At 40.8% G+C, this 288358-nt stretch overlaps 3 protein-coding genes, 2 long non-coding RNA genes and 2 pseudogenes across 16 annotated transcripts; 3 read left to right on the top strand and 4 right to left on the bottom strand.

The window, feature by feature from the left end:
* Positions 1-89604: 89604 nt before the first annotated feature.
* Positions 89605-113354, bottom strand: LOC144615236 (EF-hand calcium-binding domain-containing protein 13-like). The gene is made up of 10 exons (XM_078442121.2): positions 113234-113354; positions 112863-112934; positions 109691-109834; positions 109045-109116; positions 105081-105230; positions 103511-103561; positions 99723-99866; positions 97869-97940; positions 93572-93715; positions 89605-89678 (listed from the first exon to the last, which is right to left on the bottom strand). Exons 1-10 carry the CDS (start codon positions 113352-113354, stop codon positions 89641-89643), a joined length of 1008 nt encoding a protein of 335 aa, XP_078298247.2. The 3' UTR covers positions 89605-89640.
* LOC132675696 (pleckstrin homology domain-containing family M member 1-like) lies at positions 113076-142452 on the bottom strand. 5 transcript variants are annotated; one of them, XM_081794891.1, is made up of 9 exons: positions 142303-142411; positions 130854-131066; positions 128092-128251; positions 127603-127691; positions 123858-124105; positions 121497-122123; positions 115619-115845; positions 114531-114689; positions 113076-113685 (listed from the first exon to the last, which is right to left on the bottom strand). In XM_081794891.1, exons 4-9 carry the CDS (start codon positions 127648-127650, stop codon positions 113561-113563), a joined length of 1434 nt encoding a protein of 477 aa, XP_081651017.1. In that variant the 5' UTR covers positions 127651-127691; positions 128092-128251; positions 130854-131066; positions 142303-142411; the 3' UTR covers positions 113076-113560. The 5 variants fall into 5 exon arrangements, with proteins under 5 accessions (XP_081651017.1, XP_078298242.1, XP_081651016.1 ...); XM_078442116.2 differs by lacking the exon at positions 128092-128251; XM_081794890.1 differs by lacking the exons at positions 128092-128251; positions 142303-142411 and adding an exon at positions 132453-133358.
* LOC145715196 (uncharacterized) lies at positions 130008-131156 on the top strand. Of its 2 annotated transcripts, none has more exons than XR_014137210.1 (2): positions 130008-130284; positions 130807-131156. It is a non-coding gene; the product is annotated as an uncharacterized LOC145715196 (long non-coding RNA). The 2 variants fall into 2 exon arrangements; XR_014137209.1 differs by having other exon boundaries at positions 130579-131156.
* A 3252-nt stretch (positions 142453-145704) lies between the features above and the next one.
* Positions 145705-194858, bottom strand: LOC144615232 (uncharacterized). Of its 7 annotated transcripts, XM_078442115.1 has the most exons (15): positions 190098-194858; positions 188770-189740; positions 186431-186502; positions 181093-181164; positions 176939-177010; positions 176144-176224; positions 165352-165423; positions 164714-164788; positions 156768-156886; positions 152578-154739; positions 152091-152195; positions 147829-147878; positions 146239-146293; positions 146017-146159; positions 145705-145915 (listed from the first exon to the last, which is right to left on the bottom strand). In XM_078442115.1, the coding sequence occupies exons 1-15, from the start codon at positions 194841-194843 to the stop codon at positions 145813-145815; spliced, it is 8898 nt and encodes a 2965-aa protein (XP_078298241.1). In that variant the 5' UTR covers positions 194844-194858; the 3' UTR covers positions 145705-145812. The 7 variants fall into 7 exon arrangements, with proteins under 7 accessions (XP_078298241.1, XP_081650998.1, XP_081650997.1 ...); XM_081794872.1 differs by lacking the exon at positions 176144-176224; XM_081794871.1 differs by lacking the exon at positions 181093-181164.
* On the top strand, positions 175177-180829 carry LOC144615234 (uncharacterized). The gene is made up of 3 exons (XR_014137211.1): positions 175177-175456; positions 176146-176200; positions 180483-180829. It is a non-coding gene; the product is annotated as an uncharacterized LOC144615234 (long non-coding RNA).
* A 24045-nt stretch (positions 194859-218903) lies between the features above and the next one.
* On the bottom strand, positions 218904-242649 carry LOC144615237 (integrin beta-3-like; annotated as a pseudogene).
* LOC144615239 (U2 spliceosomal RNA) lies at positions 230096-230250 on the top strand (annotated as a pseudogene).
* Positions 242650-288358: the final 45709 nt, after the last annotated feature.

Below are 288358 nucleotides of genomic sequence, written 5' to 3'. Positions count from 1 at the left end.
AAGCACAGCGTGATGTGGGTCTCAAACTCACGAACTGTGAGATCATGACCTGAGCTGAAGTTGGATGCTTAACTGACTGACTGAGCCATGCAGGCGCTTCTGTCCCTTTTTATAAAATCGCCATCCTATGGGGTGTAAGGTGGCATCTCATTGTAGTCCACTATAAGTCTAATTGTTCATTTGTAGGTAGTCAGAATGCACTGTGGTTGCCCGTAGGGTTTTTTGTTTTGTTCTGTTTTGGTGTTCTGTGACTTCCTTACGATATGATTAACCAGAGACCTCTTAAGCAACATTTTAGGACTCATTACGTGCCCTGTGTTTTAGGACCCATGTCTTTGAACAATCACAAAAAATTACCAACTGTTAGGTCTTCAAATTAGCATTTTCTTTCTTTGTCTCTGTTAGCTCTTTTGTATGCTGTTGGATAAATTGGCAGATTTTTCACTCTGACCCTCAGGCCTCTTACTCCTCCTTCCTGTTTGTAACGTTTTTGTCTCTATGCTGGAATCTTGGTAATTTTTTCAGAGTTCTATTCCAGTAATCCAATTAATTCTTCATTTACATCTGCTAATAAAACCATTATGTTTTTAAATTTTTCAGGCTAGACGTTTCATTTCTAGAAATTTTGACTCCTTTCAAATCCATTTTTTCCTGTGCTAGTTTTTAAGAGTATTTCCATTTTCCTTTTGTGAATTTAGTCATTTAAAGCATACTTATTTTATGGACTATCTAAAATATTTGTATCATATGAAGTCTTTGGGGGTTCCATTTTTTATCGTATATATTGGCAAATTTTTTTTAAATATACTTTATTGTCAAATTTGTTTCCATACAACACCCGGTGCTCATCCCAACAAGTGCCCTCCTCAATGCCCATCACCCACTTTCCCCTCTCCCCCAACGCCCATCAACCCTCAGTTTGTTCTCAGTTTTTAAGAGTCTCTTCTGGTTTGCCTCCTTCCCTCTCTAACTTTTTTTTTTTCCTCTTCCTCTCCCCCATGGTCTTCTGTTAAGTTTCTCAGGATCCACATAAGAGTGAAAGCATATGGTATCTGTCTTTCTCTGCCTGACTTATTTCACTTAGCATAATACCCTCCAGTTCCACCCACGTTGCTACAAAAGGCCAGATTTCATTCTTTCTCATTGCCAATGTAGTATTCCATTGCATATATAAACCACATCTTCTTTATCCATTCATCAGTTGATGGACAGTTAGGCTCTTTCCATAATTTGGCTATTGTTGAAAGCACTGCTATCAACATTGGGGTACATGTGCCCCAATGCATCAGCACTCCTGTATCCCTTGGGTAAATTCCTAACAGTGCTATTGCTGGGTCATAGGGTAGATCTATTTTTAATTTTTTGAGGAACCTCCACACTGTTTTCCAGAGCAGCTCTACCAGTTTGCATTCCCACCAACAGTGCAAGAGGGTTCCCATTTCTTCACATCCTGGCCAGCATCTATAATCACCTGATTTGTTCATTTTAGCCACTCTGACCACTCAGCGTGAGGTGGTATCTCAGTGTGGCTTTGATTTGTATTTCCCTGATGATGAGGGATGTTGAGCATCGTTTCATGTGTCTGTTGGCCATCTGGATGTCTTCTTTGGAAAAGTGCCTGTTCGTGTCTTCTGCCCATTTCTTCACGGGGTTATTTGTTTTTCAGGTGTGGAGTTTGCGAGTTCTTTATAGGTTTCGGATACTAGCCCTTTATCCAATATGTCGTTTGCAAATATCTTCTCCCATTCCGACGGTTGCCTTTTAGTTTTGTTGATTGTTTCCTTTGTAGTGCAGAAGCCTTTTATCTTGATGAGGTCCCAATCGTTCATTTTTGCTTTTAATTCCCTTTTGGCAAAATTTTTTCATCTTTTGTAATTTTCTGTTTCAAGTTCATTTTAAGAAAAGTTTTATAGGGAAAATTCTTCTGACCATGATGTGAGGATGAATTTCTTGAATACTAGAGTTACTACAATGCTGGTGCAAACTTTAAAAAAATTTTCTTTTAATATTTATTTCTGTTGAGAGAGAGAGAGAACGCACGTGCATGTGAGTGGGGGAGGTGCGGAGAGAGACTGAGACAGAGAACCCAAAGCAGGCTCTGCACTCTCAGCACAGAGCGTATCATGGGGCTCAAACCCACAAACCATGAGATCATGACCTGAGCCAAAGTCACACACTCAACTGACAGAGCCACCCAGGTGCCTCACTTTTTGTTAAATTTTTGTGAGTTCCTGGGCCATGCAGGGAGTGCAGATATGAATTGGAACCAACATGAACATAGGTCCATAGTCATGAATTTTCAAAGAAGACATTTCTTCATGATCTTAGAATCCATGACTATACACATAAACTTCCTTTTACCTACTTGTGCTGATTAGACATTTTTCTAGTTTACCATTTCCTTAAGGGTGAAGTTATTCAAGAGTTCTACTTTTATGTGGATTTTTGCTTCCATCTTAAGGTAAAAGAATGGTACAGGAGGCCATTTCGTAAAATAAATACAGAAAAGATCTTTGGAAAAAACATGAATGTAGTTTTACACACACATACACACACAGTGGTAAAGGCTTCTCATCTGCTTTTCAGATTCAGATTCATCTGCTTTTTTGCTATACCTGTCACTCACCTTTAAGGGTTTTTACACCATCCATCAACCTATTTTGGTACACCTTTCCAACAGCTGTAAGAAAGAAAGAAATCAGACCACACCCATGAGAGATTAAGTTAGGCATTTAGGAAAGACAGACATCATAATTTACCCCCAGAAAAGGCCTAATTTAATTGTAAATAACCAAGAAAACAATTAACAAGTAGAAAAAATTTTCAATATGGCTCCCTGGCTTCTGAGGGAGTTATTATGGGCACTCTACTATGCTGAAACACACACATCTTAATTCCCTAGGCCTCCCTTTAATTTCCCCATTTTCCCTTTCTGGTATTTTCTCACTCTTTTTACTTTCCTGTATGTCCCTGTTTATTCTTGAGGATGCCTTCTGACTAGAATCAAAAGTTAGAATAGACACTTCCTTGACTTAATACCAGGTTAGTGACTGAAGGGGCCAATGATTCTATAAATAAAGTGGCACTGCTGGGGTTACTTCTTAAACTGGAACTGCATAATTCCTTCTAAATCCTGTTCTTATCAAATGGAAATAATTCTAGAACTTCTCAAAACATAAACACAAGTCTAAGTTCCTTAAAGGCTACATTGTTTTTTTTAAATACTCACCATTGACTGGCAGATATTTCTTTAGTTTTGAGCACTCCTTATCTGTGAGCTCTATCCCCATTTTTTCCAGAATACTTTGAATATCACTGACATTAACTTCTCCTCCTTCAAAGAAAGAAATGTAAGTAGATGAAAAGTTTGGATATGACCTAAAATCTCCAAAATATGAAAAAAAGAAGTCATTTATCTATTTAGCAGATCATGCAACAGCTATGAACAAAGTAGCATGAGACCTTTGCGCCATCAGACATCATGGAAACAGAATTGTTCCCTTTACTCAAAAAATTCAATATCTATAATTATGGAGTAAAGCAATTTTTTTTGAGTAAAGCAATTTAAGCAAGATATAAGTGGCTTGGGGGATTCCAAGTTATTTAAAATATCACAGATATTTAAAATTCAGTGTCTCTGTTATTACCTTAATTATGAGTGTTGTGTCTGGTTTTACTTCACTACTTAATATGTTAATTCAGCATAATGTGCATTTGCCTTTGAGAACATTTAATTCTATTACACAAGTGAAGTAAGTACATTAGTTCAAGTTTGTAGTTTACAAAACACGGGCTACATCTTTTAAGATGTTTTGCAGTACAGACAAGTAGTTAAGTAAAGGGTATGTAAGTGAGATAGAAGGGAATGAAAGAACTGAGCAATATTTAATACTCACGAGGCATTACATGCACATGGAGAACCTGTTCACTAAATATATGCTAGGCTAAATGTATAAGAAGCGTTAAATATTTGCGATACTCTAAAATTGCTTGAGGCACCAAATATTCAAGATGTGGAAAATATTTATGACACTTGTTCAAATGACTCTAATTTGGCAATCCATTGGTGACACCATTTTTAGGTCTTCTGTGTCCTCTGCTCAAGGAACACAAAACCTATGGCTCTTTGATGGCCTTAATGGCAAGCTACAACTATTAGCTACAGGTACTTGTCCTTGTGTCTTTCTTTTTTTGTTTTTGTTTTTTTTTTAAGTTTATTTACTTTGAGATAGAGTGGGGAGAGGGGCAGAGAGATTGAGAGAGAGAGAGAGAGAGAGAGAGAGAGAATATCCCATAATGCAGGCTCTGTGCTGTCAGTGCAGAGCCTGACATGGGGCTTGATCTCACGAACTGTGAGATCATGACCTGATACAAAGTCAAGAGTCAGATGCTCAACTGACTGAGCCACCCAGGTGCCCCTAACCCTGAGTCTTTCTGAAAGAGTTTGTGTCACAGGCTAGAGCACTTTCCATCTGTGGTCCATCTGCTTGAATCTCAATTCTGGTCCTTATAACCACATCAGCAGCAGGGAAAACTAATGCTGCTGAACAGAGAGAGACACAAAACTTATTATGCACATCACACACCTTAGATTCAAGTAGTGTAGTCCTTCCATTCACTCTACCCTGAATTTGTTAATGTATTCCATATTTCTGCCCCATTTTTGCTGTGTGTTTTTATTTTATTTTGTTTTGTTTTGTTTTGCTGTGTGTTTTTAAATGATGTAATACTGTGTGACTCAAACATTTTAACTGGGTCCATGAGCCTTTCTGTCCTGCGCACTCTGGGCTAGTACTTTGAGGCTACGTTTGCAGAAAGTCAGTTTCCCTTCATGACACTCAGATTATGCATATCGAAGTACTGTTTGGAAGAAACCTCAGAGGATAAAGAATTTTTTATCAAGCATTGCACTTCAGTATATAGTGTAAATATCAAAAGTTAAAATTCCATACAATTTATCACATATACAAGGACTACTTGGAGTAAAAGAGGGTATTAAAAATAATTCGTTAAAATTAATCTCCCTCCGTGGTAAACCATAACAATCGAGGATGTAAGATCACTCTGAAGTTAAACTCTAGGCTAGGAGTCAGCCAACTTTTCTATAAAAGTTTATAAACAATAGGAAATATTCTAGGTTTTGTAGGACTTATGATCTCTGTCACAACTACTCAGCTCCACCTTTGTATGGTAAAAGCAGCCATAAATAATGCACAAACTAATGGGCTGGATGTGTTCCAATGAAATTGTTTACACAAACGGAAGCAGATTTGGCCCAAGGGTCAGAGTTTGCCAACCCGTAGTTTAGACAATTAAAGTAGAAACACTTCCCCAATAAAATGGTAAAATGGCAGAGTAAAAAGGTAGTGAGGGAGAGTTGGAATAGAGCATTAAAATATAACTTAATGTACGAATTAGGAGCTTAGAGTCACAGTAATTGTTCACTAACCTGTAACAGTGGCCACTGCATCCATCAATGTGCTGAGCTCAACCTTCCCATTAGCTACAAGGAAAGCCAAAATAAGGTAATAAGGCCAGAGAGCCATATATAAACAGACAAAAAATAGGGTAAATTGGGAAATAAGAGATCGAAGTTCATTAGCTCCACTGCTTTATCTGACTCAACTATAAGGATATAAACCCTGGATTTAAAGAATTAACTCCACATTAGTTGAGGGAGAGTCTTTATCTCTTGGACAAAATGGAGTCTTGAATGAACCTCTTGAATTTGAAGGCTGCTCTCCATCTTACTGGCAGGGTGAGAGGTCCCAGTGACTTATTTGGCTGTGTAGCAATTTATCAGCTTTGGTTCAGCCACATTTGTCAGAGGAGTCTTTGGGGACCACCTTTCTTGTCTTCTTACCTTTTCCCAATTTGTCTTTCTCTAGTTTCTTTGTCTATCACAACTGTCTTGGGATTTTTGATCACATAAATTGGTGACCTGTTTCTTCGATTAACACTATATACACTTGTGTGTAAAGATACGTATGTATTTCTCTTTAACCCTAAAAGATGGGTAGATATTTCAGAGAGTCTCCAAACTGAAAGGACTTGTGGTAACATAATAACTAGTTACAAAGGGGATTCAACAGTTCACTGAAAGCTAATGGGTTAATAAAAATTCTACGTGATGAGTCGAATGTGCAGACTTGCTCTCCTATGTCCTAAGGCTTCATGAAGTCCTTGTGTAACACTAGTAATTATTTTTTTTTTAAAAAAGGGTCATGAGTCATAAAAAAAGCAATAAACTTTAGAAGAATATTATGCCTTATTGGTAATAACTTGGAAGTAGGATGGTTCTGAGGGGGGGTTTCAAGAGAAGGCCAAGTTTGCACCCGTGTGCTAAGTATGAACAAGTATTCCCTTGTATACCAATGAAATTGGCCAGGATGTTGCTGGTTGTTTCAAAATGAGTATAATTTCTGCCAAACCTTCTTTGGAAAGCAGAAAACTGCATGACTGATGATTAGGCAATTGTCTTTTTGCTTTGATAACATTTATACCAATGATTTGGAGCCCTTTGGTTATGTACTGCTCAAATGAAGTGTTAGAAGGCCAGCCTATATTTGACGTTCCTCTTGAAGACTTTCTGTCACTTTGAATTATTTGTATTTTTCACTGTTTTTCATTTGTTTAGTCTAATTATTCCATCATTCCATTCATTCTTCAATATTTATTGCCTCTAAATATAAAATGATGTAGGTATGGTTTCTACTTACAAGAAAATCACAGTTCATAAACAAAGAAGAGTGACATAAAGACACTCACTTTTTATACAATATGCTGAGTATATAATAATATATGTGTGAATAGGATGAATTTTAAACTAAGAGGAAGAGTAAATAAAGTGAATTCCAGGGATCAGGGAGCTCTGGAAAAGGTAAACTTTGAGATTAATTTTATAGACAAGAATTGGCCTGGTGAAATATGCCTAAGTATTTTTGTTCTAGGAGTTGGAGAGTATGTGGAAAAGGACAATTGGATAATCAAATCAGATGCCATGGTACAAGCATTAAATAACAAAGAAGATCTGTATATTAACTGAAGAAAATTTCATGAATTATCTACTAAATTTCAGGCACCATATGAGGCACTAAAAATTAAAATATATTTAATAATAAATTTAATATAATTTCTGAACAAGTCAGTTTCTGGGGTGAGACGGACAAGTAAACATACTGTAATAGAGCAGTTGGGTTGACGTACAGCAAATGATAAAATCAGGAGATGCTCCCGCTAAAATTCATCCATTTATAGCTACTGCTTTGCAACAGGGTGGAGAGCCGACTATATAAGAATCTCGAACCCTGCCTATATCCAATACTATGGTTCAGACACTGAGGTGTTATAGGGCAATGTGGAAGCAGGAAATAATATAAGATAAAGCCAAAAGGAAAGCAAGGGTCAGATCACAGACGTATGAAATAGTCAGCACTCCTAATTGGTAGGACTTGGTATTCAATGAGATGTGGCACTAAGAAAAAGTTGCAGTGAAAAATACCAATTCGGGTTTTCTAAAAAATATTTATTTATTTTTTGAGAGAGAGAGAGAGAGAGAGAGAGAGAGAAAGAGAAAACGAACAATTGGGGGAGGGGCAGAGAGAGACACACACACAGAATCTGAAGCAGGCTGTAGGCTCTGAGCTGTCAGCACAGAGCCCAGCACGGGACTCGAACTCATGGACAGCGAGATCATGACCTAAACCAAAGTTGGAGGCTTAACCGACTGAGCCACCCAGGTGCCCTGAAAAATGTCAATTTTTAAATTTGTTTTACTGAGAACATGATGGTGCCACCAGCTGAGAAAGGGAATGTATAATTAGGAGATAGTTTTTGGTAGGTATTTTTAAATATAGTGAATTTAAGATCTGAGGCTTTGCTGAGCAAGAATGAATTTGGCAGATACAACCCAACAGGAATCTGGATGTGGTTTTACCCAACCCATATTTGGGGAGGAATTTGGGCTGCAGAAAAACATCTAGAAGTTTTCAGCATATAATGACAGTTGGAAATAGGAGTGTGGATAATACTGTCCACTGAAAATTGTAACACGGAATTGTAAAAGTTAGAGTGATTAATGGGGCTTAGGACACAACTATTTGAGGGATACTAATAATAGGGAAATTAGTCATATTTTTCTTCCTTCCTTTCTATTCTATAGCCTATGAGATTCATTTTGCTTCTTGTAAATTCATTACTGGGTCAGAAAGTAGTTATAATAGTTCTGTGTGTGATGCTTGGAATCCAAAAGAGAAGAGGTTAAAGATATGGGGCTTATAGAAATGAAGAGAAGGCTAGTTTCTTCTCTAAGCTTTGCAAAAATGTCATTTCGATACTAGGTAAAACTAATTATGGACACACTCATCTACAAGTGCAGAAAGTCTCCTGTAAGATACAGTAGTATGTGAAACACGCACCGGTAAGTGGTAGATTTTCTGTCACATCTTCGTGTTCCTTTTGTGTGAGCTTGATTCCCAAGTTTTCCAGGACAGTGTCCAGGTTATTCACCTTGACTTTGCCTCCTTAGGAAACATACAGGAATGAAACATGAAAAAAAATGAGTTTAAAATATTAGAAATATATTTTTGAATGTGAATTGTTATCTGAATATATAGACTTTGTCATTATTACAATAAAAAACAAAAGAGAAAATGTACTTATGTGATTATTACTTTTCTGTATGAACTCCCATTTAACATGTCTAAGAGCATTAAATAATCAACAGAAAAATCAGAATTAGTAATTCTTCCTTTAAACCTTGAATAGAAGCCTGTATTATAAACAGCTCATGAAGGGATAGGCTACATGATTTGATTATAACCAATATTAGAGAGAATAGGAATGAGCTTTGATGATAGGACCTCATTAATTTATTAACTAGCTAATATTAAAACAGAGTGAAGATCATAAGGTAACCTTAAAAACAAGCAGAATCTTAGCACTTTTTTAGATAAAATTAATCATTTTAAAGTGAACACTTTAGTGGAATTTGGTACATAGTCACAATGTTGTACAGATATCACTTCTAGTTCCAAAACATTTTCATCATCCCCAAAGGAGAGCCCATACATATTAAGTAGTCACTCCCTACTTCCCTCTCCACCCAGCCCCCCGCAACCCTAATCTACTTTTTGTTTCTATGGATTTGCCTTCGATCTTCCTTCATAACAAGTTTTCCTTACACAACTCCCTAAAAATTTGGTAATCCTTTTCTTCATAATTTGCTGTGTATGATTAGATTTTTTGGGTTGTGAGTATGGATTCCTAGAAAGATGTATTGAGACATTATAGCATAAAATATTATGATGATGAAAGTAACTAAGTAACTGGGGTGCCTAGGTGGCTCAGTCAGTTAAGCATCTGACTCTTGATTTCAGCTCAGGTCATGATCTCAGGGATGGTGAGTTCAAGCCCTGCGTCTGGCTCTGCACTGTCAGTGCAGGGCCTGCTTGGGATTCCCCTTCTCTCTCTTTCTCTCTGCACTCCCCCACTTACTATCTTTCTCTCTCAAAGTAAATAAATAAACTTAAAATAAAAGAAAGTAACTAAGTAATCTATACATAGGAAGCTAGACAGGACTCGCATCTAAATGATAAATGTGAACCTTGAAGATTTCAGATGTCTCTGCCTTTCTTATCAGGCTTTTAACCTACCCTTAGTGGATTTCACCCCATCCAACATTGCATTCTGAAATACGTTTCCAGCAGCTAGAGGAAAAGGAACAATTCATGTCAGAAGGGAAATGGTATGAACATTCACTTACTTACAACTTCAGTAAAACAACTGTAATTGAGTGGGAAATGTGTTCTGTCTCGGTATTAAATTTAAAAAGAAGTTATGGAAAAGAAAACTGTCTCAGTGTGACAAATATATGTATTTTCTGGCAAGTAGGCGACTGACAGCTGAGGGAAACACTATTATGTTGGAACAATCACACATCTTTCCTTTTTCGGTTGACTTCCCCTTTTATTTCTTTTCCTAGTCCCCTCCAGTTTCCTTCCTTTTCTTCCTTAGGATATAGGCTGATCAACTACCTGACACTCAGATGGCAAAGCTATGGCTGAAGGGTTTGGTAAACTGCAGACTAAATCCAAATGACAATGCCTTTTCCTAATCAATTTCAGGATTTTTCAGAAAGCCCTCGACAGGTAAAAATTTTAAATTGTTCACACGGGCCACAAAACCAAGTTCCCTGGAAAGTCTTTGTGGCTTCTGTATAGCTCACCATCCATTGGCAGAGTTTCCTGCAGCTTTTTAAGCTCCTCAGCTGTGAGCTCGATCCCCATGCTTCCCAGAACTCTCTCCAGATCACTGACATGAACTGACATTTTTCCTTTGAAAATACAAGAACATTAATGTCTGAGAATAATCATTCCATGAAATGGTGAAAAATTCATTCTCATTATAATGCATCCCCCCCATCTGAGGAAATGGAAGGGGAAAAGGAAACACGTTTACACAGAATTATGGGGAAGTCACATAATAGAACATAACCCCTTAGTGTTTACAAAAGGAAGGTCTTTTATTTCTGGGAACAAGTCTGCCCTGCTGAGAACAAATTTGTTTTACAATTGGCCAGCAAATTAAGATACTAGATGGAAAACATATAAATTCAGCTATCATTTATTGTATTTATTCTTGTCTCTGAATAATGTGGCTTTTTTCTACATAATGACAATAATTTGATCCTGTCAAAGCTTTACAGTGTAACTGGAATAAGTGTACAATGCACAATATAATGATTCCACAACTCTAGACATTAATCCGTGCTCATGATAACAAATGAACTCTTAATCCCATCAACTTATTTCACTCATCCCCTCACCGCCTCCCTTCTGGCAACAATGTGGTCTCTATAGTTAAGAGTCTAGTTTTTTTTTTGGCTTGTGTTTCTGTTTTGTTTTGTTTTGTTTTTTTAAATTTTTTTTTAATGTTTATTCATTTGTGTAGAAAGAGAGAAATACAAAGCGTGAGTGGGGGAGGGGCAGAGAAAGAGAGGGAGACACAGAAGCTGAAGCAGCTCCAGGCTCAGAGCTGTCAGCACAGAGCCCAATGAGGGGCTCAAACTCATGAACCATGAGATCATGACCTGAGTCGAAGTCGGATGCTTAATTGACTGAGCCACCCAGGCGCCCCATTCGTTTGTTTCTTAAATTCCACATGAGTGAAATCAAACGGCATTTGTCTTTTTCTGACTGATTTATTTCACTTAGCATTGTACCCTCTAGATCTACTTAAAAGTAATTTCTTATTGAAAGATTGAGCGACATTGGCAAAAACAGCTGAGCAGTGAGTGGGTTGCTTCATGAAACTATCCTTCCACCGAAACACTAAATGAGTGAGAAAGAACTACCAGAATCAGTTGATTCTGGAACTGATTAGAACTGATTAGAACTCTGGAAAAGAGTCCAAGTTTGGTACATCAACCAAGTGAAAGCAGAATTGAGAAAAAGGTGACTTATAGTAAGAGAGCTTTGTGGCATTTTGACCCCCTTCCCCAAACTGTTTTTGATCATCCATCCCTGTGAGCAAAATATTTTCCAGGACAAAAGTGACAGTCTCTTATTTACCTGTAAAAGGTTTCATTCCATCCATATGCGTTCTCATTTCAACCTTCCCATGAACTGTAAGAAAATGGAAATCAAATACACAGTGGTATTCACGGAGAAATGCAAAACAGGAAGCACAATGGCATTCATTGGCTACTGAATTTTATCCCCCACCTATCCCAAGGAGCACAAAAGGACATGGAAAATAATCATTCTACTTGTTACAAAGGTGCCTGTTTTAACAACTGCTTTCATCCATTGTCATATGGCAAAACTCTAAAGGTGTGAGATTCAAAAGTCACCTTTTCTCATCAGACTTTATTTTTAGCTTTAGACTTTGGAAAACCAAAGATGATTTGGGCCACACCAGGGAAAACAAAATTTAAAACTGGGATCTTATTCACCACTGTTTCAACTGGACTTTTGAAATTATCTCTTTCTTTACTGAGATTCTAATTACTATTTCCTTTCATGTTCACTGACCCAGGCAGACCAGTTTACTCTTGATTTGCATGACGTATGATTTGCTTGAGGGCAATATTCATTTTGAGCTTAACTTCCCAACTCTAATGATGTGCATAGTTTTCATAGTAGACACCCAATTGAATTTCATACAAATTAATATTTAAAAAGACATTAATATGTTAAAGAACAGAAATATCTCACAAATAGATGATTTTTGAGATCTATATTTTGCCAAGAAAGAAAAACGACCTAAAAAACTGTCACTGTTGGTAAGTTACTTGAAAAATTCCTGATTTTAGATTGTAAGTAATAAATTATAGTATACAATATCTAAAAACCCCTATACGGTGGAAAATTTACAAATGAAGGTCCTGGATAACTCAAAAATATTTACTGAAGTATTAGAAGTACGCAGTGACTCTTAGCAGAAGCTGTGTGACACTTACATGTACACAATAACAAGTATTAGAACAGGGAGCAGGATAAATATACATGTATTCATTGGTTGCTAAATCTAGGCTAACGAGAATCTTCCTTGTTTTTCTTCTGGATCTTTTGAGGCAGAATACTCCAAAAGTTATTTCTGTAGTAAAACCATTTAGTGAGGTCAGGAAAGCATGAAGATACATGTCAGTTTTATGGGGCCACTGGAAATTCTCAGAAACAAAGATGATAACACCTATTGGGTGTAAAACTTGCTATTTAACTTGGGTCCTACTTCAACTGAATCTTGCCCTCTCCAGTAAATTCATATCTCCGTCCTGACAGACACAGTATGAGAAAAGCTTTGCCCTAAATGGGGTCTTTCTGTCCCAAATGATATAATTGGGGCTCTATGCTTGAGCCTTAATCTTTCACAAAACTTCTTTTTAAGCTCAATACTGATGGTAACTCTTCAGATGAGCAGATCACCAATAAGCAATAACTTAAAAATTTTAACTCTGGGGGTGCCTGGGTGGCTCGGTCGGTTACGCATCTGACTTCAGTTCAGGTCATAATCTCACGGTTCATGAGTTCAAGCCTGCATCAGGCTTGCTGCTGTCAGCACAGAGCCCACTTTGGATCCTCTGTCCACCCCCCTCTTTGTCCCAGCCCCCGCTTACGCTCTCTTCGTGTCTTTCAAAATAAATAAATTAACTTCAAAAAAATTCTAACTCTGACTTAAAGAAAAAAGGATTAATCATTCCACATGTCCATTTTATTTCATGTGTACTTTTTAATCTCACAATGATTTTCATTATGTTGGTTGATCTGAAATTATTATTTTAAAATAAGGAACAGAAATCAATGGCAATACCAGAGGATAGTTTCAAATAATAGCTATATTTCCACCCATAATTCTGCTTTTTTTAGCAATATTAAAAAAAATTCCACCATAATCTCAAATAGACAAAAAATAGTTTTCTATTATGAAAGCTGATTGTTCCATATCTAGTCTCATTCATGGATACACCATTGCAAGCAAAGAAAACAAGACAATGAAGACCACTTGCATGGTCCTTCTTGTATACTACTAGTGGTAAAAATTAGAGAATAAATTAAATGAATTAACAAAAATATTTTTAAGGGTACAGTGCTTATCTTACACAATGATGTGAATAAATGCGCCTTAATAAGATGAGCAAGTATTGATTCATCTAAGGTTATATGATAGTTAAGGAATGTTCCAGACAGATACTTCTTAGCCCTACTATAACGTTCTCAGGCTGATATTTAACATTTGCTTATTTAGCTTGAGAATTCTTTTAGCCCCAATTCAGAATGTACTAAACTTTAGACTTTGTCTCTAGCCCATCAAGGGAGATTAGAGCTTTGGGAACAGTCAGTCCTTGAACCATGGAATCCAGCTCAGAATGAGGGGATGTAAGCAGAGGCATAGGTGGGGGCCACTGAGCATTCAGGCATTCCACACATTCAGGCCTGAGTGGTTACTGTTCCTTTTCCCCTCAAGGGTATCTGGAAAACTTGGTCCTATTCCTTTGGTGCAGGAAATAGGTCCTACACTTCATATTCCTCCTTTATCACGCTTTTTTTTTTCTTTTAAGAGAGAGAGAGTGAGCGCGCGTGTGCACGAGAGAGACAGACAGAGAGAGAGAGAGAGAGAGAGAGAGAGAGAGAGAGACAGTCCAAAGCAGGCCACACTCTGCACAGAGTTGGATGCAGGGCTCGATCCCACATCCCTGGGACCATGACATGGGGGCCGAAATCAAGAGTTGGACGCTCAACAGACTGAACCACCCAAACGCCCTTATTCTGGCTTTCTACATGTCCTTGAAAATGGTGAGGCGAAGACAGAAATGCTATTTTAATAACCTCCCACTTAGGGGTACCTGGCTGGCTCAGGTGGTAAAGCATGCAACTCTTGATCTCAGGTTGTGAACTGAGCTCCACACTGGGCCTAGAGCTTACTTAAAAGAAATTAAAAATAATTTCCCACTTTGGGCTCTGCTCTCTTTTCTCTATAATTTTTAAAAATTTTTTCTGTGTTAAAGCTTCTTCTATTTAATGCACCCCACTCCCTTCCCTCCACAGCAGGGTCTCTCTCTAATTTTGTTCAGTTCTAATAGTGGCCTTGGCCTTGGCCATACTCCAAGTGGAAATGAAGTTATTGAAAATGTCAAGGGGCAAAACATGTTTACTTTCAGTCTGAGTCATCTTTCATGTTTTCCGTCTTCTTAATGCCAAAGTAGAGTTTTCAGAGATTCTTTTATAGAAGCTCAGATTAACCAATTCTAACCAATTCAAACATATCTTAAATACTCACCGTCAGCTGGTAGATCACGTGTCAGATCATTAATTTCCTCTTCTGAAAGGTTCATCCCCATAGTTTGCAAAGGAGAATCCATTTTATCGACATCAATAATCTCTCCTTGTGAAAAAGTAAAGAATATGGGGAAAACTCACTGATTCCAAAATGTGACCACTCGCATTACTCACAGTGCATTAATGATTATCAGTCTCATGAGGAAAACAAGATGTAATATAGTCTATTCACATATATCAAGGGGGTCAATAAGGATGTTAGACTTCGAATAGAAATCTTCCAGGTGAATGAGCAATTTTCAAATCTTTCACAGCAAATGGTAAAATCAAACTGTGGCTGACAATGAGGGTTTTTTTTTTTTTTTCCTGAACTCCCAGATTAGATGCCTCAACTCCCGACAAAAATCTATAATCAAGTTCTGTTTCCATTTATGTGGAGGACGATGTTATTCAGACCAACCTTCCTCTGGAAACTGAAATCTTGGATAAAATGTAAAAAGCATCTCCTCAAAAGTACTAAAGAGCTGATAAGAGAGTAAGTTACTAGTGCAAAGTCTCATCAAAAGTAGGAACCTAGGGAGGTAAGCAGAGCCTTGTTACTGTTTCTGTTCTAATGATACTTGCTCCATCTGGATTTGAACTGTCATGTTGATGACCTCATGGAGTGTGGGTGATTCTGTCCAAGTGCCCAGCAGCAGCAAAGGCAAGTATTCCTTAGGAACATGCTTCCATCCTTAGCCTCAAAGGTTTCTTTCTATAATTTTCCAAGGAAAATAGCTCACGCTCAAAAGAACCAAACACAGAACGAAACAAGTTACCTGAGAGACAATAAGCAGAAATAACGGGCAGCAGCAACATGCTCATAAAAACTTTAGATTTAGAAGTTATCAGGCACAAATTACAAAACTATTGTGCTTCCTATGTGTAAAGCAATGGAAAACAAGCTAAAAGTATCTGCATCTGCAGGAGATAGGAAACAATACAAAATGACCCAGGATAGCCGAAAAAGAGAAAAAAAAATGTTTAGAAATGAAAAGAAGGGGGAAAGAGGAGGAAGGAGGGAGGAAGGAAACAAGACAGCTGTATGGGAACATGAAGGGGACCTTGAACCACGTGGAACTCATCCTCTACCCACTAGTGAATCTAGGGCTGTGGGAAAGTCCTTTGGGACAATCCTCGGTTTAGTGCCAAGTAGAGGTGGTGTGTCTTTCCCGAGCTTCCTAGTGGGCAGCTCACGGTGTCTACGGGGCACTCTTACTGGTGCACACCGTGCATATGGCATTGTCTGCACCCATGGAGGCCGGAGCTACAGCCAAGTGGGTACATCACCACGTGGTTAAATCTTGACTCACAATAACGCGGATCTGTATTGAATGTGGAAGATTTCGATGTTAAAGTTGAAAGGCTAGTCAGTATTTCTATACCACAGAAAACAAGAAATAAGGGTGCATGATATGCTTTCATATTTCTTCATTATGTTGGGATTTATTTTTTTATTTTTTTTAATTTTTTTTTTTTAACGTTTATTTATTTTTGAGACAGAGAGAGACAGAGCATGAATGGGGGAGGGTCAGAGAGAGGGAGACACAGAATTGAAACAGGCTCCGGGCTCTGAGCTGTCAGCACAGGGGCCCGATGCGGGGCTCGAACTCACGGACCGCGAGATCGTGACCTGAGCCGAAGTCGGCGCTCAACCGACTGAGCCACCCAGGCGCCCCTATGTTGGGATTTAAACTTGGCACAACAGTAAACACGTACATGTGATAAGTCCTCTCATAATATAAGTGGTTTTCAAACCCTAAGAAATCAATCTTCTCACCAGGAAATATGTCACACAGCAAGTGGAAAATGAAAGAAAAAAAACCAAGACAAATACACTCCTACTAAAAGTCACACAAAAAAGATGTTTCTATAAAGAACAGCCAGAACTGGGCGGGGTGGACAAGGGAGCGTGTGTGTGTGCGTGTGTGTGTGCGTACAAGGGCTGAGGAGTGAGGGGTTAGATCTACTCATAGCAAAAGATTATAAAGCTGTTATACTCAACACAATTTAGAGCATGAATAAGCAGACCAATAGAACAGAATGGAAATTCTCAAAATAGACAAGTGCACGTGGAAATCAAGTATATAGTTAGGATGGCATCTCAAATTCAAGGATGTGGTGACAGACTTTTAAATAAATGATTTGGGACAACTGTAGAGCCGTTTTCAAAAAGATAAACTAGATCTGTATTTCCCGATGGAATGCAATGTGAAATAAACGGTATTACTTATGAAGTATTCTTGTGAAAAAATGTTGAAGATGAAAATAACTAAGCCATCAGAGCTGACTCCTGGTTTATGAGGAATACGGACAACAGAGAAACAAGAGAGATGAGAAAACAGACAAAAACGGGTAAATTTAGTATATGGGAAATTTTTCTTTTTTTAGTATATAGAAATGCTACAAGACAATTGGCAACCCAGTTTCTTAAAAAAAAATCAGTGCCTAAAAAGAAAAGACGAAGAAGGTAGAGGAATAGCTGTAGAGTACATGAGATTTAAGTGTCATAATAGATGCAGTGTGTAAAGCTTGTTTGGTTCTTTATTTGAATAAGCTCACTGTAAAAAATATTTTAAAGAAGGGAAATTTAAAAATTAGCTGTATAATGGTATTGCAGTCATGTAAAAAAATCCATACTTTTAAGAAGATGTATACTGAAGTATATAAGGACTAAATGAAAATTTGCTTTGAAATATTTCAGTCAGAAATATAAAAAATAAATCAGAGGGGAGCCTGGGTGGCTCAGTCAGTTGAGCATTGGACTTCGGCTCAGGTCAGGATCTCGCGGTTTGTGAATTCAAGCCCCACGTCAGGCTCTGTGCTGACAGCTCAGAGCCTGGAGCCTGCTTTGGATTCTGTGTCTGCTTCTCTCTGCCCCTTCCCCGCTCATGCTCTGTCTCTGTCTGTCTCTCAAAAATGAATAAACGTTAAAATTTAAAAAATAAATAAATAAATAAGAAGCAAGTGAGATGAATCTTCATAACTGTTGAATCTAGGTTCATTCTATTATTCTTTATTCTTTATCATTCATTATATTATTCTTCCTACTTTGTATACATTTGGAAATGCTCATTATAGCCAAAAGGCAGAAAGAACCCAGATGCCCATCAAAGGATGAGTGAATAAACAAAACATATACACATACAACAGAATGTGTTATTAGGCAACAAAAAGGAATGAAATTGTATACCCATGTTCACAGAACATATTCACAATCACTAAAATGTGGAACCAACTCAAGTATCCACTGATGGATGAATGAACATATATACATATAGTAGAATATTATTCAGTCTTAAGAAGGAAGGAAATTTTGACATATGTTACAACCTGGATGAAACATGAGGACATTAGGGTAAGTAAAATAAACTAGTCACGAAAATAGACACTGCATGATTCCACTTATATAAAGTATTTAGATTAGTCAAAACCATACAGACAGAAAGTAGAATGGTGCTTGTCAGGGGCTCGTGGTAGGGGAGAATGGGAAGTGTTTGTTTAATGGATATAGAGGTTTTTTTTTTTTTAATTTTTTTTAACGTTTATTGATTTTTGAGACAGAGAGAGACAAAGCATGAACAGGGGAGGGGCAGAGAGAGAGGGAGACACAGAATCTGAAACAGGCTCCAGGCTCTGAGCTGTCAGCACAAAGCCCGACGCGGGGCTCGAACTCACGGACCGTGAGATCATGACCTGAGCCGAAGTCGGACGCCTAACTGACCAAGCCACCCAGGCATCCCTAATGGATACAGAGTTTTAATTTTACAAAATGAAAAGAATTCTGGAGACGGATGGTGGTAGTCATTGCACAAAAAATGTGAAGGTGCTTAATAACACTGAACTGGACACTTAAAAATGGTTAAGGTAATAAACTTTATGTTATGTGCCTTTTACCACCATAAATAAATTGGAAAAAAGGAAGAATCGAATATTGATACATGCTACAATATAGATGAACCTGAAACCATCATACTAAGTGAAAGAAGCTAATCATAAAGACTACATACTATCCCACTTATATGAAATGTCCAGAATAGGTAAATCTATAGGGACAGAAAATAGATTAGTAAGTTGCCTAGGGCTTGTAGGGTGGTGGGGAGAGAATAAAAGGGTGATAGCTAAAGGATATAGGGTTTCCTTTTGGGGTGTTCTGGGTATTCACAAAGTCCTTTGATAAAGCTACTAACTATAATGAAATTGTAATTAGTCCCAATAAAGTAAATGATAACCCAAAAAGGGACATTCAGTGACTCAGACTAGAAGGACATGGGGTAGAATGGGGAGATGACAAAGAAGAAATTGGAAGAAAATAAGAAGAGAAGTTTCGGTCTCTATCTCTGTATTGTCTATGAAACCACCTTTTTACCATGTCATTGAGAATTGAAGAGACTGCAATAGGTTACAAGGTTCCTTGAGCGGAGCACGTGGGTAGCTCAGTCACTTAAGCATCTGACTCGATTTTGGCTCAGGTCATGATCTCAGGGTTGTGGGATCGAGCTCCACGTTAGGCTGTGGGCTGACAGTGTGGAACCTGCTTGGGGTTCTCTCCCTCCCTCTTTCTCTGCCCCTCCCCCGCATGCTCGGTCTCTCTCTATCCAAATAAATAAATACAAAATAAATAAACAAGCTTCCCTCAGAATACAAGTTCCCAAATACAAACAAAATAGCAGTACTTCTTATAATGTCAGAAGACAATTGATTCTGTGTGGGATAACCAGGAGAGCGTCTCGGTACCAAAGAACAGTTGGTATAAGATTACTACAAAGGGTTTATTCAAGTACAAAAGTCAGCAAATATTTGAGGCATCTGTTAATATTGTACTATCACTCGCTAGGATTGCCATTCTTTTTATTTGTTGCTCTCATTTGGGGAAGAAACTCCTTTCATTTATTCTATTCATTAATCAAATATTTATTACATAGCGAATATGTAAAAGATACTTTGCTGGGTCGGGGGAGAAAGATTTACAATGAAGGATCAGGCAGGGTCTCTGACAAAAGAAGCTCACGTTTTATAAAAGGCAAGAGTGGTACTCATTTGTAATACAACTAGTTAAGTGAGAGTGAGGTGAGGAAAGGTCTCTCGGTGTTTTAGCTTATATTACTAGGGTAATAACGATAGTACCACAATTGTAAAAGAGTATAAAAACAGAGTTTTCTCAGCTACTGGAAGAGCCACTGGCATCTTCCTGAGGAATAATTCTTCATTGTGTTGAAAAGCCCGATGAATTGCACAGCACTGAGTATCCTTGACGCTCAGGGAATATGATGCTAAGAGCATCCACTTTTACAATCACTTGGTGACAACAGTTTGTAACAACCAGATATTCCCCCAACATATTTCTAAAAGCCCCATGTAGCTGCTTTGGTCAAATACCACAATGAAAACTATGAATTCAGTGTCTGACAAAATCTATGATGTCTGAAGGACAGTCATAGAAATGTCCTACGCAGCACCTGGGTGGCTCGGTTGGTTAAGTGTCTGACTCTTGATCTCAGCTCAGGTCATGATCTCATGGTTCGTGGAATTCAGTCCTGCGTTGGGCTCTGTGCTGACAGTGCAGAGCCTGCTTGGGATTCTCTCTCTCTCCTCGCTCTCTGACCCTCCCCCACTCTCTCTGTCTCTGTCTCTCAAAATAAACTTTAAAAAGAAAGAAGTGTCCTATAAAACTTATAACACACAATATTTGAGTGAGAAAATTGATCTGAAGATATAAATCTAAATATTTTGAGGATATAGGGATGATGGGAGAAAGGAAGTTTTTTCAGAGAGTGTTAAATGAAACAATGAACTACAAACAGAACTTCATTCTGCTCCCTGGAGTTTATAAAAATGAAGAAATAGGACTTTTACATTAGGAATTAATCCCTCCTTAAGATCTGCAAATATCTTCTGAGTGCTTTAGAAATTCTGGTATGCATGTTCACAAGCGCTAACTCCCTTCAAAGACACAGTTATTTCTAAAATCCTCACCATTAAGTAGCAGGTTTTCTGTCAGTTTTTTCTGTTCCTTTCCTGGGGGCTTAATCCTCATTTCCCCCAGAATGCTGTCCAAGTTACTCACATTAACCTTCCCACCTTAGGAAAGCAATAGGGATGGGAAATAAGAAAAATGGAATGTTTCCACAATATTAAAAATGCATTCGTTTCTGTGTATTATTAACTTAATCAGCCCGTGCTAATGATATGAAAAAAGAGAGAAAGTGTAATTTATGTCTTCATATTATCATTTAACATTTTAAATAGTAGTACCAAGACTCATTTGACTTTTCTAATTATCTGGAAAAATTTAATAGGATGGGTAAAACCAGAACCTGTCTCCTTTCACCTTATCTTGGGACAACTTGAGACAGCAAAAGGTGCTAAGGTATATTTTAGCACCTTAGGGCTATTAGACCACAGATCTCATTGCTGCAGACAAGAACAGGAGCCATTCTCATTTTCCTGAACTCCCAGGTCACTTCCACTGAACAATTGCCAGTCCTTCACTTCAGTGTCTGCGGTATAGACCTAGATTTGATTTTCCAATTTAAGATTTTTTTTCATCTTATTTCCATGCTCCCTGTCCCCCTGACTCTTCTCTGGCCTTTTGTGGCCTGTGGAAACCTCAGCATTACTTATGATTCACAGTGAAAGAAGTTGTTGATATAATAAACTTAATATAAGTTTTTAGGATAGCATTCATTTCTATTTAGAGATGTGTTCTGTGAGTTTTTAAAATGTCTTCTTAGTGCCAAATTAGTGGCTTTCGAGAGTCTTTCCATCACTTCATACGCCCAAGACTTCCCAAGTGGTTCAATGCTATATTAAATGCTCAGCATTAATTTGTAGATTCTGTCTCATATTTTTAGGTTCCTTTTCTGTAAGATTCAACCTCATGTTTTCCAGAACAGTGATTGTTGTTATATCAACATGATTGTTGATATCAATCATCCTCACCCCTAGGAAACTGAAAGAAATAACACCAAAATGTAGTCACTCTTAAATGTGACCAAAACTATTAATTCGTGTATAATATACAGTTACAAGTTCTAGCACAAAAAACATAGCTAAATACATTGTTCAAATATTTAAAATATGTTCAATAATAGAGTTAGAGTAAAATATCTTCCTTTGGTCAGTCCATAGAGCAGAAAGCTTTAAAGGTAATCGGTGAGCTTCTCAGTGAAATACACCAGTGGGGATAACAAATTTCATCCTTCCATCCAATAAGCATGATTTTTTTGTTGATGATACCCAGAGAAAAATTTATTTTTCTGAGTAAATTTCCTTAACCATTACTAATTTTTTTGTTTATTATAATCACTTTTCAGACTAGACTTATGTTCTTCTTTGCCACAAATTGTAAACTTTTCAATAAATTATGGAACTCTATCCCCCAGGATAGAACATACATTGTCTGCAAAAGCACGGGCGGATTAAAAGAAGCATAAATATCTTATCAAAATATCTGAAAAGTGGCAAGTATCAAAATTTAACATCTTATGTATATTTTCATCTTTAAAGGCCTTCATTGCACAGCAAAGGAAACCATCAACAAAACAAAAAGGCAACTACTGAATGGGAGAAGATATTTGCAAATGATATATCCAGTAAGGGGTTAAAATCCAAAATATGCAAAGAACTCATACGACTGAACACCGAAAAATGACAAATAATCCAATTTAAAAATGGGCAGAGCACATGAATAGACTTTTCCAAAGAAGACATGTAGATGGCCCACAGACACATGAAAAGATGCTCAGTATCACTAATCATCAGGAAAATGCAAATCAAAACCCAATGAGATATCACTTCACACCAATCAGAATGGGTAGTATCAAAAAGATAAATAATAAGTCTTGGTGAAGGTGAGGAGAAAAGGGAGCCCTTGTGCACTATTGGTGGGAATGTAAATTGGTGCAGCCACTCTGGAAAATAGTAGGGAGGTTCCTCCAAAAACTAAAAATAGAAGTACCATGTGGTCTAGTAATTCCACTTCTGGGTATTTACAAGAAACAAATGGAAACGCTAATTTGGCAAGATACTATGCCATTTTGTTTGCTGCAGCATTACTTACAATAGCCAAGATGGGGAAGCAACCTAGGTGTCCATTAACAGATGAATGGATATAAAGAAGATGTGGTGCACATACACATAATGGAATACTACTCGGCCGTAAAAAAGAATGAAATCTTGCCATTAATGACAACATGGATGGACCTGGAGGCTATTATGATAAATGAAGTAAGTGAGACAGAGAAATACAAATATCGTATGATTTTGCTTACTTGTGGAATCTAAAAAGTAAAACAAACAAACAACAGACTCATAAATAGAGAGAACAGGTGGTTGCCAAAGTAGAGGTGGGTGGGGGATTAGGTGAAATAGAAGATTAAGAGGTGCAAACTTCTAGTTATAAAGAAAATAAGTCAGAGGGATGAAAAGTATAGCATAGGGAACAGAGTCAATAATGTAATAACTATGACCACAGAAGGCAACTACACTTCCCATGGTGTTTCATAATGTGTGTAATTGTTGAATCACTATGTTGTACACACGAAACTAATGTTATATGTCAGTTATCCTTTGGTTTAGAATAAATTAATGAAAAAGGCCTCCGTGCCAACCATCAGCCTATCCTGACAGATGTATCAGCTTTAAGAAGCATACAAATCAAAATCTCACCAAAATTCGTTATTAAGCAACAGAGAAGCCATCATTTCACAAAGTCAGATTTTACATTTCCATACAGTACAAATATACTCTCAATAATTTTTAAAAATATATGAAATGGAGAAAATAAGGCCACTCTTCATTCATTGGCACCTAAGGCAGTTATTGCTGGCCCTCTAACAGGCAGAACCCCTCCCATCCATTTATTCTTTGTAATTTCTCATTTATTTCCATTTCATACTTTTCAATGCCTTCCTTTTCCTCTTCTCATTTTAAAATTTCAGAATCACAGTGTATTCAAGAATAATAGCCAGGATTTCTCAACCATGGTCGCAGGATTTCTGACTAAAGCCACCTCATTCCCAACTAAGAATGAGATGACACCGTTGGTATTTCTTCGTAAGAGAAAACAGTCATTACCTTGTAAAAGATTTTTTTGGACAATCTTTTTCACTTAGATATGAAATAGAATTATTAGAGAAATTCTCACCATCGACTGGCAGATTGTTCACCAACTCTCCCTGTTTCTTATCTTTGAGTTTATCCCCATGTTTCCTGGAACTTTTTTCATGTCATTGACCTCAACCTCTCCTTCAAAGCAAAAGAAGGGAGACTTCTGGTATTATTGTGAATGATGTCGTGATTCCACACAATTAAAAAAAAAAAATTGCCTTTGTAGCATTACAGCTAACTGCTGAATGAAAAGAGACCCAGCCTAAAAAAATAGGCCTTTGGGCCTACAGAGAAGGTTTCTCGTTATTTCTAGCATAATCTCTGAATGATAGGCAGGGCAACAGAGCATGCGATTTGAGTATAAACTTTGCAGTACATTAGAATGATACAGATTGCTGATCTAAATAGTTTTATCAGCACTTTTATTGCTTTGAGATCGCCTCTAACTTTACCAAAACTTTCCTTCACTTTTTACTGTGTTAAACTGGAATTTAGCTTTCCGCCATAAAAGAAGGTATGCTAATTATTGGCAGAGATTTCAGATAATGACTTGGGAAACAACAAAGAGCACTGAAGTTTTATTGCTAAAAGTTCTGATAATCTATTATCTAACTGTAGGCATTTATACATAAACATTTTTATAAGATGTGTAAGACAGATTTTAAAAGTCCATGCAATCATGATGTGGAAAGAGCATTATATTGTAATTTAGTGGAAATAATTTGGTTCTTAGATTTCTAGTAGCATCTTACTCTTAGTTGTTATTCTATGACCTGTTTTGGCTTTTATTCCACCCATTCCATCCATTAAGATACCAACATCAAAGTTCCCATTAGTTGTTAAAAAAAAAAAAAAAAAAAAAAGACTTAGTTGGGATCCAGAAAATGATAGAGCTTTAGAATGAAAACATAAAGTACCCATACTGTAAAAAAACTTAAGGCAGAGTCCAGTATTTCCACTATTTTATTTGAGTCCATTTTTAATTTTTAATTTCAGGCTTTCTGGGGTTCAATTTGTATTTGCAAAATGGACTCGGAGTCTAGGAAAAACATTTTATGATGCCACACTAGTTCATAAACTCTACAGGACAGTTCATGCTCTCTGTGTTCATCTTTGTTCTGGCAGGGACAAGACTCATGCAGGTACCAAGAGTAAAAGAAGTAAAGGCCATAATTCTCATCTCATGTCTTTTACTAACATACTTTCTCCTCTTCTTTCTAATCACTGCGTCCATTTCAGTATGGCTGCTGACTAATTATTACTCTACCACTGCAGTAATTGCTATTAGTTCTTTATGACTCCAAACAATTATTATTTTTTCTTATTCTTTTCTGCTCTTTTCAGTTGATTCATCTTTCCATACTCATGGATTATTCATTTATCAATTCATACATAAAGGGAGACAGATATAAAGCCTCACTCCAAGGAACCACCAAACAGACCAAATAATGACAGTTCTTTGGCAATAAGGCTTTGAAAGAGCTCCAGTTCCCCTCTGCTCCCTCCAGTGGTTTCCAGGCTACTAGTTTTCACTGCAAATAGAAAATGTTATTTTTCAAGGCTATTATGGAGCTGTGAGACAGAGGATGGGAATAGGGCAAATTAAAATATCACAAAGCTCACTATTCTTACTGAGATTCAGTCTTTTTTCTCTTAAATCCTCCCCAGATTGCAGCAAACCTTTGGTTAATTTCCAGTTCTGAAAATGTTAATTTTGACAATTTTTGCCAGTTTGCTCATTGCTCTTATGGAGGAGAGAGTTTTTCGGTGGCTCCTATTCTGCCTTTTATCTGACATCGACAAGTGAGTTTCTGAAGCTAAAAATAACCTCTGGCAATTGTTGATAGTCCCACTTAATTATTTTTTCCAGATGTCCCAGGGAAACTTAAAAGCATAAAGAAAATAAGCAAATAAAAAACTAACTACAAGTTTTTCATTGGTACACAGTAGTACTTGAAAATTAAGGAATGATTTAATAAAAATATCTTTTGGGGAAAAAAAAACTCACCCTATCAGAAGGGTATAAAACCCATGGCAAAGACATAACTAAATAGTATATGAATCAAGTGAAAAAAAATATTTTTCCAGGTAAGAGGCAGTATTCAGTAAAATGTTTCTAGGTGATATTGCTTGACCTCAGTGGATTGTGCTCAGCTAAATATATTCTTTTTTGGTTTATTTAAAGTGGGGATTACTTTGTGATACATCACACTTCAATCCTTATATTTTATTTAATACATACAATACTGACCTTGAATCGTGAAGTCTGGTCCAAGGATATGATGATCCATACCTACATAGAAGTAGCAAAAATGTCATTCATATTGGCTGAAACCAAAGCCCTTGTTCCTGTGAAAACTACTAACCTGACTGAGGCCCCAGCAACATTCTCAGCCTCTACTAGAATACTAAGAAATGTGATACACTAGACATTACGTTCCTTGGGTCAAGGACTATGTCTGTATTTCGTGGTCACTGTATTTCTGGCACTGAGCAGAATACATGATACATAGTGCTCAGTAAATGTTTGTTAAATAAACGAATAAGTATCAACTTTAGATTAATATATTGAGAGAAAAAATAATTCTTATTTCAGCTACATAAGTCCTATAAAAAATGTCAGCTGCAAAACCCAAATTTTCATGAAGGCATAATGATATCTAAATCATTCACCATCAACTGGTACATCTGAAGCATCTGAAGCAACTGGTACATCATTAAGTTCCTCAGCTGTAAGTCTGATTGCCATGTTTTCAAGAATAGAGTCAAGGTCATGGTCATCATCTTGCAACCCAACAAAAGAGAAAGATATGAGGACATTAAAATAAAAATCAAAATATAATATAAATTCCTAATGTATGGTGGTATCAATTTCATCATAAAAAAAGAGGCTAAGGACATTTAAATTTTTAAAGAGAAATACTAATGGACTAAAATTATCTATTCATTTATACCCAAAATATCCTACACTGAAGATAAGCTTACATAACACAATACATCAGAATAAGGCTGAGACACCACTCAGGTTAATTTTAGCAGCAAAACTGCAAACATAATAGTTTTTTTTATATAAACATTTATACAAGGAGATTCAGTTTGGTCACTGTATTTCAAGATATACTATCTTAAATTTTTATAGCTGGGCCTAAATTTTATTATTTCCACATCAAAAATCTAGGTAAACCTAAATATTTAGAACACCTTTTAAAAACAAGACAAAATTATTTAATCAGTATGAACATATGTGTGTATTAAAACTAATCGTGGAAATATATATGAGAATGGCAGGGGGCAATATTTAATAAGAAAAAAAGCAAAACACAAGAGTCTCAATCTGACATCTTTATTTGAATCTCACTCACCTTTTACATCTGCACAATTCAGCAAACTAGTCTTATATATTCTTCTACTAGCTGTAGCTGCAAGAAACACATAATTTAGGTCATAGAGAAAACATCTAGACATGCTAAAACAATATCAAATATCCAAGTTCAGAAATATACAGCATAAAATAATTTGCTCCTAAAATTTACCTAGTATCTTCTAGAAATAATAAAACAAAAAATGTAAACGAAATTCTTAATATGGTAAATCAATTCTTTAGCACCTGAGACAATTATTAATATTTACCAGGCCAAAGAAAAAACACTTCCTTATGTTGTATTTTTTCTGAGTCCACATTTTACCCCCTCTACTAGTAAGTATAGTTCTACATCTCTCCTCGTCCTCCTCTCCAACCCAAGGCATCTCAATGGAAGGAAAAATAACTATCAATATTCCTTAGTCCAAATGGCAAGACTGATGATTGATGAGCCTCTTGATTTAGACATATTTTTAAATGGTAATTTATGTATTCCTAAATATTAAAAATAATTACCTTTAGAATTATGGGTATTTTTAACTCTAACTTCTAAGTGATCTAGAATAAACATGGAGATTTGGATTATAAAAAAATTTTAGGCTATAATTCTAATTCCCTCAAGATTCTACCTGATACTTGCAATGGCTGAACAACTCCCTGGATGACTATATTAACTCTCTTGAAGACTATTCTGATATTTGAAATGCCCACCATTAATTGGAAGTAATTTCTTTAGCTCCGAATGTTCTGGTGAGGACTCTATCCCCGTATTTTGCAAGACATTTTCCAGGTCACTGAGGTCAACTTCTCCTCCTGCAGAACAAAAGAAGTAGAGAAAGATGACATTTTAAAAAATAGCATAATTTCCAATTATTAAAGAGAAATAAAGCATAATGATACCTGCTAAAAAATAAGCAGTCAGTTACAGACACAAAATGAACAGTGTTTCTTTAACACTGGTAAAAGAGATGCTCCCATAATAATGGTTATAAAGTAATATTTCACAATTGAATAAGGTTCATATAATTTAAAAATTATTAGAATAATAAAGATGATCGGTACAAATAACTTAACATAGGGTATGGAAATTAAGCTAGAAATCAATAGCAAAAGCTACTAGGAAACTCCCCTAACTTTGGAAACTAAAGAATGCCTCTCTAAATAAATCATGTGTCAAAAAAATAAACCATACTGGAAGTTAGAATATTTTGAATTGAGTAAAAATAATAATATTACATATTAAAACTTGTAGGATATGGTAAGGTCGTGCTGAGGGAAATTCACAGCCTTAAATGCATGTAATAGAAAAGATGAAAAGATCAATAACCCAAGGTTCTATCTTAAAAAGTTAGGAAAGAACAGCAAATTAAACCCCTCAAAAGGAGAAGAAAAGTTCTAAGGACAAAAGCAGAAACTACTGAAATGAAAAGCAAACTTTAAATAAAATCAATACAACCAAATGTTGGGTTTTGGAAAGACCAACAAAAGTGATACATACCTGCACTAAGACTGACAAAGGAAAAAAAGAGAGAAAGCACAAAGAATAAATATTTCTAATGACAAAAAGGACATTACTAAGAATAGCCAAGAAGAGTTTAAAGAAGTAAATAAAATTGGGAGGATTTATGCTTCAGATATCAAGACATATTAAATCTACATTAAAATAGTAGGTATACTGGTGCAAGGACCAGCAAATAGAACAAAGAACAAAAAGAATAAAAAGTCCAGATATAGCAACACATTTATTATCTTTCATTTATGAAAAAGCTAGCCTTACATTAAAGTAGGGAAAGGATCACCTTGTCAATAAATGGTGAATATCCATTTAGAAGAAAAAGGGACCCTTATCCCACATCATATAGAAAAATCAATTAAGTGGATTATAGATCTAAATGTGAAAGGAAAATAATAAAGCTCCCAGAAGTTAAATAGGAGACGTTTTCATGACCGCGGTGTATGGAAGGATTTCTTCAACAGGCTCCCAAACATTCTAACTATAAAAGAAAAAAGGTTGACTAATTCAACTACGTGTCAAAGAGAAACTTTTGTTCATCAGAAGATAAAATACAAGAGGAGACACCACACGGCACTGCCAATGCCCCTGCGGAGAAGCTGAGATCACCACCGAATTTGAAATATTTAAAGTGGATACAAAATTGTTTCAGTAATGCAGACAATTAAGTGCGTTGCTGTGGGTGACGGTGCTGTTGGTAAAACGTGTCTCCTGATATCCTACACAACAAACACATTTCTGAATATGTACCGACTCTTGGTGACAACTATGCAGTCACCATTATGATCGATAGGGGGCCATACACTCTTGGACTTTCTGATACTGCGGGGCAAGAGGACTATGACAGATTACAACTGCCAAGTTATTCTACAAACGTATTTCAACGTATTTACGAATACATTTCTACAAATGTATTCCAGTCTGTTATTCAGTGATCTCTGCCTCCTCACTCGAAAATGTGAAGGAAATGTGGGTGCCTGAGATAACTTACCACTGTCCCAAGACTTTCTTGCTTGTTGGGACCCAATTGATCTTAAAGATGACTCCTCTACGATTGAGAAACCAAGAACAAAGAGACTGCTGAAATGATGTGAAAAGCTGGCCCATGACCTGAAGGTGGTCAAATATGTGGCGGGTTCTGCACTCACAGAAAGGCCTAAAGAATGTATGTGACGAGGCAATATTGGCTGGCCTGGAGCCTCCAGAACCAAAGGAGAGCTGCTGCTATGAACAACTCTCCAGAGTCCTTTCTGCACTGCTGGTGTCAGCATTGTACTAAAAGCAATGTTAAACTAAAGATGAAAAATTAAAATTCATTTCTGCAATAATGACAAGTGCCTTGCACCTACAAACATGCACTTGTGTGAGACAAGGCCCATAGGTATGATTCCCTTCCCCTTCTCAATATTAGTTAATTCAGTAATTGTGTATTGTCAGAAAGTGATTAGTACTAGGTTTTTATCTTGTTGTTTCAAAAATATTTTTTTTGTTGTTTAAAAGCAAGGCATGCTTGTGATGACTCTGTAATCGACGAATTTGGGTTGTTAAAGCTACTCCCAGGCTCCATCCACTCTCGAGTTGCAAATATTTATGTACCCAACATGAAAGCAGCCAAATACATAAAGCAACTATTAATAGATATGTAAAGGAAGAAATTGATAGCAATGAACTAACAGTAAAGGACTTTAACATCCCACTTATACCAAATATATAAAGCAACTATTATTCTGGAGAATAATCTGGGAAATCCAGGTTTTTTCTTTTACCTTTATTGGGGGGGGGGGAGGAGAGAGTATGTGGGGCATTTGTTTTTATTTAGTCATGTTTTTTAAATTCATTAGCCACTGGACAGCTCTTAGAGGGAAGAGGATGGACTGACTCCACATTCCATTTCCTAGATCAAGTTTAGAACACTTGTCCCCCACCTGGTACTCTTAGGAAGGAGTATAGTAAACGCCTCATTTAATAACATACTCATAGTTAAAAGTTGCCTTTTCTCTCCACCCATGAGTAGGTCCAGTACTTGATGAAATTCCTGAAAGTAGGGAGAACCTGTCTGGCCCCTCCTCTTTTCTAGGATGTACTCTATACGTGACTGTGACTTTCAGGGAAATTTGATTGCCATATGCTATTTTTTTGACATTACTTTCTAACTTCTTTCACTGATAAATGAAGAAAAGTGTTTTGGGGGGTATTTTGAAATACATCCAATGGATTGAGTGTGTAATTAAAAAACATTTTTCCCTATCAAAAAAAAAGAAGATAAAATATAAGTGAAAAGTTAAACTATACAGTAAGATATTTATAATTTATATAACCTGCAAGGGACTTGTATCTAGAGTACATTAAAAAAAACAAACAGGTAAAAGATAAATGAAAAATGCAATATGAATTTCTGGGAAAGATGGCAAAGTAGGAGGATCCTAAGCTCATTTGTCTCATGGATACCCCTCGATACACCCGTATCAGTGTAACCAACCCAGAAAACAACCTGAAGACGGTCAGAACAGACCCTCCACAGTTAATTGAAGAGAAGAGGCCACAATGAAAAGAATGGGAGGAATAATGGAGATGTGGTTAGAACCAGACCCCCAGGAAAACCAACCACAAATGTGAGGGATGCCACAAGCACGGAAAAGGGAGAGGAAGAGATCTCCTGCCAGGCACCCCAGACATGGGTGACCTGCACTGTAGAGACAAACCCCTGTAATATTTGTCTTTGAAAGACAGAGGGGCTTAACTTTTTTTTTTTTTTTTTTTTTTTTAACTTTTACAATCACTGGAGCTTAACACCTAGAATTTTAAAAATCACTTGGCTTGGCTCTGGGAGAGCTGGAGGGCAAGAGGAAACAGTCTCCATCCTTAAAGAGACAGCATAACAAACAGCCCTGCAGGGATACAGCATAGAAGTGGCAGTTTGAAAAGTGGCTGGGATATTGAGAAAGGAGATTTATTTACTAATCTCAGAACTTCTCCTGGAAGGGCAGGGATTTTTAGGAGACTTCTCCAAGAATAAAAGACCTGGCAGGCACCATTTCTCTCCCCTACCCCCACCCTAATCCAGATACCCAGACAGCTGCAGGAACCAGCTGGAACACTTGCCATGTAGCTTGCTAACACCGCTTCACCCACTCCTGCATTCTCCTGCAGGCTGCCCCCTCCAACCATCCCCACTGGGCAGGAGTCCATCCAAAGCAGCACTAGATGCCTCTCATCTTGTAAGCAGCAGGCAGCTCCAACACTGTCCAGGACCACTCCCAAGTGACTCTTGCCCTGGGAGAGGGAATATAATCACACACATCAGTTTGACTATATTCCCAGCTCTGGGATGGGTACAGACCTCTGACTGCCAGCTCTACCCACCAACGATGATCTCACAGCGGGCAGCAGAAAGTGAGCACCCTGAAGTTTGGTACAACCACAGTTCTGGCAAATGGGGTGAGGCCAGGCATCTGGTCTGACCCAACTCAAGCCCAAGGTGGCCCCAGACTGGCCCTTTAACATCACAGGGACCAAACCTTGTCCACAACAGGCAAAGAAGGCCATTGCAGATGACAACTGATGGCAAACATGACTCAACAATCACAGCCCTAGGGCATGCAACACCCAGAGAAGACACCTGAAATGCTAGTTTTTGGTGAACAGGGGACATTACACAACAGGACACTACAGGGCCTCTTCTTCATAAGACCACTTTTTTCAAGATCAGGGACATAGCTGACTTTCCCAATACATAGAAACAGACACAGGGAGTTAGACAAAATGAAACTGCGGCTTATGTCCCAAATGAAAGAACAGGTCAAAAGCACAGCAAAAGAGCTAAATGAAACAGAGATAAGCAATATACCCAATAGAGAATTCAAAGTAATGGTCATGAACATACTTACTGGATGTGAGAAAAGAGTAGAGGATCATAGTGAGAAATTCAACAAAGATATTAGAAAATATAAAAAAAGAACCAGAGATGAAGAACTCATTAACTAAAATTAAAAACACACTAGAGTGAATAAATAGTGGACTAGAGGAAGCAAAAGAACAGATCATTACTGAAAGAACAGTAATGGAAAGCAACTAAGCTGAAAAGGAAAGAGTAAAAGAACAATATAAAATGAGAAGAGAGAACTCAGTGACACCATCAAATGTAATAACATTAGCATTATAGGGATCCCAGAAGGAGAAGAGAGAGAAAAGCAGCCAGAAAAATTTGTTAGAAGAAATAATAGCTGAAAAATTCCCTAATGTGGAGAAGGAGACAAATCAAGATTCAGAAGACTCTGAGTCCCCAACAAAATAAACCCAAGGAAGTCTACACCAAGACACATAATAATTAAAATGGCAAAAAATAGTGGTAAAGAGAGAACTTTAAAAGCAGCAAGAGAAAAAAGTTATATGCAAGGGAAACTCCTTAAGTCTATCCGCTGATTTTTCAGAAGAAACTCTGCAGTCCAGAAGGGAGTGGTATGATATATTCAAAGTGCTGAAAGAAAAAAACCTGCAACCAAGAATACTCTATCCAGCAAGGCTATCGTTCAGAATAGAAGGAGAGATAGACAAACAAAAGTAAAAGGCATTCCTCACCATTAAACCAGTCTTACAAGAAATGTTAAGAGGAATTCTTTGGAAAGGAAAGGCCATAATCAGGAGCAAGCAAATTAGGAAAGGAAAAAAATTCACGGGGGCATACAAACATAACCAAAGTGGTAGATCAATCACTTATAAAACCAGTATGGAAGCTAAAGCATAAAAGCAGTAAAATCAATTATAGCTATAGAAATCAGTCAAGGAATTCACAAAATAAAAGGAAGTAAAATATGAAATCATACATATAAAATGTGTGTGTGTGTGGGGGGGTGAAATTTAGTGCTTTTAAAATGGGTTCAAACTTAAGCAACCAGTACCTAATATAGGCTGCTATACGCATAGGATATTATATATAAACCTGATGGCAACCACAAATAAAAAAACGTGTAATAGATATGCAAAAAACAAAAGAAAAAGATATTGAAGCATATCACTAAAGGCCATCAAACCACAACGGAAGAAAGCAAGAGAAGAAAGGAACAAAGAACTACAAAAGCCACCAAAAGCTACTAGAACCGATAAATGAAATCAGCCAAGTTACAGGGTACAAAATCAATATACAGAAATCTGTTGCATTTCTACACGTTAATAATGAAGTAGCAGAAAGAGAAATTAAGAAAACAATCCCATTTTCAATTGCACTAAAAATAATAAAATATTTAGGAGTAAATTCAACCACAGAGGTGAAAGACCCACTCATTGAAAACTATAAAATATTGATGAAAACATTTGAAGATGACATAAACAAATGGAAAGATATTCCATGCTCATGAAGTAGAAGAACAAATATTGTTAAAATGTCCATAGTATGCAAAGCAATCTACAGATTTAATGAATTCTCTATCAAAATACCAGTAACAACTATAACAAAGAGTCCTAAAATTTATACGGAACCTCAGAAACCCCAAACAGCCAAAACAATCTTGAAAAAGAAGAACAAAGCAGGTGGTATCACAATTCCAGATTTCAAGTTATACTACAAAGCGGTACAAATCAAAACAATATAGTACTGGTATAAAAGTAGACATATAGATCAATAGAAAAGGGTAGAAAGCATGTAAAGCATATTTAGGCATATAATCCACAATTATATGGTCAATTAATCTTTGACAAAAGATTATACAATGGGAAAAAAAGACAATCTCTTCAACAAATGGTGCCGGGAAAACTGGACAGCTACATATAACAGAATGAAACTGGACCACTTTACACCCCACACCAAGGTATACTAAAACGGATTAAAGACCTAAATAGGAGACTTAATACTATAAAAATCTAGAAAAGAGCACAGGCAGTAATTTCTCTGACATCGGCTGTAGCAACATTTTTTCTAGATATGTCTCCTGAGGCAAGGGGAATAAAAGCAAAAATAAACTATTGGGATGCCATCAAAATAAAAACTTCTGCATAGCAAAGGAAATAATCAACAAAATTAGAAGACAACCTATTGAATGGGAGAAGGTATTTGCAAATGATGTATCTGATAAAGAGTTAGTATCAAAATGTATAAAGAACTTACACCAAGTCAACATCAACAAAACCCCAAATAAACCAATTAAAAAATGGGCAGAAGACACAAGCAGACATTTCTCCAAAGAAGACATACAGATGACCAACAGACATGTGAAAACAAGCTCAATATCACCTATCATCAGGGATACACAAATCAAAACTACAATGAGATATCACCTCACACCGGTCAGGATAGCTAAAATCAAAAACACAAGAAACAACAAGTGTTGGTGAGGATGTGGAAAAAAAGGAACTCTCGTGCACTGTTGGTGGGAATGCAAAGTGGTGCAGCCACTGTGGAAGACATTATGGAGAGTCCTCAAAAAAACTAAAAATAGACTATCCTATGATCCAGTAATCACATTACTGGGTATTTATCCAAAGAATACAAAAACACTAATTCAGAAGGATATGTGCACCTCTATGTTTATTGCAGCATTATTTACAATAACCATACTATAGAAGCAGCCCAAGTGTCCATCAGCTGATGAATGGATAAAGAAGATGTAGTGTGTGTGTGTGTGTGTGTGTGTGTGTGTGTGTGTGTGTATGTATGTGTGTGTGTGTGTGTGTGTGTGTATATATATGTACACATACACACACACATACATATATATATATACACATACATACACATACATATGTGTATATATATATATATATATAATGGATATATGGTATATATATATACATATACATATATATATAATGGACTATATATATAATGGAATATATATATAATGGAATATATATGTAATGGAATATATATAATGGAATATATATATAATGGAATATATATGTAATGGAATATTATTCAGCCATAAAAAGAATGAAATCTTGCCATTTGCAACAACATGGATGGAGCTAGAGACTATAATGCTAAGTGAAATAAGTCAATCAGAGAAAGCCAAATATCAAAGGATTTCACTCATATGTGGAATTTAAGAAAAAAACAAACAAAGAGAAAAAAAAAGAGTGAGAGAAACTAAGGAACAGACTCTGAAGTACAGAGAACACACCGATGGTTACCAGGAGGCAGATGGGTGGGTGGGTTGGGGGATGAGTGAAGTAGGTAATGAGGATTGAAGAGTACACTTAGCTGATGAGGACTGAGTAATGTATAGAGCTGTTGAATAATGTATAGCTGTCACTAGAATGTACACCTGAAACTAATATAACACCTTATGATAAATATACTTGAATTTAAAAAACAAATAAAAAATGTTTTAAAAATTCAGTATGTAGAACACAGACATCCAAGCAAATAGGCAACAGACATGAAAGGAGCTTTATCGTAGAGGTATCCAAATAACCAGTAAACATGGATGCTCAACATCATTAATCATTAGGGAAATCCAAAAATAACAGTGGTATACCACAGCATGCTCACCAGAATGGCTACAACGGAGAAGAGAGATAATACCAAGTATTAGCAAGGATGTAAAGCAATGGTTGATGTGTCAAATGGTACAACTGCTTTAGAAAATGGATTGACAACATCTAATCAAGTACACACAATCCCATCTAACAACAAAGAAATTTCATTTCTAGGTGGATGGCCTAGAATTGTGCACATATGTTCACCAAAAGGCATATACAAGAATATTCATAGCAATATGTTCTTCATAACTGCTCCAAACTAGAAATGTCCTGTGACGGTAGACTGGATACATATCTTGTGGTATACTGATGCAGTGGAATATCGCACGGCAATTCAGGTACAACGAGCTAGTCAGAAATCATTTTACCTACTACCGCACATTCTCTAAAGATCTCCTTGACTGTAATTTGGTAGACTGTACAATATGCAGCAATGAAAACTAACAAACTGCCGCTACATGCAACAATGTGGACAAATCTCAGAGAATAAGATGTAATACAATGTTACGTGAAAGAAGTCAGACATCATGGAACACAGATCAGATGACTGCATTTATACAAATTCCAAAAGCGGGTGAAACTAATCTGTGGTCCTAGAATACAGGATGCAGTTACCTCCAGAGAGTCCAGAGGACATGACTGTGAAGTGGTACAGTGGATCTTCTGTATTACTGATAATGTATTTCTTCATCCAGGTGATAGATAAATATGTATGTCCACTTTGTAATAATTCTTAAGCTGGACACACTATACAATGTAGTAATTACGTGTTTCATACTTCAGTAAAATATTTATCACAGGAAAAAATATAATTTAGTGTAGACTTGGGATCTCATATTTATAGTAATTTCTCACTGACCTGTAATAACTTGTACTGAATCTATCAATGTTTTTAGATCAGTCTTCCCTTCAGCTAAAAAATAAGACATAATGGAGATACAAAGCAGGTTCTTTAAAAAATTATAAAATAAGAAACCAGAAATAAGCTGAATTTCATTATTCCACATCACCATTTGGGCTCACTTGAATTGCTTAATTCTTAGTTTTATGACATTGATTCTATGTTACTTTTTAAAATTTTTTTAATGTCTTAATTTATTTTTCTTTGAGACAGAGAGAGACAGAGTGTGAGCAGGGGAGGGGTAGAGAGAGAGAGGGAGACACAGAATCCGAAGCAGGCTCCAGGTTCTGAGCTGTCAGCACAGAGCCTGACGCAGGGCTTGAACTCACGGACTGTGAGATCATGACCTGAGCTGAAGTCGGACGCTTAACCGACTGAGCCACCCAGGTGCCCCAAGACATTGATTCTATTTTAGTAAGCTGGCCTTTGACCCTTGAACCATAAAGTCTGGCCCATGGAAAAATATGCTTTTACTCAGCTATTTTAGTCCTTATAAACAGGATAGAAAATACCATCCATGCAAGTTAATTCTCTAAAGGCCCTCGATTCTGGTAATGCTATGACTCTTAAGTATGAGTCTCTAGTGAAGAAAAGTCTATTTTCATCTCTGGTTTACTGCTAATATACTCTGATTCTCCCTGTTGCTCAGAATTGCTGCAAATGATTACAATGTACAATGTATTAGAAGTAAGTATTAGTGGCCCGACCAAAGGCAGTTTTTGTTTTCCTTAGGAATCATTCACTTTTTCGCTCATTTACTCTATCATCTCTCACTCAACATTTATAGGGTGCTTACTTATAGGCCAGACACTCTGCTAGGTACTAGATACAGAATACCCTTTTCTATTCTAAGGTCACATTAAAGTGACAAGACAGGCAAAGAAGCATACATTTACACAATGTGGCAATTATAATGAAAAATGTATGCAGTTATTGTGGAAACACAGAGAAGAGACATCTAATGGAGCCTGGGTATTTAAAGAACTTACTAGAAAAAGTGCCCTCAACTCTAATAAGCAATGGTGAGGAGTAGGTCAAACAAAGGGGAAGGGGAAACTCTCTGAATAGCGGGGAAAGTATAAGCAAAACAAAGATGCGACAAAAAGCATGATATATGTATGCTTGGAATAAAAGTTCAATGTTAGTGAGGGTAAAATACTAGATTGGACAGATAAGGCCAACCCAGATAATGAAAGAACTTGTTTGCCATAAAAAGGACTTGAGACATTCCCAAGTACCAAACTGAAAGCCATTAAAGGATTTTAAATTGGTGCAGAATGTCATCAGATTTGCATCTTATATGGATCACTCTAATGTCTAATATTTTGTGGAAGCCCTTGTAGTAGCTGAAGTCAGGAATGAAAGGACCTAAAATAGGGCAGTGGTAGCAGGGAGTGAGAGAAACTGATGGATTTACATATGGGATTTTTTCCAATGGTTTATTATGAAAATTTGTCAACATATAGCAAAGTTGAAGGAACTGTGCAATAAACACCCATATGCCCACCATCTGATTCTACTATTTAACATTTTACTATACTTGGCTTGTCACATATCCATCCATCTACCCATCTGTGTGCAGCAATTTTTAAATTTAGGTTTATATAAAGGTAAAACTTACAAAATTAGGTGGCAGATAATCCAGATCGTGGTTGACAGGAATTGGGGGAATCAAAAATGAATTCCATATATCTAGCTTAGGTGAATAGATGGATAGGGAGAGCACAAATGAGATTGAGAATACAGGACTAGGAGACTGGACAGGAAAATACTGAATTCAGTTCTAAATTCTAAATTCAGTTCAGTTGAGAAAAAGAAGCGTCCCACGGAATATCCAAGTAGAAATGTGTAGCAGGCATTTGGATACACCAGTTTGAAGCTGTATAGAAACACAGATTTACAGTCATAAGCATGTAGATGATAGGTTGAACAAAAGACAGTGATGAGATTACCCAGGTAGAGTATGCAAAATGAAAATCAAAAAATGAGAAGATCCAGGTTAGGAGGAAAAAAACACAGAAGCCAAAGGAGAATAATTTCAAGAAGGTGAGAATTATCACTGATACAAAAGACAGTAGAAAGCTCCAATAAAAAGTCAATAATGTCTAATGCAACTAGCAAATGGCAGGTTACTGGTGCCCAGAGAGAACTTTCAGTAGTATTATGGGGCTGTGTCAGAAGAGAGGAATGATGGGGAATGTGAGAAGGGTACACAGTGGGCTTGCATTTATTTCCTTTTCCGTCGTTTAACTGTGCTTCCTCAACATTCCCAGATGTGAAAGATGGTCTTGGAATCAGTCTAGTCAAGTGCTTTGTATTCTATATACATTCAGAAAATGGAAGACAGGATTAGTTCTTGTTCTAGAACTACATTTTTCCCTAAGATTTTACATCACAAAATTAATCTGGTTTCAGAATAACTCTTACATAGACCCTCGAGACCAAATTTTCCTGAAAGACTTTTTATATCTAAAATGAGTCACCATAAAGTGGAAGTTTTCTTTTCATCTCTCCAGAATCTTCTTTGGTGAGTTCAAAGCCCATGTTCCCTAGTATCTTGTCCAGGTCTCTGACAGCTACTGTCTCTCCTTAGGGAAAGAGAAAAAAATATGAAAATGCCTACTAATGCTGAAATGTTCCATATATTTTACCCATTCATTATAGACTTGGCAGAAATATGCAAGATCCATGGAACATGTTTCAGTTTAAGGCAGAGCTTCAATATGGTTAGAATTAAGCTCACTTCTCTTAAACCTTTTTGGAAAAATAACCATATACCCCATAAACTTCTAAAGGAACGGAATTACTTTCCAGTGTATAATTTTTATGATAGAAACAGGCAGGGGGCGCCTGGGTGGCTCCGTCAGTTGTGTCCGACTTCAGCTCAGGTCATGATCCCACAGTTCCTGGGTTCAAGCCCCACATCTAGTTCTGTGCTGACGGCTCAGAGCCTGGAGCCTGCTTCAGATTCTGTCTGTCTGTATGTCTCTCTCTCTCTCTCTCTCTCTCTCTCTCTCTCTGTCCCTCCCCCACTCATGCTCTGTCTCTGTCTCTCAAAAGAAACTAAATGTTAAAAATTTTTAAGAAAAATAAATAGGCAGTTCCAGTGAAATGAGAAAATCACCATGGTTGGAGTAAGAACACAAGGGTTGAATATTGTTCTCTACTATATATTATCTACTGGAACTTAGGTAAATAACCTAACTTTGAGTCCTAGTTTTCTGTTGTATGAAACAAAGATGAGACTATCTCTCAGAGCTTCTGTGAAGATAAAATAACACTTATGAAAAGATCTAGAACTCTGTCAGGTATGTAGCAGACGTTTGATACGTTTTGTTTTAATTTTTTTTTTTTTACATATATTTATTTTTTAGAGACAGAGCGAGACAGAGCAAAGTGGGGGAGGGGCAGAGAGCGAAGGAGACACAGAATCTGAAGCAGGCAAGCATTCAGCACAGAGCCCAACGTGGGGCTCGAACCCACGAACAGGGAGATCATGACCTGAGCTGAAGTCGGTCACCTAACCAACTGAGCCACCCAGGCGCCCCACGTGATACATTTTAATAACTACATCTAAGCCAAAGTAGCATTGGCTTCCTTTTTTTTTTTTTTTTTTTTTTTTTTAGCTCTAACTAGATCATTGCCTGTGCTAACCAAAATCACAGAATAATTACATTCTTATTCTGCGTTTCACAATTAACCTGCAATAATAAATTCTGTCTCTTGGAAAATTTGTTAAAATTCATATCAATAAGATCAATATAAAAGCCCCAAAGAAAACAACCTACCAAGATAAAATAATTTCAATTATATTGAATCCATATGTTGGAGAGTATCAGGATTCTTTATCACATGATTAGGAAATAAGACAATAAGTGATACATTGCGAGTGGTTTGTTGATTCATCATCAGTCTCACCTTGGAAAGGTAAGATTTCATAATGATACAGCTTCTTGTTAGCTAAAGACAAGGCAAAATTCAAATCACAGAGAAAGAGAAATGGAATTCATGAAACTGCTTAAGTTTCATAAAGAAGCACTTTTCTGATTTGGCTTATACATCTCGAATACCTATCTCCATAATAATATAAAAGCTAGGTCAAAATCTTTTCCCCTTGAAGCAGCTGTGAGTGACATCCTGCCATGTTGAAACATGTGGTACAGGTATGACATCGTAAATTGTACTCATGTATTTTTCTTTTTCATATTCCTTTTCTTCCATAAAACTTTTCTATTCAGCCATAGAATTTATATAACTCAGAGGAAAGAGGGTTTTTTTTTTTTTAATTTTCAAAAGCTACTTTTTATAAAGCAAACCTGAAAATCTAACATTTCATTTTACTGTGAACCAGAGGGTTGAAAGGGAAAAAAAAAATGACACAAGGAAGCTCCCTTTCCTCCTTCTTCCCATAGCCTGTTTGGTAAGAAGAGGAGGGGAAAAGTCCGTTAACTACCTGAAGGGAGTGGGTGAGGGGAGGAGAAACAGGTGATGGAGGAGAAACAGTTTCACATCTGAAACTGGTATCACACTGTATGTTAACTAACTGGAATTTAAACAAAAACTTAAAAAATAGAGTTAACCTAGTTTCTTCCGGTTTAAAATAAAAAGTTCCTTTTTGGTTGACCTAGTTTATTTTGGGAAATTCTCAGTTTTTCAAACCTTTCCGCACTTCCGCTCTGAGAGGCCTCCTCGTAGTATCAGGGAAAGCTTGGGGGTCCTGCTGCCCGTGAAGGAGGGCGGCCAGACCTTGGGTTGCCCTCTGGATTCTCGATAGCCTCTTCAACAAAATCCACATTTCATGAGTCCTGACATCTCCTGCTGAAGCTGATGGCCTGAGAAACTTGTGGTCTGTGTCGTTGTGGTCTGTGTCATTGTTGTTTTGTTTTTTAGCAAAGTCAAGGTTCTTTGGTCCTTCCTTCACTAACTTGGTTGGCTAAGCCCTAGCATTCACTGGTGATGAGGTCCTCTGTGTCTCAGTCAAGTATTCTGTTAGTCCCCAGACCATACTGTCTACTCCATAGCCTCTGGAGGGATCACCTCTCCCTTTGACTTGGTGTCCCATGGCAGACCCACTGACCCCCATCTCTGAGAAACCTTCTACATTGCTTACTGGGAGTACGTGGGAAAACTGGATATCCTTCATACCACACAAAGCCAAAGGGGGCAAAGCGGTGGCCTGTTTCCAGCCCTCCCTCTGCCTAAGAACACCATACCGCAATATCTATTCTGGTGAAAATGGCATCCTGTCTGGACACTCAGTGAGGTGGTGACATCCCAGAGTTCCAAATAGGAAGCACGACAAAAGGTCTCCTTGGTTTTTTCTATACCCTCACTCCCATCCCATCAACACATCTAGAGTTTTTCTTCTATCTTACCTCCTATCAGGGTTTGATTAGAAAGAAGGGTTGAGGGTAGAGATGATGGGGGTGTGCAGCAGGCAGCAAGAACACTTGAACCTTCTTTTGAGAGAGAGAGAGAGAGAGAGAGAGAGAGAGAGAGAGAGATCTTTATCTCTATTTCTCCCCCCAGTTGCACTTTCTTAAACCATAGATTCATAAATACAGAGAACAAACTGTTGGTTGTCAGAGGAAAGGGGAGTGGGGGGGATACATGAAATAGGTGAACAGAGTCACAAAGATGAAAAGTACAGCATAGGGAATATAGTCAGTAATATCATAATAACGTTGCATGATGACAGATGGTAACGACATTTACCATGGTGAGCAGTTAGTTAAGTAGATAATTATTGAACCACTACATTGCACACCTGAAACTAGTATAACGTTGTATGTCAACTATACTTCAATACTTTAAAAAATATTGCTGAGAATACTCTTGCAAAAATATGTTTTAAAAGCATTACTATCTCAGGTGCGCCTGGGTGGCTCAGTTGGTTAAGTGTCTGACTTCAGCTAAGGTCATGATCTCATGGTTCGTGGGTGTGAGCCCTGCATCTGGCTCTGTGCTAACAGCTCAGAGCTTGGAGCCTGCTTCTGATTCTGTGTCTCCCCATCTCTCTGCCCCTCCCCCCCTCGCAAATCAATAAAACATTAAAAAAAGTTTAAAGCATCGCTCTCTCAGTTTTATATCAACTTCTTACCTGTAACAGCTTCAGCTTTATTCATTAGTTTATTAGGTTCAAGTCTTCCATCAGCTGTAAAATGAGGTACAAATTACAGAGATCATAATGAGGTTCAAACACATGAAATTCTTAACTGTGAAACAGCATAAGAAATCAACAATTTCCCATGATTTTTACTACAACTGTATTTCTCTCCCCCCCACCCCCGCCCATGCCTTCATATTCTTTTCTGTGCTCCACCCCACCAGGTACATAACCCCACACACCAGTATTTCCATTCAGAATGCTTTTATTACCTGCCCTGGTCTATAAAGTCCATGTTAGGACTACTTCACCTCTATTCCCACTTCTCTGCAAACTAGGGGGTCTAGGACATGAGCAGTCATCTTCCCTGTAAAATTCTATTTTTACAGACTGATTCATTTAGTCCTGTTTCCTTCACGTCCAGTTCCCTGTCGATATCAGTTAGGCCCTTCCTCTTTCATGCTCCCCTTGCCTGTGGAGCCCTGTCTGGTCCTAGCTGTGGTTCCCATTGCTCGCTCATCACCCTCCTTGGCCAATCTTATGACTGTCCCAGGTATGATCATATCACCAAAAGGGGGGAGGCAAGATAAGGGCTTTTTATCACATTTTGATTTTTTTTAACATTTATTCATTTTTGAGAGACAGAGAGACAGAGCGTGAGAGGGGGAGGGGCAGAGAGAGAGGGAGACACAGAATCTGAAGCAGGCTCCAGGCTCTGAGCTGTCAGCACAGAGCCCGAAGCGGGGCTCAAACTCACCGACCGCCAGGTCATGAACTGAGCTGAAGTCAGACACTAAACCGGCTGAGCCACGCAGGTGCCCCTCACATTTTGTAATCATATAAAAATAGTAGATAAATTGCTTAATGGGTAGGTTGTTCCACAACTTTCAACATTTTGATATTTTTTAATCAGATTTGCAAGTTAAAGGATTTGTCAGTGTTTCCTTAAATAACAGTAATGCACGTTACCCTATGCATAAAATGTTCTTAGATTTATAAAGTTGAAACTCCTGCCTTTTAATATTGTAAAAAACACAAACAAACTTGTATCTTGTAAATTTTTTCCTGCATTGAGCTATTTAATAGCAGTGTAATACAGCTGTATTTATTCTATAGTAATCCTTTTCTTCAGAAGCTGATTCTTCATCATGTCTTGATTCTGTTTTCAAAGTGCAGAATAGCATTTTAAAAGGAGAAAGGAGGAAAAATTGAAAAAAAAAAGTTTAAAGAACAGAATGTTGTGTGCCAGGCCTTTCTTGGTGGATTGGACTGGGTATACATGGTAACGGTGGCAGTTTAGGGTGCTACCCCGCTCCCAAAGTTCGAGCCCTTCGTCGGGCTCGGTGCTGACAGCTCAGAGCCTGGAGCCTGCTTTGGATTCTGTGTCTCCCTCTCTTTCTGCTCCTTCCCTGTTCATGCTCTGTCTCTCTGTCTCTCAAAAATAGAAAACATTAACATTTTTTTTAAATAATAAAAAGAATATTGTGGGATCTTAATGATGCTTTTTGAATCAGTGATACAGAGGAAAGGTTGCCAAAGTATTCCTAGAAACGTAAGTTTGGATCTAAAGTACTAACAAAACAAATACATTTCCATCTTTCTTCCACACCTCCCAAATGGAACTTTTGGAAACCATAAAATTTATTCTCAAGGAAGAGAGCCTAAAGCATAACACTTAAGGTAATTTTTTATTATTTTTTATCATTTTCTATGGTTCTTTCTATAAGAATTTTATATCTAAGAAGTTTACATTAATAAAAAGACTTCTCACAACATAGAACCATGTGAACGATGTCTATGTAAATGTCACCTTCAACTGACAGGTGCTTCAGAATCTTACAAAATTCTTTACCTGACATCTCCATCTTCATGTTTCCTAGAAAAGTGTCTAAGTTGCTGTCATCAACCTTACTTCCTAGGAGAAAAATAGAAGCGGTAAAAGCTACGAGAATGGGAAATGCTAATAATTTTCAATTTCAGAAAAATACTTCCTATTATCTTCAAATCGCTATATTCCATTTCAGTGTGAAAAGAAGAGTCTTTTGACATGTATTCAGATGCACACTTTCAGTTCTTCTATCAGAAATAGAAACATGGGGGCGCCTGGGTGGTGCAGTCGGTTAAGCGTCCGACTTCAGCCAGGTCACGATCTCGCGGTCTGTGAGTTCGAGCCCCGCGTCAGGCTCTGGGCTGATGGCTCGGAGCCTGGAGCCTGTTTCCGATTCTGTGTCTCCCTCTCTCTCTGCCCCTCCCCCATTCATGCTCTGTCTCTCTCTGTCCCAAAAATAAAATAAAAAACGTTGAAAAAAAAAAATTAAAAAAAAAAAAAAAAAAAAAAAAAGAAATAGAAACATGTTCTTTTGATCATTTTAAAGAGAATATGGCTATAAGCACAGGAACATTTAACCCAGTACAGCCCATATGATATTAGACAAGAAGTGTTACTGGCTGATGTTGAGGGAACAGTTAGGAGCCACTATGTAAACTGTGGTAGGGGCACCTGGGTGGCTCAGTCGGTTGAGGGTCCGACTTCGGCTCAGGCCATGATCTCACAGTCTGTAAGTTCGAGCCCTGTGTCGGGCTCTGTGCTGACAGCTCAGAGCCTGGAGCACGCTTCGGATTCTGTGTCTCCCTGTCTCTCTGACCCTCCCCCGTTCATGCTCTGTCTCTCTCTGTCTCAAAAAAATAAATAAACATTAAAAAAATGTGGTAAATAAGGAGTCATGTAGCCATAGAATGGGGAATCAATTTTCAGCTTGTACTCAGAGGAAAAAGTGATTTCTCTTCCAAAATGATACATTCGGTATTCTCTGCCAGCCAATTCATCAGGAAGATATAACAATCATAAATGCAGATGAGCAAAATTAGAGAGTCTAAAAAGTATATAACAGAACTGACAAAATTTCATGGAGAAATAGAAAATATAACAATCATAATTAGAAATGTGAGCATCAAAAACACATGAGAAAAAGGTAGTAAATAACAAACAAGGCCAACATGGTTAATAGTGCTTAAATATTAAGTTTAGATCTGAAACTTTTTGGAAGCTAAGGCATAAAGGGGAACTCGGGTTATTACCTACACAAAGAAGCACACTGGTCTTTGGAAGAGAGATTTTTTTTTTTTCTGATATTAAATTTCAAGGAGTGCCTGGGTGTCTCAGTCAGTTAAGCATCCAGCTCTTGATTTCAGCTCAGCTCAGGATCTCATGGTAAATTGTGGGATGGAGAGCCACATCAGGCTTCACGATGGAGCCTACTTAAGATTCTTTCTCCCTCTCCCTCAGCCCCTCCCCTGCTGGTGAGCACACCTGCCCTGTCTCTCTCTAAAAAATCAATCAATCATCTAAATTTCAAGACACTTTTCATCACTAAATAATCTAATGGGCAACATCTTCTGAAGATATAGTGACACTCTTGATATGGCCATTTTTTTTTTAATTTTTTTTTTTCAACGTTTTTTATTTATTTTTGGGACAGAGTGAGACAGAGCATGAACGGGGGAGGGGCAGAGAGAGAGGGAGACACAGAATCGGAAACAGGCTCCAGGCTCCGAGCCATCAGCCCAGAGCCTGACGTGGGGCTCGAACTCACGGACCGCGAGATCGTGACCTGGCTGAAGTCGGACGCTCAACCGACTGCGCCACCCAGGCGCCCCTTGATATGGCCATTTTTAACACCAGTTCCCAAAAGCAGTTGATATATACTATTAGGAAGTTGTCTCAAAAAAGGCATTTCTAGGGACGCCAGAGTGGCTCAATCAATTAAGCATCCGACTCTTGATCTCAGCTCAGGTCTGGATCCCAGGCATCTCTACAAAACATCTCTTCATAAATATTTTTTTGCTTATCAAAGCTACATATATGTGCTTATCCAAAAGTAGGTGGACATGGTCAAAGAAGTAAACCTTGAATTTCTGCAACCATAGAGGGCACTTAAAAATGGACGATATGAAGTGGTTTGAATGTGTGTATAATTTTGGCTTGGTGTCAGAGATATTCTTCTCACTTACACGTGCAAAATGTAAATCATTCCTTCCTTTTCAGCACCATCGTGGCAAGAAAGGGCAGCTTATCAGAGAATTCAGAGGCCTAAGGTTACAGAAATACTATGCAAACCCAAAGAAGAAAAGGGTCCTTAACATTATAATTGACAAACATTGTGCTAAAATTAAACTTTGAATTAGTGTATAAAGAGAAACTAGGGGCAAAAACATGGAGCCCATACAAAGAAATAACCAAAGAAAACAACGTTGAAATAACAAAAGATGGGGCGCCTGGGTGGCTCAGTCGGTTAAGCGGCTGACTTCAGCTCAGGTCATGATCTCGCGGTCTGTGAGCTCGAGCCCCGCATCGGGCTCTGTGCTGACCGCTCAGAGCCTGGAGCCTGTTTCAGATTCTGTGTCTCCCTCTCTCTCTGATCCTCCCCCGTTCATGCTCTGTCTCTCTCTGTCTCAAAAATAAATAAACGTTAAAAAAAAAAAAAGAGAGAAAAAAAAGAAATAACAAAAGAAAAAAAACAAACCTGAAGAAAAATTTTCCTAACAGTAACAAAGATTTTCACTCATTTCTTAAAGAAGAATTATTGTAAATCAATATCAGGAACCCACTATTTATCATTTTAATATGTCTCACACAATTACACTTGAGTTAAAGTAGAGTAACTTGCAAACAGTGTAATTCTAAGTGCTGGTTTAGTCATTCTAATTAATGTGATTTTTTTCTTCACAAGGTCCTCAGTGGAAAGATAACTGCAGTTAAGACTCTGGTCTCAGACTAGGCAGAAGAGGTAACTAGAGCTCTCTAAAGGGCATGTTCTCATGTGCTACATACACATTTGACATGTGTGGAGTAAAGATACTACACAATTATGCCAGTGGTAAATCAGTTTAAGACCATCTCAAAATCTAGCTAGGGTTTTCCCAAGAGATCTATAACCTACATATCATTAGCTATCTCCATTCAACTGAAAATTCTTACTTTCAGGTAGAAATGAAAATCCTGAATTGACTAAATTGCCAATGAACCCTTCTAAATTCACTTTCCCATCTTCTGAAAGAAAAAATGCATGTCAGAGAACAAGGAATATGAACAGAGATTGGCAACTGTAATTGCTATACTGAAAAACGTTTGATATTTTGTAGATTCCATCAAAAAGACAGACTCATGCGTATCATTCAGACACATACCCTCCTACCGTATAGATCCTCCTCTGTATGATGCTACTTAAAATAAGTAGAACCCAAGTGGGTAGTTGGTAGAAAAGAGCTCGGATAATCCATGAAGTGGATAAACCCTTTAAGGATTCTTGAAAAGTTCAAACACATGCATGTCAGCTAAGATAAAGGATACCTAGAAATGTTAAATGCTCACCCGTGATAGCCACATTCTTCAGGGATCTTTGAATCGCATCTTGGGATAATGGAACTCCTATATTTTTCATCATGGAGTCTAGATCATCAGGAGTGACCTCATTTTTCCTAATGGCGGCCAAAGTTTTCAAGGGGCCTTCTTTTTCTATATTCAAAAAAATATGCAATATACGAAGTTAAAAAATATGTAATATTCAGTGGGTCCTGAGTGACAATAATTACTACTAGTAGTACTACTACTGCTACTTCTACCACTTATTAAGTATTCAGCTTAGTGCTTGCTAAGCACTATGCTAAAGTGCTTTATACACACCATCCCATTTTATCATTTAAAAAAAATTTTAGAATGTTTATTTACTTTTGAGAGAGACAGAGACAGAGTGAGAGTGGGGGAGGGGCTGAGAAAGAAGGAGACGCAGAATCTAAAGCAGGCCCCAGGCCCTGAGCTGTCAGCACAGAGCCCTAGGCGGGGCTTGAACCCACAGACCGCGAGATCATGACCTGAGCTGAAGTCGGATGCTTAACTGACTGAGCCACCCAGGCACCCCTCCACCATCCCATTTTAATACAAAGATTCTGTGAGGTTGTTACCAATATTTCCCTTATTTAACAGATAAGGAAACCTAGCCTTAGAGAGGCTAGTCTGTCTAAGCATACACAGTTATTAAATGTAAAGCCAAGTGTGAAGTGCAGGCTATCTGATTTCATAGAACGTTTAGGCGCTAGGCTAAACAGGGCATTGTAAATATTTAATTTGTGATTGAGGAATGATTACATATAAAGGAATCTCAGGACATCCGCTTATACTCATCTCTGGCATATCAGAGGCTGGGAATTCCATTAAAGCTAGGATAACTAAGCATAAAAGTAATTCTAGCAATTCTCTTGCCAAAAATTAGATAACCAGCCATAGTTTGATGTGACTATTCTTAATTTTTTTCATTCAATGGATACTTGGATATATCCAACACATACATACAAAAAGTCCCCCAAATAATGGAAGGATCAGCACTGCTATCAATACCAAAAAAAAGGTAACATTCATTTCTGAAAGTATCATGGTTCAATTGTTCAAGTAAGAAAACAAATTTTAAATGTATTATGATAAACACTATCATATCATAAACATTAATCCTGTAAGAGATTTGCTTATAAACAACATACCTAGGAGAGTTTTATAGATCCCATTCAGAAAACCAGAGATTAAGGACAAAATATTTTGTCAGTTGAAAAAACATACCATTTTGGTTACATCCTAAACACCTACAATCTAGGGAATAATTTCATTTTTGTAGCTACCTAAATTAGGCCTTCTGAATTTTGTTCAGTTTCAATCTCGGGAATTAAAATTTAGAGGAAATTAAGCCATTTCAATTAATCTCAAGAACAAAGGCTCCAAGGAGACCCAGAAGTTCCACAGATATCACAGATATCTCACAGTTGGAGATGTCAATTAAATGAACACATTAAAACCAGATTACATTCAATGCCTCATGGCTAAGGCAGTGGAATAATGAGAAGAATACCTCTTACAAAATATGGAGGAAGCTTGTATGTTTCAACATATTCCTACATGTTTCAATAGTTAATCTTCTCATGATAAAATCCCATTTTTATGAACATATAATAGGATAAAAAAAGAAAAGGTAACATTGATTTTTTTTTTTTTTTTTTTAGTATAGCTGACACACAATGTTACATTAGTTCCAGGTATACAACTTAGTAATTTGACAAGTTTATACGTTACGCTCTGTTCACCACAAGGGTAACCACCATCTGTCCCATTACATCACTATTACAATATCATTGACTGTATTCTTTATGCTGTGCCTTTTATTCCTGTGACTTATTCATTTCATAACTGGAGGCCTGTATCTCCCTCTCACCTTCACCCTTTTTGTCCAACCCTCAAGACCCTCCCTTCTGGCAACCACGAAGTTGTTTCTGTATTTATAGGTCTGATTCTGCTATTTGCTTATTTATTTATTTGTTGTTTGTTTGGCTTTATTTATTTATTTATTTATTTATTTATTTATTTATTTATAATTCTTCTTTGTATTTTTAAGTGAACTCTACACCCAATTTGGGTCTTTTTTTTTTTTTTTAACATTTATTTATTTTTGAGACAGAGAGAGAGCATGAACAGGGGAGGGTCAGAGAAAGAGGGAGACACAGAATCTGAAACAGGCTCCAGGCTCTGAGCTGTCAGCACAGAGCCCGACGCGGGGCTCGAACCCACGGACCGTGAGATCATGACCTGAGCCGAAGTCGGACGCTTAACCGACTGAGCCACCCAGGCGCCCCCCCAATTTGGGTCTTGAACTTAAAAGCTTGAGATCAAGAGTCACATGCTCCACCAACTAAGCCAGCTAGGTGCCCCTGTTTGGCTTTTTTTAGATTCCACTTATAATTTGAATCATATGGCATTCATCTTTCTCTGTCTGATTTATTCCACTTAGCATAATACCCTCTAGGTCCATCTATGTTGTCTCCAATGGCATGATCTCATCCTTTTTATGGTTTCCTTATTCATTCAGCTATTAACACTTAGTTAATCCCTTTTGAGTGATGGAAAAATACTATAAGTTCATAAAATTTAAGTCAAGAAAAGGTCAGGACTAGGATCCCTTACTGATTCATCATCCAGAGTACATTTGTTATATACATGATGTGCTTCAGCATTAGAAAACTGCACAAATGCATATAATCAAAACTAAAGGTTTCCACTCAAAATTTTTATTGTTAAAAAATTCTCACTTACTTTGAACTTTTGTAAAATATGGCATTTTCATTAACTGAGTCAGGAAATCTTTTAAGTTCACTTTCCCCTCATCTGAAAATGAAACATCAAGAAATGAATGGTCTTTAACCCAAAGATACAAAGGGATGAGCTCAAAAGATATGCATGCTTACCAAATCTTCAGAACCAAGTTAGTCCTGTTTTCTAACTCTGATTCTGCTAAACACACCTCAGACTATAAAAAGGAACATGATTATGATAACTCTTGCAGTCTTTTTTGTTGTAGAGCCAATGAGTGTTTTATGAATTTTACATATATTTTAACCACTTGGGACCAGTGTTTTTTGGTATGTGACATTCTCTGAATTTTTCAGCATTACAAGTCCTACTACCACTATCTATGTTACGAAGGAAGAAGATATTCCCTACAAGTACCATAAACCAAACCCCAACCGAAATACCTAATGGAGACTATATATATACTTATAAGCAAAGATATATTAGTAAAGGAAGTGTGCATCTTTTGTTTTTTATTGGCCATGTATTTGGAACTGAAGAAGAAGAAAAGTACCCCTTTGCTTTGCATGTAAGTTAAACCTCCCACTGGCAGGATTCCAAAAACACCACTGTAGCCCTTTGAGGACTGTGGGGAAACCAAACTGGTAAGTGTGTGTCACCACACTAAGGCTTGGCCCTGCATTTCAGGGGCTTGAGAGAGCTGCACAGCTCCTGTCCAATAAAAACGTATGATTCAAACCTCAGGAGGCAAAGCAATGGGATGAAGACAGGATCCCTAGGATAATTCAACATCCCTAGGATATCCAACATCCCTAGGATAATTCAATATGAGAATAATCCAAAGCAAATTCTCACCCAAGCCTAATAGGGAAAATCTAATGTTGTTGAACTCACTGCATTTGATTCCTAATCAATCAGCTCTGTGGGTTTATGAGTGAAAGTAAACACAAGTGTGATATGTAATAAATGACTCAGAAAAGAAATACTTACTATCAAGAGAAATGGATGTAAGCATCTCCTGCAATTCTTCCTCTGGCAAATAAATCCCCAAGCCTTTCAGTATAGGTTTTATATCATCAACAACAACTTTTTCATTGGTGACTTTGTTTAAGGCCTTTGCAAGTTCATTAACCTCTATCAAGAGAAAATACTTTCAGTTTAGATGCAAATTCTAAACAATTAGCTTAAACTATGATTCAAAAAACTAATATAGATACCTAGCATTTTTTTAAGCATTCACCTTAAATATTCTCTTGAGGTACATACACATCTAACTCTCATTTTATACCTACAAAATAGATCACTTATAGGGCAAACTCGTAGTAGAAATTAAGCCTTGCTATCTGTCTCCTTCTGTCCATCTATCTTTGCCTCTCAAGTTTCTTACATCCTTTCGGTATGTGTCCAGGGATCTCTCTGCTGCCCCTAGTCACTGCCACCTCAAATCTACCTCTTTCCCGTTCCTTTATTAAACTTAATTTGTCTTATACTGATTCTCTTGTACTTAGATCTGAGAACCTTGGTATACACAAGTAACAGCTAATTAATCTGCTGATAGAATTGTTATTGTTTTTAATATATGAAATTTATTGTCAAATTGGTTTCCATACAACACCCAGTGCTCATCCCAAAAGATGCCCTCTTCAATACCCATCACCCACCCTCCCCTCCCTCCCACCCCCCATCAACCTAGAATTGTTATTTTTTAAATAATTTTTTAAATAATTGATTTAAAAAATTTTAATATTTTTTAATAATTTTTTAATAATTTAACAATAATAATTGTTAACAGAAGAGAGAGCTTTGCTTCCCCCTCCATGTCAGTTTCCTTCTTATTTAATAACAATACTTTAATAGTGGCCTAAGATAGGTAATACAAGAGAATGTCTTAATGATAGTAATTTCTGATGCTGTGAAAGATCCTACAGAGCTTTTTTTTTAGAGGTTAACTATCCTTCCTATCACTTTAAGTAGTTATGTATTCTGTCTAGGAAAAACCCGTATTTATTCTCTAATAGTATATAATCAATCTGAATTTAGCACTTTGGAATATGGATTTATAACTTCTGACTGTGATGACTGTACTTCCTAGGTACAAAATTTGCTGACACTGCCTTTGTATTCAGGTAAAACTTTTCTGCCTAGAAATAGACACCTAAAAATATGATAGCTATAAGGTAGTTAGTAATTCCATTATGTATTTGGGGAAAGACAAACTCAGCCATATTATAATTTGCAATGTTATAAAGTAGGTATTTTATCATTCAGATTTTGTGCATTCCCAAATCTATCCCACATCTTTCTACTTTATTCCTCATAGACATCTAAGTCATTCTCACATGTTTTGTTTGGGCAGGCTAGTCTCCTCATCTAGAATATACATCTAAATTCTCTCCCCAGTCCAGCAACCAGTTCAAGCTCTATCTGCTCCTTTAGGCTTCCCCAGATTATCATAGTTCGTTCTGATATACCATTATATATAATAATGGCATAATATCAGTATATATAAGATGTATTCTTCTCATTATACTTAAATTCTTGTAGCTCTTATGGCTGGTGCCACATGATCTAGTATACAATCTTCTAAATGTCTTTTTTTCTCTAATCTCACCATAATCTCCCTTGTGAGCACAAGACCCTTGTGCTATAATACTTCTACGATCTCTACTATGCATACCAAATAGACTCACTAATTGTTACTTGATTATTGACTATTTAATGTATTTTCTCCTCTGCTCCCTTAATGTTTCCATTCCTCTATCCTATTGTCATGCCTACCTACTATTCTACTTCCCTCCATTCTGTATTACTGAGCTTCTCAAATGAGTAATTTAGTATTTCTTGCCCCTATTTCATCACCCAATCTCTATTTTAAGCTCCCATAGCTCTCTTGGAACAATACTACTTTACATTTGACACTTTTTATAACTTATGGGGTACTTCTATATTAGTTCTTTTGACAGCCACAAAAAAATCTTATGAAATATATAGGACATGTACTATTATCTATAGTTCAGCACATATACCTGTATTTTATATTTAGATGAAGTGATTTGTCCAAGATCATGAGGAAGAAAACATTAGACTACAGGTCAAACATTCTGATGCAGAGCACAATGCTTCTGCTATTACAAAGAACAGCAAATAACCTCTCAATCCCCTTCTTTGTCAGATCTAATAATCTTAGCCTTCACTGTCCTCTGTACAATTTGGGTAGCTGACTACCTGCTCTCACGTCTTAATTAGCTTCCTTCCTTCCAATTACAGAATTAGTACACGCCGTGCCACGTGCTTAATGATTTACATTTTAACGGTGTTTGGTCTTAATACTCTTTAATATCAAGTTTCGTTTCATTTAGCAATGTATTTTCAACATTTTCCCTTGTCAGCATATTATTCTAGGAGTATTATTTTTAAATGACCACATAGTATTCCACTGCATCCTATCTTCCTAAACCAAAATTCAGTGGAATCTTAATAATGAACCCTCTTAGAATTTTCTTTCAGAAGAATTGGCCCAATTTACACAAATACGTAGGTAGTGAAAAAAAAAAAAAAAAAAAAGCCATTCATTTCACCACATCCTTTCCAACTCCTATTTCTCCTTATTCTCTTCTTATTCTTCTGGAAGAACTTTAAGATCATGCTGTCAATCATTTCCTCCAACACCTTCCCACAAAAACATCTCTTCAGGAATTATATTACATTTATCAATTAAAGAGAAGTGACTTATGTATGATATGCGACATCTATCCATAAAATGGTAAAATCTTTCACATTTTACCTACCACAATCTTTCTCATTTTACCTTAAGGGGATTAGCATTAACTCAAAGATTGATAAAACAATCAAAGTAATGAAATTGACTAAACAGATTAAGAATCTAGGCTAGAAGGTCTTGGTCATTGCTTTTTCTTCTCTATATCATCTCTGAGATTTATTTCTCCTGATTGTTATCCAGCTGTTACCTCCATGAGGCAATTACATGGCCAAATTGCATCTCCAGCTTTTCTCATGTGCCTATTTCTCTGGATAGTCTCTGAGGTACCATCATTGCTACTAACTTGAAATAAATATACTTTCAACTAGATTCATTCCTTCATTAACCTAAGTTGGAACCCATGGTTCTGTTTTCATTTGTTTCTCTCTAAACCCAGACACCACAGTTTTTTCCCCTTTTAGCATATCTCTTTCATTCATTTTTCCTTACTAGTCCATACTGAGGACCCTATTCAGGTCCTCACCTCCCCAGGCCTGTATTATTTCCAAATTTTTCTAAATACCATTAAATACTTTCCCTCTCTCAATCCAATCTCCACACTGCAATGGGAGTGACTAAATTGATCATATCACTCTGTTGTTTAAAATCATTTCATTGGGGGCATCTGGGTGGCTCAGTCAGTTAAGCCTCTGACTTCGGTTCAGGTTATAATCTCGTGGTCCGCGAGTTCGAGCCCCACATTGGCCTCTGTACTGACAGCTCAGAGCCTGGAGCCTGTTCAGATTGTGCCTTCCTCTCTCTCTGCCCCTCCCCTTCTCACTCTCTCTCTCTCAAAAATAAACATTAAAAAAAAAATAAAATAAAAACACTTCATTGGTTTCCATTATATTTTGAATTTGATTCAAATTCCTTACATTTTTTTTTCAATATATGAAATTTATTGTCAAATTGGTTTGCATACAACACCCAGTGCTCATCCCAAAAGGTGCCCTCCTCAATACCCATCACCCACCCTCCCCTCCCTCCCACCCCCCATCAACCCTCAGTTTGTTCTCAGTTTTTAACAGTCTCTTATGCTTTCACTAGACTTCAGCCAGAAAGGCCTTTCAGTTTCTTAAACATATGTGTTATTTCCTACCCTAGAACCATTCACAGCTTCTTCCTCTTGTCTGAAAGACGCTTCTGCCAACTCTTCCAGCAGCTGATTCCTTCTAATCCTGTAGGTTTCAGCCTAAATGTCACATGTCAGAACATGCTTCCCTGGCCATCCTATTTAAATTAAGTCCCTGCACCTTAACGCTCTACCTCCTCCTTGTACATTTTCTCCTTAACATTTAGCACAATTTGTAGTTATTTATTTGCTCATCTGTCTTTCTTCAGTGAATTCTCTGGGGTCAGAGACCAGTATTTACCTATCTTGGTTACCGGCATAGTGTCACTCATTTGCTGACTGAATGGATTAAATAAACGATCTTCCTGCTTCTAGTGGCTCCTTAGTCCAATCCACTGTTAAATCAATTTTTAGAGACAGCTTAGTACCTGACACTCTCTTGCCCAAAGACTATAGTGAGACCTGTTTTGAGCAAAACATTTAATATCTCCTCCAATGTAGACCTACCAACTATCTCTCATTCCTTATCTTTCAAATCCTACTTACGCCTCTGATCTTTTCTTCCCTTTTAAATCTCTAGGTGTCAATGTTTTCTGGTTTTCCCTCTACCTATCAAGCAAGATGCTACCCTTCCTTCACAGTTCCTCCATTTTTTTCATAGGAATCTAATCTTCACCTAAACTCTTAAAATAATATGCATCACTAATTTGCCCTTACAGAATACTAGTTATATTTTTATGTAAATGACCTATCTTTTCATCTAGATTTTAAGATTTCTCACGGCCTACTTTATGCATATTTTTGTGTTCAATATATGGGTGCTGATCATGATAATATTAATCTGTAAGTTATAGCATTAAATGAATTTTGAAACCGAACCATTAACCTATAATACAGTAAAAAAAATAGCTGCACATGGAGTCCAACACTTGCTGTGGGGTCTTAGGTAAGGTACAATTTCCTCGAACTTTACTTTTCTCTTTCTTTATTGTAAGATTTCTACTTAACAGGATAGTCATAAAGAATAGTTAAAAAATAAATTATGTGAGGGGCGTCTGGGTGGCTCAGTCGGTTAAGCGTCCAACCTCGGCTGAGGTTATGATCTCACGACGATTTGTGAATTTGTGATTTCAAGCTCTGCATCAGGCTCTGTGCTGATAGCTCAGAGCCTGGAGACTGCTTCGGATTCTGTGTCCCTCTCTCTGTCCCTCCTCTGCTCATAGTCTCTGTCCCTCTCAATATAAATATATATTTTTAAAAAAAGAATAATTATTAAAAAATAAATTATGTGAAAGTGCTTGGTAAAACATCAAACACTATGCAAAAATATTATTTGCCAACCATTAATGATATTATTTGAAACCAAAGAAAATAAAGTATACCTTTAGAGACTATGAAATAAAACTATGTACTTTTGACCCTAAGATACTTTTAATACTGAAAATAAGAGTTAAAGAAGAGTTTTGGTAAGTTCATAAAACATTAGGCAATTAACTCTTTTTTTTTTCAATATATGATTTTTTGTCAAATTGGTTTCCATACAACACCCAGTGCTCATCCCAAAAGGTGCCCTCCTCAATACCCATCACCCACCCTCCTCTCCCTCCCACCCCGCATCAACCCTCAGTTTGTTCTCAGTTTTTAAGAGTCTCTTATGCTTTGGCTCTCTCCCTCTCTAACCTCTTTTTTTTTTTTTTTTTCCTTCCCCTCCCCCATGGGTTTCTGTTACGTTTCTCAGGATCCACGTAAGAATGAAAACATATGGTATCTGTCTTTCTCTGTATGGCTTATTTCACTTAGCATCACACTCTCCAGTTCCATCCACGTTGCTACAAAGGGCCATATTTCGTTCTTTCTCATTGTCACGTAGTATTCCATTGTGTATATAAACCACAATTTCTTTCTCCATTCATCAGTTGATGGACATTTAGGCTCTTTCCATAATTTGGCTATTGTTGAGAGTGCTGCTACAAACATTGGGGTACAAGTGCCCCTATGCATCAGTACTCCCGTATCCCTTGGGTAAATTCCTAGCAGTGCTAATGCTGGGTCATAGGGTAGGTCTATTTTTAATTTTCTGAGGAACCTCCACACTGCTTTCCAGAGTGGCTGCACCAATTTGCATTCCCACCAACAGTGCAAGAGGGTTCCCGTTTCTCCACATCCTCTCCAGCATCTATAGTCTCCTGATTTGTTCATTTTGGCCACTCTGACTGGCATGAAGTTATATCTGAGTGTGGTTTTGATTTGTATTCCCTGATAAGGAGCGACGTTGAGCATCTTTTCATGTGCTTGTTGGCCATCTGGATGTCTTCTTTAGAGAAGTGTCTATTCATGTTTTCTGCCCATTTCTTCACTGGGTTACTTGTTTTTCGGATGTGGAGTTTGGTGAGCTCTTTATAGATTTTGGATACTAGCCCTTTGTCCAATATGTCATTTGCAAATATCTTTTCCCATTCCGTTGGTTGCCTTTTAGTTTTGTTGGTTGTTTCCTGTGCTGTGCAGAAGCTTTTTATCTTCATAAGGTCCCAGTAGTTCATTTTTGCTTTTAATTCCCTTGCCGTTGGGGATGTGTCGAGTAAGAGATTGCTACGGCTGAGGTCAGAGAGGTCTTTTTCTGCTTTCTCCTCTAGGGTTTTGATGGTTTCCTGTCTCACATTCAGGTCCTTTATCCATTTTGAGTTTATTTTTGTGAATGGTGTGAGAAAGTGGTCTTGTTTCATTCTTCTACATGTTTCCGTCCAGTTCTCCCAGCACCATTTGTTAAAGAGACTGTCTTTTTTCCATTGGATGTTCTTTCCTGCTTTGTCAAAGATCAGTTGGCCATACGTTTGTGGGTCTAGCTTCTGGGGTTTCTATTCTATTCCATTGGTCTATGTGTCTGTCTTTGCGCCAATACCATGCTGTCTTGATGATTACAGCTTTGTAGTAGAGGTTAAAGTCTGGGATTGTGATGCCTCCTGCTTTGGTCTTCTTCAAAATTACTTTGGCTATTCAGGGCCTTTTGTGGTTCCATATGAATGTTAGAACTGCTTGTTCTAGTTTCGAGAAGAATGCTGGTGCAATTTTGATTGGGATTGCATTGGATGTGTAGATAGCTTTGGGTAGTATTGACATTTTGACAATATTTATTCTTCCAATCCATGAGCAGGGAATGTCTTTCCATTTCTTTATATCTTCTTCAATTACCTTCATAAGCTTTCTATAGTTTTCAGCATACAGATCTTTTACATCTTTGGTTAGATTTATTCCTAGGTATGATGCATAGGGGCACTTGTACCCCAATGTTGATAGCAGCACTCTCAACAATAGCCAAATTATGGAAAGAGCCTAAATGTCCATCAACTGATGAATGGAGAAAGAAATTGTGGTTTATATACACAATGGAATACTACGTGACAATGAGGAAAAATGAAATATGGCCTTTTGTAGCAACGTGGATGGAACTGGAGAGTGTGATGCTAAGTGAAATAAGCCATACAGAGAAAGACAGATACCATATGGTTTCACTCTTATGTGGATCCTGAGAAACGTAACAGAAACCCATGGGGGAGGGGAAGGAAAAAAAAAAGAGTGGGAGAGAGCCAAAGCATAAGAGACTGTTAAAAACTGAGAACAAACTGAGGGTTGATGGGGGGTGGGAGGGAGGGCAGGGTGGGTGATGGGTATTGAGGAGGGCACCTTTTGGGATGAGCACTGGGTGTTGTATGGAAACCAATTTGACAGTAAATTTCATATATTAAAAAAATAAATTAAAAAAAAAAAAAAGATTTATTCCTAGGTATTTTATGCTTCTTGGTGCAATTCAATTAACTCATTTTTAAAGTGAGTTAGATATTTTCAAAATTATACTCAAAAGTTAGATAATTCACACAGGGCATCCATCATGTGACGCTGCAAAATGTTTCTTGGTACCACAATCGAAAAGACAAAGATTCAAGTTGGAAGGATCACTGATCCCAATAAGTTAAATATATGAAGTTCCAAAGGGTGTCTGGGTGGCACAGTCAGTTGAGCGTCTGACTTTGGTTCAGGTCATGATCTCACGGTTCGTGAGTTCAAGCCCCATGTCGGGCTCTGTGCTGCCAGCTCAGAGCCTGGAGCCTGCTTCGGATTCTGGGTCTCCCTCTCTCTCTCTGCCCCTCCCCTGCTCACACTCTGCCTCTCTCTCTTTCCAAAATAAATAAACAAAAAAATTTTTTAAAAATAAATTAAAAGAATAAATTTCCATCAGAATGAGAATTCACATGTTCTCTATGCAACTATAAAAGGGAATGAGAAAGGCCTTTATATTCTGATAGGAACAAATATCCAAAATATATTACTGTATTAAAAAATCAAGGATACAGAACAATGTACATATCATGCTCTCACGTAAAAAGTGAGGGAGGGATATATATATATCATATATATATATATTCATACATATATATACATACATATATTCATATTTTCTTGAATGATCTAAGTACTTCCTGCCTCAAAAATAAATAAAACATTAACAAAAAATTAAAAAAAAAAAAGAAACTAGTTACTTATTAGTTAGTTACTGGGGAAAAGGAATAGGAACTGAATAGACCAGGCAAGAAGATTTTCATTGTGTATCTTTTTTTTTTTTTTTTTAACGTTTATTTATTTTTGAGACAGAGAGAGACAGAGCATGAACGGGGGAGGGTCACAGAGAGAGGGAGACACAGAATCTGAAACAGGCTCCAGGCTCTGAGCTGTCAGCACAGAGCCCAACGCGGGGCTCGAACTCACGGACCGCGAGATCGTGACCTGAGCCAAAGTCGGACGCTTAACCGACCGGGCCACCCAGGCGCCCCGCATTGTGTATCTTTAAATACTTTTTTACTTATTTTTACTTAAAAAAATTTTTTTAATGTTTTATTTTTATTTTTGAGACGGAGAGAGACAGAGCATGAGCAGGGGAGGGGCAGAGAGAGAGGGAGACACAGAATCCAAAGCAGGCTCCAGGCTCTGAGCTGTCAGCACAGAGCCTGATGCTGGGCTTGAACCCATGAATTGTGAGATCATGACCTGAGCCAAAGTCGGACGCTTAACCGACTGAGCCACCCAGGCACCCCAATACTTTTTTATTTATGATCTGTGTGAATGTATTACCTAATCAAAACCCTTAAATTTATTAAAATATTTTTAGGGTCATGTATTTTTGGCAACCTTGTTAGAAGATATATTATTTGCTTCAATTACAAACTTGCAATGTTTCAAACTAGACTTACATGAACACAGGAAGCTCACCTTCATCTGAATACCCAAAATACTGAGCGTATACCATTCATTTAATCTTGTAGCATATTAGTTATATGTTGATGTAAGTAGTCCATCACTTTTCAACAACTAGCTAAAAGTTTCCTATATTCTAACTGTGTTCAAAACTTCCTAATTATTCTCACCTCTAAAATCTCGAAAACGCTTAATGCTCTTCAGTGCTAAAAGGGCAGTCTTTAGAGAAGTATCTCCCTTTTCTGTGAAGACAAAAACAGAAGAAAAATTAGTAGATTCAAGAAACATAAAGTACTTCCACAGTGAGCTAAATCGGTTCTCTTGCTGCCCCTTAAAGCATCTTATGGTTTTCTAGCTACGTAAACTTTTGTCCTGAATGCAATCTACAGTCTGCCTATTTAAATCCTATTCATATGTCAAAACCAGCTCCTAAGTCTAGATTTCTAAAAAGCCTTCTGTTGAACCTAGATGATACCCTCTAACCACTACTCTTTCCTTTTTCTTTCCTTCCCAAACTATTTTCTGGAAAGAAATGTTCTTATTCATCATAATCATATTGTCATTCACACATCAAACTGGTCTTATCTAGCTTCCACCCTCTCAAAACTGCTTTTACCAAGTTCACCCATTAACTATTTACTGCCAAATCAATGAATACTTTTTTTTTGGTCTTATTTAATACTTTCCTCTTTCATTCCCAAATTAATGAATACTTCTTAATTTGTTGGTCTTATCTAATACTTTCCTCCTTCAAACTCTTTTTTCTCTTTGTTTTGTTGCTATAGCTTTCTTTTGGTTTCTCTCCTACCGTTCGTTCTAGTTACTTCCTGTTACGTCCTTTATAAACTATTCTTTCTCCACCGTTACTTAAATGTTAGCATTTCAATGTCCTTGGCCCTCTTCTTGTTGCACTCTATAAACCATTCCTGAATTCTCTTGTAACTACAAACTGTATGTTGCTGACTCTCAAGTTTCTATTTCTAGGCTAGACCATTGTCTACTGCACATCTTCAACTCCGTGTCCACTCCATGCCCTCAAACACAATATTTCCTTTTTGTGTGATATATTGAATGTGGTTCAATGAATCCAATGTGCGATATATTGAATGTGATTCAATGAATTCAGTGAATTCAAATGAACTGATGATTTTATTTCCATGCAAATAACAACTCTTTGGGACAGATCAGATACATTTTTTTACTTCCATATTGCCAAATTTTAATTTGATCAGTTCTATATTTATCCCCCTGTGGCAGCTGGAGCACTGACAGTAGACGGAAACTTTCCTCATTCCAGTCTATCAAGGAAAATCTGCAGTTAAAAACTTTGATCAGCAGGCATTCAGAGAATGGTAGGTGGCAAATAAAGATCCTAGTGGATTATTCTAATTACATTTTGTTTTACCTTCATAACTTAAGAAGCTGTAAGAAAAGAGAGAGGACAACTTTCTGTGTGTGTGTTTTTTTAATATAATTTATTGTCAAGTTAGCTAACATTCAATGTATACAGTGTACTCTTGGCTTCAGGAGTAGAATCCATGATTCATTGCTTACATACAACAATATACAGTGCTCATCCCAATAAGTGCCCTCCTCAATGCCCATCACCCACTTTCCCCTGATCCCCACCCCCCCATAAATCCTTAGTTTGTTCTGTGTATTTAAGAGTCTCTTATGGTTTGCCTCCCTCTCTGTTTGAAACTATTTTTTCCCTTTCCCTTCCCCTATGATCTCTTGTTAAGTTTCTCAAATTCCACATGAGTGTACACATAGATCTCTCTTTCCTTGACTGACTTATTTCACTTAGCATAATACCCTCCAGTTCCATCCATGTTGTTGCAAATGGCCAGATTTCATTCGTTTTCATTGCCGAGTAGTATTCCACTGTATATATAAACTACATCTTCTTTATCCATTCATCAGTTGATGGACATTTGGGCTATTTCCATAATTTGGTTATTGTTGATAGTGCTGCTATAAACATTGTGGTACATTTGCCCCTATGAATCAGCACTCCTGTATCCTTTGGATAAATTCCTAGTAGTGCTATTGCTGGGTCGTAGGGTATTCTGCTTTTAATTTTTTGAGGAACCTCCACACTGTTTTCCAGAGAGGCTGCACCAGTTTTCATTCCCACCAACAAGTGCAAGAGAGTTCCCATTTCTCCACATCCTCACCCACATCTGTTGTTTCCTGAGTTGTTAATTTTAGCCACTCTGACCTGTGTGAGGTGGTATCTCAGTGTGGTTTTGATTTATATTTCCCTGATAATGAGTGATGTTGAGCATCTTTTCATGTGTCTGTTGGCCATCTGGATGTCTTCTTTGGAAAAGTGTCTGTTTGTGTCTTCTGCCTGTTTCTTCACAGGATTATTTGTTTTTCATGTGTTGAGTTTGGTAACATCTTTATAGATTTTGGATACTAGCCCTTTATCCAGTATGTCATTTGCAAATATCTTCTCCCATTCCATCAGTTGCCTTTCAGTTTTGTTGACTGTTTCCTTTGCTGTACAGAAGCTTTTTATTTTGATGAGGTCCCAATAGTTCATTTTTGCTTTTATTTCCCTCGCTTTTGGAACTCTCATCACTGTTATTTAACAGAGTGTTGGAAGTCCTAGCTTAAGCAATCAGACAACAAAATGAAATAAAAGGCACCCACATTGGCTAAGAAGAAGTCAAACTTTCACTTTTTGCAGATGACATGATACTCTACGTGGAAAACCCGAAAAACTCCACCAAAAAGCTGCTAGAACTGATACATGAATTCAGTAAAGTCACAGGATATAAAATCAATGTACAGAAATTGGTTGCATTTCTATACACCAATAATGAAACAATAGAAAGAGAAAACAAGAAATCAACCCCATTTACAATTGCACCAAGAACCATAAAATACCTAGTAATAAACCTAACCAAAGATGTAAAAGATCTATATGCTGAAAACTATAGAAAACTTGCGAAAGAACTTGAAGAAGACACAAAGAAGCGGAAAAACATTCCACGCTCATGGACTGGAAAAACAAATATTGTTAAAATGTCGATACTACCCAAAGCAATCTACACATTCAAGGCAATCCCAATCAAAATTGCACCAGCATTCTTCTCAGCGCTAGAGCAAACAATGTTTTAATTTGTAGGGAACCACACAAGACCCTGAATAGCCAAAGTAATGTTGAACAGGAAAACCAAAGCAGGAGGCATCACAATCCCAGACTTCAGGCTCTACTACAAAGCTGTAAACATCAAGACAGTATGGTACTGGCACAAAAACAGACACATAGACCAATGGAATAGAATACAGAACCTAGAATTCGGCCCCCAAGTGTATGGCCAACGAATCTTTGACGAAGCAGGAAAGAGTATCCAATGGAAAAAAGACAGTCTCTTTAGCAAATGGTGCTGGGAGAACTGGACAGTAACATGCGGAAGAATGAAACTGGACCACTCTCTCACACCATACACGAAAATAAACCCAAAGCGGGTGAAAGACCTAAATGTGAGCCAGGAAACCATCAAAACCATAGAGGAGAAAACAGGCAACAACCTGTTTAACCTCAGTCGCAGCAACTTCTTACTCGACATGGCTCTGAACTTTCTGTGGTTTTGACAGTTGTATTAACATCCTTCTTTAATGAACACTGTACGAAGTTTTCACAGACTCTAAGTATGAGTCTAGTTTGAAGTGTCTAGTGTCAATTGGCACAATGGATGCAGAGAAAAAAGAACTAGGATAATTGGATGCGCTAGATATATAAAAGTATTGACTAATGTTATTACAAATTATTTTTATGATATTCTCTTACTTATTTTCACCACTTTCTTTCCTGGTGTATTACTTTATATTGAAGACAGAAGAGGTAAACACAAAATTTAAATAAAAGAATGAAAAATTAAGATGAGGCAAAATTAGGTCTAAAGCAAGCAATAACTGGATTAATTTGCATCTTCTTTTTAAAACAAAATCATTTTATTATAAATCAACCCTCCCATCTCAGTTTAAACTGTTATTTTGGGTTTTATAACATATATCTGAAAGGAATTAGTTTTCACATATTAATTGGTTAAAAGAATGAGCATTTCTGAGAAGTCAGTTTTAATGTAAACCAATGACTATTTGTCTAACAATTTCTTACTTTTTAAACAATTGAAAACAAGAAACTTGAAGATTCATCTAGGGGGCAAACTTTAAAAATGACCACCTACCCAGTGGTAGTGTAGTTCCTATTAATTTTTTTATGTTTTTATTTTATTTCTGAGAGAGAGAGAGAGAGAGAGAGAGAGAGAGAGAGAGAGAGAGGAAGGGGCAGAGAGATAGGGAGACACAGAATTCAAAGCAGGCTCCAGGCTCTGAGCTGTCAGCACAGAGCCCGACACGGGGCTCGAACTCACAAATGGTGAGATCATGGTCTGAGCTGAAGTCTGATGCTGAGCCTCCCAGGCACCCCTCCTGTTAAATTTTTTTTTTTTTTCAACGTTTATTTATTTTTGGGACAGAGAGAGACAAAGCATGAACGGGGGAAGGGGCAGAGAGAGAGGGAGACACAGAATCGGAAACAGGCTCCAGGCTCCGAGCCATCAGCCCAGAGCCCAACGCGGGGCTCGAACTCACGGACCGCGAGATCGTGACCTGGCTGAAGTCGGACGCTTAACCAACTGCGCCACCCAGGCGCCCCCCTCCTGTTAAATTTTTTAAAGCAATATGTACATATTGTATATTCAGAAATATGCAAGTACTTATATTTTTCCCGTTAGCTGGAAGAACCTGCAAAATAAATGAGATACTGTGATGTAGGTCAAAGTAAGAAGTGGAAACCCAAACAAAAACATATGTTTCTCATTTGATCTTTCTACCTACCTCACATTGTATTATGGCTGTAAATATTTAACCTGTTCTCCCCACAGAATACTTTTAATTTGCTTACAGTTTAAGTATTCATTTTTCATCAGTAACCAAATGCTCAAAATGTATCCTCTCCTCATAATTCTCATGGAAATTTCTCCAAAATAATATCACTTTTCTCAAACAGTTATAAAGCAAAATTGTCTCAATGATGCTAAACATGGCATGTTATTGAAATGTAAAAGGCTTCCACATCTAACTGAATGAATTAAGAAAAGCTTCAAGGAGGTTACATTTTTACTGACTTGGCGGCATATTTGAAGGTTGACAGAAAGACTCATACGGAAAATGTATATAAGTGAGTATGATGCGTTCTGGAAACTATAAGTAGTTTTTTAATTTTGGATTTAGTTTAAATTATTCTATTTGTGTCTAGTAAGTGTCTTGAAACCTTACAAAAATGTGTCAGAAAGTTTGTGGGCAAAGGTTAATCTTAACAGGTCCAGTAACGGGAACTAGATTTAAAAAGGCCTTGTGCATTTTGTGAAGGAATTTAGATTTATCTATTCTCATTTCAATCTCTTCCCTCCATCATGCCCTTCATCAAACACAATATATCCTAAGCTGAATTCATCTTTGCACTAAAGCCTCCTCCTATATTCCCCAGCTTATTAAAATGCATCACTTGGGTGCCTGGATGACTCGGTTAAGTGACCGACTCTTGATCTTGGCTCAGGTCATGATCTAGTGGTTCGTAAGTTTGAGCCCCACATCAGCTCTGCGCTGAGAGGATGGAGCCTGCTTGGGATTCTCTCTTTCCTTCTCTTTCTGCCCCTAGCCAGCTCACACTCTTTCTCTCAAAAATAAATCAATACACTTAAAAAAAAAAAAAAAAAAAAGACATCACCATGAAATGTCTCCCAAACCAGAAGTCTGTTAATCATTCTCAATTCCTCTCTCTTTTCCTTCCCTAACTTAACCAAACAATGAAGAATTTCTGCCTCCTAGAACTCATATCTGTTCCCTTCTTCCCATCCCTGGAGCCAATGCCTTACATCAACACTCATTACTTTTAACCCGAATTCTTGCATGCCTTCTAAAATGTGTCCTTGCTTCCAATCTTGCCCCCCTCTGCTCTTTCTTAACACTGCTATCATAATGCCCATTACAAAGTGCAAAATTAGTCATGTCACTTTTCAAATTTGACTTCTTCAATGACTCCCTAGAGTCTTCAAGATAAAATTCAAACTCTGTTGCTCAGAGAACAACAAAGATAAAAACAAAGCCCTTCTGGATCTGCTCTTGACTATATGGCCACTTCATTTCTTTCTTTTCCCACTCCTTCCACCACTATGCACCATCAAGTTGATAGTCAAACATCAACCTGAACTGTAAAGCTTGTTAAACACACACACACACACACACGCACGCACGCACGCACGCACACATACACCTTGGCCATGATTCAGATATTCTGGGTTTTTAACAAATTCCTAGGTAGTTCTGATGTAAATCAGTCTGAGATCCAATGCTGTAAGTCCTACTGGACTACTTAGAGTTCCTTGGCTTCTCCATGAGCTTTGTTCTTCTGTACTTTGTACATACTGAACATTCCTTCCTAACTCCTTTCAGCCCCTTTCCCTGCACCTGCAATTCTTGGCTAGTTCCTACTCATATTTCAAAACTCAACTCCAACAGCATCTCCTCCAAACAGCCTCTCTGACTACCTTATCCAACCCTGTGTGGGTTAGGTACCTATTGTATACGTTCCCATAACACTCTGTTTACCTCTGTCGTGGTATTTAACAATTGGAATTCGCGTTGTTTGTCATCTTGACAGACTGTAAGCTCTTTTATCTTTATATACTTAGTGTCTAGCAAGCAACAGTGCTTAATAAACTTTCATTGAATGAATGAAATAGCTCACCTCTGAACTCTCATACAACTCACTATCATCACTTGTGGAGGAAAAAACTCAGTCCTCCTCCTGTGTTTCTTCTTTACTCTCACTCTACGGCCACGCTTACAGCACTCTGACACTAGATATGTGGGGGGTTTTCTCCCACCAAGCAATTCTCTGCAACACCAACTGAGTGTCATACAATTTAACGCAATTCTGACACTATCTACCTGGAGATGGCATCAGGTCTCACAGGTTAAGGGTTCAGTCCCATGAGACTGCTCCCCCTCCACTGCAGATGCCAATCACAAGTAGTAGGTCCCCAGGTTACCTACAACTTCTGTCCAACTTGGCTACAAATTGGAGGTTCCCATGACTTTCTCTCCCTTGGACTCAATTATTTCCTAAAATAGTTCACAGAACTCAGGGAAATACTTAACATTCATCAGTTTATTAAAGGATATGATAAAATATACAAATGAACAGCCAGATGAAGAGATACATAGGGTCTGGGAGGTCTGGGAGCATCCCAAGCACGGCAGCTCTGTCCCTGTGGAGTTGGGTCAGTTATCTTTCTGGTATGTAGATGTGTTCACCAACGTGGAAACTCCCCAAACCCCATACTATTAGGATTTTATGGAGACCTCCTCACATAGGCATAATCAATGATTCACTCCATTTCCAGACCCTCTCCGTTTTCTGAAGAATGCGGGTGGGGGATAGAGCTGAAAATTCCAAAGTTCCAATCATGGCTTATCCTTATGGTGACAAGTCCCCACCTAGAAACCAGAAGCCTTCCCAGAATCACCTATTAGAACAACAGATGCCCCTAGAGTTCTCATCACTTAGGGATTTGCCAGTGTTTTAGGAGCTCCGTGCCAGGAATGGGGTTGAAGGGCAAATATATATTTCTTATTATAAATCACAACACATCACATCACTATGTCCCTGGCTATTACTCAAGTACTGCCATATACCATTGTAAATTCACTAAACTTTTATCTCTTATATTGTTATATACCCTTTTGTTGTTTACAGCTTGCCTCACCAACTAGACTGAAAGCTTCCTATGAATATTTTATATTTACTCGATTATCTGACACATTACATGACCCCTTACATATCAAAGACACTCAGGATCAGGTCTGTCCCATAGTCATACAGGCCAGGCACTGCCTAACGCTGAAGGGTGCTGTTTACAAGCACCCATAAGTTGTGCTGTACAGCGGCTCCAGTCAATATGATTAATGAAACAATGCTTAAACCCATTTAATAATGGGATAAAGAAAATACTTTTAGGAACTGAATTTAAATGAATAAAAGAACCACATAATAATTGGCAAAATTTGAAAATTATACATTGTTTTCTCTGAAACCTCTTAGGATTCAATCAGTCTCCTCCCACAAATGTCTCCTGCAGAGGGGAGAAAGTCCTCCCTCAGTCTCTTCCTGGCTCAGAGCAGTTTCCCTTCAGCACAGCTTTCACAGAGAATGACCTTGCCTTCCCTGAAGATGCTAAAAACATACACACAGATACACTCTGATGGAATCAACACAGGATACTTCATGGGTCATAAAAAATCTTATTAATCTTATTCAAAGATTTTTCTGTCAAGATAAATCTATGATCTCAGTAGACACGCTCTCTTAGAGTACTTTTTCCATTAGGATAATAAAGAAAAAAATTATTGGGGAGTGATGAATGGAGGATAGGGAAGGGGAATGGAAAATTTGCTATCACTTTATTTGGAAAGTCAACGTAGTTATATATACCATCAACATCAAGCGTTTTCACTAACATCTGGTGTTCTTCAGGCTTTACAGAAACACTGAGGTCATCAAAAGCATCTTTCAAGTCACCAATCTGAATTCTGTTGCAGTTCATCAAGTTGACAGTTTGGAGGGCAGTACATAAACCTGAAAACACAGGGGGATTCTATAGGTCATATATTTCAATTAATATTATCATTATGATTCCAAAATTAATAAGCCAAACATCCCTTTATTCCAAGCATATTTCCCTGAGATGTTCAGTTATTTTTGTCTCAAACTAAAAAAACTAAGATGACTCAGTTTTGTTTTTGTTTTTTAACTTAACTGCCTTACCAATGAGTTACACAAATCATCATACACTCAAGGTATCAGCTTCTCAAAAGTTAAAATAGGCCATTGCATCTTTTAGGGAAATGTTTCATTGTATATGCATGAGACAGAATTTGGGGCTTACTTCTGTCTATATGAAATAGCCCAAATTTCAGAGTATAAAAATATTAGTCCTGAATTTTCTTCTGCTTATTTTGCTACTGCTTTCATTTTTTGCATATTCTTCATAACTTTCACTCTATTATTAGAAGTCCGCCAAGGAGTGTGGGAGTATTAAGGTGCCCCATTCCCAGCTCTTATCTAAAACCTCTAGGGATTTTCCCTTCTAAATGGGGTCCTTAGGATTAGAGCCAAGCCTCTGTCTGCCTTTTCAATGACTCCCACAAATCATGGTACACTCAAGGTCACTGTTTGGATTATAATCTCTAGTTTATCTAAGAGAATATTTAAAAGGAGGCAAAGTACTGGTACTCAAAAGAATTGCAGGAAAGAGTTGTACTATTTAGTAAGACATTATTAGATAAGACATTTTCCAACAAATCCTAATTCATGAGTGCCTTATTTCTCCAATAAATCCCAGCAGGTTTTTTTTGTAGACATTACAAACTGATTCTAAAATCCACATGGCAGTGTAAAAGTCCTAGAATAGTCAAAACAACTTTTTTTTTTACATTTTTTTAATGTTTATTTTTGAGAGAGAGAGAGCGCGAGAGAGCGAGCGAGCAAGCAGGGGAGGGGCAGGGAGAGAGGGAGACACAGAATCCGAAGCAGGCTCCAGGCTCTGAGCTGTCAGCACAGAGCCTGACATGGGGCTCAAACCCACGAACCATGAGATCATGACCTGAGCTGAAGTCGGACGTTCAACTGACTGAACCACCCAGGTGCCCCAGTCAAAACAACTTTTTAAAAGTAGAACAAAGTTAGAGGGCCAATACTACCTGAATGGTTTCAATGTTTATTGCAAAGCAACAGGAGTCAGACAATGTGGTTTGTGTAAAAACTGACAAAGATTAATAGAACAGAAGAGAGAATCCAGGAAATAAATATATATGTATATTTATATGATTTGTTACAAAACTACAAAGGAATTTCCGTATAGAAAGTATAGAGAAAATACAATCTTTTCAACAGTGGTGCTGGAACAAATGAAGGTCCATATGCAAAAACAAAACAAAACAAAAAGGAACTCTGATCCATACTTTATTCCACATATAAAGATTAACTCAAAATAGATCACAGAGCTAAAATACAAAACCAGAGGTGCCAGGGTGGCTCAGTAAGTTAAGCATCCGACTTCAGCTCAGGTCATGATCTCCCCGTGAGTTTGAGCCCGCCTCAGGCTCTGTGCTGATAGCTCAGAGCCTGGAGTCTTGCTTTGGATTCTGTCGCCCTCTCTCTCTGCCCCTCCCCCACTTGTGCTTTCTCTCTCTCTCTCTCTCTCTCTCTCTCTCTCTCTCTCTCTCTCAAAAATAAATAAAAATATTAAAAAAATATTTTTTAATGCAAAACCAAAACCCATAATACTTTTAGAAGAAAATATAATAAAACATTTGTAACCTTGGGTGAGGCAAAGATTTCATACATGTGACACCAAAAGCACAATATATAAAAGAAAAAAAAAACTAATTAACTGGACTTCATCAAAATTAAAACTAATGCTCTTGACACTTAAGAAAATGAAGACACTCAGAGAAAAATGTGCTCAGTAGAAGACTCGGAGAAAATATTTGCTAAGTATATATCTCATAAAGGACATGTATCCAGAATACAAACAGAAATACAAAAAAACCCATCCAACTTTATTTTTTTTTATTTTTTTTTAACGTTTATTTATTTTTGAGACAGAGAGAGACAGAGCATGAACAGGGAAGGGTCAGAGAGAGAGAGGGAGACACAGAATCCGAAACAGGCTCCAGGATCTGAGCTGTCAGCACAGAGCCTGACGCAGGGCTTGAACTCACGAACCGTGAGATCATGACCTGAGCCGAGTCGGACGCTTAACCGACTGAGCCACCCAAGCGCCCCAAAACCCATCCAACTTTTTAATTTTTTTTTAACGTTTATTTATTTTTGAGACAGAGAGAGACAGAGCATGAACGGGGGAGGGGCAGAGAGAGAGGGAGACACAGAACTGGAAGCAGGCTCCAGGCTCCGAGCCATCAGCCCAGAGCCCAACGCAGGGCTCGAACTCACGGACCGTGAGATCATGACCTGAGCTGAAGTCAGACGCTTAATTGACTGAGCCACCCAGGCGCCCCCCCATCCAACATTAAAAAAGATCTGTACAGACACTTTATAAAGATACACAGATGACAAATAAGCACATGAGAAGATGCTCAACATCATTAATCAGTGAGGAAACACAAATTAAAACCACAATGAGATACTACTACACACTTATTAGAATGATTAAAATTAAAAAGACTGACTCCACCAAGCACTCCCAAGGATATGGAGGAATTGGACCTCTTCATACACTGCTGGTGGAAATGTAAAATGGTGTGGCCACTCTGGAAACCAGTTGGCAGTTTCTTAAAAAGTGAAACATACACCTACCATGTGAACCAGCCAATCTTTGGTAACTACTCAAGAGAAAGGAAAGCATATATTCATACGATGAATATTGTTGTACACAACTGTTCATAACAGCTTTATTTATAAGAGCCCCAAACTGGAAATAGCCTAACGAGCCGCACCAGGTAAGTAGATAAACTTCAGTGTATCAGCAAAATGGAGTGCTATGCCAGTAATAAATGACAATGAACTGCTGATACATCCTACGTGGATGAATCTCAAAATAATTATGCTGAATGAAAGCATCTAGCAAAAAAGAATATACCCATTTTATAAAAGTCTGGTAAATGCCAATGGATCTATACTGGCAAAAAGCAGATCAGTCGTTGCCTACGGATGAGGAAGAGGATGGGAAAAAGGCAGGAGAGATTACAAAGGAGCATGAGGCAGTTTTGCAGGTCAGGGATGTGTTCATTACCTTGATTGTGATGACAGATTTATAGGTGTGTGCATATGTCAAACTGTGTACTTTTAATTATAAAAATATACAGCTTTTGAATATCATTTATAGCTCACAATACTGTTTAATAATAACAAAAGGCAATGGGAAATATGACCCACCTTCAAATTCAGGAGCTGGCTTATTTGTGTTCAAAGCCTCCAAAATTTGTTTGAGACTTACTTCACTATTTTCTAAAAAGTAAAGTATAAGGATTATAAAATGGCAAGGTGTCAATATTAATAATCATCATTAAAATAACCATGACAGGGAATGGTGTGTGTGTGGGGGGGGGGGGTGGGGGGGGGGAGGGGACAAATTTTGTTAATGTCTGAAAATTAGCCAGATAAAAACTAATCAATTTAAAATAATTTTACCACGAATCTATTCCCTTAAAACAAGAAAAAATTCTAACGGTATTATTTGTCTTAATTAAATATTGATGTATACATTTTACAAATGTGATGCCAGACAGAGGGTGACTCTTAAAAATATTTCCAAGAGTAAAAAAATATTAATTTTAATTTGTTCTCAGTATGCCCACATTCTCATTATGTTTCTAAGACCTAGTTTATCTAAAACATACATATATAAAACATATCCCAAGCACACAGTAAAACTAGGACTTCAACAGAGATTGTTCTTTTAAAAAGGACTCACCATCAATAGATGCTTGACCCAGAATTTCCTGGAACGTCTTGTTGCTTAATAGAATTCTAGCCTTCCGGAGTTGGGACCTCAGCTCATTTATAGGCATCTTATCATTTCTGATCTTATCAAGAGTTGTAATCTCTTTAAATAAATCTGTAAACATGTCAAGAATAGAGAAGTGATGAGGAAGTTGAGGCAAAGCCCTTTTTTAGACTTAACACCCTAACCTGCACAGAGTAGATGCATTACAAAAGGAATTCTGAGTTAGAGGGCTTTCAAAACATGTCAGTGGGCTCTGTTTTCAGAAGTCACTTAAACAATAAGCAAAATTTAACATACCCCTAGCCAGCTAAAAGTTGAGTTTCTGCAACATTTTGTAGAAGTTTGCTTTTATTTATTAACTATTTCTCCTCAAAGGTTTTTCTACTACATGCTCCAGTCTTTCATAGACTGTAAAGCATTTCAAGAACAGCTTGATAATAAATAGCTCTTAGAATGAAGTCAAATATCAAAAATAGAACCCAGCTAGTTGGCAAAAGGAAAACTGAAAAATATAAATCTGTTATACTCTGAAAAACAGTCACACCCTCTCCTAGGCATTAGAAAGCCTCTCTTTCTTGCTAGCCTACCTACTAGTATTACATGCAGTAAATCCTTTTTTTTTTTTTTTTGTACTTTTTTTTAACGTTTCACTATAGGTGAGAAAAAGAAGCATATGGAAATTATCGGAGGTGAGAGAAAATTGTATTAGATTCACCAGGGGAGAAAATGTGTACCTTATACTGGAGCATATACTGAGACAAACTATTTTGCTTTAAGAAAGCATATTCTAGGAATGTAATTCTAAATAATTCATTACAGTCAAAGCACAGATTAAATATGATAAGGAATAAGAAAGCAGATTATAACATCTTGATACAGCAAAGAAAACTTAAGGAATTAAAAATACAGGGGAAAACAAACTATATTTTAGAAAAAGAATACCATTGAATGATCTTAGAAATTTACTTTTAATTTTCATTCTTTTACTATACTTACTATTGAATGGTGTTGATGGTTTAGGTGAATTAATGAAAACATCAATTACATCTTTTAAGATCTTTTTACTTTCTGCAAAGTTAAGAAATAAAATGGAATTTAAATAGATTTTAAGCTCATTAAAGCAGGGATCTGGGGCGCCTGGGTGGCTCGTTGGTTAAGCGTCTGACTTCGGCTCAGGTCATGATCTCACAGTCTGTGGGTTTGAGCCCCGCATCGGGCTCTGTGCTGACAGCTCAGAGCCTGGAGCCTGCTTCCGATTCTGTGTCTCCCTCTCTCTCTGGCCCTCCCCTGCTCATGTTCTGTCTCTCTCTGTCGCAAAAATAAATAAAAACATTTAAAAAAAAAAAAAAAAAAAAAAAAAAAAAAAAGCAGGGATCTGGTATTGTTTCAATTTCATTCAGCTTTCAAACTTCTGTGACCATAATGCATGGTAAGAAATACACTTAGATTATGAGCATGTGCGTGTGCGCGCACACACACACACGTACACACACACAAAAAGGGAATGCAAGGAAACACAATCTGGGAATTGCAAGGTACAGTTAGGATTCAGACCTCCCCATCCCCTGCCCCGAGGCAGGTCATAAGACACTCATGTGAGAGATGCCCTTGCTATACCCAGAGGGAGGGTGCATCCTTATCTCTGAAGACTGAGGGTTGGAGGGACACCAAGAGGAATCTGAACGAACAGACCTTACTAAGTTTCCCCTGGTTTACCACGCTCAGCTCATCTCATTTTGTCCTATCACAGTTTTCTACCACTTTCCACCCTTCATCAAAGCTAACACCAAAACATTCAGCTTTAACAACTCCTTATGAATATTCCCCTTTCATGTAAAATTTATATTAACTTTGAATGCTTTTCTCTTGTTGATCTGTCTCTTGTTACAGAGCTCCAGCTGGGAACCTAGAAGGGCAGAAGGAAAAGATTGTTTTCCCACTCCTACAGAAGCCTGCTTCAGGGGTCATAGGCTGGTAGCCCACAGACTGAATATAGCTGAGAGTCAGTCATGTCCATTGTCCTAGGGAGTGGTGGGGTTTTCTTTCCATTTGAATTTAACTATCTTCATCTAGGACACATGCTCTCAAGTTACCTTACAGTCCACACCCCTTCCTTTTGTCTTACAGCCAACTCATTTTATTAATTTTGCATTACGTGCCTGGCTACCGCAGGCATTTGAGTTAGCGGACTCTGCAGAGCCTGATTCAAAAGTTACCCTTCTCTATTGAAGTCTATTGTAATTTATCTAAATGGCAAATATTGGAGCTATGGCACTATACCTTTTGAAGTGGCAGGATAATTTGACCCATCTTTCCTATTCGAAGCAGTTAGCTTGGCCTTAAATATTTCCTCACTCCTGAGATTTTTGTAGACTGAGAGTTTTGGTAGGGACTATGTTTGCAAAAGCCTAGAATCATTGAAGAAAATATGCCAAATGCCTAAATAGAGAGGAAGAGTTTGTCTGGAGACAGAGACAGAAGGAAAGAGAGGGACAGGGAGGGGTTGAGAGACTAGAGGTTTGATGGGAAAGAGTGAGAATTACCCTGTGGGAGCTTCCCTTCACACAGATGCAGGATTACCACAGGCTCCAACAACAAAGCATCAGTAGAAACACAATGCAAGGAAGTTTTAAAAGCTCTTCCTCTGTCTCCCACATTATGGTGTGACTTTGGAATGGGAGAGGGTGCCAGTAATCAACCACCCTGCCCCCAGGGTCTGATTTAATTTAATTGAAAGAAAAAAATGATTTCAATTTCTGGTATTTAGTAGCCAGATATCTGGATCAGCCCTCCTACTAAAAACAACTAAAAATTCTAAATAAAATTATTGCTATAAAAAAAAAAGTCTTGGGGCGCCTGGGTGGCTCAGTCGGTTAAGCGTCCGACTCCAGCTCAGGTCATGATCTCACAGTCCGTGAGTTCGAGCCCCGCGTCGGGCTCTGTGCCGACAGCTTGGAGTCTGGAGCCTGTTTCAGATTCTGTGTCTCCCTCTCTCTTTCTGACCCTCCCCGACTCATGCTCTGTCTCTCTCTGTCTCAAAAATAAATGTTAAAAAAAAAAATTTAAAAAAAATCTTGAATTCATCAATGTGTTGCCAAGAAAGTAAGAAATTCCCAGACCAAACAACTGATGAAAGGCTGTAATCCAGAAACACGGCGACTGTTTTTACCCAAAGAGTGTTTGCCAAAGACAAAACAAAACAAAATTGGATGAATTTTAGTTTGTAGTTTCAAAGGCTCAGACAAAGCCTAAGTTCCTCCCAAAGTGGAGGGGAACGTGGGGTGGTTATCCTCAATTTACAAAAATGTTTCTCTAGATTTCAAGACCCAGAAAAAAATATCAAGAATAAGAAAACGTTCCTCCTTTATAGATAATTTGACTTTTCTCTCTAGCTACCTTTAAGATTTTTCTTTCTCTTTGGTATGTCACAGTTTCATCATGATAACCCTATGTATGGATTTCCTTTCATCCTATGTGGGATTCACTGGAATTCTTGTATTGGTAGGTTTAGGTCTTTCTCATTCTGGAAAATTCTCAGCTATAGTTCTCCAAATATTTTCTCTGCAACCACTCTGTCTCTTCTCTCCTGTGTGGCTATATATCACATCTTTTCATTCTTTCTTTTTCTAGCTTTACTGAGATATAACTGACATGTAACATTATATTAGTTGTAACTAATATATAACGTAATCAGATACACATATATATTTCAAACTGATTGCCACAATAAGTAGACCTCTTCATTCTGCCTTCCTTTTAGCTTCTTCTTCTTCTTTTTTTTAATGTTTATTTATTTGGGGGAGAGAGAGAGAGTAGGAGATGTGCAGAGAGGGAGACAGAGGATCTGAAGAGGGCTCCATGTTTACAGCAGTGAGCCCAATGCAGGGCTCTAACTCACAAACCACAAGATCATGACCTGAGCAGAAATCTGATACTCAATCAACTGAGCCACCCCAGCGCCACTAACCTCTTTCCTATATTCCAACTCTGTCTTTCTATGCTGCATTCTGTATAATTTCTTCAAACTCCTTTGCACTTCATATTTCTCTCTTCACCTATGTTTAATCTGCTAATATTGTTGTCTGCTAATTAATTTTAATTATTATATTTTTAATTTCTTTAAGTCCTGTTTCTTTCTTTTCAAATTTTAGTTTCCCTTACATGTTTTCAAATTTATCTTTTTTTAGAAGAGTACAGAAAGAGTGAAATTAAAAGAATAGAAAATACATATATATCCAAAAATATACTGTATTGCATATTCGCAGGTTGCTCAGAGAGTAAATCTTAAAATTTCTCAACATAAGAAAAAAACCCCTTTTTAACTATGCATGGTGACGTGTTAACTAGATCTATCGTTGTGATCATTTCATTCTCTATGTGAAATATATATACAAAATGTCACAAAATCAATGGTAGAGAAGAAAATGATACAGATGAAAACATAAATTGAGGAAACAATAAACACGATAGAGAGGATCAGAAAGCCAGGAATTAGTTAAGAGTTATTAAAATTGACAAACCGCTAGCATAAATGACCTAAAAAGAAAAAAGATGGGGCGCCTGGGTGGCTCAGTAGTCAAGCGTCTGACTTCGGCTCAGGTCATAATCTCGTGGTCCATGAGTTTGAGCCCCGTGTCAGGCTCTGTGCTGACACCTTAGAGCCTGGAGCCTGCTTCAGACTCTGTGTTCCCTCTCTCTGACCCTCCTCCACTCTCTCTCCCTCAAAAATAAATAAAAACATTTTTAAAAATCTTTAAAAAAGAAGTATCTGATTTTATTTATTTTTTAAAATGTTTGAAACATCTTTTTAAACATTTTTAATGGTTATTTATTTATGTTTGGAGGAAGAGAGAGAGGGAGAGAACAGGGGAAGGGCAGAGAGCAGAGAGAGAGAGAATCCCAGGCAGGCTCCGTCCGTCAGTGCAGAGCACTGTGAGATCGTGATCTCAAACCGTGAGATCATGACCTGAGCCAAAATCATGAGTTGGACGCTTAACTGACTGAGCTACCCAGGCACCCCAAGAAGTATCTGATTTTAAAACCTGGATAAAAACAGTACTTGTTTCTACTAGTCTTCTCCAAATAAAGAAGAGTATCCACACACTTTCCAAAAGGGTTACAACAATTCTCAGTAACCAGTTTATAAACATAGCAGTCCCATAACAATCTTCCTAAACCTATGGTATTAGTATTCTTAAAAAAAAAAAAAAAAAAATGAGCCAGCATGAACACGTATAGTCTAAACAGGAAAACTGAGAGGTAACTCAAGAACTCACCATCTGTTTCAGAGTTCAGTAACACCTCAGGTTTTTCTTCATTTAAAGGTTTCTCCAGGCCCTCCAACGCAGATAAAAGGTCTGTAACTTCAACTTTCCTATCAAAGACACTATTAACAACGTTACATGCATCTTCTATTCCTAAACAGAGACATGACAAAATACAAAGATATCTAGTTGGTCAGTCTATCCAGAGAAGCACATAACAACTTGATTTGGGTGAGATGTATTCATTTTCTAGAATACCCAGTCTTGAGAGATTTTGCCTCTCTGAAATATTCTCCAAACTGAAAGCTCTACAACATTTATAGGTTTACAATGCTTATATCAGAAAACAAGACACACTGAAATAGTTTACCTTACTAGTTCAACACAGGAAGGTAAACAAAACAACAAAATACCAAAATTATCTCTAAGAAAATAGTGCCATGATGGGGAAACAAAAGGGGGCACTTGGGTGGCTCAGTCAGTTAAGTGTCTGACTTTGGCTCAGGTCTTGATCTCACGGTTTGTGAGCTCGAGCCCCACATCAGGCTCTGTGCTGTCAGCGCAGAGCCAGCTTCAGATCTTCTGGCACTCTCTCTCTCTGCCCCTTCCCTACTCATGCTCGCTCACTCTCTCTCTCTCAAAAATAAATAAACAAACATTTAAAAAAAGGCAGCCCTTTCTGTCTTTATCTAAACATTTGGAAAGAATGACAGTGTTGTTGATGACATGCCAATAATTTGTTGCTTTACTAACTCAAGTGTTATTCATTTATATCTTTTAATCTCCCTTGTATCCAAGTTACAACTGTCTTCTTTATTATGTCCTCCCTATTTTTTCCCCTTCATCATACTTCCTAAAGAGTTCTTTATTAGTCTTTTGAAAGAACCAACTTTTGGTTATATGGATAAGTGCGTGTGTGTGTGTGTGTGTGTGTGTGTGTGTGTGTGTGTGTTCTATTTCACTAACTTCAACTTTCCACTTTGTTAGCTCCTGACTAGCACTTTTCAGGGGGATTGTACTGCTCTTTTGTTGTTTATGCTGCTGGTTAGCTCTGTAAACTGAACGTTTAAGATAAATTGTTCTGGAGGCGCCTGGGTGTCTCAGTCGGTTAAGCGTCCCACTCTTCATTTTGGCCCAGGTCATGATCATGTCAGCTGCGCTGACAGCAAGGAGCCTGCTTGGGATTCTGTCCTTCTCTCTCTCTGCTCTTCCCCCCCGTCATATGCACTCTCTCTCCAAAAATAAATAAACTTAAAAAAAGATAAATTATTTTTGATATTTCTTGTTTTCTAATAAAAGCATTTAATGCTATAAAATATCCTGTAAGATTGTTTTGGTCACACTCTACACGATTTGATACATAGTGCTTTCACTGTCATCATTTCTAAAATCTTTCAGGTTTCTTTTATTCTTCCACCAAGGAATTACTTACAAGGCAATTTGTTTTTCATCTTAAAAGCAACACTTTTCCTTTCTTTCACAAATAATTTTAATGTCACAACATCATGGTCAGACTATGTGGTCTGAATGACTTCTGATTTTCAGAATTCACTGAAATTTTTATTTGTGGCTTAAATACATCATCTATTTTTGTGGATATTCCATAAGTATTTGAAAAGAATGTGTATGTTTTTAGCATACAGAGTACTCTAATCTGTTTCTGAAGTCAACTTTGTTAATATTGTCACTTCAATCTCAATCTCTTTCTCAATTTCTTTCAATCCGTCTATTTCAATCTTATCTATTTAGAATTCAGTGTTTACCTGGAAATAGATATAAATATGGTTGTGTTTTATGGGCATTAGTAGAAATCCAACTTATATAAAGCATTCTTTGTTATACACGTATTCCATTTTTTCCTTTCTTCATGGAACCGTATTATTACTGAGGTCTCTCTCTGGTGCAAATGTAAATCTAGTTTACTGTTATGACGTGTATGTATGGACCATATTTTATTCAACCATTTCCCAAATCATGGACTCATAGATTGTTTTCATTTCTTCCCTCCCATAATGTTGCAGGGAGCATCCCTGTACATGTCTCTACAAGAAACTTCTCTGGGCTATTTATCTGACAATAGAATTATTGGATCATAAGAAATATGCATACTGAATTTGACAAGTACTGCTAGATTGCAATCTGGAATGCTGTACCATTTTACCTACTCACTAGCAATTTGCGAGTATTGCCAACTCTCTTCATACACATATTTAGCTATGTGGGTTTCTCCTCCTGTATACTAAGTCTTATATCCTTACTTATTTTTCCAATTGATTTCTTTCTTTCTACTGTTGATTTGCAGAATTCCCTTATATTTGAGATATTAATTTTTTGTTAGTTATCTTGTAATTATCTTCTTCCAGTCTGTTACATGTTTTAGAGTCCTTCATTTACCAGAAATCCTTAATTTTGATGTGATCAAATCCTTTTTTACCCCATGGTTGTGCTTTTGGGGAGTAACATCTTTAAGAAGGCATCCATAACCACAAGGCACAATAGTTTTTCTTGCATTTTCTTCCAACAGCTTTATAGTTTAATCTTTGAGATCCATTTTAACATTCATTTGATTCTTTGAAGGTTATTTTTGTATATGGTATGACATAGGGATTCTACTTCATTTTCTCTGCATTGTAAGGCAATTTTCTCAAATCAGAAGCTAAATAATACATCTTTTCCCCCACTAACTGATGATGTCATTTCTATCACATTCCGAGTTCCCATTAATAGAAGTCTCTACTGGGTTCCATATTGTGATGCACTGGTCTATTTTCACAGGTCTATATTAAAACAGCATTATGCTATGTACTAACATGTGACAAAGCAAGATCTTTATCTTTTTTTTTCCCAAAAGGGTCTTAGCTATTCATAGATCTATAATCTTCTATAATGAATATAGCATTAATTTGTCAAGGTTCCCACCAAACTTATCCTGAGATAGTGAGTGGAACTGCATTCCAAGTACAGATTATTTAGAGAGAATCCACTTATTTCAATACTTCTTTTAAAACCCCAGTTTTAGGACTACAGTTCTCAATCTCAATGTCTGTGGTCCAAGGCTGTTTTAGTGTCCCCATGATAGAACTGTGCTGAAATTTCAAAACAAACCGAAAAAAGTTAAGCATTTAGCCAGTGTTTTTCACAAGGAGATAGAGAGCAAATGTAAAAAAATATATATATGAAGAAATAAACAAGAAAGATAAGAATACAGAGGGGAAAAGTCATTAGATGTGATTTAAAAAAGCAAACCTGTTACTTTGATTATAAGATGGATAACCCCATCAGCATTAGTGAGGACAAAAGAAAGAATATAGCAATAAAACACATGACAAGGAAGAAAGAGAGACAACAGAAATTTTTTTAAATAATTCAAGAATATTACAGTATGGAAAATATGCATCTATGTGTGAAAACCTAGAGTTTACAACATGAACTGAGTTTAAATGAGAAAATGCATAAAAGGGGGGTTTGGTAGAGTATATATAAAGTCTATATACACACATACCTATACATACACCAACCCCCAAAAATGAAGTTTCTGTTCATATGCATTTTGAATTTCATACTTACTGTGGCACTCGATAAATTCATCACTGTTGTTCAATTCTCTGATGAAATCCTTAAAACTCACCACTTCATCTTTTTTTAAAAAAGAAAAAAAGAAAGAATTTAGGTATTATTGTAAAAAGGACCATTTGATGTTATAACACCAGAGCTATAAACACAAAAATAATGGAGAGGACTGGTAATCCTATTGTGACACATGTGATATGCAGAATAGACCTAAAATAAAGCTGTCAGAGATGCACTTTGAACATCAATTCCTCTGATAAAAACCCGTAAATTGATAGACAAGAAACAACTTTTAATTTCTCTTTTAAAAGATATATGGCAGTATATTTCCTTTGGCATTTAGAGTGAAACTTCTGAAATATGCAAAATTTGTTATTTTAAATTGAAATAATTACTCACCGTTAGGATTAGTGTTATCCAAAGTCTCCTTTATTTTATCATCTGTTAGATAGATTCCAATGGCATTTAAATTTTGCTGAAGTACAGGAATGTCTTTAAGTTCATTTTTGTAAATGTTGATGTTGTAAAATTGATTTTTATTTCCTGGGAAGAGATAATCACCTTCAGTTAGAAAGGAATTTTCATGTTTCTCCTTTATATTTTAATTTTTTTTAATGTTTATTTATTTTTGACAGAGAGAGAGAGAAAGACAGAGCATGAGCTGGAGAGGGGCAGAGACAGAGGGAGACACAGAATCTGAAGCAGGCTCCAGGCTCTGAGCTGTCAGCACAGAGCCTGACACGGGGCTCGAACTCACAGACCGCGAGATCATGACCTGAGTTGAAGTCAGACGCTCAACCGACTGAGCCACCCAGACACCCGTCTCCTTTATATTTAAAAAAAAGTGGGGAAAAAAATCTCCCAAGATATAAAATTATACTTAAGAGAAAAGGCAGTATTTGTATTTATTTATGTACCTACAATAATTTAAAATAGGTGACAATAGGTACACAGAAATGTATAAATATAAGTAAGGAAACTGGGGGAAAGAAACAGAAGAGCAGCAAAAATAAGACAAAAGAGAGCAACAGACAAAGTACATTTCATAAGGTCATATACATTAAATTTTGCAACAATATCAAATGTGCATGCATCTAACAAGAGCCTTCCAAATATAGCAAAAACTTGCAGAATTAAAGGGAGGAATGCATGAACCCATAATCAGAACTGCAGATTTGAAAATCTTGCACTTAGTAATTAATAGAACAACTAGAATAAACATCAGGAAGAATTAAGGGCGCCTGGGTGGCTCAGTCAGTTAAGTGTCTGACTTTGGCTTAGGTCACGATCTCACAGTTCATGAGTTAGAGCCCTGTGTTGGGCTCTGTGCTGACAGCTCAGAGCCTGGAGCCTGCTTTGGATTCTGTGTTTCCCTCTCTCTCTGCCCTTCCCCTGCTCGTTCTCTCTCTCTCTCTCTCTCTATCTCTCTCTCTCTCTCTCTCTCTCTCTCCCTCCCTCCCTCCCTCTCTCTCTCAAAAATAAATATTAAAACAAAAAAAATTTTAATGTTTAAAAAGAATCAGAAATTAGAATATCCAACAAAACTAGCAAACAATCTAACCAAATGATATTTATAGAACACTACCCAACAACTACAGAATATACATTCTTTCAAGTGCACATGGAATATTCACCTAGGTAGACCACATGCTAGTCTTTGAACCAAATCTTAATGAATTTAAAAGAATTTAAATTGTACGAAATAAATTCTCTGACCAAGGTGTATTACATTAGAAATCAGTAACAAGATCCCTAGCACATGTCCAAATATTTGGAAATTAAATAATATAGTTCTTTAATTTTTTTAATGTTGATTTATTTTTGAGAGACAGAGAGAGGCAGAGCGTGGGTGGGAGAGGGGCAGACAGAGAGGGAGACACAGAATCCGAAGCAGCTCCAGGCTCTGAGCTGTCAGCACAGAGCCCGACACGAGGCTCCGACCCAGGAACCATGAGATCATGACCTGAGCCGAAGTCGGACACTTAACCAACTGAGCCACCCAGGTGCCCCTAAATAGTACATTTCTAAATAACTCATGTTTCAAATGAGATATCACAAGGTAAATTAGAAAATATTTTAAATAAGTGATTATCAAATCACAACATATAAAATTTTGTGAGATGCTGTGAAAGTGCTCAGAGGGAAATTTGTAGTTTTAAATGCTGGAAAGGTATAAAATCAGTAGTACAAAAAGTAGTGGTATGAAATTCTTTTTTCTTAATGTTTATTTTTGAAAGAGAGAGAGCGCGCCCGCGAGCATGAGTAGGGGAGGGGCAGAGAGAGATGGAGACACAGAATCCAAGGCAGACTCCAGGCTGGCACGGGGCTTGAACTCACGAGCCGTGAGATCATGACCTGAGCCAAAGTCGGACGCCTAACCGACTAAGTCATGCAGGCACCCCTGAAACTCCTTTTTAAAAAATTCTTTTTTAGAGTTGTATAATACTCTACTGTACATAGAAACTAAAGTTTATTCAACTAACCTCCAATGTTTATACATTAAGTATTTTCATTCTTTTGCCATCTCAAATAATTCTGTAATGAATAATCTTATGTATCTATATTTTCACATTGTTGGAAGGTATCTTCAGGGAAAATTCCTAGAAGCAGGATTGCTGGGTCCAAAGGTAAAGGCATATGTAGTTTTGTTAGACATTGCCAAATTCCCTCCATTAGACTGGTAGCATGTTAAACGCCCACCAGCTATAGGTAAACGTCTTTTTCTCTACAACCTAACAGTTGTGAAGGTTTTCAATTTTTGCCAATCTAATGGGTGAGAAATTGTATGTCCATTTCAATTTGCATATTTCTTATTATGAGTAAAATCAAACATCTCTTAATATGTTCATAAGCCATTTAAGATCTTTTTTATGATTTATATATCCATGACTTTTGCCCATTTTTCTATTTTTCTTCTGTGATATACATTATAGTTTCTACCATATTGTTATTTGTTCTTTGACTTTACCTATGATATTGTATTAATAGATAAAATTGTTTTTTTTTTAAATTTTTTCCAAGATGGATGTCAGAGAGCTTACTGCCTATGTTTTTTCCTAGATTTTTTTTAAACGTTAAAAAAATTTTTTTAACATTTTTCATTTGTTTTTGTGAGACAGAGAGAGAGAGAGAGAGAGAGAGAGCGAGCATGAGCCGGGGAGGGGAGGAGAGAGAGGGAGACACAGAATCCGAAGCAGGCTCCAGGCTCCGAGCTGTCAGCACAGAGCCCGACGCCCACAGACCGCGAGATCATGACCTGAGCCAAGCCAGACACTTACCTGAGTCACCCAGGCGCTCCTCTTCCAGGAGTTTTATGGTTTCAGGTCTTACAAGAGCAAGTGTTTAATCATAGTCTAAGATAGGAATCCAGTTTCATTCTTTTGCATGTGGTTGTCTAGTTTTCCCAACACCACTTATTGAAGAATCTGTCCTTTCCCCACTATATATTCTTGCCTCGTTTGTCATAAATGAATTGACCGTATATGCAAGGGTTTATTTCTGAGCTCTCTGTTCTGTTCCACTGATGTCTGTTTTTATGCCAATACCATAGAGTTTTGATTACTATACTTTTGTAATAAAGTTTGGAATCAGAAAGTATGATGGCTCCAGCTTTGTTCTTTCTCAAGATTGCTTTGGCTATCAGGGTTTTCTATGGCTCCATACAAATTTTAGGATTGTTTGTTCTAGGTGTGAAAAATGCCATTGGAATTTTGATAGGGATTGCATTGAGCCCGTATATCGCTTTGGGTAGTATGGACATTTTAACATTATTAATTCTTTGACTCCACAAGCATGGAATATCTTTCCATTCATTTGCATCATCTTCAATTTCTTTCTTCAATGTCTTATAGTTTTCAGTGTACAGGTCTTTCACCTCCTTGGTTAAATTTATTCTTAGGTATTTTATTCTTTTCAATGCAATTGTAATGGGATAGTTTTCTTAATTTCTTTCTGATAGTTTATTAGCAAATAGAAATGCAACTGGTTTTTCTATTTGATTTCATATGGTGCAACTTTACTGAATTTGTTTATTAGTTCTAACAGTTTTTTTTTAATAGGGCCTTTAGGGTTTTCTACATATAATATTGTGTTATCTGCAAATAGTAACAGTTTTATTTCTTTCTTTCCAATTTGGATGACTTTGTTTCCTTTTCTTGCCTAATTGTTCTCGGTAGGACTTCCAATACTATGAACACAAGTTGAGTAAAAGTAGTGAGAAAAATTACGGCATAGGGAATATAGTCAATAACACTGTAATAACATTTTATTGTGACAGATGATAACTACACTTATCATGGTGAGACGTGAGCAATACATAGAATTATTGAATCACTATGTTGTATGCCTGAAACTAATATAACATTTTATGTAAACTATATTTTAGTAAACAAAACAAAACAAAAAAACTGGCAAGAATAGGCATCCTTGTCTTGTTCCTGATCTTAGAAGAAAAGCTTTCAGTTTTTCCCCATTGAGCATATATGTGGCCTTTCGTATATGGCCTTCATTAAGCTGAGGTATGTTTCTTCTGTACACACTTTGTTGAGAGGTTTTTTTTAATCATAAATGGATGTTATCTATCATAAATTGATGTTTGGCAGTTTCTATCAATTTAAATATATATCCCAGCAATCCCATTTCTAGGTATTCAACTAGGAGAAATGAAAATATATGTCCACACAAATACCTGTACATAAATATTTATAGCAGCTTCACTCATAATCACCAAAACCCAGGAAACTTCAATAGTTTATCAATTGGTAAATATACAAACATTACATTCATGTAATGGAATAATACTCATCAATAAAAATAAACACACTGCATGCAAAAAGTTGATGAATGTAAAGTATAATATGCTATGTGAAAGAAGCCAGACTCAAATGAGCTTCATATGTTATGATTCCATTTACATGACAACCTAGAAAAGGCAAAACTTTAGAGTCAAAGAATAGATCAGGGGTCACCAGGAATGAGGGTTAGCGAAATGGATGGACTACAAAAGGACACAAAGAAACTTCTGTGGTGATACAGTCTATGTGCTGTTTAGTAATGGTTACATGACATTATTTTTAAGAATTCAAAAAACAATATACCTAAAAAAAGGTGAATTTTACTACACGCAAGTTATACTGCAATAAATATAAATTTGCTCCTCAAAAATATAGTCAAGAGAGTAGTTGAGAATACATAAAAACAGAAAAGATAGGTATAAAATCCACTTTGCTAGGTTGGTCAAAAGTTTTAAAGTTGTCTTCTTTTTATTTTTCAAATTTTTATTCAAATTCTAGTTAGTCAACATATAGTGTACTATTGGTTTCAGTAGAATTTAGTGATTCATCACTTACATATGACACCCAGTGTTCAACGTAACAAATGCCCTCAATACCCATCATCCTTTTAGCCCATCCCCCGCCCACCTCCTTCCACCAACCCTCAGTTTGTTCACTATAGTTAAGACTCTTCATATGGTTTGCTTCTCTCTTTCCCCCACCTTCCCCTATGTTCATTCGTTTTGTTTCTTAAATTCCACATGTGTGAAATCATAGGTATTTGTCTTTCTCTGCCTGACTTATCTCACTTAGCATAATCCAGTCTGGTTCCATCCACATTGTTGCAAATGGCAAGATTTCATTCTTTTGATGGCTGAGTAATATTCCATTACATATACATATACATGCACCATAACTTCTTTATTCATTCATCAATCCATGGACATTTGGGTTTTTCCCATAATTTGGCAATTGTTGACAATGCTGCTATAAACATCAGGGTGCATGTGGCCCTTCAAATTAGTATTTGTATACCTTTTGTGTAAATACCTAGTAGTGAAACTGCTGGGTCATAGGGTAGTTCCATTTTTAACTTTTTGAGGAAACTCCATTATTGTCTTCCACAGTGGCTGCACCAATTTGCATTCTAAAAATTATTTTCTCATTGTTTATAATATTCTAATAAATTCAGGTCAGATATACCTAGTGAATAATCTCAGAGAACAGTATATAATCTAATATTTTTCTAGCACTATCAAAGTAAAACCACCCATAACTTTGAGTTTGGGGTAAATTTAGCAGTCTTTGCCATATAATTCAAACACAAGTTATATAAACTAATACTGTATTGTTTTATCTTTAAAAAAATTTAATGTTTGTTTATTTTTGAGAAAGAGAGAGACAGGGAAACCGAGAGCGAGTGGGGGAGGAGCAGTGAGGGAGGGAGACACAGAATCCGAAGCAGGCTCCAGGCTCTGAGCTGTCAGCACAGACCCTGATGGGGGGCTCCAACTCACAGACCACAAGATCATGACCTGAGCCGAAGTCTGACGCTTAAACAACTGAGCCACCAAGGTGCCCCTATATTGTTTTATCTTTATATTGTTTCTTACTTACCTGTGCTTTATCTAATCCTGTGTGTTTTTTAAAAGATGTTTTAAAAAACATCTTTTTTTTGAAAACATCTTTGTTTGTTTGTTTGTTTACTATTTTAGGGAGAGAGAGAGCACAAGCTGGGGAGAAGGATGAAGGGAGAGAGGAAATCTTAAGCAGGCTTCATACTCAGCGCGAATGGATGCAGGTTGAGCCCATGACCCTGGAATCATGACCTGAGCCGAAGTCAAGAGTCAGTTGCTCAACCAACTGAGTGACACAGACGCCCCAATCCTGTGTTGTTTTAACATGAAAACCACTGCCTGTCCTTCCACACAGAGCCAGTAGATACATATTAAGTGGAACTCACCTGAGGCTTTAGGCATGTTCAATGTATCACAGAACTTAATAAAAAAATTCTTCAAAGGTAATCTTGCCATTTTCTGTAATGCAAAGTAAAATGTAGATGAAGGAATTACTGCTTCTGAATTAATCTGTCAGCAGTTAATAGTCAAGTTATAACAAAGGTGAAAAGCCCGGGGGTCAGCCTGTACTGTTCCTTCTTCCTTAACTTCTGCATACATATGATTATCAATTTCTATTCAATTATTTCCAAATACTGCTTGAATATATCACTATATTAGTTAATGCCTATGCTATTACAATAGCATTGCTAAAAATCTATCGCATCAGTCTCATTTCTCTCCATTTATTTTAAACAATGCAAGAGAGGTCTTTCTCTTTAAAAAAAAAATCTGGTTACTCCTCTGAATAAAACCCTTCAGTAGCTCCTACTTGTCCAAAAACTACAAAAGCAAAACAAAACAAACACACGGTGGGCAGGCAAAGAGGCTATAGGCCAATATTCCTTACAAATGTGTTAACATCTAAGTGAAATTCTAGAAAATAGGGTTTAGCAGTATAAGCAGAAACTAAAGTTCTAGATACCTTTAGGACATGCATTTTCACTGAGGGTGATAGGCTTTCAGGAAGGAAAACAGGTTCTTGGAGGGGAAAAAATCTTAGCCATTACAATGGTTTGTGGCCACAGTACATAAGCAAATATTTATTTTTGGCATTAAACATTCATAGCGTGTGGGATGGTGAAAAAGACAAAAATGTCTAAAAAGTCTCCTTAGGGGAGTGATATTTTTTTTTAAAGGTTAAGAAACACTACTTTTAGGATAATGGTAACCACCTAAATTTACTCTGGAGAAATCTAAGAAAAAGGCTTAGAAATCCATAGGACCAAAGATGGCATCTTGATGTGGAACTCAGTGCACAGAATTTGGTGGTGAAGGAAAAGAAAGAAGCAGTTAAAGATGAAGTCCCTACTAAACAGTATCAAAATGTCAGAAGGCTCACTACCCCCACCTCCCACCCTCTGCCCCAAAGGTGCCATTAAAGTAAACGGACTTCATTTACTTCAGTAGAAACTGAAGACAGAGCTCCACACTGAATGTGCCACCCAACACCCTCAACTCTTTCAACAAATCAGGATAGAAATGGACAAAGGAAGATCTGAGATGGGAGCCAACAACTCAGAAAATAGACTGTGTAGAAAGACCAAGTCAGCTCCAAAATAAAGACTCAAGTAAAGTAAAGGTACACAAGGTAGAATGGATATGACAAACTATAGTAAGGGACATAAAGGATAGACATGAAAAGAACCAAAAGGAAAAAAAAAAAAAAAAAAAGGAGGGGGAGAGAGAAAAGGAAGAAAAAAAAAAAAAACCCAATGCAAAAAAAAAAAAAAAAAAAAGTAGAAAAGTTTACAGCAGAAGTGACAGAGCCCAGAAATAAACCCCACATATGCTCAACTAATATTTGACGAGGCAGCCAAGAACATTCAATGGAGAAAGGATGGTCTCTTCAACAAATGGTGTTGGGAAACTGAATAACCACTTGGGATACTCCCCAAAATTACCTCAAAATGAATTAAAGATTTAATTGTAAGATCTGATACTGTAAAGAAAACATAAGGAAACAGCTTTCAGACATTGGTCTTGGCAATGATTTTTTGGACATGACACCAAAAGCACAAACAACAAAAGCAGAAATCAACAAGTAGAACTAGATGCCATTTAAGATTTTTCTTTTTTTTAATGTTTATTTATTTGAGAGAGAGAAAGACACAGAGCATGAGCAGGGAGGGGCAGAGAGAGAGGGAGACACAGAAACTGAAGCAAGCTCCAAGCTGTCAGCACAGAGCCCGACATGGTGCTTGAACTCAAGAATCATGAGATCAAGACCTGATGTCGAAAGCTTAACTGGCTGTAGTCGGACGCTTAACCGACTGAGCCACCCAGGCACCCCAGAACTACATTCAACTTAAAAACTTTTGTACAGCAAAAGAAACAATCGGCAAAATGAAAAGGCAACCTACAGAATGAGAGAAAATATTTGCAAACCATATATCTGATAAAGGATTATTATCCAAAATATATAACAAAGAATTCACACAGCTCAATAACAAACAAGCAAATGAACTATTTTAAAAATGGGCAGAGCAATAGAATAGGCATTTTCCCAAAGAAGACATCCAAATGACCAACAGGTGCATGAAAAGGTGTTCAACATCACTAACCATCAGGGAAATGCAAATCATAACCACAATGAGATATTGCTCAAACCCGTTAGAATGGCTATCATCAAGAAGACCGGAGATAAGGATTTGTGATGATGTGGAGAATGGGAACCCTCATACACTGTTGGTGGCAATGTAGATTGGTGCAGCCACTATGGACAATAGTATAGAAATTCCCCTCAAAATTAAAAATAGAACTACGATATGAACCATCAATTCCCCTTACAAGTGTATATTCAAAGGAAACGAAAACAGGATCTTGAAGACATACTCCTGTGTCTATTTCAGCATTATTCACAATAGCTAAAATATGGAAACAATCTAAGTGCTCATCAACAGATGAATAAACAGAGGTAGTGTGAAAATAGACAACAGAGTATTTTTCAGCCATGAGAAAGAGAGAAATCCTGTCATTTGCAACAAGATGGTAGGATCTTGAAGTCCTTATGCTTAGAGGAGATAAGCCAAAGACAAATGTTGTATATATCGCTAATATGTGGAATCTAAAAAAGCCGATCTCACAGAAAGAGAGCAGAATGGTGGTTACCAAGGACTTAGGGGGTGGGGTGATTGGGGAGATACTGTTAAAAAGTACAAATTTGCAGTTAAAATGAATAAATTCTGGAAATCTAATGCTGTGCTGATCTAATACTGTATTACATAATTGAAAGTTGCTAAGAGACTAGATCTTAAATGTTCTCACCACAAAAAAAGAAATTGTGATAATTACGTGATGTGATAGAGGTGTTAGATAACATTACAGTGATAATTATATTGCAATATATAAATGTATCAAATCAACACATTGGACACTCTAAACTTACATAATGTTATTATATGCCCATTATATCTCAATTTTACAAAAAGGAAAAGAAAAACTCTGTGGAGGTGGAGTGGGGGGAAAAAAAAGCTCTAAGTCACTAATATTGAGGATGAAAATGAAGGTATCATTACAGATGAAGCAGAAATCAAAAAAGATAAAAAGCAGATGTCAAGGACAACTTTATCCAATACATTTGAAAAGTCAGATGAAGTGGACAAATTCCTATAAAGACACAGCCTGCCAAAATTGACAGGAAAATAGAATATTTTCTTGGTAATACCATACAATTTCAGAAATTAAATCAATAGTCCAGAATTTTTCCATAAATAAAACTCTAGGCCCATAAGGCTTCACCTGTGAGTTCTGCTTAACATTTGAGGAAGAAAAAAAATCTCTTACAGAGAATAGGAAAGTAAAGAATATTCCCCAACTCTTTTGAAAACGTAACAAAAATGATATTCAACAATACCAGTCATTAAAATAACGCAGTTATTTTGTACATTTATAAACATCTGCTTCCTTGAGCCAATGCCGCAGGCAACACCCCCTGAGGTATTCCTGGATATCAGCATAGTTTACCTTCCAAAGGGTTAACACGTGGCGAAGGGCCTCACGGACTCTGTTGTACTCTGTGCATGGCATTCTGACTGAATACTGCCCGTGCCAGTCAGTTCACAAAGTGACCTCATCTCCCAAGTACCACCACCCACAGGGATAAAGTAGGCCCAGACTCACCCATCTGTTCAGTTTCACAGAGCTCAGGCTTGGCACACTATGGTGGCACTGGTGCTCACCAGTCATCTCACTGCAGCGCCCCCCCCCCCCCCCCCCAGGGTGCCCTCCATTGCTGTATATCCCATCCATACATCTCCCATCCCCACTGGTAGATGATGGCCTTTACAACTAGATGCATTCAGACTACTAACCATGTTCAGGTCCATGTCTTAATACTTCATCAAGTAAAACATTAGCTGCATGAAAGTCATTGTTCATCAATAATGCCTTGAGGCTAGAGACATCAATTAGATCATTCTGGAGAATTTGAATAGTAATGAAGAGTAGCTGTGTAACTGAGAAAAAAAAAAAAAGAGCAAAAACGTGCTTCAACAGCAGAAATAAGAGTACATTGTTCACTTTCACTTAATGGGCTTGAGTTGCATAAAAGAACTTTACATGAAATTACTAGTAGTTTTAAAAACCATTGTGTAGGGGCGCCTGGGTGGCGCAGTCGGTTAAACGTCCGACTTCAGCCAGGTCACGATCTCGCGGTCCGTGAGTTCGAGCCCCGCGTCAGGCTCTGGGCTGATGGCTCGGAGCCTGGAGCCTGTTTCTGATTCTGTGTCTCCCTCTCTCTCTGCCCCTCCCCCGTTCATGCTCTGTCTCTCTCTGTCCCAAAAATAAATAAAAAATGTTGAAAAAAAAAAAAAAAAAAAACAAAAAACAAAAAAAACCATTGTGTATTGTAACAGCTAGCAGTTACTGAACACTAAGTGCTGGAGACTCTTCTGAGTACTTCTACTTTACCTACTTAAGTCTATTATTACCTATAATAATTCCAAGATAGGCATTATTATCCCCATTTTTCAGATGAAGGAATTGAGGTTAGTGAGATTTAAAAAAAAAAATTTAATGTTTATTTATTTTTGAGAGAGACAGACAGACAGACAGACCACGAGCGGGGAAGGGTCAGAGAGAGACAAAGATGCAGAATCTGAAGCAGGCTCCGGGTTCGGAGCTGTCAGCACAGACTCCAACGTGGGGCTCAAACTCACTAACCGCGAAATCATGACCTGAGCTGAAGTTGGGCGCTTAACCAACTGAGCCACCCAGGCGCCCCGAGGTTTGTGAGGTTAAGTGATTTACTAAAGAATACACTGGTATTAAGTGGCAGGGCCAGGATTCAAATCCAGGCACGATATTTCCAAAGCCCATGCTCTTAACTACTGTGCCTTTCAAGTAGACGTATGTAACTGGTCAACCATGATGCCTACAGCTACATAATACTTCATATGTGGACCCTGAAATAATTGTGAAGCATTACAAAGAAGTTTACATCAAAACTTTATTGCCTTATTTCACTTAAAGTTATGTTACAGAGACAAAATAAGAAGAAGAAGAAGGTGCTGTTTCTGTAAGTCGTGCTCTTTATATTTATCTTATAGCCCCACAAATCTTGACAGCCTTGGTCACTTTCCAATGCCTTCAAACAGTTGTGGTTGTTGATGCTGTTTAATTTAATCCACATTTTACTAGCTGTTCTCAGCAGGAGGGTTGGTTTCACATAAGCTACTCCATCATAGTCAGAAGTAGAACCAGGTAACTCAAGCTTTATAGGTAAATTTGATGCCCTGCTCTGGTTGAAAATTACTGTTTAGGTTATTACTTTACTACAAAGCTATAGTGATTAAGACCATGTGGCATAAGAATAAATAAAAATCAATGGAATGGAACTGGGAGTCTAGAAATAAATCCATACATTTCTGATCAATTGATTTTTTACAAGGATGGCAAAACCATTTATTTAAGGGGGAAAAGAATGATCTTGTCAACAAATGATGCTGGGGTAACTGGCTATCTGCATGCCAAAGAATTAAAGTGGACTCCCATCTCACACCACATACAAACATTAACTCAAAATGAATCAAAGATTGAAATTAAAAGGCTAAAACTATAAAATTCTTAGAAGAAAACATTAGTATAAATCTTAATCATCTTGGATTATGTTTAGACATGATATCAAAAGAAGTGACAAAAGAAAATATAAACTGGATTTCACCCAATTTAAAAACGTTTGTGCTTCAAAGGACACCACCAAGAAAGCGAAAAGACCCATAAAATTAGAGAAAAGATTTGCAAATCATCTATCTGATAAAGCTATAGTATCCAGGACATAAGAACCCTAACAACGTGACAAATAACCCAATTTTAAAATAAGCAAAGGGTACATATCTCTAAATGGCCAGTAAACACATGTAAAGATGTTCAAAGTTATTAGCCATCAGAAAAATGCAAAACAAAACCACGGTGAGATACTTGTGAGACTAGGCTAGAATAAAAAAGACAGACAATGTAACAAGTACTGACAAGGATTTAAAAACTTTTTTTTTATTTTTTAATGTTTTTATTTATTTTTGAGACAGAGACAGAGCATGAACGGGGGAGGGGCAGAGAGAGAGAGGGAGACACAGAATCGGAAGCAGGCTCCAGGCTCTGAGCCATCAGCCCAGAGCCTGACGCGGGGCTTGAACTCACGGACCGCGAGATCATGACCTGAGCCGAAGTCGGACGCTTAACAACTGAGCCACCCAGGCACCCCAGTACTGACAAGGATTTAAAGAAATGTACAATGCTGTTGGGAATGTAAAATGGGGCAGCTGCTTTGGAAAATGTTCCAGCAGCTCCTCAAGTTGAATGTAAAGTTACCACGTGACCCAGCAGTTCCATTCCTAGGTAGGTACCTGAGAGAAATGTAAATGTACGTCCACACAAAAACCTGTACTCAAAAAAATGTACACATGTTCATAACAGCATTATTCTTAGTGGCCAAAAAAGGGAAACAACCCAAATGTCTATGAACTGATAAATGGCCAAAGAAAATGTGGTATAACCACAGAATATTATTCTACCACGAAAAGGAATAAAGTACTCATTTATGTTATAATGCAGGTGAACCTTAAAAACAGTATGCTGGGGCGCCTGGGTGGCTCAGTCGGTTGAGCGGCCGACTTCAGCTCAGGTCATGATCTCATGGTTTCGTGGGTTCGAGCCCCATATCGTGCTGACAGCTCAGAGCCTGGAGCCTGCTTCAGATTCTGTGTCTCCCTCTCTCTCTGTCCCTTCCTCGCTCTCTCTCTCTCAAAAATAAACATTAAAAATTAAAAAAAAAAAACAAACAACAGTATGCCAAATGAAAGAAGCCAGACACAAAAAGCCACAAATTATATGATTCTAGTTATATGATGTTCAAAAATCAACACAGATAGAAAGCAGACTAGTGGTTGTCAGTGGCTGGGGAGAGTGGGGAAATAAGCACTACAGGGTACAGGGGTTTTTTTGACGTGATGAAAATGTCCCAGAATTAGAGTGTGATGGTTGCACAACTTTGTGAATATACCAAAAACCACTGAATTGAACACCTTAAAAGGATGAGATTTGGGGCTCCTGGGTGGCTCAGTCGGTTAAGCAGCCGACTTCGGCTCAGGTCATGATCTCGCGGTCCGTGAGTTCGAGCCCTGCATCAGGCTCTGTGCTGACCGCTCAGAGCCTGGAGCCTGTTTCAGATTCTGTGTCTCCCTCTCTCTCTGACCCTCCCCCGTTCATGCTGTCTCTCCCTGTCTCAAAAATAAACATTAAAAAAAATTTTTTTTTAAAAAAAGGATGAGATTTTATGGTACGTGATTTATATCTCAGTAAAAATGTACATTTGATAAATAATGCCATTGATTATAAAGGTGTTCTAATTTTAGAGATATTCAAACGTGAAGAAAAAAAGACATTTGTTTCCCCAACGCATTTAGAAATACATTGTTGGCAGGGGTGTCTGCATTTGCGGAGAGTTCTTTGGTAGGTGTTCTCTGTAGACATGGGCGTTTAGGGAAAGATGCTGGTGTTGAAATGGTTTCCCTAATTTCAAGGAGCACGAGAGGAACTTTGGGGACAAAGACCAAGCAATTGTCTTTATGCAGCAGGGGCAAAATGATGTGGTTAGGCCACAGAAATGACATGGTAGTAAGAATGATACAGGGATTAATGGCCCAAGCATTTAAAGAAACTAGATAGATGAAGCTAAGATTTCTATAAATGAAATCAATGGCCAGTCCATTTGGGTAAACCTGAAAACTCCAAAGGCCTGTCTTGAGACAGCACAGAGGGTAGTGGTCCTTCACCCAATTTCCACACCTGATTTAATTCATAGATCCAGAACCCCTTGAGTGAAGAAAAATTTATCTCCTCTTGAGGAAGGACTTTATATTAACAGCAAAGGTATTTACTGTGTATCTTCTTCGACCCTGTTTTATTTCTTTTCCCTCCTTTATAACTTTGTCCCATTTTCACTTGTTTTTTTTTTTTTTTTTTTTATATCGCATAAGCTGCTTGAAATCCTTTTTGACACTATAGAGACTACAAATTAAACACTTGAAATCCATTTAGTGATTTTTTTTAAATGTGATTTCATTATCTTTATTTTACAGTCACTTCTTTAAACTGGAAGTATTCACTTACCTACGGACTCTTTGAAAGGTGGACTTCCTTTAATTCTTTCAAAGAAATCTTTTAAATTCACCTCATTATTATCTGGAAATATCAAAATCAAGCATATTGTCATTAAAACCCTGATACTCAGTCAGTACACAAAATAAAGGCTCTGATTAACAATACCTAAAATCTCATTCTACCTTATTTTCTCTCTCAAATGGCTGAAACTATTTCAATGTAATTTTTCATACTTTCAGGAACCACACCTATTGATCAGTTAATGATATTAATAGTTCACTTTTTTTGACTTCTTACTCAAAAGTAAGAACTTAAAATAACTTTTGAGTTCCTTATGTATACTAAGTATCCTTTTATGATGCTTCACATTTATTAACTAAAATATGCACAAGAATTCATTCTATAACATGCTTGATGTGCCTATCCTTAAAAGATGAAAGCAAAGAGAAATTAAATAACTTGTCTAGGTCACAAGAGCCAGAAAGTGCTCGAGGCTGTATTTGAACTAAGGCAGTCTAAGGCCAGAGGTGACAATGTTAACTATTGGGACACACACACACACACACACACACACAGGAAATAAAATGCAGTAATGTAACCACAGCAGAAAATATAGGGCTATACCTACAATGAAAAGACTTTAACTTATAACAAAATGGCAAGCTGGGTAGCACAGGAATGATTACAAATTCCTAAAGATGCTGTATGAAATACTTTATTCTATAAATGCATTATCAAGTTGTATGAAAAGGAAATAATAAAACGTTAAGTGGGCACAGAGATCCAGAGGGGAAAACCAAGTGAATACTAAGCCTACAGCTATTTGGGGATACATATTAGATCCAAAAGCAGCAAGGTGCTTGATTTAAATGTTCATGCATATTCATAAAAGAAATCTTGGGTCCTGCTACACGGAGAGTTTGAATTTAGATACCAAATGAAACTGGGATGCTTAAAGAATTTCAATCCAGTGAAAGGGAGATTAAAATATTATATTCACTGGCCCATGTAAACACCAGGGTGACCTAAATCTTCCCAATTTTGAGAGGCAGTGGGTAAAAAAGATCACCTGTGAAAAATCTCCTGCAACTCATGTGGGCTTAGGGTCTAAATTTATACCACTCTCATGATATGAAAAACTCCAGGTCAAAACATAAAAATTGATTGAGGTCAATAATAATCTATGGCAAAAGCAATAACCAATCAATGCTGGGGAGGTACTCTTAAACCTAAGACATGCTCATGGGATTCCCATAGAAAAAACAAGCTGGTTAAGATAAACCCCAAATAAAAAGCCACCTAAAACTGGTAAAACTCACCAGCTTCTAGAAGTATTCCCACACGATTTGACACTTAAGAGTGGATGTAAATAGGAAAGGAGATCAAGTTCACAATACATGAAGTCAAAGATGGAAAACAAAGATAAATATGTGACCACTTGGAAACAATGATCAAGACTAAATAATTATTCTTCTGAGATGTAATGAAACCTTGGGTATTTCCTTTGGTTAAAAAAGCAGAATGGGACAAGCAAAATAAAAGGTGAAATTGGGTCTCCTCTGAAGAAAGACTGCAGATCAAAATGAAGCTGCTGATGTCATGTCTTTGTTTTATTACATAATGGTATTTTCCCACCCATGCTTACAAGAAATGAATGCTAATTATCTAAATAAGCATATGTAGAGTATGAACAGATAGATACGGTCAGTAAATAAATTAGCAGACTATTTTGGCTCTAATTTATATCAACCTAGGCCTCACTGCGACTGCCTTTAGCATTTTACCTCCATATAAAACACTCTAAAACTGGTTCCTATAAACAGGAAAAAATGAGCAGAATCTCAAGCCAAAAAAAATGCTCACCACCGATGTCACAATATTTAAGGGCTTCACTGACGTCCTCCTCAGCTAAATTAACATTCAAACTTTTCAGGGCATGCTCCAAGTTACGTATGCCAATCTTGCCATTATCAACACTTGTCAAGATATAAGCAGCTTCTTTAACTGCTACAAAGATAAATAAATATATATAAGATACTATTATTTTAAAAAATGCAAAATAGTTTGTCCAGAGTCCACTATAGGTGAACTCTCAATTTAACTATATATATTTAACTAAAATCTCTGCAGAAAAAAAGCAAAGTATTTTCTACTTGTAACTGACAACCTATTTATTTCAAGCAGCATTTAAAAAAATTAAGGGCGCCTAGGTGGCTCAGTCGGTTAGGCATCCAACTTCAGCTCAGGTCATGATCTCATGGTTCCTGGGTTTAAGCCCCGCATTGGGCTCTGGGCTGAAAACTCAGAGCCTAGAGCCTGCTTCAGATTCTGTGTCTCTCTTTCTGCCCCTCTTCCACTTGTCCTCTCTCTCTCTCTCTCTCTCTCTCTCTCTCTCTGTCTCTTAAAACTAAACATTTTAAGAAAAGAAAAAATTAAACCAAAAAATTATATGCAGAATATGATGGGTTACCTGAATCCACTCATCCATTAAATACTGAGTAAGCTGTGACCCTTTCTTAAATAATAGTAACATCCTGTACATGTAGATCTAAAGACTTCTATCAACTGATGAAATAAACGAAAAAAAAATGCTAAAATTTGAGATTAAAGCTCTTGATCTCCAGGGCCACTACCAGTCTATATTGTGCTTTTGTGTGAATTGAAAAAAGGCACCCCTCTCTATGTATCAATTACAAAGAGGCATACCTTCCTCTAGGTAGCTGCAATCTAGCATTGGTGGTCCTAGCCTGGAGAGCACAGTGGAATGTAGAATGCATTTCAGTCTCTACTTGTACCCTCTCAACCAGGCATCTTTGTGCAAGCACAACCCATACAACCAAATGTAGTCCTGTTGATACCACACCAATTTAAAATATAAAACATGATCATTACTGGGAGTTTCAATTTTTTGTCAATACCATTTCTCACCCCATTTCTCTCTCAACCCCAAAACGAAGTTGTCATGTATGTTTCCACAGTCCGAAAATCGTTGCATTATACTAACAGATCTAAACCTTCAGTTGGAAAGAATACCATAATACCATTTTAGACCTATATTCATTTTTACTAACATTTATTTTATAGCTACTAAGACCAACAATGAAAATTTCAGCCCTCTTAAAGAGTTTCCTTTAAATTCCTTGAAGACAGGGACTGAATTTGTCATGTCTGTAAATAAAATTATAATACATTATATAGTTGGTACTATGAGAAAAATGTGTGCCAGATATGAGCACTGAGCACTCAGATATAAAGCACTGAGACAGTTCACCTAACCTATAACTCTGAAAAGTCTTATGGGTTGAGGAGTGATGTTTGAGCTGAGTTTGGGGGGAAAATGTGAATTTGTTTGACAGAAAATATACAGAAAGGAAACAGCACATGCAAATATATGGAACCAAAAGCACATGGAAGATATGGAACCAATTTAAATTATAATAAGTAATATGGTTACAGAATAAATACAAATGCAGAAGTGATGAGAGATGAGGCTAATGAGATAAGAAGACAGATTTATTGTCATTCTTTAATTCCATAAATATTCACAATTATATAAGTCAATAATATAAAAGATTTGAAACAATGCCTAGCACAGTAAATATCATCTAATATTAGCTATTAAATTAGCTATTAATAAGGGGCTTCTGAAAGCCAAAATTGTGCTAGGATCTGGAGAAACAATGCTAGGACTTGTAGCAAAATGGAAACATGGTTCTTGGCCCAATGATGCTTCCAGGCACGTAAGAAAAAGAATCATTAACCAAATAATCAAAAATGTGACTAGAAAACAACCAGATTTTAACATGGGCAGAAGACCTAAATAGACATTTTTCTGAAGAAGACATACAGATGGCCAACAGACACACGAAAAGATATTCATCACCAATCTCAGGGAAATGCAAATCAAAATAACAATGAGATATCACCTTACACGTGTCAGAATGACTAAAATCAAAAACATAAGAAGTAACAAGTGCTGGCGAGGACGTGGAGAAAAAGCAGCCCTTGTGCAATGTTGGTGGAATGTAAATTGGTACAGCTGATGTGGAAACAGTATGGAGGTTCCTCAAAAAGTAAAAACAGAAATACTATTTGACCCAATAATTCCACTACTGGGTATTTACCCAAAGAGAACAAAAACACTAACTCAAAAAGGTATATGCACCCCTATATGTTTATTGCCGCATTATTTACAACAGCCATGATATGGAAGTATCTCAACTATCTATCAATAGGTGAATGAATAAAGATGTGGTATATTATGGAATTTGACAAAACCATGGAAAAGAATGAGATTTTTTTTGCCATTTGCAACAACATGGATGGACCTAGAGGGTATTATACTAAGTGAAATATGTCAGACTGAGAAAGACAAACACCATATGATTGCACTCATATGTGGAATCTAAAAAACAAATAAAAAAAAGAAAAGCAAAATCAGACCTATAAATACAGGAACAAACTGATGGTGGCCGGAGAGAAAGGGGGATAATGGGTAAAAGGGGTAAAGGAGAGTAGGAGATACAGGTTTCCAGGAATGTAATGACTATGTCATGGGAATAAAAGGCACAGGAAAGGGAATATAGTCAGTGATATTGTAATATTGTTGTATGGTGACAAATAGCTATGTTTGTGGTGAGCATAGCAAAATGTATAGAGAATCACTACACCTGAAACGAATATAACATTGTGTGTCCACCGTACTCAAATAAAAAAAGTTTAATGAGAAATTATATTATTTTGGTCTTAATGAATTAAGATAATTCAAAGTTCTCTAATATTTTTGCTACTTTTTTTCCTAAGTAAGCTCTACACCCAACATGGGGCTTGAACTCATGACCCTGAGGTCAAGAGTTGCATGTTCTACCAACTGAACCAGTCAGATGCTCCTACTTTTGTCACTATATAAGCTAAAATATATTGAGCATTTCTAGTGTCATTTAAAAAAATATTAATGGGTATTTATAGTATGAAGTAAATGCTATGAAAAAGACATAGTTTAATGAAAGCTTATAATAAAAGAAGCTGACCTCGACTAGCAGATAATGACAGGCTCCCTAGAGGAAATTGACATTCATTCAATTTTTTTTTTAATGTCTATTTTTGAGACAGAGAAGGAGACACAGAATCTGAAGCAGGCTCCGTGCTCTGAGCTGTCAGCACAAAGCTCAGCACAGGGCTCAAACTCACAGACTACGACATCATGACCTGAGCCAAAGTGAGACACTTAACCAACTGAGTCACCCAGGCACCCCATCACTCATTTGAAAGATGAGTAAACATTAACTAGGCAAAGAGTGTCAGGGAAAACTATTCCAGGGAACAAAATACGCAAAAGCTTTGTAGTTGGAGTTCTAAGGAAATGAAAGAAAGCCATTGTACTTGAAAATGCAGAAAGCAAGGGTAATGGTACAAAATTATACCAGAGAGCTAGGACATGCAGGATTTTGATCTTTAACAACAATGAAAAATGTTTAAAGAGTTGAAAATAGGGGGACATCACACAATCAGATTACTTTTTTGAAAAAAAAAAAATTACTCTGGCTGGAGTGGGAAGAATGGACTAGGAATCCATTGGCACCTGGCAATGATCCTAAAAAATAACTCCTTCATAGGGAATGCTTTCTTGTATACATATATAAAGTCCTTACCATCTGCTGTTGGTAGTTTCAGATTTGAAGACAAAGCCTCTTTCCTAAAGTCTGCAAATTTAAATAGAGAGATTATGCCATAAGGAACAGCATCCTGATTTTACCCAGTTTGGAAGAAAACCAATGGATAAATTACATACTTCATTTCTCAATAACATTTAGCATTGACCATCCCCTTCTTCTCAAAATCCTCCACTAGCTTCCAGAATAACGTTCTCTACTCATCTTCCTCTTACTTCTTAGACTCCATGGATTCGTCAAGCTCCACCAAGCTTCTTAAATGTGGCTGAGATTCTAATGTTACAAATGCTTCCTTTATCCCTAAGAGAACAGCTTAATCCCCAGGCTCATATATTCAATAAGGTGTTTAATTATTAGTCTGAATTGTCCTTTTTTAGTCCTGCCTGCCTACCTATCTATCTAATTCTGGAGCTTTTCCTAAGGACAAGGTGCAGTTATACGCTTCATCCTATACATTTTCTACACAAATGCAAATTGATACAGAGATCTATTTGAGGGACAAGTGATAGAAACAAAATATGTCCATTTGCATAGATGGACCACATCGCAGTTAGAGAGCAGTTTAGAATAACTCACAACTAGTACAGGTATTACCTTGAAGCAAAAGGAGGTTAGAATCAAGATACATTATATTTACATTAATTTTTAAAATGTGATCCAAGCAGGATTAAAAAAATATAACTAACCTATTAAAAAGTACTTTCAAAATAGTAGGTTTGGCAATTTTACAAGATAACTCTAAAACAGAATTTCTCAACCTGAGCAAAATTACATTTGGGGCCAGCTAATTATGTGGGGGAGTGCTGTCCTATACATTATAGGGTGGTTAGTAGCATCCCTCACCTCTACTCACCAGATCCCAGCATTCCTCCCCCATCAGTTTTGACAATCTAAACTGTCTTTGCAGATTGCCAGTTTTCCCTGAGACACAGATCTGATCTCATTTTTTAGCTGAAGTTAAATTTAAAGGCAGGGGATGGCTTTCCAAGTATTGATAAAACCCATCTGGGTATATCCCAGATAAGAATATGGATGGATCAGGTAAATTCTTTGTAAATAGAGCAAATAGCCAGATCAACACTTACACAGAATGTTATATAGACCAATGGTTTAATTGTTCAACAATAACTTGTATTTTTCAAAGAGCCTGTCACCTAAAAGAAAAAGAAAGCTAGACAACTATTAGGACCTCTCTAAAATTCATAAAAGGAAAGGGATTAACTTTGAAATGAAATTACTCTAGAAAGAAACATTTTAAAGCCATATGACAACGTATATAAATACTTTCAGACCAAGTTTACAATGCAGTCCAAGAGATCATCCAGGAATTTGATACTGTAATAACTAAATCTCCGTGAATATAGAATATAAGATATATCTCTAAATCTGATCTGTAGTAAATTGCATTTCAATACATTTACAGTAGTATTTAGGAACTAAGTATTAAGATTTAATTAATTAGTATTTGGTAAAATATTTTAAAACCTTGGATAAAATTTTAGAAGAAATTTTTATTACAAGTTGCTGGTTATCTGCTCAATCAACTCACCGTCGAGCAAGGAATCATCCAACACTTCTTGAAAACTATTATCAGTGAAATAAATTCTATTGGTGTTTCCAAGTACATCTGCATAGTTGTCCTTGCCAGACTGATCACTTTCTTCCATACATTCCAATGTACCGATGATGTCATTCAATACTACAAACACAGAGAATATACATGCAACATGTAATTCAGTCCATGGATCTAAATTTTTGGAACATAACAGTAAAACTGATGGATTCTTCCAGTTTTGCACTGTCCAAAATGGCAGCCACTACCCACATGTGGCCATTTAAAAAGGTAGAGCAATCCGTTCTCCACTATAGTTTTCTATAGCCCCTTATCTTTATTCTTAAAATTATTTTGTTAAAACTCTGGGTTCTGCGTGGGCTATTCCTTTATGAACAAAAAAGTATGCCAAAGTTTCTCTAGTGATTCTATTAACGAGCTCACCATTTCATAAAAAATACCCTCCATTCGTCACACCTGCTCCCAAACTCCAATCCTTCCCTTTCTACTTTCTTTCCCTACACCCCTTGCTCCTGTCAGCTCACTTTACCCAATTTAGAGAATCAGCAAAGCCTATTATGTTTAGCATGATAATATCAAACATCTGAACTAGGAAATCCATGACTGACCACCCCCCCCTTAATTAAAATTAAAACAAACAAAAACCTCTTCACATTTCTAAAGTACATGTCTAAAAAAATAATCTTTCAGAATTCATTAAGAGAAATATATAATAAATTACTTTAAAATTAGCTAATTTATGTGAAAGTATAATTTAATATATTATGTTGTTCCATGAGTTAGTCATTAGTCATTGGTAAGAAGTTTCAAAAATAGGCCATGTGAGGAATGGTTGAAAGGAAATCTGAGTCCAGAGAAAAGATGATTCAACATAAAAGAAAGAAAATATAAGAGCTCTCCTCCCATCCCTGGAGGGCTACTGACGGGGAAGAGTCCAAATGTTAAGTTTGGGAATGGAATTATAAGGCAGGATTTCCATCAAATATGTGGAACAATTGACTAGTTCTACAGCTGTCCAAAAATTATGGAATGCGCTGCTTCAAAGAGTCATAAGGATTTCCAAGACAAACAGTAGGATGAGTGTCCCTTACGATTAGCCTGTCCCTGAAGCCCACTAATGTGTTTTTTTAATTTTTTTTTAATGTTTATTTCTGAGACAGAGAGAGACAGAGCATGAGTGGGAGAGGGGCAGAGAGAGAGGGAGACCCAGAATCTGAAGCAGACTCCAGGCTCTGAGCTGTCAGCACAGAGCCCGACACGGGGCTCGAACTCACAAACCGCGAGATCATGACCTGAGCCAAAGTCGGACGCTCAACCAACTGAGCCACCCAGGCACCCCTAATGCGGTTTTTAAATAAACATGTAAAAATCGAAAAAACTCCGTATCTAATTAACACAGAAACTATCAAATCCTCTACTATAGACCTCATTCTCTGACCACAGTAAACTAAAAATAAACAACAAAGAGAGGACAATAATGAAATTCAAATTCAAATTTAAAATTTTTAAATTCATTTAAAATTTTTCAAATAATTGCTTTCAAATTTAAGGTTTTTCTCTTAGGCAACTCTTACATCAAGGAGAAAATCAAAATACAACTGAATATGCTTAGAAAAAAACAAGAATAAAGACTTTGATAAACCAAAGTCTTACTGAAATGAAAATTGATAGTCTTAAACATTTATTTCTCAGTAAGAAGAAAAAAGTAAGTTCATAATTTAAACAACTTAGAAAAACTACAAAATGGACAAAAGGGAACAATAGAAAGGACATCCTAAAGATAAAAGCAGAATTTTTTTTTTTACTACAAATAGAAACACTAAAGATAAATCTAAGATGTAGAGCTTTAAAAAGAGAGATAATTAAAAGATCTGCTAGGAAATCTAGAAGAAGATATATATATATATATATATATGTGTATATATGTGTGTATATATACACACATATATACACACACACACACACACACAAATATATATATACAAATTTAAGAATGAGAAAATAACCAGACACAAAAAAATCAAAAGAATTATCACTGCATAGGATTGTACTAATATTCCCAAAAAACACTTGAATAAAATAAATTTCCTAGGAGAATAAAAATTACCAAAACTGACAAAATAAAACAGAGGATGGCAATAAGCAGTCCACCAAAATCAAAGTCAAAGATGAATAATAAACTAGAAAAAAAATGGCAATAGACAAGACAGAACATTAATGTCCCTTATATATAAAGAGCTATTTAAAAAAAAAAAAAGAGCTATTTATAAATTCATATGAAAAAGACAATCTAATTAAAATAAAAGAAAAGCATATTCGACAATCATATGAAAAATGTTTTACCTCACTAGTCATTAAAGACATGCATATTAAAACAATAATAGAATTCTTTTACCAGCAGAATTTTCAATAAATAATATCCATTACTGATAAAAGTGTGAATTTTTACAAACTTTTTGGAGGATAATTAAGCAGTAGCTGTTAACATCTCACATCTGCATATATTTCAGTCTAGCAGTGTGACTTCTGAGGGTTTTATCCCCCAGGAGAACTTTATGCACATATATACATACAACAATGCTCATCAAAATGTTTCAGTGGTGAAAAATTGGCAAATTTTCAGATTTTTAATTGGCAAATATCATCAAAAGTGTTGTGGATAAAATGACAGTACATCCCCCAAATGGAATATTATTGCAGTCTTTAAAAAGAATGAGGTTGCGGGGCGCCTGGGTGGCGCAGTCGGTTAAGCGTCCGACTTCAGCCAGGTCACGATCTCGCGGTCCGTGAGTTCGAGCCCCGCGTCAGGCTCTGGGCTATTGGCTCGGAGCCTGGAGCCTGTTTCCGATTCTGTGTCTCCCTCTCTCTCTGCCCCTCCCCGGTTCATGCTCTGTCTCTCTCTGTCCCAAAAATAAATTAAAAAAAAGTTGAAAAAAAAAAAAAAAAAAGAATGAGGTTGTTTATGATACAATGGAACATGGAACAATATCTAAGATACACTGTTAATTTCTTTAAACCTGCAAGTCGTGGAATATTATGGACATGGTAATTTTATTTTAAATTTTTTTTTTAACGTTTTATTTATTTTTGAGACAGAGAGAGACAGAGCATGAACGGGGGAGGGGCAGAGAGAGAGGGAGACACAGAATCGGAAGCAGGCTCCAGGCTCTGAGCCATCAGCCCAGAGCCTGACGCGGGGCTCGAACTCACCGACCGCGAGATCGTGACCCGGGCTGAAGTCGGACGCTTGACCGACTGAGCCACCCAGGCGCCCCCATGGTAATTTTATTTTAATTAGTTAATTATTAATTAATTGATTGATTTATTTAGAGAACAAGCAGGGGCAGAGAGAGAAGAAAACAGAGGATCTGAAGTGGGCTCTGTGCTGACAGCAGAGAGCCCAATGTGGGGCTTGAACTCACAAACCATGAGATCATAACCTGAGCCAAAATCAGACATTTAACCAACTGAGCCACCCAAGTGCGTCTAATTTTTAAATAATATCAGAATACACAAATATTCATAGATTCAAATAAAAAAGGCTAAAGGGATATTTACCACACTTTAACAGGGATATTTCCAGAAGGTGACATTACATGAGCCTTGCACTTTATATCTCTTACATTTCTGGTCACTAAATTTTTTTATAACAGTTTCAAAATTACCATTATTATATAATAAAATGTCCTTACTTTAGCTATTGGAAAACATCATAACCTTGTCATTTTCCCAATCTTTTCCATTCAAATACAAATTCTTAAATGAAAAACAAATGTAATCAAGTTTGCCATAACTGGAAGAGTTCAAATGTAGATGAAACAAACATTTGGCACAGATACTACAAAGAAGATCTGAGCACCAAATATAATGTTTGGCTACGTGACCTCTGAATGAGTCCTGTGTTGTTTGCCATTCAACAGTTTTACCATAAAGTTCTTACCAACAAAAGTGGAAAATTTCTGAGTGTCCTTCAAAGCCCTCATACAGTCTTTAACATTCACCACGTTGTCATCTGTAAGAGAGAGAGGGGAGGGGAACAGACAAGAATCCCTGGAAAACGTAATATTAAAAAGCTCATATGAAAATCAAAACCAGCATACAATTTCTTTACTTTACATACAAGATACTTGGGATTCATTTTCACCCACTGTGCCTTGCAATTAACCTTACAAGATTGTAGATACGCTAGTTCTGATTCTACCTGTAAGGCAACTAACCTACTAAGAAAGTTGTAAGTCCAATAACTTTACTTGGTACAAACCAGCAAAGCTAGGTTTTCTATTCACAGAGCTGGAATTTCCAAACTATGTGTTAGTCACTAAATCAAGATCTATCTAAAGAGAGTGGATACCAATGAGCCCACTCCCCCACAAAATTTCTACCTGCTTGCTAAGAGTATTCTCATTAACTGTAAAAAAGGACTTTAAAAGAAAGTCTCCTCTTTAAGGACATTTACAGCAATACAAGCAAATACCTATAGATATTAGCTCAAAGGAGCCCTATTCGCTTGAACAAAAACCTTGCACACTTTCTTCAGTTACTCCTACCCAAAACAAAAAAATGGATAATAATATTTAAATGCTTACCAGAAACAAGATCTGACTGAAGAATTTTCTCTACCTCTTCTTCAGGTGACTTAATCCCAATATTGCCTAGAAAGCTCTCCAAGTTCTTCCCAGATATCATGTCACCTTCAAGCCCATCAAGAGCTAAGACAATGTCTTGTAACTCTAGAAACAGAAAAAAGTGATTCGGTAATTGAACTAACCTCTGACTTAAAAAACAACAGTAGCCATCACTCAAGACTTTTGTCAGTGGTAGTCCATGATTTATGATCACCTCTTGAATAAGAAATCTCAGTGAAGAATCCAGCCCTCAGGAAATTCTAAGTCCAGCAAAACAATATGCTTGGTCTGCCATGTTTCTTTGGTGCTAATATAAAATTGGCACAACCAAAATGGTTGCTATGGCTGAATTTTTCACTGCAATGACACAAAGTAGTTATTTTAAACTAGAGCTCTAATGGTAGCAAACAAAATTAACTCATCCTGGTGGAAGTGAAATAGATTTCAGAATCATGAGAAATGTAAAATTGTAAACACAAGTATCACAAAGACTCACTCACCTTTTCTTTTCAATTCTACCAAGATCCAGTTGTACTCTGGCATCTGGAATTTTGCTTTATTTCCAGCCCTTTCAAAGGAGGCAGTGTTAAGTACATTCAAATCCTGGCTCCAGGATTTGTGACCTGAAACTATCTGACCTTGAGCAAATTATTACTATTTAACCCCTCTATCAAATTCAGTAGTCTTATATCTAAAATAATTTAATAATACTATCTACCTCACACAGTTAATATGGAGATTAAATATATGATGTATGAAAAACACTTAAAACAACATTAGGTATATAGCAAACACTAAGTGTCATATTAATAGCAATAAAGTTACTATTATTATTATTATTATTATTATTATTATTAAGCCTTCAGGAATAGCTGCAAACAGTAATCACAGCTTCTTAGTACCTCCGATCCCGCTTCACTTTCTGTCCCCCTAACATCTCAGCGAGGCAACTGCAAATGACAGTCACCTAAAAACCTGTATCAGCTCTGCTTGTTTTACCTAAAGCTTGGTTCCCTTTAAAATATGGTTTCTTTGCACAGACACCTTAAGAGGAGTCTGCTCATCCTCCCATGCTCCACATAGGACCAGGAAGCAGAGAAACACTCCTAAGATTCTGCTGTCTGGCTATTTTAGTTCCACCTTCAATCAAACCTATCCCTCCCCTGAGATTCAGGCCTGTCATTGACCTACACTACCCTCCGGACACCATCATCTACTGACTTTCTGATCACTCTTTCACCTTCTTGGAGGATCTTTGGTCACCCTGCTCATAATCCTCCCTCAGCCCCATTTCCCATTATCATCTGATGACAATAAGAATGACCTTGACCTCTCAACTCCAAAAACTTTCACTTCCTTTCCAAAGTCATCCAGATCAATGGCTATCCTTAATCCTCATCAATACCTAGAACTGCCTGCCCAACCTCTAAAATCTTCAACTACAAGATCAGACACTGACCACAATCCCTTAAAACTGTGTGTATACTGAAGGAAAGCATAGAACTTGATCCACAATATGCCTGTTTTCTCAGCCCCTCCAAGTTTGTCAACAAATAGTCCAGGCACAGTGAACTAACCTTATCAGTCAGTAATGAAGGGAACAGTCTGAGCATATGACAGTCAACCTTGCAAGGAGACTTTTCTAAAAAGAGCAGTTTCAGGCCTGCTATGTTAACACTTTTCTTCCAGGGTGGCCCTTCCTCACTCTTCCCTGTAATTATTGGCCTTTTCTTGCACTGGCTGACAGATTCCAGTGTCAACCCCCAATCATTATGACCAGCTCCCAGATTCAGGTACCTAAACTACACCTTTCTCCTTTTTCACTGTTCTCCTTTCTCAATGGTTTAGTTTCCATTTTTTTTTTCCTTCCTCCACATAAAAAGTTATCTGTCCTGAATACCAGTCTTTCTGAACTCTGTTTTCTGATTTCAAAATTAACTACCATTTACCAAGTATATAGTATGTGCCTAATAATTAGATTATGTGCTTTATATGTGTTTTTGCAGTTGATCCTGACAACTCTAGGAGAAACGTGATTTTATTAGCTTCCTTGTTTTAAAGATGAGGAAACCAGAATGACCTACAGAGACTACCCAGCTGGTAAGTCAAAAACCCACAAACCACCATGTATCAAACTCCATAGCCCATGTTCTTTTCTACCTGTATGCATTGTTTCCTATAGCACGGCTAATCTATTTCACTATACTATATTGATGCTAATTATGTTACGTGACCCAGGTAACATATTTATATGTCAACAGGGAATTATTAAGTACTTTTCTTAACCTAAAAGAGAAACAATGATGTTAAAAATTTTATACCAGGGCAGAGTGGTTATGAAAAATCTGAAAAGTATCTATCTACTTCTTTACACCCAGAAATGACTCCGCTTCCGTTTTCCTAAACATATACCTATGTTGTTATTCTTCTCCTGACAGCGCTCATTGACCAAACAGTCATTTGAATGTTATTCAAATAAATTACCAGTGATAATTAAGTTTTAAACTTATTTTCCCAATAGAAAAGTACACAAACTCCATGAGTATGATCTCCATTGGTTTTAGGTCTATGATTTAACTTTTAAGCAAAAATGGAAGTCAAGTGGTAGGAAATAGCCATGGTACCAAAATGCACATGGTCACTCTTGTATGTTAACAAAATCCAAAGAAAGGAACATGAGGAATGTCTACTAAAGGAAGAGGTAGAAGATTTCTGAGAAATTCTATAATATATAAGCCTTTACACAGGGTAGAGTCCTAAGTCTGAGGCTAAAAATGGTATAGAAAATTTTCATATCTGAAAAATTGTAAAGCTAGTATCTGACTTTACATAAAGTCCAGAACAAAACACACACACACACACACACACACACACACACACACATACACAAATAACAACAACAAAAAAAGGGATTTAAAATAGGTTACACAGGCCCCATTCCAGAAAAAGGCATTTTTCTTTCATCATGGATGCTGCCAACTTTTAATCAAAATCAAGTTTTGCCTGCCTTAAAACAGATCAATGCCAACATGGTAAGCAGAAATTAACAGAACTAGAAATTCTAAAAGACAAAACACAAAGACATCCATTCAATAAAAGTAAATTTAACAGTCACAAATAATTTACTAGTTACCTTTTAACCTGGAGGCATCACGAATATCCTTTACCACTTGTCCAAATTCTTCTATTTGTACTTCATCATCTTCTGCAAGAAAAACATTTTTTTTCAGTTTATTTATTTATTTTGAGGGGGGGGGGGAGGGGAAGAGAGAGAGGGAGAGAGAGAATCCCAAGCAGGCTCCATCCTGTCAGCACAGAGCCAGACAAGGGGCTCGAGTCAATCAGATTCTCTATCCCAGCCCCTTGGACTCTGGGGCTGAGACTAGCCAGTCTCCGTGACTGCTCAGAACATTAGCCCGTTAACTTGGGGGCAGCCACAGTCTGTCCTCTGGAATGGGGAGCAGAATATACTGCTCTACAAAGAAAGTAGTGAAGGAAATGCACGAGGAGGCAGAAACTTGTCAGGAAAGCCACACTGACAGTTCCCAGCTCCGCCTCCGTTCTCTTCCAGAGAAGAGACCCCTTGGGTAAGCTCGGTGAGACACCTTGTCCCCTCCGAAGCCATCTCCCTCAGCTAACTCAAGTTCCTTTGCTACTGTGTCCAAAACAGTTTTAATACAACATCAGAGAAAGACCCAGATCCCAAGTCTTGTAAGTCCCAGTTCCAAGCCCGCCGCTCTCCCACATTTTTCTAGATGGTTAGAAGGGGTGGAGTCCTTGCCTCCTGTCCCCTCCTGTCACTACATCCTTCTTGGGGCTCTGCCTGCTGACTTAGTCCCACAGTGACCTCCTCACCAGTTCTTCATTCCCCCTGCTCCAGACACAATCTTTTTCACACAGTTGATGGTTGAGAGAAGATCGGGGCTCAGCAGTTCTGAAGGGGAGACAGAGAATACCTGTGAGAACACAGAGGACAGTCCCAGAGACTGAGGCACACACCGGCTCTCCCCGCCCCCCGGGGGCTGAGTCCTTCCAGATTAGGCAAGGGCTCCCTCCCAGAGGCCCATGGAGATATCCCTACAATGGCTGCTAGAGGTCAAGGGTGGCTAGGGGTGGGGGCAGGAGGGGCAGGAGTAAATGTATGTTTACTACCACACATCCTAGCTAGGGTACATGCTGGTTCGCGCCACGTTTGAGGGTTTCTAGGGAAAGGAAATGTCAAAACAGGCAGCACAGAGGCCGAGGTAAACCTTGCCTAATGAGAGAGGCTCTTCAGGTGAAGAGTGCAGGGATGTTGATCAGAGTACGAAAGAGGGAGTAAGGGGCAAAGTCATGGACCTGTGGAGCCTCCACGAGTGGCTCTGAGGTGGGGAGTTTGCCCTTGGCCTCGAATCAATCAGGCCATTGACCAAAGTCAGGACTTGATGGTTAGAGCTGAGCCTTCAGGGCCACCAGTCTGGCATTCAGCACTGGTTCTATGAGCCTCAGTTTGCTCGTCTGTAAAGCGGGGATCATAATAGTTTCCACCGCATGAGAAGCTGGCATGTGAAGTGCTCAGCATACAACACACTCTCGCTAAATGTTGGCCGCTGCTGTCCTCTGTTACTGGGTGTGCAGAGCCTTTCTGGAGCCTGCACCCCGGAGAATCTCCTAACCGGAGGGGCATCGTAGCCACTAGTGAAATCCTCTGCTCAGCAAAGGCACTCCTGGGTGCATTCCCAGGCTTGGAGTGGGACGAGAAGTCCTGTGAGTAGACCCCACTCATCCTCTCCCCTCTCCCACCCTGAGACCCCGGCCAGACCTTTGCAGTCCTCGTGGCAAATGTTTTCCGAGTGACTCTTGTGATCATTGCACCAATAGTGGCTGTTGATCTGGAAGACGCCATAGTCGAAGCTGCCGTCTGCATTTTCATTTACCTTTGATAGGTTGAAGTTGCTCTCCACAAAAGCCAGGCACAGCCCTTAGAACAGGGAGAAGAAGGTTTTTAGAGGGCTCTGAACTGAGGGACAAAGGACACGGAGGAGAAAGGGAGACGGGGAAGCAGAAGAAAGGAACAAGGCCTAAGAGGCTAGACGGGGCGAGCTGGCCGGAAACACCCATTAGCTTCTCTCCTCGCCCTTCGGTCCATCCACCTGCCCCTCAGTACAACCGCTCATCATCCCGCTGTCCATCCGCATCTCCTGCACTTGATGATCGCCTACTGTGTGCCATGACCCGTGCAAAGCCCAGTGAGGGACATTCAGCTGGGGCAAAGGCAGCTGGTGCCTTCAGCAAGAACGAAGACGCACCCCTTAAAGGACCACAAGACAAGATAAAACGAGAAGGACGGCACAAGACAGGTGTGTGCAAAATCTGGGCAAAAGGAAGCTAGCCCCACCAGGGAGGAGGACGAAGCCTTTGCACTGCCTGCTCCCTCTGCCTGGAATGCTCTTCCCCAGACATTTGGGTGACCCGGTCCTTTGCCTCATTCAGTGCTGCTCAATGTCACCTCCTCAGAGAGGTATTCCTTGACTTCCCCTTCAAGGACAAGGTTACCTCTCACTCCCCTGGCTTTATTCTGCTGCATAACATTTATCACCACCAGGAAGTGCTTCATATGTTTGTGTGTTTGTTTGGGACTCGCCTCTCCCCCTAGAATGCGAACACTGTGAAGGAAGGGGCTTTGTTGATGTCTCTGTCCCCAGCCCCTAAAATAGTTCCCGGTACATAGTAAGTGCTCAGTTAATAATATTCAGTGGAAGGAATATAGAATGTTGGGAGGGGCTTCTCGGGGAGGGCTGCTTTTTGAACTTGGCTTCGAAAGATGAATGATGGAAAGATGGCCACATAGGAGGTGACCAGGAGCAGAAGAGGAATGGGGGGGCGGGAGTGTGAGAAAGCAGCACTCACAGTCACTCAGGGAGTAGCCCTCACACCTATCCAGATCCTCCTTGTGCAGCACTCTGGCCAAGTCACAGCGACTGATGAGCTTGGCCTCATTTATGGCAACGAGGCAGCTGACCAAGGACATGAGTAGCATCCTCATCATCTTCGGAGGGGAGAAGGTGCAGCTGAGGGCCTGTGGTCCCGAGGATCTCCCAGACGTGCTGCTGGTCTCCTCTGAGCACCTGAGGAATCTGGAGACAGCAGCCAAATGTCCCGGCTCACTCACGGCTCCCCGCCTGGCTATTTCTCTTTCCTCTCACCATTTTATACTTTCTTTTACTACAGAAACTTTCAAACATTTACAAAATAAGAGAGAATAATATCATGAATCTCCATGTAGCCACTGCCCAGCGTCAACAGTGAAAAACCGAGGCTGATCTCCTTTCATCTATAGGTTTTCTCCTGTTTTAGCCATTCTCACTCTTGTAAAGGACACCTGGCTATGGGCAGCATTTGGGTACAGGGGTGGGGAGTGAGGCTGGCAAAGGAGACTGATGAGCACTGGACTTTACTGGTACTTGCGTGTGTGGGTTTGAACATGTGCTCTCGTAGGAAGGGCCAGGCCACTGGGTGTTGGTCTGCCCTCAACCCCACGCTCCCAGACGCATGATATGTGACTTTTCCCAAGGGTATACCCTGCCATGTGCAATTCCTGAGAGGCTGTCTTATAAGCTCTACACCTTTGTTTCCACTCAAAACTGGGGTCACTCAAGTAAAAGTGACCTTGTTGAAGAAATAAACTTCACTTTCACACTCTGTGTGTGTGTGTGTGTGTGTGTGTAGGGGGAGGTGCAAGGGGCGGGGACTCTGGATTCACATCGCCTGCTTTCAAAGGTTGGGCTGCAGTGTGACCTTGGGCAATATACTTTACCTCTCCGGGCCTCATTTGTAAAAGGAAGATATGCCAGTACCCACTTACTAGGGTTGTCATGATGATTAAATGAAATGATAAATGCCTAAATCTTGGTTTTGCATTCCCCCCCAAAATAGGAAGCAAGACTTCTGGGACAAAGGTTGATTCCTAGGCTGGAGTTAGGAAAGAGTATAAAATAAGTCTGAATTATCTTGTGCTAGAAAGTAAGAAAGTGCTCAAAATATGGATTGGGGCACGTCAAATGGACATGAGAGCCAGCTCAGAGGGGCACCCGCTGGCCAAATCTGGAACACTTTCTTGGTAACAGCTTTATTGAGATAAAATTCACAGTACATAATTCACATACCGCACAATCACTTAATTTAAAGCGTGCAGCTCAATAGTGTGTTTGCAGAGCCGTGCGACTATGATCGCGGTCAATTTTAAAACATTTTCATCAACCCAACAGGAAACCCCATACCCATTAGCTGTCACTAATCCACCCCTCCTCCAACCCCTGCCCACCACAAGCCTACTTTCCATTTCTCTAGATTTACCTAACCTGGACACTGCACACAAATAGTCACACCATAGGTGGCCTTTGAGCCCGGCTTCTTTCGCTTAACAATGTTTTCAAGATTTATTCATGTTGTGGCAGCCACTGGGATCTCATTCCTTGTGATGAATCCTTCTTTTGTCTCTCTATTGATCGTTTTATAGACTTTTGGGCTACTTTGGGGCTATTATGAATGACGGTGCTGTGAACATTCACGCACAAGTGTTTGTGTGGACAAATGTTTTCATTCCTTCGGGCATATACGCCAAGGAATGGAACTGCTGAGCCATAGAGTAACTTCAAGTTTCAACTTTGGAGCAACTGCCTGACTTCAAAGTGGCTGTACCATTTTACATTGCCATCGGCTTTTCCACATCCTTACCAACACTGGTTACTTTAAAAAAAAAAAAATTATAAAGTTTATTTAGTTATTTTGAGAGAGAGAGAGAGAGAGAGAGAGAGGGTGCACAAAAGCTAGGGAGGGGCAGAGAGAGAGGGAGAGAGGGAGAATCCCAAGCAGGCTCCTCACTGTCAACGCAGAGCCCAATGCGGGGCTTGAGCCCACAGACTGTGAGATCATGACCTGAGCTGATATCAAGAGGCTCAACTGACTGAGTCACCCAGGTGCCCCAACGCTTGTTTGTTTTTTTAATTCAATTTACTCTTTTTTTTTAAGTAGGTTCTGCCCATGACCCTGATGTTGAGAGTCACCATGCTCTATACCAACTGAGCCCACCAGCACCCCCCCCCACTAACACTTGCTATTAACTGTCTTTCTGATCAAAGCTCTCCTAATGGGTGCCAAGTCGTACACATGATGGTTTGGATCTGCATTTTCCTGGTGGCTAATGACGCTGAGCATCTTTCTATGTGCTCTTTGGCCATTTGCATATCTTTGGGGAAATTCAGTATTCAGATCTTTTGCCCATTTTCTAGTTGGGTTATTTGTCCTTCTTTATTGAGTTGTAAAAATTCTTTATCAGATGGGAATGCAAGCTGGTGCAGCCACTCTGGAAAACAGGATGGGGGTTCCTCAAAAAACTAAAAATAGAACTACCCTACAACCCAGCAATTGCACTACTAGGCATTTATCCACGGGATACAGGTGTGCTGTTTTGAAGGGACACATGCACCCCCATGTTTATAGCAGCACTATCAACAATAGCTGAAGTATGAAAAGAGCCCAAATGCCCATCGATGGATGAATGGATAAAGAAGGTGTGGTATATATATACAATGAAGTGTTACTCGGCAATCAAAAAGAATGAAATCTTGCCATTTGCAACTATGTGGATGGAACTGGAGGGTATTATGCTAAGTGAAATTAGTCAGAGAAAGACAAACATCATATGACTTCACTCATATGAGGACTTTAAGAGACAAAACAGATGAACATAAGGGAAGGGAAACAAAAATAATATAAAAACAGGGAGGGGGACAAAACAGAAGAGACTCATAAATATAGAGAGCAAACAGAGCGTTACTGGAGGGGGTGTGGGAGGGGGGATGGGCTAAATGGGTAAGGGGCACTAAGGAATCTACTCCTGAAATCATTGTTGCACTAGATGCTAACTAATTTGCATGTAACTCTTAACAAATAAAAAATAAAATTAAAAACAATAAACTAAAAAAAATAAAAAATAAAAAATTCTTTATGAGATACATGGCTTGCAAATATTTTCTCGCATTCTGTGGGTTGCCTTTCACTTTCTTGATGGTATTCTTAGAAACAAAAGAATTCAATGATGATGAAGACTGTTTTCTCTATCTTTTCTTTTGTTGCTTACGCTTTTGGTATCGTAGCTACAGAATTAATACAGAATGGTTTCTAAGGTAGTCTGGGACAGTTTGGCCATCAACACAAATAAAGATAGCGACAGGGGAGCTTGGCCGGCTCAGTTGGTGGAGCGAGCGACTCTTGGTTTCAGGGTCATGAGTTAGCACCCCACCTTGGGCCTAGAGCGTCTTTGAAAAAAATAAGGATAGGGACAGATTATAATCTAGTGAAAGAGATAGGAATCCCTGAGTCCTTAATAGTAATAAATAGACAAACAGATACATAACGGGGATGGGGTTGGAGCTCTTCCTGACAATAAGATGGTGAGTGATAAACGTGGAGGTGGTCATGAGGTTGGAAAATCATCACTCTGCAGCCATCATAGATTAGTTTGGGCAAGAATCATCAATGGATATTAAATCTAAGGTGGTGGGAAGCTTGGTGAAGAACTGGATGGGGCACCTGGGCTGGCTCAGTCGGTTAAGCATCCAACTTCGGCTCAGGTCATGATCTCGTGGTTCATGGGTTCAGGCCCAGCATCGGGCTCTGTGCTGACAGCTTGGAGCCTGGAGCCTGCTTTGGGTTCTGTGTCTCCCTCTCTCTCTCCCCCTCTGCCGCTCACACTCTGTCTCTCTCTCTCTCTCTCTCTCAAAAATAAATAAACATTGGAAAAAAAAAACTATCAATGCCATGAAAACACAGAATGGGGCTATTTCTGTCACCGTGTGCATGTGTGTGTGTGTGGTGAGTGTGTGCATGCGTATCTTTCCCCTGAAAGCAGGTGTATGTTCCTGAGAGCAAAGGCCTAGGTTCCTCCACCCACAGGCTGCTGCTTGGGCAAGATGGCTGCCCTAATGGCCTTGTTTCCTCACAGATGTCTTCTAAGCTCACTCCGTACCAGCCCGACTCTTGATTTTGGCTTGGGTCATGATCTCACAGTTCCTGGGATCAAGCTCTGCATCACGCTCTGCACTGACAGCGAGGGGCCTGCTTGGGATTCTCTCTCTCTCCCCGCGCCTCTCTCTCTGCCCTTCCCCCACTCATGCTCGCTTGCTGTCTCTCTCTCTCTCTCTCTCAAAACAAGTAAATAAACTTGAAAAAAAAGTTTATCATGTTCTACCTATTAGATGAGCAAATATCCAAAAGTTTGATAATACCTTCTGCCTACAAGGCCGAGGGGGCACAGGTACATTCCTGACAGAGTGTAAACAGGCGATTATCTATGAAAATTGTAGATTCATTTATCCTTTGCCTCAGCAATTCTGTTTCTGGGACTTTACTGAACAGAGATAGTTGCATAGAATTCAAAGATCACATACACACGGTTATTTACAGAAAGAGTGAACTCCAGTGTCCAGTAAATACAGGGCTGGTCAAATAAACTAAGGTACATTCATACAATGGAAACACATGCCATAGGGGGGAAAAAAAATTAAGAAACTGATATGAAGCTCCAAAACAAAAATTCTGATCTCTTCTAAGACAAGGTATCAAACAGTATATTTATAATAGCTTTGTGGGGATGGGGCAGAGATAAGAAATATAAAAGACGTTTAAAAAGTCTATTACAGATCTATTAACAGATATTAACAGTTATTAACAGATCTATTCATATCTGTTAGATGCATTTAGAAACATCAGAAAAAGACATGTAAAGGGGGTGCCTGGGTGGCTCGGTCAGTTAAATGTCTGACTTCAGCCTAGCTCATGATCTCACGGTTCGTGAGTTCGAGCCCCACGTTGGGCTCTCTGCTGTCAGCACAGAATCTGCTTCAGATCCTCTGTCCCCCTTTCTCACTGCCCCTCCCCTGCTCATTCTCTCTCTCAAAAATAAATAAATAAACTTTAAAGAAAAGAAAAAGAAAGATGTAAGGAATTAATAATTATGGTTACAAAGGTGGAGAAGACGTTTCACTGTAGGTAGACTTTTTTTTCTTACCATAAAAATAAATCTATTAAAAAATGAGTGTTTAAAAAGGGCCTGAACGAAGAAGGCTCTGCTGGGGTGAGCATGGTACAACATAGAGAGATGGTGACTCACTACCTTGTACACCTGAGACTAATATAACACCGTGTGTCAACAATACTCAAATAGAAAAAAGTTCTTTTAAAGAGACAGCTCTGCCCAGTGTCCCTTCTCTAGTCAAGTTCATTGCTCCCTGTGCTCTTCCTCCACTCACTCGCTTGGCCCCTTTTGTGCACCACCTCCTCCAGGCCTCATTCAGGGTCTGTGTCCTTCAGAGGCCTTCTGGGAGGTCGCAGCGGAGCACCCAGACGCGCTGGGCTTCACTGCGTCTTTTGGAAGTTGTATATCTAACTCCGAACCGTTGGTTTCCGCCCTAGAGGCAATAATATTTTACACGAAGCCTCAGAGAAATTAGGTAACTGGTCGAAGATCAGCCAGGGGCAGAGCTGGAGCCTGATTCAGCTCTGAGCCCTCCCTGAATCCATTCTCCTCGCTGCCCCATGTTGCCTCCAGTTACAAGTCCCGGCAACTCCAGTCCCTGAGGAAGAGCCACGATCCCCTTTTCCTTTATGCCCTTAGAGAGGTCAATGCTCAGTGACAGGCAATCACATGCTATAGGGAGGGAGAGAAAGAGGAAGAGGAGAAGGAAGGAAGGCAGGGGGAGGAGAGGAGTGGGGGAAGGACACTCACTCTTGCAGAGACGGGTCTGAATCATCGGCATTTGCTGTCCCCAGGTCGGAGTCGTAGGACATGGGCTCCTCGGAACGGTCTGGACTCTTGGAGCCATTCTCTTGGAGTAGGCAGCTATCAGAGTTTAGGCTGCAAGACAGCTGGGATGAACCGGCGGTGTCCAGGCTGAGGGAGGAGGCCGTGAGCTTCCGGTTCCGTCGGATCTTATGGCCTGAGTGCTGGACTTCGATGTCCTCCGAGCCTGAGGAATGGGAAATTGAATCCAGAGACTCTTTCCGCTGTAGTTCTGTCCCAGAGGTGGTGAGGGGGTCGAGCTCAGAGAGCGGGCAAAGCCCAGAGAGAGCCAGCGGGGTGAGCGTCCACTCGTTTAAGATGGCGGACTTGTAGGAGGGCTCGAAGGATAAGGACGTCAGTCCCTGCAGGAAGCTGAGGAGGAACTCGCCCTCCTCGGCGTCTCGAAGCAGGGCTGTGGGCTGATAGTACTCGCACAGGCGGGCGGGCTCCTGGAGGAGCAGCTTCAGGTAGCACTCCATCAGGCCGTCATTGAGGGCCAGCCTCAGCCAGGCCCGGCAGCGGCCCACGTCCGTGCTGACAAAGATCAGGTGCTCCAATTCCGAGACGATGTGCCTGGGGGTGGAGAGGACAGGCTTGTTTCAAGAAGTGAGTTCAGATCACAGAGGATCATTTTATCCACTGGTGAGCAGGAGCCAGTAATAACGACTGCAAGTATATACAGGCTTGGGAAAATATCTCAGATAGCAGTGTTCTACAGGGAATTGAGAAATATTTAGCTACAACTCCCCACTTTTTCAAGGTTACTGTCATGCAGGATAATTGCCATTTTAGTTTCAACTCCCCAGGCGCCCTTGACATCACCTGCTCATCCGGCATACATGTGATGAGCCCCTAAGTGCCAGGTCTTTGGAGCTGTGAAGATACAGGATACAGACATGGTCCTGCCCTCAGTCCAGGTTACTACCTTTCAAGGGCACACGGAAGTGAACCCTGTTGTCAGTAGAGCTGGGGTGGGGGGAAGGCAATCACTTCCAGGTTGCAGTAAGGACAATGCCTTAGGCAAGGCATTGCGGGATTAGGCATAGGGATTAGGCACAGGCAAGGCATTGAGCTGGGCCTTGAGCGATTTCAAGCCGCAAAGATGGAAGGGGAACCTCAGGCACCAAGGACTGACAGAGAAAAGGCACCAAGGGTAGGGAAGCAGCAGCTGTGTAACAGGAGTGGTGAGCACTCCCGTTACAGCACGGGGAGGAGGAGGAGTGGCTGATTGGGTTGCAAAGTCAGGTGATGCAGGGTCTTGAGCATCCAACCGGTGAGGCAAGGTGGGGCAAGGGTCCCCACACCTGGCTGTGCGTCAGAATCACCTGGGAACCTGGTCAGGATACAGATTCCGGGGCCCCAACGAAGTGAATGGAACTCCAGGCTAGCACTGGGGAGCCTGAGAGTTTTTACACCGGGAAATGACTTGACCGCAGTCGCGCAGACTTCTGGGTGGGCTGCTCGGGATAAGATCATGTACCCAACTCAGTTCCCGAACCCTTGGTCTGATGTAAATGCCCTTCCTCTGACCATCACAGTGCCCTGAGCACGTCTCGCCCATAGGAGTGCGTGCTCCACAGGGCTCAGGGAATGAGCTCGGGTTAGCTTAAGCTCAATAAATGTTGACCAGCTGCCTGACCTAAGGACAGACACAATGAGATAAGGGGGACAATCAGAAAGCCACTGCCACCTAGGAGTGAGGTAAGAACCTGAGATAGGGCGGTGGCAGTCAGCATGAAAAGGAAGATACAGACTGACAAGGCACCTTCAGGCTGAAGGTGGCATTTAATAGCCCTTAGAGGCAACGTGCCAGCAGCTGCTTGCTCCAAAGCCCAGGCAGTTAGGGCCAGGGCCGCAGAGGCAAACGTCCCAGGGTGGATATTCAGATGATCTGGATTCCACGTCTTTAAAAAATGCCATAGCCTGTTAGGATATAATACTTAGCATAGAGATGTTCAAACATTCCAAGGCAGGGTCAGCAAACCTCTTCTGTTAAGGGCCACTTAGTAAAGATTTTAGGCTTTGCAGGCCACACATTCTCTGTTCCAACTACCTAACTTTGCCACGGTGTGGCAAAAAGGCGGCTCCTGCTAAAGGCGACCAGCCAGGGGCCTGAGCAGCCCCAGGCCATTGCCTGTGCGCTGAGGGGCTCTTGAGGCTTGGTCTAACAATAACCCCTATCTCACCCATCTCCATTCTAGAACACAGAGCATCTCTGCTGCTTTCCCATATAGCTGTAGAGGGAGAGCCCAGGGTCACCCACACTGAAGCTCCTCCCCAAAGCAAAGCCTCCCCTGCTGATCTCACTTGTGGGTGACAGCTTTCAGGAGGGGCCAGAAGACAGGCTGAGGCAGAGGCTTCTGGTGGGCGCTCTTCTTCCTTTTCCCTCCGGCCTCGGCTCGGATGTGCTTGGCATGCAGGCCGTGGATAAATACGGCCTCCAGGGCACTGCACATGGTGTTGGCATCTCCGTCTTCGCTAGTGACCACTGTGTCCGAGGACACGTACTGCTTCTGCAACGCCTTCACAGATCCCACTAGCTTCTTCTTGATGACCTAGTCGGTGTCAGACATAACACAGGCCTTTAGAAGATCCTGCGGTGACCCCTGGAAGGTAAGTGCTTATCACCAAATACACGCACACCCACACACGTGCTCACGTCTACCTGTGGGTGTGTATACAGCAAAACTAGCACAAGCTAATCATAGAAAACAAAGATGGGCGCCTGGGTGGCTCAGTCGGTTGAGCGTCCGACTTCGGCTCAGGTCGTGATCTCACGGTTCATGGGTTCGAGCCCCACGTCGGGCTCTGTGCTGCCAGCTCAGAGCCTGGAGCCTGCTTTGGATTCTGTGCCTCCCTCTCTCTCTGCCCCTCCCCCACTTGCACACGCACGCACGCTCTCTCTTTCTCTCAAAAATAAATAAACGTTGGAAAAAATTTTAAAAAAAGAAAGAAAACAGAGACAAAGCATAGAGGAGAAAAGGAAAATTACGTACTTATACCACCCAGAGATAGTTATTTTTTTGCAAAGATATTTGTATATTTTTCTTTTGTTTTGCTTTTTAAACCGAACTTCAGTGATTTGATAGCCATAGAAATCTTGTGTTTAAATACCGGCTCCATCATAGTTACAGGTGTGGGAGCCTGGGTGATCCATCTAGGGCAGGGGTGAAGCTTTCCACCTTGTTTAGGGGTCTACGATTCCATGAAGAGGCAACAAGTGCCACTTTAGAACCATAAAAACACCAAGAAAACAGGAGCATGGTCCACATTAAGAAAGATCGTAGGGGGGCGCCTGGGTGGCGCAGTCGGTTAAGCATCCGACTTCAGCCAGGTCACGATCTCGCGGTCTGTGAGTTCGAGCCCCGCGTCGGGCTCTAGGCTGATGCCTCGGAGCCTGGAGCCTGTTTCCGATTCTGTGTCTCCCTCTCTCTCTGCCCCTCCCCCGTTCATGCTCTGTCTCTCTCTGTCCCAAAAATAAATAAAAAACGTTGAAAAAAAAAAAATTCAAAAAAAAAAAAAAGATCCTAGGGGCACCTGGGCGGCTCAGTCAGTTAAGCATCTGACTCTTGATTTCAGCTCAGGTCATGATCTCACGGTTTTTGAGTTTGAGCTCCGTATCTGGCTCTGTGCTGACAGTGTGGAGCCTGCTTGAGATTCTCTCTCTCTCTCTCTCTCTCTCTCTCTCTCTCTCTCTCCCTCTCTCTGCCCCTCCTCTGCTCATGCTCACTCTCCCTTTCAAAATAAATAAAATAAACGTTATTTATTTAAAAATATCTTTTTAATGTTTATTTTTGAGAGAGAGAGAGAGAGAGAGAGAGACAAAGTATGAGGAGGGGGGAGGGGCAGAGAGAGAGGAAGACACAGAATCCGAAGCAGGCTCCAGGCTCTGAGCTGTCAGCACAGAGCCTGATGCAGGGCTCAAACCCACGAGCCGTGAGATCATGACCTGAGCTGAAATAGGACGCTTAACTGACTGAGCCACCCAGGCGCCCCTAAAATAAATAAATAAACTTTAAAAAGAAAGAAAGAAAAAAGGAAAGATCCTTGACCTGGCAGTCAGAGGCAGATGTTAGTCTCAGCTCTGTTGGTCAACAGCTGGGTCACTACAGACATTTCACTTAACCTCACTGAGCTTAATTTCCTCATCTGTTAAACGGAACGAATACTTCCTGACCTACAGCACAGGAGTTGGGGGGCGGGGGGATTACTCTGAGGGCAGGACTTGCTTTTTTTTTTCATTCTTGCATCCTCAACACTTGGCTTGGTTCCTGACACATGTAAGTATTCCGTTAAGGTCTGTTACATAAATCAATTATAAAATACATATATGTAAAATCCTTTGGAAAGATAAAGACAGTTCTGTCATAGTATAAGCATGTCAAAATTACCTATGTGTTTTGGAAAAGGATTGGGAGGGAATACAGAAAACCTGGTTTGAACTGTTAGCTGATAGGATTATGGATAAATATTTTACTGTTTTATTTTTATCTTAGCCCAAACAGTTCATGTTAATGTTCTTTGAAAAGTCGAATGTTCTTTTTTTTTTAAAAAAAAAAATTTTTTTTTTTTAATGTTTATGTATTTTTGAGACAGAGAGAGACAGAGCATGAACGGGGGAGGGTCAGAGAGAGAGGGAGACACAGAATCTGAAACAGGCTCCAGGCTCTGAGCGGTCAGCACAGGGCCCGACGCGGGGCTCGAACTCACGGACCGTGAGATCATGACCTGAGCCGAAGTCGGACGCTCCATCAACTGAGCCACCCAGGAGCCCCTGTTTTTTTTTTTTTTTTTTCTTTATAACAGCTTTAATGAGACACAATTTACATTGCCTAAAATTCACTCATTTAAACTATACAGTTCAGTGATTTTTGGTATGTTCACAGAATAGTGAAACTACAGCCACTACCTAATTTTAGGACATTTTCATTGTCTCAAAAAGGAACACTGTGCCCATGAGCAGTCACTCCTCTCTAGTCCCCTCTCCCTCAACCCCTAGCAACTACTAATCTACTTTCTGTCTTTATGGATTTGCCAATTCTGGACATTTTGTGTAAATGAAGTCATACAGTATGCAGTCTTTTGATGTTAGACATCTTTTCATATGACTTATGGGTCATATACTTCTTTTATTGTTTGCTTATTTGACTGGAGAGAGAGAGAGAGAGAGAGAGAGAGGCAAAGAGAGAGGAGGACAGAGGATTCAAAGTGGGCTAGGGAGTGACAGCAGCAAACTCCCAAATCGTGAGATCATGACCTGAGCCAAATGGACGCTCAACCGTCTGAGGCACCCAGGCCACCCTAATGCCCTCTTTTCTTTTTTTTAATGTTTATTTATTTTTGAGAGACAGAGAGAGACAGCATGGGAGGGAGAGGGCAGAGAGAGAGAGGGAGACCCAGAATATGAAGCAGCCTCCAGGCACTGAGCTGGCAGCACAGAGCCCGATGCGGGCCTCCAGCCCATGAGCCGTGAGATCATGACCTGAGCCGAAGTCGGATGCTCAACCGACTGAGCCACCCAGCTGCCCCTTCTTTTAATGTTTACTTATTTTTGAGAGAGAGAGAGAGAGAGAGAGAGAGAGAGAGGGAGAGAGAGGGAGAGAGAGAGAGAGAATGTGCATACATGTATGTGCCTGTGGGGGAGGGGGCAGAGACAGAGCGGACCGAGGATCCAAAGCAGGCTCTGCTCTGACAGCAGAGAGCCCAATGCAGGGCTTGACCTCACAAACTGCAAGACCATGAGCCGCTTACGATCATGACGCTTAACCGTGTGAGCCACCCAGGCGCCCCATATGTATGACTTCCTTTGAGAAATCCTTGGTCTTCAGGCAGCCCCTATTAAAATCCGTTGTTTTTTATCAATTCCCATTCTATCACCAATAAGATGTTCTAGAAAGGGCAGGGTCTCCTCAGAGCCTGCTTCTGCTATAACTCTTTCTCAGCCCGAAGCCTCGCTTTCCAGACAGTACTCATTCATTTCAAAGTGAGGAAGACCAATGACATGGCTGTCCCGTGCCCCCTTCCCCACCCTTGAGCCTCTCCGACTGCCTACCGGGATGGCAGCCCGGGGGTCCAGTCCATTCTCCACCACCGAGAGCATTTCCGCTCACACTGCAGCTCCCTCGGAGAATCACATGACACCTGCAGAGACAGACGGCGCGGCCAGATGAGCAGGTTCCAGCTCACCACCCCCAGCCAATTCTCCCCCTCCCCCCAGCAGGCAGCGGGTCAGCCCATCTTCCTCAAACTGCAATGCAAAGGCCTCTGAATTCAAAAGTAAAAGCCAAGAGTGGATTTTAAGGAAGGAAACAAGGGAAGAGAAGAAATGTGAGGGCTCGAATCTCAGGAGGTGGGGAATCCTATGTGCCGTGGGTGGGTCCACCCTAATCAGGGCATGGAGAGGCCTCTGTATGCCACACCAAACGCTGGCACAAAAAAGCAGGGAATGAGGGGCCGATTTGGATACAGAACTAAGGGTGCGAGGGGGATGCTGCCGCTGGAGGTGCCAAGAGCCCACGTGGACCAGGAAGCAGGGGCTCACAATTCACATTCGGAGCCTCTGACTCCTGTGCCAGCCCGATGTCTGCCAGCTCGGCAGGGACAAGCACAACTGAAGGAAGTTTCCAAAGGGAGGGCCTCTTGCTACATAGCTGCTTCCCCTCCAGGCACGAGGGTCCAGCTGGAGCAGCACAGGGACACGCCTAAAGGGAAACAACACGGGTTCGAATCTCGATTTGCCACTAACCACTTAGGCATGCTAGGTGGGGCACCACGGCAGACGTCTCAAACGGAGGTTATGAATGTGGAAAACGCCCAGCACAGTGCCTGACGGTACTAAGGATAAATGGTATCTATTACCCCGGTTGGATGTGGCCAAGCCTTATAGGCAAAGGCCACTGTCTGAATGAGTCCGCTCAACTACCTGAAGTCAGTACACAGGTAAATCCCTCAGGGCACTGGCTTCCCCCCCACCCCACCGGGGGTGGCTTAGGTGGGGGGGGGGGGGGGGCTCAACCTGAGCCTCGGGGGGTGGCTGTTGGCTCGCCTGGACCGCCCCAGCCACTTGGACGGACCAGGATTGGGCAGGCACATTCCCATCTAAACAGATCTCTAGTGACCACGCTGCCGAGCATGGAGGGACACCAAAAAATAGGTCATCGCTGTCTCTGTTCTCAAAAACCTATGGCCCAAAGAAGTTATCAAATGGAGGCATGATGAATGGATTTTGTACTGTTTACACACATTGCTTCATTCATTCCTTGTAACCACCCTAGGCGAGCTCTTTTATTATCCAGATAAATCAAAGCTGACCCAGGTCAGGGAACTTCCCAAGATCCCAGGGCTGATCAGTGGCGGGCTCTACCACCTTCGGCCAGGATGACATCCACCCTTCTGGAAGAGGCGGGTGTGAGCTAGGGCTAAGGGGTGGCTGGGGAGGGGGCAGGGAAGTCTTGGGAGGAGGGCTCTCCAGCTGGGGGCCCAGGTGGCGGGATGCAAGGGAGCATCAGGGTTGAGTCTGGCAGGAAAGGTTTACAGGCGAACAGTGAGGCATGGAGAACGGCAGGGTGGCCCTAAATGATGAAAGACGCTCTGATTCAAGCCCTGGCCTCTGGATCCGGCAGAGGGTGAACAGGACCCAGCGCCGACCTTCCTAAGTAAGGACATGCAAAGGCAGATAGGTGTGTGGAGGACGGCCCCCACGAAACCAGCTCTGGTCAGCGCACAACAGACTGACAGGAGGAACACTAGCCCCTGGCCACAGCCCATCAGACTGTCTCTCCCTCCACCACTTTCCCAGCTCCTACCCACTGGGAATCCTCAGGACCCTTCGCTGGAGACCAGCTCCATGCTCTGGCCACCAGGGCACCGGGAGAAGGGGACATACTATAGAGTCGGTCCTGAAACCGTGCCTGATCCTAGAGGCTGGGTTTCTTCAAGGCTACCCTACGCAGCCCTGCAGGCCACGTTCAGGCTCGCTGGCTTTGAGACCCTGGCATCCAATCCCCTCTGGCAATTCCGGGGGCCTGCCCTTCTAGACAGAGCCTCAAGCCCTAAAACTGCCCTTCCCTCAGCCGGCCTCAAGGCTTGGGCCTCAGCAATCTGAAGAGGAAGACCATTGAGGCCTCATCAACTAATTCACTGAATATAATATTCACTGGAGGGAGGGAGGCTTATCATTAAGTGGGTGCTCTGGCCAAGTCAGGGTCTGCTGAAAAAACAAAGTAAACTGACACTGAGGTCAGAGCAGGGCCAGACAAGAGACAACTGTGACCTAAAACAGTGTCGGGAACGTCACAAAAGGACAACAGTGCAGAGAAACCTAGAAGAATTGCCACTTGACAATTCACAAAACAGAACTGAGACGTGGGGGTCAGGCCAAAGTTCCGGGCACATCTTTCCTTGCAGGAAGCCAAAGCTCCCTACCTACATAGGCCTGTCGGTTCTAGAACGCCTCAGGAAGGCAGGAAATGGCTCAGAGGCAGGACCACGACCATCTACGATGTGAGATCTCTGGGCTCTGGGTCTCCTGACTGCTAGGTCAGCACTCCAGCAGGCTCCTTGGGTGAGCCAGACCCCCATCTACCATGCTATGGGACTGGTTTCACTTTCTATCTTCAGAGCTGTCTTCACTGACACCAAGAAGCAAACGAAAGAGGGGTGGGTCTTCAGGAGACCCAGAAGAAAGAGAGCAAGTAGAGAGTTCAAACATCCCTGATACAGTGGAGCAGAAAAGGTGAGTGCCGTGTGCCTTTAGGAAACTCTTAAGTCACCCTTCGTCTACCTCTGCCCCTCTGTATTGGTTCACTCTGGCACAGGATCTCATTCTCTATCCTCATTTAATTCTTAAAACAATCCTGTGAGAGAAGGATGAGTATCCCTCATTCACAGAAGAGAAAACTGAGGCTCAGTAGAAACATGCCTCAGGTGAGGGACAGAATTTTCTCACTCCAAGCTCTGTGCCTTTCGTCAGTTCATACTGTCCCAGGTCCTTGGTTCAAAGAGTTTCAGGCAAACTTATTATTCACAGACTCTTCAGAAGCTCCACCTTATCAAAGAAGGCCTAACACTGACAAGAAACAATCTTGCCCATCAGATCTGTGGCCCCAACTAGCTGACCACAGGTCCTTTCCATGGCAGCCAGGTTTCCGAGCTGTCCCTCCTCAAATGTTCCAACACACAGGAAGGAATCGTTGGGGTTGATTCTCTTCGTGATACTGCCTGGCCTTCTATAAACATCCAATTTCACTTCCTCCAGAGACTAAGGAAGAACGAAAAGAGGAGAAGGACTCAGATGAGACTTACATTAGAAGAAGAAATGGATAACCTGGCTTCACCACTTTCGAAACACTCCGTTCATCAGTAAACAGCAACCTCTTCTTCTTAGAGACTTCCCCGCCATCCGCGACAGCCTCGTCTCTACGGCCTGACTCCGATCCTGCACCTGGCTATGCACGACAACAGGCCGGTGTTTAAGCCCTCCAGCTGCTGTACCAGGTGATGAGTCAGGGTTTTCAGCTGGAAACAAATGACAAAGTTATCTTCTGATTCAGAAAGACAGCTGATACTTCAGACATGTGAGTGCTGAGTAAACAGCACCTCCTTCTACCTGAAGAAAGTTGGATTTCTAGACAAGAGCCCTGTGGGGGGTGGGATGGGTGTGGGGGGGGGGGTGGGTAGGGCGACAAAGCAACTGAATATCAGCTGGAGGGCAAGCAACTTCTAGCTCGTGATTCCCAGTCCAAAGGCTAGTGGGTGAGGCCAGAAATGTGAGGTCTAGGAACACTGGGTATCTTTCTTTCCTCCCTCCCTCCTTCCATCCAACAACACCCATCTCTCCCATATTCTTGTCCCAGATCCCTTAAGATTCTGGCAAGGACCAAACTCTGAGTGAATGAAAGCAGGACCTTTGCCTGACTCATTCACCATTGTCTTTCTAATGCTTCAAACAGTGCACGGCACACAGTGGTGCTCACAAAATACTTGCTGAATGAACAGATGAGTAAAATAAAAAGGCTCAGACCGTTTCAGACTGTAAGAAGTTGAGGTATACAACTTCTCAGTGGTGGGGTCACTGCGGAACTCCTTCCATTACACCAAGCTGCCAACAGGCTGAAACCCTTCAGAGATCACACCTTAACGGAAGGGGATATTGAAGGTAAAAGGACATCCGATTCTCAAAGGCGTGAGACTATAAATGCAAGCAAAGACAAGGGGTCTTCTTTGGGGTCCTTTACAATGGCTGTCAAGTGGCCAATCCTTTGGAGTTTGGTCACCAGAACTTAGAGGGGATGTGCACCCCCAAATCCCAGGAGATTATAAATGTTAACCATGGAGCCTGGGTGCCTCAAGAATGTCTAGCTACTCTGAGATAACTTGACTCTCTGTGTTCATGGGTAATCAAAATGGTCAAAACTCAATGATCCAGCACCTGCAAAAAGAGGAAGCAATTCAACAGCCTCCACGGAGGCCTCGGCGTCCCCAGGATCCACTCATCTCTACTCTTCACAACATGTAACGTCACCTCTGGCACATTCGGTAGCGGGACTAATCTACAACCAGTTCTGGCCAGGAGGAGCACTGGGTGAGGGTCCTTTCTGAGCGGCAGGGCAATGCACATGGACATGATTCTGTGCCCACAGCCAACCCCACACAGTGGAACCGCTTGAGTTTCTCCAGATCGTCACCCAAAAGGAAGTGATAAGCTTCCACTGCCCCAGCTGAATGAGTAGCTCCCTCACCTTCCAGGTATTTGGATGATACCTATCATTCCAGCAGCCAACGCGAGTAATGTAATATGGATGCCAGGAATACAATCCTTAAGGACAGGTACAGGGGGCCTGACATCCAGGAAAAGCACTTGACCCACGGGAGAAGGATCTCTACTCCTCCACACTTACTTACCATCTGAGGCCCTGCCTCAATTGAGGTGTTCGGCAAGTGCCTGGCTCTGAGAAAGCAGGTGGGGTTGGCAGGGGACTGCACTAGGTTCTCAGATCAAATGGGGACCACATCAAGGGAAGAGTGGGCACAGAGCTGGGATGAAGAGTTGAAATGGGGATAGGAAGACGTCAATCTAACAAGATTGGGTAGGGGTGGTGGGAACTAGGGCAGCAAGAGTTGGGGGGTGGTTTAGCAAAGACTCAGGAATGAAGTGTCCTCAGGCTGGCTGGGGATGGAAAGAAAGTATGCGGTGGGCTTGGAAGTTAGGGGTTGAGTGGGTGAGGGCAAGAAGATACATACAAGACTTGAGATAGGGCTGAGATCAGAGTTATCAAGAAGAGGGGGGTAAGCGCAATAGGGCATCTACTGTAGTGGTAGGTATTAAATGAGTGGGGGGAGGTGGGTGTTTTGGCTGAGCAGACCTTGGGGGGCTGAGCAGGGGGGCTGGGATAAGAAAGCTGAGCCTGAAAAGGGGTAAGCCAGAAAGACGGGGAGGGGGAGGGGGGGCTCGAGGAGGTTTGCGTGGAGCACTGGGATTGCCAAAGGGGTTGAGGGGTGAGAAGGAGATGCGTTAGAGGGAGGCGGAGGGAAGTGGCTGTCCTAGGGGTTGGAAGTGGGCTACCGTGGGGTCGAGTGTGGCTGCACTTACGCAAGACCAGTGGTGAAGGGGTGAGGGTAAGGGCTGGGCTCGGGTCACGGGTGGAGAAGAGGAAGGGGACGGGTCAGCACTGGCTGTTTGGGCTGAAGGCTCGGGTCCGAGTGGGGTAGGGTGCGGGGCTCAGGCCGGGCAGGGAAAAGGCTCTGAAGCAGGACAGTTTCAAAGCAACCAAGGGTTTGCGATCACGGACAGGGCTGGTGACCCATCGCCCGTTCTCGTCTCGGCCCCGCCGTCCCCTTCTCACCCTCCTCGCCCTCTGACCCCTAACTCACCAGAGGGAGCAGGGAGGGGGCGCGGGGCACTCCTGGCCACTGCAGCCCCTAAGCCTCCGACCAGGCGCTGCGGCCTCCGGGCCAGGGACAACAGGAAACGGCGCTCGCGGCGCCTGACGCCATCACGTTGGTTCGGCGTCCGGCCCCGCCCCCGGACCGCGGAGCCAAGCGCAGGGCCGGCGGAGCCTCGGGGCGGGGCCAGCGCTCAGGAAAGCCCAAGTTCCCAGCTCCAGAGCAGGTGAGTGATCTGGGAGGCTGGGGACTCTGCGACCCGAGATGCGCACGAAGAGGCGAGGCCACCAGGCTAGCCCACCAGTGTCGGGCGGAACGTGTCCTACTGCCCGCCCCCAGCAGTGTCTGCGTCTCACTAGATCCCGGCCGCCTTCTGGGTTCACGACCTTGCCTGGGCACAGCACTATCTACCGTGCTGTCTACCGAGGCTGTCTGTTGGCCTCCTGCCCGGAAGGTTCCCACTTGTAAAATCGGACCAATAACGTCTACCCTAGTTTTGCCTCCCTGAGGGCATCAGTGCAGTTGGTGCTTCCCGCCTGGTGGTTCTCAGGACAAGCATACAGGTTTTGATCACCCCTATCACCAAGGGAGCACCTTTAGGTACCCGTCAGCCCCCAGGCATGAAGCTTAAGGTTCTGGTTATTCTCATCTAGCCAGGAAGTTGTTTGTTTCCTTTACTTGGTAGAGTTGACATTTCTCTTTCACATGGACCCAGAACAAAAGGTCAAGAGTGTGTGTTGGTGGGGGTGGGGACAGATGTCTTGTGCTTTGGACACTTCATACCTGCAGGCTCAGGTCAAGTGGGATCTTAGGGCCTGAGTGTGGGGTGAGTACTGGGGTGGAGAGGTACTGCTACCTGCAGGTCCAGGGGGACTTTGGGGGTGTCTACAGGGCTGGTCTGGGAACGGGACAGTTCTTGGAAGAAAGCTCCACTGATCTGGGCCAGGCTCTCCATCAGCCTTTCTGGGAAGGGGAGAAGAAGGGGTCCCAGTGCCTGTTTCCATTTATAAAACCAGCTGTTGGAGATGTGGCACCTGAGTGTGTGCGGGCTGCCTCTTCAATAATTCTGTCTCTAGGAGCGAGAACCACCTCTCCTCGATTTTAGACTAGATGAATCTGAGTACATTTAGTATGGTTAACAGTTGAACAGAAAGTTAGAAATAAGGACACGGAGGGATGCCTGGGTGGCTCGGTCGGTTAAGTGTCTGACTTCGGCTCAGGTCACAATCTCACAGTTGTGAGTTCCAGCCCTGCATTGGGCTCTGCGCTGACCGTGCAGAGCCTGCTTGGGATTCTCTCTCTCTCTCTCTCTCTCTCTCTCTCTCTCTCTCTGCCCCTCCCTCGCTTGTGCTCTCCCTCTCCAAAGTAAATAAACGTTAAAGATAAATAAATAAGGACACAGAAGCAAAGCATTATCTTAGCGTTAAACAACTTGGAAAGTAAGGAATTTACTGGGAAATCCAGTTTCCTGGGCAAAAGGATAGTGTTTCTGGTTATAATTATAGCACATCAAGAGCATCAGTGTCTTGATACAAGCATGCCCTCCCCCAGATGGAGCCAGCAACATTCCTCAGTTCTTCCAATGAATTTTTGCGCAGCCGCTGTCTGCAAAAGCTGTGGGAACCCCGCATGGTAATCTCTTATCTATCTTTTCAGGAGCCCCTGTCTCCTGGTCTTCTCTTACTTCTCAGGCCTCTCGGCCCCTCTGCAAAGTCTACGGGCTTGTCCTCCTCTCTCCATCTTACTCTGGCGCACATTTCCACCATTCGTGGGCCACGAGTCCACCAGGTAATCTGAGGCCGGAAAAAAAAATCTCCCATTACCCTGTTATTTGAGCAATAATAAAGGTACGTGCAAAGTGCCATGGTGCCAGGGAAGAGGCCTTGAAGGTTATCCTGGCGGAAGCAACTTTTATCTGAGCCTTCCGGGTGGACACAGGAAAGGGCAATGCCTGCGAAGAGACTGGTAGAGAAACGGCCGGTGGGTAGGAATGCAGACTGAGCTCAGGGGAGGGTGCACGGAGAGGTGGAGAGGAAGCTAGGAAGTAAGGCTAGAGTAAGGGGAGGGGGCTTAGAATGGAAGGGGGAGATAAAGACAGATTGGGCAATGGGGAAAGGGAGGAGGCACAGACAGAGCTGGAGGCCAGTGCAGGAAGGGCTCAGACGCTCACAAAGGCACTGGTCTGTCAGATTTCAAGCACTACGCATAGTCATTCAAAGCCAGGCAGGAGGACTGCAGGCATCTGAATTTCTCGGGGGTCTAAGGTGTAGATTCCTGAACCCCGCCCCTGCCCTGGAGAGTCACTCTGGGATGAGGTCCAAGTATTTAGCCTTGACTCAAACCTTTTCTGTCTCTTGCCCTACCACCCGTGGATCTGAAGGGTGAGAAAATGTGAGAATCTCTCCTTAACCTAGGAGCTGAAGGGCAAGGGATTTAACAGGTGTGGAAAATAGAGGCTCCTATTTGCCAGATAGGAATTTTGATTTATCCTTAGCAACCACCCTGAAGGTAAGCACCATTGTTATCCCCATGGCATAGATGATAAAACAGGCTTAAGAGAGGTTAAGGAACTTGGGGGCCCAAGACCATACAACTCATAATTACTACAGGTGGGATCCTCACCCAGCTCTGATTCTAGCTGGAGAACTAGCATAATTCAGTGGCCGAGCAAGTGGGCTTTGGAGCCGGGAATGCTTAGGTTTGAATACCGGCTCTACCCCATACTGTTTTCTAGGCCTTCCCTAAGACAGCGCAGGGCCCAGCACAACCCAGCAAGTGTGGGCCTGAGACCACTGCCACAGTCAGTGGTTTTCATAGGCCCCTCGAGATGGCACCAGAGATAGAAACTTCTAAGTTTGATTGGTGGTTAGAAAAGAGAAGTAAATCACAACACGCTGAGGCCCCTCCGCCTCAGGCAGAGGGGCCAGAGTGTGTGACTTCCGGGAAGTTCCCCAAACTATCTGAGCCTCAGTTCCTCATCTGTAAATTGGGGAAAATATCAGTTGCCATGAGGATTAAATAAGATAATATCCTCAGGACGGTTTCTGGTCTGAAGTAAGCACTTGAGGATAACTAGCTATATTATTATTATTATTATTATTGTTACAGTTTTGGCTAATTCGTACCTACCCAGTTCAGTCAGATCTCCGTTTTCTAACTGGTCTTTGAGCACTGGAGTGAGAGCCTCTCTTGTTTGAACCCCAGATGTATGCTTACTTGGTCTCTGACCGAAATCATCTAAGCAGAACTAATGCCACCATTTCTTTTGAAACCGGAATAGGTAATGTTCTCATGGCTTCTGTTGCAGGAAGCTGGTTCTTCCCACTCTCTTTAAAAAATGGATTTAAAGGGTTCGTAAAAATTATGTGTCAATTCTATCTCAATAAAGTTGGACACAAATACAGCTTTGAGGTGCCGTTGACAAAAGAATGGACTCTTTAAGCCTCCCAAATGTTATCACACATAGTTTACAGTTCAAATAGTACGAAATGAAGTGGTGAGGAAACAGAATGACCCGCAGCAGCTTCTTGCCTCGACCATCCCCACCCTCCTGGGCCAGCTCGCCAGTCCTCGGTCCTCCTTACCTCTCGCTGGATCTTCTGGTGCTTATCTCCACCTATCTTGTGTTTCTAGCTCTTAATTCTTCCATTTAAAAGAGTTTTTTAATTTTTTTTTTTTTTTTTTGAAAGAGAGAGAAGGAGAGAGAGAATCCCAAGCAGGCTCTGCGCTGTCAACACAAAGTCCGATGTGGGGCTCGAACCCACGAACCGTGAAATCGTGACCTGAGCTGACGTCAGACGCTCAACCGACTGAGCCACCCAGGTGCTCTGATTCACCCATTTTAGACGCTATCTGTGGACTTCCTAGCAACACAGGCAAGGAGTTAGGTCTTTAACACCCCCCACCCATTCCATTCTTGGGGTTTAGTTTTGTCACTCTTGCCCCATGATTGATAGTGGTTGCAGAATTGTGACTAGGTAAGCATTGTTCACCGCAGAGCTTGCTCATGTAGTCCGATGGCACTCGTTTCTGTCCCCTGACCCCCCGGGGTTTAATTTCTTCTCCTTCTCTTTCTGTGCTGCCCGCCACGATCACTCCTCCACTCCGCTCCAGTGCTCTGGCATGACAGTTAGTGCCGTTTCCCTCGGCTACCTCCTTGACCTGTCATACGCTGCTGTCCTGGAACCTTCCTTCGCTGCTTCCTGGGCTGGGGTTTTCCTGGCTCCCTTCTCTTCTTGCTTTCTTTACTCTCTCTCTTAATCTGCAGTTAAGAATCCCTTTCTAATATTAAAAAATAGAATGGTCTTCGGACCTGCTCGTGATCGTAGGGATCCTTTCGATATCTATTAATTGGGACAAAAAATACAGAAAGACCAAAAGTTACTATGAAGGCACTCCTGCTCTTAAGTGAATTTGTGTTTTACTCACAATAGCATCTATGAACGTGTGAAAGCCTGTTCAAAGTTTAGGCTTAGGGTTAGTTCAATCTAGCCTCAATGTCTGGTCTTCCATTTGTCACCTCGCCCCCTCAACTTGCCGTGAGACAACCCCCTCTCTTGACTTTCTATTCAGTTCCTGTGCCCTAGCAGAGACTTAAGTACTGGTTTAAGGCCCACCTTGCAGGTGCACGCTGACCATGGCTGGCCAATCAGGGTCTCCTCCTGCCAGATACAGGGTCCAAGCAGACCAATCAGAGGCTTTTTGAAGACTGGCTTTCCTTTATGAGGCTTGCTCAACCTCAGTGGAGAGTTGGAGTTACTAAGGACTATCTTTGCAGTCTTGGGGCATCCATCCTGTGGCCTGAAGCCGTCATGGAGGAAAGCACAACTGAGGGATAGTTGGGGAGAGAATGACGTTTGAGCGCTAGATGCGGCCAGCTTGAAGATCTTAGGCTTCCCGGTTATGTGAGCCGATACACCGTATGACATTTTTGGCTTAAGCATATTTTAGTTGGATTTCTTTCACTGGGAGCATAAAGAGCGGCGACTGATATCCTGTCTTTGTGAACTTGGGCAGGTTATACAAGCGGTGCGTACAGACTTGGACCGTGACAACGCAGCTCCCACTAGGTCCCCTATGGCTGCCCTGTTATCAGCCTGAGCCTGAGACAGCTTGACATTGAATAGCCCGTTTTAGGGACTGGAGGAAACGACTTACCATGAGTCACTGCCCTAAAATATGCTTTCTACCCACATGCCCGGTGCCTGGAATTCTGTGGTGATGGTGGCATTCGTCAGGGTTAACCATGGCTCTCTTCAAACGGTTCTCCTTTGGAGTGTGAAGTCTGCGATATTTAACTTGTAGAAGTCCTTTCTTCTGGAGGTCCCTCTGGCAGGCAGTGGATCCAGGATGCGGTGTAGACAGACCTAGGTACACATCTCAGTTCCCAATGGCACAGTCCCTTTGCAGCTTTGCGGGCAAACCCCTAGCACTGTGTGCTGACCTTTAGGAGGTCAGTCTGTATCACATAAGGAATCCGACGCAGAGAGTGAAGAAATGGTCTCAGATTCACCCAGTAATCTCCCTGAGTCAGCCCTGAGGGCAGGGCCTGGCCCTAGGCGTTGGGAAGAGGAAGGAGATGTGATTCTTGTCTTGTCAGGGCTCCTGACCTGATAGAGAACTGCGGTTGAGTCTTCACATGGACGGACGCTGTCTTTCACTCTGCGCCATTCGTAGGTGACGCCTAGAAGAGCAGGGCCACCGTGTTGTAGCCTCTGACCCAGGACTCTGTCACATTCTGGGAGAGAGAATTATGGGCCCTCCCCGCATCCCCGCTCCTGCTGTGTCTCCTCGTGGCCACAGTGTACTTTCCCATCCCCTGGCTTGGGGCTGGGGGCTGGTTCCGTGCTTAGGCTCGAAGAGGCCCGATGGCTCTTTTGCTTGCTCTCTTACGCTTCTCTTGGGTAGCCGCTGCCTCTTCAGCCTGGGTCCCGGCAGCAACACAGGGAGAAAAGACCAGCAGTGAGAAGCAGCGCCGATCCAGCCAGCAGGGCATTAAAGTACAGCGGTAACGGCCAACCTGTGAGAATCGGTTTCCCAGCCTCCTCTGAGTTTTGAGGATGGTCTATTAGTTAGCACTGTTGTGGCAAAAGATAACAGATACATGGATTCCCTCCGTTATCAGGTTACGTACAGGTTCAGCTGCTGCAGTAGAGACCCAACACAACAGTGGTTAAGTGATTTTTTTTAATTCTTTTTTTTTAATCCTTTTTTTCGGGGGGCGGGGGGGAGAGTGCAAGCGGGGGAGGGGCAGAGAGAGTGGGGCAGAGGATCCAAAGCGGGCTCTGTGCTGACAGGCTGACAGCACAGAACCCGATGTGGGACTCAAACTCACGAACCCCGAGATCGTGACCTGAGCTGAAGTTGGATGCTTAACCGACTGAGCCACCCAGGCGCCCTTTAATTCCTTTGTTTTTAAATGTTTATTTATTTTTGAGACAGAGACAGAGATTGAGTGGGGGAAGGGCAGAGGGAGACACAGAGTCTGAAGCGGGCTCCAGGCTCCGAGCCGTCAGCACAGAGCCCGATGTGGGGCTTGAACCCACGAACGGTGAGATCCTGACCTGAGCCGAAGTCGGACACCTAACCGACTGAGCCATCCAGGCGCCCCAACAGTGGGTTAAATTAAAAAACAGCTTCTTGGGGGCACCCGGGTGGCTCAGTCGGTCAGGTGTCTGACTTTGGCTCAGGTCACGATCTTGCCGTTCATGGGTTCGAGCCCCATGTCGGGATGTGTGCGGACGGCTCAGAGCCTGGAGCCTGCTTCACGTTCTGTGTCTCCCTCTCTCTCTGCCCCTCCCCTGCTCATGCTCTGTCTCTGTCTCTCAAAAATAAGTAAACATTGAAAAGAAATTTTTTTAAGAAGCAGCTTCTTGATCTCTCATATGATAATCCGGTTAAGTACTGGATCTGGGGCTGGTTCGGTGGCTCTTATGTCAGGGAGCCAGGCTCCTTCTGTTTTCCTGCTCTACCACCCTGGGGTGTAGCCCTCATCCAGACGAGGCCTTTGTACCGTTGAAATCTTCATTTCCTCCACAGTGTGGCGCCAGACCGCTCTCTGCCGCTGCCCTGGAAACACACGCAGCCTAAGCACCATTCCTGCCTCTGCTCTGGGCCTCGGGACTTTTCTTCTTCTTGAATGAGTGTGCTCCCGCCCCCCAGCTGGTGCTCCACGCCATCCCCCAGGTCTCAACAACATACCCCCACCAGGACCACAGGAGCCAGAGCTGGTCGTGCCTGGTGGTCCTCAGGACTGAGAGGCCCTGACCTCCGTGGGGGCAGGAGCCGGCCAGCATGACCAGTCGGGACTCCCAGGTTAAGAATCCAGTTGAGCCTCCTGGTCATCCTCAATCTGCTCTGCCCTTCGTCTCCCACCCCCAAATCCCTGCCGACCTCCAGCCCTGAAGAAGCCGGAGAACCTCTGCTTCCCCCACCTCCCCGTCCGCCTTGTCCTACTTCAGTCGTTTGGTGAGCATAAAAAGGCCTGTCAAAGTGGTCCCTCTGTTTGGGGGATGGGCTCAGGAGGGGTGGGCATGTGGGTTCGGAGGGTGACAGATTCTTTCTCCAAATGCTCGCCAGGCTCCTCCGAGCCCTCTTCTTGATTCGACCTTGCTTGGCCTGTGAAGGCGAACAAACACGGACGTGGTTGCTGGCAGCTCGTGGCCGCATCCCTAGTAGGACCCTAGCCTCCCTTAAAGTGCCTGCCTGCAAAACTCCCGGCTGTCTAAAGGATTGGCTGCTGAGTCCAGCCAACGCCTGAAGATCGGGCCCCTGTCTCCCAGCTTCTGTGAGAGGGCAGGAGCTTAACTTTGAGAAGTGTCAGCAAAGCCAGATGGGTCTCATATGGGCCAGCGTCCCTTCCTGCTTTTTGTCATCTTTCACTTCTGATTATAGAGCCCCCCACTCATTCCCTTCCCTAGTCCCTCATTCTCCCTGTGAAATACCCCATCACCTCTGTAATAATCCCAGTCGGGTGCCTGCTCACGATGAACCCTTTCCCCTACGGCACTGCAATACTATGTTACTGACTGAAATCTGTCTGGATTACTTTAAGTAGTGTCTGCTTTTGTTTGTTTTCATCAGGGGAGGTGTGCAGGATCAGCCTTTTAATTTTTTTATTTTTAATATTTATTTTTGAGAGAGAGGCAGGGTGCAAGCAGGGGGGTGGGGGAGGGGCAGAGAGCGAGTTAGACACAGACTCCAAAGCGGGCTCCAGGCTCCGCGCTGTCAGCACAGAGCCCGACGTGGGGCTCAAACCCAAGAACCGTGAGATCATGACCTGAGCCGAAGTCGGTCGCTCAACTGACTGAACCACCCAGGTGCCCCAACAGCCTTTGAAATTAAATTATTTTCAGGATCAGCTTTTTAAGTAAGCATCCCAGGGATGTTTGCGTATAGAGGTCCAAAGGCTGTATTTTGAGAAAACATGTTTCCCTGTGGAGATCTTTTCTCTGGCAGCCCTTTTGAATGGGGGCTATGTTTTCTCAGATACTGCATTGCCAATAGTCCATCCAGCTTTAATTCCAGTGAGAACGTTCCAGAGATGAAACTAAGAATCAACGCCAGGCGCTTCTCCAGTCACCTCTGGGGATGAGTGTATGTCGTCAGCATCCAGCGCCTCACCTGCTGCCCAGCTAGAATGACACCTTTCAGGGTTTCCGACTTAGAAACACGACCACCAGGTTACTCCACGTGGACACCACCCCCCTTTTACAAAGCCTTTGAACACCCCCCCATCAGGAGGGGTTTGCTGGATGATGTTGGTTGGCTCTTGACACCCATTTCTAGCCCCTTCTTTGCAGGTCCTGGAAACCCACGAACCATCGTTGACAGATTCCCTCGACAGCAGAATTGTGCCAATAAAGCGTACCTGTGTGAAATTTGGAAGGCGGAGGTGGAAGGAGGTGGAAGCCATGCTTTTCTCCTCTGTAGCAGCAGACATGCGGGCCGAATGTTGGAGTCCATACTCCCCACCAGTCAGGCTTGGGGCCATGGGGCTGTAGTGACCCCGGCAGTGGCTTCCCGAAGTTTCCTGACCGAGTGGCAGCAGCAGCTTTGAATCTATGGAGAGCAACTGTGGTAAAGTAACCTGAGAGCTAGTGGTGCGATTCCCCCCTGGCCCTGACCTTCACCACCGCGAGCCCCACCAGTGGTGAGCACCAATTGCTTGTATGACCTTTGTGTGTGTGTGTGTGTGTTTGCAATATCTAGAATGGTTTGTTTTCCTGGCTATGGTAGTTTTAAAATATGTTCACAAAACTGACGGTTGATGGGGGGTGGGAGGGAGGGGAGGGTTGGGGATGGGTATTGCGCCTGGGTGGCTCAGTTGGTTGAGCGTCTGACTTTGGCTCAGGTCATGGTCTCACCATTCATGGCTTCGGGCCCCGCATTGGGCTCTGTGCTGACAGCTCAGAGCCTGGAGCCTGCTTCAGATTCTGTGTCTCCCTCTCTCTCTTGTTCTCTCTTCAAAATAAACATTAAAAAAGATGTTTTTTGAGGAATAAATGTTTATTGTTGTTTTTAAAAAATTTTTTTAAATGTTTATTTTGGAGAGAGAAAGAGACAGAGACATAGAGTGCGAGTGGAGGGGTGGCAGAGAGGGTCATAATCTCGTGGTTGGTTCATGGGTTCGAGACCCGCATCGGGCTCTGTGCTGACAGCTCAGAGCCTGGAGCCTGCTTCATATTCTGTGTCTCCCTCTCTCTCTGCCCGCATGCTCTGTCTCTCTCTCTCCCTCTCTCTCAAAAATAAACATTAAAAAAAATTAAAAGAAATACGGCAAGGTAGCATTTGAGACTGATAAGTATTGTGCAAATTTGAGGTCGTGTTATAGAAACAACATTTTCTAAGCTTCACTTTATGAACCACATTTGAGCTAATGGAAATATTCCAAAATAGGAGAATGGAGTTGCCTGGAATCCCGGCCCACACTTCGGGAAGCCCAACTATGCACAGATGGGTCTTCTTGGTTTCTCGTCAGCTCTGTCTCTGTGTCCACCTCTCTTCTTCAAAAAGTCACCACCGGCCCCCGCTCCACCCAGCTCATGAAGGAGTTTGAGCTGGCATGAGGAGTTTCTGCCCTTGTGACCTAAGAGTGACTAAAGGGCCTAGTACTGCGCCTGGCTCAAAGCAGGTGCTCAACAAACAGTAGCGGCCACCATCCTCATCGTTATAATTATTGATTCTTTGATGGTAACCATGGCTTAGACGTCTCTGTACCCCTGCACCCTGCAGCAGGGCAGTATAACCGTCAGCAGGCTTTGGAGTTAACAGGCCTGGATTAAACCCCTACCTGGCAGTTTTGGATTTGCGGCCTTGGGCACCTGAACAGGGTACCTACATCCTTTAAGCCCTGTCCCCTTATCTGCCAGATGGGGATAATAAAGTACGTTTTCACGGACTGTTGGGCTAAATTAAGACTGCAAAACACCCAACCCAGGCCTTGACACCAAGTAAGCAAATAGTAAACTAGGTGCTGCTGCCGCTTCCGATTACTGTTACTCTCTAGTCTTGTGCTTTCAACACAGTTATTTGTTGGCTCACTGACGTCACCACACAGAGACAGACACTTGGTGGCCGTTCTCACTAAAACGCTGGGGGAACGGGAGCAGGCACCAGGAGAACAGGTGTCCTTGCCCAGCAGCAGCAAACTAATAAAGCCGAAGAGGCACTGATGGGCCAATCACCCCGCTTGGAACCGTTCCTACCAACCCTGCCAAACCTGCTGGGCTGTACCCCAGTCCTACTGTCCCCTCGGGGGACTCTGTTGGTGGCCAGCGGTTGGTGCCATATTCCATCACCTATCGCTAAGCCACCAGCATTTATTTGGGGGCATTTAAAGAGATTGTCAGGGGCGCCTGGGCGGCTCAGTCGGTTAAGCATCCGACTCTTGACTTCAGCTCAGGCTGTGATCTCACGGTCGTAAGATCGAGTCCCTCGCATCGGGTTCCACACTGAGCACACAGCCCGCTTGGGACTCTTTCTCTCCCTCTCTCTCTGCCCCTCCCCCCTTGCTCTCTTTCAAAATAAACAGACATTAAGAAAAGAGATTATCAAACCTTGTTAATTCAGGATTTCTTTTATTCACTACTGTATTTTGACTCTGACGTCCTTTTTCTAAAACCTGTCATTCATGTACTCAGAAAGCATAGATGACTTCATTATTTTTAATGTTTATCTATTTTTGAGAGACAGTGTGTGAGCTGGGGGGAGGGACAGAGAGAAAGGGAGACAGAGGATCTGAAGTGGGCTCTGTGCTGACAGCAGAGAGCCCAATGCAGGGCTCAAACTCCCACACCATGAGGTCATGACCTGAGCCAAAGTCGGATGCTCACTGGACTGAGCCACCCAGGCACCCCGACTCCTCCCAACATCCTAAATGTGACTGGTTAACGCCCTCCTCTGCAGAAGTGGAGGGATGTTTGCGTCTTCTGCACGTTGTGCTGCATTATCTCTTGGAATCGTGCAGCCCTGATCTGAGCTGGGTAGGAAAGCAGTGGTAGGTGTGGTGCTGGGCTGAACTGGAGAGAGCCCAGCCGCACGCATCCGACCCTCAGTGGGGTCAGCAGAGGCTAGTGGGGTACAGGTGAACAGTAAGTGCCCCCACCAATAAGTGTTCTGAAATAAAGGCCTGAGCAGGGCAGTCCTGGGTAATTACTGCTCTCACACATTCTTTACTCTAACCCTCCAGCATCTCCCTGCTAGCTCTCTGAGGGTGGGGACTTTTTTTTTTTTTTTTTTTAAAGAAAACAAACAAAAAAACCCAATGGGAATTATCTACTAGCTTGTAAGGTTGAGGAACACCCTACTTCCAACTACACATTTTGTGTCTGAGTTTGAGCTCTTGGGAAGAAAGACAGGCCTCAGCCCTACAGTGGAGGTCGGCTCAGCGATCCAAATATTCTGGCAACCCCAAAGACCTCACAGAGGGGCCAGAGAGAGATGATCCTCTATGGGCAGGGGGTCAAGCGCGTTGTGAATAACTGGTATTTGGTGAGCCAGGGGAGAGAGCACCAGAATAGGCTGTTAATTAACTTAATAGTCTAAGCCCCTTGAAGATACGTTTTCCAGTTTCCAGAGACTGACCGTATCAGGGAAATGACGGAAAGACGCCCCGTTCACCCTACTTTGCCCATACTGTGTCTTGTGGAAATACTGGCTACCACGAGGGACTCTGGCTTCAGTCCTGCTTCTCTCGCCTGTGGCCCCTGTTGTCTGTAGATAAATATTTAACCGTTTACGTTTTAATTCCTTACCACGTGGCTAGAATTGGTTATGGATTTATACATTTTAATATGAGAAAAACAAGTATTTTACAAGCAATGCTGAGAAGCCAGTATCGGAAAGTAAACTTTGTAGGTGGCCTGAGGCAGGACGGCGTTCACTCTGTGACAATCTCACATGCTGTCTCACTCTCGTCACCCAGCTCTTCAGTAGTGGAATCTGTGGTCCGAGTCTTCTCTGCTGTGGCTTTGCCAGCCTCCCTGGGAAAAGGAGAAGAATGCCAAGGCTTTGACTCTCGAAAGGAACAATTCAACTCTTCATAATTTCCTCGTTTTAGAGAAAATCTTCCCCAATCACGTACCCTAGTTCCATGTTGAAAATCTCATCTTCATCAGAAGAATCCTTGTCGTGTAGCTTCTGTGCCATGTTTTTCTTGCGTGTGGCATTGAGGGGTCTGTACATGTCCCTAAGCCAAAGTGGCCGCCTTCTCCAGAAAAAGCCCTCCTAGAAAACAGAAAGGACAACGTTAGGTCTGTTTCCCCTGCCTTCTCCAGCCACGGTACTTTATCCTCCTCAGATTTACCTGATTGTCACTTTCCTCTGAGCATCTCTTACGCAGCAGAGATCCAAAGAAGCCCCTTGAAGGAAACACACACACACAGACAATTAGTGATTCGTACCATTTTCCATGCCTCTCACAATGTATTTCTCCAGTCTTATTAGCAAGCAAAATCAACACAGACCTGGGATCTCAGAAATAATTCCATACATGCTGGGCTTTCAGAATTTTCCTGTGTCTGTCCATAATGGCCCCACAGTGTCCCTGGGAGACCTTTGTATGTAACTTGACATGAAGTATAGGCAGGATTTTCACCCTGCTCACCTTCTGGCCCTTGGCCAAGTGCCCTTGTACAGTCAACAAACTGGGTGACCACACGGCAGAAGCACCAACTCTCTCCAGAAGCATTTTACATCAGTCCCCGCCAGGCTTAGCCTCACAGGCATCATTTGCTGGCGGGTGGGGAGGTGTTTCTATTTTCCTAGCTGCTTTACCTTACAAGATGAATCGCACCGAGTGAATGCCTGAGTCCAACCAGCAGTTATCTAGCTCACTGACTTTCACACTGCAGGCAGATGAGTGAGTGAGTCGTGAAATCACCTGAAAACACACGGCTAGCGCTAAAACACAAAATACTCTTTTTGAATACAAACGGAATAGGGGGTACCTGGGTGGCTCAGTCAGGTGAGCAGCCCAAGTCTCGATTTTGCCTCAAGTGATGATCTCACAGATTGTGACATCGAGCCCTGTGTCTGGCTCTGTGCTGATAGTGTAGAACCTGCTTGGGATTCTCTCTCTCTCTCTCTCTCTCTCTGCTCCACCCTCCCCCCCAAATAAATAATAAACTTAAAAAAAACAGAACAGAAAGAATCAGAGTGTATGGTAAGTTTGTTTTAGAAGGTACTTATGTCTATACGGTATGTGTGCACTGAGTTGTGACATAAAATGCAGTTCACAGCCCAAGCACAGTGTAGTCAGAGACGTGCCCAACTGGAAAGGAACCATCTTCTTTCTGGTTCTAGTGGTACTAGTGATACAACCGTCCGGCAAGATATCTTCCTTTTCTCCTTCTCCATCTCATTATTATAAAAGGAAGAGATAAATGATTATCTAAGGTCTCTCCCAGTTCAAATTCTATTGGGTCTGGATAAAGGGAATGGAGAGCGGGGCCTCGAAAACCAGAAGGAGGAAGAAGGAAGTTTTCCCCCTACTTTACGGGAAGGACTCATGTATTCTACCTTCCATCATGCTTGAAGACTAGCCCCTTCACCCCATGACTTTTGGCCCTCCCTATCCCTTCTCCAGAGCCTCTGAGAAGGTCTGTGGCCAGGCCTGATGCCCACCGCCAGCGGGAACGGGTCTGAACATTTCTACCCCCGTCCCCCCACGATCTTTCTTTAAAGGTCTAGTGAGCAGGTGCTCTGTGCCAGTCCCATTCTAACTCGGGTTTGGCTGGGCAGCTAACTTTGCTGGATCCAGGCAAAGCATTAGGCCAAATATGTATTCTTTCTGCCTTTGGTGATTTCCTGGCTGTAAAACAAGGGGATTGAAATAGATGAGTTTGAAAATCTAGTTCTAAAATTCTACTTTAACGATTGCCAGACTAATATTTACCTTGAGCTTCCTTCTTTACCTTCCTTGGCTGCTGTTCTATGAGAATAAATCTGTTTTGGAAGAAAACATGATCACAGTTACCCATCACAATAACCACTCCCTCCACATCTTTATTCATTCCTTTGCATTTTAGGTCTTATCTACCCAGTGAGATGATAACTTTTCCTAGGACAGGAATTTGTTGAATAGTCCTTTGACTCTTCAATAACACCTAACTCGCGTGCAGCTGGTAATACATTTTACTGACTGCCTCAGATAACATTCAACAGGTAATTCCTAATAAAAATTCTTGGGAGGAGGAAAAGAAAAGTGTCTACCAGAAACCTAAACAGCAGCACTGTTTTAAAATCAAGGACAAGAGTAGGATGTCTGTTATCACTGCTGCTATTCATTGGTGTTGAGGAGGTCCTAACTGATGCACTGGGAAAAAATGGAGTCGTGGAAAGGAAGAACTAAGACGTATTTGCATATGAAATTACAGACAAACTAAAAGGCCCAAGAGAATCAACTAAAATTTTGTTGGAAGAAACATGAGAATTCAGCAAGATGGCTAGATATATATAAAATCAAGAGATCAACATGTAAACCTCAATGACTTTCCTATGTTCCATAAATAATTAATCAAAAGATGGAAGAATTATCCCATTTACAATTATCAATAAAAAGGCATAAAGTACCTAGGAATAAACTTAGCAAAGAATGGGTAAGACCTATGAGATGAAAACACTAAAGCTCTTCTGAAGGACATTAAGAAGAAACGAATACGTGATGTGAGACACTATTTTCCGAGAATAGTGTAAAGATGTCAGTTCCCTTCAAATTAACCTACAAATTCGGGGCAATCCCATTCAAATCCCAAGACAGTTTTTCAAACAAAAACTGGCCAGCTGACATTTGGTAGAGAAAATGTGCAAGCATAGCTACAAAATGGATGAAGAAGAAGATCACAGAGCAGACGTTAAAATACGTTCTTACAGAGCAACTGCAGTTAAGTATGTAGCGTGATACTGATACAGGAAAAGAAAACCAGGTTGATAGAATAGAGTCCAGATAACACTAGTATTTTGGATCCATGAAGAAAGAATGAACCATTCAATAAAAGATTTTAAAGTAACTGGATCTTTATGCAAGGGAAAAAAGTTAGATCCCCTACCTCGACCGTACCAAAACACCAGACAGATTCCATACAGATTAAAAATAAATAAATCACAACAAATATTATAAGAGTACAGAAGAAAATATCAGAGACTATTTTTATACCATGAGGCGAAAAGGCCTTGTTAACGAGGCCCATGTCCCATAAGCCATGAGGCAGATATGGTGACGGACTGTCCACACCCCCTGTTCATCGTAGTCCTTGCCCCCTTGATCCCCTGGATTGTTTGTCCTCTTCCTGTTGATTTATAAAACTCTCTTCATATGAAATATATTAATCCTTTCAAAGGCTTTCACTGAATTTCAATGTTTCAAATATTTGTCAGTGTTTTTATCGTGAAGGAGACGGAACAGTGGGATAGGAGCACAGGCTGACTGCAGGCACAGCTGGGTTCTGCTTTGGGTTTTGCCACAGGGGCCTTAAGCTGATCCCCTTCTATGTAGGAAAGAAGGATGGTGATATCATCCTCACAGGACTGTGGGGATTAAATCAGATGTCTGGTTTATTCCAAGCAGAAATCAGACAAGACGATCAAATCTATCAAATGTTTCTGCATGTGGTATCAGGTCACAAAGCTTTTTCTCACCACAAGATTATAAAAGTATTGATTCTGTTTTCTTCTAGCACTTTGATGGGTTCCTGTTTCTCTTTTGTTACATGTACTGACATATGTTTTTTTAAGGTGAGAAATAGGGATCTGTTGTTATTTTCCTCCCAAATAATTAAGCAGTTGTTCTATTACCATTTATTTATTTTCTTCCACTGATTTGAATACTAAAAGGTAACATTTCAATGTTTATTTATTTATTTTTGAGAGCGACAGAGAGAGAGAGTAAGAGTGAGAGAGGGGCAAAGAGAGAGAGACACACACACAGAATCCAGAGCAGGCTCCAGGTTCTGAGCTGTCAGCACAGAGCCCAACACAGGGCTCGAACTCCTGAACCATGAAATTATGACCTGAGCCAAAGTAGGACGCTTAACCAACTGAGCCACCCAGGCGCCTCTAAAAGGTAACATTTTAAAAGTCCTCGTCACCCACGGATCTGTCTATTGCTGGACTCTGTAGGCTACTTCACATAAATATTACGTTGCATTATTCCTCATTGTGAAATTGACACAATGCCTCATCTCTTCCTTTGAACATCATTATTGTCCACTACAGGAAAAAAACTGCATGGTCTCTGACCTCAAAAAGTGTATCATCTAAGTAGGGAGAGGAAATAATGAAACCACATAAAAAAATATAAACACAAGGTTAAACCACATAGGAATTTTAAAACAGCAATAGGAGTTTATAGAACTTCCCAAAAGCAAAAGGCTGCAGGCCACCTCAAGATGCAGAGTACTGACTGGACAATGGCCAATGATTTCTCTTCCCAGAGGTCATGGTAAGTTGACCCCACGCTAGTTCCTAGGCTCTTAGGCTGAGAAATCAGACTCTGATCTCATCAAGAGAGAACGCACTTCTTTCTGCATGGAGGCAATATCACCTCACCAATGTCACAGGATTGATCAAAATCAGAATGTCAGGTCATGACTTGACAATAAGGAAAACATCCATTCCACCCATTCCACAGATAGGGCATCTGTGTCCACATGATTGGGACTCCTGTCTCCTGTGGAGACAGGCCTCTGTGGCACACTGAAGTATAATCAGAAGGCTATTTGGTGAGAAGAGAAGTGGAAGAAAAGTAATTAGCTGAATCCAGTGTTTCATGGAAAGGACGGAGGTAGCTAGATCCATCCATCTGCCCCGCGGGCACAGCCCGGCTGGTGGGCCTGACTCTCATCTGCTGCCTGAGGTGCCATCTCTACTCTTAGGCAAGGCTAGGTGGGCACTGCCCATGTTGGTCTCTTCCTCACCATTTCTATGCTTTTACTACTGACCAACCCTCCAGAAGACAGACATGTTTCTCCTTAGCAGTTAATACATCCAGTCAGGTTTTACTCAAGTCTGATAGACCAGGAAGCCTTACATATCTCTGCTCTGATCCATGACCCTGATATTTCTCTCTTGAGGAGCTGCCTTTTAACAAACTGTTTAGCATATTTTTGTTATCAGGGGAGGGGAATGCGTCACTGCAGACCCGAAGAAATGGTGACCATCTCACAGAAGGACTAGGTCCAGGAGTATTACAGTATTCGGGGAAGGCTTTGTGAAGAAAGATGAACTCGAGTTGGCTTTTGAAGGCTCACGGGACTTCCACCAGCAGAGTGAAATAAAGGAATTTCAAGTGGGCAAAGTCACCAACAAAAGTAGGAATGGGCATGGTCTGACTAGGGGATGGTGAGGGGCTGCTTTGGCTGAAATGGAGGGTTGCCATGACAGATGGCAATATAGATATAGATATAGATATAGATATAGATATAGATATAGATATAGATATATATAGATAGATAGATATAGATATAGATATATAATAAGCATATGTATATTTGAATAAATATATTGAATATATATTCAATTCATACATAATTGAATAAAAGGTAAACAGGCAAGCTCCAGGAATAGGCAACTGTAATTATGACACGCTCTGAGTAGCCTGATGCAGGATTTTAGCTGCAGGGTTTTAACTGAACCTGTTTACACAATGCCTTGCGAAGTGGAGGAGAGAGCTGTAGGCACATCTAATTAATCAACAAGATGACACTTTTATCTCTAAGCCATGCCCTTTCTTCCAAGATGACTGATAGCTCCATGAAGGTGAAGACTATTTCTCTCTCATCATTTTAGCCAACGAGGAAAGAAATCAGTGGTAGTAGGAGGATGACTGGTGAGTGCATCGAATCGACATCATTTTTTTGAGTTGAAGAAATTTTACTATCATGTCAACTGTGGCCTTCTTAGACCTAATGTCTCAGAACAAGCTAATGGCTTGTTATCTTGGTTACAATCCACAGATGTCTCCCGGCAGTGGGGTTCCTTTTAAAATCCCTGGAATATACTTTGCAATAAAAGGACAAAGCGTATCTCAGTCCTCCAGACTGAAGAGGGATATCACGTCGTGATAGGTGGGAAAGTGGCTTTGATTTTCAGTTTGTGGGTTCTGAATCTACTGTAAAGAAGGAATATAGTCTGGGAATCTGAATTAATTGTTGTCCTTACCTCAATGAGACAGAACACTATGATCAAAATCATCACTACTACAGTCACAGATATTGCCAAGATGAGTTTGTTGTTATAGCCATAGCCTGGAACTTCTTTTGTGAGCTAAAAAAAAGGGAAAGAACAATTTTTTTAGAAAACAGAGATAGGATGAAAGTTAACTATTCTTTAACGACTCTAAAACCCCATTCTTTCCGATGAATCGCTTATAGGTTCTTAAGGAATATACCAAATCTAATGTGATATGTAATCTTAATCATTAGCATTTTCTTCAAGACTTGATGTATCTTGTATGTTAGGTCCTCTTTTTGTCTCCTCTGGGAACAGCGGCACTGTTTCCTAAATGAGCAAAGTGGCAGATCACTGCCTTAGCCAAAATTATGTGGCCAAGACAAGACCCGGACTAGGAGCCCCCGGTCCTTGTGCTTGGGTCCATGTCCTAAACCACCTAAATGTCGAGACCCCACATTTGGGGATTTATCCTCACCTCCCTTGACTCCTGCTCTCTCTGTTCACTCTGGACTTCTGTGCTCTCATTGATATAATTCTCATTTTTCCATTGGTCCGTATCCCACTCTGCCTTGGACACCTTTACTTCTTGCTGCTCGCTGAGAAGCTTCATCAGGAGGCCTGTTCTGGAGATGAGCTTGGCACAGGCCAGCTGCACCTGGGTCTCAGAGCAGTCCATTTTCAAAGTCCGGATAACATGAGAAATGAGCCTTCTCACATCATTGCTGGGGATGAGGGACTGTAGCTGCTGGTTTAACTGAATTTCAAACAGATCACCTGAGGACGAGAGCTTTGACACAGTGAAGCCTGTGGCTTTTGGGGGCAAGCCAGTGCCCGCATTGTGGTATTCCCGTTGTGTATCATTGGTTTGTTTAACGGTCGGCATAGAGTTGTCTGCAGTAACAGTAGAATTAGCAGTGGAAAGATTCTTACGGTCTGTGAATTCAGGGAGGGTTTGTTCTGGCATAGTAGTGTTTCCTGTAGAAATATTTTCTTCAGAAACATTTTGAGCAGTAGTGTTCTCTACAGTAGTGTTTTCTCTGTAAGTTCCTGAAGGAGCAAATAATTCTGGAAAAGGATTTTTCTGAGGACTCAGTTCTCCCGGAGATGAAAAATCCTCTCGTGAAGGGGAATTTATGAGGCTCCTGACTGCAGAGGATGGAGGCCTCTTTGCAAGCAGCTGTCTATTACTGAGTGAACTTTCCTTTCTGGACTTTCGATTCAGTTTGGCCTTGGGTGTTCTGTGGACCACACGGGAGCGACTTTTATGAAAGCGGTGTGTCTTTCTGGGGAGTGAGGCTGGTCTGAAAGCCTTCATATTTCTAACTCTAGCATTTGCATCTTCTAAAACAAAAATGGTGTACGTTAAGTCTTTTGATTCTTTTTTCACGTCAGGTGGGGATTTTGGAGCGGGGGTGGCAGAAGGCCTGCCCAAAGAGTATTGCCTCAGGAAAGAAGAGACCGCTGCCTTGTGCTCATCTACGAACGAAGGCTCTGTATTGAAGGAGCTTCCCACTAATTTGCTGGGCCTGTGCGCCACGGGAAGCTCCCCTGGGGATGGTCTCCTGAGCCTTCTTTCCTTGGGAGCGGGGGTGGCAGAAGGCCTGTCCAAAAAGTATTGCTTCATGAGAGAAGAGACCGCTGCCTTGTGCTCATCTATGAACGAAGGCTCTGTATTGAAGGAGCTTCCCACTAATTTGCTGGGCCTGTGCGCCACGGGAAGCTCCCCTGGGGATGGTCTCCTGAGCCTTCTTTCCTTGGGAGCGGGGGTGGCAGAAGGTCTGTCCAAAAAGTATTGCTTCATGAGAGAAGAGACCGCTGCCTTGTGCTCATCTATGAACGAAGGCTCTGTATTGAAGGAGCTTCCCACTAATTTGCTGGGCCTGTGCGCCACGGGAAGCTCCCCTGGGGATGGTCTCCTGAGCCTTCTTTCCTTGGCCATGTTCTCCACAGATGGCTGGGCGCTCTGTTTCCTCTGGATGTTCTGACGTCTCAGTTCTTTTAAGTGCCTTTTCGGTATGCCCTTTGGGCCCTTGATAACCTTTTTCACTCTCAGGAACTTTTTCCCCACACTCTCAACCTCGTCTAGGCTCTTCTCCTGCGGTTGGGCAGTTTCCAATTTCTTTGGAAAGATTTGACGTTTAAACTTGGGACCTAAAAGGCTGGAATGTATAAGCATGGCCATTTTTTCTTTCTTTTTCACGTCATCAATTTTTTCCTGAATTTCTGCATCTACCAAATTTTCCAGAAAGTAGAGTTTTCTCAGTTTATTCTTGTAAGTTGAATTGTTGGATCCAGGTTTAAGAGAAGGGTCCCCTGTGTCGTTCATCGAGTGACCCACGGGCTTGTCTCCCTCTTGCACATTTGAAAACAGAAGTTTAATGAACGGTAACAGCGTCGATTCTACGTCTTCTAGAGTGCCCTCCGAGAAATAAGGCAATATGTAATTCAGTGCACTAATGACATCACTTTCGTCATTGAAGTCTAGCTGCTCGTTCATAAAGGCTGACAAACTGACACGATCTATGTCTGAGGACGCCTTCTCTGGCTCAATAGTCAGCTCCGTGCTGGCGCTCTTCTTTCGAGCTGTCAATACCTTCATGAATGATCCTTCTGCCTTCCTTAGGTATACTTCCTGATCTGTCGAAGAAGAAGAAGAGATGAGTTTTGATAATGAAAGACTGACAGCACAGCTCTTTGTCAATGCACAGTCATACGTCCCAGTCAAGCAAATTAAGAATCAGCAAATACTCGAGCGCCATTTAGAGAGGAGACGAACTCAAACTTGGACCCACGATTGGCAACAACAAAAGGACAAAAAGATGTGTTTTGAAAAAGTAGCTATTTCCTCAGAACATTCCACAGTGTGAATAAGTATATTTAGAGTTATTCCATTGGTCCCTAAGGGCCGATTGCCCAGGCCTCAAGAAAAGCCAAGGCCGGAAGATACTCGGCTAAACTGTGTGCAGCTCTAGTGCGACTCCTGGCATTCACATACCCCACCCTGTCCTGCTTCGGGGGCAGAGGGAGCGCGAGTCTTCCTCCTTCTACGTCTTCAGTGGGCTTGAGTTCTTGCTACCATCACATATGCCCGGGACAACACCCGTCACCAGCAGGTCCTCATCTGGACACGCCCTCTCCGCCCACCCACCAATTCTTTTGCTTGGTCCCTGCTCCCATATATCGCACCTCCCGTAACATAAGCTCTAGACAGAAAAAACTAAACACAAGACCCGCTAAGTCCACCCTGGTTCTTTGCTTAAATTTGGGCAGAGATGTGGGGTATAGGTTAAGAGATTTTCCAGGTATGAGAGAGATGCCACTGTGGGGCGTTCAAAAAAAATCAACGGAATGATACTTGAGGTTTTAAAATGCAGAAGGGATAAAGAAACTTTGGTCAAATGCCTACTTTGCTTTCATTTCCTTTCATTTCCAGATTTCTAGCTTTACTGAGAGAACCATCCAGAGCTTCCAACTACATGAAGGTCAAGCGTACAGCTTGTGTCCACTGAACAGCACTGTGCAGCTGGGTTTTTCCAGAAGAATTAAAAGTATTTTTAGTGGTGCTGGTGAGAGTCGGAGGAGGAGGTGATAAAGGTCACGAGAGAGGAGGAGCAGTGGGCTGGCGGAGCACCCAAAACGGGAGAGGAGACTCGAGTGCTAGGCTAAGGCACCTCTGATCTCATTTTTCCTCGCCTGTCAAAGGAGATAAAAAAAAAAAATGCCTATTCTGCCCACCTCTAAGGGAGACGGGAGTAAGATAATTGGTAAAACATTGTTTTGGAAAATAAGCAACACCACTTATAGAAGTAGCAAAGTGTAATTTATGCTGTGCCCTAGACCATTGACAGGGACCCATATTCAAGCTATCCAGGTGCAAAAGCACATTTTGGAAGTCACCAAGTTAGTGCCAATAAAACCTAAGAACAGAAAAATACCTAAAAGCACCCGTGTTTTGGATAGAAAAGCTTAAGATTCAGAACAAGAGTTGGACAGCCCAAGGATAGAAGAGCCCTCTCATCCGTTAGAACGGTTGGGTAGCAGCTTCTGGTTAGGGCACAGAAACACAGAGGCTCCAAATAAAACTTTTTCAGAAATCAGCATCACTTGTACTCTTACACACTTATAAAAACAACAAAATAAACAAAAAGGTATCTCCACCTGTCCTATAAGACAAAGGGCACCTGAGACCTAACGCACATAAAATCAGCTTATAAGCTGTGATGCACTATGTGAACAGGTTTTCATTTGGGGGTAGTTGACTTAATAATGTAACTGAGAATCTGACTTTTAACAAAGGAATAGTTCTTAGAAATTTAGGGATCTGAACTCTGAATGAGTAAAAATAATGCAATGACATCATTAGTTTAAAAATTTACCATTGTTAGGGTGCCTGGGTGGCCCAGTCAGTTAAGCATCCCTTTGGCTCAGGTCATGATATCACAGTTCAGCCCCGCATGGGGCTTGCTGCTGTCAGTGTAGAGCTTGCTTCAGATTCTCTGTCCCCCTCACTCACTCTCTGCCCCCTCCCAGCTCACGCACGTGAATGCTCTCTCTCTCAAAAATGAATAAACATTAAAAAAAATTATCATTGTTGATTAAAAATAAAAGTTAAACCACAAATAAAATAAAAATTTACAAATTTATCATCAGGCAATTAGGACTTACCACAACGTGTGCCATTTGTCAGACATGCACTGTCACAACGTAGCTTGACTGTCTTACAGACAACCTCAATAGTATTTTTAAATTGGCAGAGACAGCAGGCCATACGGCTAGGTAAAATCCTATAAATGGAAACACAGACAATTAAATTAGTGGTAAAGGAGTTACTTGAGTAGGTAGAAGAGGCGGGCCAAAGTCATCACAGGGCTTTGCAAAAAGGAATTCTTGAGGCACATGGCCTGGATGGTTGGGTAGGGACCAGTTGGCCAACTGCTGCTCTTGAATATTATAAATACACAGATAGAAGGACAGAGGTGCCCAACGGAAAGGTAAGGATGACATGGGGTATGGTACCCTTAGAATGAGATAGAGATTAGAACTGGGTGACACTGATCAGTAGTTTAATACACAGGTAACTCCTTCCAAGCCAAAAGTCTCACTTCGGGTTGAGAGCACACAGAAAGAGGGTAGACTTCTAAGAGTTTGAATAAATCTGAAATATGGCCCATACTGAGGATAAAAAGCAATCAACTTTGGCTCAGGTCATAATCTCGTGGTTCATGGGTTTGAGCCCCACATCAGGCTCTGTGCTGAGAGCTCGGAGCCTGGAACCTGCTTCAGATTTAACTTCCTCTCTCTCTACCCCTTCCCTGATCACTCTCTGTGTCTTAAAAATAAATAAATGTTAATTTTTTTTTTAAAAAGCAATCAATCAAAAACTAATCCATAATCTACACAAATGCTACAATTAGCAGACAAGGACATTTAAAAAAGTTATTATAACAGTATTTCATATATGGAAAAAACCCCATGCCTCTCCTTAACTCAATGAATTGTGCAACAACTTCAAGTGGCCTAATATATGTATACTTAGAGTCCACGAAGGAGAGGAGATATAAAAAAAATTTGAAAAACTAATAGCCCCCACATTTCCAAATAAGTAAACCCTATAACCTCACAAATCCAGCAAGGTCAATGAAATCTGAGCACAACATGGATTAAACTACATGTTTAGTTTAATCCATTAAACACGGATAAAACTACACCACGGCACATGATAATCAAACTGGTCAAAGCCAGTGATAAAGAGCAAATCTTAAAAGCAGCCAAAGGAACAAAACCACACATGACACACAGAGCAACAAAGATATAACAATGACAACATATTTCTTGTTGGAAATAATGTAAGCCAGAACTCGGTGGGGCAACATCTTTCAGGCAGTGAAAAGGAGAGGGGGACCAAATAGCCATCAAGCTAGAATTCTATACCCAAATCTTTCAAAAATAAAAGCAAGATAGACTATCTGAGACATACAAGAGCTGGAAGAATTCATCATTAGCAGGCTTACACTGTAGAAATGCCAAAGGAAGTATTTTTTTAAATGTTTATTTGAGAGACAGAGAGAGAGGGCACGTGCAGTATGCGTGTACAAGGGGGAAAGAGCACTGAGGAGACAGAGAATCCCAAGCAAAGCCCAACGCGGGACTTGAGCTCACAAACTGTGAGATTATGACCTGGGCCAAAATCAAGAGTTGGATGCTTAACTGACTGAGCCACCCAGGTGCCCCTAAAGAAAATATTTTTAAGCAGAAGGAAAAGGATAGCAGACGGAAATGTGGATCCACACAAAGGAATGAAGAACATTAGAACTGGTAACTATATAGGTTATGATTTCACTTCACTATATGTATGTATATCATTTCACTATATGATTTCACTTATATGTAGAATCTCAGAAAAAAACAAACAAACAAGGGGTGCCTGGATGGGCTAAGTCAATGAAGCATCCTACTCTTGATTTCGGCTCAGGATCTCAGGGTCGTGAGATCGAGCCCTGTGTCAGGCTCCACGCTCAGCATGGATTAGATTAAGATTCTCTTAAGATATTCTCTCTCTCTCTCTCTCTCTCTCTCTCTCTCTCTCTCTCCTCTGCCCCTTTCCCCAACTTATACACTCTGTCTCTAAAATTAAAAAAAAAAAACAAACACCAAAAACCATAAGATACCTAGGAATAAACCTAATCAAAGAGGTAAAAGATCTGTATGCTGAAAACAATAGAACGCTTATGAAAATAAATTGAAGAAGACGAAAGAAATGGAAAAACATCCCATGCTCAAGGATTGGAAGAACAAATATTGTTAAAATGTCTATACTACTCAAAGCAAACTACACATTCAATTCAATCCCTATCAAACACCAGTATTTTTCACAGAGCGAGAACAAACAATTCTAAAAGTTGTATGGAACAAGAAAAGACCCCGAATTATAATGTTGGGAAAAAACAAACAAACAAAGCTGGAGGCATCATGATTCTGGACTTCAAACTGTATTACAAAGCTGGAATCATCAAGACAGTGTGGTACTGCACAAAAACAGACACATAGATCAATAGAATAGAATAGAGAACCGAGAAATGGAGCCACAAATATATGGTCAACTAATCTTCGATAAAGCAGAATATCCAATGGAAAAAAGATAGTCTTCGCAATAAATGGTGTTGGGAAAACTGGACCGTAACATGCAGAAGAATGAAACTAAACCACTTTTTTACACCATACACAAAAATAAATTCAAAATGGATGAAAGACCTAAATGTGAGACAGGAAACCATCAAAATCCTAGAGGAGAACACAGGCAGAAACCTCTTTGATCTCAGCTAAAGCAACTTCTTACTAGAGACACGTCTCCAGAGGCAAGGGAAACAAAAGTACAAATGAACTACTGAGGAGTGCCTGGGTGGCTTAGCGGGTTGAATGCCTGACTCTTGGTGTTGGCTCAGGTCGTGATCTCAGGGTCGTGGATTGAACCCCGCATCAGGATTCTCTCTCCACTTGAGATTCTCTCTCTCCCTCTCTCTCTGCTCCCCCCCATGTATACATATATGTGTGTGTCCATGTTCTTAATTAATTAATTAATTAATTAATAGGGGCACCTGGGTGGCTCAGTTGGTTAAGTATCTGACTTGGCTCAGATCATGATCTTACAGTTCGTGAGTCTGAGCCCCGTGTCAGGCTCTGTGCTGACAGCTTGGAGCCTGGAGCCTGTTTCAGATGCTGTGTCTCCCTCTCTCTCTCTGCCCCTCCCCTGCTTGCACTCTGTCTCTCTCTCTCAAAAATAAACGTAAACAAACAAACAAACAAACATTTTTTTAAATGAATTATTGGGACCTCATCAAGATAAAAACCTTCTGGGGCACCTGGGTGTCTCAGTCGGTTAAGCTTCTGACTTCAGCTCAGGTCATAATCTCACGGTTTGTGAGTTCGAGTTCCGCATCGACTCTCTGTTGACAGTGCGGAGCCTGCTCAGATCCTCTGTCTCCCTCACTCTCTGCCCCTACCCCACTCTTGTGCTCTCTCTCTCAAAAACAAACATCCATGAAAAAAAGATAAAAAGCTGTACAGCAAAGGAAACAATCAACAAAATTAAAAGGCAACTGATGAAATGGGAGAACATATTTGCAAATGACATAATCTGATAAAGGGCTAGTATCCAAAATATATAAAGGACTCAACACCCAAAAAATCAAATACATAATCCAGTTAAGAAAAGGGCAGAAGACATGAATAGACAGTTTTTCAAAGAAGACATCCGGAAGGCTAACAGACACATGAAAAGATGCTCAATATCACTCATCATCAAGGAAATACAAATCAAAATCACAATGAGATACCACCTCACATGTGTCAGAATGGCTAAAATTAATAACTCAGGAAACAACAGATGTGGAGAAAGGGGAACCCTTCTGCACTGCTGGTGGGAATGCAAACTGCTGTAGCCACTCTGGAAAACAGTATGGAGGTTTTTAAAAAGTTAAGAATAGAACTACCCTACAACCCAGCAATTGTACTACTAGGCATTTAACCAAAGGGTACAAAAATGCTGATTTGAAGGGGCATGTGCACCCAATGTTTATAGCAGCACTATCAACAATAGCCAAAGTATGGAAAGAGCCCAAATGTCCATTGATGGATGAATGGATGAAAGATGCGGTGTATATATATACAATGGAGTATTACTTGGCAATCAAAAAGAATGAAATCTTGCCGTTTGCAACTACATGGATGGAACTGGAGGGTATTACGCTAAGTGAAATTAGTCAGTGAAAGACAAAAATCCTATCACTTCACTCATATGAGGACTTTAAGAGACAAAACAGATGAACATAGGGAAGGGAAACAAAAATAATATAAGAACAGGGAGGGGGACAAAACAGAAGAGACTCATAAATATGGAAAACAAACTGAGGGTTACTGGAGGGGTTGTGGGAGGGGGGATGGGCTAAATGGGTAAGGGGCACTAAGGACTCTACTCCTGAAATCATTGTTGCACTATATGCTAACTAATTTGGATGCAAATTTTAAAAAATAAAAAATAAAACAAGGTAAAAAATAAACAAAAAATAAACAAAAAACCAAATGAATGAATAAACAACAACAAAAAAGAGAAAACACTTGTAAATACGGAGAACAAACTGGGGATATGGACAAAATGAGTGAAAAGGGTTAAGAGGTACCAACTTGCAGTTATAAAATAAATAAGTCACCAGATGAAAAGTACAGCATAGGGAATATAGTCAATAATACTGTAATATACTTATTGTGGTGAGCATTTCATAATGTATATAATTGATCACTGTGTTGTGAGCATTTCATAATGTATATAAAAGATCACTGTGTTGTACACCTGAAACTAATTTAATATTACATGATCTATATATACTTCAATAAAAGAGATAATTGAGGGGCACCCAGGTGGCTCAGTCAGTTAAGCATCTGACTTCAGCTCAGGTCATGATCTCATAGTCTGTGATTTCAGGCCCCACATCAGGCTCTGTGTCTACAGCTCAGAGCCTGGAGCCTGCTTCAGATTCTGTGTCTCCCTCTCTCTCTGCCCCTCCCCCACTTGCACTCTGTCTCTCTCAAAAATACAAAAATAAAAAAAGATAACTGACTATTTAAACAAAAAAAATAATATGGTGTGCTAAAAGTAAAATGTATGAAAACAATAGCACAAAGGTCAGGAGGGGAACAATGGAAGTACACTATTTATTGTAAGGTTCTTATACTATTCATGAAATCATATAATATCATTTGAAGATAGACTGTGATAAGTTAAACATGAACACTACAAACCATTAAACAGCTACTAAAATAACAAAACCTGAGTTGTAACTATTTATCCCCCCACCAAAAAATAATAAAACGTACTAAATCAACCCAAGAGCAGGAAGAAGAAGAAAAAGAAAAAGAAAAGAAACAAAGAACAGATGGGATACATAGAAAAGAGTAGACAGTAGCTTTAAATGTAAGCATATAAATAATTACATTAAATATAAATGGTATAATCACCTAATTAAAAGATAGAGTTGTCATACTGGATAAAAAAGCAAAAGCCAACTATATGCTGTCTATAAGATTCATCTTCAATACAAAGATATAAGTAGGTTAAAAATATGGAAGAAATTATGCTTTGCTAACACTAATCAAACGAAACCTTGAGTGGCTATATTTACCATAGGACAAAGTCAATTTCAAAGCAAAGATATTACCAGGGATAAATGAGGTTATTCCATTGTGATAGAAATGTCAACTATTAGAAAAGACATAACTTAAGAATTTATGTATCTGATAATAGAACTTCCAAATATATTAAGGAGAATAGGAAAGAGAGACACATAAGCACTCAATTATAGTTGGAGATTTCAATATCCCTCTCTCAATAATTGACAGAAAAAATATATAGAAAATGAGTAATGATACATCAGACTTGAAAAATACTACCAACCTACTTGACCTAGTTGACATTTATAGAATACTCCACACCAAATCAGCAGACTACATATTTTCTTTCAAGTGGACACATAATATTTATCAAAATAGGCCATATTCTCATCTATTACCAGAATTCATTGGCTATAAAACAAGCCTCAATAAATTTAAAAGGATTTCAGTCATCCAACATATTGTTCTGTGACCACAATGGAATTAAATAACAAATTAACAGATCTGTAAAATCTCCAAATATTTAGAAACTAACCAACACACTCCTAAGTAACCCTATTGGTCAAATAAGTCAAAATGGATATTAGAAACTATTTTGTACCAACTGAAACTGAAAACACAACATGTCAACATGTGGGATGTTGCTCATATAGTATTCATCTTCCCCAGTGTCCACTTTTAAGAAACTAGAAAAAGAAAAGGAAATTCATCACTGAGTAAGGAGAGAAAATGGAATGATAAAGATCAAAGCAGAAATTTTTGAAAAGGAAAACAAAAATAGAGAAGTCAGTGTAATGAAAAGGCACTTTTTAGAGAAGATAAGTAAAACTGATAAACTTCTGGCCAGATTTATCAAGAAAAGACAAGAGAAGACACAAATTATCAATATCAAAAATGAGAGGAATGACATCACTACAATTCTACAGATACTAAAAGGATAATAAGGGATTATTATAAAATACTTTATGTCAATAACTTCAAGATGAAATAGATTCCCTGAAAGACATGAACTACTCAAAAAAATAAAGTATGTAATTTAAGTAGCACTATTACAAAAATAAAATCTGTAGTTTAACACTTTCTCACAAAGAAAGCTTCAAGCCCACATGGCTTCACTGGTGAATTCTAGCAAACATTTAAGGAAAAAATAATGCCAATTCTGCACAAACTGTACTAGAGAATTGAAGAGAGGGGAATACTTCCCAACTCAATTTTAAGGCCAACATTCACCTTATGAAAAATAGATAAAGACATTAGAAGAAAGGATAGATAGAAGATCTCATATACTGCTGGCTGGAATGCAAAATGGTACATCCACTTTAGAAAACAGGTAAGCAGTTTCTTAAAAAGTTAAATATACACTCAGCATATGATGTAGCAATCCTGCCATTAGGTATTTTACCACCTGCCCCCCTCCCCCAATGAAAACATATGCTCACACGAAGACCTGCATGTAAGTGTTTTAAGCAACTTTATTCATAAAGGCCAAAAAGCTAGAAACAACTCAAATGCCCATTAACTGATGAATGCATAAACAAACTGGTATATCCTCACAACTGCAATACTACTCGGCAATAAAAAGGAAATGAACTACTGACATGTGCAAAAACATGGATGAGTCTCTGGGGTGCCTGGGTGGCTCAGTCAGATAAGTGACCGACTTTGGCTCAGGCCATGATCTCATGTTCCGCAGGTTCATGCCCTGTATTGGGCTCTGTGCTGACAGAGCCTGGAGCCTGCTTCGGGTTCTGTGTCTCTCTCTCTCTCTCTGCCCCTCTCCTGCTTATGCTCTCTGTTTCTCAAAAATAAATAAACGTTAAAAAAGTTAAAAAAAAAAACAAACATGGATGAATCTCAAAAGGATTATGCTGAAAGGAACCAATCACAGAAGACTGCATACTGTATGATTTCATTTATTTATTTTTTTTAATGTTCATTTATTTTTGAGAGAGAGAGAGAGATGGAGTGCAAATGGGGAAGGGGTAGAGAGACAGGGAGACACAGAATCCGAAGCAGGCTCCAGGCTCTGAGCTGTCAGGACAGAGTCCGATGCAGGGCTTGAACTCACAGACCGCGAGATCATGACCTGAGCTGAAGTCGGACGCTTAACTGCCTGAGCCACCCAGGTGCCCCTTGTATGATTTCATTTATAAGACACTGTAGAAAAGGCAAAACTATAGGGACAAAAATTAGGTTGGTGGTTGCCAGGGCTGGTGGTGAGAAAAGGGGATTGGCTGCAAAGGCACATAGGGGCCTTTTGGGGTGACAGAAACGTTCTACGTCTCAAATGTGGTGGTGGTTACATAACTACACGTTTGTCAAAACTCATCAAACTGTATGCTTAAAAAGAGTAAATTTTATACCTCAATAAATCTGACTTAAGAAAACAATAAAACAAATCTAAGTAAACAACTAAGTGAAAATACACATAAGAAAAATCAACTTACAGTGTTTCCAATTCAACGGTCATCATGAGGATGCTCTCAACTGTTGTAAGTGACACCTGTGTTGATCCCATGTCTCTGAAGGAGAAAGCCCAAACATGCGTGATTTGAACCCAAGGATAAAAATTCTGTACCTAAAAAGATACTTAGCAACATGTGATTACTTCAATTCTGGCTTCTTTGTCAAGTCAGCTCAAGAGTTTTCTTGCTATGGACAATAATTTCAGAAAGCTCCCAATGAAGACATTTTATGTGCATCATCAAATTAATCACCTTGGTGCTCAACAGTACAATCCTTTTTACTCTTATCCTCATTTTCATTCTCAATTGCATCCACCTCTCTTGATTAGTCTTTTTTTCTTTTAATATACACCTTACTCCACTTTCCACTTTGAGATAAATGGTATTTCTACCTACATCTACAAGTCCCATGTCTGTTATGTGTTCTTCAATACTACTCCTTCCTCTGCAGGCTATCTTGCCCATATACGTTTTTTCTTTGCTAATAATGCTTATTTCAATAACCCAGTTAAAATTTAAATTACGACTTTTTAACCAAAACGCAAAATACTTAATCTTTTGATGACAACAAAAAAGATCAGAAATCATCTCATGAGCCATGAGATTGTTGCAATACTTACAAATATTTTAATGCTGGCAACTTAAAAAGATAGGAATCTTCAACAGTTGACAGAGGGTTACGACTGATAATTCTGAAAAATGCAATGGAATTAAAATTATCTGCATTTCCAGTAATGACTACCATGAAAGTTTATGTTCATTTTGGGGGTATGGAACTGGAAGGTGAAAACTAATCATTTTCTGCCTTTGCCTATAAATCACCCTTAGATTCTGTAAAGCACTCTTCCTTTGGGAACTACCCAGCTCTCTGGACGATAAAGTGGAGAACAGAAAGAGGAAAAAAAAAAATTTTTTTTTTACGTGGACAGCAAAGCAAAGATATGCCAAAGAACTTTTTGGGCTGAAAATCCTAGAAGTGACTATGCTGGTAGGAAGCCCAGGCTCTGTAGGAAATACTGTTTCTAGTGTCCTCTGTAATTCTAGGTGCTTTTCCTTTATCTCTAGAAATGTAAAAAATTCCACAGTTTAAAACACCCGGTTAAAGACAAAAATAGGACCAATTCCTCAGTTTGGGGGCCAAAGACAAAGGGATTAATCTAAGAGGAAATGGTGAAAGCTATACCCCCACCATGTGTATTCTCCTATGACAGCCTTTGTTAGGTGGCATATGATCCCGTTTCCTTATCCATCTCCTGGACTGCCAGCTCCTTGAGGGCAGGGACCATACTCTATTGTCATTTTTGTCCCTGTGCCTGACAGAGTGCTTGTTATTTACTAGTTACTTAGTGAAGGCTTGTTGAATAAATAACTTTTTGTCACTGCTTGACACAAGTTTTTATTCCAAAATGCCGAGTAGATTTTCTTCTCAGTTCTTTACAGCAAAAATAAAGTGAAGGAAACAGGAAGAAAGAAAAGAAAATCTGCCTTTAGGTTGACTCTGCTCAAGAATCATCACTGTACTTTTGCAAAATTATAAGGATAATCATCACAACCAATACTATTGAGCCATAGGGCATCTGTGATCAGCATTTCACATTTAAACCTCACAATAACCTTATGTGATAGATACATCATTACCCCATTTTACAAGTGAGGAAACTGAAGTACAGAGAGGTTGTATAATTTGTCCCAGTTTGTCAAGCCAGTCAAGAAGCAGAGCTGGAATCTGAACTCAGTTCTGACTCCAAAGCCTGTATTTAACTTGTATGAAAAAAAAAGGGGGTTTAAAATAGCCGTTACCTTAAACTTAACTTTGAGAGCATTAAATATAGAAACACTTTGCTGAACTTCATCTCTCCATCTGGGAGAGCTTCTCTAAGAATTACATTTTCTATTTTTATTCCTTTCCTCTAATCATCTCTCATGATTAAGTATTTAATTAGCCTGTGATCATTGAGACTTTAGAGATTTCATTTTTTATTTTTGTATTCTATTTTTTGAGAGAGAGAGTACAAGAGTGTGAGTGAAGGAGAGGCAGAGGAAGAGAGAGAGAGAGAATCCCAAGCAGGCTCCATGCCCAGTGCAGAGCCTGACATGGGGCTTGATCCCATGACCGCAAGATCATGACCTGAGCCGAAATCAAGAGTCAGGCAGTTAACTGAGCCACCCAGGTGCCCTGAGACTTTAGACATTTTAAAGCCCTGTTACAGGTGAATCAGTGAAAATGAGAAAGGAAGGACGTCTGAAAATTCATCCTTCCGTAAAAGCAACAACAACAACAAAAAACTAGCAAAAATGGTCAAAATCAACTTTCTCGGAACTTTGGAAATTTTAACCAATGGGCTTGCAGCAACCCGGAGAGCATTTATTAAAGAAAAAATTACTAATTTCTATGAGAACAGTGAGCTCTGTTGTTTTAACTTGTCCTCAACCTCTGCTCTCCATCGTGATGGTAGCCTTAAAAATTGCCCACATCCCAGGGGAACAGAAGGGAGCTCAAGTTCCTTAAAGCCTCGTTCCCAAGGAACAAACTGTCATTGTTTTACCTGTCTAGTGGGGTCCCTAAAAAACTTCACTTGAAAGCCTTGCCCTTGACCTCACTGAGAACTGCACAGTGCTAAAATAGCCTCTTCCCAAGGGGCATTTTTTGAAAACAATTATAGATAAATGTTTTAATCTGGCAGCTATGTGAGGCAATTGATAACAAGACAAAAAATAGCCTAAACAAAAAGCCTAAAAGGAAAAAGCTGAGAAATGAGATGTCCATAGGGACTTTGAAATGCTCCAACATCTTCCTGGGTAACTAGAAGACCACAAGACATATTCCTGGGAATGTAGAAAAAAAACCTTAGCACTAATAAATGAGTTCAGCAAGGTTACAGGACACAAGATCAATATGTAAAAATTAGCTTTATTTCTATACATCAGCAATGACTATTCCAAAAATAAAATTAGAAAAACAATTCCATGTATAACAGTACTCAAAAGAACAAAATACTTAGGAAAACATTTAACCAAAGAAGTGCAAGAATCACACTAAAAACCACAAAACGTTGTTGAAAGAAATTAAAGAAGATTGAAATAAGTGTAAAGATATGCCATGTTCACGGATCAGAAGAAAATATTGTTAAAATGGCACTATACCCCAAATTGAACTGTGGTTTCAGTATAATCCCTATCCAAACCCCAACTGACTTCTTTCCAAAAATTGGCAAGCTAATTCTAAAATCTGTATGTCAATTCAAGGGACCGAGAATAGCCAAAATGATCTTTTTAAAAAAAAAAAAAAGTTTATCTATTCATTTTGAGAGACAGCGAGCATACACACCCGTGCAGAAGAGCAAACATGAGCGAGTGTGAGTGGGGAAAAGTGTGAGCAGGGGAGGGGCAGAGGGAGAAGGAGAGGGAGCATCCCAAGCAGGCTCCATGCTGTCAGTGCAGATTGCAACACGGGGTTCCATCTCACAAACCATGAGGTCATGACCTGAGCTGAAATCAAGAGCCGGCCACTTAACCAACTGAGCTACCCGGGTGCTCCAAAACGATTTTGACACAGAACAACAAAATGGGAAGACTCACACGCCCTGGTTTCAAAACCTACTTCAAAACTACAGTAATCACGGTGTGGTACTGGCAAAAGAACAGACATGTAAGTTGATGGAACAGAACTGACAGTCCAGGAACAAATCCTCACATTTATGGCCCACTGATTTTCAACAAGGGTGCCAACACCATTCAACGTGGGAAGACTAGTCTTTTCAAATGATGCTGGGACAACCGTATATCCCCATACCAAATAATGTAGTTGGATTCCTACACTTCACACCATATATAAATATTAACTCAAAATGAGTCAAAGACCTAGAAGGAAGAGCTCAAGCTATAAAACTCTCAGGAGAGAAATCTTTATGACCTTGGATTTAGGCGACGGTTTCTTAGACATGACACAAAAAGCACAACAAACCAAAGGAAAAATAGATAAACTGGACTTTATTTAAAAATAAAAAAACAACCCAAAACTATCATATGTCTGATACAAGTCTAGTATCCAGAACATCCAGAATATATAAAGAACTCTTAAAACTCAGTGAAAAGACAAATAATCAAATGTTTAAATGGGTAAAGGATTTGAAGAGACATTTCGCCAAAGAAAATACATGAATGGCCAATAAGCACATGAAAAGATGCTCAATGTCTTAGGTCATTAGGGAAATATAAATCAAAGCTACAATGAGATAGTACTCTACACTCACTAAGATGGCTATGATCGAACAGAGAGACAATGATAAGTGGTAGCAAGATTTGGGGAAACCAGAATCTTCATACATTGGTGGGAATGTAAAATGGTGTAGTCACTGTGGAAAACAGTTCGGCAGTTCCTCAAAAGGGTTAAATATAGAGTTACTACATGACCCAGCAATTCCACTCTTAGGTATGTACCCAAGAGAATTAAAAACATATGACCACACAAAAACTTGTACATGAATACTCATAGCAGCATTATTCACAATAGCCAAAAAGTCAAAATAATCCAAATGTCCAATAACTCACGAATGGATGAACAAAATGTGACTGGAGCACCTGGGTGGCTCAGTCGATTAAGCATCTGACTTTGGCTCCGGTCGTCATCTCACAGTTCATGAGTTCGAGCTCTACATCAGGCTCTGTGGTTTTGGATCCTCTGTCCCCCTCTCTCTCTGCCGCTTCCCCGCTTGTGTGTGCGCTCTCTTTCAAAAATAAATAAACATTAAAAAAAGGAATGAAGTACTGAAACATGCTACAACCGGATAAATCTTGAAGCCAACAAGCCATGTGAAAGAAACTAGACACACATTTCTATGAAATGTCCAGAATAGGCAAATCCATAGGGGCAGAAGGTAAATTAGTTGTTGCCAGGGGCCTGGGAGGAGGGGGGAATGGGGAGTAAAGGCTGATGGGTATGGTATTTCTTTCGAGGGGGGCAATGACAATGTTCTGGAATTAGCAGTGATTATTGTCTATCAAAGTATACCATTGGACTATATACTTTATAATGTTGCATATTCTATTATGCGGACTATATCTCAATTTGAAGAAAAAAAAAAAAAGAACCATGTTGTGATAAATAGAGAACCAGTTGCCAGAAGATCAAACACGTTAGTAGGTGGAGAAAAGGGGAGCGAAGATTCAAACTCTTCCACCACGGAGGTCAGAGGGAGTTAGCGGTGCGGCTGGGAGCCATGCATTTTTGTTCTTGCCTTGGAAACTCCCCTATTCTTCCTATTCCAGCCCCTTCTTCTACGTTTTTTCAGGCCCATTAACATGTCGGGTTTGTGTAACACTAGTTAATATCCAGTCAGACGATGTTATGAAGAGAAAGAACGTGAGTGTCACATGTCTGGTTAAACACAGTTCCTCAACCTTGAGGCTCCGAATGTCCTTTGGCTTTGAAAAAATAAAAATGGCATTAATACCTACAAGCTTACTGGCGGGCTCTGTGCAAGTAACCTCTTCCACGTGTGTGTCTTCCCCTGCCCACTTCTCCCCCCCCCCCGCCCCGCCCCCCTGGCTCCCTATTAAGAAAGACTATGAAGAATTATGCAGCCAAAACAATTTAGTAGTTTGTTATCCTTCCCCCAACTATCTCAGTGCTCTACCCCCACTGTCCCCCCCTCTTTCCTGGTAGCTCACCCATGGCCTTATACCCATCGGCTCGGTGCTTCCTCTTACCCAGGCAGCCCTCCTGCTGAGATGAATGCCCTGTGTTTATCTGTAGTGAAAACAAAATACAGGCCACTCCAAGTTATCCTATCTCCTCCTGTCTTTAGTGCCGCCTTCTCTTCATGGAGCTATTGTGCCTGAGCCAAGGGGAGAATGAGAACTGACCCGACAGGTTACATCTGCTGGACCGACAGCAATTGTCTTTCCACAGACTGCGATACGCACGAACGGTGGACGCTGCACTAGACATCATCTCCATTTCCGTTCAATTCCCTCATTTTACAGATAAAACGTGTGCTGACTCAGTCTATTGGCTTTTGGATATTCGTGGGCTTATCTTTATGGGAGTAAAACATAACAACAGTTATCCTCAAAGACTGTCTCATAATCAAAGTTGAAGAAATACTGTTCTAGATATTTTTTTGTTTTTTAAAAAACTCTATCTTATTTGAAGAGGAAAACTCAAGTATTTTTGCAAAAGCTTTCCGTTGCAGAGCAACGGGACAGACTAAAGGTAGCTCACAAAATAAGGGAACATTTCTTACGTGTTATTTTTTTTTTCTCCAAATTCTTCTACAGAGGTCCAGACAGATGGGCTACGTTTCCTTTCTATTAACTGAGGAGACAGAGAAGACTTGAGGACTGAAGCTTGTCACCACTGTCCTGAATGTCCTGAAATCCTAACAGCTTTGGCTGAAAAAATGTCCAAAGCAGGCAGTGAAAATACATTTCAAATAGGACAGACTCCAAACTCTCTATGCTGGAATCCCAAGGCATGGAGGGAAAACTGGCTCCTTGGAGGAAAGCAGTTGAAGAAATAAGTAGAGTGATCTAGACCCTATTCCAGTATGTTTGAAGTACTTGGGGATAGAATAACCCCTTTCCTTTATTCATCTACATAGGTCCATGAGCCATGAGAACATGACTCCCCATGCGAAGCTCCTCAATACAAGACATCTAACGGCATCACGTAGATCCTCTCTCAGGGGTTGGGCGGGGGGAGGGGCGAAGCCTAAAGAATCTGAAATGGTGAGCCCATGTTTTAATTCAAGTTCTGAGAACAGCCTTGAAGAGGAGTTTCTGGCAGTGAGGAACAGCCCAAGAAGCAAGGGCCCCGGAATCAGGCAGACCTAGGTCTGAATTCTGGCTGTCACTTCCTGGTGAAGGGACTTAAGTAACGAACGTCTCCGAGTCTTTTTAGCAGCATTTACCTCATAAGGCAACTTGAAGATTAAAGGAAAGAGCATGTGCAAAGCACCTAGCATAAGGCTGGGCACAGAGTGGGTGCCTAGCAGTGACGATGTGATATTTGCACCAGGCGGTGAGCAGGAAGCCTGGGGATGCCCATAGGTGGCATGGCCAGGAGCTCCCGAAGCATAGGGAAAAGGAGCTCCCTGCTCGAAAGGTCCTATTCCAGTGAGAAGCTGACTCCAAGGGACGACGCCCAAAAGGCCGGTTGTCATTCAGGTCCTACCTAGTGCCAGGGAATGCGGAATTGTATTACTCGCGAAGCTTCTTAAGTGGTTCTGTCACTTATTGACAGTGTGAACCTAGGCAAGTCACCCGATGTCTCTGAGTTTCAACTTCCTCATCCCCGAAATGAGGATGATACTACCTGTATCACAAGAGTTGCTGGAAAAACGAAAATGAAGTGGCGTGTGAGGGGCCACGTCCGGAGCATTTCCCACGTGCCAGGCTCTATTCTAAGAGTTTAAGACACACTGTCTTACTTGCAGCACAAGCGAAAGGTCTTAGCGTAGTGCCGGAGCGCAGTAAATACCTAACAGAGGTAGGTATTAAAGAAATGATATGGGGCAGAGGAGCAACTACCATGCTTCCCAGAGAAAGAAGATGCCTTGGCATATACGTGGGAAGAATCAGAGGCAGCTGGGAGAAGAAAAGTAACAGTTGGGTATGACTATCGCAAAGCTTCTGAACTACCACACACGGAAAATAATAAAAGTTACCCTAAATCACCCCAAAAGGACAGCCCTGAGTTGTCATCTTCATCCTTAACGTTGATGCCTTTCTGAATCTGAGAAGAAGCTGCCAGGATTTCCAGTACATACCAAAAAGCGATGACAATATCCTGAAGTGTGTCAACTTGTGTGGGCACGCAGCCGTCTAAAAGGAAGCAGATGCCAGTTGACTGGGGGAGCGTTAGGGCGTCAATGTGACTGCGGCTCGACTTTGCCTTCAGAGGGTGGCCACACCTACCTCAACGATATTCTCAACAATAATTCAAAAGGGGTAAGGCTTAGATTTTCCTTATTCTCCCTTAGAGCTTATGTTCTTGGCACAATACTGATGCGCCACAGACGAGCCAGCATGTGAATGTGCTCTATCCCGATAAGGTACAGCCTTTCTACATCGTAGAGTCCTTCGGCTTCTAAACTCATGGAGCTCGTACTGTTAGAAGCAATGAAGTGAATTTTTTAAAATAAGCCATCGGTCTGCACCTGTGTAGGTGAATGAAGGAGAAGCACTTTAAAGTCAGGAAAAAAAAAAGTATACTTAACATTTAGGATTATCAACCACTGTTGGTTTTCCATAATATATTTCATTCCTGATTTCATCTGAAAGAAATAGGATTATTACTACCATTCAAAAAGTGGTACCTTATTAATAAACTCTTGGCATGGCTTTGAGGTGGATTTCAGATTCAAAATAGACTTTACCACACCGCTAACGTGTTCACTCAGTGTTTATCAATAACTTAAGAGGCTTCATTCAAAAAACTTACTGAGATAGAATTACCTGAAACCCAGGGGTGTATCGAGGCCTTGTAGGGTCTGAACCTCATCTACTTTGGGAAATCCTGCCTCATCAAAACATGCAAAATTATGCGTACAGGAACTGCGAGGGTCCCTCCCAAGACTTTGGAAGGGGCCTATGTAAGTGAGAAGACCTGAAGTTTAAGCTTCAGTCAGTTCAAGATAAATCCACCTCAGCTGGGGCCCAAAAGGTTTACAAACTTATTTAATGCTGGAGAAAATATTGTTTCAACTTATAAACACCCCAGTAATTAAGTCACATAGGTAATAACGTGACTGAATTCACGGGATGGCATCTCCCTTGCGCATGCTCTCTTTCTCTCAGAATAAATAAATAAACGTTAAAAAGAAAAAAGAAAAGAAAAGTTTGGCCCCAAACAAGGAGCCCAACCTCCAATACACACTTACTGTACTGTGATAATTTTTTGGAAGTTAACTGTGAATTCGTTTTAGTAGTACAGCTCTATTCAAACCACATTGAAAGGGCGGGCCTACGCCGGCTGACTCCATCTTGTTCTGTGTCCTTCACCTTGACCACACCTCCTCCCCTTGAGTAACCCCCCCCCCCCACCTGCCTAACAGCACTCTTCCCCAGGACCCTTCCCCAGCCAATCAGCTGAGGCCACAGCCATTACCTCACCAACTGCCCCTAGGCCCCCATAAAACCTTTGTCCTTTTGAAACTGGCTCTCTCTCCCCGGTATCTCACCTCTGCATCAGTGCAGGTAGGGGATTGAGCTCGAGCTAGCTCGAATAAAGGCTCTTTTGCTTTTACATCGGACTCGGCTCCCTGGCGGTATTTGGGGATCACGAATTCTGGGCATAACACACATGACATGAGTATTAATTTATTCTCAATACCAGCTAGCTCTGGTTCTTTAATTACCTTTTTCTGTCATGTAAGATTGATGAGGGAGCATGAGGCAAGTTGAGGGCAAGATACAAGTTAGCACATGCCCCTGCCCCAGGTGGGATATGTGTGATTCTGGCTGCTCGAGGACAAAGGAAAGGAAAGAAAACAAATGGTTAACTGATAAGAGATCTCAGTCGGGCAAGATAGGAGTTTCCATCAGTTTACAAATATCTTAGTAAATTACAAGAAAAAGGCAATCTTATCAATAGCCTAATCGCCAGAAACCTACAGAATCAGCTTCCTGGAGACCCCACATCACCCCTCCATAGTGATATGGGGAACAAAGGCAAGAAGGAAATCTCAGGTAAAATTAAATTTCCTTATAACCTGCAGCCTATTGACAGATACTTGAGGCAGGCAAATAAAATATTTCTCCAGGAACTCCCTACTGTCTTAATGCTTTGCTAGACGGAAAAACAACCTTAGCTTGACAATAGCAAGGCCTCTGGTATCTTAGGAGTCCTCTTTCACATATCACAGTCCCTCTGGAGACTTCCCTTTTGACTTGACCTCCCAATTCCATAGCATATAACCTGTCACTCTTCACAACCCCAGCGCAGTTCTTTCTGCCCACGGTCCTGTCCCTGTGCTTTAATAAAATCACCTTTTTGCACCAAAGACATGTTCAAGAATTCTTTCTTGGCCGTCGGCTCCCGACTCCCCACCATCTCCCCAAAACTTCATCAAGATGAACGTGGAAACTCAACACAAGCAAGTTGTTGCCTTTTCCACAACAAATCTTTTCTATTCCACAACCATCCCCTACTTTGTCACCCCCTAGCTCGTTACCCTGCTGCACTGATGCCAGCATGGCTCACATACGTTTTCCCATCAACGGCCATCTTTTTCTCCTTCCAGTATGAAAGATTCTTGGGGACAGTCCCTGTGTATTCTTTGTACCCCCAGTACTTAGTACACTGTCGACATAGAGTGCGCGTGGCACTGAGTGTTTTTCAATGAATTCATTCATTGTTATCAACGGATTCCACCCTATTTTGTCCTGTATTGCCTACCTAACTATGAAATTCAGATTCTTCGAAGAGACTCTCGGTGTTATAAGATGCTTAGTAGAGGTGGTGAGTTTTAAGACATTATATTGACACCACTAAAACCTCTTGGTGGAGAAACTCAATGAGCCCGTTCTCTGGCATGCCGGCAAAACAAAAAACTGACCCTCAGTATTCTTTCCCCAAGTTAGGCATCAGCAAATTAATGAGAGGAGAGAGGAGGCCCCTGCTCTTGGGCACCCGCAGGAACTTACTCCAGCTCCGGACACACCGTAAACACTTTCATCTAACGGAAGATAAGTTGTGAAATCGGATTTCTGAACCACAAGACAGTAAGACAGTCTTTTCCAGCGTCTGCTTTAGAGGAGGGTCTTCAACCTTGAGTCTAAAAATCCCCCTCAGGCCACTGAACATGTCCAGTATGATTTGCTTTTTTACAGAGAAATCACAGAATTTTCCGGCTGAAAGGGAATAACATACTTCTTAATTGAAGAGTGGTCAGGAAAGAAAACACATGGAGAGCAGTGCCCTGTGGCAGGCATTCAGGAGTTCTTTCTGCTTTCCTGATGGCTCAAGAAGCACCCACACCTTTTGCTGCCTGGAAAACTCTGTGCTAAACTTAGTTCTTTGAAGTTCTCTTTTGCATAGGAAACTTGCACATGAGCAGGAATCAAAGTTAAATTCAAAAGTGGATTTCAAGGACCATGCACACCTTGGGGAAGCATCACTGTCACGAATTCCCATGATAATACTGACTTGGGTGTTACTTGCTTGGGGCTTTCATTGCCCACACAAAGCTGGGTACGAGGGAGGGCAGAGAGTGCCATTTAGGAGTTAAGACAAGTCTCTTGGCCTCTTTGTACCTTAGTTTCCTCATTTGAAAAAAAAAAATGGATTTTAAGACCTACTTTCCAGAATTCATACTGGGTTTATTAACACACACCTAACCAATCACTGTATGATATTTTTACATGTAGTTTTTTTTTTTTTTACATGTATTCATTTTCTATTTCACTTACAGCTTGTGTAAAAACGGCATTCCATGCCAGGCCTGAAATGTTCCAAAGCTCAGTTCGGTGAGTAAATTGCAACCAAGATTTCTACACACACACACACACACACAAAAACAAGACAAACAAAGAGAAAAAAAAGATATTCTTTCAGAATATTTATCCTTTGGCAGTGATTCTAATTTATAGATAATGAAACATAACCACAATACTCTCTCCATACACTAAAGAAATCTCACTAGGAAAGATACTTGCCTTTTTAAAAAAATATTTGCATGAAAGATTTATACTTTCATGTTTATACATGTGGTGCATTAGATACAAATCAGTAAATGCTCAATAAATACTTGTGTTAAGTAAGTATTTTTTTCTAGAGAAGTAAGTTTATTTCTCTAGAAAAACGTTTCACAACTTTAGCACTGTTGAGATTTATGGTTGGATAATCTTTGTTATGGGGGGGGGGTGCTGCCCTGTGAACTGTAGGGTGTGACAGCAGCCCTGGCCTCCACCCACTAGATGCCAGGAGCACATCTACAGTCTGACAATCAAAAATGTCTCCAGACACTACCAAGTGTCACCTGGATGCAAAATCACCCTGGCAGAGAACTGCTGCTCTAGAACGATTCACTCTGATCTCTATAATAACTCTCACACCAAACTTTGCCACAGACAAAAAAGATTTGCTACATAATTTTAGTAGCTTTCGACTAATAAAGGTTCATTCATTCCAAATGAATAACAAAGAGGTTTACAATTAAGTTTAATACAAATTCCAAATATAATGAAATTATATTTGTAACTTACATAAACTTCAAAAAAGGTAGTGATTCAAATGTACGTCTTTCAATAGATTGTATTTTATTGCAGGATAAATCTCTAGGAAAAGGAAAAGGAAAATATTGCCTCAATTAGCTATAAGATATCTAATTAGTAGGATGGTAGTATTGAATAAGTAGCTTTTGGCTAAACTCTGAGTATTAGGAATTGTTAATTGAACCTTCCAGAGCCCCTAACCCTGTCCTCACCTTTCTTAAGAGTCTCACCTTTGTGATCTTCATACATAAAATATACAACTATAGATCTTGATAGATCTTGGAAGTAATGTTTCCTGAGAGCAGAAGAATTGATTAAATGACTTTTTGTGGCCTCATCAATTTCTAAATTATGAGCTCAAAGTTGTGATCGCCACATATAATTTCTTTTTTTTTTTTTTTTCAACGTTTATTTATTTTTGGGACAGAGAGAGACAGAGCATGAACGGGGGAGGGACAGAGAGAGAGGGAGACACAGAATCGGAAACAGGCTCCAGGCTCCGAGCCATCAGCCCAGAGCCTGACGCGGGGCTCGAACTCACGGACCGTGAGATCGTGACCTGGCTGAAGTCGGACGCTTAACCGACTGCGCCACCCAGGCGCCCCTATAATTTCTAACATTAAAAGGGATATTCTCACATTAGCACACCTTCCTGGTTTAGTTCTACTTCTTGACACCAAGTCAATACCAGAAGAGGTAAAAGATACCTTTTCATTTAACTTGAAAAGAAGTTACTCCTCTAATCAATACCTAACTTTGAACGAACTCAGAATTATATTATCATATTAATAGAAATTTATTTTTGGTTGTACGTTGCCTAAACGGTCTATGAATTTATCAATTGCTTCAGCTGCAAGTGGGGCCAACAAAAAAACAACACGGTCCTGGATTTTTATTTGGAAACACCCATTCTTGATTATGGTTGACCCTCTTATTTCCATGGATTTCAGCCGAGTCCCTCACTTTCCACCTACATGGGTACCACCATCTTCTGACTGGCATTTTCATCTCTGGTCTCTCCCATTCTAATCTATACTGCACACAGTCACCAGATTAATTCTCCAGGAGTGGTTCTCAAATATCAGAGTCACTTGGGAACTTACTCAAGATGCAAATTCTCAGCTCTACTCTGGACTGAGTGAATCAGGAACTGTGGAGGTGGAACCTGTGTTCTGACAAGGCCTCCCGGTGACCCTGGTGCAGTCTAAAGTTTGTCCTAGAGCACTGCTGTGATAACACGGTAGCGTGGCATATTATCCAAGGCCTTCAAAATCCTAAATCCGGCTCTAGTTTCCTACTCTACAGATACCAAAGAAATTTCTCCTGCATTTTGCCTTTCACTCACTCTATCTTGCAAGCATATTCTTCCCAAGATGTCTATCTGATGATACGTCATAGCCATTCAAGGTTCTGTTCAAACAGTATTTCTCTAGTAACTTCCCTGATCCAACTTGAAGTCTTCCCCCCCTCTTCTGTGTTCCAAAAACAACTTATACTTCTCATTGCCCAAATCCATTTCTTCCCCTCCCCCTCTCCTCCTCCTCCTTCTTCTCCTTCTTTTAATTTTTTAAAGTAGACTCCACGCCCAACCTGGGGCTTGAACTCACGACCCTGAGATCAAGAGTCGCATGCTCTACTGACTCAGCCGGTCAGGTGCCCCAATTTCTTCTTAATATAGTTATTCTGGCATTCCATTTCCTCTGGGCATAAACTCCATGAAAGTATGGACTAGTCTTGCTCATCTGCGTTGTCTACTGTGTTTAAAACTGATGCATGGACAAAGAACAAACTCAAATATTTATAAAATAAATTAACAGCTGGGTAGTGAGTAGAAGGAGCAAAACGACTGAAAAGAAATGTGGTTTTACGACTTTGTGGCTCCCTCTTCTGCACTTTGTCAGTGCTTCATCATCCATTTAGTGCTTAGGCATTATGGTTTAAGCTTCTGTTTATTTTCCCTGTGAAATCATGAGTTCCTACAAGGGTGGGAAGCCTGTCTTAACCATCTGCGTGCCTATGGTACTGGGCATAGGGCCTGTCACATTCTTTTTTAGGTTTTGATTCACATTTTTTTTGAATGAATGAATGAGAACACTTCACCTGACATGAAATAATTGGCTTACAAAGTACCTCATAGTAGAAATAATGAAAGGCCCTATCCATTGCGCAGTTTGTCTCTTTTGGTTTTCTCCAAACTGTGTTTGTAACGTTTGGAGCCCAGATGGCAGAGGTAGCCAAGAAGACCAATACAAAGTGGTTGTCCCCTAAGACTTGGAAGGTTTGATAATTTGAAGGGCTATTTTTAGTGTCATATGAGATTCTTTTTACTCACTACCCTTAAGCCTTCCACATTTGCAAGAAGAATCTATTTTCTAAAGCACATCATTAATAAGGATTAATGAGGGGTGCCTGGATGGCTTAGTCGATTGAGCATCTGACTTCGTTCGGTTCAGGTCATGATCTCACTGCTCATGAATTCGAGCCCCGCATCAGGCTCTGGGCCAACAGCTCAGAGACTGAAGCCCGCTTCGGATTCTGTGTCTCCCTCTCTCTCTGTGCCTACCCTGCTCATACTCTGTCTCTCTCTCTCTCTCTCTCAAAAATAAATAAACATTAAAAAAATTTTTTAAAAAGGATTAATGAAATACACAGCTTTGCATGGCATGGACAAAGAATAAACACTGAACCTCCATAGCAAAGAACATTAGTATCTCTGTATGTCTAATGTACAGAGATATATGCAAACATTTCTTCCTTGACAATGAGGCTGGAGAGATGTTTATTCTGTAATTAGCGAAGTTAGAGGCATTTCTGATGTTTGTTTAGTGTAAACATTTCTAACTATACCACTTAACCATCATTATATTTTTAAAGATTTCATTTTTTTTAAGTAATCTCTATACCTAACATGGGGCTCTAACCTACAACCTCGAGATCAAGAGTTGCAGACTCTAATGACTGAGACAGCCACGTGCCCCTTAGCCATCATTTTTTTAATGTTTATTTATTTTTGAGAGAGACAGAGCATGAGTGGGGGAGGGGCAGAGAGAGAGGGAGACAGAATCTGAAACAGGCTCCGGGCTCTGAGCTGTCAGCACAGAGCCCGACACGGGGCTCGAACCCACAAACTGTGAGATCACGACCTGAGTCAAAGTCGGACGCCCAACCAACTGAGCCACCCAGGAGCCCCAACCCCTTAACCATCATTTTAAACATCTATTTTTATGGTGGCATAAGAATTTCCACACTGATCACAGGAATCTACTCCTGAAGCCAAGTGCACATTGTATGTTAGCTAACTTAACAATAAATGACATAAAAAATAATAATAAAAAAATAAACTAATAAAATTTCCCACACTGAAATCCTTAATCTCTTAATAATTTAATATGTACTTGGTAATACTGCTTACATAATTCACCTGCTTAGTTAAATATTTAATATTTAAATATTTAATTTAGATTAAATTATTTAAAAATTCTGGGTTAATGGCATTCAAATTAATGTAAGTGTTCTATATTTTCTTGTCTTGTAGGTGACAATTTGAGGTTAACTTCAATTCCTCTCATTTTACTAAGCCAACTTTTTCAAACCTTTTCTGTAAAGGCCAGACAGTAAATATTTTAGGCTTTGCAGGCCATATACGGTCTCTGTCACATATTCTCTGTTTCTTTCTCTTCTTTTCTCTTTTACAGCCCTTTAAGAACATGAAAATCATTCTGAACTCATAGGTTGTATCAAGACAGACCATACACAGGATTTGATCCATGGGCCATAAATAATAAATATAAATAAAAGCAGATGGTATATGAACACTTACATAACAAGGTTCATATGGGTGTCCATAATTGCTCAGACTTCATTACCCCTTTTCCTCTACAACTGAAGGGCTTTTTCCTATATCTTGTCTATAAAATTAAAAAGTTGAAAATGCATAGGAGGTATTTAATGCTAGAGATGGGCTGGGTCCCCACAGACTTACAGAGTTATAGAATTTAATAGAGAGAATTATAGAATTCCACTATAGAGAATTATAGAATTCTACTGTTAGAAGAAATTGTTGCAATTACCCAATTTGAACCCTGTATTTTTTAATAAATAATATAACTAAAAACTCATAATAAATGATGAACTGATTAACTTACAAATACTGGAGGGATAGCAGGCCTTCAAATGTGTCTTTATGTAATTCGGTCAGATAATTGTCCCTGAGAATTCTGCAAAATGAAAAGGTCATTTCTGGGTCAAAATGCAAAAATAACTACAACTATTTGCTACACAGGACCGCTAGATGTGAGAGAAACCTGGGTAATGGTGCCACCAAATACACTAATTCTTATTTAATGTAGGGATGGTGATCTCTGCTGTTTGATTCAAATCTTTTCTTCTCACATACTCCTTTGTCTCTCCCTCTCTCTCTCTCTCTCTCTCTCTCTCTCTCTCTCTCTCTCTCACACACACACACACACACACACACACACACACCCCTATCCACTCTTCACACCAAAATGTACATTTAATGCCTACTCTCTGGATCACAAAATCTCTGTTAGAACCCAGCCCTGAGTGGCAAAAACATGGACAGAACTGCCACTTCCTCCTCTCTTTTCCCAAATTTTATTGTGGAAGCCCTATTTATAACCATATCAGTGCTACAAGTAAAGCCATCTAATTTTTTTCCCCATCTAAAAAATATCTGTGAGAACTAAAAATGTGCATAAAATGCACATAACATAAATGCTCAGTTTAATAAGTATAGAGTAAATACCCGTGTAACACTATTTGTTCATTCTACTGTTGGTGGATACTAGATTTTTCTAATTTTTAGTTATTATAAACAGTGCTGCTTTGGACATTTTTCTGTTTATATCCTAGTACACATTTGCCTAAGTTTCTCCAGGATTTAACAGGGGTACAAAATTGTCTTCCTAAGAGGTTGTGCTATTTCAAGCTGGCAGATTGAAACATGCCAAGTCTCTACCAAACTCCAAACTCCACCAAAGTCCCTAAGGATGATTAGAAAAGATACAATTAGAAAATCCACAACCTTAGCTCAAAGCCAAGGGAGTAGCTCTACAAACACTCCCCACCAGAAATGCCTTGGAGCCACCTACAGGGTGATTAGCTGGGATACTGCAGTAGGACCAAGGACAGCACATCAACCCCACATCCTTCCTCCTTGGATCTGGCAGCAAAGGGTGTTTTCTTCCAGGCAGGAGCCATTGGTGTTAGAAGGGGGCAGGGTCCCAGAACCCTGGAGGAAGGGTATACACTCTGACTAGCCATTAGAAGTCACCTCCCACCTCTTCTTTAACTCTCAGGGGGACCTGTCACCAATAACAAGCCCCGTGGTTCATTTCACCTCTTCCTTAGGACCAGAAAACAGAAGCAAGTCAAATCTCAACTACAAAGATAAATTGCACTCAGGAATGACCAAATGGAGTGAGAAAGCCAATTCTATTCAGGACAGAAAATAAAAAACAAATATAACAGCTTATAGTCAATGACACAGTTAACAGAGAAAACACAAAAGGATTTGAGAATACCAACATTAATGGGGCACCTGCGTGGCTCAGTCGGTTAAGCATCCGACTTCGGCTCAGGTTGCAGTCCATGGGTTCAAGCCCTGCACTGGGCTCTGTGCTGAAGCTCAGAGCCTGGAGCCTGCTTCCGATTCTGTGTCTCCCTCTCTCTCTGCCCCTCCCCAACTTGCACTCTGTCTCTCACTCTCTCTCTCTCTCAAAAATAAACAGTATACAAAATTTAGAATGGCATCATTAATATATCCTCAGACAGAGGTAAACAGTACATCTAATAAAAAGAACCAACTCAAGATTATATGAATGAAAAGTATTATCATTAGTAAAAAACTCAGTCTATGAGCAGCAGAAACGGTCGTTGAATAAATTAGAAAACTTGAGAGATCTGGCCACTGATTTCTTACCAATACTTGAAATTCTATGTATTTATTATATTTACATATTTGTTTTTATATTATATATTTGTAAACCCCTTGACAAGTGGGATATTTGGTCAGTTTTGTTCTTGGGCTTATATCCCTGGCATGTAAAACAGTTCCTGGGACATAGGAGATGCTCCATAAATATTTGTTGAATGAATTCAGAAAGTGACAGGTATCAATTTGCAAATATACTACTTTTAATTAAAACAAATCATTCATTTATCATCATTTATGAGAATAAGTACAACTTCACAGGAAAACAAATGTCTTTCTCCACCTCCGCCCCAATTTGTGACTCAATCTTTTGAGACAAGAACCTTTTGAGAATTTCATAAAAGCTATGGAATGGACCCTTTCCCTAGAAAACTGCACTTTCTTGAATACGTGCAAAGGTGTGCATGCGATTTCAATTTGCAGACCATCCCTTTAGGGCTCAGGTCCGTGAATAGAATGGACTGAATTTGTGGGTGCCAAACTTGGATGGGAAATAGAATCACATCTCTATTTTCACAAACCTCTAACTAGAATTAGCATTTCCTTCCATTATGAATGTAGGCAACAAACCACAGATTAGTGTAGTTAATTTGGTCCCCAGCAGAAATCAGATATTTTCATATCACATATTTGGCATGGATATCTCAAAATATCATTTATTCTCATCAGTACCTTGAAGTTATAATAGTTAGTAGGCGTACCATTATATTTTGTTATTTAATATTCTAACAGAAGCAGATTTATTGCTATATCACTAATCTTTTTAAAAATTTTTTGAAAACTCTATTTCCACATAATTTCCTTTTCCTATATATTTTAACTTATTATACATTTGAAAACATCATCCCAAGAACATAAGCTTCTGCAGATCATCAATACATATATAGAAGGGTGCCTGGGTGGCTCAGTCTGTTAAGTGTCCAACTTCAGCTCAGGTCATGATCTCACGGTTCGTGGGTTCGAGCCCCACATTGGGCTCTCTGCTGACAGATCAGAGCCTGGAGCCTGCTTCCAATTCTGTGTCTCCCTCTCTTTCTGCCCCTCCCCTGTTCATGCTCTGTCTCTCAGCAATAAATAAATGTTGAAAAAAATTTTTTTTAAAATTTGATATATAGAAAAAAAGGTTAAAAATCCTGCCCCAGGGGACTATTGACCCATAGTTAAAAACTTCTGTCTTACAAGGCATAACCCTCAAGCTGAATTAGAAATCATCAAATCTTGGGGCACCTGGGTGGCTCAGTTGCTTAAGTGTCTGACTTCGGCTCAAGTCATCATTTCACAGTTTGTGGGGTCGAGCCCCACATCAGGCTCTGTGCTGACAGCTCGGAGCCTAGAGCCTGCTTTGGACTCTGTGTCTCCCTCTCTCTCTGCCCCTTCCCTGCTCACTCACTCTCTCTCTCTCTCTCTCTCTCTCTCAAAAATAAATAAACATTTAAAAATTTTTTAAGAATCATCAAATCTTACCAGATTCATCTTCTAGTATATAAACTACCAAATACACGCTTTTCAAAAAATATTTTTTTAATTTCAGTTTATTTTTTTTAATAGGTAATATATATTTGCATGGCTCAGAATTCCAAAGGTATATAATACACAATTCAAAGTTTTTCTCCTACCCCTGTCCCTCAGCCTACCCACTCTCTCCACTCTCTCTTGTTCCTTGTGCCAAATTACTTTCATTTTTCTTACAAGTTTGGGAAATAAGATCTCCAAGTTAGATACTATCATGAGAAAATATAAACTATATATAGTATTTAAGAAATTCATAAAATTCATAAGAAAACAACTACCTTGTTCTACCATTTGTCCCTTACCAGTAAGGTTATCAGACTAAGGGGCAGGGGGGAATCTACTTTAGGGGGATCATAATCCCTACATTTAGATTACTATGACTGTTATGTCTTTTATTATTAATTCAGAAGTCATTTATGACTTATCTACCCAAGTTGAACTAATGATATGACACACAATCTGTCATGAAAAATGCCAGTCAGTTACTTTGAGTATAATATTGTTTCCAAAATTACTTGTGTCTACACTGACTTTTTCTACAAATCAATTTAAAAAAAAGATAACAACAAAATTGGCAAAGGACAGAAAATTCAGACAAGAAACACAAATGCCCAGGAAACATACAGAGATATTTAAATGTATACGTAATCAGAAAAATTCAAATTCAGAAGGGACCCATTTTATTCACCCACCAGATCAGCCAAGAAATGGAGAATATCCAAGAGTGGGAGGGTAGGAGGAAATGAATGCTGTCATGGTGTATGGATTGGTGTGTAAATTGGCACACCTTTTTTGAGGGCAATTAAAATTGTATATATCGACATCGTCTTCATCCCAACAGTTCCATTTCCAGGGATCTATTCTACAGAAATACCCACCCACGTACACAAAGATGCATGTATGAGGTGGTCCATGCAGCAATGCATGTAATAAGAAAACTGGACACAGCCTAAACATCCATCAGGAGGGGAATTACTAAATCGTAATACACTCATACTATGGAATATTATGCAGCAGCTTGCATGGATGGGGTAACCCTCTATGTACTGGAAGAAAAAAAGTCTAAGACATACCACGAAGCAAAAGAATCGAGTTGTAGGATGTTACAATTTATGTAAAAAAAAGATAAGAAACTCACACAACAAACCTATTTTGCTGTAAATATGTATGTAGGCAAATGCATGGAAAAAGGTCTGGAAGGATATATACTAAATCCAGAGTAGTGGCTATCCCAGCAGTGGGGGGATTAGAACATAAGGCAGGTGTTCACTAGATCTGTTATTTCATCAAAAAAATTTTTTTTAATGTTTATTTATTTTTGAGACAGAGAGAGAGAGGGAATGAATGAGCAGGAGAGGGGCAGAGAGAGAGGGAGACAGAATCCGAAGCAGGCTCCAGGCTCTGAGCTGTCAACACAGAGCCCAACGTGGGGCTTGAACCCACGAACCGTTGAGATTATGACCTGAGCCGAAGTTGGACACTTAACCGAATAAGCCCCCCAGGTCCCCCTGTTATTTCATTTTTATATATTGAGACTATAATCACGTATTCCTTGTATAATGGAAAATAAGTTGAAATTGATTCTAATTTTAAAGGGAACCTGCCAAATTTAATTTTTAAAATAAACACAGATGGGGCGCCTGGGTGGCTCAGTCGGTTAAGCGGCCGACTTCAGCTCAGGTCATGATCTCGCGGTCCGTGAGTTCGAGCCCTGCGTCGGGCTCTGTGCTGACAGCTCAGAGCCTGGAGCCTGTTTCAGATTCTCTGTCTCCCTCTCTCTGACCCTCCCCCGTTCATGCTCTGTCTCTCTCTGTTTCAAAAATAAATAAACGTTAAAAAAAAAATTAACACAGAATTGCAATCGGTAGAGGTCGAGTTGGGATATGGAAGGGGAAACACCTTTCCTCAGAGCTACTGACTTCAAAGTTCTGGACCAAGAAGGACCTTAGAATGCAGTTAGTTTTTTTTTTTGTTTTTTTTTTTTTTGTATTCGTATTTGGAGAGAATATACTCACAGTTTCTCAGCCCAACGGTATCCCTTCCATACATTTTCATCAATGTGAGAAATAGAGTTTCCTTGGAAATTTCTGTGAAGAAACACAGTTCAGATCCTTGAATAGGTAGGAAAGGAATGAACAGAATAAATAAAAGAATCACTGGCAACCTTGTGGGGAATATTCCAATGCAGTAAATGCCAACTTTCTAATTTCCGCGGCTATCAGCATCCCAGGTGGTGCAATTAATAAAGAGATAGCGTGGGGCCACTGGCACAAACAAGCCAGCTCCTTAGAACCTGAACTTCCTATTTGTTCCATTCCTTGGGTAGATAACGCCTGTTAATTACTCTGGAGATAAGTATTTTTTTTCCCCAAATCACTTATGTGTCTAAAATGGTTCCTTCCACAAATCAATGAGAAAATAATAATTCAACGAAAAAAATGGTAAAAAATTTACCATTATCAGCAAACAAATGTAAAGAAGCCCTCTACTGAAACCTCTCTAGGTGTTAGAAGGATAAGGGAAGTTAGAAATTAGAATAACTAACATGGAAAGATTTCTTAGACATATTGTATAGGGAAAAGCAACAAATCACTGGGCAAGGAATTAAAAAGTATCCCCTCATTAGGAAATTAGGAAAAAATGCAAAGGAAAGAGATGGGAAGGAAGGACACACACCAAAAAGGTGACAGGAGTTATCTTATGAGTGGTAGGGAGGGTGGGGTGGGATTTTCACGTTTTATCCTCTATACCTGTGACATTAAAAACAAAAAAAAGTATCCATGATAATTCATGTATCCATGAATTACACATGTTTAAGAGAAGCTATTAAATGCCTGAGGTTCAGTTTCAACCGCTAACTCTGCGTATGACTTTGAATCTTTACCTTTAGTTTTGTCCTCTTCCCTCAGCAACAGCTTACCTGGTCAGTTTATATACACATTTTTTTCAGGGGAGTCAGGAATAAATTCAAAACAGATACCCATCTGCCCATGTGCCTGGTGGACATTTCCAGTCAACCTGAAGCCTTCTGGTTGCTCTGTGTTCCCTGGTAAAAGATGCCTCAACTTCCATCATTCTCCTTATCTGGGACAGAAGTTTCAGAGTAATATCTGAGTTTTCTCTTTCCCGTGCACACCCCACCCGCGACTGTCATCAGTTAGTCTATCTTGTCACTTCCTCCTTTGCAGTGCTCTCAAGGCTTTTCTTTCTACTCTTTTCAGCCACTCTGAGTCGGCCCCTTGTTACTTTATTCCCAGGTTTTGTTAGAACATTCTATCTGGTCTCGCTGGATCAAGCTCTCCTCTCCAGATCGGCCTATATGGGGAACTGAAAATAATCCTGTTTCAGCGTTCTGTATATCTCATGCTTGAAAACTTTCAATGGCTCTCTATAACTCAGAATCTAACGTTCAAACCTCTCTAGCTGATAGTCAAGGTTTCTCGTAATTGGATCTTTAACTGCTTAACCTAATTCTTAATTCCTGATCATTCCTGCAGCCGTGCCTTTGCCTAGACTTATACCCATTTTTTCTCTATTTAACACATCAGAGCCACTCTTTAAGTCTCAGCTAAAGCGTTAGCTTATCCATGCAGCTCTCCCTGACCTCCATACTCCGCTGATTACAGAGTCTGCTGAATTCCAACACCCATGGTACCTCTTTTAGTACTTAATTACATGCCACCTCCCTTTTTATGACCATTTCCTTTCTTCCCACCTGTCATTTCATGTTCTGAAGACGATTTCATCCTAGTGTGGCGCCCATAGTACTTACTCTTGGGTTGGGCCCAAACTGAGTACTGTATGTGGAAGGCCGGGCGTCAAAGATGAGGTCTGGGGAATCAAAATAATAACAGCGAACACTCATATTTCGCCAGGCACTGATCCAAGTGCTTCATATGTATTACCTCATCTAGATCTCACCATAATCCCATGAGATGGTAACTATCATAATTTCCATTTCACAGAAAAGGAAACTGAGTCACAAAGCTAATAGATGACAGACCTCGGCCCAAACGCAGGCAATCTAGTTCCAGAATCTCTACTCTTCACTACTCTGTTGTATCCTATTATAGAGGATGGAGCAAAAATGGGAGAGTAGAGGTTAAGGAATGAAATAATGGGGCTAAAAATTGGATAAGGAAAAAGAATAAGGACAATTACAAGTAAAAGATTGCAGAAGGGCGAACAGTAGTAAAAAGGAAAATGAAGATAAGGGATAGTTGACAAAGAAAAGGTAAAAACAGAAAGTCAGTCAACGTGGTTGGGGAGATGAGGAAGGCCCAGGGCGACATTGAGGAAGAGACTGCCATGTCAAGCAGGAGGCAGAGAACAAACAAGTAAAGGCGATTCTTACAAGATGGTGAAGGTGCCGTTGTAGGTGTCGGGCTCCAGCACGGGCACTCTGCGGAGCCTCTGCTGTGGGCTGAGACCAACACACGACAGTGTCTCCTCTTTGCAGGTACAGCGCTCACATATTTTGAGGTCTGTGGTGGCATTCTGTTCTGGTTGCCAAGTTAAAGTTGTGTATGCCTTTTCTGAGGTATACTTTACAAAATGCACCACAGGATGTTCAGTTGTTGGAGGAAAACCTGTCTCAAATGACTCTGGTTGCTGACTTACAGGAATTTCTAGGTCCATAGGTGGAACCGTGACTTCAGTCAGGTTTCGATGTTGACTCTGAACCTGTTTTGGATGTGCAAGTGTCACCTCAAGGTCCTTTGGGGGAGGAGTTGTAGTCTTCTTCAGGGTTGTCGAATGTTCAGCCTCTGTAATAGGTTCTGGAGTTATAGTAAGCTCCACATGACGAAATGGGATGATGGGTGATGCTGGATGCTGACCTTGATCCTTACTTGGAGTTGGAACTGTCACTTCCTGCTGGAATGGATATTGAACTACAACCTCCTTAGGTGGCTCTGGAGGCTGAGTTGGGGTGTCTCGCATGGTTGGAGAAGGTTCAGTCTCCACACTGGATCCTGCAGTTACAGTAAGTTCCAGGTCCATAGGTGGAACTGTGACTTCAGTCAGGTTTGGATGCTGACTCTGAACCTGCTCTGGATGTGCAAGTGTCACCTCAAGGTCCTTTGGAGGAGGAGCTGTAGTCTCCTTCACGGGTGTAGAATGTTCAGCCTCTGTAGTAGGTTCTGGAGTTATGGTAAGCCCCAAGTCCACACGATGAGCTGTGACACTGGGCAATGTTGGTTGCTGACCTTGATCCTTACTTGGAGTAGGAACTGTCACTTCCTGTTGGGACGGATACTGAACAACCTCCTTAGGTGGCTCTGGAGGCTGGGTTGGGGTCTCTTGCATGGTTAGAGAAGGTTCAGTCTCTGTAGTGGATTCTGGAGTTACGGTAAGCCCTGGGTCCAAAGGTTTAACTGTGACTTTAGTTAAGGTTGGATGCTGAATGTGCTCTGAATGTGGAAATGTCACCTCAAGGTCCTTTGGAGGAGCGGTAGTCTGCTGCAGGGCTGAGGAATGTTTAACATCCGTAGTGGGTTCTGTAGTTACAGTAAGCACCAAGTCCAAAGGCTGAACTGTTACATTAGGTGACGATGGATGACGAGCTTGATCCAGACCTGGAGTTGGAACTGTCACCTCCTGAAACAGTGGAGGCTGAACTACAACCTCCTTAGGTGGCTCTGAAGGGTGACCTGGGATCTCTTGCGTGGTTGAAGTTTCAACCTCTGTAGTGGGTTCTGGAGTTATGGTCAGTTCCAGGTCTAAAGGCTGAACTCTGACTTCAGTCAAATTTGGATGCTGAGCCTGGACCTGCTCTGGATGTGGAGGTGTCACCTCAGTGTCCTCTGGAGGAGCTAGAGTCTGCTGCATGATTGTAGACTGCTCAGCCTCCACAGTAGGTTCTGGAGTTACAGTAAGCTCCAGGTCAGCAGGCTGAACAGTAACATTGGGCAAGTTTGGATGCTGAGCTTGCTCTTGTCCTAGAGGTGGAACTGTCACCTCATTATGGACTGGAGGTTGTGCTACAACCTCCTCAGGTGGCTCTGGAGGCTGAACTGGGGCCTCCTGCTGGGCTGGAGGAGTTTCTGCCTCCTTAGAGGGCTCCGGAGGTTGAGTTGGAGACTGCTGCAGAATTGGAGATGGTTCTACCTTCTCAGGGGCCTCTGAAGGCTGAGCTTGTACCTCCTGTTGTGTTAGAGAAGGTTCTATCTCCTTAAGTGGCTCGAGAGGTAGAGATAGGGTTTCCTGCTGGACTGGAGATGGTTCCACCTTCTCAGGAGGGTCTGAAGGCTGAGGTGGGGCCTCCTGCTGTGTGGAAGGTTCTACCTCCTTAGGGGGCTCAGGGGATACAACTGGGGCTCCCTGCTGAGTTGGAAAAGATTCTGCCTCATTACCGGGCTCTGAAGGCTGAGCTGGGGGCTCCTGAGGTGTGGGAGAAGGTTCCACCTCCTTAGGGGGCTCAGGGGATATAGCTGGGGACTCCTGGAGGACTGGAAACTGAGCTGGGGCCACCTGCTGGGTTGGGGACTCTGCCTCATTAGGGGGCTCTGAAGGCTGAGCTGGGGCCTCCTGCAGTGTGGGAGAAGGTTCTACCTCCTTAGGGGGCTCAGGAGATACAGCTGGGGCCTGCTGGGGGACAGGAGACTGAACCAGGGCCTCCTGCGGGGTTGGAGAAGATTCTGCCTCATTAGGGGGCTCTGAAGGCTGAGCTGGGACTTCCTGCTGAACTGGAGATGGTTCTACCTTCTCAGGAGGCTCTGAAGGCTGAGCTGGGGCCAGCTGGGGGACTACAGACTGAGCTGGGGCCTCCTGTTGGCCTGAAGCAGGGTCCACAGCCTTAGGGGGGTCTGGAGTCTGAGCTAGGACCTCTTGTTGGCCTGGAGAAGACTCATCTTCAGGGGACTCTGGAGACTGGGAAAGATGCTTGGACTGAGCTGGAGCAAATTCAACTTTCTCAGGGGGAATAGGAGATTGAGCAGGGACATCCTGCTGCACTGGAAGATGTTTAACCTCCTTAGTTGCCTGGGGACTTAGGAAAATCCTCAGATCCACAGGTTTACCTGTGATATTAGGCAACACTGGATGCTGATCTTCACCTGGACCTGGAGGTGAGAATGTCACCTCATGCTGTACTGGAGACTGAGCTACAACATCTGTAGAGGACCCTGGAGGCTGAGCTGGATGCTCATACTGAACTGGAAAAGACTCGACCCCCTCATTGGGCTTTGGTTGCTGAGCTGGGACCTCTTGCTGGATTGGAGAAGGTTCTATACTTGCAACAGGCACTTGAGGCAGAGCTGAGCTCTCCTGCTGGCTTGGAGAAAGTTCAATTTCCTCAGGAAAATCTTCGGGTGGAGTTGAGACTTCATGCTGGACTGGAGAAGATTCCACATTTTCAGGGGCGGCTGGATGCTGATGTGGGACCTCCTGCTGGATTGGAGAAGGTTCCAACTGCTCAGGGGACACTGCAGACTGAGCTGAGGCCTCTTCTCGGAGTGGAGAAGCTTCAACCTCATTAGTGGATTCTGAGGTCATGGTAACTGAGGAATCCACAGGTTTAACAGTGACATTAGGCAACAGCAGGAGCTGAGCTTGATTCTGACCTTGAGGAAAAACTGTTACCACCTGATGCTCTGGAGAGTGAGCTGGGGCCTCCTGTTGGGTTGGAGAAGGTTCAACCTCACCAGAAGGCTCTGGATGTTGAGCTGTGGCTTCCTGTTGAGTGGCAGAAGGGTTAATTTCCTCAGAGGTCTGTGGATGCTGACTTGGGGCCTCCTGATAGGTTGCAGGTTTAACTTCCCCAAGGGGATTTGGATGCTGAGTTGTGGCCTTTGACTGGGCTGGAGAAGGCTCAGTCCCCTCAAGGGGCTCTGGATACTGAGTTGGGGTCTCTGGTTGGGTTGGAAAAGGCTCACCCTCCTCTGATGCCTGAGGATACTGAGCTGGAGCCTCCTGCTGGGTTGAAGATTCAACCTCCTCAGGGGTCTGTGGATGCTGAGCTGGGGACTCCTCCTGGGTTGTAGGTGGTTCACTCCCCTCGGAGGCCTGTGGGTGCTGACCCTGGCCCTCCTCCTGGAGAGGGGAAGGTTCACCCTCTTCCTGGGCCTCTGGAAGCTGAGTCGGGGCCTCCTCCTGGGTTGAGGATGATTCACCCTCCTCAGGGGCCTGTGATTGCTGAGCTAGGGCCTCCTGCTGGGTTGTAGAAGGTTCAACTTCTCCAGGATATTCTGGATACTGAACTGGGGTCTCCTGCTGTGTTGGAAGTTTCTCCTGTGTGGTAGATTCTGGAGATTGCGTTGGAGTCTCCTGTTGGACTGGCAAAGATTCAACCTCAGGGGACTGTGGAGGCAGAGTTGGGGCTTCATGCTGGGTTTCAAAAGGTTCCACATTAAGAGGCACTGAGGGCTGAGCTATAGTCTCGTGCCGAACTGCAGAAGGTCCCACCTCTGTAGTGGGTTCTGCAGTCATGGTAAGCTGCACATCTGGAGGTTTCACACTGACATTGGGCAGGTTTAAATGTTGATCATGGTAGTGACCTGGAGGTGAAACTGTCATCTTATGATGCCATAGAGGTTGAGCTGGGTGCTCCTGCTGGGTTGGAGAAGGTTCCACCTCCCTGGAAGGCAGCTCTGGAGGCTGAGCTGGTTGCTCTTGCAGGGTTGCAGAAGATTCTATCTCCCCTGGAGACTGAGCTGGAGTCTCCTGCTGGGTTGAAGATTCTGCCTCATTAAGGAGCTCTGCAAGCTGAGCTAAGGCCTCCTCCTGGGTTGGAGAAAGTTCAGCTTCTCCAAAACGGTCTGGAAGCTGAGCTGGGGGTTCCTGTTTGCTTAGAGAAGGCTTACCTTCCTCAGGAGGCACTGAAGGCTGAGCTGGGGTCTCCTGCTGCCTTAGAGAAGGATCAATCACCCCAGGAGGCTCGGAAGGCTGACCTGGGGTCTCCTGCTCACTTGAAGGCTCAACCTCCTCTGGAGGCTTACCCGAGGTCTCTTGCTGGGTTAGAGAAAGTTCTGCTTCCTCAGTATGTTCAAGAGGCTGAGGTGGGGCCTCTTGCTGGGCTATAGAAGATTCAACACCTTTATCAGGCCCTGGAGTTGTGGTAAATTCCACATCTAAAGGCTTACCTATAACCCTGGGAAACATTAAATAATCTGGATACTGACCTAGAGGTAGAGATGTCACCTCATCACTTACTGCAAGTTGAGTTAAATACTCGATAGGGAACTCTGGAACTAGAGTTGGGGCCTCCTGCTGGACTGGGGTAGGTTCAACCTCCTCGAGGCGCTCTGCAGGCTGAGGAGGGGCCTCCTGCTGGACTGGGGTAGGTTCAACCTCCTCGAGGCGCTCTGCAGGCTGAGCAGGGGCCTCCTGCTGGACTGGGGTAGGTCCAGCCTCCTCAGGGTGCTCCGCAGGCTGAGTTAGAGTTATGGTAAGATCCAGAGGTTTAACAGTGACATTGGGGAAGCTTGGCTTCTGAGCTTCACTCTGACTTGGAGATAGCACATTTACTTCATGATGTGCTAACAGTTGAGATATGATGTCCTTAGATGGCTCTGGAGGCTGAGCAGGGGCCTCCTGGGGGGTTGGAGAAGGTTCCACTTCCTCGGGGGCCTCTGTAGGGTGAGCTGAGGCTTCCTGCTGGACTGAAGAAGGTTCGACCTCTTCAGGGGTACTTGAAGGCTCAGCTGGGGCTTCTTGTGGGTTTGCTGAATTTCCATCCTTAAGGGACTCTGGACGCTGAGATGGAGCCTCCTGCTCAAGTAGAGATGGTTCTGTCTCTTCAGAGGGCTCTGGATGCTGAGCCTGAGCCTCCCCTTGGGGCAAAAAAGATTCAGCTTCCTCAGGGGACTCTAGATGATGTGGGGTCTTCTGCAAGGGTGGAGGAATTTCAGCCTCCTCAGAGAAGTTTGGAAGTTGATCTGGTCCCCCTGGGAAACCCATAGGTAGGTTCTCCTCAGGATACAGGAGACCCATATTGGAATCAAATGACTGGTGATCTTCGGCCTGATCTAAACCTACAGTTTTAGTCTTACTTTTGAGATGAGGAGGCGGAGCTATGGTCTGATTCTGATCCCAACCTGGCACTGGAACCACCTCTGGGAGCCTTTGATGCTGGGTTAGCTGGTCATTCAGATCCTCATCTGGCCCTGGGGGTAGTTCTCCAAACGAATCCGTGTCCAGCAATGGAACCAAAGTCTCGGTCAACTCCTTAGGCGGGGCCAACATCTGGGCTGGAGCAGAGGACCCCAGGTAATTAAAGCCCCCCGGCTCAGCTGGGGGTGTAAGTGCCTGGGGCGATTCGGGCGGGGGATCAGAGGAGTGAGAAGACCAGGGCTCAGCCGCCTCCAGGGGGTCGGAAGTCAGCTGGGCAGGGTCCAGGGCCCACTCCGGAGGCTGAGCTGCCTGGACCAGCAGCCACAATGGTTGCCACATAAAGAGAAGCAGTGGGGCCAACAGGCGCAGCCGGGACATGACACGCGGAGGCTCCGGGGTGCAGCGACCCAGGCGAGTGGGGTACTGGCGCTGGGCCCTGAGCGGGAGCCAAACCATTATGGCAGCCCCATGATGCGCACGCGCAGTTAGCAACTGTGCGCCCTCCCCGCCCACGTCCCACCCTTTATTTATGATGTCTTTATTTACGCCACCTTTATTAGCTCCCTGGAGATGGGCTCCGCACCAGCAGAGCGGGCCCTTTTCCCAGAATCACTTGGGGCCCAGGCCTCCCTCCACCCTGCAAAGGCCACCACTCCCCCCCCACTCCCCCCCTCCCCCCTCCCCCCCCCCTCCCCGGCCCGGGGCTGCTCACAGCAAGGTAGTACTTGGACTCAGATCTGGGTGGCCCCGCACTCCCGCAGCTCTGAGGGGTGGAAGGGTGGGGGAGTGGAGCAGAGCTTCCAAGGAAGCCACAGGACCTGGCATCCTGGGAAATTAAAAAATGCTAGTCCAGCTCTAGCAATTTGAACTCTTGCTCTTCAAAGCTTAAATCCGAGAGACGTTCTTCCTCCCCCTGGCCATACTGCTTCCAAGAAAAGTAGCTGACCTGCAAAATAAGCACCAGTTAGGGCGATGGGGAGGAGAACACACTTCACAGTCAGATATTCTAAAATGTTGCCATTTCCTCTAAATTCTCAATACCCATGGCTGATTATTAATTCACCACGCTGTTAGATGGGGGCCTACCACTGAATCTGCGATGGCCCCTAAATGTCTGTAGGAGGAGTTTGGGGGGAGTGCTAAGCAATTCATTCTGGGAAAGAGGGCCGGAAACCAATTCTAGCCCTTTATTTACACTGGGTGGGAAAACTTCCCCCATCTCATCTTGACTGGACATAGCCATTGATCTAGAAAAAGTAACAAGGCCACTTTTCAGAGGTCCACTCTGTGCGCCCACATGGAGAAGGCACTTAGGATGTTATAGTCAGCGTGTTAAACAATTTTCTTGAAATACTGCAACTAGCACTCAGTTTACTTCCTTCACAGCCCCTTTTCTAATGTATTTTTAGTCCTTGCTTATGGTCTGGCACAACCTCTAGCATGTAAAATGCAAGAGAGAGGGGGTTTTTATCTTAATCCCAATGTCTAGCACACAGGAATAGTTTTTATATGGAACTGATTCCAAGACTGGCCTCATGCAGGAATGGATCTGTTGCTATAATCAGGTTTCTGAAATCTTTAGCATCAATGCTGAATCTTTTTCTCATCTTTTCACCTTTTTCAGGAAGCTAGACTTTTTTTTTTTAATTTTTTTTTTCCTGAGAGAGAGAAAGCGTGAGCGGAGGAGAGGGACAGAGGGAGAGACAGAGAGAATCCCAAGTAGGCTCCACGCTCAGCACAGAGCCCGACGTGGGGCTGACCCCACAAACTCTGGGATCGTGACCTGAGCCAAAATCAAGAGTCGGATGCTCAACCTATGGAGCCACCCAGGCACCCCAGGAAGCGAGACTTCTCAAAGCCTAAACTTGGAAACGTCTGAAGTTTCCTCGACTGGTTTGATTTAGATTCAATTAACATTATTATTTTGCACGAAAAATCTTCCAGTGCTTTTTCAGAAAGTAACCATCTTCTCTTTCTCCACTCTCTTCCCTTCAAAACAAACTTTGCAACTGTGGGGTGAGTGAAATATTCAGAAATCGAGGGGCGGCTGGGAGGCTCAGCTGGCTGAGTGCCTGATTTCGGCTCAGGTCATGATCTCGCAGTCTGTGAGTTCGAGCCCCGCGCCGGGCTCTGTGCTGACAGCTCCGAGCCTGGAGCCTGCTTCAGATTCTGCGTCTCCCTCTCTCTCTGCCCCTCCCCAGCTCAAGCTCTTTCTCACTCTCAAAAATAAATAAACATTAAAAAAAAAAATCTAAAAAAAAAATTCACAAATCTAGCCCCAAATTAAGCTCTCAATGAGCTGAAACACATTTTTGCTTTTTTTTTTTTTTTTTTTAACATTCTGTATGTGGCACATTACTATTTTCTTTTAGAAATTATTTTGGCGGGGCGCCTGGGTGGCTCAGTCGGTTGGGCGGCTGACTCCGGCTCAGGTCATGATCTCGTGGTCCGTGAGTTCGAGCCCCGCGTCGGGCTCTGTGCTGACAGCTCAGAGCCTGGAGCCTGTTTCAGATTCTGTGTCTCCCTCTCTCTCTGACCCTCCCCCGTTCATGCTCTGTCTCTCTCTGTCTCAAAAATAAATAAATGTAAAAAAAAAAATTTTTTTTAGAAATTATTTCGGCAACTTCATCCCTAATTCAGGACATCCATGTGAGTGATTTACAGAAAAGTTCTTCAGCAAGATATTCACGCAAGATATATATGAGATGCCGACATCTGGGTGATACATCCTATTTGAATGGCATAATGGTTTCAAACGCTGTAGTATAATCACATTTAAGGCCATAGTTACTCTGTTCCCAAATCCTTGAGATTCTGTTTGAGGGGAGCTCTAAAAGGCTTGTGTCCTCTCCTATGTCCACAACTGTGGCAGTGCTCTGATGAAATTTGCTCTCCAAATTTCAAATAAGGGGTCAGAGCCAAGGGTCAGGACTTCAGGAAAAGCCCCAGAAATCCCCTGCAGTCAAAAGCAGTTTTTGAGTTTCACATTTCCCAAAGGATGATAGAGCTAATGCCAAAGTCTTCCAAATTCTGCTGGTTGCTTTACATTATGGCTACAGTGGCTATGTCACCCTTGAACTTTAATCTCCACATACTTGAATTAAATCCTGCAGCTCGTCTTCAGTACTGGCATCTGTGATCTCTTCACAGGGTCTGTATTCCACAGCTATTTTACCACTTTCTGAAATAAAGTGAATAAGGATTGGAAAAAAAAAAAAAAAAAAAAAAAGAGGGCGCCTGGATGGCTCAGTCAGTTAAGCGTCTGACTTCAGCTTAGGTCATGATCTCATGGTTCATGAGTTCAAGCCCCATACTGGGGTCTCTGCTGTAAGCACTAGAGCCCACTTCAGATCCTCTGTCCCCCTCTCTCCGCCTCTCCCCTGCTTACTCTCTCAAAAATCAACATTTAAAAAATAAAGTTAACAAGATCAATTCAGAATTTTCCTTGTTCTAAAACTAGCTGTATACAATGATAGCACCCAATAACTAGACATTCTTTTTATTTATAAAAGCAGAAAATAAAAGCATTTCCCTAGAAGTTTTCTCATCTCACACTTCAGTTTTTAATCATAACTATGTGTGAAAAAATACACATGAAGTTAACAACTGTGTAGTTCAAAAACGCTATCATCTTAAGAGATAGGAACTAAGGAATAATGACACAGGAAGTTAAAACTATGGAAACAACAATGTTCAAAATCAGATGACTAGACAGTAAGGCATTAGGTAGAGGTCAGTGTGAGTTCTGGAATACAGACCATGGACTATAGCTGATACTTCATGTTAGAAACAAGGCAAGTGTCTACTCCCCGGAAACAAAATCCCACCAGATACGATGAACAATGCTTTGGAGGGAGAGGGAGGGGGAGGGGGAGGGGGAGGGGGAGGGAGAGAATGCGCTTGGACAGTTTATTGGCAGAAATGGCCCATGTCCCTTATAGACAATACAATTCCCCTTAAGGCAAAGTACAGCTACAACATTTTGATCGTGTACAAGGGATACCATAGCATGTTAGGGAGAGGTCAGCAACCCAAAGGTTTAGTTTGGTTCTTAAAGGTTGTTACTCAGAATTGACAGCTAATGGAGATTCTACCTGATGACCAGGGAAGTCAACTTTCACTGCAAGAGCTGTCCAGGCTGGAAGCCTGAGACCAATCCAGGGTCAACTCTTATGGGCAAATAAGGCCTCTGAAACTTAGCTAGGATTTCTCAGTCTCTAAGCCTGCAAGACTGTGAAGCGGCGAGGGCGGGGTGGGGGCGGCAATTGTTTGGGGACTCGTTACTAATTATAAAATTCCCTTGGAGCACAGCCTGTAACATTCACACCATCGTAGAACTCAATAGAGAACACAATCGATGCTATTCAATAGCCTGACCACTTTCAAGGTTCACAAAAATATAGCTGACCCTAATATAAGAATCATATTCATGGCACAAAAACAGACACATAGACCAATGGAATAGAATAGAAACCCCAGAACTAGACCCACAAACGTATGGCCAACTCATCTTTGACAAAGCAGGAAAGAACATCCAATGGAAAAAAGACAGTCTCTTTAACAAATGGTGCTGGGAGAACTGGACAGCAACATGCAGAAGGTTGAAACTAGACCACTTTCTCACACCATTCACAAAAATAAACTCAAAATGGATAAAGGACCTGAATGTGAGACAGGAAACCACCAAAACCCTAGAGGAGAAAGCAGGAAAAGACCTCTCTGACCTCAGCCGTAGCAATCTCTTACTCGACACATCCCCAAAGGCAAGGGAATTAAAAGCAAAAGCGAACTACTGGGGCCTTATGAAGATAAAAAGCTTCTGCACAGCAAAGGAAACAACCAACAAAACTAAAAGGCAACCAACGGAATGGGAAAAGATATGTGCAAATGACATATCGGACAAAGGGCTAGTATCCAAAATCTATAAAGAGCTCACCAAACTCCACACCCGAAAAACAAGTAACCCAGTGAAGAAATGGGCAGAAAACATGAATAGACACTTCTCTAAAGAAGACATCCGGATGGCCAACAGGCACATGAAAAGATGTTCAACGTCGCTCCTTATCAGGGAAATACAAATCAAAACCACACTCGGATATCACCTCATGCCAGTCAGAGTGGCCAAAATGAACAAATCAGGAGACTATAGATGCTGGAGAGGATGTGGAGAAACGGGAACCCTCTTGCACTGTTGGTGGGAATGCAAATTGGTGCAGCCGCTCTGGAAAGCAGTGTGGAGGTTCCTCAGAAAATTAAAAATAGACCTACCCTATGACCCAGCACTAGCACTGCTAGGAATTTACCCAAGGGATACAGGAGTACTGATGCATAGGGGCACTTGTACCCCAATGTTGATAGCAGCACTCTCAACAATAGCCAAATTATGGAAAGAGCCTAAATGTCCATCAACTGATGAATGGAGAAAGAAATTGTGGTTTATATACACAATGGAATACTACGTGGCAATGAGAAAGAATGAAATATGGCCCTTTGTAGCAACGTGGATGGAACTGGAGAGTGTGATGCTAAGTGAAATAAGCCATACAGAGAAAGACAGATACCATATGGTTTCACTCTTATGTGGATCCTGAGAGACTTAACAGAAACCCATCGGGGAGGGGAAGGAAAAAAAAAAAAAAAAGAGGTTAGAGTGGGAGAGAGCCAAAGCATAAGAGACTGTTAAAAACTGAGAACAAACTGAGGGTTGATGGGGGGTGGGAGGGAGGGTAGGGTGGGTGATGGGTATTGAGGAGGGCACCTTTTGGGATGAGCACTGGGTGTTGTATGGAAACCAATTTGACAATAAATTTCATATTAATTTTTTTTTTAATTTTTAAAGTTGTATTTATTTATTTTTAAGATTTTAAGTTGATTTATTTATTTTGAGAGAGAGAGAGAATGAATGGAGGAAGGGCAGAGAGAGAGGGGGACAGAGGATCCAAAGTGGGCTCTGTGCTGACAGCAGAGAGTCTGATGTGGGGCTCGAACTCACAAACTGTGAGATCATGACCTTAGTTGAAGTCAGATGCCGTATGAACTGAGCCATCCAGGTGCCCCTTAATTTTTAAAAAAACTTTATTTAAATCCAAGTTAGTTAACATATAATGTAATAATGGTTTCAGGAGTGGAATTTAGTGATTCATCACTTACATATTACTCTCAGTGCTCATCCCAACAAGTGCCCTCCTTAATGCCCATCACCCATTTAGCCCATCCCCTGCCCACCTCCCTCCATCAACCCTCATTTTGTTTTCTGCCATTAAGAGTCTTTTATGCTTTGCTTCCCGCTCTCTTAAGAATCTTTTATGGGGGCACCTGGGTGGTGGTTAAGTGTCTGACTTCAGCTCAGGTCATGATCTCAAGGTCCATGGGTTCACCCATGTCCGGCTCTGTGCTGACAGCTCAGAGCCTGGAGTCTGCTTCAGATTCTGTGTCTCCCTCTCTTTCTGCCCCTCCCCTGCTCACATTCTGTCTTTCTCTCTCTCAAAAATAAATAAACAATAAAAACTTTTTTTTAAAAGAATCTTTTTATGATTTGCCTCCCTCTCTGTTTCTATCTTATTTTTTCCTTCCCTTCCCCTATGTTCACATGCTTTGTGTCTTAGATTCCACATATGAGTGAAATCCTATGATATTTATCTTTCTCTGACTTATTTTCCTTAGTATAATACACTGTATCTCCATCCACGTTGTTGCAAGTGGCAGAATATCATTCTTTTTGATTGCTGAATAGTATTCCATTGCATATATATTTTGCATTTTCTTTATCTATTCATCAGTCGCTGGACCTTTGGGCTCTTTCCATAATTTGGCTATTGTTGACAGTACTGCTAAAAACATTGGGGTGCACGTGCCCCTTTGAATCAGCATTTTTGTATCCTTTTGGTAAATACCTAGTAGTGCAGTTGTATCATAGGGTAGTTCTATTTTTAATTTTTTGAGCAAACTCTACACTGTTTTCCAAAGTGGCTGCACAAGTTTGCATTCCCACCGACAGCACAAAAGTGTTCCCCTTTCTCTGCAATGTCACTAACATCTGTTGTTTCCTGAATTGTTAATGTTAGCCATTCTGACAGGCGTGAGGTGGTATCTCAGTGTGATTTTGATTTGTATTTCTGTGATGATAAGTGATGTTGAGCATCTTTTCATGTGTCTGTTAGCCATCTTCATTGGAAGCCATGTCTTCATTGGGTAAGTATCTGTTCATGTCTTTTGCCCATTTCTTCACTGAGTTGATAAGTTGAGTTTGATAAGTTCTTTATAGATTTTTAGGAGCTGGTTCTTTTAAAAGATCAGCAAAATTGATAAACTAGCCAGACTCATCATCAAAAGAGAGAGAGAGAGAGAGAGAGAGAGAGAGAGAGAGAAAGGACTCAAACAAACAAAATCACCAGTGAAAGAAGAGAAATAACAAACACCACCACATAAATACAATTATAAGAGAATATTAGAAAAAACTATACACCGACAAATTAGACAACTGAAAAGAAATGGATAAATTCCTAGAAATATATAACCTACCAAAATGGAAGCAGGAGGAAATAGAAAATTTGAAGTGAATGATTACCAGCAAGGAGATTAAATCAGTAACTAAAAAACTCTCAACAAACAAGAGACCAGGATCAGATGGCTTCACAGGTGAATCTTATCAAACATTTAAAGAATAGTTAATGCCTATTCTACTCCAACTATTCCAAAAATAGAAGAAGGAAAAATTCCAAATTCATTTTATTAGGTGAGTATCACCTTGATACTAAAACCGGATAAAGACACCACTGCCAATATTTCTGATAAACATAGATGCAAAAATCTTGAACAAAATACTAGCAAACAGAACCCAACAATACTTTTAAAAAATCATTCACCATGATCAAGTGGGATTTATTCCTAGGATGTAAGGGTGGTTCAGTATTCGCAAATCAATCAACGTCATACATCACATCAACAAACGAAAGGATAAAAACCATATGATCATCTCACTAGATGCAGAAAAAGAATTTGATAAAGTACAACATCCATTCATGACACAAGCCCTCAACAAAGTAGTTTTAGAGGGAACACACCTCAACATAATAAAGGTCACATATGAAAAATCCATGGCTAACAAAGACAAGGATGTCCATTCTCACCACTTTTATTCAACATAGTACTGGAAGTCATAGCCACAGCAATTAGACAACATAAAGAAATAAAAGGCATCCAAATTGGTAAGGAAGAAGTAAAACTCACTATTTGCAAATGACATGATACTCTATATAGAAAACCCCGGAGCCTTGTAGTTTTTCATTGCTGAGGAGACCCCAGGAAAGACAGTGTGCAAGCTAATTTTGAGCTGCCTCTTTTTGTAGTCTTAAGAGAGCAGAGCACCTGTTGTCTGACTATTACCCTCTATGTTTCTGTAGACAAGTCTTATCTATACTCCTCACCATGGCTCAGCTCCAGACACGCTTCTTCATGCTTGTCTGGATTTGTTCAAAATCTCCAGACACTCTTTTGAACAACTTTTTTTTTTTTTTTTTTTTTTTTTGGATGGGGGTGGCCAGGGTCTGCAGTCTTTCCATTACTAGCAGATATTGTTCTTGATTCAGAGATATCCACATAGCATTTGCCACAGGTGCTTATCTTTACTTCATCTGTTGATGTACAGAGATTCTTTTTTTTTTAAAGTTATTTATTTTGAGAGAGAGAAAGAGCAAGTGGGAAATGGGCAGAGAGAGAGGGAGAGAGAATCCCAGGCAGGCTCTGCACCATCAGCACGGAGCCTGAGATGGGGCTTGAACTCCTGAATCCTGAGATCATGACCTGAGCCAAAATCAAGGGTCAGACGCTTAGCCCGCTGAGCCAGCCAGGTGCCCAAGAGACTATGATACATAGTTACTTCTAAATTACAAGATTGTCATATAGTCTTCTTGTTGAAAAAGTCTTTGAACTAGAATAGGAATTATTCTTGTAATAAGAGCTTTGCAATACCAGTATATGGATGTTTGTTGTTACCCAAACAGTTGTATATTTTTCTAAATTTGTAGACTGAACATTGATTTCTTTTTGTATAAATCTAATAATTAAGTCATTGTTCTTAAGTTGAAGATGTAAGTGATTCAGATTTCAGATTTTTAAAAAGTAAAAATCCAAATAACTAGTGAGAGAATTCTTTCAGAAGTATTTTAGTTAATAAATGCAGGAAGAATGAAGAATTTTTACCATTTTGCAACTCCAAGTGAAATAATGGGTTTAAGTAGTGATTATCAATAGCTGCTAAAAACTATTAATTAGGTAAAAGGCTGACAGAGAATATTATGATGGATGGGATCAGAATGACATCATCAGAGTCCAGATGTAGATTTTCACATCATATAGAAAGAGATACAAAAAAAAAAAAAACAAAAAAAAAAAAAACAAACAAAAACAAAAAACAAAAAAAAAAGAAAGAGATATAAGCTAATGCACTTCCTCATGTGATGCAATATGAAGCACATGATACTAGGTGTAAATATTCTTTCTGGGGAAAAAAAGCAAACCTGAAATCTAATCAAGTGTTTAGGTCTGCCTAGTGTACAGAATGTGTAGGTGGTAGAGGAACATTTAAAGAACTCCCTGGAGGGCTGCCTGTGTGGCTCAGTTGATTGAGTGTCTGACTTTGGATCAGGTCATGATCTCACAGTTCATGGGTTCAAGCCCCACATCAGGCTCTGTGCTCACAGCTTGGAGCCTGGAGCCTGCTTCGGAGCCTGTGTCTCCCACTCTCTCTGCTCCTGCCCCACTTGTGCTGTCTCTCTCTCTCTCTCTCTCTCTCTCTCTCAACAATAAATAAAACACTTAAAAAAATTTGAGGAACACCCTGGAGATATAATCAATGAAATCTAGAATGTAAGAAATATTAGAACAGATGACCCAGTTTCTTTAATAAATGAATGGCAAGAAAAAAGGGAGGGGGAACTGTTAAAGTTTAAATAAAACATACTAATAAAAAAGAAAACCCTAAAGACTTCACCAAAAACTACTACAACTGATAAATGAATTCAGTAAAGTCACAGGATACAAATCAATATTCAGAAATCTGTTGTATTTCTATACACTAATGATTAAGTAGTAGAAAGAAAAATGAAGAAAACAATCCCATTTACAACTACACCAAAAATAACAAAATACCTAGGAATAAACCTAATCAAAGAGGTGAAAGACCTCTACTCTGAAAACTGTAAAACACTGATGAAAGAAATTGAAGAAAACACAAATGAATGAAAAGACATTCCATGCTCATGGATTGAGAGAACAAATATTCTTAAAACGTTTATACTACCCAAAGCAACCTGTACATTATTGTAATCCTTATCAAAATACCAACGCATTTTTTAACTAGAAAAAAACCCTAAAATTTATATGGAACCACAAGAGACCCCAAATAGCCAAAGCAATTTTGAAAAAGAAAAGCAAAGCTGGAGGTATCACAATTCTGGACTTCAGGTTATATTACAAAGCCGTAGTAATCAAAACAGTATGGTACTGGCACAAAAAGACACATAGATCAATGTAACAGAATAGAAAACCCAGAAATAGAAGGTTCCGGAAGATGGCGGAGTAGGAGGATGCTGGGCTCACCGCGCGTCCTGCTGATCACTTAGATTCCACCTACACCTGCCTAAAGAACCCAGAAAACCGCCAGAGGATTAGCAGAACGGAGTCTCCGGAGCCAAGCGCAGACGAGAGGCCCACGGAAGAGGGTAGGAAGGGCGGCAAGGCGGGGCGCGCTCCACGGACTGGCGGGAGGGAGCTGGGGTGGAGGGGCGGCTCGCCAGCCAAGCAGAGCCCCCGAGTCTGGCTGGCAAAAGCGGAGGGGCCGGACGGACTGTGTTCCGACAGCAAGCGCGACTTAGCGTCTGGGAGGTCAGAAGTTAACAGCTCTGCTCAGAAAGCGGGAAGGCTGGAGGACAAAGGGAGGGAGAGCTGCTGAGCCCCCGGACGGCAGAGCTCAGCTTGGCGGGGAACAAAGGCGCTCGCCAGCGCCATCTCCCCCGCCCATCCCCCAGCCAAAATCCCAAAGGGAACCAGTTCCTGCCAGGGAACTTGCTCGCGCAGCGCAAACACCCAACTCTGTGCTTCTGCGGAGCCAAACCTCCGGCAGCGGATCTGACTCCCTTCCGCTGCCACAGGGCCCCTCCTGAAGTGGATCACCTAAGGAGAAGCGAGCTAAGCCTGCCCCTCCAGCCCCCGTGCACCTTGCCTACCCACCCCAGCTAATATGCCAGATCCCCAGCAACACAAGCCTGGCAGTGTGCAAGTAGCCCAGATGGGCCACGCCACCCCACAGTGAATCACGCCCCTAGGAGAGGGGAAGAGAAGGCACACACCAGTCTGACTGTGGCCCCAGCGGTGGGCTGGGGGCAGACATCAGGGTGGACTGTGGCCCCGCCCACCAACTCCAGTTATACACCACAGCACAGGGGAAGTGCCCTGCAGGTCCTCACCACGCCAGGGACTCTCCAAAATGACCAAACGGAAGAATTCCCCTCAGAAGAATCTCCAGAAATAACAACAGCTAATGAACTGATCAAAAAGGATTTAAATAATATAACAGAAAGTGAATTTAGAATAACAGTCATAAAATTAATCGCTGGGCTTGAAAACAGTATACAGGACAGCAGAGAATCTCTTGCCACAGAGATCAAGGGACTAAGGAACAGTCACGAGGAGCTGAAAAACGCTTTAAACGAAATGCAAAACAAAATGGAAACCACGACGGCTCGGCTTGAAGAGGCAGAGGAGAGAATAGGTGAACTAGAAGATAAAGTTATGGAGAAAGAGGAAGCTGAAAGAAAGAGAGATTAAAAAATCCAGGAGTATGAGGGGAAAATTAGAGAACTAAGTGATACACTAAAAAGAAATAATATACGCATAATTGGTATCCCAGAGGAAGAAGAGAGAGGGAAAGGTGCTGAAGGGGTACTTGAACAAATTATAGCTGAGAACTTCCCTGAACTGGGGAAGGAAAAAGGCATTGAAATCCAAGAGGCACAGAGAACTCCCTTCAGACGTAACTTGAATCGATCTTCTGCACGACATATCATAGTGAAACTGGCAAAATACAAGGATAAAGAGAAAATTCTGAAAGCAGCAAGGGATAAACGTGCCCTCACATATAAAGGGAGACCTATAAGACTTGTGACTGATCTCTCCTTTGAAACTTGGCAGGCCAGAAAGGCTTGGCATGATATCTACAGTGTGCTAAACAGAAAAAATATGCAGCCGAGAATCCTTTATCCAGCAAGTCTGTCATTTAGAATAGAAGGAGAGATAAAGGTCTCCCAAACAAACAAAAACTGAAGGAATTTGTCACCACGAAACCAGCCCTACAAGAGATCCTAAGGGGGATCCTGTGAGACAAAGTACCAGAGACATCGCTACAAGCATAAAACATACAGACATCACAATGACTCTAAACCCGTATCTTTCTATAATAACACTGAATGTAAATGGATTAAATGCGCCAACTAAAAGACATAGGGTATCAGAATGGATAAAAAAACAAGACCCATCTATTTGCTGTCTACAAGAGACTCATTTTAGATCTGAGGACACCTTTAGATTGAGAGTGAGGGGATGGAGAACTATTTATCATGCTACTGGAAGCCAAAAGAAAGCTGGAGTAGCCATACTTATATCAGAAAAACTAGACTTTAAATTAAAGGCTGTAACAAGAGATGAAGAAGGGCATTATATAATAATCACAGGGTCTATCCATCAGGAAGAGCTAACTATTATAAATGTCTATGCGCCAAATACCGGAGCCCCCAGATATATAAAACAATGACTCATAAACATAAGCAACCTTATTGATAAGAATGTGGTCATTGCAGGGGACTTTAACACCCCACTTACAGAAATGGATAGATCATCTAGACACACGGTCAATAAAGAAACAAGGGCCCTGAATGATACATTGGATCCGATGGACTTGACAGATCTATTTAGAACTCTGCATCCCAAAGCAACAGAATATACTTTCTTCTCGAGTGCACATGGAACATTCTCCAAGATAGATCACACACTGAGTCACAAAACAGCCCTTCATAAGTATACAAGAATTGAAATCATACCATGCATACTTTCAGACCACAATGCTATGAAGCTTGAAATCAACCACAGGAAAAAGTCTGGAAAACCTCCAAAAGCATGGAGGTTAAAGAACACCCTACTAACGAATGAGTGGGTCAACCAGGCAATTAGAGAAGAAATTAAAAAATATATGGAAACAAACAAAAATGAAAATACAACAATCCAAACGCTTTGGGACGCAGCGAAGGCAGTCCTGAGAGGAAAATACATTGCAATCCAGACCTATCTCAAGAAACAAGAAAAATCCCAAATACAAAATCTAACAGCACACCTAAAGGAAATAGAAGCAGAACAGCAAAGGCAGCCTAAACCCAGCAGAAGAAGAGAAATCATAAAGATCAGAGCAGAAATAAACAATATAGAATCTAAAAAAACTGTAGAGCAGATCAACGAAACCAAGAGTTGGTTTTTTGAAAAAATAAACAAAATTGATAAACCTCTAGCCAGGCTTCTCAAAAAGAAAAGGGAGGTGACCCAAATAGATAAAATCATGAATGAAAATGGAATGATTACAACCAATCCCTCAGAGATACAAACAATTATCAGGGAATACTATGAAAAATTATATGCCAGCAAATTGGACAACCTGGAAGAAATGGACAAATTTCTAAACACCCACACTCTTCCAAAACTCAATCAGGAGGAAATAGAAAGCTTGAACAGACCCATAACCAGCGAAGAAATCGAATCGGTTATCAAAAATCTCCCAACAAATAAGAGTCCAGGACCAGATGGCTTCCCAGGGGAGTTCTACCAGACGTTTAAAGCAGAGATAATACCTATCCTTCTCAAGCTATTCCAAGAAATAGAAAGGGAAGGAAAACTTCCAGACTCATTCTATGAAGCCAGTATTACTTTGATTCCTAAACCAGACAGAGACCCAGTAAAAAAAGAGAACTACAGGCCAATATCCCTGATGAATATGGATGCAAAAATTCTTAATAAGATACTAGCAAATCGAATTCAACAGCATATAAAAAGAATTATTCACCATGATCAAGTGGGATTCATTCCTGGGATGCAGGGCTGGTTCAACATTCGCAAATCGATCAACGTGATACATCACATTAACAAAAAAAAGAGAAGAACCATATGATCCTGTCAATCGATGCAGAAAAGGCCTTTGACAAAATCCAGCACCCTTTCTTAATAAAAACCCTTGAGAAAATCGGGATAGAAGGAACATACTTAAAGATCATAAAGGCCATTTATGAAAAGCCCACAGCTAACATCATCCTCAACGGGGAAAAACTGAGAGCTTTTTCCCTGAGATCAGGAACACGACAGGGATGCCCACTGTCACCGCTCTTGTTTAACATAGTGCTGGAAGTTCTAGCATCAGCAATCAGACAACAAAAGGAAATCAAAGGCATCAAAATTGGCAAAGATGAAGTCAAGCTTTCGCTTTTTGCAGATGACATGATATTATACATGGAAAATCCGACAGACTCCACCAAAAGTCTGCTAGAACTGATACATGAATTCAGCAAAGTTGCAGGATACAAAATCAATGTGCAGAAATCAGTTGCATTCTTATACACTAACAATGAAGCAACAGAAAGACAAATGAAGAAACTGATCCCATTCACAATTGCACCAAGAAGCATAAAATACCTAGGAATAAATCTAACCAAAGATGTAAAAGATCTGTATGCTGAAAACTATAGAAAGCTTATGCAGGTAATTGAAGAAGATATAAAGAAATGGAAAGACATTCCCTGCTCATGGATTGGAAGAATAAATATTGTCAAAATGTCAATACTACCCAAAGCTATCTACACATTCAATGCAATCCCAATCAAAATTGCACCAGCATTCTTCTGGAAACTAGAACAAGCAATCCTAACATTCATATGGAACCACAAAAGGCCCCGAATAGCCAAAGTAATTTTGAAGAAGAAGACCAAAGCAGGAGGCATCACAATCCCAGACTTTAGCCTCTACTACAAAGCTGTCATCATCAAGTCAGCATGGTATTGGCATAAAAACAGACACATAGACCAATGGAATAGAATAGAAACCCCAGAACTAGACCCACAAACGTATGGCCAACTCATCTTTGACAAAGCAGGAAAGAACATCCAATGGAAAAAAGACAGTCTCTTTAACAAATGGTGCTGGGAGAACTGGACAGCAACATGCAGAAGGTTGAAACTAGACCACTTTCTCACACCATTCACAAAAATAAACTCAAAATGGATAAAGGACCTGAATGTGAGACAGGAAACCATCAAAACCTTAGAGGAGAAAGCAGGAAAAGACCTCTCTGACCTCAGCCGTAGCAATCTCTTACTCGGCACATCCCCAAAGGCAAGGGAATTAAAAGCAAAAGTGAATTACTGGGACCTTATGAAGATAAAAAGCTTCTGCACAGCAAAGGAAACAACCAACAAAACTAAAAGGCAACCAACGGAATGGGAAAAGATATTTGCAAATGACACAACGGACAAAGGGCTAGTATCCAAAATCTATAAAGAGCTCATCAAACTCCACACCCGAAAAACAAATAACCCAGTGAAGAAATGGGCAGAAAACATGAATAGACACTTCTCTAAAGAAGACATCCGGATGGCCAACAGGCACATGAAAAGATGTTCAACGTCGCTCCTTATCAGGGAAATACAAATCAAAACCACACTCAGATATCACCTCACGCCAGTCAGAGTGGCCAAAATGAAGAAATCAGGAGACTATAGATGCTGGAGAGGATGTGGAGAAACAGGAACCCTCTTGCACTGTTGGTGGGAATGCAAATTGGTGCAGCCGCTCTGGAAAGCAGTGTGGAGGTTCCTCAGAAAATTAAAAATAGACCTACCCTATGACCCAGCAATAGCACTGCTAGGCATTTATCCAAGGGATACAGGAGTACTGATGCATAGGGGCACCTGTACCCCAATGTTTATAGCGGCACTCTCAACAATAGCCAAATTATGGAAAGAGCCTAAATGTCCATCAACTGATGAATGGAGAAAGAAATTGTGGTTTATATACACAATGGAATACTACGTGGCAATGAGAAAAAATGAAATATGGCCTTTTGTAGCAACATGGATGGAACTGGAGAGTGTGATGCTAAGTGAAATAAGCCATACAGAGAAAGACAGATACCATATGGTTTCACTCTTCTGTGGATCCTGAGAAAGGTAACAGAAACCCATGGGGGAGGGGAAGGAAAAAAAAAAAAAAAAGAGGCTAGAGTGGGAGAGAGCCAAAGCATAAGAGACTGTTAAAAACTGAGAACAAACTGAGGGTTGATGGGGGGTGGGAGGGAGGGCAGGGTGGGTGATGGGTATTGAGGAGGGCACCTTTTGGGATGAGCACTGGGTGTTGTATGGAAACCAATTTGACTGTAAATTTCATATATTAAAAAAAAAAAAAAAAAAAAAAAAAAAACCAAAAAACTATATGCACCCCTATGTTTACTGCAGCATTATCTACAATAGCCGAATTTTGGAAGCAGCTCAAGTGTTAGCAGCCCATCTATCCATTGATAGATGAATGGATAAAGAGGTGGTATACATATACACACACACACAAGCACACACACTGGAATATTACTCAGCCATAAAAAAGAATGAATAATCTTGCCATTTGCAACAGCACGGATGGAGCTAGACAGTATAATGCTAAGTGAAATGTGTCAGAAAAGACAAATACCACAAGATTTCACTCATATGTTATGAAACAAAGGGAAAAAAAGGGACAAACCAAGAAACACTCTTAACTATAGAAAATAAACTAATGGTTACAAGAGGGGAGGTGGGTGGAGAATGGGTCAAATAGCTGAAGGGATTAAGAGTACACTTATGATGAGCACTAAGTAATGTATACAATTGCTGAATATTGTACACCTAAAACTAACACTTTATGTTAACTATATTGAAATTTAAATAAACAAACTTTAAAAGCCGTAAATGAAGTCGGGGAGGAGTGCTTATTGTTACATGAAATCATAGAATCCACAACAGAGCTAGGATGATTTCAGAAATCTTTCTGGTCAGGGGTGCCTGAGTGGCTCAGTGGGTTAAGCTTCTGACTTCAGCTCAGCTCATGATCTTACGGGGCGGGGGGTTTCGAGCCCCACATCGGGCTCTGTGCTGACAATTCAGAGTCTGGGGGCTGCTGCAGATTCTGTGTCTTCCTCTCTCTCTGCCCCTGCCGCACTTGTACTCTCTCTCTCAAAAATAAACATTTAAAAAAAAAAGAAATCTTTCTGGTCCAATACCTTAGTTATATATAAGGAAGCTGATACACAGAAAGATTGTGATTTGCTCACACAACGTACACAAAATAGTAGCAAAATTCAGGTCCCTGACTCCCAAATCCAGGGATACTTTCACTAAATTTACACTGCTGCTTAGTAAACCCAGAGGCACAGCTAGGCAGAAATATGGAGAATCTAACTTTATTTTGTTTTTAGCGCTCTGATGTTTGCACTGCGCTTTCACAACTGCACTTTCTCACTTGCTGAGTTACCACCACCTCCACATCTGCTTCCCTCCCATCACCCACCACTTCTGCAAAGTACTTTCTACTCTTTCCATTTGGGTTCCCTTCCAAACCGCCCCTCACTTCCTCCCTCACTTCCCTTGCAGCGATGACCGCAAACGTCCATTAACAGCAACTGCAGACACCTCTTCACCGCACCTGTTGCCCTTAACGTTCACACATGACCGGCACCACCCCCAACTACCACCTTTAACAATACTGACTGAACTTCCACTTCATGGAAGAACCTGTGCTGTGGAACATTCCAACAGGCCCTGCTCGTTTAGCCTTCTGGCGAAGAAAGTGAGTAGACCTGTGAACACGTTAAACCACTCACCAGATGAAAACAAGTGCTCTACTAGAGGTCTGAGGGTTTGCTCAAGAAGCAGGGAAGCGTCCCAGCCACCATGACCTCCACCCTTCTAGAACCACCACCATTTCCGAGGCACCACGGGATCCAGCCGCGTCTGCCCCTTTAGTGCCCGGCCCGCCCAGTCACATCGCTGCCCCTTCTGGAACCTTCGTCCATCTCCGTAATTGTTCTACTTTGTCCCTCGCACCGGGTGGCACGCTCCTCGGCAAGTCTTGCCTCTCCACCTGTGTCCCCCCGGGGGGGGGGGGGGGGGGGGGGGGGGGGGTGTCCCACCGTGAACCCCCTCGGGCTCCCAAGGGTGTCCCCGTCCTCCCGCCTCACGGGCCGAGGCCCTAGCCCAACGGGATCCGAAGGTCCTAGCTGCAGGCCGCTCAGCCCCCCCGCGTGGCCCGGCGCTCTCGCTGCGCCGCCTTCCCGGGCTCCCACGCGACGAAGCCCCGCCCCCAGGTCACCTGACCGAGGCCGACGCTCCGCCCACTGAGAGGCCCGCGCTGGAAGAGCGCGGGACCCAGGGCACGGCCACCGCCACCGCCTCCGCCACCGCGCAGGGGCTCCGGGGCAGCCGGGAGCGGCTGAGCTCGCCGCCGCCTCCGCGCCGACTGGACGGCGCTGCGGCCCCGCGGCTCCACCCCACCTCACAAGGGCCTGTGACCTCACCCGGCCCCGCTCGGCGGCCCAGACGCGAGCTCCTCCCCGCGCGCTGTCCTCCCGGCACCTGGATTTCGCCGTCCATCCCGCACTCCCTACCCTTCCTGCAGCTGTCTTCGTTCCCTGGTGCAGTGTCCCGCCCCAGTCTGACATCTTTTCAGGATTATCCTGTATCCATCCTTTGAATACTTCCCGCCCTGCCTTCGAAAACATTCCATCCTTCTTGGTTTCTACCGCTCCGTACCGGACAACAGCGCAGAGCTCTTTGTCCCGACACTTTGCTGAAATCTGTTCCAGGCTGCCCTTCAGAGGACTAACGCTCTCTTTGGGAAGAGATGCTTTGTGTTTCTTCGAAGATCAATTTCTTGTGTGTGTGCGTGCTGCAGATGAAATGTTACTGGTAAAAGACAACAAAGCGATTTTTCACGGCTTGCCCCAAATATTATGTCGCTAAAACGTTGTACGAATCCAAGACAGTGAAATTAATCATTTTTAAGGTTTTTGCTACACTAGAGTCGTAATGTTCTGTCAAGCGGAGAGCGTTTTGCAAATATTTTCCCTCTAAAGCTCATGATTTGAGGTGTAAAGGTAAATTTTCAAAAAGGTAAAATTCACATTGATTGAGCCAACCTGAGCTCTCCGTTGTTAACATTGTGGTGAGCAGCGTGGGCTTTAGAGCTGGATCTATGCAAATTCAATTATTGAGTCAATTATCCTAATTATTTACTGTATGCAGTGGGGCAAACTAAGCTCTCTAAGCCTCAGTTTTCTCATTCGTTCAGAATTGTGATAATTCAAAAATGTTTATGCAGTGCTCAAAAAATGTTAAAACATTTAATTACTTCAGAGATACTTGTGCCCATTTATATCTCAAATCCTGTTGTGTAGGCATTCTTTAGTATTCTTTAGTATTTTTAGTATTCTTTAGTATTTTAACATGTATGTGTTTTATCTCCCTAAACAGTCTGTAAGTAATGAGTGCTGAGACCATGTCTTTTATTTTTGTAAACACCCCACCCTCCATTCCCTACTTCCCCACCTACCCACACACACTGTTTACAGTCCACCTCTATTAATGAGCTGAGCCCATTTTCCATCTATTCATAAGACATCAACTTCTAACGTGTAAGGATTATAATGGTTTCAGTCTGTCTGATCACCAGATTGTGGACGCTTCACAATCTTGAGCACTTGTAGTTTGTTAGTACTGAGTCTATTGATGAGTTAGTTACTGTATTAGTCAGTTTCAGAGACGCTCACCAAATAGCACCAAGAGTATAGTAGTTAGGATTAGATTCTTTCACCTAACAGAAAATCCCTAAATAACAGTGGCCTAAGCAAGATAGAATTTTATTTCTCACATTCAAGAGGTTCAGAGATGGTCACTCAAGGGTGAATATTGCTAACCATAGTTGCAAGGACACAGTCTTCTATTTTACTGCTCCACTGGCATTTTTTCCAGTGGTGGCTTAAGGGAGATATCACAGGCAAAAGACTCTCAAAAGATTTTAAGGTTATGCTTCTTGGATCCTCTCATTCAAATAATATGGCTTCTAAGAAGCTTAAGGCTTTTGTCCTTCTGCAGAAGCCCGAGGTAGCAAAAGATTTAGCTCAAAGATATTTATGGGTAGGGCTTTTATTTTATGGGACTGAAACCCAATTAAGATTTGCAGGAGATTCATAATTTTTTTAAAAGAGTATTGTAATTGTCAGAAACACTGCCAGCTTGGGCTGAAGGAGTCAGAGCATGAAAAGGAAAGAGGTCTTTGGACCCTCAAGCTCTATAAGCAGGAAGCAGGCTGAGAAAACTATTTCCATGTAAATATATGCTACCTTTAATGGAATAAAGATGGCTTAAAGGGTAAAACCAAAAGCCTAGAAGATAGAATGAAAATCCATGGAGAATTATTCCCAGGCCTTTCATATGGAACTGCCAGCCTATACCCAAGTGACTTTCAGAACTGCTATGGACTGGGGGCTTCTGCAAACCTGTTTTCTGCCCCTTGAAACTGGAATGTCTATAACAGTTACCCTATCTGTCCTGCCATTTTAATTGGTTGTTGCAGGAAGAGAGCATTATAGCTTTTTCCTTTAGTTCACAGGACTTCAGATTAAGAGGCACTATACTCAAGTAGCCAAATGTAAGGAACTATATCCAAGAAGACTCCTCTGCCCCAGGACCTATTTAGAGGACAAGACTCTGGACTTTGAGTGAATGCTATAATGAGATAAGACCCGGGGTCCTTGGGAAGGGGGAGCACTTGTTGCAAGTGAGGGAACTAGGAATAAGGAGTGACCAGAGGGTGGACTGTGGCAGTTTTGAACTATGTCCACAAGTTCTTTGGTGTATTAGTTTCTTGTTACTGTAACAACTTACCACAAACTTCAACAACAATGTATTACATTTCTGGAGGTCAGAAGTCCAAAATTGGCCTTACAAAGGCTGCATTTCTGGAGGCTCTAAAGGAAAATCTACTCCTTCCCTTTTCCCGCTTCTAGAGGCTTCTGCATCCCTTGACTCGTGGCAACCTCACACTGACCTGTTTCCATCATTACATTTCCTATTCTCACTCTGACCCCCTTATGATTGTATTAAGGCTATCCACATAATCCATGAAATTTCCCTGTTTCTGCCCTTAATTACATCAGCAAAATTCTTCATTCCATGCCAGGTAACATATCCGCTGGTTCTGGGGATTAGAACATGGGTGCCTTTGGGAGAGGGGGATGGGCAGGGGCAACAATTTTATCTACCAGGGCGCTCATACCTTCAAGAAGTGGCATCTAGGTTCATGAGTTCTAGCCCCGCGTCAGGCTCTGTGCGGACAGCTCAGAGCCTGGAGCCTGCTTCAGATTCTGTGTCTCCCTCTCTCTCTTTCTGCCCCTTCCCCACTCATACTCTGTCTCTGTCTCTCTCTCTCTCAAAGCGTAAACATTTAAAACAATTTAAAAAAAAAAAGTGGCATCTGGTCCACGCTTCTTGCATGTGGACTAGTTGTAGCGGGCTGCTTAACAACGAATAGAGTATGGTGGAAATGCTGACGTGACACGTACAAAACTACGTCACAAGAGATATTGCAGCTTCCTCCTGGCTCTCTCTTGGCTTCCGCACTTTGGGAGAAGCCAGCTAACATGCCGCAAAAACTGCAAGATCGCGTTTGTGGTTTTAAGCTGCTAAATCGTGGGGTAATTTATTATGCAGCAATAGATAACTACCACAATCCCTCAGGTCCCATCCTGTTCCGTGAGGTCTGCTTAAGTTCTAGCTATTGTCTCTACAGTCGGCCTACCTGAAGAAGGAAGGGGAGAGGGGAGGCATGCTCCCTTCTTAAATGGCACGCGATGGAAGTGGTATGAACCTCTTCCATTCACATCTGTCTACAAGATGGACAGGGCAGCCTAGGAGAAGCTTGGAGACATAGTATCTATTCCAGGCAGCCATGTGTCCAACGGGAAATTAGGAGTTCTGACTATGTGAGAAGAGGAAAACACATATGGGGGCACAATTAGCAACCTCTGTCACAATGGGGGATTATAAGGGTCAGGAGAAGCAAAGTTGAGCATAGATCCATTAACATTTTTCCTAACCAATCTCTTCATTGGCCACCGAATGATATTTACACACCCAGCACTGTGATCTCTCCAAAGAAATCATGCCAATTGTATGAGTCACAGGAAAACCCAACTAATAGAAAAAAAAAAAAAAAAACCCACAATGAATTGCGAAATTTTTTTTTTCTTACAAAGCTCTTTTCAGGGACACTGATAAAGAATTTACTGTGGAGATTTTGCCTGAAGGCTGTTAAATCTCCTAAATGTTGCTTTCTAAATGCTTCTATTCTGTGAGCATTCTCCCGTGTATTGTCAGAAAATACACAGCTGATGGAAAATGTCTTCTCTGTGCAAAAGTTTAGAGAGACAGCACTATGGCAGCAATCGCAAGGAACACAATCATGTTAACTGACCTATAATTTTCTTTTCACATGCTAACTATTCTTGGATAGTCTCATTAAGTGGATTTTTAAAAAAATTTTTTAAGTTTATTTTTGTGAAAGAGACAGAGCAAGTGGGGGAGGGGCAGAGAGAGGGAGAGAGAGAGAATCCCAAGCAGGCTCTGCACCATCAGCACAGAGCCCAATGTGGGGCTCAAACTCACAAACTGTGAGATCATGACCTAAGCCAAAACCGAGTCGGACACTTAACCGACTGGGCCATCCAGGCGCCCCTTAAAATTTAACAATATAGATAACCCCAATCACAAGCATTTAAAACTGCCTGTGTGCTTTAGTCAAACTACAAACTATCAGAAATAGATATTTCAAGAAATATGTTACAAAACCAAATAGAAATTATTTTTCAACAAGCATTAAATGGTTTTCTTGCACAGCATATGTTACTGTTTCCTTACATCAGTGTGAAAAATGAAAATTATAGTTGCACTATAATTCCAAGGCAACTTGCTTGTAATTGATCCCGGTGGTCATTACATGGCTGTCACTATAGAGTTCAGACTACACAGGCCAAGAGTTAGGGGATTACAAATATGATTTGATATATAGCTTTTCATTTCATTTTCACATAAAGTCCTCCATTTTACCCAGATATGTAGTCATCAGTTACCATGAAGTAAATAAAACACAGTGTACCTACAAAATTTCACCATAAAAGGTCTCAGTGTGTGTTCACATAATCCTTTTATGACGTCATGCACCGTCATGTTTTTTAAAAATGCACGTTATTTAAGGAATGGAAGACCCAAAGGCAAAGATGATGAGTGTGCCATAAAGTACTTCAACCCCACACTGTCAATGCTCAATACATTTTAAATAGCAAAAAGTGAAGTTGCAAATTCTAGAGTCTTACCCTATAAAGTGATAATGCTAATAATTTCGATATTCATCCCATCTCCTGTGAATTAAAGGTTTTCTTAGATGCCTGCCAAGTATCCTGTTAGTTGGGTTTCTTTCCCTGTGATTTTGATCTAGTACTTCTTTTAGTTTTTCATGGGAATTTGTGGCTGTGAGGGAACCAGAAGCCTCTGATCACTTAATTTGGAAAATGGATCAAAAGTGCATTTTCATTTTGTGTGGGTAGATATTTGGTTCTCTTAATATACCCGCCAAGCTGTATTCATAATCTTTTAGTAACTGAGATGATTTAACTGCAAACTTAGTAAGCCAGAAGGACAGGTAAGTGACTTCTTAAGTCAGTGGTTCTCAAACTTGAGTAAGCAGCAGAATCACAGGGAGGGCTTTGCTGAAACAGAACACCGGGCCCGGCCCCATCTCAGATTTTCTGAGTTAGTAGCCCTGGGGCGTGGCCTGTGCATTTTTATTCCTAACAACTTCCCAGGTGATATGGAGGCTGCTGGTCCTCAAACCACATTTTGAGACCCAATTCCTTAAATAAAAGTTGGGCATTTTTCCCCCTAAAGCTGGGCATTTAAATGATCCTGTCAATAATCTGCCATCAAGCCTTTATTGTACTGATTTATGCCTCCTGCAAACAAAACCTAGGCCAAACTGACAGTCTGTTCTATTGAGATTGCACAAGTTCCTAAAAAATCCCCAATTAAAAGACAAAAAACTCCAACTCTTAGAACAGCAATAACCTACTCAGTTTGAAAACATTATGAAAGTCTAAAGAAACGCTCTGGGTTCTGGAGTAAACTTCAGTCCCCGTGGTGGTCATCATTTGGTTACATTTGGAAACAGGCTTGTTCTAAAATAATCATTTTTGAGGCGATGACATTTACTCTTTTCACCCAAAGAAAACAGAAATAACAACACAGGAAGAACTGGGCAGCCTTAGGTCAATTCTTTTTGGAAAGCACATTTAATTTACTGTTGCACAATTCAAACAGAGGGGGTGGTTAGGAAGTCAGGAAGGCACTTAAGTCATTTCAACCAGGAATACCTAACAAAGAGAGGGATCTTGAAATCATGGATGGTCTAGGAATATCTGAGAGAGAAAGAAGGGATTCGTTATGTGACAACTTGTCAGGAGCATCCCAAGCTTCCCATTACTATCCACACACCCTGAGACTGAACATACATTCTCTCCAGATGAGCTGAGCACAAATAAATAACTTCTTTGGGCTGTGCTGATACCAAAATACTATTTAGATGTTCACCCTACGTGATGCCCAAACTGACTGCCATTTGCTGTCTTGCGAACGCAGCTACAGGTTCTCCCCGCATACAAAGAGTATTGGTCTTTTTTTTTTTTTAATCTTTATTTATTTTTGAGAGAGCGTGAACAGAGAAGGAACAGAGAGAGAGGGAGACACAGAATCCGAAGCAGGCTCCAGGCTCTGAGCTGTCAGCACAGAGACTGATGTGGGGCTGGAACTCACGAAATGTGAGTTCATGACCTCAGCCAAAGTCAAACACCCAACTGAACCACCCGGCGCCTTTTTAAAGCCTAGGAGTCTCTTTCCAGAAGCTCAAAGAGTCCTACTGATTTTTTCATCCTTTAAATATATGTTCTTCCTCCTTTGATATAGTGTCTTCATATAAACCATCTTATCTAAAGAAAAGGTCCAACTACTGCTTTAATGGACTCTTGTCTCAGTAGCCAAAGGGTATAGTTAGGTTCTAAACTTCTGGGATTCATTATCGACCCTCCCCTCCCCCATTTACCCCTCTACTGTACTACCATCCCTTTCAGTAAAGAGTAATCCATGGGTGAGACAAGGCTCAGTCATTTGCCCTACTCCTAATTCCAAGGCTTATTCTCAGTGTTAACACACGAATACAGAATACACATTTCAGCTACTTCTTAATGGATTCCTCTCCCTTATATGTGGATGCAAACGTGTGCAAAGTGAGCTAAGGAATAATAAACTAAGTGGAGCTTAAGTGCTACATTAGGAAATGTGACTGCTAACAAACATTGGAGAAGGGGCTCTAAGAGAGGACAGAATGAGGCTTTTTCATTGAGAAAGGTGATGTGGAATGACATCTGCTCTTGCAAAAGCTGGTCTCTCAGATCTCCCAACTTAACAAAAAAAGTAGTATCAACATCTCATGGAATCTTGACTGTATGTCTGATGCCACAGTAAATCCCAGCATCTCAGATTATCAATATTGAAAGACACCTTCCAGACTGGCTGGTCCAAACTATCATTTTTCAAACTAGAAAACTGAGCCCCGAAGGGAAGGAAGAGAGGCTTGCCTTAATTAAGGGTAAAACTTCCTCAGCTGCAACAATGAGGCCAGGACTTACATTTTCTGATCGTCAGACCACTGTCTATAGCTCTTTCCTTTTTCTTGATGAATGGGGGGTGAGGGTGGTTGTTAATGTTTAGACCAATGTGAACACCAAGGAAGCAACTGCTAGGAGAAAAGAACCACTTGTACCCCTCCTGCTCAGAATGGCCCAGCATGCCCGTGGGGCCATCCCCACAGGCTCCCAGGATGAGAGAGCCCCTACAGATCCAGCAAATGGGCAGCAACTCCCTATGAATGATGCCAAGTGGGAGGGTCTGTATCCATCCCAAGTCTATGTGGGGTTGTTTGTTTGTTTTTAAATATGCTCCTTCCTCCTCAAATAAAACTACAAAATATAATGCAAATGTGTTTCTGTACATGTTCCTTTAGATTAAGCAAGCCTCATCATGGTTTCAGGTGACCCAATGAGAAAAATAAAATAAAATTGCACTTGTGGCCTCTCAGATTAAAGACTGAGTTAAAATGAGGTTGCCCAGCCCGTAGGAGAATAGGCCACACACGCTGATACAACTGGCCCATCATTCTAAATGTGGCACATATGCCCAGCAGACTCAGAGACCCATGGGAATGATTCCTTCACAAGACAGCCAAGAGGTAGATAAGTGCAATCAGCCCCATGGATGGATGTAGCACACAGAAGCACCAGATTGGGTGTAGGGGCGGGGGGGTGCCTTGGACAAGGGGCAGAGGGCCTGAAGGGTGGGGCCAGATCTCTGGCTCTCATCACAGCACTCTCCCTGGGAGGAAAAGCGTCCGGTCATGAAAGAAATTCCCAGTATGTAGCAAATGTCTACAGCAGTGAGAGTGTAGACGTAGCAGGTAAAGAGGTGATGCTGGTCTAAGGGTAACACGCGTCCTCCAATCGAACTTCTAGGGTGGGGTGCCAAGGAGACAAATGTGAAGGGTGATGATTATGAACTGGGGGACTCTGGCACATTCATCCAGGCCATGCATGACCCCTGAGTGGCCTTCCCATCCTCACTCCCAACAGAATTGCTGGCAAGGGCTCCCCTTGTGAGAGAACCATACTGGATTGAGGGGACAGCAAAAGACATAGGCAACTCCGATGGCTGCTCTTGCTTCTGATTTCTCCGTCAGCCTGAGGGAAGGCAAAGGAGATCAAAGTCCAGATGACACGACAAGGCTGCGGAGCCCAGCATTTGCTATCAGAGCTGCTGAGCGTCGGACCCAAGAACCGTCAACTCAAGGCAGAGTCAAGGCCCCTTCCTCTGGAACGAGAGGCTCAGCCCTGCCCTTCTCTTCGGGAGAAATGGCCGGAAAAGGAAAGCTGGCTTCTCAGTGAGGTAATGAACAGTACCTGCTCAGCTACGTGGGTCACCCTAAGGTTAAGCAGGAAGGATCCCTGAAGGAGGCATTCTGCGGACAAAGGCTGAGGAGCTCCACGTGTCTGGACACACCTCAAGTTTTAAATTACACACTCCCCCACATGCAGCACACTCACGCGCACACACGCACAGAGACCCACACCTCCACATACTGACATTCTTGTAACCCACCCCACTCCCAGCCCCCGATCCTGCCCCACGGATTTCGTTCCCTGTAAACATGACAGCAGATGTGTCCACAATTCTGGGACAGCCTGACAGTGAACTGAGGATGACTGCTTGTCATTAAGTGCCCCGGTAGGTGATGTTGGTGAAGGTGGATGTGGCCTCTTTATACAGTGGGTTGTTGGCCTGCGGAGAGAACAGAAATGTGTCTTACAGTGAATTCCTCAATTCTTCCCTGCCCTCAATGATTACATTTCGCCTGAAGAGTTTACCCAAGACACCTTTCTCCGGGCTACACCATCCATGAATCGCTTAATGCTCATTGTAACCCCATATTCGCTCCTGAGATGGGAGTGGGTAGGAAATAAGAGGAGAGAGAAAGTGGAATGCCATTGTGCTGCTGTTTCGAAGGGGTTGAATTCAACCCATTACTTTTTGGTGATCCCCAAACACCTCAGTACCACTTGTAGCCAGTATCTATTTCCTGCTTCTCTCCTGAACTCTCTCTTTTGCCCTTCTCCAATTTTTTTTTTCTTTTGTTGTGACTATGCTGGCGGATGCGGGCAGAGACGAGAAATGTAGCAGGTGGTAGCTGAAACAGAGAGGATAGCTTTCACTCAAAATAATTTTAATTTGTTCTCATCTCATCCTTCCAAGCGCTACCCACTGTCATGTTAGCAGGAAAAAATAAGACCCTCACTGGGTTGCCCAAATTATTTTCTAACAAAAAGTGATAAATCCCATAAGATCTGGCCGTCTTTAGGAGTCCCATTTCAAGAAATACAACACATTCTCATGTGCCGCTGAGATTCCAGATTTCTACACTGTACGAACAGAAACATCTCAAGTTTCTTGGGACCCTTGAGTACCAAGGCCTGAGGTGACCATCAAATGAGAACAAACTTTCAGCCTCCCGCTAGACATTCATGGACTCAAACAGCCATTTTGGAAGGTCCAGAAAAAAAAGTCAGAATGTGGAAGATGAGCCAAAGGAGAACAGAGCAAAATTAAGTATATAGAAAGTTCTCAATAGATGCTTGATTGAATGCAATCAGAATAAATTGCAGAGAGGATATGTTTTAAGAGGCTGGCCCAAAGAGTCATTTCTATCATAACTTGATTCTCTCCCACAATTGGGCAAGCTGTTGAACGTCTCTGTGCTCAGTTTTCTTATCTACAAACTGGCAATAATAACGTTCCCCACCCCCCATCATTTGTCCTGTCTTCCTCAATTAGAGAATATGTTTCCTTTTGATTATGTCAGTGTCCAGAGCAGAGCTGGGCCCTACCTGTACTCAGTCAGTTCTCACCTATGGGACCTATGGTCACTGTGTGGCAGTGAGAGACTCAGGTGGTTTTCAGGAATAATAAAGACAACAGGACCATCTCCCAATTTCCACAACAGAGACTAACTGGGAAATTATGGTGCTGGCTGAACCTGGCTCCCCTAAGTACCTACTATTTCCAGTTGAGGCTCTCAAACCAATGACTTAAGAAAATGCCCAGCCCCGACTCTTACTGTGTCCCATTTTGCTCTGGCTCGCTCTTCCTCAAATTTAGCAAACTCCTTCCGGTCATGGATGGTGATGAGGAGCTTCCAGATGAGCAGAGTAGCAAGGCCGATGAGCAAAATGGCCCCCATCACTGAGAGTAGGACCACCAGGATGTCAGGACCCTTGGGACACTCTGTCAGGAGAGAGCACAGAGCAGGGACGTTGTAAAGGCAACCTGACCAAGTAAGAAATTACTAGAAATCTCTCTGAGGGAAACAGGGCTTACAAAATAAATCAAAATTTTTAAAGGGGGGGGGGAGCACCAATATTTAAGACAGCAATAATCTGTCCTGAGTAGTTTAAATTAGAGGTCATAAGCAGGTCACCCCCGGTAGAATCTAACCTACTCAAGTGTTTATTAAAAAGTTGATTTTATGTTAACTCTACTGGATTTAAAACAAAAGCTTGATTAAATTTTTATTTTGTTGGCAGCATGGAATAAGCAGGAGATTATCCCCCTAAAACTTCAGATTCTTCTTCTTCCCTTTAAAAACATGAATAAATAGAGGCGCCTGGGTGGCTCAGTCGGTTGAGCGTCTGACTTCGGCTCAGGTCATGATCTCACACTTTGTGGGTTCGAGCCCCGCATCAGGCTCTGTGCTGACTGCTTGCTCAGAGCCTGGAGCCTGCTTCAGATTCTGTGTCTCCTTCTCTCTCTGCCCCTCCCCTGCTCACGCTTTGTCTCACTCTGTTTCTCAAAAATAAATAAAAGTAAAAAAAAATTTTTTAAACATAAATAAAAAGGTCTGGAAACACTGCACCCACAGGGCAGCTCTGGTTAGATGTGAGTAGCTGCTGTCCCCTTTAGATGGGACACATTTTCTAGTTTGCCAGACTTGTCACCACCCTCTTTTCTCCACTAAACAGAGGCAACATGTTAACTTGTCATGGAGGCTGTGCTACTGTGGGTTCTGGAGCTAGACCGCCAGGGTTCGAATCCTGGCTGACAACTTACTTTGCTATGTGACCTTTGATAAACTATTTAACCTTTCTGGGTGTCTGTTTCCTATCTCTCCATGTTTAAAATGCAGAAAGTAATAGCACTGAATTCCAAAACTTATGAAGCATAGTTAAGTTAAATATATACTTTTAAAAATTGTTTTTAACGTTTATTTATTTTTGAGAGAGACAGAGCATGTATGGGGGAGGGGCAGAGAGACAGGGAGACACAGAATCCGAAGCAGGCTCCGGACTCCGAGCTGCCAGCACAGAGCCCAACGCGGGGCTCGATCTCACGAACTGTGAGATCATGACCTGAGCTGAAGTCGAACACCCACTGCGCCACCCAGGCACCCCAACTTATTTATTTTTTTAAGGATTATTTCTTTTTTAGAGAGAGAGAGAGAGAGAGTGCGCATGAGTGGGGGAGGAGCAGAGAGAGAGGGAGACACAGAATTTGAAGCAGGATCCAGGCTCTGAGCTGTCAGCACAGAGCCCAATAGGGGCTTGAACCCACGAACTGCAAGGTCGTGAGCTGAGCTGAAGTAGGACGCCTAACCAACTGAGCCACCCAGGCATCGGGCTCCATGCTGATCATGAAGCCTGCTTGGGACTCTCTCTCCCTCTCTCTCTGCCCCTCTCCCCAACTCGTGCATGCTCTCTCTCTCTCTCTCTCTCTCTCTCTCTCTCCCTCCCACAAAATAAATATTTAAAAAAAAAGAAACCTGTAAAAATAAACAAATAAGTTAAATATATTTAAAGAACTCAGAACACTGCCTAGCACAGACTCAGTGCTCAATAACTATCAGCTACCATTATTACTCGTGTTCTTGTTACACCTGTTTTCACTAATTTATTTACCTAGCTCCTTAGGCATTTGTATTTGTTTCTCTGGTTTGGATATGTACATCTCTGAGGGCTGGGAACCTAATGTCCTTGTTAGCACAGAGACCAGGAAGCCTGCCAACCCAGACAATATTTTGGGTTCCTTCCCAAAATATTTCGTCATCTTTAATCCTAACCCTATTGAAAGCCGACTTCCTGTTCAACCCTAGTCAACAACCAACACAGACAGAGGTGCATCACCCCTCTGAAGACCAAGCTGACTGTGCTCTGCAGAGCTCTGCTTCCCATAAACCACAGGTGTCTGATGGGTGACCTCACTCCAGTAACTTCTCAGGTGTTATGTAATTAGGTGTTTGAATATACGGGTATTGATGGGTCTGGAGAGGTGGTCATGCCTACTTTCCACACTGTCTCCCACCTTCTTCTCTAAACATACACCCTATGCTCACCACACATGACCCAAAAACAACCACCGATGCAGACCCAAGCTGGCTATTTCCCAAGCTACCAAATTATAACCTGTCTATAATTAAAGGAGCATCTGGAGAGAGGCTGTGAGGTTCCAGTGTCTGAGTTCCCAGGAGTGAAGGGCACCAGCTCTTCCGGGAACAACAATTATGAATTCTTGGGAAGAGAGGGCTGACCCTCAAACCTCAGAGTGAAATCTCTTCAATTCTGCATGTCAGTATGGGCAGGACAAGTAGAATGTCAAGAGGTCTTCAGGCAAAAACATCTATTAAGCATTTGTCCTGAAAGGAGTAGATGGCAGGATTCCCGGAAGAAGATGATGAGATCAGCTAGTCTCTAGAGAGCTCTCTCAGCCACGGTGATGAGGACCCATCGTGGAGACCCAAGGTCAGGAAAGACTGGGCAGGGCTGGCAGGTTTGACAAAAGCACAGGAAATCCAGTTAAACTTGAATTTCAGATAAACAATAATTTTTCAGCCTAAGTAGGTACTAAATGTTGAATGGGACATATTGTATTCGACGAGGCAACTCTATCTGGGAGTGATAAGGACCCAGCTCAGCGGAGCCCACTCCACATAGTAGGCTGAACACCACCCAGTCAAGGCCAAGCCCTTTGGCAGTGCTGTCTCTACTGCCTTGCAGTGGCCCAGCCCTTCAGGGAGACCATCCGCAAAGGCATGAGTTGGGGAAGAGAATGAGAATAATCCCCTCCTATGCTCTGGGACCTCAGATGACACATTCTGCACAAAGCCAGAACCCCTGAAAATAGTTGGGGGCGGTAGGTGAGAAGAGAGGTCAAATTCAGAATTCCAGGGCAACAAGATAGGGAATATGGGTCTGGGGTCCCATCTCCTCATGTGGAGGATGGAATCTACATCAGAAAAGCTACTCCACCCCCCACCCTGGGGGGTTATTTGTACCAGCTCAGGTTATCACCATCTTTCTGCCCCATAATTCCAAGTAGTGGATTCCATCTAAGAATATCAAGCCAAAAGATTTTGGTGTTACAGCAGAAGCACCTGCAAGGATTGTTATAGCAGAGATGAAGTAACGTTAAACCCCAAAGCAAGAACGTACTGCCCTTCAAAAATGAGAAAGCACAAAGGTGCAAATAGGGCGGGTGTGGAAAAATCCATGAAACGTGTTAACACAGGTGGGCGGGAAAGTGTGAGGGGTCATGGCCAAATAATCCACATGTGCTCCCCCACAGATACATACCCAGACTCTGCCCTCTCCCCTTCCCATGTCAGCTTTCCCTTGAGTCGCTAAATAAAATTAAGGTCATACCCTTTCCTTTACCTTCCTTCTCCCTTCTGAAGGGTGAGAGCCCTGGGAAAGGCAGGTGAACAATATCACGGTAGGGGGCGCCATGCTCTCCGGTACCCATGCAGCCAGCAACACCCTGGCTGACCCGGATGTAGTAGAGCTTCTTTCCACTGTCACCCGCTTCCTTCTCCAAGCAGCCAAAGTTCTCCGAGCAGGTTATCAACATGTATGCAAGCCTGCCTGTCAACTCGAATAATCAGTCCTAGTAACTCATTCAAAACCCGTTTACTAAGTATCTTCTCTGTAGATGACTGAGCCAAGTATGGAGATATAACGATAGATAAGACAGATGGTTCGTGTGTTCGTGGGGCACGTGATCTACTGAGGGAGATGGGTGATTAAAGAAGCAAGTTAATGGTGGAATGAAGGCCCATCTAAGGGAAACACAGCTGCTCTGGGACTCAAACAGGAGCACCCAACCGAATCAGAAGAAAGGATGATGGAGGAGGTCTGAGAAGGCTCACTAGGGGAAGTGATGTGTCCAAAGCAGAGGCACTCAAATATTGGGGCGTCTCACAACTGCCAGGAGCACTATTCAAGAACACAGAGGCTGGGGACACCTGGGTGGCTCAGTCGGTTAAGTGTCTGACTTTGGCTCAGGTCATGATCTCACAGTTCATGGGTTCGAGCCCTGCGTTGGGCTCAGAGCCTGGAGCCTGCTTCGGATTCTGTGTCTCCCTCTCCCTCTGCCCCTCCCATCTTTCTCTCGACTCGTGCTCCATCTTTCTCTCAAAAAATGAATGAACATTTAAAAATGTAATAAAAAATCAAATAAAAAGAACATAGAGGCTCATGGAAGCAGCATGGGGCTCAGGACTCTCGATTTTTTAGCAAGGGGAACATAGAAAAGTTGGAGACCCACTTTCCTAAAGCAGGGGCCAGCAAGCTATTGTCTGGGAGCCAAATGTGGCTTGCCACCTGTCTTTCTAAATATACTTAGGCTTGTGCATTAAATATAGACTATGGCTGCCTTCCTGTTACAATGGCAGAGTAGTCATGGCAGAGACCACAAGGCCCACAAAGCCTAAAATATTTATTTTGAGACAGAGAAAGCACGAGTGGGTGAGGGGCAGAGAGAGAGAGAGAGAGAGAGAGAGAGAATCCCAAGCAGGCTCCACACTGTCAGTGCGGAGCACAATGTGGGGCTCAAACCGATGAACCATGAGATCATGACCTGAGCTGAAATCAGGAGTCACACACCTAACCAACTGAGCCACCCAGGTGCCGCCAAAGCCTAAAATATTTAACCCCTGGCCCTGAACAGAAAGTGTTTGCTGGACCCTGGTCTGAAGGAGGATTTGAAGAAATTTCTACAGCTGTAGGAATCAACTGACGAGCAACCAACTGACTTAGTCTCTGCCTTCAGACATTGTTCCTTCACTCATAGAAGCTCCTGTCTACCCCCCGCCTTGGCACAGCCCTTGTCCCTCAGCAGTATCACTATCAATTTACATGTCCCTCTCCCCCTGGCCTGTGAGTGCCACATCTGCTTGATTTATTGTTATATTCCCAGCACCTAGTCTACTGGCTGATATACAATAAGTACTCGAAAATATTTTCTAGTGATTCATCGCTTCGTCTGTTGTGTAAGAGAAAGGAAGGAGACGGGGGTGGTAAGGGGAAGAGAGCTAATCTACTACACTGGATGGCGACAAACCTGTGGTTGGTCTGTGTATGACGGATGAGCTCCTCCTGCTTCCAGAAGGCTGTGAGAGCAAGCACTATCTTTTCAGTGCTCAGAACACCTTGGCTTGGTGCCTCAAAGCCAGTACTGTGTCTCATGGTGACCCTGGTAAGGTCAACACCTCAAAGCATCAGGCCTTCCTCTGAAGCAGCGAACAGGTTGCCCTTGGCAACCACCTGACCTTAAGTGGAGCGGATGCTGAAGAGTCCCAGACTTTAAATTCCTCACTTCTTAATACTGTCACCTCAAAAAAATGCCAGGATGTATTTTGTCCCTTCGTGGGATCCATATCTACCTTCTTCCTTTCCTTACTCACCTTCTTTTTCTGCCTCCTCAATTAGCAAGTCACTTTCTCACAAAGATTGGTATTTAAATATCTCCCACCCCCAGATGACAGGCCCTAACTTACCACTTGTAAGGTAGTCTTAACTTGGCTGTTCTGTGTAAGAGGCGTAATGGGTGGAAATTGCTGCCTAACGTGGCTCTCCCTCTCCCTATAGGTGCAGTGTCAGGGGCCCTGGCGGTTCACGTACCTGGCTCCTCTACCACATAGAGAATGGACTTTCCACTGGAGTCTTCATAGTACTGGAATCTGACAACACAGTCATCTTCATTCTTGTACGTGCAGTTCACTGCATCCTTGCCAGTATCCTCTGAGGAAGGGGAAAATATGGGAGAGTGAAAAACAAGGCAATTCCTGGAAGACGGGGCCATCCCCAAACCCCAGTCATGGGACTTCTGAGAAAGTATGCAACAGGAAACCCTATGCCTGACATTAGGCAAGATGCCTAGACTTGAGATGGCTGTTGTGCCTGGCAATTGCCTCTAGATGACCCTCGCTGCTGAATTTTGTCCCTCCCAGACCCTTTTTGGTTCGTATTCCTTCCCTTGGAAGGGACATGACAGAACACATGACACAGTGTGATTCAAAGCCTGGCTCTACCACCTGTCAGCTGCGTAATATTGGGGAAGTTACTTGACCTCATTGGCTCTTTCTTCATCTATGAAAGGAAAAGGATAACCCACCTCACAACACTGGTAGAGAACTAAATGATGTCAAGTGAACAGTACCTAATAGAGAAGGGTGTTCCCTTCCCTCTCTTTCCTTTCCCTCCTGGCTCAACTATTCTCAATAGTTTGTTGGCAAAGCCCTTACATTTCTTCCGTTTCTGCGTCTGATCCAGTGTTCCTCTCCAGAGCCAGCCTCTCTTCTCTGACTCCCATCACTTTTTTGTAGGCTTCACCCCTTCTAATTCTGAAGCCTCTTATTCTGACAGGGAAACTATAGGTGCCCCTCTATCATTTGCACCACGTCCTATAGTGATGCAACCAGACAGGTAAAACTGACACACGATGATGTTAAGCAAATGCACCAAGATCACAACACAAGTACGTGATGGAACAGAACTAAAACAGGAGTCTCAGAGCACACCAGACTTGAACTCAATGATTGTTTCTCGGCCTTTTGGCTAAGATCAAGTGTAGTATCAGACTTGAACTCAATGAGCCGCCCGAAAACTAGTGGTATAAGAGTACAGTGGAAAGAGTAAGGATTTCCAGATTCATTCTAAGCTTAACTTGTTCGGGCAAGTTATGTAGCTTTCCTGAGATTCAGTTTCCTCATCTGCAAAATGAAGATAACAACAGTACCACAGTTCTACTCTACTAGGTGGCTGAGAAAAAGACAAGATCATGTGTATGAAAAGATACTTGCCTAACTTTTATAAGTTACACAATTCCATACAAACAAGCATTTATCTTTATGATTATCATGGCACGGGGGTGGGGGTAAGAGAAATACTTTCAACTAACCTGAGATTCCCCTCTGGTCTAGGTAATAAAAACATCTCACATCTCTCTCAGCAGTCTTGCCCGCCTGAGCTAATCACAGCATACCGATTCTCCTCAGGAGGAAAAGCCGTCTCTTCAAACTCAATCCCCAAATCATGCCCCTCACCCCCCCCCCCACCAGCCCCACTTCTGATATTAGCCAAAGGATCCAGAGAGCTGACCCTTTTCTGTAACACCCCAAGCCAGAAGCCGACTGACTGGCTGTGTCTCACTGTGGCTCTCACTGAAAACATGTTTCCTGCCTTCGTGAGAGACAGCTATCTCAGGAGAGATTGCCATCTCCCTAGACCAACCAATGCCTAGCTGACCCAGATAACATCAGATGTGCTGACAGCAACAAAGATTATCCCCTTTTTGGTCAAGGTGAAATTCAAACTACAGGGGCGCCTGGGTGGCGCAGTCGGTTAAGCGTCCGACTTCAGCCAGGTCACGATCTCACGGTCCGTGAGTTCGAGCCCTGCGTCAGGCTCTGGGCTGATGGCTCAGAGCCTGGAGCCTGTTTCCGATTCTGTGTCTCCCTCTCTCTCTGTCCCTCCCCCGTTCATGCTCTGTCTCTCTCTGTCCCAAAAATAAATAAACGTTGAAAAAAAAAAAAAAATTAAAAAAAAAAAAAAAAAAAAAAAAGAAATTCAAACTACAATGACTGCAGGCAAGAGTTTTGCTCACCACTGTATTTTTATCTGTCTTATTCTAGGAAGGGCTCCAGAGAGCCAAAAAAGGCTACAGCATTATGATTTTAGCTAAAATCCATAAGGGTGAAGGTTTCCCTCCAAACCAGCAGAGCAGTATGCCTGGGCATTGCTGAACACTCTCAGTTAAGTAAACTCAGTAAATGGTTACTAGCCTCCTAAACTGACATCACCTAGCCTAGGTTTCTTCATCCGTAAAATGGGATGCATTGTCTTCCTCTCCCTGGGGAGGTCAAGTTAGGGTTGATTTCTACATACTTTAAAAGTTATCTGTAGGGTCTTGCTGAGTCTGTGGGTGCCGGGAAGCAGCAGAATGGGGAGGGACTGTGGAACAAATTAGCAGAGGGCACAAGAGGACTCAGGGAAGCTGGCCTTTATTAAGTGCCTAGTGTGCATCAGGTCTGTACAACATGCCTTTGAGGCAGGGATTACTCTTCCATTTTACTGATGAGACATAGACACGTTTTGGGATCAACTGAAAACTTCAGCAGCCGCATATGTGCACAATTCTAAGACATGCTGAGCTTACTGAGCTCCTTCACAGGCTCAATCTCATCACGACAGTAACGGCTGCAGGTATTTTCTTTATGTAGGTCTCCTCGGTCAAATTTCTTACACTCCACACACTTCCTAAAAGAGAGACGACACAGAGATTAAGACAAGGGAGGAGAGGGACGCCTGGGTGGCTCAGTCAGTTAAGCATCCGACTTCGGCTCAGGTCATGATCTCGCCGTCTTCGAGTTCGAGCCCTGTGAGTTTGAGCCCTGCGTCAGGCTCTGCGCTGACAGCTCAGAGTCTGGAGTCTGTTTGAGATTCTATGTGTCCCTCTCTCTGCCCCTCCCCAATTGCACTCTGTCTCTCTCTCTCTCTCTCAAAAATAAACAAAAAAGACGAGAGAGGAGCAAACCTACGTGTGTGTCAGTCCAGCTCTGACATCCACACACCAGAAAGCTGCCCCACCTTGGAAAACAAACACCGAAACAAAAACCCCTGTAAGACAATTCTGGGGGACCCAGAGGGTCGGGTCTGGAGTTCAGGGGTGGGAGTTCCTCCTCACCCAGAGGCAGAGCCTGGCAGGCAGAAGGCCCCAGTCCCCTCATTAAACTTCTTCATGTCCCATCCGAGAGTGTGACAGGAGGTAAGGCGTGTGCCACTTCGAGGAGCCTTAAAGGCAGAACCGGTCATGTAATCTGGGGACCCAGCACAAAAGAAGATGTCAGGCCCCTTGTTCAAAAATCCCTAAGCATTACAAGACAGTGCCAGCAGAGCGGTAAACCAAGCATGGGGCCCTTCTAAGCACAGGGCTCTGTACAAATGCACAGGTTGCATGCCTATGAGCCCAGCCCTGCTGAAAGTGGCAAGAGAAATGGCAGGAGCTTCCCCTGACCCCAGATGAGTGGAGTTTGTACTAGCGAACATCTCCTGTTTCACAGAATCCTTCATAACTCCAGCCCAACTCTCCCACACGATCGGAACATGAGAACGTTCCCCAGAAGTTCCCTGGTTTAGCCTTCCTCCCAACTCAGGGATTCAGGATGCCATCCCAGGAGAGGGGTTTCTCCAACTGGAGTCCAGCGGGTGCTACTTTGGCCCCTGCATGGTTGGCTCTCCCTCCCTCTTTGCCCAAACTTTTCCGTGGGAAGAGGAAAGCTAGCCTCTTAGCTGCAGCGGATGCCTCCTCCTGAAGCTTTGGTGAGTAAGAACCTGGAGGGTTGGGGATTCTAGCCTGGGGGACCCCCTCCCTCCTTCTAGCACCCGACTGGCTCCAACTCACTTCTCTGCCCACTCACTTCTTAAAGGTGCAGGCGTCAGGGCAGGTGGGGCACTTCTCACAGGTGTCCCCGTAGGAGCCGGGCTGGATGCACTTGCAGCTGCCGCACTTACACTCGCCCCGGCCGCTGCACAGCAGCCCGTTGCTGGACATGCAGGTGTCGGTGCGCGTGGTACAGTTGCAGTAGAAGCCGGTCCAGTCGGAGTCACACAGACAGTCCCCACAGCTGCACTGGCCGTGACCTGAAAGCACACAGCCCGAGGGGGCGGGCAGCAGGTGAGGGGCCCCAACCCGTGGCTCAGCCTGCTCTCCAGCTTTACCCTCATCCACCCTCCTCCCACGGCCACTCATTAACACCCCACGGAAGCGTCACCACCTTCTATCCTTCTAGCCTCATGCTGCTAGCTCTGCCTTGACGCCCTTTCGTCCTGTGATCGCTACCAAACTCCCACTTACCTTTCGAAGCTCAACTCAAAAGTTCCTTCCCCTCCATAACTTTTTCTGACCTCCCCGGAGCAAATTGTCTACTACGTGTTCTCCCAGCACTTACATATGCCTCTATTTTAACCCTCATGACCAGCCCATTTGCTTGCCTATCTGTTTCTCTTTCTAGATTTTGAGCTCCACAGTGAGAGAGGACATATCAATTTGTCCGTCGGCAGGGATTAGCGTAATGTCTGAAATACAGTAGGCATGCAATTAATGTTTCTTTATCCATTTATGCAACAAATATTTATTGAGCTCACACTGGGCACTGGAGATTCGGCAGTGAATGAGACAGGAAAGGTCCCTATTACCGTGGAGCTTGTGTCCTAGTTAAGTTCCTGGGTAGGGTGCCTGGTGGCTCAGTTGGTTAAGCATCTGACTCTTGATTTCAGCTCAGGTCATGATCTCACGGTTTGGTTAGTGAGGTCAAGCCCTGCATCAGGCTCTGGGCTGACAGCCTGGAGCCTGCTTGGGATTCTCTCTCTCCCTCTCTCTCTCTCACACACAAAATAAGTAAATAAACATTAAAAAAGAAAAAAAAATCCTGGGAACCACACACACATTCACCAGCATGTGCCCTGTGTTGTATCATCACAGTACTGCAGAGAGCCATCAGCCCTAGTAGGAAAGACCTACTCACTTTACTGCATGAATGTAGGAATGGGAAAGAGAGATTGGGGTAGGGGGTAGATTGGTTAAATGCAGGTGTTAACTCTCAGTGCTACATCCCCCTAATCACTTAACAAGGCTTGAAAACTTGGCTCTCCCAAACTCAGAAGAAAGGGTGACTCATTCTCAAGGATTCCGAATCAGGAAGAAGTGGATGAATAATAAAAATCTGACTGTTAATCAGAGGAAAGGCAGGGAGCCAAGGGGAAGTAACCTCAACGGGTCTCAAAATCATGTCACTGTGTGAGCGGATGGGCCCCAAGATGGTGGAGGAGAGCGAGGTGCATAGGCTCAAACAGACACTAGCTGGCATCTTCTGCTCCCCAGGGACCCCAGTGGGTCTGACTAGAGGCCCTTGGTCAATGAGTCTCTCTGCCAGTGATCCTAGCACCATCCTCTATTCAAGACTCAGACACACCTTTGCTGCCTTGGAAAGAGATGTCTGCTTCTTTCTGGATGGCAAACATAAGGTCAGCTGCCCCAGCTCCAAATATCTGGAGAGTAGAGCCCGCTCCACCCGGAGGCAAAGGGAATGGTCTTGTGTAACCTTTGTCCACCAGTCATTGGCCCAGGTCTGAGGGCAAGACAGCTCCTGTCAGCTGAAGATAATTCCAAGGAAGGGGCAGCTGTGAGCCATTATCAGCAGCCCTAACAGCAGCTGGAGGGGCCCCACAGTGTCTACTACAAGCAGCTTTCAGTGATGGCTCCCGAACAGGGAAAGGCAGACGCCACAGAGGTCTGGCAGCACCCGGAGGCCTCCGCCTCCTCAGAAACCCTTGTCCCATAGTGTTTCCTTTGTGAGGCCAAACAAAGTAACCTTTGAGAAGATGGTCTGCCAGGCCAGCCACGGAGCGAGGCTGGAAGTAGAGTGGCGGGCCGGAGCCGGCAGGCCGAGCCCGAGCCCTGGCAGGGTCAGCCCTCAGAAGGAAGCTACAGTGCGGTAATGTCACAGGACTGGCATCCCTCCAGCAAAAGGGTGGCTGAGCCTGGGTTCACAGCAAAGTCAGAGGAGGAGGGTGAGAAATGAAGAGAGAGTGTAAGAAAGAGGAGGGAAATAGAAAAGAAGGCAGCAGGGGAGGGGTGGAGATGAGGGAGGGGGAGGGGTAAGGGAGGAGCAAGTATTTTAGGTCAGAGGGAATGACCTCTCCCTATAGAGCGTGACTCCCAGGCCGATGTCAGCCCCACTCCTCCCTGCCTTATGAGCCGACCCTTTGTCTGACATCCTACTTCCTCCATGAAGCCACCCAGGCCTCCTCTGTTCACACTGGGTCTCTCTCCAGGAGACTCCTATAACATTCCCCAGGGACAACTCACTTCTTTTCTTTAATTTTTTAAAAATGTTTTATTTATTTTTGAGAGACAGAGTGAGAGTGGGTGGAGGGGCAGAGAGAGGGGAAGACACAGAATCGGAAGCAGGCTCCAGGCTCTGAGCTGTCAACACAGAGCCCAACGCGGGGCTCAAACTCACAAACCACGAGATCATGACCTGAGCCGAAGTTGGACGCTTAACCAACTGAGCCACCGAGGCGCCCCAAGGACGCCTCACTTCTAAGATCTGGCACGTTCTGCCTCATGTTGTGAATTATCCTCAGGTAAGTTAATTAAGGGCAAAACTGTCTTATTCATGCCTCCCTATCCCACAACACTACAGCACAGAACCTGGCTCAGGGGTGTCTGATCAATCTATGCTCATGGATGTCCCTCGGGGAGAAGGATGAGTCCCTCGGGGAGTCCCTCGGGGAGAAGGATGCACTCCCTGATGTTTCCGAAGGAAGTGCTGATAACAGATGACCACAAAAGACCATGCCTCCAGCGGGGAGGGGGAAGGCCAGAGGCTGGGGAAATGGCTAAGTCATAGCATGCCCCCCTCGTGAGCCACTGCTTGCAGCAAAGAACAGACCAGGCCAGCAGCCCAGGGAAGAGACAATGGTGAACTGGTCTACAAACTGAGTGGTCAGGAATCACGCATGCCCCCTGTTCACCCGTGTGGACTGAGCGCCTGGCACAGAACAGGTGCTCAATAAGTGTGTGTCCCTGAGCATCCGTCACTGGGGAGTGTGACGGCAGCACCACAGGATCCAGACCTGCAGCCAGTAGGCACACAACACCCGGGCTGGCAGTGGGGGAGGGAGGCCTCTGAGCTGCTGCCTGGGGTTCCCTCCTGAATTGGGTGGAGCGCATTGCTGACGAGCTGTGCTTGCACCAGTGAGAGGCAGGAAGCAGGCTGCTGAACCCGATGGCTTTGTTTCGCAGCATCGGTGGGGCCAGCAGCTGAAGGAAACACACTCTGCCCTCGGTCCCTCCCACCCTGCCTCATACCAGACCAGGAACCAGGAGGCTTGGAGGACAAGTGGCCCTCCCTCTGTCCCTGGTGCCCCCAAGGGGCTATCTGTAGGCCTCACGTAGGACAACCCTCTTCCCCTCAGCCCCACCCTACTCCCCGTGGTCTCCCACATCAAACTTACCATTCCTTTTGGTACTCTGAATATGATGTAAGTACTATTCACTAGTAAAATGAGCTGAAATGCCTCCCTCACCCTCTAATTCAAACTGCTGTTGGGGGGTCCGTGCCTGATCTCTTTCTCCCCTAATCTCCCTGCTACCATTTTTTTCCAATCTCTGTCAAATTTTGCTGACATGAATAAAGGAAACAATGTTGTAGATAATAAAAAGAAGTCTTTTTTATGTGACTTGGGCATGTTTTAGAATGACATAGATTTATGGGGCACCTGGGTGGCTCAGTCAGTTAAGCCTCCGACTTCAGCTCAGGTCATGATCTTAAGGTTTGTGAGTTCGAGCCCCATGTCGGGCTCTGTGCTGACAGCTTAGAACCTGGAGCCCACTTCGGATTCTGTGTCTCCCTCTCTCTCTCTCTCTCTGCCCCTCCCTCACTCATGCTCTGTCTCTGTCTCTCTCTCTCTCTCTCAAGAATAAATAAACATTAAAAAAAATTTTTTAAGTTTTTTTAGAATCAAATTGTTTTTTTAACATTTCTTATTGAGAGACAGAGACAGAGCATGGGCACAGGAGGAGCAAAGAGAGAGGGAGACACAGAATCTGAAGCAGGCTCCAGGCTCTGAGCAGTCAGCACAGAGCCTGACGCAGGGCTGAAACTCACAAACTGCAAGATCATGACCCGAGCTGAAGTAGGATGCTTAACCAACTGAGCCACCAGGTGCCCCCTTTTTAATTTTTTTTTAAAAGAATGACATAGATTTACCTTTCTAATCAAGTTTTCATATACATATATATATATATACATATATATATATAAATTTTAAAGTTTATTTATTTGAGAGAGAGAGCGAGCTCAAGCAGGAGAGGGGCAGAGAGAGAGGGAGAGAGAATCCTAAGCAAGCTCCACAGTGTCAGGGAGGAGCCCATCGTGGGGCTTAAACTCACAAACCCTGAGATTGTGACCTGAGCCGAAATCAAGAGTCAGTTAACCATCTGAACCACACTGGCAGCCCTTTCTAATCAAGCTTTCTTAAAGGCAGATGTTAAAGTGAACATCTGGTTGGATTAGTTCGGCTCCTTTAAGCCCCATTGCAAAGGAAGCCAATCTCCGCCATAGATTTGATCACCAAAGAAGCCAATTATAATCTGTGTTAATTAACCACACAATACACCCATAAACCAATCCTAAACAACTTGCAAATGTCTTTGATCTCTCTGTCACAAGAGGAATCAAGCCTCAGAGACCATAATCCAGCGAAAACCTATCCCCAGTGCCCCAGGAACTACTCAGGCTGCCTAGTTGCCTCTGCAAGTATTGTCAGCACATACAGACGACATTCACATTAGTTCCACTTGGTCTAGCTGGGGAAGTAGCCTAGGAGCAGTCTTTAGGGCAAGGAAAGACCAGGTTGAGATTTTCCGTGGGCCTCAAGACTTTACTGAATTTTGTAATGAGAAGGACAAAAAGTATCCTGCAGGTAGAAGGAGCCAAAATCGTAACCCCCAGTTTGCAGGCTGGGCCTCTCAATGGCAATCCTTTCCCATGTCTGTGCTGTCCAGCATGCCACGAGCCACGTGGAGCTCCTGAGCAACAGAGGAAATGAATTTTTCATTTTTCATTTATTTTTTACATTTTTTTAAGTTCATTTGAGAGAGAGGAAAAAAAAAAAAACCTCCAATGGGGGAGGGGCAGAGAGAGAGAGAGAATCCCAAGCGGGCTCTATGCAGTCAACACCCTGGCAGTGCAGTCAGAGCTTTAACCTACTGAGCCACCCAAGCGCCCCTCATTTTTCATTTAACTTAAATTTATTTAAATTTTATTTAAGTTATAATTCAATGTGACTAATTTACAAATAAATAGCCACACGGGGCTACTATATCTGACAGCACAGATCTAGAATCCAAAACGTTATAGTGCCAATAGCGATAACAAAATAGTGCCAGCATGTAAAAAGAGCTTATGATTTTCCACTCATTGTTCCGAGTGTATTGGCTGTTAAACGTGCTCCATTGCCTTGCTTTTTTACTATTTTCCAAGTCTTGTCATGAAAAGACAAATTCATGTAAAATAATTACTACCAACTTTACTACGCATTCTGATACCATGCAGTTTCCGAATCTGTAACTACTAAAAATCTAATTACCAGCAGCCAGAGATTTTTTTTTTTAACCTAAAAAGGGAGTTGTTCCGCATCCTTGAAATGATCAAGAGCCAGTGATTTAAAGTATTAGCAGGATGGCAGGTGGAAGAAAAGAAAATAACGGTCTTCACCTTCAGGCTCCCCCACTCGTTCCCATGCTCCAGGAGAGCAGAGGCTCCCTTCCGCTGTGTACCCCAGGAGCAAGGACGCGGGGAGCAGAGCGGAATTACAGAGAACCTCCTTCCTGTCTTCTGCCGTTGGAGTGGAAGGACCATCCACTCGGCTCTGCCTGCTGGGCCTTCCTGTGCCCACCTAAGCCCCGGCCTAAGTTTCCAGAGGCTGTGGATGTGCGAGCGAGCGTGCGCGGGTACAGGGGCGGGAGGGTGTGCAGTTTCACTCACCTGAGCACATCTCCCCCTTATAGCGGACGCAGGAGAAGTCATCACACTCGCAGTACTTGCCCGTGATCTTGCCAAAGTCACTGCTGTGGCAGACGCACTGGCCACACAGGCACTCGCCCCGCTGGCTGCAGGCGGGCTGGCCCTCCCGGGGGCTGCACTCTTCCTGCTGCGAGGGGCGGTAGTCCTCTTCGGAGCACTCGCACTGGGACCCCAGCCACCCGGCCCGCAGCGGCACACCCCACACTCAAAGGTCCCGTTGCCATTGTTGCAGCGGCGGCTGTAAGGCTCAGCATGGGCCTGGCACGCACAGTCACAGTCGAAGGTGACCTGAACGGTGAGGCTGTCTTTGAAGCCTACAGGCTTGATGGTGAAGGACTTCTCCCTCTCCTGCGGGCAGCCTCGCACCTTGGCCTCAATGCTGAAGCTCACCTGGGTGGAAAGGAAGACCGCATTCAAACACAGGCGCACCCTGTTATCACTCCAGCCCTGGAGGGAAAGAAGCCCCGCCCTGCCCCGCCCTGCCCCGCCCTGCCCTGCCCGGGAATATCCAAACTGGGTGTCTCATCCCCCAGCAACCTGGAGTTCCTCAGCCTCCAAATGACCAAGGTCTGCAAAGCAAAAAGAAAAGCCTGGGGACAGTTGTCCAGTTGTATCTGGTTGGGTGCACAGACATAATTTACAGTCAGGAGAGAGGTTGGTTTTGGTTTTTTTTATATATATATCTATTTTTTGGGAGACTGCAAGTGGGGGAAGGGCAGAGAGAAGGACAGAGGATCTGAAGCAGGCTCTGCGCTGACAGACTGACAGCAGTGAGCCTGAGGTGGGGCTCGAACTCACGAACTACAAGATTATGACCTGAGCTGAAGTTGGATGCTCAACCAACTGAGCCACCCAGGTGCCCCTGGATATGTGTGTGTGTGTGTGTGTGTGTGTGTGTGTGTTTTAATTCCACCTGTGAAATAAGCCAGCTCAAGCAGAACAGAACCTGTGATCTTATAAAAATTCTTCTCTGGCCAATGAAGCCAGCTGGACTGATTATACACAAGGTCAGTCAGCCAGACACACAAAGCACTATATGGCACCACACGATGCCACACAGTGACCAAAGGCTCAGGATCTACTGTTTAATTTCCATATAGTACATCATCACTTGTGCAGTCAAACACCTTTCCGGCCAATATTTCTTAGACAGGATATGTGCACATGTTCTAGAATATAGATAGGTGTACGGACAGATGGATGGACCTAGATACAGAAATGATAGAGATACAGGTGATACCGGTGATAGAGATATAGCTATCCCCCTTTCTGCTTCCCTCCCTCTTCACCAACCCCTCCCCCCATCGGCAGAAGCAGAAGAGAACCAGTAAGGAAAGAAAGCCATAGAGGCCACAGAGGGACCTGAGAGGCAAAATGAACATTTGCGTTCTGGAAGTCTATGACAGTGGGTATTTGGTATTTTTGCCTGTTCCATTTGCTGTTGAATCTCCAGCAGCGAATGATGCCTGGCACAAAGTTGGCGCTCAGCAACTATCGGTAGATGTGACTGCCGTTTCACATTGTAGAGGAAAGACAGGTATTACCTTAGGGGAGGCTGGAGACTGGGCCAAAGGTAAGAAATATTTTCATTTGCAATCAGCTGTGCATAAACAAACAGAGGTAAGCTAAACGCAAGTTTTTTAAAGATCTCCACGTAGCGGAGAAGTTTAGACAACAGGAGTCAGAGGAAAAGGTTGGCAGCTCCGTTATATCCAACTTGTAATGACCTTCGGGAAGAAGGTGCAGGGGAGGAATGGAAGGGTGCCCACAGACGCTCAGGGGCAAAGGCCAGGGCCAGAGCTGAAGCTTCAGCCCCTGCCCAGCCCAGCCCACCTCACCGTGTCTCCAATCTTGAGTCCGACACAAGACTTGAGCCCAGGGATGACCTCGTTGTTGAGACAGGTGGCGTTGAAGGATAGAGACAGCTCCTCGGGGAGGTCCCGCACTTCCAGCTCTACTTTAGAGCGGATTTTCTGAGCAGAAAGGGGGCAAAAGAAGGTTAAGGAGATGAGCCGAGAGGAAGTAGACAGGAACCAATTCCACCCCAAGTAAAATACCAGGTGGCCATGGACTCACCGCGGCAGTGCTGGGTGCTGGGGTTTGCTTAGAAGCTGCCAGAGGAGAGCATCCTTAGGAGCCTATTTCTTACAATATTTCCTGCCCAAGGTCTGCTCCTCTCTCTCTCTCTGTGCCCCCTGGTGTCTAGTTGAATCTGGGTAAAATCTAAACCAGCCACACCCTCCTGCAAGCCTCAGAGACATGCAAAAAGGGAGGGCTAGCACTGGTCACCTTGGATAGTAGCTTTTTTTACCTAATTTTTAACCAACCTCATCTTCCCCTTGGCTCAGCTCCCTCTTCTCTCTATTGTTGGAGCCCTATCCCTCACCCTGTCCTTCCTCATCACCACCCCCAACCTCTCTTTCCTTTCCACCTTCTCTAAGCTCTTCCACCCACTGCTCCTGACACTCCCTGGCAATTCTTTCTGAGCCATTTCCCTCTCAGAAGGCTGCATTCCTCCCAGTGCTGGCCACCAGCCAGCCTCTAGAAGAATAAGAGGAAGGCAGTGAAGGCTGCATCGTGGACTCACATCCAGGACTCCAAAATCTGCGTTCCCTCCTGGGGAATGCCGAGTGAGGTGGATTCTTAGCAGACCCAACCCCAGTGCGAGACACTTACCCCATAAGCATCAACAATGAGCTGAAGGACGTTGCTGGAATTGGCAGACAGAACCCCCACTGTCGTCCCTGGGATGAGCTCGCTATAGTTCTAGAAGGTAAGACAGAGAGATGTACAAGGCTGACTAAATGAAGAGGGTGATCTCAAAAGCCCTCCCCAAATCAGAATGAGGGTCTTGAAACGAAGATTGAGGGAAGGATGGGATATTTTACTTGTCACTTCCAGGAACAAACCTAGCAGTTTTGCAGCCCTGAGAAAAATTATAAAGAACTTCTCACACCCCTCTCCCCCAATAAATTACTCCCCTCCAGCACCACAAACACCAACACACCCATCCCGTGAGGTTCAAGGTTGGAGGAGAGAGACCATAAAAAGGAGCCATTTGCCCCTGGGAATAGGCTGGAGGAGGGGCTTTCCTGGTTGGGAAGCATGGCCCGTGCTAGTGTGCCTGGGTTCCCAGAGACGGCTCCACCCAATACAGACCCCACTCCCGAAATCCCTGAAGGCACAGTCACCTGGTAGAGACTGACTACATTTTCCGTTACAGCAAAGATCAAATTGATGTTTTTCTGGGATAGCTTCTCGGTCATCAGCCCCAGAGAGGGATACTCCTGTAAAATGGGAGGATGTGGAAGTCAGTTAAGAATTCACCTGAATTCTACACCTTAGAACTTGGCTGATTTGGGCTGTGGCCCAGACGGTGGTGGTGCTGAAACCTTTTCACGCCATGATCAGTGTGAGGCAATGGACTAAGTGGCAACGCAAACCCAGTTGTGAACTCCAGGGACAGATGAAGAGGCAAAGGCTGGTCAAAGCCAAGCATCTCAGGGCACCTGGCTGGCTCAGTTGGTTGAGTGTCTGACTCTTGATTTTGGCTTAGGTCATGATCTCACAGTTCATGAGACTGATCCCCGCATCAGGCTCTGCACTGACAGCGTGGAGCCTACTTGGGATTCTCGCTCCCTCCCTCCCTCTCTGCCCCTCCCTGCACACTGCGTGTGCTCTCTCTTTCTCTCAAAATAAATAAATAAACATTAAAGAGAACCCAGGCAGCTCAGTTGGTTGACGGGGTCATGATCTCACGGTTTGTGAGTTGAAGGCCCTCATCAGGCTTGCTGCTGTCTGCACAGAGCCCACTTCTGATCCTCTGTCTCCGTCTTTCTGCCCCTACCCCACCCATGCATGCGCACGTGCGCGCTCTCTCTCCCTCTCTCTCTCAAAAATAAATAAAACGTTTAAAATAAATAAGCATAGGGGTGCCTGGGTGGCTCAGTCGGTTGAGCATCCGACTTCGGCTCAGGTCATGATCTCACGGTCCGTGAGTTCGAGCCCCGCATCGGGCTCTGTGCTGACGGCTCAGAGCCTGGAGCCTGCTTCCGATTCTGTCTCTCTCTCTCTCTCTGCTCCTCCCCCGCTCACACTGTCTCTCTCTCCTTCAAAAATAAATAAACATTAAAAAAAATTTTTTTTTGGGGCGCCTGGGTGGCGCAGTCGGTTAAGCGTCCGACTTCAGCCAGGTCACGATCTCGCGGTCCGTGAGTTCGAGCCCCGCGTCAGGCTCTGGGCTGATGGCTCGGAGCCTGGAGCCTGTTTCCGATTCTGTGTCTCCCTCTCTCTCTGTCCCTCCCCCGTTCATGCTCTGTCTCTCTCTGTCCCAAAAATAAATAAAAAAAAACGTTGAAAAAAAAAAATTAAAAAAAAGGAATTGAAGATGTAAAGCTGAGGGCTATCACTCTTGCCAGCCTCAATTTTCTTAATGAATTAAAAAAAATCTGGTTGAAAAAAATGATGTTCAATGAATGCTTAGGGAATTCTGGTACTGGAGGCAAACATTATGTAGTTCTAAACAATAGTAGGTTGACTTTTGATGAATGAACTTCCAATTTAGTTTTTTCTATTTATTAAGTTCTCTGAATCACTGCTAATCATTTATATTTTTTCCCATGTAAACATGAAATTTGATATTTCTCTTCCTGAAAATTTCGAATATGACAAGAAAGTGTGGTGCTTTACTTCCAAGATAGAACATCAGATTCAACTGCTAAAATAAAGATTGAGGTCCAAAAAAGCATACATTTGCAATCAGTACATATGACAGATGGCAGCATTCAAATTCATATCTTGGAAACAGTATAAAATGAAGATCTCATATTCATTTGTATTCTTATTATGTTTCTCACTCACCTTTAAGGGACTTCACACCATCTAGCAACCTGTTTTTAAAGACCTTGTTATCATCTATAAAAAAGAACACAATTAAGGTCATAGAGAAATGATGTGGCTATTCACTAAAACTCTAGTAAAACTGAGATTTTCATGATTTGCCCTAGAAACTTCCCTCATTAAAATAAAGTTTGAGAGAAAATTAGGGAAAGTTTATAATATGGTAAGTCTATCTAAAATTTAGCATACAAGGCACTCTATAACATGCACAGCTTTTTTGGAAAATATCACCTCTGACCTTTTATCCCCTTCCGGTCTAACACCACTTCTTTCCCTTGGTTGCTTCCCACAACTGCCTATAGGTATCTAAAAAGGTAAGGGTAGCCTCAGAAATGTAGTCCCCTTGATGGCATGAGTCAGCATCATGGGGATGATTATTCCAAAACAGAGAGTTAAACTGCATAGATGGAAATTTCCCTCTACAATAAGTGAACATTTAAATTATTTTGTTTGGCATTTGCTTGTTTATTTACTGTTGCATCTTAGCAAATGGGGATAGTTTGAGTTTCTAAAAAAAAAAAAAAAAGCTTAAGAGGGGACAAAACAAACACGGGGTAAAAAAGAAAGGCAAACCAAGAAACAGACTCCTAACTATAGGGAACAAACTGATGGTCACCAGAGGGGAAGATGGTGAGGGAAGGGTGACACGGGTGATGGGGATGAAGGAGGGCACTTGAGATGAGCACAGGGTGATGTGTGGATGTGTTGAATCACCAAATTGTACACCTGAAACTAGTATTACACTGTATGTTAACTAACTGGAATTTAAATTAAAAAATCTTTAAAAGCTTCAAAGAACACTTTAAGGTCACATCAGTATATAAATGCCTACCATTGAAAGGCAGATTTTTCAGCAGCTTCAAACGTTCCTTATCTGTGAACTCTATTCCCATGTTTTTCAGAATAGCTTTCACATCTTTGACATCAACCTCCCCTCCTTAAAAAAATAGACATCATTACATATACGAATTTAAAGGATCATCTAATGACTCCAAACAGGGAAAATTAATCTATGGCTATATAGATTGAATCGGTACAGAATAAAGAGCATAGGCCAATGAGACCTCTCCAAATATACTGACGATGACTTTCACAGAAAAAGAATTTGATCTCTAAGTGCTAATAAAAGAAGTCACAGTCACAATGACAATGGCAAGGCAACTCTGAACCCTGTGAGATTTACATTATGTATCTGCTATTCAATTGGAATATTATAAATTACTTATTCAAATAAATGTATAAAATAAGGTAAGATCTGTTAGTCTCATTTTTTGTCAGTTATCTGTAGTCTTTATCAAAATTTTACTTCATATATTATTTCACTAGTACAGAGTTTGGCCATTCTAAAAAAGAGAAGAACAAAATATACAAATAAAAAATATACCAGAAAACAAATGAGTTGCTAGTAATTTAATGAACCAAGAAATAAATGCCATAACTAATATGGCAATTGAGGAATAATGATGAAATGTAATTATTATAAATACTAAATGTTTTAGATTCATAATTTCTCTCTTACCTGTAGTAGCTTTTACTCCATCCATCACCTCTTTCAGACCAACCATTCCATTAGCTACAAGAAAAGGCACAATGAAAATAATGTCAGAAGCCCAGAAGACAAATTTAAGACATATATTTTAAGGAAACAATTCCATTAAAAATTCCTTACATCTTCATTTTACCTGAGACCATTTAGAAAATGCCTGGATCTCAGGGAGTTAAGATGATCTCCATCAATACAAAGGTCTCTTGTATACTAGAAACTGGGTCAGGAAAAGTGTGCTCTTCCTAGTATTTTGGATGCCATTATAAGCCATAGCTGAAGATACTATTGGAGTTGGCCAGGTATTCTGGTAACTTTACTTCATGTACCCACAAACAGCTGAGGAAGGGACCACTAATCCAGCTTGGTATGTTCTAAGATTGCTTCCTGCAGGAGATGTGTGTGAACTACATTAATGTATCAGAGCAGTTGATACGAAATATGGAAGGATGGAAGAGCCTTCACATGGAGGAGAAGTTGAGAAAAATGTCCAGGGACATCATGCTATGTGGGTAAAACTACAAGCAGCTCAACATGGCTGGAACAGTAGAAAAATGAGAGAAGATATGTCCACACAGGCAGATGGAGCTTGAAGGTCTCATGCACTATGATAAAAATCTTTGAACACGTTTTCGAATGAAGATTTCATTAGACAGGAGGATAGATAGAAGAATGGCTTGTTGACTTCTCTATAAATAGATTTTCAGATCCCTATTATTTTGCTTTCTTATTGTTTAGACTATTAGAGTCCTGACAGCACCCTCTGCAGTTTTTGGTATATTTACGGAGAGGTGATGCTGTTTTAGGTTAATTGTAATGAAGATCCAAGATTTATTCTGACTTTAAAATTGGGCTCTCCTCCAAGTGTCCATCAATAGATGAATGGATAAAGACGTAGAACATATGTGTGTGTGTGTGTGTGTGTGTGTGTGTGTGTGTGTGTGTGTGTATGATGGAGTATTATTCAGCCTTAAAAAAGAATGGAATCTTGCCATTTGCAACAACATGGATGGAGCTAAAGAGTATAATGCTAAGAGAAATGTTAAAGACAAATACTATATGATTTCACTCACATGTGAAATTTAAGAAACAAAATGAGTAAACAAAGAAAAAAAAAAGAAGAGAGAGACAAACCAAGAAGTAGACTCTTAACTATAGAGAACAAACTGGTAGTTACCAGAGGGGAGGTGGGTGGGGGAATGGGTGAAACAGGTGATGGGGACTAAAGAGTATACTTATCACATATATATAGAATTGTTAATATATTATATACCTGAAATAATATAATTTTCTATGTTAACTATATTGGAATTAAAATTAAAGACTTCAGTAAAAAAAATAAAATTGGGCTCTCCTCCAAGCTTTCTAACATGTATCTGTCAATTAAATCTATTTTCAAACATATCAGATATAAAGGAAAAATTAAAAAACGGCCTGAGGTCATCTGTAGTGTTCACCATCAACTTGTAGATTTTTTGACAGCTTTGCAAGTTCCTCTTCCGTGAGCTCAAGTCCCAATTTTTTAAGGGTGTTGTCCAGGTTATTTACATGAACCTTTCCCCCTTAGGAAAGATAGAAGGTAGGAACATGAAAAAAAGGTGTATTATGCCAAAAGTCTGCATGCATATCAACTTTCTATTTATTTATTTATTATGTTTGTTTGTTTAAGGTGAAGTGATTTTTTCGTGCATAGAGAAGGGGTGTACAGAGTTGAAAAAAAATGCAAGTTCCATATGGAACTTCCTACAAGATAAAATATACGCTGTTATCAGTTAAAATGTGGGTAGACTGCAAGAATCATAAATAAGGAATGATACCAAAGTGAGGAGCCAGGATTCATAATTGGAATAAAATTGTCAAGTTGGGGAATGTCAGACAGTATGACTTTTAATTAGGTCTTACTCACCATTGAGAGATTTCACACCCTTTAGCAACCTGTTGTGATATACCTTTCCAGCAGCTGTAAGAAAAGCCATAATTCATGCAATGGGGAAATTAACATGAAATCGCAAAAATGGTGTGAAATAAATAATAATTTAAATAAACAATTTCAAAAATAACATTTTAAGAAGAGTTGTCTCTAATTTTTAGTTTATTTCATCTAATATAATGAAGGTTGGAAACAGAAACCTCTCTCCTTGTGACAAACCTCTTTATTCCAGTACCTGAGGAAGTCTCCTTGCTCAAACATGAGTATAGCTTCCCTTTGCTTTTAAATTTCTGCTTCCCATCTTTATTTTTTTTTCATGGATCTCCAATCTTTCTTTTTTTTTCTCTTCTCATGATATGAACAAATTAGTAGCTTGATAGGTAACAATATGTTTATCTGTTAATGTCAACTCTTGTCTAAAGGGTTATTTAACTTCCAGTATAAATTCTAAGCGACAGTGACAGGTTGCTATATACTTATAACTCAATTTAATATTTTTTCTTTTATACTTTTGGGGAAAAATAAATAGAAACAAAGTTGAAAATATTTGCACAGACCTAAAGACCAACAAAAGACCTCCATGACACCTCTATCAATCTCACCATCAATTGGCAGTGTTTTCAGTAGCTTCTCTTTTTCCTGATCTGTGAGCTCAATCCCCAGGCTTCCCAGGAAAATTTTCAGGTTATTAGAATCAACCTTCTCATCTTTTAAGAGAGGGAACAATAGACATATAAGCTTTCGGAACTCTGGTATTATATCAAGTTGTAAAATATGTACTATGAAGTTTAATGATATCCTAATTTCAAGATGAGGTGTTAGGCGAAGATATTCTCAATTGCAGAACCCTTGAGCATATCTTATGGTAATAAAGCATATCTTTATGAGCGTATCTTATGGTATCTTATGGTAATAAAATACCACATTTATTATAAATTGAAGACCATTTTTCCTAAAGCTGGAAAAAAACAACTTTCAGAATAAAATCTGATGAGTGAATTAAGATAACGCAGATTCTTATATAAATTATTCTTCAAAAACATTTGCTTTGGTAAGAATTATTGATGATATCAGGAATACATTATCTTGATCATTTCTAAGCTTCACCATGCCATTTTCTATACATTTCTAGATATTTTTCATTTAAACATTTGTGACCCGAAGCATATTACTTGCACAAGTAACAGAAAACTTAGGATTTAAAATTGACATATAGTCTTGTATCCTAGTGTAGAAACTTTCCTAATGTCAATCCATGATTCATATATTTAAAAATAAAACATCAGAATTTATAAGATACCAGAAATACCACTGAAAAAAACTATTATAAAGGACTGAAACCCTAGATTTACATCAACTTCTCATTTACCTGTAAAAGTTTGCAGTTCCTTCATCGGTGTTTTAGGAGAAGTCCTCCTATCAACTGTAGAAGAAAATTAAAGTCATAATGAGATATAAAAGACTCATGAAATATTGTGAAAGACAATGTCGGAGTAAATATAATAAATCCTAACTGACTATGTGCCAGGCATTATCTTAAGTACTTTATATATGCTTACTTAAGAACTATTTACTGAAGAATATCTTTCTAGGCTATTAATTTATTCAGTTTTCATTGGCTTCATTAATACTAGAAAGAAAAGCCTAAACATAACAACATGCCATTTCAAAAATATTAATTTTACTTATAGTTCTATACTATTTCAAAGCTATATGCATTAGTAATGGGAAGAAATTCAGAAGTACTGTCATCTAAGTGGCCTGCATTTTTCTTTTTAAAATGTGGAAGACTGTCTTCTAGTGACCATAATATGGGTAAAGAACATAAAAGACATTCATACAAAGGGCAATGTTTTCACGGTGACTTGGTAGCTGGCTGCTTATATGCTCTTTACATGCTTTGCCCATATTTATAGCTTCTTACTATCAGTGTAGATTACCATTCCTAAGGGCCCTTTCCCCGCAACCTTTATTGTCCAAGCTCTCCCAACATGGAACTATGGTATCTGGAAACTTGCTCACCATCACCAGGGAGATTTTGAGTCAGAGCCTCAAGTTCCTTATCTGAGAGCTTGATTCCCATATTATCCAGTATTGCGTTCAAGTCGTTGACATTGACTTTCCCATCTAAGGAAAGAGAGTCCATGAAGAAAATTATGTAACTTCAAAAAAGAGGTTCATAAACCTTTTAGAGACACATGCCCTGTTGTGAATTTCATGAGCTATATGCTAGTGTTCACAAAGATTACATATCATTTCAGGGGGGGTCATATATTCTCTAAAGCCTATTCACAGACCCCCCTTAGTAGTAAGGTTAATAATCCTTGTTCTAAAATGTGGAGAAAAAAAAACCACAGCAATTTTAGAACAAGAGACTAAGGACCTTATTATGCCTATAGAGAAAGTCAACTATGACATTAGAACGAAGGTCACTTCTCGTGAGATTTGTCTTGGGGATCAGACTACAAAATACAAAGTTTTAAATATCATTGAATAAATGCTAAGTGAATTCTAGTTCTGGAGGCAAACATTTTTTACTTCTAAACAATAGGTTTTGATGACTGAATTCCCAGTTTAGTATTTATCTGCAGCTGATTAAATTCCCTGAATCAGTACTAATTCTTGTCTGTCACATTTTGCTATGCAAACTTGAAATCTGGTATTTTTTCTCTTGAAAAGTTTGGAAGAATCTTGAGAAAGTAGAAGGCTTTCTTCCTAGATATAAAGTAAAAGATCAGCAGCTACCGTGAAGCTTGATCTTCAGTGGGAGCATAAATTTGCAATCAGTATATACGATCAGTATAGCAGCAACCACTAATACCTTGGAAACAGTATAAAAGCAAGGATCCCATATTGGTCTACACTCTCATTATGCCGCTCACGTACCTTTTAGAGACATCACAACTTCTAGCAACCTGTTTTGAAAGATCTTGTCATCATCTGTAAGAAAAGGCAGAATTTAAGTCACAGAGAAATGTGGAAAATCACAGAGAAATTAGGAAAAATGACTTTTCGAGAGTTTTCTCTTATTTTAATAAAATTTGAGAGAAAATTGGGTGAAATTTAGCACATCATGCACACCTCTGTTCTTCTTCCCAATCCTGCCTTTATTCACTTCCAATTATTAATCCTTTCTTCTTTCACAAATCCCAGTTTAACCTTTGATTTTCCTTTTTTGTTTTTCCCTATTGATAAAAAGACTCATCATAATGGAAATGCTGCTTCCTAATCTAAAAGTAAAACCACTTAGGGATTCATTTCAGGTATAAGTGGACTTTCTAAAAAAACATTTTTTTTTTTTTTTTGAAATGGATTTTCTATATCCTAGAACTTAGGAAATGGAGGTAATTTTAGAGCTTCTCGCAGACGCAGAAATCTAAAACTTCTTTTTGGGGACAGCTGGGTGGCGCAGTTAATTAAGCATCCAACTCTTGGTTTTGGCTCAGGTCATATCTCACGGGTTGTGAGATCAAGCTCCGAGTCCAGCTCCGTGCTGACAGTGCGGAGCCTGCTTGGGATTCTCTCGCTCTCCCTCTCTCTCTGCTCCTCCCCAACTCACACATGCTCTCACCTTCTCAATATGAATAAATAAACTTAAAAAAAACCACTCTTTGAATACATCAATATTTAAAATGCTTACCCTTAAAAGGAAGAGTTTTCACCAGCTCCAAGCATTCTTTACCTTTGAGCTCGATCCCCATGTTTCCCAGAACAGCTTTAACGCTACTGACATCAACATTTTCTCCTTAACAAAAAGATCAAAACAATGACATACATGGAATTTAAGTACAATCAAATTATTGCAAATAATTAAACTAAATTATGATGCTAAAACAATAGGATTATGAGCTGGGGAAAGTAATGATCACTGAGCTCTGCCCAAATACATGGAGATAATGTCATTTATGGAAACATAATTGCCTTTTTTTAAAATAAGTTTATTTATTTTTGAGACAGAGAGAGACAGAGCATAAATGGGGGAGGGGCAGAGAGAGAGGGAGACACAGAATCAGAAGCAGGCTCCAGGCTCTGAGCCATCAGCCCAGAGCCCGACGCAGGGCTCGAACTCACGGACCATGAGATCGTGACCTGAGCTGAAGTCAGACGCTTAACCGATTGAGCCACCCAGGTGCCCCAGCTTTCTAAAGGCTAATAAGAGATGGCACTCTCACTCTTAAATACTGAGAACAATACTGAGGGGTGATCGGGGGTAGGGGAGAGGGGAAAGTGGGTGATGGGCATCAAGGAGGGCACCTGTTGGGATGAGCACTGGGTGTTGTATGGAAACCAATTTGACAATAAATTATACTTAATAAAAAAACAAGAGAGAGAGAGATGGCACTCTCAACGGCGGTCATGAGAATGTATCCACAGGAGTTCCAACTATGGAGAACATAATTAACCAAGGGCCCCACCTTCTGCTTTGAAATTAACCTGTGTTTTTTTGCACTAATGCCATATGTATCATTGGCACTGGCCAATCACAAGTGCAGCCAAGATACTAGGGGAGCCCTGTTCCTGGAAGATACAGAATGGTGATTCTAACCAGAGGATTCTTGAAAGCACTTTTGCCAGGCCCTCCTCAGACTGCATGACAATCTAGGATGCTTCCGCCCAAACATTTCTTCCTCTTTCCTTCACCTGGTGCCAGATTTGCCCTGCAGTCTGACAGCCTCCCAGCCTTTCAGGCATCCTCCTTATTTTCTCTTACGCAGGCATTTCCCCTAATAATGTCCTGGCATGTTTAACCCTGCCCCGGCTTTTGCTTCTTGGGAGGCTTGGACTAACATACTCAAAATGACAATGACACAAAGTGGGTATTATAGATCTCTTTTGCCAATTTTCAAGCTGCAGATGGCTTATCTTCATAATTCTATTGACATGAAGAATGTATCACCTCTCCTTTAAGTAATTACCAGGGTCTTTTCCAAAGATTCATTTCACCCTTTATTGTACGTTTTGGCTGTCTTAAAATAAGGAAAATGAAGCGTATTCGTGAAGAATACATCAGAAAATTCTCCAATTTCTGGGCTACTGGCTATGAAAACCTTAAACAAATAGGAGGTAAAAATGATAGAATTAGCCTAGCAATTAAGGCATGAAGAAAAACAGTACTGTAAAAATTAGGATCCTATGTTTACATTAACTTCTCAATCACCTGTGACAGCTTTCACGCCATCCATCACTTTATTCAGATCAACTTTTCCATTAGCTATGAAGAGAAGGGACAATTGAGACATGTAATCAATGTCATGAGCTCCAAAAAACATATACAAAGGATATATGTTGATGGAAAATTCCACATAAATTCCATTAATATCATAATTTTATACATACTTATATTAAATCTGTGAATTTCAAGGATTTAAGCTGATCTATTTTTCCAGTGTTTCTGGATCATTGGTATTTATCAGCTCTCTGGTAGCACTTCAGGTACTGCTGTGAGCCATGAGTGCCATAGCTCATATAGGAACCACTAATTCAAACTAGACTGTTAAATGTATACATCATAGAGTATGTAGTGCCTGGACAAGTTAAAATATCAGATTTTAACTAAAGGAAAGGGGAATGCATAGAAAGAGTCTTCTACATGGAAGAGGGGCTGAGAAATATAAAGTAAAACCACACCTGGGTACAACATATACAACATATACATATGCAGTGCATGGAGAACTATAGTCGGTTCAGCACTGCAGAAGAATAAAGTATGGATTTGGGAAAGGAAAGTTCATACAAGAGAGGTAGGTTGGACTCAGATTATTAAGGGATTTGTAAGTAATTTTAAGAAGCTTAGCCTTTATCTACTAGGTTATATAGAATCATTGAGTGGTTATAAGTTCAGGAATGATATGGACCAATTTGCATTTTATTTTAATTTTCTTTAACTTTAAATTATAATTAATTTTATTATTACAAAATTACATTTATATTGAAATATCTAGAGAGTGATGTCATCAAGACGGTGACATAAGTTTTTCCTGACTTCAGTCCCCCTCACAAAAAGACCATCTTGCAAGTATCCACAGACAAGACACCATTGTGAAAATCCCAGGATATGGTTGTGAGGCTGATGAATCTCCCTGAACCACAGAGACTGAGAAGGACCACATTAGAAGGGTAAGACAATCAGCTATGCTCTGGCTGCACTGCCCCTCTCCCAGGCTAGTATAGTGCTGCACTGAGAGGGCTTCCCAGAGCTATGGTTTCTCTGGTGGGAAAAAGAGAGCCCAAGGTAGACATCCAGCTCCTCCAGAGTTGGGGGTTGCTTCCTGGAAGGCCCACTTGGGTCCTGTCCCATAGGTATTGGGGGGGGAGGTATCCGTGGGTCTTAACCATTTGAGATCAGAATGAGATGGAGAAGGGAAACATTAACCAGCACTTGGATCTTGGCAGATTGTTTCTCCTAGCAGCAGTGCCTGAGTAGATATCTGACACAGTGGTTTTGCCCATCTGCAGAGCCAAGATGGTGGTCCCTCTGGCCAGGGAACCATTCTGCTTGAGTTGGGTCCCCAGCCAATAAGCCTTTCTGGCCTTGGAGCCTCTTCTATCACCCCATCCAGATGAGGAAGCAAATTCATGGCTCCTGCCTATTGCTGAGTATAGATAGTCCTCTGTCCTGCCTGACCAGAAAACCTATTGAGAGCATCCCAGAGACTGTGTAGATTACCCTACAGCCCCTCTTACAGCAGTGCCTGAGTGAAGAGCCCACTCATTGGCTCTGCCTCTCTGCAGAACTGAGCTAGCGGCACTATCTGGCCAGGGATATTGATGGATACTCCTGCCTGACTCAGGTACCCAGCCAATAAGCCTTATCAGCAAAGGAGCCTATGATACAGAGACTGGGCTGGGAAGGAAATTCAAAGCCCTGACCAGGGATGAATATAGCTTCCAGCCTTATCTGACCAAGAAGCCTAACCAGAACACCTGGGAAGTTGCATAGTCCATCCTACAGATCTGGTTATAATGGTGCCTGAGCAGAGACCCCAAAACTGACAACCTAGAAGAAATGGATAAATTATTCCTAGAAACATACAACCTACTGAGATTGAATCATGAAGAAACAGAAAATCTGAAGAGACCAAAAACAAGTAAGGATATTGAGTCAATAATCAAAATCTTCTTCCCCAAAAGTCCAGGACAAATGGTTTTATTGCTGAATTTTTACCATTTAATGAAGAATTAATACCAATCCTTCTCAAATTCTTCCCAAAAAATTTAAGAGAAGGGAACACTGCCAAACTCATTTACAAGGTAGCATTTACCCTGATACCAAAGCCAGACAAAGATACTACAAAAAAATTAAAACTATAGGCCAATGTCCCTGACGAATATAAATGCAAAAATTCTCAACAAAATTCTAGCAAACAAATTCAATAGCACATTAAAAGGATAATATAGCATGATTAAGTGGGATTCATCCCTAGGATGCAAAGGTATTTCAACATGTGCAAATCAATAAATGTGACATACTGCATTAATAGAATGAAAGATAAAAATCACATGATCATCTCAATTGATGCAGAAAAAGCATATGACAAAATTCAACATCCATTCGTGATAAAAGCTGTCACTAATTTAGGTATAGAAGGAAAGAATCTCAACATAATAAAGGCCATGTATGACAATACTCAATACTTAACATCATACTCTAACAGTGAAAGGTTGAAAGCTTTTCCTCTATAATCAGAAATAAGACAAGTGCTCACTCTTACCACTCCTATTCAGTATAGTACTAGAAGTGTTAGCTAGAACAATTAGGCAAGAAAAGAAATAAAAGTCACCAGAATCAGAAAGAAAGAAAGAAAGAAAGAAAGAAAGAAAGAAAGAAAGAAAGAAGGAAGTAAAAGTGTGTCTATTTGCAGATGACATTATTTTAAGTATAGAAAATCCTAAAGACTCAACCAAAAAAAAAAAAAATAATAACTTGTTAAATTTAATGAATGAATTCAGTAAAGATCGAGGATACAAAATCAACATACAAAAATCAATGGTGTTTCTATATACTAACAATGAATTATCAGAAAAAGAAATGAAGAAAATAATCTCACTTACAACAGCATCACAAACTATAAAGTACTTAGGAGTAAATTTGGAAGAGACACAAATAGAAAGATATCCTGTGTTCATAGATTAGAAGAATTATTAACATTAAAATGTCCACACTAAGGCAATGCCATCTATAGATTCAATGTAATTCTTAAGATTCCAATGGCATTTTTTACACATGCATAAAATATAATCCTAAAATTCATTTGGAACCACAAAAGCTAAACCAATCCTCAAAAGAAGGGTAAAGCTGGACGATCACAATTTTTTACTTCAAACTATATTATAAAGCTATAGTAATCAAAACAGTATGGCACTGGCATAAAACCACACACTTGGACCAATGAAAGAGAATCAAGGGCTTAGATACAAACTCATACATATATGGCCAACTTCTATTTGACACAGAAGCCAACAATATTCAAGCAAGCCTAGAATACTCAATGGAGAAAAGAGTGTCTTCATTAAATGGTGTTAGGAAAATTGGATATTTACATGACAAAGAGTGAGATTAGACCACTGTGTTATACTGTTCACAAAAAATCAACTCAAAATGAATTAAAGAATTAAATGTAAGGCCTGAAATCATACATAAAACTCCCAAGGGAAACGTAGAAAAAAGCTCTTTGATGTTGCTCTTGGCAATGATTTTTTGGATGTGACTCCTATAAAGCACAAGCAACAACATAAAAAATAAACAAATAAGTAGGGCTACATCAAACTGAAAAGCTTCTCTGCATGGCAAAATAACCATAAGAGACCCTTAAACACAGAGAACAAACTGAGGTTGATGAGGTTTGGAGGGGAGGTAAATGGGTGACAGGCACTAAGGAGGGCACTTTTCAGGATGAGCACTGGGTGTCATATGTAAGAGATGAATCTCTGGGTTCTACTCTTGAAGGTAAGACTACACTGTATGTTAACTAACTTGAGAATAATAATAACTAAAAAAAGAATCAACAAATTGAAAAGACAGCCTATGTAATGGAAGAAAATATTTACAAACCATATATCTTATAAGAGGTTAATATCCAAACTATATAAGGAACTCATATACCTCAATAACAAAGAAACCAAATAACACAATTTAAAAATGGGTGAAATATCTGAAAAGACATTTTTCCAAAGAAGATATTCAAATGGCCAACAGGTCCATTAAAAGGTGGCCTATCCTCACTAATCATCAGGGAAATGTAAATCAAAACCACAATGAGGTATCACCCCACACCTGTTAGAATGGCTATCATCAAAAAGACAAGAGATAGAAAGTACTGGTAAGGATGTGGGGGAAAGGGAAGCCTCGTGCACTGCTGGTGAAGGTGTAAATTGGTGCAGCCAACGTGAAGAGTATGAAGGTTCCTCAAAAAATTAAAAATGGAACTACATATGATCCAGAAATTATGACTTGGGTATATATCCAAAGTAAACAAAATCTATGTCTTGAAGAGATAACTGCATCTTCACATCCATTATAGCATAATTTATAATAGCAAAGACATGGAAAAAACCTAAGCATCCATTGATGGAGGAATACATAAAGAAAATGTGGGGTATATATACAATGGGATATGAGGGTATATATGGGGTATGTATACAATGGGAATGAGTTTTGGAAGCGTGTGGGTGTTTAGGAATTTGTCCATTTCTTCCAGGTTGTCCAGTTTGCTGGCATATAATTTTTCATAGTATTCCCTGATAATTGCTTGTATCTCTGAGGGATTGGTTGTAATAATTCCATTTTCATTCATGATTTTATCTATTTGGGTCCTCTCCCTTTTCTTTTTGAGAAGCCTGGCTAGAGGTTTATCAATTTTGTTTATTTTTTCAAAAAACCAACTCTTGGTTTCGTTGATCTGCTCTACAGTTTTTTTAGATTCTATATTGTTTATTTCTGCTCTGATCTTTTTTTTTTTTAATTTTTTTAACGTTTATTTATTTTTGAGACAGAGAGAGACAGAGCATGAACGGGGGAGGGGCAGAGAGAGAGGGAGACACAGAATTGGAAACAGGCTCCAGGCTCTGAGCCATCTGCCCAGAGCCTGACGCGGGGCTCGAACTCACGGACCGCAAGATCGTGACCTGAGCCGAAGTCGGACGCTTAACCGACTGTCTGCTCTGATCTTAATTATTTCTCTTCTTCTGCTGGGTTTAGGCTGTCTTTGCTGTTCTGCTTCTATTTCCTTTAGGTGTGCTGTTAGATTTTGTATTTGGGATTTTTCTTGTTTCTTGAGATAGGCCTGGATTGCAATGTATTTTCCTCTCAGGACTGCCTTCGCTGCGTCCCAAAGCGTTTGGATTGTTGTATTTTCATTTTCGTTTGTTTCCATATATTTTTTAATTTCTTCTCTAATTGCCTGGTTGACCCATTCATTCTTTAGTAGGGTGTTCTTTAACCTGCATGCTTTTGGAGGTTTTCCAGACTTTTTCCTGTGGCTGATTTCAAGCTTCATAGCATTGTGGTCTGAAAGTATGCATGGTATGATTTCAATTCTTGTAAACTTATGAAGGGCTGTTTTGTGACCCAGTGTGTGATCTATCTTGGAGAATGTTCCATGTGCACTCGAGAAGAAAGTATATTCTGTTGCTTTGGGATGCAGAGTTCTAAATATATCTGTCAAGTCCATCTGATCCAATGTGTCATTCAGGACCCTTGTTTCTTTATTGACCGTGCGTGTGTCTAGAAGATCTATCCATTTCTGTGAGTGGAGTGTTAAAGTCCCCTGCAATTACCACATTCTTATCAATAAGGTTGCTTATGTTTGTGAGTATTTGTTTTATATATTTGGGGGCTCCTGTATTCAGCGCATAGACATTTATAATTGTTAGCTCTTCCTGATGGATAGACCCTGTAATTATTATATCATGCCCTTCTTCATCTCTTGTTACAGCCTTTAATTTACAGTCTAGTTTGTCTGATATAAGTATGGCTACTCCAGCTTTCTTTTGGCTTCCAGTAGCATGATAAATAGTTCTCCATCCCCTCACTCTCAATCTGAAGGTGTCCTCAGGTCTAAAATGAGTCTCTTGTAGACAGCAAATAGATGGGTCTTGTTTTTTTTATCCATTCTGATACCCTATGTCTTTTGGTTGGCACATTTAGTCCATTTACATTCAGTGTTATTATAGAAAGATATGGGTTTAGAGTCATTGTGATGTCTGTAGGTTTCATGCTTGTAGCGATGTCTCTGGTACTTTGTCTCACAGGATCCCCCTTAGGATCTCTTGTAGGGCTGGTTTAGTGGTGACGAATTCCTTCAGTTTTTGTTTGTTTGGGAAGACCTTTATCTCTCCTTCTATTCTAAATGACAGACTTGCTGGATAAAGAATTCTCGGCTGCATATTTTTCCTGTTCATCACATTGAAGATATCCTGCCATTCCTTTCTGGCCTGCCAAGTTTCAGAAGAGAGATCGATCACGAGTCTTATAGGTCTCCCTCTATATGTTAGAGCATGTTTATCCCTCGCTGCTTTCAGAATTTTCTCTTTATTCTTGTATTTTGCCAGTTTCACTATGATATGTCATGCAGAAGATCGATTCAAGTTACGTCTGAAGGGAGTTTTCTGTGCCTCTTGGATTTCTATGCCTTTTTCCTTCCCCAGATCAGGGAAGTTCTCAGCTATGATTTATTCAAGTACACCTTCAGCACCTTTCCCTCTCTCTTCCTCCTCTGGAATACCAATTATGCGTAGATTATTTCTCTTTAGTGCATCACTTAGTTCTCTAATTTTTCCCTCATACTCCTGGATTTTTTTTATCTTTTTCTCAGTTTCTTCTTTTTCCATAATTTTATCTTGTAGTTCACCTATTCTCTTCTCTGCCTCTTCAATCTGAAGCATGGTCATTTCCATTTTATTTTGCAGCTCATTTATCGCATTTTTTAGCTCCTCCTGACTATTCCTTAGTCCCTTGATCTCTGTAGCAATAGATTCTCTGCTGTACTCTATACTGTTTTCAAGCCCAGCGATTAATTTTATGACTATTATTGTAAATTCACTTTCTGTTATATTGTTTAAATGATCAGTTTAAACCTTTTTGATCAGTTCGTTAGCTGTCGTTATTTCCTGGAGATTCTTTTGAGGGGAATTCTTCCGTTTGGTCATTTTGGATAGTTCCTGGAGTGGTGCGGAACTGCAGGGCACTTCCCCTGTGCTGTCTTGAATAACTCGCGTTGGCGGGTGGGGCTGCAGTCAGACCTGATGTCTGCCCCCAGCCCACAGTCAGACTGGTGTGTGCCTTCTCTTTCGCTCTCCTAGGGGCAGGATTCACTGTGGGGTGGCGTGGCCCGTCTGGGCTACTTGCACACTGCCTGGCTTGTGGTGCTGGGGATCTGGCGTATTAGCTGGGGTAGATAGGCAAGGTGCATGGGGGCGGGAGGGGCAGGCTTAGCTCGCTTCTCCTTCTGTGATCCGCTTTGGGAGGGGCCCTGCGGCAGCTGGAGGGAGTCAGGTGCGCCGCCGGAGGTGTGGGTCCGCAGAAGCACAGCGTTGGGTGTTTGCGTGGTGCAAGCAAGTTCCCTGGCAGGAACTGGTTCCCTTTGGGATTTTGGCTGGGGGGTGGGCGAGGGAGATGGCGCTGGCGAGTGCCTTTCTTCCCCGCCAAACTGAGCTCTGTCGTCCCGGGGCTCAGCAACTCTCCCTCCCATTGTCCTCCAGCCCTCCCATTCTCCGAGCAGAGCTGTTAGCTTATAACCTTCCAGATGTCAAGTCCCGCTTGCTGTCGGAACACACTCCGTCCAGCCCTTCCGCTTCTGCCAGCCAGACTCGGGGGGCTCCGCGTGGCCGGCGGGCTGCCCCTCCGCCCCGACTCCCTCCCGCCAGTCCGTAGCACGCACCGCCTCTCCGCCCTTCCTACCCTCTTCTGTGGGCCTCTCGTCTGCGCTTGGCTTCGGAGACTCCGTTCTGCTAGTCTTCTGGCAGTTTTCTGGGTTATTTAGGCAGGTGTAGGTGGAATCTAAGTGATCAGCAGGACGCGGTGAGCCCAGCATCCTCCTACACCGCCATCTTCCCCTCCGTCCTAACTCTATTATTCACTGATTTAATACAGAATATTTTTCCCCAACATAGAAGAGGTGTCATATATTAATGTCAAATTTAAAAAAAAAGAATTTGCTACCAAGACACAGAATTGAAATTATTTATTCTTATTTATTATTTTGAAAGAGAAAGAGAGACAGAGAGAGAGAGAGAGAATGAGTGAGGGAGGGGCAGAGATAAAGAGAGGGACAGAAATCCCAAGCAGGCTCCATGTTTTCAGGGCAGAGCCCCATGTGGTGCTTGATCTCATGAACCTCAGACCATGACCCGAGGCAAAATCAAAAGTCGTCTGCTTAACCAACTGAGCCACCCAGGCACCCCAGAATTTAAATTTTATTACTAACATGCAGAGATTTAAAAGTCTAACTCTAAGAAATTAGATAAAAAACGATCTATTAAATGAAGGATAAAATGGTAGAATAAGCAAAGAAATAAAAGTCTTTGAAATATAATTTTGAGTATATTCTTAGATTTATATTAACTTCTCACCTGTAAGAGTTTTCACTCCATCCATCAATTTATCAAGATCAACCTTCCCATTATCTATAAAAAAAAAGGTAAAGATAAAAATAATAAAATGATGCAGACTCAGAAAAACAGAGTATGAAAACCTTATATTGTGAAAGTCCACTTCTCTTCGTTGTGCTCTATGTCAATCCTCAACTTATAAATCCAGTTCTTCAGAAATCCTATGATAGAAGACGTGCCCTATTCCCTGTCAGACATGAGCCAACTATCGTCCATTGGCCAAATCCAGCCCACTGCCACGTATCTTTTTATTTTTTCACCACCTATTTTTATATGGCCCATGAGCTAAGAATCATTTTTACATTTTCAAATGATTGTAAAACCCAAAAGGATATTATTTGTGACACATAAAACTTACACAAATTTAAAATTTTAGTGTCCATAAATAAAATTTTATTGGAACACAGCCACACTGATTTGTTTACACATTGTTTACAGCTGCTTTTGTACTACACCAACATAATTGAGAAGTATGACATCATCCACAAAGCCTGAAGTATTTATTATTTGCCCTTTATAGAAACATTGCTGACCCTGCCCTAGAAGATAGAGTCCACTCAGAGGCAATTTATACTCCTGAATTGTTTAGATTCACCCTACTTTATAAACCTGGAAGAAACTATTATTGATGTTGGCCATGTTCTATGACCCTCCTCAATTATGGTATATCCATAAATCCTACCTATCATTGTATAATAAAAGGAAAAATGAAGTAATCTTTCATATATTCCCAATATAATTTTTTTAAAAAGTCTTTTCAATTACTATGATAATCATGGAATGGCTAGTGACATATGACTGGTGTATTTTTGAAGCAATTGTTAAAAAACTTCATTCATCTCATTATAGGCAAATTTCCCTTTTTTTTTTTTTTTCTTATTTTCCACTACTTTTATTTACTTAGTCATCATACATTAGTTACTGACAAGTGGTCAAGAAGTTCCTAAGAAGAGGTATGGTATTTAACAGGATCACAAAGATTGCCACTGAAACTGCTAGGTTGGCTCGTCACATTTCCACAGATTTTGATGGTAATGAGACAATGAGCCCAAATGGATTAAGATAGTTTATTACTTATACCCAAGAAGTAAGATCAGCATGGTGTTGGATCTCTGACACTTTAGTCCCAGAGTACAACACGGAACCAGCTGGACAGTGGACTGGTGGGACATACGATGAGTTGTTCTGCTGCTGGGGAGCTCACTCAAATGGTACGCAGCAAGTTTTATAGACTTATACAGAAATCTGCAGCTGTATCCTAAGGGAGAGAGGCGGAAAGTTGTGTTCAACTGAAACTAGGGAGATGAATGAGAAATGACCTGTGACTGTCTCCTGTAGATAGGGAAACAGATGGAGACACTGCTTGGTGGCAGCTCTTCACAAGGCTGTCTACTTCTCCTTATTCCAGGAGGAAGTGTGACGCTTTCAAGAAAGACTTTGGTAAGATTGTGGTCAAGATATATTTATGTGGCCTAGGTGGAGATGTGCAAAGTTGTTAGAGAAGAACCATTTCCCTCAAATTACATATCTAATATTTGAAATATGCTAGGTCTTAAGGGTACAAAGATAATTAAAGTACACTTTCTACTTTCAAGGACTTCAGAGTTTAGAAAAACTGGTATGCTGAGTAAATAAAATTCAGAGATAGTGTACTTTTATGGAAGACTCTGATCAAATTGCCTGAAATTTTCCCATATACACCACATAGTAATTTTCCTTTTCCATAAATAACAAGTTAAATTAGGAGATTATTATCTATTATTGTTGAGTCAAGTATTTTATTTATTTATATATATATTTTAATAGAATTTACTATCAAATTGGCTTACATACAACACTCAATACTCATCCCAACAAGTGCCCTCCTCAATGCCCATCACCCTCTTTCCCCTCTCCCCCACCCTCCATCAACCCTCAGTTTGTTCTCTGTATTTAAGTATCTGTTGTGGTTTGCCTCCCTCCCTCTCTGTTTTTAACTATTTCTTTTTTTTTCCCCTTCCCATCTCCCATGGTCTTCTGTTAAGTTTCTCAAGATCCACATGAGTAAAAACATGTATCTGTCTTTCTCTGACTTACTTATTTCACTTAGCATAATACCTTCTGGTTCCATCCACGTTGCTGCAAATGGCATAATTTTATTCTTTCTCATTGCCAAGTAGTATTCCATTGTATATATAAACCATATTTGCTCTATCCATTCATCAGTTGATGGACATTTTGGCTCTTTCCATAATTTGGCTATTGTTGAAAGTGCTGCTATAAATATTGGGGTACATGAGCCCCTATGCATCAGCACTCCTGTATCCCTTGGGTAAATTCCTAGCAGTGCTATTGCTGGGTCAGAGGATAGTTCTATTTTTAGTTTTCTGAGGAACCTCCACACTGTTTTCCAGAGCGGCTCTACCAGTTTGCATTCCCACCAACAGTGCAAGAGGGTTCCCATTTCTTCACATCCTGGCCAGCATCTATAATCACCTGATTTGTTCATTTTAGCCACTCTGACCACTCTGATCACTTGGTGTGACGTGGTATCTCAGCGTGAGTGTGGCTTTGATTTGTATTTCCCTGATGATGAGTGATATCGAGCATCGTTTCATGTGTCCATTGGCCATCTGGATGTCTTCTTTGGAAAAGTGTCTATTCATGTCTTCTGCCCATTTCTTCACTGGATTATTTGTTTTTCAGGTGTGGAGTTTGCAAGTTCTTTATAGATTTTGGATACTAGCCCTTTATCCGATGTGTCATTTGCAAATATCTTCTCCCGTTCCGTTCCATCGGTTGCCTTTTAGTTTTGTTGATTGTTTCCTTTGTAGTGCAGAAGCTTTTTAACTTGATGAGGTCCCAATAGTTCATTTTTGCTTTTAATTTCCTTGCCTTTGGAGAGGTGTCGAGCAAGAAATTGCTGTGGCTGAGGTCAAAGAGGTTGTTGCCTTTAAGCAAAGTATTTTAAATATACATATGTCCTATTGTAAAAGATAGATTACAAACTGTAAGAAGAATATGAAAATCATCTAGGCCTGGAAATCGGCTAACTTGCTTTTTTTTCCTTATAATTTAGAATATTTATTTTATATCATTGAATGATGTTTAGAGTTAAACCGATTTTTAAAATATCACTCTTATGCAGGGGCGCCTGGGTGGCTCAGTTGGTTGAGCATCCGACTTCGGCTCAGGTCATGATCTCGCAGTCTGTGAGGTCAAGCCCCCCACCTCGGGCTCTATGCTGACAGCTCAGAGCCTGGAGCCTGCTTCAGATTCTGTGTCTCCCTCTCTCTCTGCCCCTTCCCTCCTTGTAGTCTCTCTCTCTCTCTCAAAAATAAATAAGAAACATTAAAAAAAATTAAAAATTAAAAAAAATTAAAATGTCATGCTTATGTAAACATAAAAATATGCGAGATAAACTTGCAATTACTATAATTTCATATTTAGAATCTAATTCTTTTAAATTGCCATTCAGCTCTTCAACTCAGAATCACTGGTGTCTGCTTTTGTCTCCAAAATATTGTCCAGTGTGCTATCAACAGCACTGGTGACACAGCATTTCTTAGATGAGGGCTCCACTAGAGTTTTTTATTTAAAGCTAACAAGAAATTAAAAATGTTTTTTGAGAGTAGTTGACACATAAGGCTACATTGGTTTTAGGTGTACAACGCAGTCATCTGATAGGTTTTTACACGTGATGCCATAGCACCACAGGTCTAGCTACCATCTGTCACCATACAACACTATTACAATACAATTGACTATATTCCTTATACAGTGTCTTTTATTGCATGACTTATTCATTCCATTACTGGAAGCCTGCATCTCCTACTCCTCTGCATCCATTTTGCTAATACTCACATCCCCACCCCTCCGGCAATCAGTTTGTTCTCTGTATTTACAGGTCTGATTGTTTTTTTGTTCGTTTATTGACTTTTTTTTTAGATTCTACGTGTGAGTGAATTGATATATTTGTCTTTCTCTGACTTACTTCACTTAGCATAATACCCTCTAGGTCCATCCGTGTTGTCCCAAATGGCAAGATTTCATCTTTCTTGATGAATATGGCTGAGTAATATTCCAGTGTGTGTGTCTTCTTTGTCCATTCATCTATTGATAGGCACTTAGGATGCTTCCATATTGTGGCTATTATAAATAATGCTGCAATAAACATAGAGTGCATCTATCTTTTTGAATCAGTATTTTTGTTTACTTTGGGTAAATACTCAGTAGTGGAATTATTGGATTATATGGTATTTCTAGTTTTAATTTCTTGAGGAACCTCCATACTGTTTTCCATAGTAGCTGTACCAATTTACATTCCCATCAGTAGTGCACAAGAGTTCTTTTCCTCTACATCCTCACCAACAATTGTTATCCTCACCAACACTTATTATTCTCATTGTTTTGACTTTAGCCAGTCTGACAGGTCTGAGTTGATATCTCATTGTGGTTTTTATTTGCACTTCTCTGATAGTGATACTGAGCATCTTTTCATGTGTCTTTTGGCCATCTGTATGACTTCTTTGGAAAAGTATCTATTCAGATCCTATGCTCATTTTAAAAATCAGATTTTTTTTTTTGGTGTTGAGTTGTATAAGTTCTTCATATATTTTGGATATTAACCCCTTATTGGATATATCATTTGCAAATATTTTCTGCCATTCAGTAGGTTGCCTTTTTGTTTTGTTGAGTTTCCACCACTGTGCAAAAAAGGCTTTTATTTTGAGGTAGTCCCAATAGTTTACTTTTGCTTTTGTTTCCCTTGTGTTAGAAGACATATCTAGAAAAATGTTGCTACAGCTGATATCAAAGAAATTACTGCTTGTGTTCTCTTCTAGGACTTTTATGGTTTCAGGTCTCACATTTAGGTTTTTAATACATTTTGAATTTATTTTTGTGTATGGTATTAAAGAGTGGTCCAGTTTCATTATTTTATATGTAGCTGTCTAGTTTTCCGGACAAATGGTCCAACAATACCATTTGTTGAAGAAACTGTCTATTCTCTATTGTATATTCTTGCCTCTTTTGTCATAGATTAATTGACCATGTCATCACGGGTTTATTTCTGGGCTCTCTATTCTGTTCCTTTGATCCATGTGTCTATTTTTATGCCAGCATCATACTGTTTTGATTAGTATGGCTTTGAAGTAGATCTTGAAATATGGAATTGTGATATCTCCAACTTTGTTTTTCTTTCTCAAGATTACTTTGGCTATTTGGGGTCTTTTGCAGTTCCAAACAAATTTTAGGATTATTTTTTCTAGTTTTGTAGAACGCGCTTTTGGTAAATTGCACTGAATTGTAGGTTGCTTTGGATAGTATGGGCATTTTAACAATATTTGTTCTTCCAATCCCTAAGCATGGAATATCTTTCTATTTGTTTGTTGTGTCATCTTCAAATTCTTTCACCAATGTGTTATAGTTTTCAGAGCACAGATTTTTTTCCCTCTTTGGTTAAGTTTATTCCCATTTCATTCTTTTTGGTGCAATTAAAGTTAACAAGAAATTTTGACAAGTTGATGTCTGATGTCCATCCTCATTGCTTTGAACTTTATTTTACCTTTGTGAGGGATTTGGCAGTTTCTTTTGCCTTCACTTACACTGTATGGTGTATCATAGGCAATTCTTTTGTGTATGCATCATTAACAACAGGTAGTATAGATTTTCTACTTGTGGGTTTCTTTCTTTCTTAGGTCCAAAAAGCATTTTGTTGTAGCTTTGCAATAAAATTTGGAAAAACAGAATTGTGGTCTTTCCTCCAATGGTGAGATGTTTTCTTCACTAATCATAAATTTATACTTTGCCACTGTTTCCATGCTTTTCCTGTAGACACAACTTTCCCTTCAATTCTTAATGACAGCGCAATTTTTTTGGAGAAGTTTTTAAACAGCAATTAAACTCCACACATGGGGTACCAACAATACACAACTTAAAGTGGTAACGTGCCACAGTGACAGGCTAAAACCAAATTCACAAATGCAGACTCAATGACAAGAATGTAATAACTCTACTATGTGATTGGTAACAATTATAAGATGCATCCTGATTCACATGCTAAAATGTGAAAGTATTATTTACATATATATATTTTTTAATTTTTTTTTAATTTTAAAGAATATATATTTTTTAAATAATGAAATATGAGGCTGATTCTGATTCTGCCATGGCCGTATCAGCTCTCTACAATCTATTTTTCCTGATGATTAGACTAAAAGTCTAAAGAAAACACAAAAAGCAACAACACTAGACTGTAGAAGAGAACCAAAACTTGCAGAAGTGACTGGCAAGGGGAGTGAGCCTTCTGTTTTTGTTTTCTCTTTTCCCTAATGTCTTTGTCCTGAGGGTGGGGCCCCAATCACAGAACTGCGAGGCAGAGCAGGAAGCTAAGATTGATAAAAACTCCATCTCTTTGACCAGGGAAACCTGGAAAAGAGGCCCCTTCAGGTTGGAAAATATGGCGTAATTCCAGAGAGGAGAGAACAATGGAGAAAGGGATCCCCTAATTCTGTGTATGAATCTGTAAAAGTCTTGGGCTCACTTTTGAGTTGTGCATGCATGAGACAGATACAAAGAAAGCATTCTTGCAACGGCTTTGAGAACTGAATTAAGATTTAAACCAGGGCCCAAGTCTCAGACTAACCCAAGTGGCACATGCAGACAGACCCACAGCAGTAAAACAAAGCTTTGTAGAATGAACTGAGACTGGAACCATCCAGAGAAATGGGAGATGGAATTTGTGTTCTGAATCTCAGAGTTGATTACCTGCTAAAACAAAACCCACCAGCATTGTTCAATGAATTTTAAAAGGACCCAGAGTCTACACAACAAAATAGTTGACAAAGTTGAGGATACAATTCAGAATTATTTAACATACAAAAAGTTAGGAAAATGAGATCAATTATCAAGTGAAAAGGCAATCAACACATGCCAATCCTTGGATGACTCAAGTGTTAGAATTATCAAAAAAAAAAAAAAAAAAAAAAAAAAAGGCTCTAAAACAAATATTTTGGTCACAGAATCCCTTTACGCTGTTAGAAGTTTTTGGAGACTCCAAAGAGCGTCTGATTGTCTTGTATGCTAAATCGTAAAACAAGTGTTAACAAAATTCAAAGGACTGAAATCATGCAAAGTATGCTCGCTGACCACAACAGAGTTAAATTAGAAATGAACAACCAAAGGAAATCCGAGAAATTCAAATATTTTGAAATCAAACAACACATTTCAAAGTAATCCATGAGTCAAAGAAGAAATTACAAGAGAAATTAGAATGTATTTTTATCTGAATAAAAATTAAATACATGAGACACAGTGAAGGTGGCGCTTAAAGTAAAATTTATAGCCTTAAATAACTATGTTAGAGAAGAAGAGAGATCTCAAATCCATAATTAAGTCTTTATCTTCATCTAGGGAAGTAAGAGCAAGCCAAACCAAAGACAAGCAGAAGGAAGAAAATAATGAAGATTAGAGTGGATATGAGAACAATGACAGAGAAACTCAATGCAACCAAACATTTAGTCTTCGAAAACATCATCAAAATTGACTAGCCAAGAAAAAAAGAGAGAGGACACAGATGACTAAAATTAGTAATGAAAGAAAGGATTAACCTATTGAACTTAACAGTAATTTAAAGGCTAAAGAGGGAATACTGTGAACAACTTTATGCCAGAAATTAAACAACTTACATGAAATAGATTCCAAAATGGACACAAGCTGCCAAAATGGAATAAAAAAGAAACAGAAAATCTGAATAGTGTTGTAACACACAAGAAAATTAAGCATTGGAAATTTTCTCAGAGAGAAGGGACTATGTCCAGATGGCTTCTTTGGTAAATTATTACAAATAATTAAAGAAATAATATTAGTCCTACATAAATTATTTCAGAAAACAGAAGTGGGAAAAAACACCAATTCATTCTATGAGGCTAGTGCTACCTTAATATGAAAGCTAGACAAAGACATCACAAGACAAACTCCAGTGGTGATGCCTTGTAATGATACTGGGAAGGAATGAGTTTTAGTAGAAAAATCAAGAGCTCAGACTAAGACAAGTTAAGTTACAAGTTATTTGAGCTATCCAAGTGGAGATTGCAAATAGGTAGTAAATAAGCCAAATAGAGATCCAAGGAGTGTTTTAGGTTAGGAATATCTATCAGTGATTCATTACCATACAGATAGAATTCAGAGCTCAAAAAGTAGGTAAGATCACTTAGAGAACCCATCAGAGCCTTGAGTTATTTCAACGTTTTGAAAGAAGGTACAGAAAAGTAGAAGAGGGGAAGATAAGATGGGGAGAAAAAAACCCCAACTAGTTTCATAGAAATGGATCATTCTGCCCACTGTGTGTAGAGTGGATTTAAAAGTAACAAAATTATAGGCAGAGAGAGAGAGAGTTATCTAGCAGTCTAAGAAGAGATAAAAAGAAATAGAAATAAGGGTAGTGATACAGGGCTAAAGAGTAGGAATGGATTTTAAAAATATTTAGGAGTTTAAATAGGCAGCAGCAAGTAATTAAGTGGACAGAGATTTCTGGCAGGGTCAGTGAAGGAGAAAAAAGGATGATCAGTTTAAAAAGATATGGAATATATTAGATTACGAATTTTATCCTTGAACAGCTATTTGGGGTGGACTAAATAGAAATGTCTCAGAAGATTTAGAATAAAATAGTTTGAAGACTGGGGAGAAGACTGGAAAGAATATAACTGATGGTTCAAACAGATGGTTAAAAGTAGGGGTTCATAAAATCACTCAGGGAGAACACATAAAGCAAAAAAGCAAATGGTTCAGATTGGAAGAACTAAGAAATGAAGCGTTAGCAAGCGTATGATCACTTTTAAATTTAATCCGTAGAAGTTTTATTCTACATTCTGACTATTCCTCAGATAAACATTCTGGCTTCTCTGGTTTCTATATGAAAACATGTTGATAACTTTACATTTTAAAAATGAGGCAGGATTTCTTTTTACTTTAGAATGGGTTCTACTCTAAGATACATTTCCTTTCAGCATCAAATAATCCTAATTTCAAAAATTCTCATATGCACATTCACAGGCAAAGCTCTGCAGAAACACAGAGTAATAACCACAGTGCTTACCGTTAACTGGTAGGTTATCTGTTAGACTTTGAAGCTCCTCTCCTGTGAGCACGATTCCCATGTTTTCTAGAACAGTATTGACCTTACTTCTTTCAACCTTCCCTCCTTAGGAAAGAGACACAAAGAATGACAAAAAATATTAAAATATGAAAGAACATTAAATACTAGAAATCTATCAGTGCTCTGTTACTATTATATTGAAAATGTTTTTACTATTAATATGAAAAAACTAGGAATAAGGAAAAATAGAATCCTTTTCAGTACTATTAATATTGCTTTGAAACATGAGTACCAAACTCTATTTTAACATTGTGTTAAAGAGCCTTAAGCTTTACCTTGATGAAACTATGGACAAGAAATAATTTATGAAGGGATTTTGCAACTTAAGCTAAAGACAACTAATTGAATTTGCAGTAGAGAAGGATTTTGAAAAAAAACTCTCAGTTGCCAAAAAACTTGTACTGCTTTCCACTGGAACCTGACAATTACTTTATGCCTGGTTTATCCATACTGTGAAACAGTTTATGAACACCGAGTTTTTGGTGAATATTTTAAGATAGAAAACTATTTGTATTAGTTAAAAAGAATAGATAATTATCTTGTAAACTACCTAGCATGGTAGTTTACAGAGGGCTTTAGTTAAAATGTTAAAAATTTAGTTAAAAATGTTCTGAAGCTGAAGCAGGAGCTGAGGCTCAGAGTGCATGGAAAGGAAAATTTATTATTAAAATTGTAAAACAGGAGGCCTAGAGACTGGAAAAACTAGATAGGTAGGGAAAGAGAACTACAGGGAGGCCGACAAGTATCTGGCTATCATTGTCTCATTGTTAAGGTGACGATTTAGTTGATAAAGACACATAGCAAGATGCTATCAAATGGGCAGCATGGTGGACAACTTCCACATTAAATTAAAAAATAATCCTGCTCCCACTCTTCTGGAGGGCCTAGGAGTGCGAAGAGGCACTCTTCTTTTGACAGGTGACTCCTCTCAATAGGTACCAAGTGGCAGAGCTTTTAAGTCATTTCTTCATTCTCTTTATGTTCTTCTCTTCTTTTGGACTAAGCACTAGGAGGGAAAGCAAAACCAAAACAAATCCTAGGCACAAGTTGGTACCTTTGCCTACATTTTTTTTTTTTGTCTTAACTGAATCTCACACTAAAAACACATTCTTTTTAGGGGAATTATAATGAACATTAATTTATGGTTTGGATTCTATCAGGAAACAATGTCCAATATTTCTAACAATAGAAACTATTTTTATTTTCTTTGCTTAACTAATTTTCAGACTACCTACCATTCTCTTCATGTTTTGTTTTATCTACCTAGGAATTCAATTTACACTTTCAAGATTAAGTTATGAAAAATACAAGAAAATGTGGGACCTACAAAGATTTAAAAAAACTCATCACAAAATACCTCTTTTAAAATAAAGAAACTACATTTAAAAATCAGCTCATAAAAGGATGGCTTGGGTAAAGCTCTAATGATATAAATTAAAATGTTAAATCTCAAACTGCTCATTAACTCACCTTTGAAAGACTTCAGACCATCCAACAATCTATTTTGATAGATCTTCCCAGAAGCTACAATGCAAATCACACTCTATGTCAGACAAAGCATTATATAGATGCTCAGAAACATAATACATATACTTCAGAATTTCAGGGAGGGTTTTCATTTACTGAGTAAATATGTTCTTATTCATCCTCTAATAACAACAAAAAAATGAGACGGGATACAATAGTGACAATTATGCCATTCTAAACCCCTGACAGAACACTTGACAGTCTCCCTATGCTGGTTTCTTTATCCTTTGATTTCTCTTGTCCAATTCTTCTAAAATTCTCTCCCCTAATCACATTCCTTCATTTTTTTTCTTATAGTTTTGTCATTGGCTAGAGGGCATGGCATGACAGCATTTATTTTGCCCCTGGTGGCCTGGGTTATATAGAGAGATAGAGATATATAGATTGATAGATATAACTTAAAATCTGCCTTTTCTAATTACTTTAAATATATATATATATATTTTTAAATGCTAAAAGAGAAATAAAAAAAATTAAGTTTATATATTTAGAGAGAGAGAGAGTGAGTGGGAGATGGGCGGAGAGAGCTAGGGAGAAAGAGAGAAAGAATCTCAAGCAGGCTCCATGCTGCCAGCACAGAGCCTGGAGCAGGGCTCAGTCTCACGAACTGTGAGATCATGACCTGAGCCAAAATCGAGAGTTGGACGCTCAACCGACTGAGCCACCCAGGCGCCCCTAAAAGAGAACTTTTAAAACTTCTCCCATGGTATCATAAAGCTAAGTATTCTAGAAAGCTACTAAAGTATCTTTATGGCTCACCATCAACTGGAAGCTTCTTTAGCAGCCTCTTTTGTTCTTTATCTGTTAGCTCAATACCCATGTTCCTCACAAAATCTGATAGATGTTGCACATTAATGTTTTTTCCTTTGAAAATATGAAACGTGATCATTCAAGAATTTTATAGAATTATTTCAAGTAATAATTTAATACTGTTAAGCATGTTTCTTCCTAACTTGAGGAAGTTCAAAGATATAATAAGATATATACATCCATACAGAATTGAGAAGGGTCATATATCAAATTTGCTTAAAAATACTGAAAAGTATGATTTCTTAATCTGACAAGAAGTCAAAGTCGAAGAGAATAGATTTTACCTAAATAACTGTCTGATTAATGAAATATCAACATCAATTCATTTATACATCTTACCAGAGAATACTATATATTTAAATTTTTTTTTCTGAAATATGTTATTTGCTCTTGATACTGACAACAAATAAGCTTTTTTAAATGAATATAATCTATTGTCAAATTGGCTTACATACAACACCCAGTGCTCATCCCAACAAGTGCCCTCCTCAATGCCCATCACCCATTTTCCCCTCTCCCCCACCCCTCCATCCACCCTTAGTTTGCTCTCTGTATTTAAGAGGCTCTTGTGGTTTGCCTCCCTCTCTCTCTGTTTGTAACTATTTTCTTCCCTTCCCTCCCTCCATCATCTTCTGTTCAATTTCTCAAGATCCACATATGAGTGAAAACATATGATATCTGTCCTCCTCTGACTTATTTCACTCAGCATAATTCTTTCCAGTTCCAAGAATGGGAAAAAAAAGCTTTATTTTGCTGTTGCTTGATATACTCTGACTTGGGAATCTATTAATAATGTTGAAGTGAGTATTATTAGTATAAAAACTCCAGAAAGTTCAGAAGTTATTAGTAAATTATAGGCTTTTAATTACTATATATAAAGGTAAACTGGGGGACATTAGGAGCAAATGTTTCATTAGAAAAGGTTGAAAGCTACAATTTACAAACCAGCAATAGAATGGTAAAAAATATGATTTAAAACTATACTACTATATAAAGTCTGCAGATCTTGGTTTTATATAACTTCCCACTGACCTGTAAAAGCGTTTAATCCACTACACAACTTTTTCATTGTAGCTCTCCCATATACTGTAAGAAGAAATGCAAATAATAAGAAGAGACAGTGAAACACACAAGTAATAGGAGAGGAAAATATTCCAGCAACACTTCCGTACTAACAATATTCTCTACTTTTACCCTCTTCTTGAGAATGAGTGTAAAGAAGTTGAATATGAAAAATATAACGTCAACAGTACAACTATGACTTAATCCTTCTATAAAAAATCAAACCTACAATAGTCAAGGGATAAGATTCAAAAGCCATTTGCTGTCCAGGGTCTACTTTTTAGCTCTAAGACTTTGAAGAACTTTCTTATTTCTATCAGGCCATGACAACGGGGTTATGTTTGGTACATGCTATTCAAAAATGTTTAAACTTGGGTTTCAGCAGTGATTTTCTCAGGTAATGTGTTCTCATTCAATATTCCCTGATGTTTTAACAGACCCAGAAAGATTTATTTCCTCCATTTGGATTACAAGATAAATTATTAAGCACTTTGAAGACAAATCCTTTATATTAGCAATTGGGGGGGGGGCAGTTATCACACTGATAGACTAACAGATTTTATTTCCAATTTAATATTTTTTTTGAAAATTTTATTTGGGTAATTGTAGATGCATATGAAGTTAGTAGAAAAAAATAGAGAGAGATGCCTTGTACATTTTTGCCCAGCTTCCCTTAATGATAAGACTTACAAAGCCATAGAATAATACCAAAAACAGAATACTGGCATTGAGACAATCCACCGATGTTATTTAGATTTCGTTAGTGTTACTTGTACTCATGTGTATGTCTCTGTATTATTAAATTCCAGACAATTTTATTACCTGTGTAGGTTCATGTATGCACTGCCACAGTCAAGATACTGAACAGTTCCAGTCCCACAAGGACCCTATTATAACCACATCCACCTCCTTCTGCCTCCACCAATCCCCTATCTCTAAATCCAGGCAAGCTCTAATCTGTCCTCCATTTCTAAAATTTTGTTATTTCAAAAATGATATGTAAAGATCTTACAGTATGTAAGCTCTGAGGTTGGCTTTTTTTAGCTCTGGATAATTATCTGGAAATTTGTCCAAGATGTTGCATGAATCAGATAGTGTACTTTTACTGATGAATAATAGTATTCCATAATATGTATGTACCACAAGTTTGTTTAGTCATTTACCTGTTGAAGGAGACTTGGGCTGATTCCAGTTTTTGGCTCTTACGTTCATGTACAGATTTTGTGCGAACATAAGTTTCAAATGTGTAATTGCTACGGTAGCTCTATGCTTAGTTTTGTAAGAAACTGGTACTTTTTCTATAGTGATTGTATCACTACATCCCCACTACCAAGTATGAGTGGTCCGGTTTCTCTAGCATCCTCATCAACATTTGGTGTTGTCATTATTTTTTATTTTAGCTATTCTGATAGGTATGCAGTGATATCTCACTGCAGTTTCAAATTGCACTTCCTTAATACCTAATGACGTCAAGCATCTCTTCATGTGTTTATCTGATACCTGTATATCCTCTTTGGTGCAATGTATTTTCATTCATATAGTTTCATATATTTTCCCCATCTTCTTATTGGTTTGTCTGTATTTTATATTGCTGAGGTTTTCTCAAATCAAAAAAAAAAAACCCCTTTTAATGTTTATTTATTTTTGAGAGAGAGAGAGAAAGACAGAGCACGAGAGGGGGAGGGGCAGAGAGAGAGGAAGACACAGAATCTGAAGCAGGCTCCGGGCTCTGAGCTGTCAGCATAGAGCCCAAGACGAGGCTCAGCCAAAGTCAGACGCTCAACTGACTGAACCACCAGATGCCCCTATATTGCTGAGTTTTGCCATAGATGCTGCTTCTTTGTCAGATGTATCATTTGCAAATATTTTCTCCCAGACTGTAGGTTGTCTTCCACCATCTCCACACAGCTTTCCAGAGTGAAAGCTTTTAATTTTAATGAAGTACAATTTATCAATTTTTTCCTTTTGTGAATCATGCTTTTCGCATAATATGTTTCTAAATCAATGTATTCTTACTAGGCAGCATAAGCATAAATTACATAACTCAAATGTTACCAATAAGAATACAGTGAAAAATATATCTCCTTTATAAACATCTCCATTGTCAGAATTCTCTTCCTTCTAAGGAACAAACATTGACATTTTTTGTGTATCTTTTTTAGAGATATTCTATGCATATGTTTGTATATAAGAATAGAGCTGACTGGTTCTTTTGATGGCTCCATATATTAAATTGACTAGATGTTCTGTAATTATGGAATCAATTTTAAAATGCATCAAAATGGGTATAAATTGCTTTTCCTTGCATTTTCAGATACCATTGTTTTAAGAGAATATATCTTGTTTGTTCAAATATTCTCTTCCCCTCTGTATCAAGTCTGTCTTATGGGAGGATTATATTTCTGTTCCCAATGATACCATGCAATTTGCTTTGTCAAATGAAATATTTGAGTCTCTTCTGAGTAGAAACTTTAAGAACTATCACATGGCTCCATCATCTCTCTTTTTCCTGTTACAAAAGTGACACTGTCCAGACAGGGACTGTTCTTGCATCCTATGCCCTATAGTAGAGAACAGATGGACAGCCAACCTATGGGCAGTATCTAATATTGAGTGTCATGCAAAAAAACTCTGTTGCCACTGAGATTTGGGGGTTGTTTGTTGCTACTGCGGCATAGCTAGCTGATAATAGGAACTGGAACCACAGGGCGCCTGGGTGGCTCAGTCGGTTGAGCGTCTGACTCTTGGTTTCAGCTCAGGTCATGATCTCACAGTTCATGAGTTCGAGCACAATGCTGGGCTCTGCACTGACACTGAGGAGCCTCCTTGGGTTTCTCTGTCTCTCTCTCTCTCCCTCTTACTCTGCCCCTCCCCTGCTTAGGCCATCTCTGTCTCTCTCAAAATAAAGAAACTTAAAAAAAAGGAACTGGAACCACAAGTGTGTTGCTGTCTTAGCAACAACAAAAGTAGTAGCAAAAACACCAAAACTATGTGGCATTGGCTCTGGTCCTGGAAGTGTTTGGTGAAGAAATTGTTACTGGAGCCTGGAATGAACCCATGCCTTGCAATGGTGTTGGTGAGTTTATCAATTTCAACAACTTAGAAGGCAGATAATGTACTGAATATGCTTGTACTTTAAAAGAAGAAGCTGGGTGGGGCGCCTGAGTAACTCAGTCATGTAAGCCTCCAATTCTTGGTTTTGGCTCAGGTCATGATCGCACAGTTTGTGGGTTCGAGCCCCACATCGGGCTCCATGCTGAAGCCTGCTTGGGATTCTCTCTTTCTCTCCCCCTCTCTGCATCCCTCCTCCACTCCCTCTCTCTCTTTCTCTCAAAAATAAATAAATAAACTTTAAAAAAAAGAAGAAGAAGCTAGGAAATACAGTGTTACTAGAGTATCTGGTTGATATTGGCAGCAACGGACAAGTTACTACAAAAAGAAATGAACCCAGAAAACAACTGGCTGGCTAGCAAGCAAGGATAAAGGAGAACAGAGAGAATCCAGAGAGTCTGGGTGTGACATGGCACAAAAAATGAACTAGTTCTCATCTTCTACAAATCGAAGATAACACCTGGAATTTCTTTTAGTGACCAAGGGCATTCAAAACTAAGGCTTCTGGCAAAGACAATATGAAGAGTGTGATCATCATTCCTTTTGTTGAAACCTCTGATTTGATTAACATGGTGCCTAGTAAATCCTCCAAATTTGAAAAAATAATTCAGGAACAAGCATCTTAGGTTGTGCTTCTCCTCAGGGTAGTCTGATAAAACTCAAGGGGTCTACAATTAAATCTAATGAGAAGCACATCTCAAAAAGAATTGTAGATGTAACTACTGGCACATTAAGCAAGTCGTAATCAATCAGATAAAAAGTCAACCCTATTTTAGTGTAAAACTTAAACTAAAAGGTACTCTGTTCATGACTTAAAGTGGGGTTCCTGCCCTCTACAAATAGGAAGTACACTAAGAAAGTTGCCCCAGCCCCCAAGAAGGGGTTATTCTTCAATGCCTTCTTCAGATGTGAGAAGAAGAATAATGGAAAAGGGTAGAACTTCTTCAATCCCATAACCAAGATCCATAGAGAACAATGAGCTGGGAATCTAATCATCATGGTAAGATTTTTCCCAAAGAACTTAAAAATATTTTCAATGCTCACCATCAGTGGGCAGGTTGCATTTGAGATCCTTAATTTCATCTTCTGTGAGTTTCCATCCCATGGTTTTCAAAACTGAATCAAGTTTATTGGCATTAACAATCCCTCCTTAGAAAAGCAAAATGGTCAAGAAATAGCCAAAGGAAAGAAAAATACAGTTTCTATATTTAAATAACCTATGGGCCCACATGGCTGTAGTGTAGGTGGAAATATAAAGGGTGTCCCCTGTCAGAAATATTTTTCTTTTGCAGGCAAGGGATCTTTTTCTAAAATTTTTGTTTGGGGGATTTTAGTTCTTAGAAATTTCCGTCTGCAGAAAAAAAAAAAACAAAACTGAAATCTTGAACTAATTGTCCAGAATGCATTTTATTATAGTCAATTAGCATGCTGTATAGTTTTTGGATTTAAATAACTTAAATAGGCTCATATATAGCATGACAGTTGACTTGTTTTAACAAATACATCAAATTGTTGACATATACTAATGTTATTTTCAGCAGGAACATCAAGTGTCTATAGTACAAAGAGGGTCAATAATAGATAATAATAGATAATAGCTCTTTAAAAAGAACCTCTTTCTTTAGTGGGATCATGGGGACAGGTTTACAAAGCATAAGCTTTAAAAGGGCCTGCATTACTATTTAATAATTCATAGTAATGAAAAACATTATTTTATCTTCTCACTAATAAGTGGGCTCATTTTTGTTTATTTTATTGATTGTCTCAACGCCTAACCAAATTCCCCAAATATTTTCCCTTTAATTTTACTGTTCTGACACAGACTTTATTTTCTCTTATGTAAAATATTATTTAAATTTCTATATGGAGATGATTTGCTCACAGGTCTATATCAGAAGCTAGGAATGATATCAGTATTTAAGGAGGTTAGTGAAGTTCACAATTGGATATCTAGGACATGGTATAATGTGTCTCTTAGAATCAACTGGCTTTGTATTATGCTTCTCACTTACCATTAAGAGACTTCAAACCATCCAGTAACCTATTCTTGTAGACTTTTCCTTTAGCTACGTGGAAACATAAATCAGGTCATACACAAGTAAGTGATGTGGAGATTCACCAAGGCAGCAAGTCATTATTTAATGTAAGGAGGATTTGTAATTTTCTCTAGAAAATTTCCAATTTACTTTCAAATTTTTAAAAATGATATAGCCACCAATGTATCCACTCTATTCAATTATTGACACTTAAGCATGTTAATCTTGTAATCTTAGTGCTTTTTTTTAAAATTCCTTTTCAGCTCTCTAATGTCCTTTTCTGTTCTCTCACCTAGTTAGTACCCAGTATAACTTTTACAATTCCCCATCTATAGAACCACAACTACAAAAGGTACTTCTTAGCCCTGATGGCAGGTTGTGAATAAAGCAGCAACTGATTTCCAACTAAAAATTAATGGAATTCCTTCTTAAAAATCTTCTCTTGAAATGTTTTTATTGTAAAGAATTTTAAATATATACAAAAGTAGAATAGAAACAATGAATCCCCACATACACTCAGCTTACAGTTACTGATGTTCTACCATTAGATAGCATCCTTTTAAGGTGAAAACGTACCATTCATTTTTTTAAAAAAATTATTTGCGTACATAAGTGTATAAATTGAACCATATCACAATGGCTGTACTTTTTCGGTCTTTGTTTTTGTTTAAGTGCCTTTTTCTATTTCTTCCTTCGGAGTCTATGGTGCAGCCACAAGTCCCTAGATGATTCATGTTAACAACCTAGAATATACCTACATATTATCTATCAGTATGTGAAGATACATAATTACATGAGTGAAATCATTCATACTAAGTAGTTTTTGAAAGCATTTTTTCTATGCTATCAGAAAGTATATAGAAGTTCCCATAAACAAAATAAGAAATGCGTGCTTCCTTCAAGACCATATTAATATTTTAAATGCTTACCATTAACTGGCAGGTTTTTTACGAGCTCTACACATTCCTTATCTGTGACAGTTACTCCCATGTTTTCCAGAACATCTCCTACATCACTGACATCAACCTCTCCCCCTTCAACATAACAAAATGGTCACAGATTAGTAGAGAGAAGGGCCTAACCACAGCCCCCCCCAAACCTGTTGACCCTTTGCAGCTTCAGCTACAATAGCTGAATGAGCAAACACACACAATATGTTAACTGTTCGCCACTGTCATTAATTGGGGGTAGAAATAGAATTTCTCTCTTACGCTTAGTAAAGTAATAGACATACTGATGCAGTTTATATAATACAAATTAGGACACTGTAGGCATAAGATCCATTTATTTTCTAAGGATATCATCTCTCCCCTAATCTCTTAACGATAACGGAATTTTATCTCTGTGAAAGTTTGCTGTATCATTAGCTATGCTAATTCAAATTTAGGCTTTCAAAATCAAGAATAGTGACTATTCTTGGCAAATATTCCAGAAACTAAGAAATTTGCTACTATAAATTCACACTGAAAAATTAGTGCTAAAATGCAAATGTTCTAATGTGTAATTCTGGGCAACTGTATGCAGATATTCATCAATATAGCAGAAAAATGGGTAGAATAGAATAAAAAAGGGAATGTGAAAATGATGGTTCTCTATAAAAATATAAATTAGCTAAAGAATAAAGACATTAGATTTATAGAAACTTCTAATTAACCTGTAATAGTTTCCACTGCTTCCATCAATTTTTTGAGCTCCGTCTTCCCATTAGCTGTAAGAAATATCATAATTTGGCAATATTATAAAAAGATAAAGGAGCTAAATTAAGAAATAGAGATTCTCCCCACAATTTAATCTCACCAGCCAAAAACTTCTATGCAATGGATTGATTGCAAAGAATTCATTCTATGGTAGATAGAGGGTTAACCCAAGAAAGCTTTCTCTGTCTTATGCTTGCAGGAATGTTACAGTAGGCTAAGTATGTTGTTTGGTCTCTGATAGCCCTTCTGATGCAAACGCAAGCTTCTTCCCATGGTTGATGTTGAAAACATTTTTCATGTTCTATCTTTTACTAATACTTTTCTTTAGTTATTTCAACTATTAACTTGGAATGGCTGGTTATGTGTTCTCAATCTTTTGTTACCAGCACATGCATAAAGTTTGGGTAAATGTTTCTACCTTTCTATGTTTGGGAAAAAAGAAATCATTAGCTAAAGCTAGAGAGTTATAGCAATATGGCATTGTTCCAATATCAGGAAGGATTGATCAACCCCCTAAGACCAGCTACTTTATTTACTGGGCCAAGTACAAAATGAAAACGTGGGACCCCTTGTTCAAAAATCAGGAAAAAAAGCTTTGCTTTTTTTTTTTCTTCCACAGTCTTGTTCCCAAACTGTCATGGTGGTGTTTTTGTTTTAGTTTTTGTTTATAAGTCAGCTGGTAAATGTTGCACTGTCACAGGCATGGCATCTTCTAGGGTTGAGTGCAGAACCTCACAGGCACCCTGGGTGGTCCCATTACTCAGCACGCACGAGGCTCACTAGCAGCAGACTTCCTTCCTTCCTCCTGCCGCCAGAACCACACATCTGAAAATTGAGTCACGTGTCTCACTTTCCTATGCACTGGTTGCCTCAACTCACTATGGACAGGCGACTCCCAAGAGTAATGCAGCCTTGACATGGGGACACACTAGATACCTGGAAGGGGATGAGGAACAGGCTTGACCCTGCCAGCCCAGAGTGGGGACTGCTGCTGCCATGTCTTGTCACAAGATGCCTTCAGGTACAGGTTGCCAATGCCAGCCCTCCCTGCAACCATGCCCAGGTCCCTGCTGGGGTCAGGGGATGCAGATGTTGCCAGGCATGGTGGTGAAAGGGAGGTTGGCCATACCAGAGGCTGTGGAGTGGTTGATCCAGAATACATCCTGGGGACTAAATGGCAGGGGCAGTAACATGCCTGAACCAGGGTGCCAAGCCCCAGCCATGCTCTAGTTTCCCATCAGACTTCAATTAGGAAACACAAATTCAAAGATAAAATTGTGAAGACTCTCTTGTGGCACTTGGGCAGCTCAGTCGGTTGGGCGGCCGACTTCGGCTCAGGTCACGATCTCACCACCCGTGGGTTCGAGCCCCGCGTCGGGCTCTGTGCTGACAGCTCGGAGCCTGGAGCCTACTTCAGATTCTGGGTCTCCCTCTCTCTCTGCCCCTCCCCTGCTCACGCTCTCTCTCAGTCTCCAAAATAAATAAACATTAAAAAATTTAAAAGCAAATTATGAAGACTCTCTTGATGGCCAAATCAGAGCACTAAACCCCAAGCATGGCACTCTTGAGATCACGGCTCTGTCCAACTAACCTCACTGGTTGCACACCACCATTCCTCAAAGCAAAATAAAGGAAGGCCTACAATTTCACAAATCTATAAACCAAAAGCCTCAAGAGGATAGCTGACTGCATAAACCATAACCCCTGTTCCTTAGGTCTTTCTAACATTTCTGAGTGATGTTTTAAAGCATAATGAGAAGGTAAGTGATTCGACTTGAAGAACATGAAGCTGGAATGGGCAGGTGACAGAGAAGCCAAGCGTGTGCAAGAGAAGCAAAGAAGCCTAAGACTACACCTTTTTTCTTTTTTTTTTTTTTTTTTTTTTTTTAAATTTTTTTTTTCAACGTTTATTTTTTTATTTTTGGGACAGAGAGAGACAGAGCATGAACGGGGGAGGGACAGAGAGAGAGGGAGACACAGAATCGGAAACAGGCTCCAGGCTCCGAGCCATCAGCCCAGAGCCCGACGCGGGGCTCGAACTCACGGACCGTGAGATCGTGACCTGGCTGAAGTCGGACGCTTAACCGACTGCGCCACCCAGGCGCCCCGACTACACCTTTTTTCTATTAATGAGCCAGTTTCCCCATTGCGGAACTTAAGGCTTGTCTAAGTTGTGGTTGGTTGCAGGCTCCTTTAGGCATTAACAGTCCTCAGCTGGGGACAAAGCAAAACTATCTGCTGCAATCTGGTGTTGGGCTTGTTACCTGGAAATATATACTGTTAACCTCAATGAAGATGACTAGGAAACAGTGTTCCTTTATTGATTTATTTTGATTTGATTTAGTTTTATTTTATCTTCTTCAGTTCTAGTCTCACGGAGACTTTTTAGGGAAGGCCTCCTGGGCTTCAAATCACATGGTGCATGTATATTTGAGGCAACTGTCAATGAATACAAAACAAAACACAAAAAGCAGCCAACTACCTACCGATACTCTGATTTCCTCTCAGAGCGTAGAATCATAAATGGAAGTGGATGCCCAGACAGATACTACATCTCTACCGCCCCACCTCCGCCTCACATTTATTTAGGTGCAGCCACGTGACCGGTTCTCCACAAAGGGATGGCTAAGGAAATAACGTGTGCACTCTCTCTCCTTCATGCTCTCCTTTCCATTCCATTATTCGATAGAAACGATGACAAGGCCTTAAAAAGGAATCCAACAGGCAAGGAACCTGGATCCCTGTATCGCTGAATGGAGAAGAGCCACTGTCCGTTACCCAAAGATACTCTCGCCTTGGACTTTCACGGGGGAAAGAATTTAACTTCTGCTGCATTTAACCGGGACATAATTTCAGGTTTGTTTTTAAATAAAAATGTAGTTTACCCTAAATAATACGTGATCTGTTCTTAAATGAAGACTGTTCATCCCTATCTTTGCAAATGCTTCTAATTTCTTTTGGTATACCAAATATCACTAGTTAATATACATTCTCTTACACAAGCCCATAAATGTAAACTCCTAAGGCTCATTATTATCTACAATGCTTACCACTAAGTGGCAGATTTTCTGCCAGAGCTTCACGTTCCTTTTCAGTGAGTTCAATTCCCAGATTTTCCAGAACATTGTCTAGGTTATTGGCTTTAACCATTCCTAAGAAACAAACAGGAAGTAATCATAAAAAAAAATATTACGTGATTTCCAAAGATTATATATAATTTTTTTTCTCACATGCATTTTAGTATGATAAAAAAAACAAAGGAAAAGGTACAATTTATTTGTATTAGTGAACAGGCATATAAGGTTGACTCAGTAAATCACCTAAAATGATGTCAAGAACAACTTAGATAAAATGTTCTGAGGTTGGGGGTGCCTGGCTGGCTTAGTCAGTAGAATGTGTGACTCTTGATCTTGGCGTCGTGAGTTCAGGCCCCACATTGGGCATTTAGCCTACTTAAAAAATATTCTGAGGTTGAAGCATTACTGGGTGACAGGCTGTGATTATGTGTTTAAAGTTACTATTTGTAGTATTAAGTAATACTCATCTGTTAAAAGAGGGGCCAAAAGAATAGCAATGATAGGACTGTCCCCATGGGGAATACAGAGAGAATACTGTGCAGGTCTGTCCCCAAAACAAAGCCAAGGTATCAGCTGAGAGGGATAGTTCAAGATTCAGATCATCAATGTTCTGCTATTGCAATATACAAAAAGTATATTAAAGATGAAAAGACTATAAAAATGGACTCAATGCTCTCAAAGAGAAGTGTCACGAATAACACATTCACCACAAAATTCTCCAAGGAATGTTGCTGACTGGAATTATTCCAAGTATCTGGCATGTCAGGAGGCCAACTGCCACCTGCAAGAGGCTTCTCTCATTAAATAGCAGCAAACCTTCTACCCTTTTCCTCTTTCCCTTCCTACTTCCCCTTCTGGTCTCTTTTTCTAAGGACCTACAGGAAGAGGAAGTAAAAAAGCATTTTGGCCACAATACCATGCTTCTTTTCCACATTTGCTGTTGCTGCTATTGTTGTTAACTGGTCTTTAGGAAAGAATGTTTTATAGAAAATAACTTGAGGGGCGCCTGGGTGGCTCAGTTGGTTGGGCGTCCGACTTCGGCTCAGGTCATGATCTCACAGTTTGTGAGTTCGAGCCCCGCGTCGGGCTCTGTGCTCACAGCTCAGAGCCTGGAGCCTGCTTCCAGTTCTGTGTCTCCCTCTCTCTCTCTGCCCCATCCCCACTCATGCTCTGTCTCTCTTTGCCTTAAAAATAAATAAAATAAAAAAATAAATTAAAAAAATAAAAAATAAAATAACTTGATTTGTGCCATAAAATTATTAAAGATCACTCCAAAATCCTTTGTATTGTTGTTGGGCAAACACTCAGAAAAACTGCCTATGATATTCTGTATATTATGTGTTGTATAAATTAGATTTCAAATGATTCTTTGGGGGTGCTATTTAGAAATATTCTCCAAGAGTGAATGGATCCCTTGCAATACTATACCATGGGTGATTATGCAAAAGTACTTAACATAATGAAATAAAAAAAATCTAAATACAGGAATGTAGACATGACTCAAAACCTGGGGGTAAGATGTTTGTGTTGATATTTGTGTTGACATTTAGCAGACTTTTCTGCTAATCATGGTTCTTAAATACCTTTCACAGACTTCACACCATCCAACAATCTGTTCTTATACACCTTTCCAGTAGCTATTAAAAAAGAAAAACCATAATTTATATCCAAAGGAAAAGAACATGGACACACAGTTTTTGGGCAACTGGGTAATTCTAGGAGCAATCTTTTTTACTCTTTCCCTAGGAAATCTGTTCTATCTCCTCATCAAATAAAAATTATTTTAGGAAAAAAATTGTGACAAAAATGTACCCAGTGTTCAGCAACAAAGAAGACTGCTGGGAAGACTATACTGTGCAGGAAAAAAAAAAAAATCACTACTTCTTTATGTCCCCTCCCCCCTTTTTTTTTTAACCTGTGTCTCACTTCCCTCAGTTTCCTTCCTATCATGCAGGCCTCTCAGGGGCGTGACTGGGTAGTGTTATTACAACCTGCATCAACTCTGATGGCAATATGGTTATGGTTAAAGAGCTGGGTTGACAGGTTGAATCTGTACGTCAGCAAACTTAATTTGTTTTAAAAATTATTTTCAGTACTTTTTAGGAGAAACAAAGAGACAACAATTTAGAACTGCTGACAATGACCCCCAAAACCAATGTCCCCGGAAAGGCTGTTCTGAGACTTATATGGCTCACCGTCGATAGGCACCGTCTGTCTCAGCCTCACTAGTTCCTTTTCAGGGAGCTCGATCCCCAGGGCTCCCAGGACCTTTAGCAGATCGTTGGCATCAATCTTTTTTCCTTTCAAAAGACAGGAACATCAGTGCGTGACAATTTGGAATCTAATGATTCCAGATAATGAAAAAATGATCACCTTCAGCTCGGAAGTAGCGAGCGAGTAAAAGGAAACACATACAACTACACAGAATCACAGGGAGGCCACAAATAGAACACAGGTCCTTAATCTCCTAAAAGGCATACTCTCTTAGTGATGGATCTGTGTGCATCTAATGCAGCAGAGGGTAGATTTGCTTTTAAGATTGGCCAGCAAATTAGAATGATGGAAATCATGGAAATTTATAATTTTGGCAGGGGAACTTAGAATTCTGGGGAGATCCTAAATTATGTGATTTTTCTCTTCATATATGCCTATCAAGGTATGGGATTATTTGAATATTAGTGAGGTAAGTGATATTATTGCTTTATTAAAAACATTTGGGCCAGATTTCTTACCAAGACACAGAATTTTCATTGTATTTTTAAAATTTAAGTTGTACAAATAAATACAGCATAAGATTCTGAAAACAAGTATTCAATGAGACATAATATAAAGACATATAAACAGTTTGGGGAAGTCGAGGAGATATTTTAAAAATAGTACAATTTTATAGTAACTTGCCACTCACCAGAAAACATTTTCAATGCATCCATTAACTTTTTCACTTTAACCTTCCCATTATCTGTTAAGAGAGCCATGTAAATCAAATACAAATATAACACCGGCACTCATTAGCAATATGGAATTTAAAAAAGAAAGCAATATATGTATACTCTAATATTTTATCCTATATTCATCTTGAGCCAGAAGTTCTAAAATATTACTAGAGCTTTGATTCATTGAACTACAGAAAATTAAACCTCTGGTAGTTAAGGATGAGATATAAAATTAAGTCACCGTTTCCCACAGAGTCTGCTTCATGACTCCTATACGTTGGGAAACTCTCCACTGTTTACATCATGCACAAGGAACAGAATTTACAATTTTTGTGTGCTACATATTAATGTTTGTATCTGGCTCTTACAATTGATCTCCTTATGTAATAGGCTGGTACTTAGTAGTTCCTGACTTTTTTGTTTTTTTTTTTTTGACACAGAGTTTCTTACTCCTTTATTCCCTATGAGTAAATTAATGATCACTTCAGTGATTGGCTTGAGATAATTTTAAAAGGAGAGATTCTGTATATTTTTAAATCAATATTTAAAGACATTAACATGAAAGCATATTACAAAGATAGAAATTTGGGATTCTATAGGATCTCAGATTCATTTTTCCTTACTAGACCAAAAACAACTAAGACATTGCATTTGCACAAATTATTATTTTTTGTCTAATTTGTAGATGACAAATATGTAAATAGAAGCTTCATGTCATTTTTGTTCTTTATTATCTTCTGGCTCTAAAAGTACAGAGCAGGCCAATACTCATTTTTAAACAATTTATTGAGATATAATTTGCATACCAAACAAATTCATCCATTTCAAGTATACAAGTGAACAGTTTTAGGATATAGACTGAATTCTGCAACTATCACTGTAATCTAATTTTGGAACATTTTCATATTCCACAAAAGAAACCTCATTATCAAAAAAGAAACCTCATACCATTAATTTGCAGTTCCCATCTATAGCCCCAACCGCAGTCCTAGACAATCACTAATCTATCTGTGTCAGGGAAAGTGTCAGGACTAAGTGTCAGTATATTATATGAGGAAAAGATTTCTAAAAATCCAAATGGAAACATTAATATGTAGTACATACAGATCTGCTTATTCTGGACATTTCCTATAAATGGAATCATACAATACGCGCTCTTTTGTGACTGGCTTCTTTCACTTAGCATAATATTTTCATTGAACCACTGCATTTCAGCCCTAATTCAGCTTCAATTGTATTTCAGTGTTTCTAGTTCTCCAAGGGAGCTGCCTGAGAATGTGGCCTTTATTTAGATCATGGAATTTGAAATAGGAGTGGGATATTATGTAGCTTCAGAAAAAGGCAAAATTCCGTATGTTATAGCCTGAGTGTTTGCAGACCGCTCTGAGAAAATGAATGAGTGCTATCATACGGCTTTGGAATGTGCCTCTCATGTTTAATCTCCCACATTTTCTCTTTTATTTTCCTATTTTTTTCTGTATCTCCTCTAGACCGTTTTTCATGTTATTTTCACCCCTAATTATTTATCTATTCCCTCACTTTTTGTAGTCCTAATCAAACAACTATGTTTTTAGCATTCCTTTGGATCCAGAATTAAAAAGATTGATGAAATATGTTAATAAAATGACAAGAAAGAATATTACTTTATTTTCTTTCTGAGCTCATTTTTAAGTTTTTACAAATATCTTCTTACTGGCAAACAAACTTCTTCAGAGATGATTTTATAGAAGCTCACAACTCAAGTTATATTCAGTGATGCAAAAATTTATATGCTTACTCACCATCAACAGGTAGGTTCTTTATCAAATCGCTATTTTCCATTCCTGTGAGATTCATTCC

Source organism: Panthera onca (assembly GCF_046562875.1).
Source record: "Panthera onca isolate mPanOnc1 chromosome E1 unlocalized genomic scaffold, mPanOnc1 haplotype 2 h2.Chr16_ul_8, whole genome shotgun sequence".
Lineage (NCBI taxonomy): Eukaryota > Metazoa > Chordata > Mammalia > Carnivora > Felidae > Panthera > Panthera onca.
Note: the sequence above shows the minus strand (reverse complement) of the source record. Positions and strands in the feature narration are given on the sequence as shown.

Excerpts from the sequence above, each read along its gene's own strand:
- LOC144615236 (XM_078442121.2), bottom strand. The coding sequence starts at position 113,354 with ATGGCTTCGGAGGGGACAAGGTGTCTCACCGAGCTTACCCAAGGGGTC. Across the intron at positions 109,835-112,862 it reads TGATGCCTCCAGGTTAAAAG|AGTTACAAGACATTGTCTTA; the intron begins GTAACTAGTAAA and ends TTCTGTTTCTAG. Across the intron at positions 89,679-93,571 it reads AAGACATGGACCTGAACATG|AAAATGGCAAGATTACCTTT; the intron begins GTTAGTAGTCTG and ends TTTGCATTACAG.
- LOC132675696 (XM_081794891.1), bottom strand. The coding sequence starts at position 127,650 with ATGCTCTCGGTGGTGGAGAATGGACTGGACCCCCGGGCTGCCATCCCG. Across the intron at positions 114,690-115,618 it reads GGGCTACTCCCTGAGTGACT|GGCTGTGCCTGGCTTTTGTG; the intron begins GTGAGTGCTGCT and ends CCCTGTTCTAAG. Across the intron at positions 113,686-114,530 it reads TTGCCACGAGGACTGCAAAG|GTATTCTCTGTCTCCCCTTC; the intron begins GTCTGGCCGGGG and ends GTGTTCTCACAG.
- LOC144615232 (XM_078442115.1), bottom strand. The coding sequence starts at position 194,843 with ATGTCCCGGCTGCGCCTGTTGGCCCCACTGCTTCTCTTTATGTGGCAA. Across the intron at positions 189,741-190,097 it reads CTCCAGAACCCACTACAGAG|ACTGAACCTTCTCTAACCAT; the intron begins GTTGAAACTTCA and ends TCCACTACAGAG. Across the intron at positions 156,887-164,713 it reads ACCGTTGAATTGGAAACACT|GATTTTACCTAGCCGTATGG; the intron begins GTAAGTTGATTT and ends TTCCATTTATAG.